This window comes from Tamandua tetradactyla, chromosome 18, assembly GCF_023851605.1.
Source record: "Tamandua tetradactyla isolate mTamTet1 chromosome 18, mTamTet1.pri, whole genome shotgun sequence".
NCBI lineage: Eukaryota > Metazoa > Chordata > Mammalia > Pilosa > Myrmecophagidae > Tamandua > Tamandua tetradactyla.
The window spans coordinates 16354396-16642753 of record NC_135344.1 but is presented as its reverse complement, the minus strand read 5'-3'; the positions used below and the strand labels follow the sequence as shown (position 1 = coordinate 16642753).

The following is a 288358-nucleotide window of genomic DNA, read 5'->3' as shown; positions in this document are numbered from 1 at the left end:
ACCTTGTGAAAAAAAACAACCAAGTGATAAAATAGAAGAAAAAAAAACATTAAAAACAAAAATACCCAATCGAGACAGAATTGTGTGCATGATTTCATTTTAGCTATGATCAAAGACATAAATTTCACTGTTTTAAGTTGCCTAAAATAGCTAAATGAGGTTGACCTTTCAATGTGCCCTTCTGGTCCAGGCATCTGGTTTGGAATGCCAGTTTGGCTAGTTGTTCTAGTTGAGTGACATCTGTGATGAGGGCTATTTAAACATTGTGCCAACACTGCAGCTGCAAGTGAAGAGGATTAATTGGCATTTAAATGCAACACTTCTACTAACTCCTAAAGGCTTATGTTTAAACTGTGGTGGACTTCAATGAACACTGGAGCTGTGGGAGTCGGGAGCAGTAAATCAAATAATTACACATCATTCAAAGCTATACCTCCAACTTACTTTCATTCATTCTGTGAGCTTTATTGAACATGTAATATATTCGTCTCTGCCAAATAGTTGGATTTCTAAATGACTTCGGAAAGAAATATTTTTTGTGTCTGGTTCTTAGGAAACCTGCACTTCACACTTCTTGGATTCATGCATTGTAAGCAGGACTGATAAAATATTGGCCAACCCAAATTTACTATAGAACTTCAAAGCTGTTTTCCTTCTTTTACATTTTTCCCATACAACCGAACACATTCTTCAGCATAATTTAGTACTAAACCATTTTATTAATGTAGAGAGCAGTGTTTTATAAATTTCTATTCCTCTTTTATTGCTTTGAGACAAAAGTGACAGGTTAATTCTGAGCTTAGGACCCATTGTTAAATAAGTTGCCAACAATCAATAAATAAGATTAATTACAATTGCTTATATGTGTGTGTATGCATTTCATTTTGTTTTAGTGAAAGAAGACATGAGCCAGCATGTCTTCAGCTGACTTTTTTTTTTCTTTCACAGAACACTGGCTTCAAGTTAGAGATCCTCTACTCACTAGTTGAGTAAACTTAGACGAATCACTTAAGCCCATTCAGACCTGTCTGCTCACAGTAAAGTAAAGAGCCTGAGATACATCCTTTCTAAGCTTCCTCAAGCTCTTAAGTAGGATTCGAGGCTGGGAGGGTCACTGCTATGGCACATGATCGTGTACTGGGGCAAGCCATAGCTGCCAAGTGAGGCACAAACTGGTTCAGGGCCCTGCGGTACTTCTAATGTTTCAGCATGAAATTGGATGTTGACTATAGATTTTTTTAGGATAGATTTTTATCAAGTTAAAGTAATTTCTTTCTATTCCATATTTCTAAGAGTGCTTTTCATGAACAGGTAACCAGTTTTACTAAATGCTCCTTTTGTGTCCATTAAGATAATACATTTTTCTGTTAAAGTGGCAAAAAAATATATATTTCCTAATGCCAAATTCATGTGACTTATGGAAATTGGAAAATAATTTTCCTTTCTCCTACTGTATTTGATATGAATGCTGTACAAGAGGTATAAGCTACATTGCAGATATGTGTGTGCATGTGTTCACATCACTGGGTCAATGTTTGTAAGATGGCAATTATATGTTCTTTGAAGATCTAAATATTTGGGTTGATATGTTGAGAGAATTTACATGATTTATTTGACTCAATCAATGTCTTCAATGCTTATAGATCTTTTCCACTTTTCTGATTCCTCCTAAGTCAGTTTGCATAAGCTATAGTACTGTCTTTTCTGAAATATTTGCTGATATATGTTCTTGTGTCTTCTTCTTACTTGCACTTTGCTAATGTTTCATATTGTATCATTGAATATTTCATTAGCACTTGTGCTTGTGCTTTGCTCAGCTCTTTCTCTCTCTCCTGCCTCATCTTCCCTGCTTCTCTATATCATTAGTTGTTCAAAGGCTCCCATGTCTGGGTGCACAGTTCATATGACTTCTTCTTTTTATAGGGGGATTAGGTGAAGTTCACAGACCTCAAAGATCACCAGTGCTCAGAATCTTCTTCTTTGCAGCCATCGATGGCCTAACAAACAGTATTTACTGGGGTAACTAAACCAAGAAAAGAGAAATATTCAAATCACCATTGGATATTGATTCTGAGTCTGAGAAAACATTAATCTGGGGACCTAACCTAAACCCTTATTTCACCTGTCAGAACAGAGGCTAACTGGTGCCAGGAGTGAAATGGTGGTTTGACCCAAAACAACCAATAGTATAAGGCCCAATGGAACCTCAATACAATCCCATTATTTCCTCTAATTCCTAAACTCCTCATATCCCAAAGGACATCATATATCTTATGACAGACACCAGGAATTTAAATGGGTCAGAGGTAGTCACATTTCCTATCACCTTTTCATAAACCTGTCCGCCATTATAGGTATAGAAAACGAGGAGTTATGGAGAATGAAGGTGGATTTTCTAAGCTTAATTAGTTGGTGACCCCACTTGGAGCTTGTGCTCCAGATGCTGTCTGTTTTCACTAGAACAAATAAGCAGGCTCTGGCATCTGGTGTTTAACCTTCAATCCTGTGAATGCCCCCTCCACTTTTTTAATATTCAAAAAGTAGTAGATGTAGATTGAGGTTGTGTGTGGCAAGAATAGTGGTGCACCTCCATTCACCATGCTGTGAAAGGGTTGTGTCAAGTTCTGTCTTTGCCCACAATTTAGTCCAACGAGAACTGTTCTCATCATTAAAATGACATCAAGCTGAGTCAATCTATTTATGATAGCATATTGAAAGGATCTGCTAGAGAACAGGATGTATGGAGGGCCTTGAAGATAAAGAGAAATCCTATGGAAAGGCCCTTCGTATAGGTTCTGTGTGGGGAAGAGGGCTACATAATCTGGAAAATGTCTGAATATTGGTTTCACATCTTAGGAAAATGAGCTGTACAATATGATACCTACCACTTTAAAAGGTACATAACCCTGATAGCCCTTTGGATTTGGGAAAAAACATATCTTAAACTTAAGGATGCTACACATTATCTTTACAGGTGATACAAAACAAAATGTAATTTAATTTGAACTCAGAACAAGAAAAAAATAAAATTCCCCAGTTGATTCTAATTGGAATATGAGCATCTCTATTATTTGATCCTTATCATGAAACCATAGAATTGGTTGTTCTGCATTTTGGTGGCAGACAGGCTATTGTTTGGAACATGTGTCATGCATTTATATAACAACCAACATACCTTCAAATAGAGTTCCAGAGAAAAGCCATGCCTTCTCCAAACAATTATTCTAATTTTTAGAAACATTGCTTGCTTTATTGCTAGGTCCCTGAAACAATTACCAGTCATGGAAATCCAGGGGCCAATTCAACCAAATTTGCTCAGCATCAACTGGTTATTATATTTGATCCATCCTGATACAGATTTGAGTGTGCTGAGCTGCACCTTATAATCATTTAGGAATGATCTATTGGATCCAAGTTTTAAATAAGTCCCTAAGCTAATCAAAGTTGTAATTGAACTCCTGGCTTGCCTCCTCCTCCTACAATCCTACAATCCTTGGATCTCCGGCAGAGTTCCCTAGAGCCAGTTAACTGAAGTGGAAAACACATGACCCTGTTTTAGAGAGGGCTCTGTCTCAAAGACTGCGCCACCTTCAAGAGGACAATGTCAAAATCACGTCCCCATTCAGGATCAGCCTTGACTGGTGCATCCAGTTGTCTGCTTTGCCCAGAAAAAGAGAGGGTCTGAGCATGAAAGCAACAGTGGCTAAAGATTTGGGCTGGAAGGTCAGGGACTTGGATCAATACTAGGTTATTGGTGACAGAAAGTTTGGGAAGGAGAATGTCAGTGTACTAGAAATGTGATTTATATGTGTCCTATGTGAATGCTCTCCAAAGACCCCGATTGCAGAGGAAGTGCTTGACAATACGTCAAACACTGTGGCCCAAATTATGGATTTCAGGCTTCTTCTTTAACTGTCTATGGTTACAGTTTTTCCTCACCATGTGGGGATAGAAATTTAGACTTCAAAACTGACAGGGATGGGACTATGGTTGTTAGTATTGCAAGTGAACATTATTTTATTTTAGTTAGTCAAGATATCTTACATTTTCTCAGGTCTAGTGGGAGGTGAATTTGCTAGTCTTTTCTTCATTGGGTCTGTAGTTCTTCTAGGGTTCCAGCCTTTTGCAGAGGTTTCAGTTATAATTCTCCACCTAGCAACCTAGAGTGCGTGTCTCCTCTTATCCTTGTTTGGGTTTAGACAGCCAGTCACTTCCCACGCCACCTCTCCCTTCCCCACCTGACCAGGGTTGCCAGCCACCTCATCATCTTGAGATCCGAACTTTCTTGCTCTCAACAACCCCTTCATTTCTGGTACCTGGGAGTTAACCTTTCTTTCTAGTGAGCATAGCCATCACAAAATTTACTTAGACCTTCTAGATATGTTTACACAATAGTTTCAGTGTTGTCCTGTTCAGCTGCAAAATGCCTTCTCTTTCCAATACAGCAGAACAGTTTTATACTCATTTATATTTTATTTGCATTGCTGTGGTTTGCCTGCAGAATCTATACAGCTACATAGTAATGGTGTATAGAGATTTATGGTAAAGTTAATACATATAATCATGATGATTTTCGAATACAAAATGGTATGTGATCTAATAATAAATTTTAACTTGTCAATTTAAATGCTCTCATGCATCAGAAAATAGTACATTGTCAAGTTTTTTGACTGTTGAAAAACAAAGCAAAGCAAAATATGATTCCTCTAGTTGTAACATATTTTCCTGTAAGTAAAAGTGTCATTTAGATACTTCTTTGGAGTTTGAGAAGTAGTTTTCAGTATAGCTATCTCGAGTAACATGGTATTTTAGTTTCTAGGCTGGTCAAGTAATCACCATGCAACAGCTCGGCTTAAGTTATGAGAATTTTTTAGCTCACGATTTTGAGGCTAGAAGAAAGGGCCTTTTCCCCTGAAAACTGTGGTGCTCTGGGGCTGGCTGCAGGTGGTCTTTGATCCTTAACCGTAACATAGCAATGCACATGGCAGCCTCTCCTGGCTTCTCCCTTCTCTTCCAGCATCTTTTTTAATTTCAGCTTCTTACTGCCATGGCTTTCTCTCCGTGTGGTCTGAATTCTGCTTATAAAGGACTCCAGTAATAGGATTAAGACCCTTCCTGGTTGGGCTGGGCACCCCTTACTGAGGTGACCTCATCAAAAAGTCCTACTTACAGTGGGTTCATACCCATAGGAATGGATTAAATTTAAGAACGTGTTTTTCTAGGGTGCATACTGTTTGAAACTGCCACACATGGTAATGATGGCATATGATTATGACACATTATTTCCTGTAATCTTTTACAGTAGTCTTATGACTTTATAGACTATAACACAACTGCTGTGTAAAATCTGTAGTACTCAAGAATATACCACATATGTAAACAAAAACATATTAGATAGTGAAAAGAATGTCTCTTAGAGTTGTTTTTTTCCCTCCCAAAATGATGCTTCCTGGGATTGTCTTGAAAACAAGTTTCTTAACACATTTGCAGTGATTGGGTGATTTAAGGAAGCACTAATAGTAAAGGGCAAATAAAGTGTCTTTTCTCCTCTAACTAAATATTAAGTTAGCTCAACTAGAACGTTGCTTGAGTTGCAACATGCATTATAGAATACAGAGCTAATTGCTTTAGTGTTTCAACCCTCCAAGCAGTGCAGATGTTATGCAAATGGTTTAGTGCTCATTTTCAGAAAGTAAACAATTGTGGTAAATTTTGCAGGGTATTTTCTCTCTCTCTCTCTTTGCATTAGCACTAAACTTTCTAAAATTGTTGCTAGCTGCAATGGTAGAGTTCAGATAAATTGAAGTTTTTGTGGAGCACAAACCTGTCAGATGTAAAAATATAATGGATTTTCACTAATTGTAAAACTCTGTTACATTAAAAGGCAACATGGAGTTAAATAGAACAATCAATGGTAAGTTGGCTCCGTAATTTGTTGAAGCACTATAGCTAGCCACAGACAACTAGAATTTTTCACGTATGTCTGCAATAAGTGTGAAATACAAACCAGTTTACAAGTTTATTTTTTCACCAAAGTGTGCACTTAGTAAGCATTTTTTTTTAAACCTTATGATTCTACACTTATTTTGTGTTAAAGCAAAGAGGAATTTACAAAAAATGCTATTAATAGTGAATGCTTGTAAAGATGCCTTTGAAATTCAGTAACTAATTTGTAATCCTTATAAATACATCATCCCTGTGACTTAGAAATTTGAATCTTGAATATTTTTAAGGATTCCTATTGTCAGGATGCTTCCTGATTGCACAAATATCTGAAGTAGTGTGTATTAGTTTCCAATTGCTGCTGTAACAATTTACCACAAACTTGACTTAAAACCATACAAATTTATTAATTACAGTTCTGGAGGTCAGAAGTTCTTAAAATCAAGGTAGTTGGCAGGGCTTTGTTCCTTCTGGAGGCTATATGAGAGAATCTGTTCCTTGGCCTTTTCCAGCTCTTAGAGGCTGCCTACATTCCTTGGATCATGGTCCCTTTCTCCATCTTCATACCTCTCTCCTCACTCTCTCTCTCTCCCACCCCCACTGTGCTATTGTCACATCTCTTTCTCTGGTCCTCATCTTCCTCTTATAAGAGTCTTTGTGATTACATGAGGCCCCTCTAGATAATCCAGGGTACTCTTCCCATCTCAAGAGCCTTAACTTAATCACATCTGCAGAGTTCTTTTGCCATGTGTAGTGGGCTCCCCAAAAGTTATGCCCACCTGAAAACTAACAATTGACCCTCTTTAGAATAGGGGTTGCAAATGTAATTAAAGTAAGGATCTTAAAATGAGATGGCCCTGGATTAGCATGGACCTTCAACTCAGTGATGAGTGTCCCTATAAAAGAGAGAAAAGGAGGAAAAACAGAGACACAGAGGAGAGGGTGATTGTGAAGAAGGAGGCAGAAATAGGAGTAATGGTTTGTAAGCATAGAATGTCAAGAATCACTGACAAGCCACCACAAGCTAGGAGTGAGGCAGGGAATGGATTCTCCACTAAAGCCTCCAGAACAAACCACCCCTATCAGAATCTTAATTTCAGATTTCCTCTGGATCTATAAGAGAATAAATTTCCATTGCATTAAGATACTGGCCCGTGGCCATTTGTTATGGTGATCCTAAGAAAATAAGGTGTCATGTAAGGTATCCACAAGGTCTAGGGACAAAGGATATAGACATTTTTAGGGGGAGGATGAGAGGGTCCTTTTTTGGGGGTAGTAGGGGGTTGTTGTTCTGTATACCACAGAGGGCAAGTATCCTACCTAAGTGAAGAAGTTAACTTCAGATTTTGACATCACATTGTTTTTCTCTAATCAATGTAATAGGATGTTTAAAATAATATCTTAACACCCCACTTTTTGGGTGTAATGAAGTGATCTCCAATCACGAAGAGTTCAAGTAAACATGTTATTCCTCATGGGACAGTTTACTTAAAGGCTACTCATGAAAAAATAGTTTGGCAGGGTTATATAAAAAAGACACATATACTGGAAGCTTGATTCTGGCCCAGTAATTTGAAAATATTTCCTACTGTCTTTGTATTGATCCCTAATATACATATCCCTAATAACTGCTAATATAATAAAATTCATAGAAAGTATTTTATCAACTAAGCTTCTCTAAACGAAATGAGACCCAGATTATCTGAGGTTTCCCCTATAAATTTGGATTGATTTAGGCAGAGATGGATATCTATTTATCACACCCAAATTACTCAATTAACCAATTTTATGTCTCAGAGACATGAATGTTTAATGTAGTTAATGCAAAATGTATTGTTTTTCCTTAATACAGTTGTAAAAGTCAGTGATATAAAGTAAAAGTATTATTCTTAGACATTTATTCAATTATTTATTTTTCCCTTGTTTGATTTTCAGAAACAAATATTTGCATCAAAAAACCCCTTACTTTAACATGGCATAGTTATTGTTAAATCTTCCACATGATTCCACAGCGTTTTTTTGTTTGGGTTTTCTTTTTTTCAATTATGGGTTTCATTGGTCTTGTCACAGACCCTTTCTATGCTAGACAAAGATATTCCATTCATTTGTTTATAGATCAGATCAACTTGGTTTGATCTGTTATCAGGAACTAAACTTCAATTTGGGATTTGAAAAAATTCAAATCAACAATAAAAAAGCAACATCCTTTGTGCAAAATGCTTAAAAATTGATTTATCAGTTTGCTGATAGTTCACCAGGGGTTTTTCAGTTTAGTCATGCATCTTTCCACAATTACCAATTAAATAAATCTGTGTTAGATCTTAGAAATAAAACCTAAAAACTGGCTACTCCTGTAGCTATTCATGCTCCCAGACTTACTTCTTCAAGCACAAATGACATGCGTCCAAAGAAAATAATGCATGGTTTCTCACTGTTTGATATCAGACAATGCAAGTAATTCAAACAGACAGATATTTTAGCACACTTAGGTATAAATATCATGGACAGACATCCTGAGAATTAAGGATTAAATACATATGACTATAATTTCTTACTTCTTAACTTTTTTTCAGAAGAGGCGAGAATTATAAAGTTTTCCATATAATGTATTTCTAGGTAATTTACGGGAATTATAACTATTTGAACTTACCTGAATTACAAGGATCCTAGCATTTCTCAGAAAATGCCATTATCTCTTGCTTATGCGGTAATATGTAATGAGCAGGAGGGTAATAGAAGTATCCTGACAACACTTTAGCCTGCCTATACTTAAATTAATAGTTTGCCTTGGGAAGGGAGGTCTTACTGATTTAGAAAGCAAAATTGGATAACACTAGAGTGCTTTTAAAAATGAATAATGTAGACAATTTCTATAATATTATGGTTGATTTCTTCTACAATTCTATGACAGATATTTACTATAACCACACAGCTATTTATTGTGTTTTAAACCAACACCGAATATTGCAATGCGCTCTTAAAAAAATCTCATTAATCAAACATCATGCACATTATTAGACCACACTATCTGCTAATTTTTGACATATCATCAAAATAGGAAGTTTCTAGGTACCCACAGGGTACAGTGGTACAAAATAATTATATTCAAGCATATTACTGAATCTGTATCATTATTATAATACATGTTGGCATAATTCCCTTGATTGAAATAATGTTTCTTGTTTCATCCAATTTATTAAAAACACATCTAGATACATGCCTGGTTTAAACTAATGAAAGTAATAATCAAAAAAGACATTTATTCATACCTAACTAATACAATTATTAATAATTTCATGGTCAATATGGAAAACACCCTAATGCATTTCTTTCTGTAAAACACAGAGTAAAAAATTAGAGTTTACACAAAATTTCTTTTTTTTCATTAATTAAAAAAAATTAACAAAACATTTAGAAATCATTCCATTCTACATGTACAATCAGTAATTCTTAATAGCATCACCTAGTTGCATATTCATCATTACTTAGTACATTTGCATCGATTTAGAAAAATAAATAAAAAGACAACAGAATAAGAATTAAAATGATAATAGAGAGAAAAAAAAACCTATACCTCACATGCAGCTTCATTCAATGTTTTAACATAATTGCATTACAATTAGGTAGTATTGTGCTGTCCATTTCTGAGTTTTTATATCCAGTCCTGTTGCACAGTCTGTATCCTTTCAGCTCCAATTACCCCTTCTCTTTTTTTTTTTTAATTAACAGAAAAAAGAAATTAACCCAACATTTAGAAATCATACCATTCTACATATGCAATCAGTAATTCTTAACATCATCACATAGATGCATGATCATCGTTTCTTAATACTTTTGCATCGCTTTAGAAGAACTAGCAACACAACCGAAAAAGATATAGAATGTTAATATAGAGAAAAAAATAAAAGTAATAATAGTAAAAACAAAACAAAACAAAACAAAACAAAAGCCTATAGCTCAGATGCAGCTTCATTCAGTGTTTTAACATGATTACTTTACAATTAGGTATTATTGTGCTGTCCATTTTTGAGTTTTTGTATCTAGTCCTGTTGCACAGTCTGTATCCCTTCAACTCCAATTACCCATTATCTTACGCTGTTTCTACCTCCTGCTGGACTCTGTTATCAAGGACATATTCCGAATTTATTCTCGAATGTCTGTTCACATCAGTGGGACCATACAGTATTTGTCCTTTAGTTTTTGGCTAGACTCACTCAGCATAATGTTCTCTAGGTCCATCCATGTTATTACATGCTTCATAAGTTTATCCTGTCTTAAAGCTGCATAATATTCCATCGTATGTATATACCACAGTTTGTTTAGCCACTCTTCTGTTCATGGAGATTTTGGCTGTTTCCATCTCTTTGCAATTGTAAATAACGCTGCTATAAACATTGGTGTGCAAATGTCCGTTCGTGTCTTTGCCCTTAAGTCCTTTGAGTATATTCCCAGCAATGGTACTGCTGGGTCGTATGGCAATTCTATATTCAGCTTTTTGAGGAACTGCCAAACTGCCTTCCACAGTGGTTGCACCATTTGACATTCCCACCAACAGTGGATAAGTGTGCCTCTTTCTCCGCATCCTCTCCAGCACTTGTCATTTTCTCTTTTGTTGATAATGGCCATTCTGGCGGGTGTGAGATGATATCTCATTGTGGTTTTGATTTGCATTTCTCTAATGGCCAGGGACATTGAGCATCTCTTCATGTACCTTTTGGCCATTTGTATTTCCTCTTCTGGTAGGTGTCTGTTCAAGTCTTTTTCCCATTTTGTAATTGGGTTGGCTGTCTTTTTGTTGTTGAGTTGAACAATCTCTTGATAAATTCTGGATACTAGACCTTTATCTGATACGTCATTTCCAAATATTGTCTCCCATTGTGTAGGCTGTCTTTCTACTTTCTTGATGAAGTTCTTTGATGCACAGAAGTGTTTAATTTTGAGGAGCTCCCATTTATTTATTTCCTTCTTCAGTGTTCTTGCTTTAGGTTTAAGGTCCATAAAACCGCCTCCAGTTGTAAGATTCATAAGATATCTCCCAACATTTTCCTCTAACTGTTTTATGGTCTTAGACCTAATGTTTAGATCTTTGATCCATTTTGAGTTAACTTTTGTATAGGGTGTGAGACATGGGTCTTCTTTCATTCTTTTGCATATGGATATCCAGTTCTCTAGGCACCATTTATTGAAGAGACTGTTCTGTCCCAGGTGAGTTGGCTTGACTGCCTTATCAAAGATCAAATGTCCATAGATGAGAGGGTCTATATCTGACCACTCTATTCGATTCCATTGGTCAATATATCTATCTTTATGCCAATACCATGCTGTTTTGACCACTGTGGCTTCATAATATGCTTTAAAGTCAGGCAGCGCGAGACCTCCAGCTTCGTTTTTTTTCCTCAAGATGTTTTTAGCAATTCGGGGCACCCTGCCCTTCCAGATAAATTTGCTTATTGGTTTTTCTATTTCTGAAAAATAAGTTGTTGGGATTTTGATTGGAATTGCATTGAATCTGTAAATCAATTTAGGTAGGATTGACATCTTAACTATATTTAGTCTTCCAATCCATGAACACGGTATGCCCTTCCATCTATTTAGGTCTTCTGTGATTTCTTTTAACAGTTTTTTGTAGTTTTCTTTATATAGGTTTTTTGTCTCTTTAGTTAAATTTATTCCTAGGTATTTTATTCTTTTAGTTGCAATTGTAAATGGGATTCGTTTCTTGATTTCCCCTCAGCTTGTTCATTACTAGTGTATAGAAATGCTACAGATTTTTGAATGTTGATCTTGTAACCTGGTACTTTGCTGTACTCATTTATTAGCTCTAGTAGTTTTGTTGTGGATTTTTCCGGGTTTTCAACGTATAGTATCATATCGTCTGCAAACAGTGATAGTTTTACTTCTTCCTTTCCAATTTTGATGCCTTGTATTTCTTTTTCTTGTCTAATTGCTCTGACTAGAACCTCCAACACAATGTTGAATAATAGTGGTGATAGTGGACATCCTTGTCTTGTTCCTGATCTTAGGGGGAACGTTTTCAATTTTCCCCCATTGAGGATGATATTAGCTGTGGGTTTTTCATATATTCCCTCTATCATTTTAAGGAAGTTCCCTTGTGTTCCTATCTTTTGAAGTGTTTTCAACAGGAAAGGATGTTGAATCTTGTCAAATGCCTTCTCTGCATCAATTGAGATGATCATGTGATTTTTCTGCTTTGATTTGTTGATATGGTGTATTACATTAATTGATTTTCTTATGTTGAACCATCCTTGCATACCTGGGATGAATCCTACTTGGTCATGATGTATAATTCTTTTAATGTGTTGTTGGATACGATTTGCTAGAATTTTATTGAGGACTTTTGCATCTATATTCATTAGAGAGATTGGTCTGTAGTTTTCTTTTTTTTGTAATATCTTTGCCTGGTTTTGGTATGAGGGTGATGTTGGCTTCATAGAATGAATTAGGTAGCTTTCCCTCCACTTCAATTTTTTTGAAGAGTTTGAGGAGAGTTGGTACTAATTCTTTCTGGAATGTTTGGTAGAATTCACATGTGAAGCCATCTGGTCCTGGACTTTTCTTTTTAGGGAGCTTTTGAATGACTAATTCAATTTCTTTACTTGTGATTGGTTTGTTGAGGTCATCTATTTCCTCTTGCATCAAAGTTGGTTGTTCATGTCTTTCCAGGAACCCGTCCATTTCATCTAAATTGTTGTATTTATTAGCGTAAAGTTGTTCATAGTATCCTGTTATTACCTCCTTTATTTCTGTGAGGTCAGTAGTTATGTCTCCTCTTCCATTTCTGATCTTATTTATTTGCATCCTCTCTCTTCTTCTTTTTGTTCATCTTGATAAGGGCCCATCAATCTTATTGATTTTCTCATAGAACCAACTTCTGGTCTTATTGATTTTCTCTATTGTTTTCATGTTTTCAATTTCATTTATTTCTGCTCTGTTCTTTGTTATTTCTTTCCTTTTGCTTGCATTGGGATTAGTTTGCTGTTCTTTCTCCAGTTCTTCCAAGTGAACAGTTAATTCCTGCATTTTTGCCTTTTCTTCTTTTCTGATATAGGCATTTAGGGCAATAAATTTCCCTCTTAGCACTGCCTTTGCTGCATCCCATAAGTTTTGATATGTTGTGTTTTCATTTTCATTCGCCTCGAGGTATTTACTAATTTCTCTTGCAATTTCTTCTTTGACCCACTCATTGTTTAAGAGTGTGTTGCTGAGCCTCCACGTATTTGTGAATTTTCTGGCACTCCACCTATTGTTGATTTCTAACTTCATTCCTTTATGATCCGAGAAAGTGTTGTGTATGATTTCAATCTTTTTAAATTTGTTAAGACTTGCTTTGTGACCCAGCATTTGGTCTATCTTTGAGAATGATCCATGAGCACTTCAGAAAAAGGTGTATCCTGCTGTTGTGGGATGTAATGTCCTATAAATGTCTGTTAAGTCTAGCTCATTTATAGTAATATTCAGATTCTCTATTTCTTTATTGATCCTCTGTCTAGATATTCTGTCCACTGATGAGAGTGGGGAATTGAAGTCTCCAACTATTATGGTATTTGTGTCTATTTCCCTTTTCAGTGTTTGCAGTGTATTCCTCACGTATTTTGGGGCATTCTGGTTCGGTGCATAAATATTTATGATTGTTATGTCTTCTTGTTTAATTGTTCCTTTTATTAGTATATAGTGTCTTTCTTTGTCTCTTTTAACTGTTTTACATTTGAAGTCTAACTTGTTGGATATTAGTATAGCCACTCCTGCTATTTTCTGGTTGTTATTTGCATGAAATATCTTTTCCCAACCTTTCACTTTCAACCTATGTTTATCTTTGGGTCTAAGATGTGTTTCCTGTAGACAGCATATAGAAGGATCCTGTTTTTTAATCCATTCTGCCAGTCTATGTCTTTTGATTGGGGAATTCAGTCCATTAACATTAAGTGTTATTACTGTTTGGATAATATTTTCCTCTACCATTTTGCCTTTTGTATTATATATATCATATCTGACTTTCCTTCTTTCTACACTCTTCTCCATACCTCTCTCTTCTGTCTTTTTGTTTCTGACTCTAGTGCTCCCTTTAGTATTTCTTGCAGAGCTGGTCTCTTGGTCACAAATTCTCTCAGTGACTTTTTGTCTGAGAATGTTTTAATTTCTCCCTCATTTTTGAAGGACAATTTTGCTGGATATACGAGTCTTGGTTGGCAGTTTTTCTCTTTTAGTAATTTAAATATATCATCCCACTGTCTTCTAGCCTCCATGGTTTCTGCTGAGAAATCTACACATAGTCTTGTTGGGTTTCCCTTGTATGTGATGGATTGTTTTTCTCTTGCTGGTTTCAAGATCCTCTCTTTCTCTTTGACCTCTGACATTCTAACTAGTAAGTGTCTTGGAGAACGCCTATTTGGGTCTAATCTCTTTGGGGTGCGCTGCACTTCTTGGATCTGTAATTTTAGGTCTTTCATAAGAGTTGGGAAATTTTCAGTGATAATTTCTTCCATTAGTTTTTCTCCTCCTTTTCCCTTCTCTTCTCCTTCTGGGACACCCACAACACGTATATTTGTGCGCTTCATATTGTCCTTGAGTTCCCTGATACCCTGTTCAAATTTTTCCATTCTTTTCCCGATAGTTTCTGTTTGTTTTTGGAATTCAGATGTTCCATCCTCCAAATCACTAATTCTATCTTCTGTCTCTTTGAATCTATCATTATAGGTATCCATTGTTTTTTCCATTTTTTCTACTTTGTCCTTCACTTCCATAAGTTCTGTGATTTGTGTTTTCAGTTTTTCTATTTCTTCTTTATGTTCAGCCCATGTCTTCTTCATGTCCTCCCTCAATTTATCGATTTCGTTTTTGAAGAGGTTTTCCATTTCTGTTCGTATATTCAGCATTAGTTGTCTCAGCTCCTGTATCTCATTTGAACTATTGGTTTGTTCCTTTGACTGGGCCATATTTTCAATTTTTTGAGCGTGATCCGTTATCTTCTGCTGGCATCTGCGCATTTAGACAGATTTCCCTTGGTGTTGGATTCAAAAGTTTGGTAGATTTTTCTGTGAAATCTCTGGGTTCTGTTTTTCTTATCCTACCCAGTAGGTGGCGCTCGTGGCACACGTTTGTCTGCGGGTCCCACCAGTAAAAGGTGCTGTGGGTCCTTTAACTTTGGAAAACTCTCACCGTCCGGGAGGTTCGCTAGCCGAAGCGGCTTGGAAGAGTGCCAGCCGGCCCAGGTTCCGAACACGGGGAGGGTCACTAGCCGCCGCAGCCCGGGAAAGCGCCTTTCCGAATTTCCTAGTCGGCCCAGGGCACCAAGCGTGGCGGGAGGGCGCCAGCCGCAGCGGCCCGCCTGGGCCAGTGCACCGTTCCCGGGGTGTCACGGGTTTGGAAGGGCCCCCCCCGTCACCGTTCTCCGCGGCCTGGGGATTTCCGATCCAATTCTCTCAGTTGGTCCGGGGGGTCGCGCATGGTGTGGGCGCCAACCGCCGCAGTTTGAGGGGACTGCCTGTCCAATTCTCCCAGCCGGCCCGGGAAGGGGGAAGGGAGTGACTCCGGCCGCTTGCCGCCCCACCCGGTGAAGCCCGTGCCGCTTGGCGATCTCACCAGAGCGGGTTCTCTCAGCCAGCCAGCCGTTCCAGGATGGGGTACGCTGCCTTTTTTATCTCTGTCATGGCTTTGGGAGCTGTTCTGTATGATTTCTACTCCCCTAGTAGCTTTTCTGGAGGAGAAACTAAAATCCACGCGTCTTACTAAGCCGCCGTCTTCTCCGGAAACCCCCTACACAAAATTTCTTATTTAAATGACATTATTTTTGAGACTTTCTCTTGAACATTACAAACCTGGAAAAATTGAGAATAAAAGAAGCATGGAAGTAATAGCTTCCAGAGAGAAGAGAAAGGGGAATTGAGAAGAGAAGAAAATTCACGAAGAAAGATGAAAGGATATTGAGTGATTAAAGATGAAAGGAAAGTCAAAAATTATGTAATACTTGACCTAATAATGAGGAGAAATTCCATTATACCCAACGGAGTTAAAAACAGACACAAAACAAAACAAAAGCAAAAGCAATCTAACCCCTCAGGAAGCTCCTTCTCAAAAGTTGTAACTTTCATTCTCACTCACATTTCTCTAACCTAGTATTTCTTAAAGTGGGTCTGGACGCAGCAGTGTGTGTATTACCTGGGAATGCATTTGAAATGCAAGTTCTCAAGCTCCAAACCCAGAGCAACTGAACCACAAACTGTGGGGCAGGACCCAACGATCTGTTTTGTTTGTTTGTTTGTTTATAGCAAACAGACTTAGTAAGCCTTCAGGTGATTCTTATGCACACTAAAGTTTGCTTTAATCCAGATCATCATCATCTCTTCTTCAATCTCTTTATGCTAATTATCCAAAAAAATTCAAACTCCATGCAGGGCTAAATGGAACCGAAGTGTAATGTAGTATGTTTGTACTCTCTCTGCCTCTCTTAGCCAGAATAGACCAAGACAGTAATAAACACATGATGAAACAACGGTCTATTCATGTGATTGACATTTACTAAGTTTTTATAAACTGAAAGTCAGTAAAAATCAATAAAATGAAAAATTCTCCAATTGGTATCTTTTCATAAATTCAGTATTCCCACAGACGAGTATTTCCAATCAGTGCCCCCTTTAACACAGCTCTCTGTGTAAAGTTGCAATGGGCTTCTCTTCCTTGTTAAGGAAGGTCAATATTCAGTTCAAATTGGTGATGTCTCCTTGTTGCCTTCAAAATTAAGCCCAAGTGATGTGACACTTTTCAAACCCTGCATGACCTTCCTGCTGCCAACTTTTCCAACGCTATCTCTGCTCTGTGATTTCCAGTTCTTTATTCTGATAATTTGCATTGTAATGTCCACCACCTCATTCCTGCTATGTCTACAAACTTCTGTGGTCTTGTTTCCATTTGAATCTATACAATTCCATGCATTTTCTGTTCAATTTCACTATTTCCTCTTTCCTAGTAAAATGCCACCATCTATGTTCCCAACTGTATTTTTGAGCTCTCATTTTAGCCACAACTTTATTTCTTGTTCCATTGGATCATGGATCACTTGCTCACTCCCACCTTCTCCCTGTGAGTGATGTTCAGTCAACCTCAGCCACAGATCATGGAACACATTCAGCTGTATTTCAGAGAAATGTTTGTCCACCCTTACCCTACCTGGATTTCTGTCATCCATCATTCTTGGATTTTTTTAAACCTTAATGACTACATGAACACTGCTTTAATTTCCCTCTACCTTATGCAGAATGGCATAATTCTGAATAACACATGTAAGAATGTGAAATGGAAAATAAGTCTACAGTTTATGGGTGAAAATATTTCATTGATTAATTCAAGATCATCATATTTAATGTGCAATATCTACATCAATTGAAAAATCATATCATTTTATTTGTTTGTTTCTTTATCATTTCTCTTTCCTCCAGTTTTCTCTATCGATTTGGTTTATAACTATAGGAAATGTATAGAGTAACATCAAATTTGCACATTTGTTGTTAAATAAAATACCTTCTTAAGAGCCACAGACCTTTAGCAAATTATTGCTGAGCTATTGTACCTCAGGCAAATTCAGTCAATTTCTACTGTATTCAATTGCAAAAACTGAAATATCTTTCCTGAATAGACTTGCTTGAAAAGAGTCCTATCATATTTAGTAGTGTTATTGTTTGACTTTATTTCCTACAGAGAATTGGCTTGAATAGAATTAATCTGAAATGAATTCTGAAGATTTTTCAATGATATTTCTTATCACCAGTTATCAAATGATCAAAATGATGCCATGTTGTTTATAAAGTCCGAATAGCATTTTAAAAATATCTAATGTATTTAAGCTATTGCAGTGTTTATGGGTAGAAGACAAAGTGACATAACATCTTTTAGCTGCTAAGAGTGAGTCACTTAAACAGAATTATGTAGAACATCTCTAACAAATGTAAAACAAATGTAAGACTGCAGTTTGCTTTATCATTGAGAAATAAGAAAGGTGCTATAAAATATAGAAAGATAATTATATATAATTCATCATTCGTACGAGTTTACAATCTGTGCAGGAGAGAAGATTCAAGTACGTGAAAATTAAAGAAGGCAAATATAGTGATGAAAAATGAGTAGATAACATAAATAAAGCATTTTAAATAATATATAATCTATTTATAAGAATATGAATGACAGATATGGACAGAATCTTTACAATACAAGCTTAATTCTTATTACTATAGCAATTGCCTATGTATGGAGTTAAGGCATAGGGGATAATACATGAGAGAATGCTTTAATAGGCTACTCAAGATGACATAGGTTACTAAAGATAAGAACTGAAAAAAATTCAGAGGTTTTATAGTCTGATCCATACTCACATTTTAAAGATGGCAGATTATATGTCTTGTCAAAGGTCAAAAATCAGTGTATGGAAAACTCAGAGGCTCCAGATCATCTCATCGCTCCCCATCCACTAGCTGAGAAAGCTTCTAGGGGTTCAACTGAAACAAATTGGCTCCTAATTGAGTGCTCTTTTAATTCTGATGTGTTCATGGGCTACATATATTTGTTTGAATTTGGGGGGAGGATAGCATTTATTTCATCCAAAGTACTTTTCACTTTCATTTCAGAATTCACTTTTAACCCCTGAAATAAATATTTAGCATTCCCTCACTATCCTAACTCTCCCTATCCAGGTAGTTGCTATAATACCTTGTCAAATTTACCTAAAAGTCAATGTCTGACATAATGAATCTGCCCTTTCAGGCAATGGTATAGCTTTAAAGTTGTGTGAGCCCAAACAAGAGCTTTGGGTGTGCTGTATTCAAATCTGTTTTCCTTCTTATAGGATTGCGTCTTGTATTTGTGGTTGCACATAATCATTTTGTTCATCTCCTCATATTTAAGTAATAAAGTATTTTATGAAGTGTAAAATCCTGAGAAGAATGTAGGTGAGCCTAAGAACCCTAGGAAAACGTATGGGTTAAAAAATATTTGGTAAAGCAGGTTATTGAGAGAGGTGTAGCTCTAAAAGAGATAAGCTTGGAACTAGTTTTATGAGAGTCCTGCTGGTTCTGAAACCTCACAAGGTAAACTGAGCGCTATGCAATATTTTTGAAACACTAGAGAAATATTGTTGCAGAAGATTGGAAAGTTTTTGTCATTGTAGAATATGATTGAGCATATTTTTGATAACCACAGAAGGTGTTGAGAGTCTGAAGATTTAAAAAACAAAGTGATGAAGCAGAGAGATGATTTAAAGGTTTGAGTTTTCAAAGCAAATTTGGTATGGCTTGAAACATTTAATCATTCATGACTATATAATTTTAAGGTCATGAGTGAAGCTGCTTGTGTGGGAAGTGAAACTGTGCCAAACTTTCTTGGTGGCAGAGCTGGCTACACCACAGAGCATTTTTTCTAATTTGATTAAACAGGGGTTTTTTTTTGGAAATAAATGTCACCTTCTGTGATTATATCAGAAGAAGAGATAAAACTCCTGCCACGTTCAGTGACAAAGATAAGCTCACTCTGCTCTGGACTGGAAGTTGTGAAGGTGAAGGTACAATCTTTGTTGGTGTATCACTCCAAAACTCCAGGACTCTTAAAATAATTTTAGAGTCAGCACTACCTGTTATATAGCATCCAAATAATGAATATCAAGTGATGAGAGAAATTATTCAACTTTCTTTGAGGAAATTTATAACTCAAGAATAAAACTTTTAGAAACAAAGCTCTTTGCTAATGGGCAATACTCCAAATTTTTTCTGGGGTTGCTGACTTATAGATATAATTATTCCAATTTTTGGACCAAATTTTCTTCGCAGCTTTCATATCATATTCTAAGCAGTGTCTGATTTAGGGTGCTAATGAAACTGATGCAGTGAGGAACTTCTGAAAGGGTTTTGGCATCAACGAGATAATCAGGCTTGGAAGAAATGCATGATAACAGACAAAGAACGGAGAATGAATGAACCAGTTTTGCTGTTTCCTTGCTTATTTCCAAGATATTGAGGAACTGTTTGACAGCATCCCTCTCAAATAATTAAATACATGTCAGGCATGCCAAGATTTAGTGAACCATAGAAATCTTGAATACTGGATGCCAAAAGTTTAATTAAAACTTTAGGCTATGGGGCGGGCCGCGGTGGCTCAGCGGGCAAAGTGCTTGCCTGCTATGCCGGAGGACCTCGGTTCGATTCCCGGCCCCAGCCCATGTACCAAAAACGGAGAAACAGAATACAATAAAACAAGAAAATGTTTAAAAGATGTTTCCCTTCCTTCCTTCCTTCCTTCCTTCTCTCTGTCTTTCCTTTAAAAAAAAAAAAAAAAAAAAAAAAAAAAAAAAAAAACTTTAGGCTATGTAGGAAAAATGTTCTTGTTAGTGATCATAATTATCACATGAACAGATTTATCACATTAAAAACTGTAATGACAGGTAAGTTTTATGTTATCAGGAGACTTGGAGTTCATTGGCCTTTTGGATTCTGAAACTGCTGAGCCTCTGCCTTGCTTGCCTGGCTTCCTCCCTAACGTCCTTCTTCCCCTGCCACCCATCATAACCTGCCACCCATCTTAACCTGCCACCCATCTTAACCTGCCACCCATCATAACCTGCCACCCATCTTAACCTGCCACCCATCTTAACCTGCCACCCATCTTAACCTGCCACCCACCATAACCTGCCACCCATCTTAACCTGCCACCCATCTTAACCTGCCACCCACCATAACCTGCCACCCATCTTAACCTGCCACCCACCATAACCTGCCACCCATCATAACCTACCACCCATCTTAACCTGCCACCCACCATAACCTGCCACCCACCATAACCTGCCACCCACCATAACCTGCCACCCATCATAACCTGCCACCCATCTTAACCTGCCACCCACCATAACCTGCCACCCACCATAACCTGCCACCCATCTTAACCTGCCACCCACCATAACCTGCCACCCATCTTAACCTGCCACCCACCATAACCTGCCACCCACCATAACCTGCCACCCATCTTAACCTGCCACCCACCATAACCTGCCACCCACCATAACCTGCCACCCATCTTAACCTGCCACCCACCATAACCTGCCACCCATCTTAACCTGCCACCCACCATAACCTGCCACCCATCTTAACCTGCCACCCACCATAACCTGCCACCCACCATAACCTGCCACCCATCTTAACCTGCCACCCACCATAACCTGCCACCCACCATAACCTGCCACCCACCATAACCTGCCACCCATCATAACCTGCCACCCATCTTAACCGGCCACCCATCATAACCTGCCACCCACCATAACCTGCCACCCATCTTAACCTGCCACCCATCAAAGGGTGTCTGTTTCCTTCATCTCCCTCCTCTTGCCACCAAACCTATTCAGGCAACATCTCCATTGTTAAGTAGGAATTTAGCCTGGTATTATTTGCATTCCTTATGTATTTTTACCATGTTATTTTGTTTCCTAATAACAGTACAGTTGAGTGACTGTCCTGCGCAGTTTGTGTCTTTTGTCCAGGAGTAGCTATGATTAACACACAATTCTCACTCAAACTGACCCAGTTTGGATCTTAAACAATATGCTCATTGTCATTACGGCATGTATTTGTTGTTTAGAAACAGTGGATTTGTATGTGATACCGTATATAGTATCACATTCTACACAAAAAATATACCCACCCAAGTTCATTCATAGGTAGGTACTTACATAATTTGTTTTTTACACTCCTTGATGGGATTTCACATAGGTATTTTTCAGTGTTTTAAAGATGTGAATAAACTGGGGGTTTTGAGTACATTGGAAATGCATTATTGTTTTTCCCGTTTAAATAAATGCTACGTAAATGCCCACCATCTGAAAATTCATTGTTCAGGCAATTTTTGGGAACTGATTTGAATCTGATAAATGATAGGTGGGTGTTACTGTTTGGTCAGGAGGGGAGTAATCGATTTATATATTGCAATGAAGTATTATTGAGTATATTTTACTCCTAGAAAGAAAGTCAAATAGTGATAGAAAATCGAATCCTTCTTACCCAACATCTCTTTCTCAGTCAACAAATTTGGATAAAATTGCTTGGTCAGCACTCTTAGATGAAACCCATAGATGAACTGTATTTATGATAATCTGATTAGAGCAGTGTTTATTTTGATCTGATTTTGGTACATGTTCTTTTCTCCTTTAATTACAAACTAGCTAGGGCAGATTTATTAATCTTGCTGGAAAGAAGAATTTCATTGTTGTCGTCTACTCTGGCATGGATTGACATGTCTGATTTCATACTGCATGTCTGACAGAAAGAAACAGAATTGTTTAAAATATATAAGGGTTTATCAAGATTAGCACTATTAAACTACTATCATACGCTGACACAGCTTTCATTTAAGTGCACAGAATAAATGAATAGATCTCTTCTGTAACTGAAATTCAGCTGGGCTTTTATTTGATCATCTCATTGCCTGTAATAAACCAGGGCTTATTCAAATAGAGCGAGCTAGCTCTTCTCTTTTTAAACCTGAATTAGGCAGCATTTTAAGAGTGAGTGAAATCAGAGAGATTGCATAGAGGCTGAGGCACTGCTTCCATTGGTGGAGAAAAAACTGATGTCAACTGAGGACATAGATAAGGATGAACTGACTAACTTTTGCATATAAAGAATTTTATTTCCTTTTTTAAAAAATTTGGATTGGCATTTGCATTAAAAATTGTTCACATCTGACATCAATTTAATCTTCAAATAAATGTTGATTTTCAAATTTCACAATTATAATTTCAATATTATAATTCTTTAATAAAGATGTGAACTGTATAAAGAATACAGTTGATGCTTCATTAGGGCCAAGCATTGAAAAATTGTAGCCAATCTATCTGTAATCCCATTTATCTTTCAACTCCACTCACATACAGTGATTGTGCATTTTCTTCTTTGACAGGGACCACTGATTCACCTATTAGGCTAAATAAAATCCTAACAGGAAGTGCTTTTCATACCTGATTATCAATTTGCTAAAAATCACCAAGCAGCTTCAATGATCATGTATTTCAAATTTCCAAAAAAAAATTAATTGGGCAAATAATTACTGAAAGAAGAAAAATGATAATAAATAACCTTTTCTTCTAGTTTTAATCATTTTTCTTTAATCATCAAGTATATTTGGAAGAACAGTTTACAAATATGGTTTTCAAAAATGCAAAAGCATACATTAAAAATAAAACAGAAGAAGGAGAATTAAATTTTAGGATAATAGTGTGTGCACTTATTCTTTCATTCATTCACTTATAATTTCAACTATTCTTTCATTGTTCTTTCAATGAAAATTTGGTGAACCCTAACATATGCTGGTAATTGTGCAATGTAGGGTGCTATAAACATAAGTATGCAACAATACCTGATCTTTTAGATTTCCCAGTCAGAGCCAATATAAATAAAAGACAATTATAATATAACAAGTGCTCAGATAGAAGTAAAATTAAAGGGGAAGAGTAACAATTTTAAAGAGACATTGTTGATAAGGGTTTATCTTTCATTACCAAGTTAACACACAGTAATATTGATATTCCGTGGACATCAAAAAGATATTCTGGAACCTAACTGTGATGGTCAGGCTAATAGGTCAACTTAGCCAGGTGATGGTGCCCAGTTGACTGGTCAAACAAACACGAGTCTATTTGTTGTTGTGAAGACATTTCATGGACTTAAATCATAAGCACATTGGTTGCATCCACAGCTGATTACAACTGCAATCAGCTAAGGGGAAAGTCTTCTGCAATGAATGACATTTCTTCTAATCACCTGAAGGCTTTTAAGGACTATTCAGAAGAGAGAATGTCTCTTTCACTTCAGTCAGTCTCTCCCAGGAGCTCATTGAGGACCTTCATTGGAGCTGCCAGCCTGCAGGGACTACTCTACAGATTTTGGACTTTTACGTTCCCATGGTTGCCTGAAACACATTTATAAATCTCATATTTACAGATATCTCCTGCTGGTTCTGTTTCTCTAGAGAACCCTGACTAATACACTAACTAAATCTCTAGGCTTTGATGTCTAGCTGTCTCATTTCTAAAAGAAGTACCAAAGAAAATGTGGAAATTTTCCAAAGAAGCAAATTCTGATTCATCTCCCTGGACAAAGGATGAATTGATTTCTCAAAGCTCCACTTTTTCCAAAAATATATAAAATATAAATGTATCCTTGAAAATAGCAAGAAAGTTTTTACCACTCATCATGCATCATCACATAAGAAATAAAAGTATTGGTATGAAGCATTTAGTACTGAGCAAAAAATTTACCATTGAACCAGCTGTATCAGTTTCCAGTTAGCAAAATATTGTAAATAATTTGATATTTCTAATCAATTTAAGAAATATAAAGCACTTGTACAAGATATGCCAGCTGTTTATGTAATATTTTAGAAAGTGATAACTAAATTATATTTGCTGGCAATGGTTAGCTATAATAACAAATTTTTCTTTAAAGATATTCCTCTCCGTGATAATAAAATCATATTATCATTATATTTGATAAGTGAGAGAATGCATGAATAAGTAGGAATATTCTCAACTTCCTATATTACACATACCCAGATTGCTATGTTTCAAGTCATTAAAACATCACAGAGATGCATTTAATTGTTTTCCCAAAATGGATGCTATTTCTAATACATGTTATTTCTCAATGAAGTTGAAAGTAAGAAAAATACAAGGCACAGTAAGGAAACTTAGGACAGATTTAATAATTCCTCATTAAACATCAAATTCTGACCTCTCAAAAATCATCCTGCTCTTACAGTGGTATTATATAAGTGAAGGTTGTATATAAGCACTCGTAGTCAGAAATTTATCTTCATATCCTATCATATACTAAAACTAGGATCTGTCCATAGAATCAAAATCTGAGGAGAGGACAACAACAGATCATTTGTCAGTCTTGGCAGATTTATCTGAAAGGAGATACAGAGAGAATTCTTGGAAGAAAACATATTGATTGATTTGATTCCTCTATAAAGTAAAAGTGTGCATGGATTAAAATGATTTACAAATATCTGGTTAAAAATGTTGAATTAGAAGCATTTGCTACATATTTCTTCCATGCAGCAATATAAATTAAAAAGAATTAAAGACAGACAAAAAAAAAAAAAACAATCTTTAATGACATAAGAGAAGTATCTCAAACTCAAAACTTTAATTCTGAAGCATAATTGTTAAATTCTATGAAATCTGGGACAAAAGGAAAGAACAACATGAGAAACTGTGCAGATTGCCCAAAATCTAGAGGAAAATAGAGATTTCACTAAAAATTAAGTCTCAGCTCCATGAAAGGAATATCCAACTAGATTTTGATTAAAACAACAAAACTAAGTTTCTGAAGAGGACACAGAAGAGCTGTTTTGTTTTGTTCAATTCCCTACAGAGATATAACTTAGACCTTACAAAATGTCAGAGGTCTTAGCACTGAGAGTAGAACTATTATTCAACATTGATTAGTTGATCAGTTCAGTAGCAGTCTGGGAAACAGCCATATTAAGGAAGAAATGCATGATACTTTGACAGGAAGAACTGTGATATAAATGACCTTATTTCTTGACATTTAAACTTACCTAAGTTTTTAGAAAGAATATCCAAGACAACAAGTCCAAGTAATTACTGCATACTGTCCTAGCTACCCTATCCCTTGTAACTACTTTGATATGTAAAAATTAATATATTCTCATGTTTCCGTATGTACAGTGCTATGCAAAGCATCACTCAGGAATGACTGTAAATAACCTTTCTAATGGATTGTTCCCCTAAGCCCTTTTATATAGAAAGCTTTGAACCAACATTGAGAGTAGCCAGCTCCATTAACAATCAGAAAAAAAATTATCATAGAACCCAAGAATAAAAATCGCTAAAAAAAAGGTGGGCAGATATCAAAATAAAGCATATCAAAGAAATAAGTAATCTATCTATAAAATACGTAAAGAAGACTCAGTCAGAAAATTACCAACACTGGCTCAAGAGAAATAGAAATCTAAATAACTTTCATATCCACTTAATCAATTGACTTTGTTAGTACAATTCTTCCCACAAAATCTCCAAGGTCAATGGCTTCACATTGAATTGTATGAAACAGTTAAAGAATAAATAATACCAATACTACACAGATTCCTTCAAAAAATAAAAGCATAAGGAGCACAATCCAATTTATTTTGTGGGGCCACTACAGTCCTGATATCAAAACTAGACAATAACATTACAAGTGAAAAACAATTTAAAACCAATGTTTCCCATTAACACTAATGCAGACATGCTTAAAAAATATCAGCAAATGAAATTCAGAAATTTTTTAATAAGATAGTACCCCATGATCAAGCTTATTTCTAGGTTTAACCCAGGAATAAAAGATTGATTTAATGTATGGAAATCAATGGATATAACTCAGCACAATAACAGATTAGGGGAGAAACATCATATGATGATTTTAATAGCTGCAGGAAAAAGCAGTTCACAAATTGCAACACATATTTGTGATAAAAATTCAGAAAACTATGCAATGGGAAAGCATTTCCTAAACATGATAAGTAGCGTCTTCATCAAATATCATACTTAGTGATGAAATGTTGAAGTGTCTGGAATAAGATAACTATGTCTGCTCTTCCTACTTCTATTAAGCACTTTATTGGAGGGTCTAGCATGTGACAAAGACAAGAAAAAGAAACGAAAACATACAGAACAGAAAAGAATAACTAAAACCATCCTTATTCTCAAAATGATTGTGCACATGAAAAATCCTAAGGAATATATAAGAAATATATTAGATTTAATAAACGTTGCGAAATATAAGGTCAGAATACAAAAATCAATGATGTTCCTATATTTGAGCAATAAAAAAATTATAAAAAGATAATGGAATACATCCTATTTACAATGGAATCATAAACATGTGATTCATAATATATGAAGAGATATATCATATTTGTAGATTAGAAGACACAATATTATTGTTATAAATTCCCCAAAATTGATCTAGAGATTCAATGCAATCCAATAAAAATCCCAGCAGATTTTTTCCCTATAAAGTGGCAAATGCATTTAAAAGTCAAATCTCTAAAACAAGAAGTTGAACAATTAATCCTACCTGACGTTAAGACTTATTACAAATTTGCAGTAATTCTAAACAATAAAGTATTGTTGAAAATATAGCTACATAGGTTAATTGAAGAGAATAGATTAACAAATCTACCCCCAAAATATATGGCAAATATTTTTTTTAAATGGCCTCAAAATGATTCATGGGGAAAGAGATATCCATAAAAGAAAAAGGACTTCAAAACCTACTGCACATGATGTGCAAAATATAAAAATATAAAAGCTAAAATGGCTTGCTAGAAGAAATCATGGGAATATTTCTTCACGACGCTAGAATAGACAAGTTTTAGAGAGAACCCAAAAAGTGTGGGCCATAAAAGAAAACTATAAATTGGACATCAAAATCATCAGAATTAAAGACTTTTCCTCTTCAATAAAATAAATAGGCAATTCACAAACTAAGGAAAATATTTAGAATGTTTTAGTCCTTGAATACAGAATTTACTTATTTATTTATTTATTTATTTATATGTATGTATATACAGCTCAATAATAAAATGATGAACAACCCAATAAAAGTTGGCCAATAATTTGGACAAACCCTTTACAAAAGATGATATACCAATTTTCAGTAAGCACATGAAACAGTGGTCAGTCTATTAGTCATCAGGGAAATGCAAATTACAATCCTAATGAGACAACAGTACCTAACTTAGAATGGCAAAATGAACAAGATTGCCAACACCAAATGTTGGCAGGGATGTAATACAACTGGGCTCCACACAGTGCTGGTGGGAGTGTAAAATGGTACCCACTTTCTTAGAATTTTCTTCAAAGTTGAACATAAATATCCCTAGACACCACAATTCTTCTCATACATATTATTCAAGAGAAATGAATACACATGCCTAAAAATGAATATATATATATATATATATATATATATATATATATATATATCTTGTATAAGGATGTCTATAGCAACTTTATTCTTAATTGGTAAATACTGGAAATAGCACAGATATCTATATACAGGTGTATAATTACAGTGGAAAACAAAGCAGCAATAATAAAGAATAAACTACTGATACAGACAACAGTATGGATAAGTGTTTTAAAAATATTAGGCTGAGGGAAAGAAGCTGAATACACATATGCAAAGAAAGGATAAACTCATGCTCCTATTTATATGAAATTCTAGAATAGGAAAAATGAACCATTAGTGATAAAAATCATATTGGTGATCATCTCAGTTATATATATGTGTGTATTTGGGAGGGGGGAATATATTGATGGGAAGAGATGCAAGATATATTTCTGGGATATTCTGTGACTTGATATGTATTTTAGTTTCCTTGGCTGCTCATGCAAATACTATGAAATGGGTCAAGTTAAATAATGGGAATTTATTAGCTCAAAGTTCTGAGGCTTGGGAAAATGTCCAAACTTAAATATCACCGAGGCAATGCTCTCTCCCTGAAGACTGTGACATTGTGATCTGGATTTTGGCAATCCTTGGTCCTTAGCTTGTCACACGGCAAGGTACCTGACAGCATTTTCTGGTCTCTCTATTCTCTTTTGGGTTCTGTTGAATCTCAGCTTCTGGCTGCTCCCTCTGTGGTTTCTCTCTCTCTATCTGAATAATAATCTGATTAAGACCCATCTGGATTGAAGTGGCCTACACCTTAACTGAAGTAGCCTCATTAAAAGGTCCTATTTACAATGAGTTCATAGCCACAGGAATGTTAATTTTATGAACATGTTTTTCTATGGTACATACAGCTTCAAACTACTACAATGCATATTCATCAAACTGATTGATTGAGACACTTAAGGGTTGTGCATTTCACTCTATTTAAATTAAAAAAACAGGAAGTAAGATGGGGATGAAGAGAGCTCAGAATCATCTCAGAAAGAATGTGAGAAGAAATACAACTGAAAGCCACAATACATGGAAAACAGCAAGATAAACCAACTGCACCCAAAATCAGAAACATGGTGGAGTGTTTTGAGGAAATTAAAAAAAAAATCAATAATAATAATGTACAAATTTTTCATGGATAGAAAAATACTCATTCTTCCCCTCATTTTTGTTCATTAATAGGCTACATTCCTCCAGGAAAATTAAGCAGCCTGGCCAATACCATACTCCTGAGTTTGAGGACTATCCAAAATGCCAATATGCTTGTAAGAAAGAAAAGGTAAGGGAGAAAAGACAGAAAAGAGTCCATGGCATCATATTTCTCCACTGCGACCCACAAAGTTAGAAATTCTAATACAAAGACTGCGCGGTTCAAGTATTTACATAAAGCAATAACCCTTTAGGTTAAAAAGCAAAACTCCATATTCTCAAGCAAGCCACAACACTTCTTAATAAAAACACTATAGCAAAAGATCTAGCCAAGTTATATACATAAAATTATCCTATCTTTGGTCCTATCAAAAAATTCAGGTCCTCCAAAAATAATTAATTGTATTTAAAATGTTTTTGATCAATAATTTTAATAAGCTGCCCACTATGTGCAGTGGTCCTTCCTCTACCTGTCTTAAAGAAACTGTCTCACACATCACACACTAATAATATCCATCTTATAAAGAAATGCAGTTTCTCATATATCCACTTCTGATCATTTTTACAAAATTCTTATTGTTAGTTTTTGTATGCTGTGTGGCGGGGCCACATATCATTCTTTTTCCATGTGAGTATCCTGTTATTGCAGCACCATTTGTTAAATTTTTGTTTGTTTAGGTTTTTGTTTGTTTGTTTATTTGTTTTGGGGCAAGTGCATGGGCCAGGAATCGAACCCAGGTCTCCTGCATGGCAGGTGAAAATTCTACCACTGAACTACGCTCATACCTCCCACTTTTACAAATTATTTTTATACTATTCAGTGTAACGGTTTTTAATGGCAAACATCTGGTATAAAATTCATATGTCCTGCTTTGGGGGAAGCTATGGTCTTTATAATAGTTTACAGTAATTAGTCTGAAGATATTAAAGTTGCAACCAGGGTTAGTTCAGAGTGAAAATGAGGAAATGGGAGAAAACATTCTCTTCAGAAATACAAGTATATTCTCTAACAGAGATTTATGGCCATTTTAAGAGTGGTGGTATACCTTACGCAATTTAATTCAATTCACACATGAGGACACAGGAATTAATGGGTTTTTCTGATGACATGCAAAATGCTAATAGCCATATTGTTATTATAATGCTGCTTACTGCATTCAGTTTGATTCTTTAAATATTATATTAACAAGAGATTCTCTGAGAGAAGTGAAAACATTAGGGCAAAGCTAAGGAATTTTTTAGAAAACAGTCACTCCAGGGAAAAATATCCTAGGATTAACAACTCAGCTCGTACCTGACAACTTAAGTATTATTTTGTAGGCTCCAAGATACATAGTTATCCAATCAATAAGTGGCAATAGTAATAGTAATAATATTAATTCTTATTGAATATGTTTTACTCATGGGCTGATAGTTACAAATACATTTAGAGGTGCATGGTGGCTCAGTGGTGGAATGCTCGCCTTCCATGCTGGAGACCCAGTTTCAATTCCTGGACCATGCATCCCTCCTCCCCCAATAAAAAATATATTCTTGATTAAAGAGAAGTATATTTTAGGAGTGAGAAAATTAGATTTTAATTGTTAAAATCAATAAGTAGAAGTTAAGAACTCATAGAAAAAAATGATTTTTTTTTAAGTTGAGTCTTCAAATACATTTGTGATGCATTAATTTGCAGCTACTTTGCATTTATAAGATTTAACAATAGTCCTCTGTGACTCCTTGTCCCTGCTCTCTTGGTCAATTCTTCTATAAACAGTCAGACACATAATTTCAAAGGTTACTTTTCCACAGATAATTCTGCCACTATTCTGCATAATTTAAATGCCCATACAAATGAATTCATCAAAACACTAAATACAGTTTCTTGACAGAATCAAATCTAGTGACCTTCACATCTTTATTTCAGAAAATTGTACCTATCATTAAACCAAGAATCTTATTGTCTTCTCTTGTTTTATCTTTGAAAGTTTGAAAGGGATATGTGTGTGTGTGTGTGTGTGTGTGTGTGTGTGTGTGTGTGTGCTTGTATGGGTGTAGAAAAATAAATCATGTTTTAATGCAAAGAAATTACAAAAGCCAGATGTTTGAAAAGAATCATTAAAATGCTGTAGTCCAGGAATAAGTAGTTGGTAGGTAAGTTTATGGATGAGTGGATGGATGCATGGATGGATTGATGGAAAGAGAGGTAGGTAGGTAGATAGATAGATAGATAGATAGATAGATAGATAGATAGATAGATAGATAGATAGATAGATAGATAGATTTGTACCTTGCCATCTTCAGTGCCCCTCTATGCCCCTCTCCCTTTAGATATGTTTGTAGCTTGCTTATGTATGCATATTATTTAACAAACAGACTGATATTATCCAGTTAACATGATGTTTTAGTTTCCTAGCTGCTAAAACAATAACCATACAATGGGTTGGCATGAAAACAGGAATTGCTAGGTTCAAGGTCTCATAGGCTAGAAGGCTTAGTTCCTCCCAGGATCAGAATCTTCTGGCTGCCCAGAAATCTTTAGGGTGATTTGGCTTTTCCATCACAAGGTGATGCACATGGCAGCATGTTTCACTTTCTCCTCTGCGTTCTCTTGAATTCAGCTTCCTTTTGCCCTCCATGGTTTCTTCTCTCATGTCCGATTTCATTTGCTTACAAGCATTTCAGCCATGTTGTATTAAGACACATTGGGCACACATTGATAATTGACCCTCATGGGTCCTATTTATAAATTGGTTCACACCTTCAGAGGTTGGGACCTGAACATGCATTTTGTGGGAACATGATTCATTAATATATGAATAATTGCATACTTTTAAATAACTACATTGTCAACATTTTTTCATCTTATGACTTTCTTATAAAATATTATTTCAATGGCTGCATATGTAAATATACTATTATTATTGGGTGTATAAGATGTTTTAAGTACTAAGTACCATAAAAAATACTTGACAGAAATTTTTATAAAATACTTTGGCAAATCTCTGTTTTTTTCTTAGAATACATTTCTAGAAGTGGAATTACTTTTTCAAAAATAGAAAGTTTACTGTGCTTGTACATTTTTGCAAATGCATTCCAGAAGTGTTGCAAATTACACAGACACTAGTAGTGAAGTCTCACCTTTAAGAACACTTAAGTCTTTACAAGTTTGGAAAATAAAAAGGGACCTCATATGTCCTTTATTTTGTATGCATTGCTACTAATGAGGGTAAATATTAAATATATACATTGAGATGTAAATGCCTATATACCACCTCTGTATTAATCTATCTATCCATCTGTATCTATCTATCTATCTATCTATCTATCTATCTGATCTATTTATATAGTCATCCACCTATCATATCTATCCTTCCATCAGTCTTTCCATCATCTCTCTAACTACCTGTCTATCTTGTTCTATTCATCTATCAATCATTTCTACCTATACATCTCTCTATCATCTCTATGGATAATTAGAAATTTATAATTCTACATTATAAAGTGTCCCTTCACATGCTTTTCATATTACACTTACCTATGTTGCTTTTTTTTTTTCCTTTCAAAATGTTTTTAATTACAAACATTCTACCCAACACAGAGCTACTGCTGCTCTCCCCATTTCCTGGTACATTAACCATCTTTCTATCTCTATAAATGTGTTAAATCCAGATATTTCATGTAAGTGGAATCTCACAGTGCTTGCCCTTATGTGCCTTGCTTATTTCACTCAATATAATATCTTAAAGCCCATCTAAGTCGTAGTACCTCTCAGAGCTTCATTCTTTTTTTTGGCTGAATAATATCCCATTGTGTATATGTAGTATATGTAGTAACACAATTTGTTTATCCATTTATCTATTTACAGACACTTGGATTGTTTCCACACTTTGGATATTGTGAATAATGTTGCTACAAACATTGGTTTACAAGTATCTAAGTCCTTGTTTTAATTACTTTGGGAATACACCTAGGAGTGGAGTTGCCAGGTCATATGGTAACGCTATGTCTAACTTTTTGAAAAACCTCTATACTGCTTTCCACAGTGGTGGCACCATTTCACACTCCCACTGACAATGCACAAGGGTTCTAATTTCTTTACATTCTTTCTAACACTTGTTATTTTCCTTTTAACCTATATCTGTTTTGATTAGAAAAATATTCTTATTGGCTTGGAGAAATTTCTTATTTGGAAATCTCAGTTTTCAGAAATTCTATTCCAACTGATGTGTTTTAAATTTGATTTCCTGGGATTCTTGAAGCAATAAACTTCTTTTTCTGGACAACTGCATATGTCACATCATTTCATTTGTAGATATTTCAGTCTTATCTCTAACTAAAGTCTCTTCAAGTCATTAGATTGGGTTCCTTGGAAATAAGACTCTGGTATAGAAAATAGTGTATGGAATATTTATTGGGAAGAGCTCCCAGGAGATATATCTGTAAGGGAAGGAGGACAGCAGGATTGGGCAGGAGGAGAAGCTGATCTACCATGTGGTTACAGCTGAAGCTTTCACAGCCCTAATGGGAGCTCTGGTGCTATGACCTTTCAGAGATGTTCCAAGTAGGCAAAGGAGATTGAATTTACATCCCTGTATTAGCCAAAAACTGGCTACAGGCTGTTCCTTGGAGGGTGTAATTTGGGGCCAGGCAGTTAATTCCTGTGGCCAAAGACCACATAATCAGCATCTGGATGTCGGTTATGTTAGCAGAGAACAGAAGTCCTATGCAGAGAACACAGCATCCTCTATAGTCCAATCCTTGCAGTGAGTGCTATGAGATACCTGCTTATTATAGTCATTTTTCCCATTTTGTTGGTGTTGTTTTTGTGCAACTTAATGGGTTTAGTGAGATAAAAACCAAACCAAACCAATTCAAAGAAACAAACATACAAAAAACAGCCCTTGGTTCTGCAGGGAATCTGAATGCCACAACTCCTTACTCACTCCTCCACAATCCATTCCAGATTCCCTGCCACCTTGCCTACTATCTATGCTGCCCTAGGCACCTTATCTATTGGGTGACCCAGACCCTCATCCTGGAGAAGTCTGAGCCCCTAGTTTCCATGCTCTTCTCCATCTTCAGCTACTGTATTTGTTGATTTACTACTGAAACTGGGTAAGAGGCCCCAGAGTATTGCCTGAGGGCCAATCATATATTCCATGCCCACACTGTGTACCACCCACCCTTCCTCCTGAATTTTTGCTTCATATATTACCATTTAAGATTGGTATGTCCTATTGAATAATTTTGCCCTTTATTATTATTTAATGCCACACTTTATTCCCTATAAACTTTCCTTGCTGTGAAGTCTGTTTTGTCTGAAATTAATATAGGTACACAAGTTTCCTTTTTCTTAGTTTTAACAACGAATAGTTATGTCTTGCATTTTTTACCCACTCTAACAGTCTCTATATTTTAATTGTGTATTTACCCTATTTATATGTAAAGTGATTATTGCTATATGTGGATAAATAAGCAACCATATTTGTAAGTGCTTTATATGTATTGCTCTTGTTCTTTGTTTCTTTATTTGCCTCCCACAAATTCTTTTTTGTCTTCACTTTTCTCTCATGAAACTGAGCATTTGATAATTCCATTTTCGCTTCTCTCTTAGCACATCAATTAGGTTTCTTTTTAAAAGTAAGTGGCTGCCCTAGAGTTTGCATTTCCATTTACAATTAATTTAGGCTCACTTTCAATTACACTATACTTTTTCACAGATAATGCAAGTATATTATAACTGAGTACTTCCAATTTCTTCCTCCTATCCCTTAAAATATTGCTTTTATTATTTTGAACATACTGCTATAAGTTATAAAAAGATTTTGCCTAAATTTATTCCTTCTCTAACACTCTTCTTTTCTTTATGTAGATTTGAATTTCTGACCTATATCATGTTCTTTCTTTCTTAAGAATTTCTTTTCATGTTTCTTACAAGGCAGATCCACTGGCAACAAGTGTCTTCAGTTTTTATTCATCTGAGAAGGTCTTTATTTCTCTTTCATTTTAGAAAGATAAGTTTGTTGGATACAGAATTCTAGGTTGGTGATTTTTTTTCAACAATTTCAATATTTCATTCCACTCTCTTCTTGTTTGCACAGTTTCTGAAGAGAAATCCAATGTAATTTTATACTTGTTCCTCTTAGAGGTAAGGTGTTTTTATCTCAGGATTCTTTCAAGATTTTCTTTTTGTCTTTGATTTTCTGCAGCTTGAATATGATATGCCTAAGTGATGATATTTTGGTATTTATCCTGGCTGGCTTTCTCTGGACGTCCTGTGATATAGAATCTGTCAATACATTTAGAAAATTCTCAGCCATTATTGCATCCAATATTTCTTCTGTTCCTTTCTCTTTCTCTTCCTTCTGGTATTCTAATTATTTGAAAATTTTGAATTTTCCTAGGGTTTCTTGAATATTCCACTTTGTTTGGGAAGTTTCTGTTGCCAAACTTGCTGATTCTTTATTCAGCTATAGCTCAGCCCATCAGAGATCAGAGATGGGCTGTTATAGTGTTCATTATTTCTGTTTTTGTGTTTTTTGAGTACTATCATTTTCTTTTGATTCTTTCTTAGAGTTTTCAATCTCTGCTTACATTATACACCTATTTTTACACATTGTCAATATTTTCCATTGCAGTCCATGGGATAGTAATCATAGTTATTTTAAAATTTAAATACCTGGTTTGTTAATTCCAAAATCTCAGCCATATCTGAGTCTCATTCTGATAATTAGCTTGTCTCTTTAGGTTGTGGTCTGTTTTTGTTTTTGTTTTCCTCTTAGCATGCACTGTAGTGTTTTGCTGAAAGCCTGACTTAATATATTGAAGAAAGTAATTGAAGTAATGAGCCTTCAGTGTGAAGTTTTATGTCAATCTGGCCAGGAGTTAAGCAATCTTTTCTGTTCTGTGGGTGTTGAACATTAAAATTTCCACTGTATCTTTGTTATTTTTTCCCATGCTGTCTTTGAGTTTGCCTAGAGACTCCTTCTTAGAGCCTGAAACAATTTATCCTTTTTGTCTGTAATTCCTTGTCATCTGAGATGCTCTCTTGATGTGACAGTAAGATATGGAGAAGAAGTACACATATTCCCATGATTAGGTCACAGACTTTCAATGGGCTTGTATCCCTACATTGTGACCTATACAAGTGCTTGTTCCCTGCCCTGACCCCCTCCTTTAGGTGAGGCAGGAAAGCTAGAGGGGGTGGTAATTGGGTATCTTCCTTGCCTTGTGTCTGCTAGGCTTTGGTAAAACAGTTTCCCTTGAGAGTTAGCCTTTGTTAATGAGAACAAAAAGTTCTGGGGGTATTTCAAATTGATTACTTTTCCCATTCCCTACCAGGAGCACAAAGGGCTTTTTCTCTACTCTTCACCCTGAGAACCTGGTGGAACTCCTGGAGATAAAACTCAGGAATGTATGTTTTGTAATGGTAATGGTCAGGTACATGTGTCAGCTTGGCCAGGTAATGGTGCCCCGTTGTCTGGCCAAGTAAGCACTGGCCTATCTGTTACTGTGAGGACATTGCATGGGCTTAAGTCATGAACATGTGGTTGCATCTATGGCTGATTACAACTGAAGTTGGCTAAGGAAAATGTCTTTTGCAATGAATGACATTTAATCTAATCACTTGAGGAATTTGAGGAAAATTCAGAAGAGAGAATTTCTCTTCTGCTTCATCCAGCCAGCCTCTCCTGGGGAGTTAGTTCATTGAGGACCTTCTTTGGAGCTACCAGCTTGTGGCTTGCCCAACAGATTTTGGAGTTTGACATCCCCATGGTTGCATGAGACACTTTTATAAATCTCGTATTTACAGATATCCCCTGTTAGTTCTGTTTCTCTAGAGAACCCTTACTAATAAAGTGTACAACCTACAAAATTATGCCTCCAAGACCTTTTCTCTCTCAAGCTAGTCCACATTTAGTGTCCAGCAATTAGGCAATCACCTTTTAAGTTTTCACCATGTTTCACCTGTGACTTCTGCTCCCAGTATCTCTGATTCTTAGTTTTCCCCTGTTTGTCAAATTTTCAGGGAACAAGTTCCCAGTGACCTCAATTCTCTGATGGATATAAGAGGAGTTACTGATTTTCAGTTTCAGCATTTTTTCTTGATATGAGAAAGAGTGACTACTTCTAAATCTTTCCATGTTGGAGTGGAAACTCAAAGTCCCCATAGCATTGTTTTTATGCAATATCTGGACATGGGTGTGTAGGATATTTCAGGTGCTTTCATTTGGCCTTGCCAAATACAATAGGTTTTACCCCACAGGTCAAGGCACTAATGTGATTGTTCAGCTAATTACCAAATACAACCATTACAATGATACATTTGGGGCCTGGGAAAGTGAGCACCAAGGATATCTGTGTTCCCAGAGGACCCAAAACCACCCAGAGTTATCAGGACTTGATTCATCAGCTTGTCCTCATACGGTAGCACTCAGAAGGGGGCCATATTGTTGCTTTGTGTCCCAAACATCAATGCCCATCTATCCTCAACAAGTCTCTTATACCCAGTGGTAACCTGGGGAAGGACTAGATGGGATGCTATTGAATATACATGCTGCATGGTTGTAGGGTCTCTCCTCCTAGGAAATATTGCCTCCCTTTCAGTTCCCCTGGATTCTTGGTCTGGGAACTGGCTCACCTCTTGCTAGAATATTAGCCAGAACAAGAAACTCCTTTGATGCATAGTCTCTCTCCTCCCTTAGGAGGCTGAACACATTTCCAGTAAGGCTATACTGGAACTTAATCTTTGTTACTGTCTAGTTTAGAGCAAAGGGGGATGTTAAGTCCTGAAAGAGGTAAATTATTTTGTTAAGATCCCTACTTCCTGGCATATGTATATCTTTAAGCAAAGTAGAAGGCACTCTCCTCCATCAAGGCCACTTCTGAAGCCCCAGTGAGTTCATGAAAATCAACAGCATCTAGATAAATATCTTCATCTTATTTCAGTGTTCCACACCTTCACTTTTAAGATCCTGACTATCATGTAGAAGATCTGCTGGAATTCTAATTCAACCTTTTCTGAAGTTCTGCTACACTTATCATTAAGCCTGGAACCGAGTCCTCTGCTCTTTTATACCTGCGCTGCAGGAGACTATGGTTGCTTTACACAGTGCCAAGGAGGCCTCTGGCTCTCACCTTGTCTTTAACTGATGATTAATCCCCTAAGCCTACCTTTAACTTTCCCTAGGAAACAGCAACAATTATTCGATACCCTACCCCTATAGTTAATATTTCCATTATAACTCTCAAATTTCAGCAATATTGGTTCTACTAAAGAATCTCTTTTCCTCAGTATTCTTTTTCAGTGTACCACTCATGAGTATTTTAGCAGTTGCCCCAATATAGCATTCTACAGGCCATCTATATTCCACCTTCTGATAATGACAGTGTCTTCATGCCAATTGGCCTGCTAGTGATTCATTTTTCTCTGGTTCTCACTTCAGAATCTATTTCCTATGACCATTCCTGGTACCAACTGTCCAAGGTGCACATGGAGACACAACCCAAGTAAGAATTGGCTGCAAAATATTTATTCAGAAGTGTTCCCAGCAGCTATACCTCTAAGAGAGTGAGCACTGCAGTATTGAGCAAAGTGGATGCTAACCCAAAATAGCTTGCAATTGAAACTTCAGTCAGGCCTGCAGGGCGTTCTGGAGTCGGGATGCCTCTTCAGCATTGTCTCGAAAAGAAGCCTTTGCATTACTGAATCAGACCTTCATTAAACACAGTAACCCCCATCCATCATTTCTTAAAAAGGAAACAAAACCTTTGTCAAAACTGTTCTCATCAGCTGAGGGGAAGTCCATTGAGGAAGGCAGCTGTGAGCTGCCACTAGCTGAAAATGTCAGCAGCTGGGAGTGAATCCATGGCTCCTGAAGGGGCTATCTGAGCAGAGTACCACAGTATCTGCTACTCCGAAACCGTATCATATTCCTCATAAGTACCAACAATGCCTGAATATTATCTACTGACAAGTCCATGATCATTTCTCTCTCATTGTTTTTAAAATATTGGGTTTATGTGGCTCTAAGCCTCCTATCATCTATAATGACTCCACTCATTAATTAGTTGAAGTTTCTAGGTCATTTGCCTTGAAGAATTTTGCACATTCTCGTGGTGTTAACATGTTTATCCACTGTTTTCCATTAATTTAACTTTGATTTTAAACTCTCAAATAGATTTATGGTCAGTTTGTGATAGCAAGAATATTTCATAAGGGATATGGGACATTTCCTGTTTCATTACATCAAGAGGTACATTATTTCCATATTTCCCACTTTTAGTGACATCAAATTTTATGAGTGGGTTTAAGTATTTTGACCTGATCCATTTTTTCTAATATTTTGCATGTTATGTTTTCTCAATTTATGTTTTTATCTTGTGGTTTTAGCAACCATTGATAAATGCTTCCTAATATTTCATTGGTGATTGTGAAAATGGGGACTTCCTAATCTATCACTTGTTCCACATTTATTAGCTGTGATTTTTCTAGAATTTTCACCAAAATTCAAATACACTCAGTACAGGAAAGACAGTATAGATGCTTAATTTTTTATTTGGGTTTATTAACCTAATAGTTTATCCCCTAATAACCTTCAAAAGTGACCAAGGTTTCCTTTTTTAAGTGTGATTATATTTGATGTATTTCTGGCTCAAATTTTTCCTATTTTGGCCAGAAAGAACTAAAAATTAGCTCCCAATATCATTTTTACATGGAGCGAGTAATCTTTGAGAACTCTTTTAAATCTCGGACATTTCCTGCCTGGAAATAACCAGTTCTCCAAGAAACCTGGCTTTCGGTAGTTGGAAATGAAAGTTAGAGATTTTATTACAGAAAGATAAAATTGTTATTGCATTTTCAATTTCCTAGACTTAAGGTGAATCTAGAATATACAAGCTTTTTTTTTTTTTCTTGCATGGGCAGGCACCAGGAATTGAACCCAGGTCTCCAGCATGACAGGTGAGAACTCTGCCACTGAGCCAACGTGGCCCTCCCTATATAAGCCTTTTGAACTACATATAGCATGAGTTCACAATTATATTTACTCTTTAGATTTAAAACTATAGGTCTTAAAAATAAATTGAAAATATATATAGGTCTTATATATAAATATAGATATATGTTGTTACCTTGAAAAAACTGGTTTACAGTGAAATTAAAGTAATTGCCTCTTTGCTCTGACTCTATATCTAACTACATCTATATGTGCATTTAAATCTGCATCTATACCTAAATGATATCTATACGGTATCTATATTTAAATATTCCTAAGTATGCATCTGAGTAGAGAAATACAATCAAAGCAATGATTTTTCAAGAAGTATGTCAAACATATTTGAAATAATTCTTGTCTATGATTTTGCCATCAATTTTATATATGGTTAGATTCCTTTGTTTTAGTTTTTCTTCGTATTTAGAGATTGCTTTTTCAGTTCCTTTTCTTTTTGAAACAATTAAAATATCCTGCTCACAACACAAAAGTATAAAATGATGTTCACTCAGAAATATTCGGCTTCCATTTCTTTCCCTTCCCACCTGCTTTTTTTATTCCCTTATTTTAAAAATATTACTATTGTATCTTTTCAAAAAGTATAATCAAATATATATTATATACATATATCATATACTCATATTTGTAGTATTTCATATTCATTCATAATATATTTTGTATGTTCATATTTCCTTTCCTTATGCAAGGGATGGTCTACTAAACATGTACTTCTATGTATTGATTTTTTTATTTGAAAATATGTCCTAGGGATAATTTAATAGCAGTGTATAGTTCATTTTTACTGACACATAGAGTTCTATTTATACAATGTGATTAACCATTGACAGGTATTTGAGTCCTTATTTTCCTTTTATAACATTTATATATATGTATATGTCATTATATAGTTATATATATGTTTAATTTATTTGTAGGTTCTTTACATTTAATTGTTTTCACTCATTTAGAACTTATTTTATGTAATAGAAAAGTTGTTAAGTTATGTTGCTAGTTATGAAGAAATTTGTTATAGTACAGCTTCATATGCAATCCTCTTCCCCCATGGTTTCAAATTCTAACTTTAAAATATGCTAAATTATTTTATAAAATAGGTTATATTTCTGGTATATTTCTTTGTTCAGTCTGTCTTTAATTTTATAGAACAAAAATTTAAAACCTTATGCAATATAAAATAAAATGCAAATATGGAAAGCTACCTAAAACATGTGAATAACTTAATGAAATGTTATTAGTCAAACACGCTTGTAACAACCCACCCAGGTCAAGGAATATTTTGACAGTTTCTCCCAGAAATCATGCCCCAATCATAATCCTTCTACTAGCACCAAAAATACTTATCATTAAAAGTTTTATGGTAATCCCTTTCTTGCTTTTCTTTATGTTGTATCAACTAATTACGCATCCCTAAACATCAAGAGTTTAGCTTTGCATTTTCAATTATAGATTAATATACAGATTTTCTTATCACCTGTCCTCTGTAATATACCATTTTTCTTGCATAGCACTGATATTCAAACTATCTGTAGTGGAACACTATTTTTTGTTTACCCTTTTTAGTTTCTATACTATTGTAGAGCAAATCATTTGTGCAGTACAACACAAATGAGTTCCTTGTTGTATCAGTTTGCTTTTGCTGCATAACATATTACTCCAGACATAGTGGCTAAAAATAGTAACCAATTAGCTCATAATTCTGCAGGTGAGTAATCTGGGTTGCATTCAGCTGCATTGTTGTCTTATTAAGGAGGCTTGCCCATGCTTGTTCAAACTGTGGCAGAATTCCAAGAGTAACAAAAGAGCAAATTACACTGTGCAAACATGGTTAAAGAATCACATTTTCTAGTTTATAAAAGGTCAAGCTAGTCAGTAGCCAAGCCTAGATCATTGTGCAAGGGCCAAAGAGTGTAGATAGAGTAGGGAGTAATTTGTAGCCATTTTTGCTATCTAATGAAGCCTATCATTTTCTGGTATCAATGTTGGAATAAGGGGACTTTGTCTCTATCAAGAAACTACCACAACACCTTGTGGCTTAAAAAATAATCACTAATTGTTTCTTGTGATTCTATACAACAGCTGGGCAGTTATTCTGGTTCAGCTGGGGCTGGATGCTTCAGGGGAGGCTCACTCCCCTGTGCTAAAGGTGGCAGTTTCCCAGCTCCAGGGATGTGTCAGCCGGATGGCTCTTCTCTCTTCCTGGCCTCTCAAGGGGGCTTCTTCAGGTGGCAGTTTCAGAGCTCCAAAAAGCAGCAGAAGAGGGTAAAGCCTGATGCACAAACATTTTCATATCTTTTCATCAGATTTGCTAATGCTCCATTTAACACAGCAAGTCCCGTGGCCAAGTTCAAGATCAAGGGGTTTCAAAGTTCTTATAGGAAGGATCTGCAAGGTCATGTTGTATATCAAGATGGGAAGAACTTTGGGCCATTCTTCTAATGGTACAATTATAGAGCATTTTACACTATCACTCTAAAATGAAAAAAGAGAAAAATGGAAGCCCCATTTCTGTAACTGGTCGATTCACAGACATGAGATTATTCTTTCAAAATGCTATACATATTTATGAATGCTTACTTTCAATTTCAGTACTTAGTTTGTCATGCAACAGTAAAAACAGTTCATAGAGTAGAGATTCCCACAGACTGAATTTTTCTTCTTACATCCCTGTGGGATAGTTTCATGTGTTTCTCTATTTTTGTATTTTCTATAAATTGACAGATGCAAAGGCTTTCTCTGTTCCAAATACGAGATTTTGCCAGGACAACTTAATAAATAATTTGCATTCTTCCTTTAGGAGCCACACAATTTTAGGATGTCTTTTGTGATGTTAATCACCAATAACATTCAATGTGTGGATCTCTGAAATTATCATGACTGTAAATAGTTATATCAAATTTTATCTGTCCTTCTTTATTCATCAGATAGAATGCTCTATAAGACTAATGTTCCCTCACTTACTATTTGGTTACCCAAAAGAACATTTCTGCACTATAGATTCAATAATTATTTGATTCCTTCCTTTTACTGACCAGTTTTCAAAATAAATTTGACCAACTGGTTTGTGCAGGTGAAAGAACGGATGAAATATATTTGAATGGCTTCAGTCAGTAACATTTTATCCTTATTGAAGCCAAAATTGTCCCATCATTGTTAAGAGGGAGTCTCTCTAAATTATTCCCCACGTGCTTTTGCCATGTCCACAACATGGTAAAAGCCTAGTCATCTGGGATGACATGATGTTCAAGGCATTTCTTATTCATTCCTGATTTACATCTGAATTCAGCCCTGAACCCATGAAGGCCTGGTTGTTTTGTGGGAAACGGTATTTCAAGACTGCCATCTAAGTGCTGGCAATGCTCGTTTCGTTTCTGTTGCCCATCATTTCTAGACCTTTTCAGAACACAAAGTAGAACACACAGGCACAGCACACACATCATGCCAATTAGACATGAATCCACACTAATAATTCAAAATCAGGAGTACAGAGTGTTTACTTAGCCTCCTGTACCTTACATCTATATTTCCTTTGGGCCACACAGAGAGCATTGATTTTCAATTACACAAGGCATGATAGAAAACCCTATAGTGCTGATTTGCTTTATTCTACATTGCTCACACATAAGTCTCAGTTACTAATGCCAATACCAGTTCTAGCACCAACATGATTACTGAAGACAGCTTTACACATGTTCTCTTACCATTCTGCCCTCCTTTTAGAATAGTTATACTGTATATGCATTATCAAATCATATTGTATACTATACTCTCTCCCTCCTAATTTTTAGTTAAGTTTCCTTGTACTAATGCATGTATTTACTGCTCTTCATGGGTTCCTTACGCAATGACATTTCTCCTATTTGTTTTGGTTATCTGAAGCTAAATTTTTAGTACATTCCTCAAGAAGAATAATGACATCAGTAATTTCTGATTTGTTGCCTGTTGAGTTATATGCAGGCTTTCAAGTCAGTTTGGCTACAAATAAAATCCATGCCTAATATTTTCTTTTCTTAAATATATTGTCATTTCATTTTGTCATAAAGTACTATCAGAAAGTCTGATGATAACTTGATTTTTTCCCTTGTGAGTGAGTTAATCTATTTGCGTGTATCACAAAGCTAAAATTTCCATTTATTTCATGTCTAGTAATTTTACTTGCAATCATCTTTGTGTTGGTCATTCTTGATAAATTTTCTTTGATACATAGTAATTTCAATTGTTTCTTATATTGGGAAAGTTATTTTCAATTAATTTTTAAAATATTTTCCTGCTTCCAGGTTTTGGTTTGTTTCTTTGGGAATTTCTTTTATGCGTTAGACCTACTTTGACTCTATTCTAAATGGGTCACTCTCTCTCAATTCCTTTGAAATTCTATTTATTTTTGATTCTGAAAATTCTGTGCCTTTTTAATTTCTACTTATCTTAAAATATTTTCTGTTGTGTTATTCACTCAACTTTCCCTTTGAATTTAGTTTTAATTTCTGAAATTGTCTTTTATTTCTTCTAATATTTTCTTCTAATATTTTCTAAGAGTCAAAAATTTATTTTATGTAGTTCTTTCACATCTTGTATCATTTTCTTAACTTTTTTTTCTACTTTGAAATAATAGATTATAGTTCTTATCTGTTTTGTGGCCAGGTCTTGCTGTCAATGCATTTACTGTCTGAAGGAATGCTTTTTTTCTTTTTATTCTTTATTGTTGCTGTTGTGTTGTTGATATAATAACCTTGTATGGATATGACCTTGATTTTTTCCAGATGTTCAATTTTTTTATATGAAATAAGTTAATTGTTTAACTTCATAACTCCAGAAATCCCTCATTTGCTTTTCTGTAGTATTCAGGATTGCAACTTCTTTTCTGAAATTTGTTAACTCCGTTCCCCTTGTCCACTTTTTTTTGGACCCTTTATTTCCATTGTCTCTGCTGCACTGGACTGCTCAATTTGATTGTCATTCCCAGAAGTTTACCCTGTGTGTAAGGCTTTGTCATGGCCATGGAAAGGAAATTTAATCAGTTAATTTAGTGGATCCATGGGCTTGGGTTACTTTTCCCATGTCAGTCTTTATATTCAAAACTGAAAATTGTATTTTCTAAATTATTTTAATATTAGTGGAAACCCCATTAGTACTCTTCTACTCTTTCCCTTTTCCTTCTTGTTCTCCTCTTTCTTACTATTTTTATTATATACCTAGTCAATGAAAATGTAATCAATACTGTCTATCAACAGTAACAGCATTCTTTCAATCTTTTTGATCTTTCAATGTAGATTCTAGAAAACCATCCAAAAGGTATTCCTATCTGCAACGGAACCATTTTGCCAAAGTTTATTCAGTATGTATAAATATGACTAAATTTTGTTTTGGGATCTTAGCCACATGGAGAATGAATGAAATGGTTGGAAACCTAACAGTCAGTTATTGCCACAGTCTATCTGAAAAAGTAAGAACATCCTGGAAATAGAAGCAAAGATAATAGATTTAGGAATGTTCTCAACATCAAAGCAGGATGATTTCATGACTACTGGGATGAGTGGGAAAGGAAGGAGTCAAAGGCATTGTCCCAGATTAGTGACTGGTTTAAGGTGGCGCTTTTCACAAAACAAGGTTAGAGGATGAGCCCATTTCTGTGGGTAAGATTAGGTAAGTCTGAGACATATTATACAGATTGGGGTGCTTGTGAGAAATTCAAGGTGAGATATACATTTAGAAAATATCACATGTGGCAGTTCAATCCCCAAAAGCAATTAAATCTATGCAGGGAGAGCAAATAGAGAGAGGAGAGAAACAAGGAGAGAACATTGGGAAATTCTAATATTTAGATGATGGGCAGAGAAAGAGAATCTAGAAATCACATGCAGAATAAAGTCTCAAGATTGCATGCCCTTTTTGGTCAAAAATCAGAAAATCCAATTCCAAAAGATGGAGGAGTGAAGTATAACTATTAAAACTGGTAAGTGTCAGAGCTATTGAAGTTTCTGATCCTTAATAGACTCCAATATAGAAAGTTCAATTTACATGCCCAAAGTTACACAATCAGTAAATCAAGAAAAATAATTGTAGCCAAGATTATTTGACTTCATAATCTTGAACATTCTAGAAAAAATTAAATTAAAATAAAATATAACGTCAATATGAACAAAAAAATTGATAAAGTACCTAATGAATATTTCTTGGTTTTGTGGCGGGAAGAAATTTCTAAATTTGAAAGCATTAGAAGAAAAGTAAATTTTAAATGAGGTTTTTTTTAAATTGATAGCATCCACTATGAAAACAGTAAAAGCAACCTGAGGAAATATATTTTAAATAATATATTTATAATTTCAAATTTTGATTCAATAGTGCTCAGCTTGTACCAACTTTTCATAAAAGTACTTAAGTTAACTCAGAGAAGATCAAATCTCACAAGAACACTGAAAGCTGTAAAGTATTACAACAATCTGAAAAGAAGTACAAGACCTGTGGGGCTGAATTGAAAATCGCAATCGGCAACTGACACGAGCTTTGCCAATTGGAGCAGATGGTATAGATATGCTTTGGTCCTCTGCCACACCTCCCTGGTAAGAGACCAGAATCGATGCCAAGAAAAAATTTGGAAGCTGCCCTCCTACTGCACAGATATAAGATTTTCAGGGGAATCTTAATACACCTGCTTTCCTGTTGCTATCCTTCTCTCAACTCTCTCACATTATATGGAGCGTACAATTAAAAAGAATGAGGAAGGAGAACCTAGAATTGATCAGATGTATCCCTGCAGATACCGCCCCACTATCGTATACTGTGTGGGTAATGTCATCACCAGGAGGCCACTAATGATGATTATAGTTGTTTCTGAATTCTTTAAGCATGGTGCCCAAGAAAGATGTAATTTTTAAAAACTATTTTATCTTAGTTAAACAAAATTACACTACTTAAATATTTCCTAACCAAGGAAATGTTTCTAGGAGCTCTGTTCATCAGCCAAATTTACACAAATCAAGAAGCCAAGGTTTGGAGCATTTTCCCTCTTCATTACACAGGCTGAGTTTTCTGTTTAGGAAACAAACAAATGATATAATGTGGCTTCTGTTAAAATGGCCTTCCTTATGCCATGAGCTTGAGCCATGCAAAACTCTGCAGAGGTCCTGCTTGAATTTGAAAGCATAAGGACTCACGTCAGCAATTCTTTTCTTCTCTGATATTATCTGAGAAATGTGCCCAAGGGGCAGTGATAAAAGATAGGGCAAGCCATAAACATTTTTTTCTGGAAAAAATGAATGTAGCTAGGCAACTCACCATCCCAAGAAAAATAAACAGAATCAAAAATCCTCATAAGACTTATGTAAAAAAGAAAATAATGACAGTGCAGGACAAGGAATATAGGGAGAAATAGCTTTAGGATTCAAAAAAGACTGCCTCCTAAGATTGTTTAATTCTCTAAAATCATCAACTCAAATGTCCTCTGCTGCTGCAATATTTACTTCATAATTGCCATTACTACTGATTTTCAACATCATTGAGACTTCCAAACCCTGAATTATTATTCTTTTTATCCTTTCACTCCTTTCATCCTGTCTTTTCCTATATAGCATGGATTACAGAGTTTCTTCCTTAGCCTCACTCTTGTGAATATCCTCAGCTTGTATTTCTCATTTTCCATTAGCTGTAGCCACTTGGAATTAATTCAGAGTTGAATAGACCCAATATCTGCCCTCTGTAAACTTATGCCAGGTCTGCCAAACCATGCCAGGGAATATGCACACACACAGACACACACAGACACACACACACACACACACACACACACACTTCAAAGATTATAGTCTCCAGCCTAAACTGAAGGTCCTTCACTGCATTTACATATATATATTTTTTCTTCCACACAGTGGCTTGATCATATCTGCTTAACTCTCTTCAAACCTACCCCAATTTCCTTGTCCCTTTCAGCAGAGCATCTTACTTCACAAATAAAATCGTGACCATCAAGATGGGAACACACTCTCCTTCCTATCACCAAACTTAAAAATTACCTGTATTTTTACTAGTTTTTGTCTTCCTGTTGTGGAGGAAAGGAAGTCTTTCTCCTGTCCAAGCAGTAAAACACTAATGGAGCATGCCACACATGTGTGGGGTTGGATGTTTTGGGGACTGGCCATTAGCAGCCATGTTGCTACTGGCATGTATGGATGGACACGGTGGAACAGGAAGCTCTTCAATCTACAGTGGAGTCCTCATGTTGAAACTTTCTTTTCTGCCACTTTCTTCAAATGTCTCTCTCATTCAGATTAGTGAAAAATCAGTTTTTAATTACCAGGTGTTGGACACAACCATTTGTGCTGGTTTGAAAGGATGTATGCCACCTAGAAAAGCCATGTTTTAATCTAAATCCCATTTCATAAAGGCAGAATAATCCCTATTCAATACTGTATGTTTGAAACTGTAGTCAGATCATCTCCCTGGAGATGTGATTTAATCAAGAGTGGTTGTTAAAGTGGATTAGGTGACAATATGTCTACACCCATTTGGGTGGGTCTTGATGAGTTTCTGGAGTCCTATAAAAGAGGGAACATTTTGGAGAATGAGAGATTCAGAGAGAGCAGAGAACACTGCAGCACCATGAAGCAGAGAGTCCATCAGCCAGCGCTTTGGAGATGAGGAAGGAAAATACCTCCTGGGGAGCTTCATGAAACAGGAAGCCAGGAGAGAAAGCTAGCACATGATGCCTTGCTCACCATGTGCCCTTCCAGCCAAGAAAGAAACCCTGACTGTGTTCGCCATGTGCCTTCTTACTTGAGAGAGAAACCCTGAACTTCATCGGCCTTCTTGAACCAAGGTATCTTTCCCTGGATGCCTTTGATTGGACATTTCTATAGACTTGCTTTAATTGGGACATTTTCTTGGCCTTAGACTGTCAACTAGCAACTTATTAAATTTCCCTTTTTTAAAAGCCATTCTGTTTCTGGTATATTGCATTCCAGCAGCTCGCAAACTAGAACACCATTTTAGACATAGCCCAGAATTTTTTCATGTTTTTGATAATCTGAGAGTTCTAGAATTGCATCTACTGTAAGGATCAATGGAAATTTTACTTTGTGCTCAGAATTTTACCAAAAAGTAGCTCATTAATGTATCCTTTTGCAGCTGATATTTTACTTTCATGATAAAAAAAAGTAGTATGTCAGAAAATGATATAGGATATGGGGTGGGGGTGGGAAGGTAAAGCCAGTTAAAGAGATGGGGAATCCTGGGGGGAGACTTGTAATTTTAGAGAGTATTTTCAGAGTAGGGCTAGTGAGAAAGTGATTTTGAGTTAATATTTGAGATAGGTGATTGGGCCATTTATTCAATAAGACAGTAACAAAAATGAAAAGCCACTAGTAGAAACCTCATTCTTTCACATCCTGTAATATCCAAGTTTTGATAGCTGGAATAGCTCTTGGTTCTAGCCTAGTTGTAGTACATTATTTGTTTGGATACTGTGTATGGCATAAAATAATGTTTACATTTAGATCATTCATCAGAAGAAATATCATGTCTCTGTAAATTCTAAAATGTTTCATCCAAGTTTTGCTATGAATTATATCAAAATGATTAAATGTGAAAAATCTAAATGTCCATTCAAAATATATATTCTGCAGTAATTACAGTTATTTCATTCAAGGTTCTTTAATAAATAAAATGAAAATTTTATTAATTTGCTTTTGTACATAAATGTTAGAAGTCATTGACTTAATATAATGAGCAATAATCAAATGTCTAACCATAAGCTTTTAAAATTGAAATGCTAAAGCAGCTATGAAGTTTTCCTTTTTTATTTCATTTTAAATTATTTCATTTAATTAAACAGTTATACTTCACTTGCATTTAAACAATTTAATTCTATATATTATGTTAATTTTATATTATAAGCATAGAATATATACACACATTTGATGTTATTATATAACATTATTATACTTCAGCTTTTCACGTAAATATAAAAGGACTAGGAATACATGACACTAAACATTTGCAGATACACTGCTGATGTTTTCATTAGCCAAAGAGATGATTCATATTGTAATTTTTTATTATAATAACATACTCATAAATATAAATACCAACATATTTATGAAATATACAAGACTGGAGACTACATAACAATCCCACATCTGTAAAGACTGAATTCTAGATTAGAACTGTTTTGTTTCTAATTGACTGTGGGTGTATGGAATGGTAACATAAAGAGTCGGAAAAACGTACCCGGCTGAGAAACCTCAGAAATGGGAGTGGGAGTGCCATCTGCTTTGAAGAAGATGGATTTTTTATCCATTAGTTAATTATTTGTAACCAGAACAAAGTTTTCAAAGGATTTCTGTGTGACTTAAAGTAGATGTCATTTGTGGTATCAAATGTAAATATTCAGAAATGGAACGCGTGGGTATACACAATATTGAATTCTTTTTTCTTCTGAACAAGATCTCAATCAAAGTGGAGCATTGTTGAGAGAAAAGCAAAATGCAAAAGGAAAAAAATGCTTAAATATCAGTTATATAATGGCACTAAAAGAGAGGTCACCAATTTGAAGACTCTTTTTTAGCATGGCTGCAGAAATGTTTTAGCAACAAAATATGAAACTAAACCTCCTGTGAATCTTAGTAGGAACTGATGGAACTGCTTTACCATTTACTCCCTGATTTTAGCAAAGATACTTTTTCTTCAAATTTGGAAGACTGTAGCAAATTTATTTGTGATTAAGCTGAAGCTGATCATTTACTCATTCAAATCAATGTTTTTTCAAAATAAAAATATACCTGCTTTCATTAAAAGTGAATGTTAAAAAAAGTGATTGCTAATGCCATAAAAATTGTCTACCGAGCGTCAAATCTCTGAATGAAATGACTCAAATCCAGTTGTTTGGCATGTGATAGACCAAATACGAATATGATTAAACTGTTAAATTTTTATTTCAATATTTTAACATGACTTAAACCTCCCTAAATTAATAAGTTACTTGGACTATTTCCTACATAATATGCTATGAAGTTTATTTTACTTTGAAAATATTTCCAAAGTATTTATATTTTTCAAAATATTTCTATTGCATGTTATAATTTATCTGTCAATGCACATGTTTATTGCTCTTAAAACATCCTTTTTTTTGCAATAGTGCACTATACTGAAATCATTTACTTTTAATTCTTCATTTTGTAGCCCTTTCTGGTAAAATGCATTTACTCATTTATTTTTACTTGATGACTCATTTAGTTCAATTAGTAAGTGCATTCCTTTTGGTAAAGCTTACTCTGAAAATAAGACTAATTGATGGCATATGAGCATGTCATGGCAAAAAGTTAAATAACTCTAAATGGAGAGAATCCTTGAAAGAACCCTGGAGGAAGTGTCTGAGTAACTGTAAGTTCAAACTCAACAGATCTGCTGACTGAGTTTAATGAGTCTCTAGTGCCCATGTCAACACTAAGAATTCTGAGACCTTGTGTATTTTCACAAAAGTTCATCTCTTTTTACTGAAGTTCAGTTAAACAATGGTTAACTCAAAGTATTTGTTTAACTTACTTCTCAATCACTTATTTCCCACTGCGTGACTAGCTATTTTAGATGTGATGGTAGGGAATTAGTTGTCTAAACTGATTAAGCCCATTAAAGTAGGCCTTGAGACAAATAAAATGTAGATATTGAGGATGGCATTTTGAAAGAGGTTTTTGATAAATTCAAATTATTTTGCATATACTAAATGAAAGTCAATTTGTGTAAATAACCTAAACGTAGATACTCCAGTTCTGATGATAAGTTCAGAGAATTTTGAAAGAAGTTTTAAACTAAATTCTAATATTTCACATGTCATAAACTAAAATTAATTTGTGAAAATGGCTTAAAGGTGTATGTTATTAACTTGTTTTTGTACATAAATGTTAGAAGTCATTGATTTAATATAATGGGCAATAATCAAATGTCTAACCATAAGCTTTTAAAATTGAAATGCTAAAGCATTTCAATTTTAACAAATAATGAAATACTCAATAATATTTACATAACAAATAATCCAATACTCAATAATATTTACATAAAAATATGGTTTATAAGAATTATTAATATAATAAATGTAATATAGTTTCAAAATGGAAAAACATAATTGGAAATTTGGTGAATATAAAAGGGTAAGATGTCTTATATCTTACCCAAGAAATACATACCAACACTTTTCATTGTAAAATGTTAGTCCAAATATTATAACACTTACTCTTTGCTTCACTGTTAATCTCTCAGATTGGTCTCATTTGTATCAGTTATACAATTTAACAAAAGCATGTAGTCTTTTAAAGGGAAAATTTTCATAAACAGCAGCTAGGAATTTCATGAATGGATACTATAAGAAGATTGCTTCAGAAATTGGTAAGTAGCATGGAAAAGGCCATGACATTTCATTCAGGTATATTGTCAAATTTGATTAATTTCAAGGTATTGACCAAAGTTATACTGGCTTTATTGTCTTTCTATATTACTGCACAACTTGACCAAATCATAAGGAAAAGCAATTACTAATGTGTCACTGCTTCATTCTGGCACACAGGAGAAATTTAATAATTTAATAAATAACTTACTAAACCTGCCGTCTCTTACACAGCCATTGTGCCAAGCCTATCAAAAAATGGAGAGAAATCCTGGCAAAATCTGGTAGGTTGAAGTGATTTAAACTAGTTCAATTTTTGAAGATATGGTATTAGAAGCAACAGTTACTTTTAAAATGAAAACTCAGGCTAGATTGTTATTCCTAATGGCATGATGCGTAAGAGCGTAAAACCTCAGTGATAATGAATAAAATGAAGAAGCCAAGCAAATATTCATTTCCACTAAGTTAAAAAAAAAAAGGTTAGTTCCACAGCTTTGTGTTTTCTATAACATTTGTGTTCCCTCTCTTCCTTAACCACCATCTGGCATAGGGACAGGCATGAGCAGAAGAAGCTGAGATTCACACAACAGCTGTGCAGGTACAGACTGGGCAAGAGATCAGGGGCGGCCTGAGCATGAGGCCCAAAATGGGTAGAAATATAGGAAGCCCAGGCCACTGAGAGCAGCGGGACTTCCTAGAAGATGCAGTATCTGGACCTGGGTGGAATTTCTTTCTCCTGGAGAGGTAGGGACCACCTCACAGCAGACAGGCACTGAGATGCGTGCCAAGATTGGAATTCAGTTACTGGTTTGGGGTAAAAGATTTGCAGCTTGTCCCCAGGAAACAAGGTATGAACATAAATTTATAACCAAACCCATGGTACAGATTAGGGATTACTGACAATGGAATTGGTTTCCTACTGTTCCTCTATTTCTGCCTCTGCAGTTCCACTAGATCTCCCAGTTCTCCTTAAATCCTTGCCGAGATCTTCTCATGCATACATGCAAATATTTAGTGATGGGGCCAATTTTTACCCGATAATCCAGAACTATCCAATAGAAAATGAGGCGAGCACAATGATAAACCACGTACAGAATTTAAATTTTTTAATATCCACATTACAGAAAGTAAACTGAAACAAATGAAGATGATTTTAACAATATCTTTGATCTAACCTGATATATCCAAAATATGATGTTCAACATGAAATACACATAAGCATATTAATGAGATATTTTGTATTTTCATACTAAGTCTTCAAAATCGGTGTATGTAACACTTAACACATATCCCAGCTAGAACTAACCACATACCACAGATCAGGGGATGCATGTGGCCAGTAGTACCATATCAGATGGTGCCAACAGATGTCATTCTACCATGCACACTGTGTTTCACTTCATTTCCTCCACTGAATATATCTTGGTAATATTCCTGGAGGGAATAGATAGCTGTTCTTCACTTTTAGAGTTCCATAGCATCATGTTATATTGATGTTAAAAATGGAGATTAAAAATTCTAAATAAAAAAGGGTAGGAGTAAGAAAACTGGATACATTATATGTGGGATAAAATAGTCCTACTTTAAAGGTGAGGAAATGGAGTGTCAGAGAGGTTAAGCAACTGAAATGGAGCTGTAGGAAAGCTTAGATCAATATCCTAAACTTTCACATTTAATTATGTTTTGATCCAGGATTAGGAATGAACATGCAAATGAATTGACTAATTTTAACAAGGACTGTAAAAGGTAAAGGACAGGGTTAATGCAAGAAGACGATATAATCACCATCTACATTTCTGCTGGTGAATATGGACTCTCTTAATTTTCCAGACGGGTAAGACAAATACCACACAATGGGGCACAATGGGAATTTATTGATTCGGGGTTCCAGAGGCTAGAAGTCTCGCTAGAAGTCTTCCCGTGGTCGGTAGCCTTCTGGCTAACCGGCAATCCTGGGATCCTTGGCTTTCCATCACACGATGATATCTTCTTTCTCTTGTGGGTTCCCTCGACTTCCGGATCCTCTCCATGGCTTTCTCCCTGTGTTTGAATTTTTTCTAGTTATGAAAGGCTCTAGTAATCTAGATTAAGACCTAACCTCGTTCCAATGGGCCACATCTTAATGAAAAATAACATCTTCAAGCGGATCCTATTTACAATGAGTTCAAAGCCACAGGAATATGGCTTAAAATTAAGAACACCTTAAATGGAGACACATAATTCAATGTGCCACATGGACTTTTAAGTTTATCCTGGTATTTATTACTTCCTTACAGTTATTATTGATATTAATAATATAGCTCACACAGAGTCCAAAGTGATGTCTCTTGGAACTACCTTAGAGTTGGTTTCTACACATTTGGATAAATGCATATCCTCAGAATTGAGAAGTAGGAGGTGAAATAAAAGATTAACTAGAAGTACAGAGTAAGTTCAAAATGTATGTTGAGAGGTACATTCTGTGCAGAACCACTAGTTAAGCTATGCAACTCTCTCTGTGCCACGTCAATGATCAAGCAAGCTGCAGGCTCCAAGGAGAGTGTGAGAGCCAGTCCAGAGGGCTAGGGTTGAGGTCAGCTGCTTCTGCCAAGGTCGCCGACACAGGACTGGACTCGGCTGTGTGGCTGCCATGAGCAGGGTGCCAGCGGCCACAGAGAACATGCGGGTAACCTCTGCCTGATCCGGCTTATTGGTCTATATAGACTATCTTCCTTCAGGGCCCTTAGTAATAGAATGGTTAATATTATTTCTATTTTTAAAAGGTTTATCACCACTTTTGCATGCAAAATAACCTTGGGTATTTAGGAGAAATATACTATGTATTTCATTCTTTTTTTTGGGGGGGGAGGGGCATGTTTCCAGGTGAATGAGTATATTTATTACAGAAACAATAAAAGAGAGGAAATCTATTATAATTAGGGTGCCAGACACCAAGCTAAGGTATTAACTGCTGCCAGCACATCTTTACTGTTCACGCAGGATCCATTAATATACCTATGCATGTGACAAAGAGCTAATAAGAATAATTCATTGATTCTGAAAAGATATGAGCAGCAGCCCCCGAATAACTACAAATTAATTGATGTCTATTTTCAAAAGCCTTCTGGTGACGAAGTCCTAGATTTATTGACAGCCCTAAAGGAACAACTCTAAGATTGAAAACTGAAGACACAGGAGAAGCTGGCTGTGAAGGCAGTACCTGAGTAAGGAATTCTTCATTGCTCTAGAAAGTTGTGAGAGCCTCCTGATTAAACACTGCCAATCCACAAAACCTTTCAGAAGACATCCCTAGTGCTAAAACCCCAAAAGATCAGGTTTATATAAGGAAAATATCAGACAAGTACTTACTTTTTTAGTTTTAAGTAGAGCATCTTAATATTGATTTAAATATTAATAAAATTATATTTGCACTTCATAAAAATGCCACAGACCTACTGGTTTAATCTAGAGATGCTTCTATCTTCCCATTTAAATAGGCAGCCATTATAATACTAATCTGAATCTAGAGAAACTAAGGCATGAAACATCCCCCTCATTGAGGTGATCAGTGATATAATTATATATACCTATTCTGGGATATGGACTTCTCTTTGGCTCCCAACAAAACCTTGGTTTATCTCAATCCTTAAATTGTTGTATTCCATTTTATTTATCTTTTTGGTCTCAGTCATTATATTGCCACCTCTAATGGGGCAGGGGATATGTCGTCTTTCCACTCCTTAGGAACTTGTCACAAGTTAAGGGTACAATGAATGACTCTTTAAAGAATGTGAGAATGAAGAGTTGAATGAATGGATGAAGGACATGAATTGAAATTCTATTTTGAAAAGACATACCCTCTCTTCTTGGAAATGATAGAAGTGCCCTATTCCGAGAGGATTTGGTAGGACGGTGAGAAACTTGGATTCAATGACACTGGCTGTTGAACCTCTGGAGGAGAATCTTACATCTTTCAGCCACCTGCTGGTATCCTAGACCGTAAAAAAGCAAGTCCCTTCCTTGTTTCAACTTGCTGCAATGGTTGCAAAGGGGACATTGTTTTTATACTAATTGTACTTAGAATCTGAACACTATTTTATAGAAAATATTTTATTTAGAAATAATACCTAAATTGATATAAGATGGTGGAAACAATGAGAAAAATAAATCCCTTAAAATAAGAAAGAAAATCTTTCTAGTCACAAATCAGGGTATCTTATCTCAAATCTTCTTACACCCTCCCAATCCCTAACAGGATGGGGTTTTAATTGGGAAAAGGTAAAATCTCTGTAAAAAAAAATGGCTAAGAAATATTTCGTCACTATGTTCTGCAGGCCATATGTTATTTTTCTCGCCGCATCTGTCACACACATGCATCCTTTTATACTTTTTCCATTTTCCCCGTCACAATAATGTATAAACTAGGAAAATGTAATCATCAAAGTTCTAAAGACATGTTTAGGGATCAAATGAATGACCAAATTCATATAGTTAGCACAGAGTGAAAACTCCTAGATGAGTACTCTCCTCACTGCATTGCTTTGTCCCCTTCTTCCTCTTATCCATTCCATCTCAACACCCTAGATGAAGGTCTCTTCTTGCATAGGATAGTACGGATGAATGACGATTGACTTCCCAGTTCTTCCTTCATGGTGAAGCATCTGGCGGCGGCACTGAGCTGCAGGCACTCTTGTGAGTCTGCTCCACAGCAGTACAGAGGGCAGACTCAGAGATGGAGATGAAAGTCACAGGGCCAGCTTATGTTCCTGCTGGGTTTCTGGTACCAAACCAACCCCGGGAAGGTTTCCTCTTACTTCCGGAGCACAGGCTATTTATGAGGCTGCCACTGGGTGGGGCAAAAGCGCACACTTTGTATGAGCACACGGGCTTAATTGAAAAGTCTCATAGAGCTAAATTAAAAGTGTTTCCCCATGTCGATTTTTAAGAACAAACAGAAAGGCTCAAGTTCAGATTCTAAGTAATGGGCTGAATTTTCATTATCTAAGATATTCCCTCTATAATGTTTTCATTAATTGTATATGTCTTTATTCATGTTTAAGAAATGTACCATGCAAACATACATACTCACGCACAGTCTTAAGAACTTTAAACACAATCATTACTTTGTCTAACAGAGAGTAAAAGTACCAGTTTATCATTGCCATTTGTAATAACATTTTTCTCTAATGGATTATATCTGCTAGGCAGATTTTTTTATCTTTCTGAGTGTGTATGTTAAAATTTTGCTTCAGTGTGGCAATTTTAAAAATGATACTTTATTGCATTTTCCCCCTTAGTTCTATTGCTTTGTGATTGTTGTAGTTACATTCATCAAACACCACATTCATATGTAGCAACATAATTGTGGGAGTTTAGTATCTATAATCACTTAAAGAGAATGAGTGGGAATTAGCCTGGGCTGGAGTCTTAAAGAGGGAAAGCGTGAGATTTACTGTTTAAAAACAGATGAGCCATTTTCTACCTCCAGATTTCTTGCAGATTTGGACCTAGTGTGATTTTCTTTCGTTTGGGAAAATTTGTATCTATGCATGCATTAAAGTGAGTGCATTATACAAATGTTATATTCAGGTGGAATATAGTATTACATAGCAGTCTATTTAAGGGACTAAATGCCTGAAAATCCAACAATGAAAAATTTCAATCCTTCATATTTCTGTAATTTACAATGTGAACATTTTTGTTTTAAAAATATTTTTCGCCTATTTGATAGACAGTTCATTTTTCCTGGTATGTCTGTAATAAGTGAGAAAATGACAACTGAAAAAACCACCACAAACATGTCCATACTAAACCGAAATTAGAACATTTAGTGATATTTCTAGATTTTTATTTTTATTCTTTGTGTTTTGTTTTGTTTCCTTTTTTTTCTTTTTCGTTTTTTGTTTTGTCAGCAAGACAAGTCTGTTCTCTGGTTTAAAACGGGGAGAGAAGGGTAGGAACGTGGGAGTACCCAATTTGGGGGAAAAAAAAGAAATCAGTGTTGAAGGATACCTTTTCTTTTCCTTTTCAATTTTCCTTCTCATATATTTATTGCTAAGAAGATCAACTTTAAGATGAAATATCTCAGAAGAAAAATCCCTTTACTTTCTTTCTTTTTAAATAATTATTTATTTATGGTATAGGAATTTATCAATAACAATAATTACAGTCAGCAGAGAAGATACTCAGCTTTACCATATACAATCAATTGCTACGCAATGCACTGTGGAAACACAGGCTTAGGCACAATAGGAAATCTCAGCAAATGACAGGACACAAGGAGTGCAAAGGAGCAGGGCAAGAGATCCCATTGTGGCTGAGGCCACACTGCTGGGGTCAGGCTGGTGAATGGCAGCTTCTCCCCGACCCCACCCCAGGGCTGCGGAGGAAGAGGCCTGCACTGAGGACAGTGGCAGGAGGGTCTCTGCCATTGGGAGTTCCTGCAGCCCTAGTAAGCAACTACAGCTGCTTGTTCCCACGTCTGGGTTTAAGGTTTGGTCAGGCCTTTGCTTGCATTACCCTGGACCGCAGACTAGGAACATACAATTCTGAAACATCTGCATACAATAGAAAAGGGAGATGTGGTGGTCAACTAGGACTGAGAGATGCCCACTTGGCATGTCCATGACTTCCCCAGGAATTTCATTATTTATAAAAAGTGTTGGAATAGAAGTGAAAATAGCATTTAGCCAAGGTGCTGTATTCGCCAAGGCTGCCCTTTGAGTGTGACTGAATGGACATAAATCTTAGCATGGGTTCTTCCTCCCTTTCATTTGTAGCTACTGGATAGTCTTAGAATATGGTTCAGTAAAGCTCCATGAGTTAAGATGAGGCACTTCCAAAATAGGAACGAAATGACCCATCCAAATACATCTCATAAATGCTCTGGGTAGGACAAACAAGAAAATAAATGGGAATCAAAGGAATAAATACAATGATAATTAAATTAATAATACAAATCACATTCACTAAACTATGTGCCCTGACCTATACTAAAAGCTGCATAAAACTTAAGTTCAATAGCCAGTTCGGCAAGCTGCAGTTTATTCCCTTTGGCAGATGGTAAAGCAGCAGAGTAAGGAAATTCACTTTGCTCAAGATTACCCAGTGAATGACTGTGGAAGTGCCAAAGTGCACTTATTATGGCTGTAAAATGGAAAGTAAGGAATCATAGATACCTTCCACTTGTTCAGTGTCCTATATTTTATAAAGCACTTTTTCACACCACTATTTGATTCATTCAGAATCTCTAGGGAATACAGATCTTATTACCCTCTTCTACAGATAAATAAAGTTACTTAAAATTATGGTAATCACATGCCTACTAAACCACAGAGCTCCAGTAGAAAATTAGTTCACTGTTTTTGCTATCAAACCAACCCAGCTAGATTGGAGAACTGATTAAAGTAAAGAGCATAGATTTAGAGGGAGAAGAAAGATATATATCTTGGAGTTCAATTCAGATAAGAATTTGTGGCTTTTTATATTTACTCTTGTTATACAGTGTTCTAGTTTGCTAGCTGCTGGAATGCAATATACCGGAAACAGAATGGCTTTTAAAAGGGGAATTTGATAAGTTGCTAGTTTACAGTTCTAAGGCCGAGAAAATGTCCCAATTTTAAAAAAGTCTATAGAAATGTCCAATCTAAGGCATCCAGGGAAAGGTACCTTGATTCAAGAAGGCCAATGAAGTTCAGAGTTTCTTTCTCATCTGGAAGGGTACATGGTGAACACAGTGTCATCTGCTAGCTTTCTCTCCTTTTTTTTGCTTCTTGTTTCATGAAGCTCCCTGGGAGGCATTTTCCTTCTTCATCTCCAAAGGTTGGCTGGCTTGTGGACTCTGCTTCTCATGGCTATGTCATTCTGCTCTGCTCTCTCTGAATCTCTTTCATTCTCGAAAATGTTTCCTCTTTTATAGGACTCCAGAAACTTATCAAGACCCACCCAAATGGGAGACATGTCATTATCTAATCCAGCTTAACAACCACTCTTGATTAAATCACATCCCCAGGATGATGGTCTGATTACAGTTTCAAACATAAGCATTGAATAGGGATTATTCTGCCTTTATGAAATGGGATTTAGATTAAAACATGGCTTTTCTAGGGGACATACATCCTTTCAAACCAGCACATACAGCTTACTGAAAGAAATACACCTGTAGGGGAACCGTGGGGAAGAAATATTTAAGGAAATAAAGGTGGCTTCCCAAGGCTCTGCCTGCTGGTAGTGTTCTGGATGCCCTAAACCTGCCAACAGGGACAGGAGGCAGTTGCATGAAAAGCACTCTGGGCCGAAGGCTGGCGATAGGGGTTCCAGGCCAAGATTCGTCACTAACGAGCTGAAAGATCTTGGGGGTCGTTTAACCTCTGGGAGACTTATTTTCCCCAATTACACAATTGGAGGGTTAAATTATAAGACCCCTAGTGGATTTATCAACTCTCAAAGTTTATGAACCTCGATTCTAATTATGTTTTGAACCTTATTAGAAAGTAGTCACTGATACAGGAACTACCCAGTGTCCTTTACCAAAAAAAAAAAAAATGTCCCATAAGATCTTCTGCCTGCTAACATGACACCCAAACTGAGCCTTGGACATCAAGCCAGCAACAGCAGTATTGGCCTTGGGAGTGTTGAGTTTTACTTGAATCCTGTGATCCTGGCTCCAGCATAGGTAAGTAATCCTCCACTCTTTGTGGTTACAGGTCAAGAAAGCCTTCACTTCTCCCTAGCTTGACTAAAGCTTAGGCTTCTTTTTGCTGACCACCCTCAGCTTGGTCCCAACAGAATCCAGAAAGAATATAATCCCCCTGACCTAGTCAGTAAACTCAGGGGATAACACCATGTCCCCAACACACCCTGTAGCTTTATCTCCCCCTCCAGTATTTTTCACTAGCTCCCCCCAGTCCTTGAGAACTCTCCTGCCCTCTGCTTCAGGGGACTTGAGCCCTCTCTCTCTCTCTCCCCTATTGCGATAGACTTCTAGTCTCCCTGTCTATCATAATAGTCTTCTGTTCTCTCTTCCCTATTGCCACAGTTTTGAATAAAGCCATCCTTGCCTGATGAACATCGTCCAAGGCAGTTTTTCTTTGACAGTCTTACTGTGTTTCCACTCGTCTTCCTTGCACTTAATTCAGAAGAAGAAGGAAGATTCTGAGCAAATAGACCAATAAAAAAAAAAAAAAGAGGATGCAACCCTCTTATAAAATTAAAGGGGGGGCCCTTTAATTTTATAAGTCCTGGTGAGAGGATTATCAAGTTTATTAACACTAGACTAGTTATTTGAAGAAATAAATAGATAACAGCATATTCTTAAGGCAAATGCATCATGTTTCCAGACACGATGGTGCCTCTCCTCTTTTGTTATCTTAACTCTAGGAAACTGGTACCCTTTCATTCAAATGCTGACCAGTTCCCACTCTGTTTTTTAAAAATGGTGACAAAGAGAGGGCAATCTTCTTTTGAGATGGGCCCAATTGTACCTTTGCTTGTTCTGAATGCTTGAGGAGTAGGTTTTCTGGATTCCAAAAAAGGCAATTACTCTGCCCTTCCAATCCCATCTAAATCAGTGATTCTCAGTGTAGGAATTTTGGACATATGTACTTCATTATTTTTCTGTTCATATATTACATTATTTTTTTCACCATGTTGTCTATAGGTGGGATTGTTACCTCTAAATTTTATTTCAGAATAATAAATGTCCATTATAAAACAATGGTGGTGAGAGGAATCATTGGATCTTGTAGGGCTCTGGACAAATAGTATAAAATCACTTACTTTACTGACAAGGAGGCTCCTTTCCAGATTGGATAAACCATATTAGCTCTAGTGCTCCTTTGACATCCTTGATTAGCCAGCACCTTAAATGCCCAAGACCCAAAGGCCACCTGATTTTGCATTTATTTGCATGTGGATTGGAAGCACACAAAGAAAAAAAATCAGAAATCAGGGCTGCTACTTTTCAAACCCAAAGATAGTCTGCTCAGCTAACATTTACTGAACATATGCATAAAGAAAGGCTCAGCATCCAAAGGATACAGATAGGAAAAACATGGCATGGTCACTATCTTAATAAAGTTATGCTTATGGTTGGCAGGGAAGAAGGAGAACATAAAAGCACAAATGCATTGGTGCTGTATGATAAAAGAAAATATTTTCATGCCACTTAGGATCTTAGGATAGCTTCAGTGAGCAACTCATGAATTGGGCTGCATCCCATTCAGACAGAAGAAGGATGCTCTGTTGCTAGTGGTGGGGGGTGGGGGAGTGGGGGGCTTATATAGGACAAACGTGGAAATGCTGTGATTGGCTGGTGTTAAGTTTCCATTTGAAATGATAAAGAGAGTCTTACAAAATGGAGAGCAGATAGGTACTGGTTAGTATGGGGTGATTCTAACAAGCTATGTCAACTGCACCAAGCCTGGTTTATCATCAGGAGTTGCTTATCTGCAGTTCTCTGGGGCATGTTCCATTTTCTCAGAAAGTCCCCCCAGGTCAAGTCAATTTTTGCCTTCTGGAAAACTCTTTCTGGAAAAGGGATCCCTATCCACAACAACACTCACTGAAAGTGGCCATTTTCTTTTACTTTACGTATATTAGGAAACAAACAACACACTGTGAAATTACAGAGAAGAAACAATTCTTAGAAGGGTGATCAGAGGAGGTTTTCCTGAAAGAGAAAACATTTGAATAGTCTTGGAGGTCGAATGGGGTTTGATAGAGTAGGAGAGAAAACGGTATGAACAAAGTTAATGGGCATAAAAATTTGTGTTCAGGGACTAACAAGCAGTCACCATGAGGGCAGAGGTGTGCACACAGATGGGGCTGAAAAGGAGCATGTGACAGGCCTCAGATGGTCTTGGGTGCCAAGCTGAGGAATTTTGATGTGTCCTGTTAGACAATAAGGAGACCCTGCCTGTTTTGGAGAGAAGGTAATGGCATGATCCAAACTATTTTAGGAAAATGACTGGCAGTAGTATAAAGGACAAAAAGGGAGGGAAAGTAAAAAAAGAAAAAAAGCAATTAGGAGGCTCATCCATAATTAAGTGAAGAGATGAGGCAGGCCTGAACCTGGACGTGGATTGTGAGGTTGGGAAGGAGTAGGGCAGATAGGAAGAACATTTTATTTGCTAAGGTGGTGAGATGTAGAACTTGAGGGAGACTGGGAGGGAAGGTGCCCAGGCTCTTTATCTAGGTGACACCAGTCATGGAAAAAAAGTGACATACGGAAAGATTAGATGTTTAGACGGAAACAATGAATTCGATTCGGAATATGCTGTTATCCCAAAGTTAAACTCTGCTCTCAGTAAAGGCAGTATCAATGATAAAAGCAAGTCAACCAGGGCAGGCCACAGGGGCTCAGCAGGCAGAGCTCTCACCTATCATGCCACAGACCCTGGTTTGATTCCTGACACCTGCCCATGCAAAAAAGAAAAAGAAAAAGAAAATCAACCCAAAAAATATCAATAATAAACAGTCAATATCAGCTGTCTTCAAGGCACAGCACTGGCTGGTTTAAAAAGCCATTCAAAATGTAAAGGTGGTCCTACCATATTTTAAAGAAGAGTTTATTGAATCATGTTGGCATCAATGCTGTAGAATTAATTCACAGATACAAAAACAATCCTTAAATGAATGCTATAATTTTAAAAGATGTATTGTGTATATCATCTGCTAAGCTGTTTTTTCTACTTAATATGATCTGATATGATATGTTATGATATTAGGCAGAAGGGTACATCAAAGACTCTGACAATAAAACAGGCTCCACGTGTACGCACACTCTCCAAATCAATTTTAAGAAGCTACTTACTCTCAGGCATTCTGGGCATTACAATCTTTCACTAGGTCTTTCACTAAAGGAAATATTTTACTCTTTTGATGTTGTTTCATGAAAGCATTTCATGTGCTCTTCACTCAGATGCCAAGATGTTTCAGCGTGACAGTCTAATTCTAATATTCTACAAAATATTAGACTTTTACACAACGCGTAATCCACCATCTTTCCATTTCACAACCACTAGGAAATGTTCCCGTTCAAGGTTCTGGCACCACTCTGGGTGGAGTATCATGGTGGAAGAACCACTTCAGAGCTGGGCCAACTGCTCCCACTTGCACCCCACTGCCGGATTGAATTAGAGACCAGTGGCGTTGCTTTCAAGAGGAGACAATAGCTCCCAGATAGAAAGGGCTGTAAAAAATCTGATTACCTTATCTAGAGAAGCAAAGCATTAATAAGAAAATGAAGTTAGTTTGAAATGGAAGCACAGTAGTAAATAATAAGCTATTTGGGTATATGTGCATGAGTCTCTTTTAGTCATTGCTTTTACACTTTTAAATCACATAGCTAGCATTCCTCTTTCTGATTTCATGCTCACCAAGTAACAGCCTAATTATAGTGCAGCTTCCCATGTGGCATGGATGCAGGTGGAGTGTCTGGTTGCCTCTCCAATTAGACGGCTCATTATAAATTGATAAACTGGTGCGCATCATTCTTTTTGAGCTCGGCTAACAGGAGAGCACTCCTGCTCCTGGTATGTTGATAAATCAGCTTTCTCATCCTCTAAGACTTAGATCCAACTTGGAAGCATGATGATTTTGAGGGTGCCACCCTATAAAGCTTCTTGGGAGACAGCTAGAATGCATTCCCCTAAGACTTCCCAACCCTGCATCGATTGTGAAGTTTTTTTTAAATTCAGTACAGAAATAACAGTCACTATTGGCACAGAGAAGTCAGGGTGAGATAAAATACAAGGTAGCATGTTTGGCTCAGCATTGTCATACAGGGAGGGTGAGCACAGACCTCAGAGTTCAATCCTGGCTCCCATTGGAGAGTGAAGTGGAGAACTCACCAAATGTAAGAACAGCACAAGAAGTATCAACTAGGACTGTCCCAGGAAAACCAGCACGTAAGGTCACCCTATTTACCACTCAGGTGCTATGATGGATCATCATAAAGAATTTGAACTTGATATTTTCATTATGATTCTTATTTTTAACTGAATATGAACCAGTATCACAAGAGAGGGCTTCCCCACCTGTCAGCTAGGTTCAGATTCCTCTGCCAACCTCCAGGGAACTGCCGGGCCCTGTGTTTGGTAGGCCCAGCACAGACTTCACATTTCTGCATGACATACAAGTAATGGAATTTGGGCTCAGTGACCCCAGCTGTGCTCAGGATAGACTGTACTTTGCTGTCTTATCTGAGGAAGTCTATTCCCTGAGGGGAGGAAATGAACTTCAGTTCTATATGATATTTTTCCCCCTTTGAGGAGAGGAAATGAGAATCATGTAAGAGGTTTAAGAGATCTTCATATTTTATTTATAGTTTCTGTACTATTTGAAAGATGATTATATTATTTTGATTTGAAATGATAGGTTTTTTTTTAAAGTCATTTTGCTCTTTCCTAAATTCTTAAAGACTCATGTAAACATGCAATGAAAACCCCTATTAGCTGCCCATTAAGTATCTTAGGAGAGCAGGCGTATTAGCTTTTGAGTATCACAAGAACTTACACACAAGGCCTTAATAGAGGGAAATTATATTTTATATAATTATATAATATAGATATATGTATAGCAGTATTAAGAGGTCTCTGCTGCCTACAGTGTTATGCCTACACTGGATTTCTTTTCATCTCCTAATTATCTTTTGTTGAGGTTTATCGTTGACAATAGTCATGCTGAAATCCCTCTGGTATATGAATTGAGATGTCTATATGCAGTGTTCATTCTCTGAAGAAGATCCTTTGAGCACACTTTACAGAAGAAGACAGCTGCTATAAATCATGTGGAATTAAAGAATATATTTGGAATTTCTTAAGGTGGAATTAATTAAAATTAAAACATATACATGTGAATGAATAAATATAGAAAACCAATTCTAAACTCAGCAGCAAATTCCTGTTACTTAAAATCTGATCCATTTTCAACATTGTTTTAGGTTCCACTATCAATGTTTGCATGAAGTATAAGATCTAATCTAAACGAAAGTCCAGGCACCAGCAATGTAAATCATAGTGATCGCAACAGAGAAATGAGTTGTAAACATCTCATCTGGGCTTCTAATATAGATACTGCAATTTCTCTGAAACAAAGGTCCTTCCAGATTTACTGATGTTTAACATGTTCGGAAACCTAGGCAATTTAGAGATCAGATTCAAGGTACCACAATCTAGAAGTAGCAAATTAGAAGGGGAGTGACTTTAAAAGTAAGGTACTTTAAACCACTTTTAGGTTGTATATATATACTAGAATAAAAAACAAACAAACAAAAAAAAACACCAGAGGACTGTAAAAAACACAAATGGGGAATCCCAATGTAAATCATGGAATGTAGTTAGTATAATTTAGCAATAACCCCTTATCAATTGTAACAAATGTACCACACTAATGCATAGTGGTAATAATAAGGGGGATATGCTGGTTTAAAACTGTTATGTACACCAGAAAAGCCATGTTCTTTAATCCTCATTCAGTATTGCTGGGAGAGACCTTTTTTTTTTTTAACTTTTTTTTATTGTGAAATATAACATATGTACCAAAAAGCAATAAATTTCCAAGTACATTGTAACAAGCAGCCATAGAACAGATTTTTAAGTTTGGTATGGGTGACAGTTCCATACTTTTTTGTATTTTCTTCTAGCTGCTCCACAAAAGAAATATTAATATAAAGCTTCAGCAGTCATACTCATTTGTTAAATCCTATCTTCTCTGTTATATTCCTTCTTCCCTTTTTTCCTTTGTGAAAAATAACATATATACAAAAAAGCAATCCATTTCAAATTGCATCACGACAATTAGTTGTAGAACAGATTTCAGAGTTTGGTATGGGTTACCATTACAAAATTTTAGGTTTTTACATCTAGCTGCTTTAAGGTACTGGAGACTAAAAGTAATATCAATATAATGATACTCATACTCATTTTTTACACCTTACCTTCTCTGTATAATTCTACCATCAACTTTGATCTTTTTCCCACTCTTTAGGGGTATCTGGGCTATGGCCAGTCTAACTTTTTCATGTTGGAAGGGGCTTTTGAGAATATGGGTTGGAGGATGGAAAAAGTTGATGTTCTGGAGAGGCTGGCCCCTCAGCATTTCAGGACTTATCTGGTCCAGGGACCCATGTAGGTTTCTGGAAAATTATCCTAGCGCATGGAACCTTTGTAGAATATTATATAATGCCATAGGTATTCTTTAGGATTGGCAGGAATGGTTTTAGTTGGGGTTTGGCAAGTTATGATAGGTAGCAATTTTTTACTGAAGCTTGCATAAAAGTGACCTCTAGAGTAGCGTTTCACTCTCTCAGCCACTGATACTTTATTTGTTACACTTCTTTTCCCCCTTTTGGTCAGGATGGAATTGTTGATCCCATGGTGTCAGGGCCAGGCTCTCCTGGGAGTCACCTCCCATGCTGCCAGGGAGATTTTATCCCTGGATGTCATGTCTCACATAGTGGGGAGGGCAACACTTTCACTTGCAGAGTTGGGCTTAGAGAGAGCGAGGGACCACATCTGAGCAACCAAAGAGGCCCTCCAGAGGTGAACTCGGGCATGCCTATAGGTAGGCTAAGCTTCTCCACCACATATATAAGCTGCACAAGAATAAGCACCAAGATTAAGGCTTGGCCTATCGATTCAGGGCTGTGCCATTATACATTCTGGATGGGATCTTTTTTATTATTTCCATGCAGATGGGACCACCCAATTGTGGGTGGTGATTTTTGATTAGGTGAGTTCCATGGAGATGTGTCTCACCCTTTCAAGGTGGGGTGGCTTACTGGAGTCCTTTAAGAGGAACTCATTTTAGGGTGGGACATGGTGGCTCAGCAGGCAGAGTTCTCACCTGCCATGCCGGAGACCTGGGTTCGATTCTTGGTGCCTGCCCAAGCAAAAAAAAAAAAAAAAAGAGGAAACCATTTTGAAAAGAGCTTCAGAGCCAATGGAGCCGACATAGCCTGAAACCTTTGGAGATGCAGCAAGAAAGTGCCCCTAGGGAATTTGTTTGAAGAAGGTGGTAGAGAAAGCTAGCAGACATTGCCACGTGACTTTCCAGCTGATAGAGAAATCCTGAAGGCCCTTACTTTGGAGTTAAGGTATCTTTCTCTGGATGCCTTAATTTGGACATTTCTACAGCCTTAGAATTGTAAGCTTGTAACATAATAAATTCCCTTTTTAAAAGTTGTTCAATTACTGGTATATTGCATTCCAGCAGCTTTAGCAAGTAAAACAGATTTTGGCATCAGAGAATTGGGGTGTTGTAGTCTGCAAATACCAAACATGTTGGAATGGCTTTTAAATGGATAAGAAGAAGATTCTGGAAAGGTTATAAGGAGCTTGATAGAGAAGGCCTAGAATGCTCTGAAGAGGCTGTTGGTAAAAATGTGGACTCTAAAGATGCTTCTGATAAGATCTTATACAGAAGCAATGCAAGTGTTATTGCAAACTGGAAGGAAGGCAATCCTTGTTTTAAAATGGCAAAGAATCTGCCAAAACTGACTACTGGTTTTGGATGGAAAGCAGTTTTTAAAAGCCATGAACTTGGATATTTAGCAGAAGAGATTTCCAGATTAAATGTGGAAAGTGCAGCCTGATTTCTCCCTGCAGCTTATAGTGAAATGTGACAGGAAAGAAATAAATTAAGAACTGAACTGTTGGGTACAGAGGAACCAGAAATTGATGGTCTGGAAAATTCTGAGCTTCTAGAAGGGGAGACCCCAGAATACAGTGCCTCACATGAAGATTTAACCAAACATGGAACCTGTCAGCCATTTCAGAAAAAGTCAAATTGGAGATGGAGTTATTTAGGAAGGATTTGTGGAAAGTCCCATTATTGATGGTTATTATCACTGCATACTATGTAGAAAACCAACAAGAGTGCTGTGGGATCTGTATAAACGAAATCAATGCCAGTCTAGACTAAAAAGGACAGAAAAGGGACAAATTGAAGGAAAAACAACTTCAGAGGCAGAGCCATGGAAGGTAAGGTCAGAAACCAAGTAACCTCTGACAAGCAAACTGGACTCACGCAAGTCTTGGAAGGGGTGAATTTTTCCCAGAGGTACAGAGTAGGCCTTCCTCCTCGATGTTCTGGAAGAGTTGTGCCACTTCAGGCCTTAGAGAGGGTGAAGCACATTCCTTGGGATTGGGGAGAGTCTTGCTGCCACCACATTGTTCTGCAGTTATTAAGCATGTACCATGGAGATGGCAGAGAGCCCAAGTACTGCCCTGATGCTTGGAGTGTGTGGAGCCAAGAAAAAGGTGATCTCTCCAGTGTCCCCCAAGGTTGCACTTGGAGAGAATAGGGCTGCTGGGTAAACTCTTGGGAAGGATGGGACTGTCACTTTCTAAAGCTCCAAGGATAAATGACTCTCAGACTTTGAAATCTAATGGAGTTTGCCCTGCAGTTTTTCATAACTGTTTGGGTCCAGTGAACCCTGTGTTCCTTCCAATTTCTCCCTATGCAAATGGGAATATATATATCCAAGATCTGCCACTCCCTTGTAAATTAGCAGTCGATAACTTGTTTTGAATTTTTACCGGTCCAAGTCAGAGGAGAATTTTGTCTTAGAACAGACTAGCACTTTATCTGACTTTGATGAGATTTTATCCTGTTTCTGACTTTATATTTGTATTGTTACTGAAACAGTTAAGGCTTTGTGATATTGTAATGGAATTAATGTATTTTGCATTTGGAAAGAACATGTCTTTTGGGGTCCAAAGGGTGGAATGTGTCAGCTTGAAATTGTTGTGTACCACAGAAAAGTCTTGTTCTTTAATCTTCATTTAGTATTACTGGGATCTTTTTATTGTTTCCATGGAGATGTGACCCACCCAGTTGTGGGTGGTAACTTTTGATTTGGTCGCTTCCATGGAGATGTGTCACACCCATTCAAGGTAGGGTTGCTTACTGGAGTCCTTTAAGAGGAAACTATTTTGGAAAAAGCTTCACTGCTGACAGAGCCCATATAGCCAGTGACCTTTGGAGATGCAGAAAGAAACTTCCCAGGGAAACCGTTTGAAGATCACAGAGAAAGCTAGCAGACATCAGCATGTGCCTTCCCAGCTATATAGAAACCCTGAACTTCATTGGCCCTTTCTTTGGAGTTAAGGTATCTTTCTCTGGATGCCTTAGATTGGACATTTCTAAGGCCTTATAATTGTAAACTTGCAACTTAATAAATTCCCTTTTAAAAAGCCATTCCATTTCTGATATATTATATTCTGGCTGCTTTACCAAAGTAAAACAGGGGTATGTGGGAACTTTATTTTATGCATGATTATTACAAACCTACAGCTTCTCTAATAGTTTATTTTAGAAGTTACTAGAAAGCAAACCAGGGAGAAGACAAAAACTTACTTTACTATACTATGATTGCTAATTGCTAGAAGATGCTGTTGCATATAACATGGATAGGGAAACTAGACAAGGACATAATACATTCAGAGTGAGGACAGTGACAAATGAATAACTTTCAAATGGATGATAGAAAGCATAGAAAATTCATGTATGTGGAATTCATTCTAGTTGAAGTCAGATAGGAAATGTATTTCAGTTTTCACAACATGAAAGCCTAGCATCTAGCCTTCTAAACACTTTTCTTTAAATGTCTTCAGGCCAATAGGGAAGTATTAGCCATTTTTTAAAGGAAGTTATTAAAAATAAGAAAAACTTTTATGTATGAAGGTTTTTATTCCAGATTTTTGTAATAGCAGAATATATGGAATACTAACTGCAAATTGTTCACATTTATTGAGTACTTGCAAAATAGTAGGGACTCTTCTAAATATGCTATATTATATATTATATATGCTGTATATATATATTTCTGCATTTAATACTTTCAATAAATCAACAAGGTAGAAATAATGATCATCTCCATTTTGCAGATGGAAAAGCTGAGGCTAAGTGACTTCCTAAGTTATATTGCCGGTAGGCAGTAGAGTCAGAGTTCTAATCCAAGAAATCTGTCTCCAGAGTACTCATCCTTTGTAATTCAGGGTAAATATTCAACAGTAGGCAAGTGGTAAAATAATTATGGTATATCAGTTTTAATGTGCATCATTAAAATATCCATGAGGACTGGAGGGATACATTAAAAGATTTATGAATTTAAATTTAATACTCTTTTATATATGTAATATGTTTAAAATGCTATTAAAAAAAGAAAAGAATTATATTATCTTACAGTTATTTAGAGACTCGTAATACTTGTGATGGTGAAACAGAACATGTGAAAATGAAAACTGTTGACATACTAAGGTAGGCAAACTACTATAAAGGAGAGAACCCAAAGGACAATGGACCAAAAAGATGGAAGGTTGGTTGTCTCTCAGATAAGGTTCCAAGGAAAATGAGCAAGTTCTGAGGAACAAAACCATCCAGGGTTTATGTTAACAATATCTCTGTCACATTGACCATGGCGCTTCCAAGGCTTCCCCAGACATGGCCATTGCAGATGCTGGGAAGGGGGAAGAGCAGGCAATTAGAATCAGGGATTTCCTCTTATGCAAGTGAGGCAGAAGTTGCACCTGTCACTTTCCCTCACATTCCATTGAGAAGATCCCAGATTTACAGCCTCACCCAACACAAGGGAGGCTAAAAAATATAATCTATTCAAATGCCCATGAAGAATAGAAAGGCTGACATTGATGACAGATAACAGTCTGGGCCACATGGATATTGCAGGAATTTTTACGATTATTTATTCAATAAGGACACATTTAAAACATCACTAATATTTGGAAAGTATTTCCAAATAGGCCCTTTTCTGTCTCTTTGGAAATTCAATTAAAACTCAAAATTCTTTAAGCAATGAAGAGTTGGTCACAGCACAGATGTCAGCATCATGTGACTTCAACTGGTATAAGCAATCCTTTTGTGAGAAAAAATAAGAGTTACCATTCTGGAACAGACAGAGGGTACATCTCGTCTGGTGGCCAATGCCAGATGTTTCACTAAGAGGAATAAACCTCCCATAATACACTTAATTTCACAATACTGTCCCATAGGGGGGAATATCTTCCTGACCCATCTGGTGAGCTGCTCTTGCCCTGAAGCATGAAGATTGATGGCTGGTGTAATTCTATCCTAGCTAGTGTACTGTAACTGCAGATGTGATTCTTTCCCGTATGAATGTCTAATTACCGTTAGGATCATTTTCTCTCATTCACATCCTGTTGCCTATAGTTACACAGGTTAAAATTCGTTAATCCTTGAGTGTTATTCTACAAAGGCACATATGAGTATTTAATACATTGTTTTGTCTTGTTTTACTTGCTACAGGTCACCCGATTAAAAAAAAAAAATTGTCCTGTATACAATTTATATTCCTCCCAGGAGTTTCAGAGGTACATTGATAAACTAATTTTTCTCCAACTATATTACCAGCTCTATTTCCTCTATGCCAAATGTTTTTGTTTATTTTCCATAACAATTTATAGTCATGAACTAACTTCCTTGCTGTTAATTTCACTGTAAATTTCATTGATGTTACCATACACCCTCTGGACTTTATTCTCATCGATCAATACATTGAATTTATAATGGGTATGGAGCTATTAGGACCAGCAGGGTAATTAACTTCAGAAATAGAGCTATCATTTTCCATCTTCCTTATTAATAGTGTGTATATCTTAAACAGATATTTCTATTTGCATTTAACATATATCAAAAGAATGTGATGACCAAGATGGTGATTGGGATGCTTCAGGGCTCTGCCCTCCCTCAGAAACTGTGAACAAAATCATCTTTGTCAAAGTTCCAGAAAACAGTTAAAGAACCCCAGTAACAGGGAGAGCATTGAAAGAAGAAAGAGGCTACCAAGAGCTGCAGGATCTCACAGCGCCCTGGCTGGCTGTGTTAACACCCCTCATCAGGTCAGCACAGTGCTGGCTTTGCTCCCAGCTGTAAAAGGAGCAGAGTAACACTCATAGACATACTGGGAGTCCAAGCTGGTGGTAGCCTGAAGGACTTGCCATTCCAGAAACTGCCCTGCATGTAGAAGGCAGTTTACTGAACATTCCTAAAGAATGCAGTAGGAAAGCAGCCACCCTGGGGCAATGAATTGCTGGTTACAAAACACATAGTGCAGTCCTCAGGATGGTGAGGAAATAATTTCCTGAGAAAGGAGGGACATTCAGAACTGAACTTCGTAAAAGGGGGGTATTCCTAAAACCACAAATGCAAGCCTAAGACAAGACACATAAACAGAAAAAAATTAGGGAGGCCCCTATGCTTTGGCCTCGAGCTATTCTGTAAACTCTTCGTACAGATAAGCACTAAAGGTGAGCATTCTCAAGATCTATCAGCAAAGATATATATTTTTTTCCTTCCCTCATTCACTTGTTAGCACCTGGTATTCAAAGGAAACTCTTTCATAACTCTAGCTGCATATGAGTTTAAGGAACAGAGGCTCAGAACCCAAATTCCAATGATAACACATTGAAGTATGAGAATGCCTAGGTTTCAGCAAATGATTATGAAACATACAAAGAAATAGGACATGATGTCCCAGGCAATAAAAAAGATTATAGCATTAGAAACCATCAATGAAGAGAGTCAGACTTTGGACATAACAATCAAAGACTTTTAAAGAAAAATATCCTCAATATGCTCAAAGGTCTAAAGGAAATATGGATAAAGAACTAAAGAAATTGGAAAACTATAGATGAACACAAAGGGAATTTCAACAGAAAGATGGAAATTAAGAAAAGGAACCAAACTGAATTGAGGATCACAATAACAGAAATGAAAAATTCCCAAGAGGGGTTCAATAACAGATGGAAGTTAACAGAAGAAAAAGTCAGTGAACTTGAAGAAAAGACAATTGAAATCATGGAGTCTGAGGTGCATAAGGAAGAAAAAGGAATAGAGTCTGAAGAACCTGTGGGACACCATCAAGAGTACCAAAATGCACACCGTAGGAATGCCAGAAAGAAAAGAAAGTGAGAAAGGGGCTGAGAGAATAGTCAAAGAAATAATGACAAAAAATTCCCCAATTTGATGATAGACATGAAAATACACATCTAGGACTTTCAATGAACTGCAAACAGGGTAAGCCCAAATGAACCCATGCTGTGGCATATTATAATTAAGCTGTTGAATGCCAAAAATAAGGAGAGAGGATAGAGAATTATGAAAGCTACAAAAGAGAAGCAGCATGTCACATATAGTAGAGCCTCAGTAAGATTTTGTGCCAATTTCTCATCAGAAACCATAGGGGCATGAAGACAGTGGGATGACATATTTAAAGTTCTAAAAGAAAAAAAACTGCTCACCAAGAATTCTATGTCCAGCAAAACTATCTTTCAAAACTGAAGGAGAAGGGGTATGAGGGCAGTTCAGTGGCAGGATTATCACCTGCCTTGTGGGAGACCCAGGATAAATTCCTGGCCCATGCACTTCACAAACAAAACAAAACAAGCAAACAAATGAAGAACTAACCAAATAAACAAAAGAACAAAAAACAAAATAATTCAAAACAAATTGTGTTGCAATAAGGGGATACTAACAGGGAGGGAAAAAGAATGAAATGTGACACCTGCCATTCAGCATACAAAGCAAAAAAAATGAGGGAGAGATTAAGATATTCTGCAATAACCAAAAGCTGAGGGATTTGTCACCACTATACCAGCACTACTAGGGATGCTAAAGAGAGTTCCACAGTTTGAAAAGACAGGACAATAGAAAGTAAATGGAAGCCACATGAAGAAACAAGGATCACAGGTAAAAGGTAAGAACAGGGGTAAAAATACTGTCAGTACCAGTGTATTTTTGGTTTGTAACTCCAGTTTTTTACATCCTATGTGGTCAAAAAACAAATGCATAAAACTTAGTGAGAAATCAATGGTTTGGGATTCATTATGAATAAAGATGTAATTTGCGACAAGAACTACAAAAGGTGGTGGGATAGAGGAATATAGGAATATAGTTTGTGTATACTCCTGAAGTTAAGTTTGCATCAAAGCAAGGAAGATTGTACAAATTTAGGATGTTAAATTTAAGCCACTTAGTAACTGCGAAAGAAATGTTAGAAAAAATGCAAGCTCATAAAGATGGAAATTAAGAGCACAGGTTGCATAGTTTATGTAGGGTTTCTCTTTACAGAGATCTCAAAGTTTGGTAATGGAAGATGGTGAGGGTGCAGAAATATAGTGATTCAACTGTGATATGCTTGGGGGTGGCTGAGATGGGAATGTTTATGTTGCATATATATATTCCTACAATTTTTTTCAGAAATGAGCTATGCATTGGTTTGAAGCTCTCTGTACCCCAGAGAAGATCATGTTCTTAAAGCTAATGCATTCCTGTGGATGTAAACCTATTGTGGGTGGGACCTTTTGATTAGGTTATTTCAGTTGAGATATGTCCCAGGTGGGTCTTAATCCTTTTATGAGAGTGCTTTTTAAGATAGTGAAGACAGAGAAAGGGCAGCAAAAAAGAGAAGAACACAGAGAAGCTGAGATAAAAGGACTCACAGAAAACAGAGAAACTACAGAAAAGAAAGGAAATCATTAAAGCCAACAGGGAGAAGCAACAAAACTTGGGATAGAAGGGCCAGCAGACATTGTCATGTGATTTCTCATGTGACAGAGGAATCCTGGATTACCAGCAACCTTTTTTCAGGAAGAAAGTATCATCCTGTTGATGCCTCAATTTGGACATTTTTATAGCATCCGACCTGTAAACTTGTAAGCTAATAAATCCCCTGTTAAAAACCCTCCATTTCTGGTATATTCCATTTTGGCAACTTTAGCAGACTAAAACAAGCTATTAAAAAACAGTGACACTTAAAGGCAATATATATCCTGTATGGGATCTATAAAGGGAGTAGAGAAAGTCAAAAGAATATTATTGGGACATATGAAAAAAATGGAATATAGACTGTTTGCTTTATGTCAATGTTAAATTTCTTGAGCTTGTTAACTGTACTTAGGTGGATGCATAATTAAATGGCCTTGCTCTTAGGAAATGTACATGGCAGTATTAAGAGTTCAAGAAGCATATGTATTCAACCTATACTCAAGTGTTCAGAAAATGGATTGATAAAGAGATTGACAGACAGATGGATAGACAGAAGGACTGAGTGATTGATGGATAGATAGAATGATATGGCAAATGTGGCAAAATGTTAGAGATATGTTAGAGTTCTCTATATAGGGGTTTGTTATTATTTTTTTAGCTATCCTATAATTATGGAAGTACTTAAAAATAAAAAATTTAAAATATCATTAATAATATTTGGTCAAATTACAAAGTATAAATTTATTAGTATATAATAATATTGAATATATTATGAAAAGAGTTAGTTGAAGAATATATAAATTGGCAATCATGAAAGGACCTCTGCATAGGAACAATATATAGGGGCCACATGGAAGAAAGTTCCAAATTTAAATACTATGCAGAATTTAGGTTGTCTTCTTAGAAATAATGAAGTTAATCCCTATATAAATGACTGCAGAATTCATTTCAATGTCAGCATTGAATTCAGTAAAGCAAAGGCCAATGAGTTCTCATCATCAGGATGATTTCCCCCTCAAAATTTTAGAGATGATTATTAAATCAATAAATATTCTATATGCATAATGATGTGTGCATATATTTTACATTTATTTGTACTTATTTTTTTACAATGTTATATACCAATGAAGTTTAAATTAATATTTAAGTATCATTTTATTCATTGAGTTTCTATGATTTGCAACTCTCTCTGCTAAGTTCTACCGACATGGACAAGGAATAGTATCTATCCTCAATAACTAGGAGCTCTAGTAGGGATGAAAAGAAAAACATTCTGAAGCAAAAGTCTTGACATAAAAACCTCATCACTGCCTATAAATGGGGTATCTGGGATTGGACAGGTCTCACACAGAATGATTACCTTGAACAAAATATTTTTGGGAATCGAGGAGTATGGGATAGATGCTATTAATTCAAGGAATAGCATTCCGTCAAAGAGAAAAAAATAACTCATGTATTCTTAGAAAATATTTGCCTACTATTCTTATCTCTATTATTCTCTCTAATTAGTGGGTTAGGAACATTTTATTTTAAAATTAAATCTGAGATCTTTGAAACATTCCTTTTAAAAGTCTTTGTTTAGGTGGTGCAATGGTGGCTCAGTGGCAGAGTTCTCGCCTGCCATGCCAGAAACCCGGGTTCGATTTCTGGTGCCTGCCCACGCCAAAAAAAAAAAGTCTTTATTTAACCATATCAGAAGACTTGATAGAAAATGATAGTCATTTAAATCATTTTATGCTGCTTTTTTTTTTTTTTTTTAAAGGAAAGACAGAGAGAAGGAAGGAAGGATAGAAGGAAGGAAGGAAGGAAGAAAGGGAAACATTTTTAAACATTTTCTTGTATTCTGTTTCTCCGTTTTTGTTACATGGGCTGGGGCCGGGAATCGAACCGAGGTCCTCCGGCATAGCAGGCAAGCACTTTGCCCGCTGAGCCACCGCGGCCCGCCCCTTATGCTGCTTTTTATTTCATTATTTCATATATAAGTTGCTGATATTTCCTTTTGCTGCTTTTTCCTGTGCACATCTTGTTCATTCATTTTTATTTTATTGTTTGTTTGTTTGTTTTGGCATGGGCAGGCACCAGAAATCGAACCAGGTCTTTGGCATGGTAAGCAAGAATTCTGCCACTGAGCCACCCTTGCACCACTCTTGTTCATTTGTTTTTAATTGCGATATAATTCTAAACTTAAATCAGAAGACAACCCATCAATCCCTGCCTAACCATCAGTTTTCAGAAAATCACTTCCTGCTTAATGGATGGTTTTCCCTTTATAAATGCCTTCGGGCTCCCCTTCTGCATATGCCAGGTGCCTCTACAAAGTAGGTTACATATCTACATGCCAACGAGAACTCCTCAGGTGTCAGGAAGACACAGAAGCTTATAGTACATTGGATAATTAGGTGTAACTTAATGAATGCCCTAGTACTGTTTTTCCTTATTGTTATTCCTATAACTATCTTGTAATTTCTTATGTCATGATGGCCTACTTTTGAATATGACCATGCCTTAATATCGAGTGTATCAAATCTAATCCTACGGTTTATTGTAGGCAACCCCGGTTGGTCTGTTCTGAGCTTTTCCTTCCTTCCTAGTGAATGGAAGTTATACTTATGCCCTGCTGGTGGCTTGAATCACCTCAATTTGTTCTGGCAATCAGAGGCAGCTGCTTTCTGTGAAGGATGTGAGGACCACTGAATGTCACATTAGGATTGTCCTCAAGCTGAATGCAAAGGCTCAGCCCTTTCTACCCAGCCAGCAGAGCATGTGCAAACAGATTTGCTGAAGTGAAAAATGGTTCAGTGATTTAAAGCAAGGCTTGGTCTCTTTTCTCTTTCTCACTCACTCTTCTTTTCTTTCTTGAAAAATCGAATAGGATAGTAGACAGGCTGGTATAATCTTAGCAACATCTGTTGCCTTTCACAAGATCCTTTGCTGAGGACAATAGCTTTTCAACCAAAGAGGGTGTGGACAGGTTTCCTGGTGCACAGTTGTGTCTTTTTATGCCTTCTAGTCAGAAAGAGCAAGAGGAAAGTTTTTTGCTACTCTTTTTTTTCTGATGAAACTGTCGGGAAAAAAATATATTTATTTTCCCAAGTAGTGCTTAATGGACTTAAAAAAGGGTAGACAAAGTTACTTTTCTTCTCAATACCTCAATCTGAAATTCAGATCACCATCAGGACTGTGAAGGAATTTAGGCTTGGCATTCTTTCACATCTTTACTTTTGAGGTTTATGTCTTAAGTTAACTTTTTAGGGTTTTTAATTCTGGTACAAATGAATATTCTACAAAGATTTTTTTCTCTTGAATTTGATCATGCATCTCTTACTCCAAAACTAATGTTGGACTACAATAAGCATTAAATTTAGATCATCTGCATAGGAAAAGTTACCTGCTCTTTTTTTTAATCAAGGTATTTTTCACAAGCAATTTTGTTTTTCCAACCATGACATATTTTCAAAAAAAATGAGAGGTGATGTGGCTGATATGTGTACATCTCCAGCAGGCCTCTGTTTCCTAAAAGAAAGAAAGAAGCAAAGAAAACAAACAAACAAAGACGAATTCAATTATCTATAATCCTATTGACCTTATATATGATTTTGGAATCCTTTACATAATTTTACATATATAGAATCCTTTACATAAATTTACACATATTTTCTTTACATATATAGAAAGTAAAATCTAGAAACATAGATTTGGGGGTGCAAGGGTAGTTCAGTGGTAGAATTCTCGCTTGCCATGAGGGAGACCCAGGTTCAATTCCTGGTCCATGCACTTCTCCAAAAAAACAAACAAGAAAAAAAAAACCAAACAATTTTGAAAAAATTCAACAAATGGTGCTGCAATAATGGGATACTCACATGGAAAAATAATGAAATGTGACCCCGCCCTATAACATACAAAACAACCCAACAACCTAGATTTATGTTAATCAAGAATGGTGAAAATTGCATAGTCTTTTCTTTTGACCCTGGCCTTCTATAAGAGGACAATAAATATATCTGAAGTTATGCATGTTTCTTTGATACTCAGATTCTTATACCAACTTGGTATTTTACAGCATGAAGTATTTATGAATAGTTTAAAACCTTCTTTAAACTTTTAAGTTAAAATGGGTATAATGTTTTCATTCCAAAATTAAAATGTTAATAAGTCAAAAGCATTAAAAAAGTCTACTTAGTTTAACTGCATTATTATATTTCCAATGTTATTATATTATATACAATTAAAATATAACAGTACAATATTGTACTTATGCCTCCAATGACTTTCACTAGTGACTAGCAAGTTTTCTGATTTTTAAAACAAAGGAAAAAATAATAAAACAAGTTCAGTATAGGAAGAAGAATGTGGGAATGTATAGATCTTGTGCTACACATTTCCAAGGAAAATTGAAAAATTGGAATAGCTGTGTTTTAAAAATCTAAAACTAAAAATAAAGGAATCCTTTCAAATTGGACATGAATTAACATTTAGGCCATCCTGTTAAGAAAGGAGAGGCTGGAATTACCTGAGAATATTTCATAACTAGTTCTCATGAAATGGGATGATTCATATGTTGCTTTTTTTTTTGCTTCCAATAAATTTAGCTAAATGCTATGATCCCTTTAAAATCAATAGGAGTGCCAAGCATGGAAAACCTTGATAGCATAAGTAAAATGGGGAATAAAGACCAAAGGCCATTTGGAACTCACATATAATAAGGACAATGTATCCCATTAGGTGGTACTAAAATTTCCGGGGTACTGCAATAATATAGCTAGAATAGCATAAAGGTTTCCATTCATTTCAAATAAACAGTTCAGACAACTTCCATGCACAAGAAAGATAAGGTCTAGTTATGTCTATTGCGTAAATGAAAGAAAATAAAAAACAACCTTAGAAATTTAAGTCTGTCTACCCCCCCAGGATATTTGGGAATAAAGTCACGTGTACACAGAGGCCCAGCAGGTAAAGTTCATGAGTAAGTGGCCTGGGGAACAAGTGCATATGCCCACTCTCAGTGAAATAGACAATCCTTGGCTTCAGTCATATTTGACAATATGAAAATGCAGTATACCTGTGGTCTGATTTTTGGTGCATTTAAGAGAAGTCAGAAATAGAGACTTGTAGGCATAATCTGCCAAATTCAAATGCTGGAAAACACGTACGACTTTTAAAAAGACTCTGTATGGCCAAATTTGTCTGCAGTTTGGGTCTAATTAGCAGAGGTCTTATAAGAATACACTCCACTTAAATGAAACTTTAACATACCTAAAACCTTATTTGCCTTGCTCCCACTTGTATTCACTCAAACATGAGAGTCAAACTAGGCAAATTTGCAAGGTCAGTCAATGAGATGTTTCTAAAGGATTAAGAAGGCTGTATATTAACTCAAACTGCAAGGTGCTAAATGTTTAAAAACTGATGATTTTCTAACAAGTGATAGAACTATTTTTATTCACAATTATATTTTGAGTAAACTTTAGCTTTTAATTTCTCAACTTTTGAGTGCAAACTATTTGATATTTCATAGACAAAGGAACTGAATTATGAATCATTCAGGATTTGCATTTTTTATAGTGAACGATTCTGCATTTGGCATCATAGTTCTCCAAAGTATATGCATTGTACCCTAAAGCAACCAACTCATTCAATTCTAACTCTCCTAAAAATTAAAAAAATACATTAGTGTATTTTATTAGCCATTAAAATACAAGATTTTAATGGATAATAAAAAGCCACATCTGCAGAATTTATGAAAATACATTCAATTTCCAAAATTATAACTTTGTTATAGTCCAAGCTATAAAAAAATATCAAAGTCAAAATGAGAAAGTCTATAACCAAATCCTTATTCCACTGCTCAGAAAAGCTACAGAATATAAATGTAATTTCCTTTTGGTATTTGAAATGCAAAACGTCAAATAATTATGTCTAAATATCTTGGGTCTTTAGAAATCCTGTTTTGGAAAGTTACCCCATGGATTAACCCACATACGCTCATCCTCGGATTTTGATTTTTATTCCCATACCTGATGTTTGTCATGGGCTTCTGAGCCAATCCCTTTGCCTTTCTGAATTTTGGTTTCATCATTGATAAAATAAGGGAATATGCTCCAGTATCTTCAAAGGTGTTTTATGTAGGTCATTTCATGCATAAGGTATTGAGTCCAATTATCCTCAGTGACCGTGCCTTTATGGTAATTTAGTTGCTTAATGAGGCTCATTAACCCTTTCAGATCATTATTTGTATCCACAGGTATATTTGGAAAGAAATCTCTGAGAAACTTCCTAAGCTATAACATTTTTGGCAGTACTATATATAAAAGAAAAAAAGTCCTATCTAAATAAACATGGCATGATCATTCATTTCCACCAAAATGTTTTCTCATGCAGATGCACTAGTGGATTAAAAATATCGTTTCTTATTTTGTTCATGTGGTCTGCTTGTTTATGTTGACACTAATATATTGTAACAGTTTTCATCAATTTATTTTTTACTTACTCTTTGCTAGTGAGGGGGCCTTCCCATAATTTTGGCTTTGGAGTGCCCATTCTAATCTATGGGGATGGAATGGAGAAGAGATACTTATTATATACCTTTTTGATCATTGAGACCTAGAAATGGAAAGTAAAAACCCATGGCAGTTCACAAAGATAATAACTGCTTCAGAATTCACCTTTGTGCCTGAAGTAACTCAAGTTCATAAAAGGACTAGTGCTCTTAAGTGTGAGTTATCGTCTCGGTGATGGTTCTTCAGAATTTTATTAAGCATGCTTACCTTCCTAAAAATTCACCTTTGGGGAAACTGGTTCATTTCATCTAATCTTTTTTCCTTAAAGTAGAGAGCTTCCTCTTATATTTTCCCCATCTGGATTTTCCTTTTCAATATGACTTTGGCCCAGAAGTCATGTACTCAGAGGAGCTGTGCTTTTGGTCCCACACAACCGTGGGGAGTAGGGTCAGTCAGGTATGCACATTTTATGTGTGTTGTGAGAGCACTGAGTATAGTAGAGTGACAGTAGCCATAAAACCTACAAGGACCCAGGGCAGACCAGCTCTCTGGGTCCACACGCAGTGAGCCATCAGGTCAGTGCTGCTGAGAGGTGTGCAGTGGGCACGGCAGGGGAAAAGTGCCCCAAATAGGAGTGCAAGAAGGGAGTGCATCTAATGTATAAGAATCTCACTTTATCCAAAAAAGTTCTCCCCTATTAAATCCCTCTGCTCCCTGGAGATTGTTTAAAGTTCTCTGAATATTCCCCTGATTCTCTGCTATCTTCTCCTGTCTATATCTTGTCCTTGTTTCAAGGCCTGAGTGAAATGTCATGCTTATCAGGACTCTTCAGTAGAATGTGCTATTCTCTTCCTTCAAGTTCCGTAACTCACTACTTGCCAGAGTGTAGCTAAGCCCTCCCTTTCTGTAGTCAGGTATGTGCCTGGGATGCCTCAGGGCCTAAGCCTTACTTTTCCCTGTAGTTTCCGTAATGCCCAGTATTAAATCTGGTACACAGCATGCATTTGTTAAATATTTTTGAAATGAGTTGTGTTATTGCAAAAAACCTACTTTTTGCAAGAGTCTGTGGCTCATCACAGAATGACAGAGCAATGTTTCACAGATACTTGCATTACTGCTTTGCTCTTTGGAGGTCTTAGAAAGCTTTTATGGAACCACTCTTATAATTCAAGAGACACATAGACCTAGGTGGATTATTTCTGACCATTTTGATTTGAGCTGCTTTTAAAAAAAAATAATTTGTGTTCCAATTCATCTGATTTCAGAGGAAATATACAACTGCACAGTAGTACCACATGCTATTTAAATAAGTATTCCATTGCTTTGGTATTTAATACTAAATCCAAATCAAATGTTTATCTGTTAGACTTTGTTCTGCAGCAAGAAAATGTTGAGAAAATTGACATGCGCAGAAAACTACTTCTTTAAAATGACCCACAATGTCTCAGATATTCTCGGGTCCCTAGAAGAGGCCCTGACTCTCTGGACTTACAATGGGGGTAGCACAGATCCTTCACCTTTGCTTTCCAACTCCGTTACGTGCCATTTTGTCCCCTCTCCTTCAGGTGGGATGTTCCTAAGTGGTCAGGAGGGAAAATAAGAGCCCTGTAATCCCAGCACCGAGGCAGCATCTTTGTCAGCATTGGCTAGTCTTCCAAGGACTTGTACTTCTCTCATCCCTGACTCCTGGGTGCTGTGTGCCCCGTGGTGTGACGGACCGAAGGCTCCTGAAAGCCTGCTGTCCTCCTCCTTACCCAGAAAAACTGTTGAGGCAAGAATTCCTGAGACCCTGTTAAACATCTTTGCATTGTCTAAACAATTCTGCAATAGCTAAGCAGCTCCTTGCTCTGTGGATATCTTCAGGGCCTCGTAACTGAGTGGCATGCCCTCCAAGAAGTACTATAGTTTTGTACAAAGACTGAATTGTTGGACAATGAAAAAGGAGCCCTTGAGAAATCTTAACAAGCAAACTTGTTGTATTAGCACAGATCTTGGATTCTTCTTGTCTAGTATTCTATTAATGGCAATGGTCACAAGCGAGCTGGGTTATAGGGGAATGGTTCCTTGATGCTAATCTTAGGTACACAAGTCCTGCTTCTTTTATTAATCATAGCGTTCTCCTACCTTTTCTGATTCCTTCTTCTCTAAAATATCCTTCTGGTACAGAAGGATAATTTAATCCAGAAAGTAAAAAATGAATTGAAAAGATTTTTTTTTTTTAAAGCAGGACAGAAACAGGGAAATTTATATAATTTATGTATAGCCTTATATGACATTGACAAAAATCAATCAACTGAAGGGGTTTGTTACAGAAGAGTTTATTATTCTTACACTTGTAGTTCATGGACTCTTAAACAGCTGTCAGCACCTTAGGAGTCATGTAGTAATATCATTTTTTATTTGTTTCTCGGAAAATCAGGTATTCTAATCAACCAGAAGTTGTGGGAAAAGAAGGGGAGGGGGAAAAAGGACCCAGAAAACCTGTCTTGGCCTTAGACCTGACCACAGCTGAAGTCTGCAGAGTTCCGCTTTGATTTGCAGTTCAGGATGGGGCCTTCCTGGAAGAATTAAATACAAACACTTTACAGGGAGACGAGGCCTAGAAAGTCCTGTCCCTGCCCACCCCTCCAAGCCAACCGACCTCCACTGCTGCCCTAGTGTAGATTTCTGCTTTCTCAAATACCTTCCACCCTTTCCCTGTGCACACACTTGATATTGTTTCCTCTGCTGGCCATTCTTCCTTTAAGTCTTCACAAAGCCTGGCTCATTCTCACCAGCTAGCTCACCTTAATTGCTCTTACCAAAGAGAGAGACTGTCCCTGACCTGCCCAGGTAGACTGGCATCCTTTAATTACTGCCTATATCATCCCCAAGCCAGGTACTTAATTGCATGTATAAGCAGCTGCAATTTACCACCTTTATTTATATCTTTACTTATTCATTGCCTGTTTCCCCCAGTGCCTAATCCTATCATATAATAGCACTCCACAATTACATCTTTCCAATTAATAAATTAAAACTCTTACAAAGTTAACTGGTCTGAAAATCCCCAAGCTGTTCCAAAACCTATCCTTTAAAAAAATGATGAAACCGAGGAACAGAAAGCATTAAGTGACACTTCTCTAATCAGTGTCAGAACCAGGATAAGAATTCTGGTGAACTGAACTCACTTCACCTTTCCTGGAATCTGTGTAAAGGTTATGCTTTGAGGCAATTTTTAAAAAGGAAGGCAAGTAGTATGGAAATAGACTATTTGGCTTAGGAGAGAAACCTTAACTTGCAATCAATTTCTACAGGGAGCACAAGATAAGGAAAAATTGTGAAAAAAAACTGAAGAAAAGAATCACCGAAGCAACATTTTAAAAAGTCTCAAAAATCTCTGTCTTTCCTGCATGATGTCCTTTGATTAAAACAAGCTGGTAAATGAATATGGTGTAGTATCTGATTGCTGATCAGTGTACCACTTCCTGTACATGAAAGACCCAGACAATCATTAAGCAGTTTACAAAAAGCTTGATATGCTAGGAATTGTGCTAAATGCTGGATCGGATGCAGACATTAACTTACTCATTCAACAGGCATTTTCTGAGTGCCTCCTCTGCTCCAAACTTATGCTGTGTCCTGGTGAGGTCCTCCTGAAGCTTTTTGTCCAGAACAATGAGCATAAAATGTCCCATCCCAGAAGCCAGCTCAATAGGGAATGCGAGAGAAACTTGTAAGGCCAAAGGACACAATTAAAATTCTACTGTCTACGATGCTTACAGAATAACTGAGGGTTTTAACCCAGAAAATCATTTCAAAGTTGTTCAAAATTGAAATCAAGGATAAATGTTCAGGTGCCTGGGCATGATGTTGCCCCTGATAGAGATGGTTCCTGGGGATAATTCAAAGTGGTTTCAGAGGAGATAAGGAGGTCTGGTCTAACACATTGAGATTGGGCCAGTGATTGATGGTGGAGTGGAAATGAACCATGAAATGCCCATTCAAGCAGGCCTGGAGCTTGGGGAGAATTTAGATTGGAACTATAACTTAAAAAAAAAAAAGTCCTGTTAGTTCATTCATTATTCATTCAACAAGTGATTGAGGGTTGAGGGGAGGCACAGGGTCTCAACATGCCAGAAGGTTCTGGTTCTCACTGGCACAGATCCACCGTCTGGAAGGGGGTTGGAGACATAACTTTTTTTATTAATTAAAAAAAATTAACAAACAAAACATTTAGAAATCATTCCATTCTACATATATAATCAGTAATTCTTAATATCATCACATAGTTGCATATTCATCATTTCTTAGTACATTTGCATCGATTTAGAAAAAGAAATTAAAAGACAGCAGAAAAAGAAATAAAATGATAATAGAGAAAAAAAAAAAAAACTATACGTACCATACCCCTTACCCTTCGCTTTCATTTACCACTATTTCAAACTGAATTTATTTTAACATTTGTTCCCCCTATTATTTATTTTTATTCCATATGTTCTACTCTTCTGTTGATATAGTTGCTAAAAGGAGCATCGGACATAAGGTTTTCACATTCACAGAGTCTCATTGTGAAAGCTATATCATTGTTCAATCATCATCAAGAAACATGGCTACCGGAACACAGCTCTACATTTTCAGGCAATTCCCTCCAGCCTCTCCACTACATCTTGAACAACAAGGCGATATCTACTTAATGCGTAAGAATAACATCCAGGATAACCTCTCGACTCTGTTTGGAATCTCTCAGCCATTGACTCAGCCATTGACACTTTGTCTCATTTTACTCCTCCCCCTTTTGGTCGAGAAGGTTCTCTCAGTCTCTTGATATTAATTCTCAGCTCATTCTAGGGTTTTTCTCAGTCCTTTGATGCTGAGTCTCAGCTCATTCCAGGATCTTTGTCCCACGTTGCCAGGAAGGTCCACACCCCTGGGAGTCATGTCCCATGCAGAGAGGGGGAGGGTGGTGAGACTGCTCATCATATTGGCTGGAGAGAGAGGCCACATCTGAGCAACAAAAGAGGCTCTCTTGGGGGTGACTCTTAGGCCTAAATTTAAAGTAGACTTGACCTATCTTTTGTGGGGTTAAGTTTCATGTGAACAAACCCCAAGACTGAGGGCTCAGCCTATAGCTTTGGTTGTCCACACTGCTTGTGAGAATATCAAGAATTCAACTTGGGGAAGTTGAATTTCTCCCCACTCTCACCATTTCCCGAACGGGGCTTGCAAATACTTTTCTAGTCACTGATCAAATCATTCTGGGATTCATCGGGGGATCACTCTGGACAAACCAACAAAATCTCATGTGCTACCCGAGATTCCAAGTACTTATGACATTCAATCAAACTATCTACCTGAGTTATATTAGGAAATGCTCTAGTCAAAATCTAAATTTTGTAACAAGTAACCATTTTTTGCTTTAGTCTCACACATAATGTGACATTTTAAAGTATTAGTTATCATCTATTTTCAGCACCCTGCAATAATGACAATCCTTCCTCATGCAAAAACATTTTAAAAATTTGTACATTGTACATTTCACTATTATTATACACTCTAGGCATTCCTAGATTACACCATCTCGAACTTGGAGACATAACTTTTAAAACGAATCAATGGTAAGTAAACAGCATAGCATGGTTCCTGAAATGCAATAGGAGCTCAAAAAATGTTTGTTGCAACTGCTAACATGGAATCTAGTTATAATGCTAACTAAATGGGGGGGGGGGGCGGATAAAGCATGCTAGCTGGACAGGAGGGCTGGACTGGTGGAGAGCAAGTGAACTTGAGTGAATCAGAAAGCAGAGTTGCTGACAGGACAAACCTATGCCCAAGTATCAGGGATCTGAACATCCCCTGCTAAGAATGGGTGGGTGAGAGGAGGAATACAATTTCCACTGTCAGGAGAAAAATGAAAATCACCGTTCAGAAGAAAAATGAAAATCAACGTTCTTGCAAATGATCCATTCACCTTCCTAACCCCTATGACATAACACCTAGTCATCAGGATAAATCAAGCTCTGGAGGAGAGGAAAACAAAGCGTGCTCGACCCAACTGGATGCTGCGCGTTCTAAATAAAAGACAGATCCGCTTCCCCACCTCGTGAGGGTCCTCGGTCCCACCCAGCGAGTAAATCATACACCTCGCAAGTTTTGCATTAGAGAGCCCAGCAGGGGAGAGCTTGTTCTGCAAGTAAAGAAAGTAGAACTAGGGCAGTTCGAGGAGACTGAAAGGGCAAAACTATCAAGCAAGAAACTGTAAGTTCTGATTACTTTTACGACTTTGCTTTCATGCCTCAGGAGCTCAATTGATCACAGCTTCCACGACAGTCTAAGAGGTTGGGCGTGGGGCTGGGGGACCGAAAACATTCTCAAAACTCTCCTCCCGCTCCGCGCTTCCAGATGCAAAATCCTCGCCCAGAGATGGATGGGCTGCCGCCCCTCCCACTTTCACCCCTCTCCGTTATTTTTCTGCGAAGGAATCCATCTACACGGCTGTGGCAGGAGGCTGGTGGAGGAGGGGCGCGCGGGCATGCGCGCGCGCGTGCCGGCTGAGCGGCTCCTTCTCGCATGCCTGTCCCTCAGCCCTCACCGGGGCTCCGGGAGGGACGGAAGTCTCCGTGACTCTCCCGGCCGGCCTCGGACCGCGCCGGCAGCCCGCGCCGCCGCCCCCCATCCGCCCTCCCGCGCCCCCTGCCCGGCCCCGGGGTGCGCGCTCCTTCCCGCCCGCCCTCGCCCTCTCGCCCTCTGGCCGCACGCGCGCTCTCGCGGGTTCGGGACCCGGCCGTGGAGCCGCCCGCGCCAGCCGCCCGGGGAGCCCGGAGCCGGCGTCGGCGTCGGCAGCCTGGGCGCGAGCCGGAGCAGCCCGAGGCCGGCGCAGGGGCCGCGCGCCCCGCGGAGTGAGCGGTGATTGGAGGAGCGGAGGGGGCCGAGCGGGCTTCTCCCCACCCCGCCCCGCGCGCCCTGCCGCCCGCACGGGGGCCCGAGCCGCCCGCCGGCGTCCGGCCGCTGAGCGCCTGCCCCTCCGGGTGCAAACGCGCGGCCGGCCGGCGCCTGACGCAGCGGGGAGGGCAGCGAGGCCCCAGGTGAGTGTGTGTGTGTGCCCGCGGGGACGGGGGCGGGCGCCGCGGCCAGGTGCGAGCCCCCGCTCTGCGCCTTTGGCCGCAGGACCGAGCGGAGAGCGGGCGGGGACACCGCGCGGAGTTTCCCTTGGCGTTCCCAAGTTCCTGACGCGCGCCGCGCGCCCTGGCTCCGGCAGGCAGGACAGGCGACTGCACCGAGCTGAGCGTGCTCGGCCGGGCTGAGGCTGGACTCCTGAACACCAAGTGCGACGCGAGTAATAGTTCAGGGTAAGAACAAATCCCAGCGCTCCGGCACGGCCAGCCGCGGACGCCTGCGGTCTGCACCGCGCTCGCCAAAGAGGAACGCCGGCCGGCCTCCGCCTCGACCCGGGACAGTCAGGGGCGCGAGTGGACGCTGGGTTCCGCCTCTGGGTTCTGCGGCGGACCGAGATCGGCAGTAGGTGTGCGTCTGCCCGTGTCCTTTTAAACACCCGCCGTAGACACCTTTTGCCTTTCGAGAAGTGTGTATGTGTGTGTGTGGGGGGAGACTCACCTAAGGGCGCCTGGCTTTTTGGCTGTCATTAAGTATTCTGCGGATGCGGTGCGTCTGCAGGCTCTGCCTCTGCTCGGCGCCCTGCGCCCCCCGCCGCCCGCCCTGCTTAAGGTGTGCGCGGGGAAAAGGGCGCCGCGCTGCTCGAAATGCGGGGTGGGCTTCTTTGTGGGAGCGATTGGTACGCGGAGAGTTGCGGGTGTTCACCCAGCCAGTGGATTAATGGGAAAGGACCTACTGTCTGTATGTCTTCAAGTGTTTGATCGTTAGCCCTACGGATCTCTTAGATGTCAGAGTTCAGGTGAGTCGGAAAGATTGGCAGTGAGTTCACCTGGCAGTAGCAAAATGGGCAGCTGTGAAGAAAGCAGCAGGGATCAGCTGTCTCGAGGCTTTGGAGAGCTACAGATTGAGCCGTGGATTTACTTGAAATGCCTTTTACTTTGCAAGAAATACCTTCTCGTTATTAGGACATTTATCAAGTGAAAGCTCTGTAAGACTTACCCTTTATAATTCCTGTAATCAGGCAGGTGTTCGCATCCTTTTTCATACAGAGGGAGGTAAGCAGAACTTCGTGGGGGGGGGGGGGGATAGGAGAATTTGGGTAACTTGTGAAAGACCGTTAAGTTGTATTGCTGGTGTTGAGTGACAGTATGTGAAATCCAGATTACCAGCACCCAGTTTTAGTTTATAAACAGCAGTGACATTTTTTGGGGAAAGGAAAGTTTGCGCAGCTATACTGCCAGCAACGTCTAAACAGTTTTAAGTGCATTTATAAAGACAAGTTGTTAGGGGAAAAAGAGGAAAGGAAAAAAAAGTATTACCTTGAAAGCTTTCAGTAACTCTCTAAAAATTACTTCTTTTCTAAAGACCTGGTTTAGACTTTGTATTTACTCAGGCTCTTTTCTTTTTACTATATGTAAAGGGTAAATATACTAAAAATACTTTTCTTTATTCTTAGGGCTATTCTTTGGAAGGATCTGAATTAAAATTCAGAATAATTGAGGCAGGGGGTTAAACTGACAACTTTGTGGAAACCTAACTACGTTAGTGTTTAATATGGAGTGGGTGGCGGAAGCTGTTTTGCCACATCCAATTTAATAGTCTCATGTGGTAAAGCAGGCTGCAAATCTGCCTGTGGAAAAAGAAATAAAGAAAACAATAATCGGTAGTGCAGACTGTCACCGTGCTAAATGTTTTTAAGGGTTGCAGCATTAATAAAAGGGCATTGTGCTGTTACAACGTGAGATATTATTGTAATTCAAGGCTGCAGTGGGTTGTTAGAATTGTGTTAACCATCAGCTGACAGACACACAACTCTTAAGTCTACTTTTATTGATAGAATGGCACAGAGCTTTTACCTTTTCTTATATGAGGGTAATTGTAAAGCATCAATATTACTGTAATTTACCCTTGAATTGACTATAGTATTTAGTGTCCAATGAAGAAGAGAGAGTGTGGAAACACTGGGCTGGCCACGGTTCAACGTTCCTACGTGTTAAAATCAACCAGCTGCTGATCTTCAGGCATGATTTCTTTGCTTGACTCCCTCGTATTCAGCATTTTAGTTTGTGATTTTTTCTTTTATTTTCAAAGCTCGCATAAACTTCACAGAATTTATAGTGCTATAAGGACGTTAGTACAGCTCTGTGTTGAGTCAAATACTTTATTTATCATATCTTTCAGAAATCTTTTCTAAAGTGCTAAACCTATAATCATTCTTTGTTGTGACTGTTTATTGCTCAATGACTCCACCTTACCTGGATTTTTTAAGGTTTTACATTTATGACTTTAGTTATTTGTATCAGTGAGTTCTCACAGTTTTATTATTTTTTTTCTGCTTGATTAGAAGGCTTCAAAGCCTTAGCTAAAATTGGGAATTTCAGAAACTTCTAAAATAACTAGCATGCATTAGTTGATTATAAAGGGCTGTCATGGAAGCTTTTGTCCTTGGCAAGAAGGAATCATTTGCTACTTAGCAGGGTGATAAAAAGAAGCTGAGGAAAGGAAAGAGGACATGTTATCACAGCTCTGTGTGACCATCTCCTGAGCCTGTGCTGTGCGAAGGGAATCTAGCTGTAACCGGCAACACAAGAGTGCCTCCTCTGGGAATTTGCTAGTTCTGCAGAAAGCTACCCCTGCAAACATTGCCCCTCGTCATTCTGCTAGACTCCACGGGCGCTGCCTGCAATTACGAGTGCAAATGAATATGCAGGCATCTGCCCATTCATTCATTTCAGGTTATGCTATGGAATTTCATTCTTGTAGTATTTATTTCCTGCTAATTTGCAGACTTCACTGCAATATGCCTTTGGTTGAAGTTACATAAATCACTCCTGGCACAATGTAAATGCACGAATAAATTAAAAAAAAATTAAGACCTCTTTTAAGGGTAAAGTATAAAGGAGAAAAAACCTAAATAAAACGTGTCAGTTTGATATATAAATGCTTCAAAAGCACTGTGCTTTGTCACTGTTGTTTTTTTAAATTATGTAGGCTGCTTCTAGTTAATTTTAAATTATTGCTCCTCTTTCTTCTTCAGTCCTTTCACCCGTGGCAGAGGTTATTTGTACTTAGTTGAGAATGTCTCGATAACCCATTTAAAGAAGTTTTTTTTCCATGTTTGATAACCAGATGTACACTCCAGGCAATGTGATTCATTTTCGAGGCCCCTGCCTGAATATTTAGGCCAGTTAGCGGTAGGAGGTTGTGGTCTGTAGTTGTAATGTGAGCTGGCCCAGGGAGTTAATGGATTTGATCACAGTTTCTTGACTTGAGAAGCCACATATCACACAGGGTCTCCAGCCTCACTAATTAAAATGTAAAAATTAATAAATAAAATATATATTTTTTTACCTTTTAAGTCCAAAGGAGGGGACTGTTTCATCACTATTAACATTATTGAAGTTAATATTAAACTTTAAATAGTATACCAGTAATTAAGCTAAATGATATAGAATGCTATAATAGAAGCTGACAATGACAAAATTAAGTCTAGAATGATTATATGGTTATGCTATGAGCAGAGACAGACATCCTGACTTATAGAATTTGTAGCAACAATTGAAAGGGTAGAACTGGTGTTATGGTTATTTTGCCAGATGGATTGGCTGTATAGATACATTTTTATATCCTCAGTTTCCTGAGTGGATGCTCTATTTTTAAAATATTCAATGGTTTATGGTTCAAATTTCAGTGGAAATAGTTAATCACTTAGTGTCATAATGTAGTAAAAAAGTTATTTTTTTTAATTGCCAGGGTGGTTTAGAAGGGAGAAGTCAACTTTAATATCTGATCCTATTAACTGTCCATTTTTTGAAACACATATAAGTATATCCCTGAAGAGGAGGTTCCTACACCCTCTTATTCTGTTCCCCCACCCGTGCCCTTCCCAGGATGCTGCTAGTCATGATGACCCTGTATTTTGAAAATTAAAGCTCATGGTCATAACGATTTGAGTAAGATCCAATCTACTTTTTTGGCTTTCGGGAAGATGATCAATTCCAAAGACAATAAATTAAAAAGGACTTCATTAGTCAGAAGGAGCCATTTGTAACAAGTGCTTTCAAGTACCCAGTGGGGTGGAATCATTCCCAGTTCTATTGGTGATTAGCTGTGAAATGACCTTGGGCATTTCACTAGGAATCTTTAGATTTAGTTTTCTTATAAGTAAGGAAAGAAAGGAATGATTTAGGTATTTTTTTATGTCTTAGGTTCTATTATTATGATATTTATCTGTGATTCTATCCCCCTCCAGAATCTTCAAACAGAAGGAGCAGAGTCTGGGGATTTCTTTAACTTTTTTCCTCTAGTGTGAGCCCTCAGGAGAACCACATCATTGCCTCTTGTATTGAGAAGAAATTCCCTTTATCTGTTGTAGAAATATTGTCCTTAGTAGCTTGGCTTGTATGGGGTGGTTGAATTCAAAGAGTGGCAATCCCTCTGAAAACGCCTCTTGTCCAGATTACTGTCTCTCCAGCTTTCTCTTCTGACATCTGCCTGTTCAGTTGGAGGAGAATACAAAATATCTTCTTTCCCTTCAGCCCTCCCGAAAATGTATTGAGTGGAATCTATTTTAAAAATTAACTAACCCCAGTGATGAAATAGGTACTATCCTTTATACAAAGTAGAGTACTCTAACTGTGTGTAAAGAGATCAGTCACTGCGGGGATGTTGGGGAAACAGGTGGCTGCCTCATGGTGAAAGCAAGGGCACATGATGGCCTTTGAAGAGCACATTGGCTGCATCGGAGAATGAACTTTCCTGTAATTGTTGAGGTAAATAATGTCATAAATATGCAAAAATATCCAAAAAGAAACAGATTTCTTTTCCCGGACCATAGAACAGTACTAGTAAGTGTAAGGTGGTTCCTAAAGCAGTGCTCCTATTAGCATCACGCCCTCGAGCTACTGCTGTGAAATGGTAGTACTTCCACTTAAATTATGTTTACCGTTCATTCTTCATGAGGGTTCATTAAAAATATGATGCTTGTCAAAATGTAGTTCAGCTTTAAAACAGTCTTGGAAATGACAGTTTCCTCCCAATAGGCCAAGAACAAGATTTTATTTTTTCTATTTTGTGGTTAGTGTTACAGCTGTGACTTCTTGTACTACTGTGTTTCACAGTCAGCAGCAGAATGTCTCAGGGAATATCAGTTAGTTTCTGAACATGTTTTGCAGTCAATCATTATGGATTTTTCTGATTCTTCTGGATTATCTATCAAGTGATTACTCTGTCAAGTGCACTGACAGGCCTCAAATGTCATGCTTACAGTTGTTTTCCTAGAAAATGCAAATGATTTAATTTATTTGGGGGCTGTAATATTCCACCCCCCATGTTGAACTCTCCTCATTTGTTTTTTTCTTTAAAGAAGAAACATTTCTTTCCTTAAAGAGACACACAGCTTCTTTCCATCAAGATTACCTATTGGTGATAAACTGTGAATTAGTGTCACATATGTTAAGTACTTTTCAAAACAGTTTGGAAAGTGTACGTATGAGGCAAACTCTGAATAGCATAGAGCCTGAGTAGCTGCTCCAGGTCTAGAAAATAGGAAATTGTGATCGTATAAGGTCTTCAGCTGAGATAAGCTGTAGGTTATGTTGGGCAGCAAAAAAACACATTCCCATTTAAGTGCCACAAGACCTGAAAGAATAAATTTCCTAATATAATTGATAGCCATACACTATAGATCAACTTATTTCTAGAAATTGTAGTAATCTGTGCCTTTTTTGAAAGAGTTAGTGTATATAAATTAATTGGCAATTAGGCATGTTTTATTTTTTCTTTTGGTATGGGCAGGTACTAGGACTCAACCCTGGGTCTCCAGCATGGCAGGTGGAAACTCTGCCACTGAGCCACCGTCACACTGCCCCCTAAGCATGTTTTAATAACCACTCCTGTGGTTATATATTAATGTGCAGTGGCTGGATATATTTTATGCTACTTGTCATGTTTTTAGCATGTTGAGTTTAAGTGAGATGGAGCAAGATCTGGAAGATTTAATCTTTAGCTAATTAATAGTTTATGTCTTTACAAATACATACAAACCATTTTCTGTCATTACAGGATTTTTAGTCATTGTTTTGAAGTATGAAAAGGCATTTGATTAAGTGCATGATAGTCACTTGATCTGGTTTTTAAAAGTGGTTTCTCAGAGACATTATGTAGAGCAAAAAATCCAAGAAAATTCTATAATAATGAATTTGTTCGGGCAAAGTAATATTAACTACTACTTTTGACGAATAATACACTTCTACTTGGCAATAATTCTTTGCCCAATAGTTGAACAAAAATAATTGGAACATAAAAAGTAACATTATAAAGTGATTTTAGGTCAAATGATAGATGCTGATTTAGCAAAAAATGCCCAGCTGATCTTTCCCCAGCTTTTTCCTTCACACCATTTAAAATTTCCTGCTCAGGGTTTTGTTTTATATCCTCTTGATTAAAGTATGCTGTGCTTGTCATAGTCCTGTTTATGATGATTTGAACGTATTCTCAGTTTGGTAAAATAAATAACCAAACCAACATTTTAAATACAATTCTTAGCTTTAAAATATCAGAGCATTTAATCTTAATCTCTTAAAATTTTCAGAACAATCATTAGTTCAGTAGCCATCACCACTACTCTTTCAAACATCTGTGGGTGGCCCCTATTCTCTTCTTCTCTCCCCAGTTGTGACCTGTTTCTGGGTGTTTGTGGTATTCTGCACCCCACCCCCCAAATTAATCCTACTACCCATTTGTAACTGACCTGAAGCTAACACAGGTGTGTAGAAATTTGCTAAAGTGTATAAAGATAGGTCTTTTTTCTGTGCTGTCTTTTTTTCTGAATTAGTAATAGTGAGCAGGACTACTCCCCAGCCAACCAGAGGCTTGCTCTCCCCAGCTTTCCCATGAAAGACACAATGCCACCCCACAGGGCACTGGGGGTGGCAGGCCCTGCTGCTTTCTGTTAATGTCTGTGGATGAAGCTCAGGAGAGAAAGACAAGGGGAAGGGAGAAGGTCATTTGGCAGGTTTAGAGGAGGGATGCAGGGCTTTGCCCTGGGATACTGATTTGTGTGACACTATCTAACCCACTTAAAAAGTCACCAGTTGTGACTGACCCTGTGCACAAATTCATTTTACCTGGAAAACATAACATTATTGTGGTATTTTTATACTTGTTGATATTCATGGGAAGATAGGGGGCCTGCTTGGAGAGGTTATGCAATATAATAGGAACTCTCAAGTTCAAGTTTTGCTTATTTCTCTTTAGTGACCATGAAAAAGAACTGCAGGTTCTTCGTAATGCTTCAGGGCCCTTCATTTCTTACATGATAACCCAACTCAGATATAATAAGTTGCGTTGAACTACTGTTCTGTTTAACTTGGAAAAGGTCTGATTCAAGAGGAGGCCAAGAACTTGGGGAAGAGTGAAGAAAAGGGACACCTGAACTTTGACCAGACCTACATCAGATGTATATTCCTCTCGGAGTTGGTCGCTGCAAATAAAAACATTTATGAACATGTCTCCACTTCAGATCACAATTGTTCAAGCATGTTTTTTTTTGGTTTTACAAGTGTACCCCACAAAGGGTCTTAAAGGGGGGGTGCAAGAGTAGTCAGTGGGAGAATTCTCGCCTGCCAAGCGGGAGACCCGGGTTCAATACCTGGCCCATGTGCGACCCCCCCAACCCCCAAGAACAAACAAACAAGCAAACATAGAAAGAAAAAACAAATAAAAATTCAACAAATGTTGTTGCAGTAATGGGATATTCACATGGAAAAAGAGTGGTGTGTGACCCCCACCATACAGCATGCAAACAAAAAAGGGGGGGTCTTAACGAGACGTTTATCTGACTCCTAAAGGAGAATTTCATCATTAAATAATATACAACAAGCTAGTCAAAGTATCTTTGTATGCTCTTGTAGACTTTCAGGCGGAGAAAGGGCAATTTGGCCTGAAAGACCAACAAATATTTCACATACTGCAGAGAAATTTAGTGTAATTGTGTTTCAAAGGGATTGTGATTCATAAACATGGTAAGAGTTACCAAGGGATTTATATGTTGGCTTATTATATGGTTAATTTTTCCATTTTTCAAAATGAGATTGATCATAATGAAAACAGTAAATATTTTCTGAATGTCAATTATGTGCATAGGTCTGTTTGAGGTACTGTAGATAGATACTTTACACAGCTGTGTTCATTAGGGTTTACATTAATACTAGCTGCTGTATAATCCCTGACTTAATAGGAAAGTTCAGAACTCTCAGGTATTTCTCCTTCACAAATAGATTGTCAATGACTCTAAAGTAACCACTTCTTTTATAAGGGTCTCAGTTTTTTTTGTTTGTTTTTTTTTTTTTTTGTATGTCCTAGCTAACCTGATAGAGCCACGTCTTGTGTTGAAAGAGAAACAATCTCCAAGGGTCAAGAGGAGTAAATTAAATTCTCTTGTTAAAGATCACGTTACAATTCATAAACAATGTCAAATGTCCCTTTTACATTCTTATAACTTTATTAATTGCTCTCTACCCTGTATCTTTCATTATTAGCAGTGTGCACTTTATCACAGTTTTTAAAAAGCCAGCAAAAATCAATTGTACATAATTATCCAAAGCAGAAATGCAAGTTCTAGGAAAAAGAAAGTACCTTACAAGATGATTTACTACAGCTTCCTCATTTTGCAAATGTGGAAAATGAAAACCCAGAGAGATCCAAGGTCATGTATACAGCAAGTGCTTAGAGGTTCTAGGACAAAGCCCCCACTGATGTGAGACCCTGTCCACATTATATTTCTTTTCCTCATAAGCAAATGCAACTAGTGCATTAAATAAATTTTTCAAACTCTGATACCACCCTTTGCCTTGCAAAAATTACAGAAGACATGCCTTTCTGAAAAAAGTGTTACATTGCTTTTTAAGAAAATTTTCGTGCCTTTATTTATTTCCATCTAGATTTTTTAGTTCATGGTCCATATAATTCTCTGGTCCCAACTAGAACTAAGAACATTTTCATTCAGTGAAATAGTTCATTAAGCACTTTACTATGGATAGTATTAAAATATTTAACATTTTACAAACTAACTTTACTTTTACCACAACCAGTTTCAAACTTAAAACTCTCAATAATATTTCTAATCTCAGCACCTGTTTTTTTTTTTAGTGCTTTTAGATGTGGCAGACACTATTCTTACCTTTTCATGATTAACTCATTTAATCATATGAAGTAAATGCAATTATTATCATCATGTTCATTTTATAGGTGAGAGGCTTGAGGCGTCACCTCTGGAACTTAAGTTCTTAGAACTTAAATAACCTATCCAAGATTGCTTAGGCAAAGTGTGACAGATCCAGAATTTGAATCTTTATCCGATGCAGACCTTTACTGGTATATAGCTATAATAAACCAAAAGCACAATTGCTATTTAGTTTTTTGGAAGTTGGGACACATGTCCACATTGAAACAACGTTATCAAATCTACTTAATTCATAAAGTGACCTAGATAATATAGCCTAGCTGTATCAGGATTTTATTAAAAATGTTTCTTAGGATCCAAAGCATTTATGTCACAGTTTTTATGAGAATATACATTCTCTCTTAAGAAAGGAGGATGTAAAACAGGAAATGTTCTCAGGCTGCAGATTGCACATGCTCGTCTCAGTTTTTTATCACCAAGACACTAACCAATCCCTCTCTATCCCCGGGAAGTTAGGGTGCTACTAGGAAGAAGAAAGTCATAGGACTCTGCCCCCCCCCCCCCCCCGCATTCTCACAGCCATTCCTAATAAAGTCCACTCCTCATTAATGCTAGGTGTAACTCCAGGATCACCATTAGACTAATTGGTATATTCCTGCAGCATTTCCTAATTTAGCCAGTGATTAGCCTTTTTAACTCCAGAAGACCCATCTCTCAGTTAGGTGGGTTCTTATACCTCCCTGTGATGAGCTTTCCTTATTGAGGGGCCTCCTTTGGAATTACAAGATGTGGCTACAAGTCAGTTCTTTGAAATTATAAATTGGGGACTAGCCCATTCAGAGTGATTTCTAAATGGAATAAGTTCATTTTTGATGCTTGGATGGGAGAGCTGGATTGTGAGAGAATGTGTTCAATGAAAAAGCAAGCCACAGTTAATATGCTCGAATGATCATTTAAACATTCTGTTGGTTCTCTGCACACATCAGTTAGCTGTATGTTATATCCTTCTGGAATCTGCTCTGGAATATTGAAACTTTCTAGAAATATATTTGAAACAGGGATGTTCATATTTTAATGGAGCTAAAAGTTAATGCAACGTATTCCAGTTGCATGGACTATTTACCACTTTTAAAGGATTTGTATCTTTTCCTTTTACATTTCTTCTAGCATTTTTGGTATTTTCATAAGCGATTTGAAAGCTTTGTCTAATGAGTGACAGACGTTCAGATTATAGGAGAGAAAAGGGATAGAGTTGTAAAAGCTTTTATATGAACACTGTATAAATCTGGCTCGATAGAGATAATTTTTGGCTTCATCTTCTTAAAACTGTATGCTTTTCTTTTCCCTCAAACACAGGAATAAGCAAATGGCAATCCTTGTCCCTAATTATTCTATTGTTGATTTATTTATAAGTAGTAAAAAAAAATGCTAAGCCAAAGTGAAACATAGTGATTTAAGCGAACATTTTGTCATAAATTCTCATTCCTCTGGGTTTTGGGGTGTGTTTGGAAGTTTGTTTTGTAACTGATTTTATACCTCTTGCATAATCAGAATTCTGTAACTGAAATAAAGACATTAGAATACAACGCTCTTTCCATGCTGCTGCTAAAGCACCTCCTGGGTTCATGCCAAAAAAAAAACATGAATGAGCTTCACAGATAAAGCTGAGTTTTCTCACCCTTCTATATAACTGACCAATATAATTCAATTCCATAAATGTTTATGGAGGACCTACTATGCACAAGGCATGCTGCAACATATTCAGTACATATTTGTGGAATAGCAAGTAACTGTGGTACCACAACATAACCTAGTATGCTACACAGCATATATGACAATAAGTTTGAAGGGTGGAAAATGGAAACTACTGAGCTTTTCAGCTGATCACAATCAAATCAAAACAGCTGGTGTTCTGTGCCTCAGAATCAATCAGCCCGTTTTGAATCACCTCATACTTCTTTATTTCTCTTTACAGTTTCACAGAAGAGATTTAAACCAGCATATGTCCTTCCATTTGGTTAAATCCATGCTCTGAGCTGCTTTGCTTTCATATTCTAATACCAGTGAATAAAACTGGCTGTAATATAAGGAAAAAAAAAGGCTAGTGTTACAGTGATTTTTTAAAAATTATGTTGCTACATTTGTGTTAGATGAACCATATGCTCAAATAAAATGCCCTAGAAGAAACAAAATTTTAAGATTGTGTTTTGGTATGAGGATGATTTTGAATTAGAAGAATTTGCATAATTTACAAATATGAAATTTATTGTAACTTTCAGTCTCAGTATATAATTATAAATTTAATTGATTATACAACTAATGATATCTTGTGCAAATCAGTATTAAATTAGTAGAAGAAAGCTCAAAGTTATTACATTGTTTTGGTCTCTGACTTTAGCTCTCCTCTTTGTTCTGATAGGTACTTCTTACAACACTCTTTGGCAAAGGTTCTTCAGCAGTGGTGACCCTTTCCAATCGAACACTCTACAAATTATTATCTCTGGACTCCCAGCTGACACCCTGCCGGAGGCAAGAGCTACTAAGCCAACTGGAACTGTGTCTTTTCTCTTGTCAAGGTTTCTTTCTTACACAGGAAAAAGAAAGAAGAAGAAAAAAAGATGAAGTTGGGCAAAGTGGAGTTCTGCCATTTTCTGCAGCTGATTGCTCTTTTCCTGTGTTTTTCTGGGCTGAGTCAAGCAGAACTCTCAAGGTCCAGATCAAAGCCCTATTTCCAGTCAGGGAGGTCCCGGACCAAGCGCAGCTGGGTGTGGAATCAGTTCTTTGTGCTGGAGGAATACATGGGCTCAGACCCCCTCTATGTAGGAAAGGTAGGTTATTTGGCCTTCAGAGTTGCATTTATTGTCAATGTCTATGGTTGAATTGACTACTGCTAATTTTTGCTTTGGGGCAAGGCAACACAAAGCAATCATGTCTAACAGCTAGTTTATATACTTTGTAGAGTTGGCCTCCATGCAGTTGTAATTCTCGGTATTATTTAGTTTGGTGAGGCTGTAACTTCATGAGTGATGCATGATTCCTTGAAACAAATGAGAATTCTGTGGTTGCCTAAATGACCATGATGTTGGCATACTAGAAAATCTCATATTTCTAAAACTGCGACAAAAAATTTCATTAAAACAAAGAGTAACATGTTCTTATAGCCAGTTGAGTTTTTTAGCTGCTACTTTTGATGAGCACTATATAGATGATGCTCATGTAACTTTATGCTTATATGTCCATCCCTGCAGTTTGAAAACTACAGAGTGAAATTTCTGAGGCAGGTGGTGGCTGTACAATATGAGAAAATCAAACTTACATTTTTCAAGAGTCTTGTTTCTGTTTGTTTATTTTTCTTCTTCTTTTTTTTTTTTCTTTTCTTTTGCCATTTGGAGAAAAACAAATGTGAACAGTAGTCAGTTGGAGATGATATTAGAACAGTCATGGGCACTTTATGGTGTTATAACAAGTGCTTTTGTTTGGCCAAACAGCAGCCAAACCCAGTTTTTGTTTTTGTTTTTTCTTCATTGTTTCCTTCTGTCTGAATATTCGGGCAGGAAATTTCCATTGGAGTACCTTCTGAACTGAGTGGGAAATCAAGAGAGCAAGACATTCCCCGACCCTCTTTGTATCACGTTCCTGATCTCCGGTCTACTATAGGCTCAGTTATTTTCATATTTGTAAAGATTTCCTGAATTTCCTATTTTGGTGTGGAGTGTGGTCAACATTTTCTAAGTTGACTGCATGGGCAAGAAATCTGTGCGTCTGTATTATTCTATTGGCCCTTCAGAATTGTTTTTCTAATTCCTGATAGAATGAGGCATAGAAAACTGATGAATTGATCAGTGCATGAACTTTTCAGCTTTGGATGATAGAGACAGAATCTTTGCTATTACTCCATGGATCATTTCTTCATTTGAACACACCTTAAGTGAGGGTGAAAAATATATATTTTTGATGGGATTCACATAAATCAAGGTATTTTGTATTATATTTATTATCACTTCTGTTTAATGTCTGTATTTTACAAATACTGACTAATATTCTATTATAAACAATAGAATTTGTAAAGTAACGATTTCTAGAGATGTGGATTAGGAGATTTTTGAAGTGCATTTATAGCGTTTTCCTGCCCCCAAAAATGTTATATAAGGACAAAAGTGCTTTGTGTGCATACTGTTTTTCATTAGTCTTTCTACTTTCATCAGTGACACCATCATAAACACTGTATATGTGCAAAATTTCTCACACTCATTTGTTTTTTATCATGTAAAAAAGTGAATGAGAGTAGTAATCATAATGCTGTTGGCTAAGAATTTAGCTCTAAATTTCTTTCATTTTTAATGGACATTCAAAAATAAGCTTTTTTTAATAGACAAATCTACAATATTCCATTAATCAATAAAAAGGTAATAGTTTATGAGCTGAAATCATACTTGGTTGTGACACTTACCCGTTTTCTAAATACAAGTAAATATTCCCATTAATTTGGTGTTAAATGGAGCTGTTTCGGCGAGGATGGCATTTGAAAAATCCAACATAACTGAGATTCTAAAAAACATCCTTGTTTTTAAGTTTATAATCTTCACACGATAACCCAGAACACCTATACCCAAATAAACGCTGCACACCAATTTAAAATTAAGAAAATGCATTTCCCCAGTTTACATCAATTCCAAATGCATTTAAAGTTATTGGGCAATGCTATTGTTATTTTTCTAAGAGAAATTATGTGGCTCCCTGATTAGGTAACATGAAATATTCTTTGCTTCCCTTTCATTTAATCAGAGAAGATTATTTAACAGATTTTATGTGACAGAAAAGCAACTTTGGGTATACCTTTTGCATACTCTACTTTGGAGCTCAGTACGGCATTTCGTATTGAAATGCTCAGGATGGAAGTGGGTTAAAAAAACACACGCACAAAAAGCCCCACATCTCTTACTTGGCTGAAGCACAGAAAAGCAGCAGTAAGATAATTCAAGAGAATTTATAGGTGAGAGATAAATGAGAGCAATTTATGTTTGCTTGGGACGAGAGGGAAGAGCGTTTAAGTACTTATGGATTTGTATATTGGATGAAATGATTCTTTTTAGTTGATCATGTGGGTATGTAGAATAGATATGCTTTTTGGTTTTTCATTTCTTAGATGTGGAAGGTGATGGCTGTAGCCTGAAGTGTTTAAAGGAAAGAGGGAATGAAAAATACTAGATGGATTTCTGGAAGAATGAATAGGCAGATAATCATGGGGGAATAAAAGAAAGACCTAATCATTATTTTACACAGCCTATATTTAACCTATGCCAGTTAGATTCGTGTACACTTAGTCTTCCTGATAAAATCTAGCTATTTAGGTAATTTGGCAGATATAAGTCATGAGTTCAAAATACATTGGAGCTTAATTTGATCACTTAATGGATCAATACTGTGTGTGCCAGACTGACTTCAGTTTTATTGCCAAAATTTGCCACTTCCCACTAGTTTTCTGACTTTGGGCAAGTTGCCTAATATTACTGAATTTTAGCATTCGTGTCTATAAAATGGGAATAATGATATCTACAATTAAGGTCTGTAACTGGAATAAACATCTGGAACATAAATTCAATTAACTTAGATATTAGATTTACCTGCTTCATTATATATATATAAATTAATTGAGTTATAGGCCATCTATTTTGTTAATGTGTCCCATGTTATGTGTGATCTTTCAGATGAGAGCAGGCATTATTTTATATAGTAAACAGCATTTATGCTTATTGCAGAAAAGTAGAGGAATGGTTGGCTTTATGTATGCTTGGAAATACAGCGTGTCTTTCTGTGTTCCTGTATGATTAGACCATGACGAAAATACGGTAAGAGAGTAAATGATGCACTCAACCCTTAAAAGCAGAAACATCAAACATCAGGGACAATGCTTCTGTTTTACACCTTCACATTTGTGGATTCAGACCATGTTAATGGTTGAGTGGCCACAAAATGAGTTACATGCCTATGAAGTGAATGAAATTTGGTCTTTAAGAACTGGGAATAATGTAGTCACAATATGTTATGTGATATTATTTCAGCCAGTTTCCTAGAATCATTTAACACCTGATAAACCAAGACCAAGGTAGAACAGTCTGTTGAACAGGTCCTGCAGGATTTCAGGGACCAGCACTGAGAGCCCTGGCCAAACTGCTGGACTTGGCTGTACTGTGCAGGTGTGACCGTCATTATTTCTTTGTGATTTGAGTTGATAGACTGTTGCCTTTGAATGTATTGACTTAAGAGTCATCAGACAATACCCTGACTGGGTTCAGTTTTAAAGAATAGTAGTGTGCCTTTCCCTCAATCTCTAAATAATTAATTACTATCATGCCTGTTTTCTTCTCCCTCTACAGGAAGAATGAAATGAAGAGTCCTTTCTTTTCTCTAGAACCACTGAACCGGCATAGAAAGTAACATTTTCCAGCCACTCACTGCATCCCTCTGTCCTTTCTAGCCCAATCTTTGCCTCACCTTGGCATTTCTTACTTAATGTCCCTTAACCATCTGACAAAAAAAATCTGTCTACAGAACCACCCAGCCTCTGTTCCAGGTATTAAGTGTTTTTCATCTCTCCTAACCGTAATGGGCTGCCAGCCGATTGCCGCTCTCTAGGCCATTACTTTCATCGCAATGTGTGCTTCGTGCTTCTTCCACAGTCTGCTTGCCTCGCTATTAACATCACTCTCGCCTTTTCTGCTACTCCTCTCTCTTCCCTACTCATTCAGGGAGAATTTATACCTATTACCCCAGTTGAAATCACATATATAGAAATGCAGCATGGAATTCACTTTGCTTTAAATTTAAACTTGCTTGAAAGTGTTGCCGAGCATTTTCGATGCATTAATTACACCTCAGCAGTATCTCTCACCAAGGGATACTCCATCTCCTGATGCTATCTAAAGCTGTGTTCAGTGTTCCAGAAAAGAAATGTTCATCTTTAAAGCAGGTTGTGTTCAAAAATTGAGTTATAAGTTAGATCCCTTAACTGGGAAAATTCTTGTTAGAAACGCAAAAGGCAAATAATGGATCCTAAATATTAATTACTTGGAGAAGAGCATAAATACTATAGTACAATGCACATTTTATAGGTTTTGTAGAAAATAAACATCCAAAAGAGCACAAGTGTCTTTCTCAATCTGGAGATTGCTTATAGTTTCATCAGATCTTAGGAGAAAACAAATATGGTTTGTTTTCTCTAGATATATATAGAAAACCAATTTTCGTAAAAGCTTTAGAATCAGAGTTAATCTGTGATGGCCCGTGTTTTTACCTTCTTGTTAGTTTACTGACAGGAGTGTGGAACTCCTGGTGGCTTCGAAGGAGTTTCGACATGGATCTGCTCTGTGGGATGCAGATAAGTTCAGATTTTTAGGAATATGTTTTTGGAAGTTAGTTTTAACTCTTTCAATACTCCAGTATAACTATAAAATATCAAATGCATTTTCTTCATATAAGGTCAGTAATTCAAAAATTCGGTTTTGTTTCATCTTACCATATTTAGCACAAAATGTGTCAGATTCTGCCATGAAGATGTAGAGAACTACTGTGAACTCTGGTTAATATTTAATTTTTCTTTGAAGTTATCTTAGTTTAGAAAGGAAAATTATAATTATCAAGGCATTTTCAGGTGGGAATATGCAGCAAAAAGTTGGGAGAGGGAGAGTTACAATTATATAGCTAAATTATAGGCAAGTTATTTAATCTTGAGCTCTAAATTTTATGATTATTTATGTTGATAAAGATAATTTTAAAATGCTGTCTTCCTCGATGGATACATATTCTACTCACCTTATTTGATGATGGAGGCAGCAAAAATAAAGAATAAAATACATCCAATACTGGCCTTAATTATGTTGTTGCATTTTTAAGTACAAAAGGCAAAATGTAAACTAAAATGATGATGGTGAACCTTGCTATGGTGAATTCACTCTAATTGTTTTGACAAACTTTGTAAGAGTACTCAGTGATAGAGTGTAACAGAATCTGCAATAGTCTCTATGACTCACTAAAATAGATGACACTGTTAGCGGAGCAGTAGGCCCCTCACCAAGCTTTTCTTGTTTTATGCTTACATGCAAAAGTTCTATGGGGGAGCAGTATTGTCATGGGCATTTTGTATGATGTATATTGATTACTGATCACTGGAGAGAAAAAAACGTAGTTTGTAAAAATATGTTTAACATTGTGACCCAGATTCTTTTTTGCATGCTGCTAAGCCTGTCCTTTGGTCACTTCTTCCATCTTCTCTCTTTCCATTCTTCTTCAAATTTGTATCAAGAACCTACTCTGTGATTTAGGTATTGTGCCAGATTGGAGAGCTACGAAAAATAAGTAAGAGAGAGACTTTTTCTTATAATTCAGTCTGGCTGATTACCCAAGCAGGTAATCAAATGACAATGAAACACAATCAATTCTATAGGTAACCTACAACTGAGAATGTGGGGAGCAGAAAGACAGCTGCGAACTCAGCTATCCATAAATGATGGCTTGCACGAAAACACTTGGTGTACCTGCGTGATTTCATAGTCTTTTTGAACATTCTTCAAATCAAAGGAAAAAATAGAATTATCTTCATAGAAAGTAGCCCAGAGACTTTGAAAAATTTATTGGCAGGGGGTAGGAGGAAGCTTGATATAGTTAAAAGATCAGTTGGCAGAAACCCTCAAATATTATTGCAAATCTCTCATTAAATTTAAACCAGAAGTTAACATTAGTGCAATACTGTTTACTGACCTACAGACTGCATTCCAATTTTGCCAGTTGTTCCATAAAGAACTTTTATAGGTGAAGAGCGAATCCAGGATCACAGCTTTCATTTGTCATGTGCCTTTAGTCTTTTCCAGTATGTGATAGTTCCTAGTATTTCTTTAATGGTCACGAATGATCATTTGCTAGACTGTCTCATAATCTGGACTTGTCTGATGTTTCTTCTCAATGTATAAGTTTCAGGCTATGCATTTTTGGCAAGGACATCACAAAGTATGTTGAGCCCTTCTCAGTGCATCCTGGCAGGAGGTATATAATGTTGATCCTACTCATTTGGAGTGACATTTACTTTGATTTCTTGGCTAAGGTTGTTTCTGTCATATTTTGCTGTATAAAAACAACATATATGAGAGTTTTGAAGTTTTGAAAGAGGTATAAAATGATCTCAGTTGTCATTAAATATTACAGTAAATACTACTGCTGGTTTCAAGTGGATGTATGGGATGGTTTGGTTGGGTCTGCTGTTCATTTTTAGGATGGAGAGTGTGCTTCTGCAACATAGGTCAAATTTTAACTTGTATTACTCTCTCAGCTCAGTTCCTAACAGTGTGTAGTTAGTGATCTTATTTTCCTTTAGGACACTTTTTTTTTCTTTTTTTTTTAGTGTAAGCAGGCAGAAAATTTATTGAGAACACATATAAGAGGACATGTGTCACTGTCACAAAGACAGAGGTGAGGGAGGCGAAAGGCAGTAGGGAATGTGGGGTCCTTTGCTTGTATAGATTAGCTTTACTTATTCCTCATCCCCTTTCCTTATTTAGGGATTTTTCTTTTACCTTCTCTTCTCTCCAAGGTAGTGCCTGATGGTAGATAATGCATTTGTGTGGGTTATTTGGCTCTCCCTGCTCCTTAAATGACTGAGCTGGGGGTCATTTGGCTCCACTGTTCTCCATAGATGACCCACTCGGTGGTGTTTTGGCTTCAGATGGGTCAACTGCCACAGGCGGGTTGTTTGTCCAGGACATAGGCCCTCCTGAAAACTTGATTAACTGTCCTTGTTTAAGGTTTTTCTCTCCCCTCTATATTCTAGCCTGCCTCAAATTCCTCTTCAGAGAGTTCTCATCCCTTAATCTTAAGGGATGCTGAGGGACAAGGACCTGTCTTCTGTAGATGCCTCTGGCTTGTCAGGGGGTAGAGGCCCTGCCTGATGGGCTGCAAAACTTTCTGGCTATCTCATTTAAGTTGAGAGGGAAGGAGTCCAGAGGGTAGTTTGAACAGCTGAAAATCCTTGCATCAGCATTGGTTTAGAACATCATTTTAAGATGTCTCAGGGAAACTGACTTTGTTCCTTCTTCTGGATATGCACACAGTAATATTTGTAGTTTAAAATTTTAAGAATGTTGTCCACTGTTCCTGGGTTAAAAAGAAGAGCTTTTTCCCTCTATTGTTTATAAAATATAAATAACTGTTTTACATGATCAGGTCATGCCACAAATACTTAACATTCATAATTATAAAGAAAATATTCTTTTGTAAAATAATAGAGTAGTATGTAATAAAAGAAGTAGCACAAGAGAATACAATCCAATGTCTTACATTTTTGTACAATTGCAAGACTGTTGAAATCCAAACAATGAACTCAATTATATTTAATGTTTGAAAAGATTTAGTAATGACAGTTCTTCCTAATGAGTCTTTGTAAAGACTATAATATTTCTCCTTCGTAGTCAATACTGAGTGCATCTTTAGAAAAGCCTGGTGAATTAGGATGGAGGTATTCATATATTCAAGATGATTTAATGTATATTTGGAAGTTAAATATGTAGAGTAAGAAAACAGTATTAGAGGTATAACTGAGAAGAATTTCAAAACCATATCTGAGTTCTTATATCAAGGAATTTTTTTTTTACAGAGCCTAACATTTAGGAACAGTTTGACCTAAAATTAAATCTAATTTGTCATAAAACGAGCCACACTCATATTTTGAGGGAAGGTAGTTTTAGTATCTGTGCATTTAAATTCATAAGCTATAGGTGAATGAATATCAAGTAATTTTTGACATTTGCTAACATTGTGAAGTTAGGTATAGTAAAGAGAAGTTCATGTATTAACTTCAAAAAGTTTGGAAGAACAGTTTCACTGAGGACTTCAACATTTTTACTAAAAGATTCCCCAGAAAATATTGTTACAAGAATATGCCAGTGTTTATTAGGTGCGTGACCTCAGAAACATTGATGAACCTTGTTTAGCCTTAGTATCTTCAAGTACAAAATGGGAAGGGTGATGATGCCCATCTCACTGAGTTGTTGAGAGTAAATGAAGTAAGTCGGCATGCTCAGGACATGCTCAGTCCTCAGTTATTGTTGACTCTTATGAGGGTCATTGTCTGTGCCCAAAGGTGCCTGTGCCCTCCTCCTTCGAGCCTGTGAATATTTAACTTACATGGCAAAAGGGACTTTGCAGATGTGGTTGCGATTGAGAACCTGGAGATGAGGGGATTACCCTGGATCAACTAGGCATCTCCCTCATAATCATGTACGTTGAAGAGGGAGCGCTGTGGCTCCAGAAAGATGGTCAAACAGATGCTCCATCGCTGGTTCTCAAGGTGTAGGAAGGGGACCACAAACCAAGGAATGAGTGTGGCCTGTGGAAACTGGAAAAGGCAAGGGAAGTCCGCACCCCCAGCCCCCAAGCTTGCAGAAAGGAATGGAGTCCTGCTGACACTCTAATTTTTATCTACAGGCACTGTATCCACTAGGGGATTAAAAAAAACGAAAAACAAAAAACCTTTCCATTCCCCTTCCTCTCATCCCCAAGTAACCTCTAATCTTTTCTTTTCTATGAATTTGCTATTTCTAGGTATCACATATAAATGATGTCATATGATATAAATGTCCTTATGTGCCTTGCTTACATCAATTTGTGGTAATTTGTTATAGTGACAGTAGAAGGTAAATGCAAACATTATAAATGGTACTACTTTTGTCATCATTAGCAGTGATAGTAGGTTTAGTTGAGTTAGTACCAAGACCTTTGAACATATACTATGAAAAACTTTACCTTTAAGATAGCATATATTCAAGGAAGAATAAATACTTACCCAGGGCTTTAAACTCATAAAGGATTATAAAATATTGTCTAGCTTAAGCATTATATACTACTTCCGAAAATTTAACAAATTTGAAACGGAATATAAAATAGTAAGCAGCAGTGTAAAAATGGGGAGATTAAAATAGTTTTTGGCCAGGATGTAGAAATATTATAAAGGAGCACTAGAAAAGAAATTTTATTTGGGCATGCAAAGAGAACAAACTTTTGGGAGTGTGGAAAGAAAATATTTAGAACTTTTTTTTCTGCATTGACAGGTACTGGGAATCAAATATTTAGAACTTTTATTCATGTTTTTAAAGGTCTCCTCTTTAAAAAATTCTGTTTTTCTGCATATGAAATAAACACATACCCTTAAGGTGTTTTAACTAGTAGGAGTGAACTTTCAAAAATACGTGAAGATTACTGGCCCATTCATAGTGGCTTCTAAGCAAAGTAAAGTAGCACGTGTAACTTGTAACTACAATGAAGTGTTCTAGTGAGCTTCTGGGCCATTCCTTACGAGTTGGTGTGGACCAGGCAGACTCAACTGCTTAGCTGACATCTGCCCCTCATGGCTCAGCATTTTCAATATAAGGGGGGGGTCTAAACACATCCTGGTCAATAACAGCTAGAGAAAAGGAAATGGCAATGAAAATATCACACTCTGACTCAGTGTTTCAGAGCTCCAGCCTGCTGAGGCCAAGAGCCCTGGAATCATCTTCTGTCCTGCCACAAAACAAACAAAACAGAGTTCAAAAGACATGTAGAAAACAAAACACAGGATAGTGTGATGAGAGCATCTGTATGTCTAGCAGGCTAGCATCCTTGCCTTTTGTGACGTAAACACAGAAGGGTGATTTCTCAAGGCAGGGCTGTGTTATGGGAGCAGTGATTAAAGCACCAGAACCAAGTTACTCAGCATTACTCCAGCAAGCTTTGTGTGTACAGACTGTGCCATTATCTGATAAGAATGCTTCCCTTAGAGTGTTTACTTATTGCCTTAGTTAAAATGCTGACGTGTTTTAAGGTATTTAACCAAAAACACATACTCAAGATTTGTACAACAAATATATAATGTTCAACAGATGTGAGTTTGAAAGATCTGTGATGATCAGTAGTGAAATTAGTCAAGCCATGCTTAAAATTAGATTTTTATGATCGTGAGTCATTTAAGGGTCCACATTGTGTGTGGAGAGTTGAAATTACTTATTCTGCACTTAACTCTTTGAAATGATGAACTAAGATACGAATCGGCATCTTCCTTTCCATAATATATCTGAGAAACTCAGTTCTGTATCTCGTATCTTCTCTAGCTTTGCCACAGCTTACATAATTTTCTTCATCTGAATTATAACAGAGCTGAATTTAGGTGTTTAATTGATATGTTTTACATATTCTGGAGAAGCAGATACTGATGAGCTCTAGTCATTTGGATTCAATTTAAATTATACTTTAAGAAAAGCAAAACCATAAACTGTTAAAAAATTATTACTGAAAAAATAAATGAGAATTATCATTTTGTGATAGCAGATAGTGTGAACTCATTTATAATGCTAAAGTTGGACATCCAGCATGTAAGGAACTATAAAATAATGTCTAAAATAAAAGCAATTTAAATTGTAGTGCAGACACACACATTTGTAAAAGTGGTTTTTATGAAGATTTGTATCAGTGATGGGATGCTTGAAACAAATATAAGATGCACGTTTTGTTAGCAAGGAAAAATCATCCTTCTGGTTGATCATCATGTCACCTGCAGGTAGGCATATCCATAGCGGAACAGTTAGATGTGTGGGAGGGCAGTTGTGGGATATAATGGTTTGAAACAAGACTTTTCCCATTGATTAGATCATTTGTGGGAAACATGAGTATAGTTGTTGATGAACAATATTTAGAATTGTGTGGGGATTCCAGGTTAGGAGGAGCAGGTGCATTTTGTTTCGGGTCAAATTAAATTTGATGGTGGATATTTGTGATAAAAACATGGGAACTAATATTTGAATAACTAGTGTCTTGTTATGTATATATATTTTTTCTCCGTGTTCTCTTCACACTATCTATGATTTCTGATATATGTTTAAATTGGTTTATTCTGTAAACTGTGCACACTGATAAAGACCTGGTTTTCATTGCATTTCATGTTTAACTTCTTACACAGAGCTGAGGGATATGTGGGAAAAAATGGGGGTATTGAAGAGGAAAGAAGTTCAATAATTCTGTGGTAGTTCTTTGTATTGTTTTCCTAAGCAACCATTTCTCTTGGAATTTAGTAAAAAAAAATCTAAAAGATTTATATAATTTTAGTAATGAAATATACATTGATCCCTTATAATGATTTTTATCAAATATCGCGTGACCTTTATATTGAAATGTATTATATTAAAATAAATATTTACATGAAAATGAAAAAATAATATATTCTTAGTATTGTTTTACGTATTAGAACTGTTGGAGACTTTCACTCACTTAGACTCCTCCTGAATTCAGGAATTCATTCAGGAATAACCCTAAAGGGTGATGGGGGATGGGCCAGCCTGAGGCTCATTCGTTGGTGGAAACACAGATGTTAGAGTCATGATACTTGGGTTGGCATCCTGACTTCCCCGCTTCCTAGGCCTGTGTGATTTAGAGCAAATAGCCTATTTCTCCCTTTATCCGCTTGTAAAATAGGAGCGGTGGTATTGAATTCACAAGGCTGTTACCAACATAAAAATAAAGGTAGAATGAATAGGAAAGCTTTTTATAAAGTGTAGAAAGGAGATTGTGTAATTCCAAAAGGTAGTGCGTTTCGTGAGGAAAAGGATCAGAGCTAATTTGAGTAAAGGGCCTGCACGTATCCACTGACACCAGGAGTGTTGTGAGAGAGTTTTTGGGGTTTTAGGGCAATTCTTATTTCATAGGAGACCGAATTAAAGTTGGCTATTAAAATACTGGAAGGTAGTTATTTTGCATCTTCTCTCTGTTTTGCTCTTTCCCTCTGTTTTAAAATGAAAGACTAAAAAGATTAACTCGTGATTTCAAGCATTTCATATGGTACCCAATTTCCAGACCTGTCCTCATACAGATGTGCTTGTTTGCTGATTAACCAGGGTAAAGAAATCAATTTATTTAAAATATGTCGCAATTAACTACACTTAGTGACATTACAAAACAATTTTAGAGTGATTAGCTCTAGAACAAGGAATGAAAGAAACAGCCATTATATGTTTATTTTCTCTTCACTTTTCTTAAATTACAAAAACTACAAGATACTGCAGTGAAAATACGATTAGAGTTTCTCTCCAGTAAATTGAAAGGGTACGTGGCCTGGGAAGAAACCTCATTTATCCAGAAATGTTCAATCAGCTAAAAAAAAAACGAGGATATTAAGTTCTCTTTGATATGAATTTTATTCTTCCATTAACTCAAGTCATGGTTGCATTTGCTGTTATTATGATTATTTGATTTTATCATCAAATCAATGCATAAAGAATAACCTGTAAGAAAAAATTAGGATTTGAGTGTAAATATATATGATCACAAGTAACTAGTGAATTTGCTATAAAGAAGCCAAAATAAATTGAATATTATGCATGATAACCCACATCTCTCTCTGCAAATATTGTTTTCCTCAGAAAAATGTTGAATGGGTAGCCTAGCACATCTTCTGTCCATACCAAATCCTGAAAACTTCCTGCATAGGGCTACCGATATTTGTTTTCTCTTTCCTTTCCCTCTGGTTTTGCAGCACTCACTTTTGATTTTTCAAGTGAAGGCATCTTTTTTCCTAAATCTACACTCTCATCGTGCATTGACATTTTCCATGTCACCAAGTCGAGGTGTTCAAGTGGGCAGGGATTTCCTCATTGCTGTGGGTGGGAGAATCCAAAGCTGTTGCCACTTCTCAAGCTGTGTGGGACCCATGGGTTCCAGGATAAGCTTAATTTAATGGAAATATTTAGCGCCCAGAAGACAGAGAGGTCTGGATTGGGAAGATGATTTTGCCATCCTGATCGCACAGGAGCTGGCTCCTTCCCGTCCCTCTGTTTCCTATAATGCTTTGGCTCTGTTTTGAAATCTACCATAAATGAAGCAGAAGGAAAAAGAGAAAAAGGAAAAGGGCGAAGGAGCAAGGTTGCTTTGTGCCTGTTTGGAGTTTTTGGTGTTTGGCTAATCCTTCTTCCTCAAACCAGAAGATAGCAGGACAATTTCAGTTGGTTTTTTGATAAGGGAAGCATAGCAGAGGAATGGAAATGGGGCTTGGACCTTAAAAAGTAAGGACTTCACAAAACGGAGATGGGAGCTTTTCATCGTTTACTTTTCTCAAAGGAAATTGGAAAATAGGATGCAATTTGTAGGTTATAAGATCATCTCTGGGTAGGCTACCTAGTACAGATGGGACAGCTAATCATGGATTGGAAGATTGTGCCAATACACCGAGAGGAAGTTTAGGCTGGTTGTTAGGTCCTAACTCAGGTTCATGAATCAAGGAGATCTGAGTGTGAATCTCAGCATTGCCCCTTTGAAATTGCTCTGCTGCTTTTACTTAATCTCTGGAAAATGGGTTTAATAGTAGGTAGTATGTAAAAGTTCTTGTTAGGATTAAATAAAATAACATGTATAAAGTACTTCCTTTTTGATATGTAGAAGGCATTCTTTAAGGTAACAGTTATGTGCTATTGTTGTTAAAATTGATAGACATTTTTACTCTGCATTTAATTGTTACTTTCTTTAATGACCTGACTCAGATGTTTTTATTTAAAAACATTTGAAAGGCAGCTTATAGTCTAGAGAGAAATAAAGAATGACCCCAAACAAGATTCATCATGTTGGCACGCTCCCCAACCATGGACAGGTCTTTTAAATTACCTTTACTTGTTCTCTCATCAATCACGAAGGGACAGCAACACCGTATCTCCTTATGCCGCAAATTTGGAGTCAGACCTGAGTCATATAATATCTAAGTGCTTTGAAATGCATAAAATAGCAATCTTTAAATAAAAGTTATTTTTAGTGGGAAGAACAGTTACTAGTTATGTTTATAAAACTTTAAGGCAAGAACAGAATTTGCAACACATCTTTTTTTGCTATTATTGATGAATAATACTTGGATATATACTATAGAAAAGCTCCAAGGATTCAGCCATTTTAAAAATTTATATATACCAAATCAAGTCAGATTTAAAACTGGACAGCTTTTCAGACTACACGTTTGAAGAAAGGGCATGACACATGCACACAGACACACACACATACTCATAAAAGAGGATTATTTTATTCCCAAATACTTTCCAAATCTAGGAGGCTAATGAAGTCTTTGAGAGATTCTTTCCCAAGAGGCAAGAGATTCCAGTGCCATTAGGATTCCACTAAAGAGAAGTGATACTTAATGGAACTAGATAAATGGGAGTACTTGTTAATCTCGCAGTTAATTGTCTTTCTTTTTCTTTTCTCTTTTTTTTAAGACCACCTTCAATTAGAACTGCATTTTGTCTCAAATGTGGCTCAAACATATTACTAAAATTTATCCATCCTGTACTGCAGTACATTGAGAATTTAGAAACTGAGTTTGACTAATTCATTTCAGTTTTTCAAATGGTAGTATTTAAATACGTGCAGTCAAAGAACCAAGAGTAAATGCTGATTGAACCCAGAAGTTCATAGTAGACTTATGATTGTGATCTCCAGACTAGACTGCAGGTGAATAGCATAACTGTTCAGCCTAAACTCCAGAGCAAATGTATTCATTCAACTGGAGAAGTTTATGGTTTATCCATCCAAATGGAACCATCTGGTTGAGTAGAGAGAATACATATCCTGGCATCATAAACTCTTCACTATTGATTGACTCTATCACTTGGGGAAACCTACTTTCTCCCTATTCCCCTGCCTCCTTCTGCCAAATGTTTAAGGATATGTGCCCTCCTTCACACCACCAAAATACATTGTTCAGCTTTGTAAAAAACTTTATATAAGAATCTGATAATTACAAGTGCCATTTTTGTTGGTTTTGTAATAATATCTACTTGAAGAAGCTAAATTTTTTATACACATTTGTCTCAGCTTTGATCATAGCTCAATGAGAGGTGTCATAAACTATTCAGTGATTTTAATCTATTTTTCAGTGAGCCAGTGAGTTTACCTTTGTACTTACTTTACGCAGCTCTACAATGAAATGCTAAGTATACCTGTGTGTCTGTCATCATTTTCTTACGAAGAACTGGCACCACGTGACCCTTATTAACTCATGCATGTATATTGTGTGTGTACATGGTATGTACGTGATGAGCTCAATTGCAAAAAAATCTTCCTGGGGGTGCACGGGTGGTTCAGTGGTAGAATGCTCGCCTTCCATGCTGGAGCCCTGGGTTTGATTCCCAGATCACACACCCTCCAACAAAACAGAACAAAAACAAAAACATGAGAACTCCATGGGGTGCATTAAAAGGTTTCTTTTCATTGTACCTTTCCTGTCTTCTTACATCATCAGCACTTGCTTGAATCTGAGCCCGAGAGTCTCTTTAAATTTTGTGCCCTAGGCACCTCACTGTTAAGAAGGCTTTCATACTCAGTGAAACAAAGGGCAGGGTTGGCACTGGTTCAAAACTGACAGTGAATTGCCCCTCAGCTTGTGCACCCTTAGGTGTCTCTTGCTTCCCCTGAGTTCTGCCCTTATGTCAGGAAAGTAAATAAGAGGATTTTCTCCCCAAATCTCTGACATGAGTTCAGTTGCACTATTGATAGTTCCAACTCCACTTGACTCTCGTATGGCCCTCTTCAGCGCTCTTCCGATGTCAATGCGGCTATAAAATATAAATAAGGAACTGTCCAAGATGGCGTTGGGATGTGAAGAATTGCCAGTGTCTTTCAGTGATTTGGAAGGAACATCTGGCCAAATTTGAATTTAATTCTGTTCCGTGACTACGTGTTGCCAGTTTTATCAGAGCATTGACTTGAATCCTCGGAGAGGACGGTTCACTGGCAGTGTTTAGATTCTTTGCTTAGATTGGCTCCAGTTTACCTTTCATCTTGGCATTTATCTCAGAGGTATTGAATTTTAAGTCAGCCACAGTTAGATGATAATAAAACATAATTGAGAAGAGAAACATTGATTTAAATATGAAATCAGGTTAACAACATTTAAAATTTATCTTTGAAATAGCATGAAAATAATCTGACCCTATATATATATATATATATTACATGCAAATATATGCAAATGTACATATGTTAGCTATTTTTATCCTAAGCATTTTATACACTTGCATGTGGATTCTTGGAACAAATTTAGAGCTATTTCACTTAGAGGAAAAATACTTTTTGTTTACAAGTCAACATTTTAGACATTTTAAGACTGACAATGTTACCAGAATGAAGTGCAGACCGGAATATATGCAATTCAAACCCTTTTTTACTTTATCCCTCTCACCTCCTTTCTGCTCTTCCTTCTAACCCTCTTTTCCTAACCATTCCTCTGTCACATTTTTTATCTATCTCCCATTTAAGAGGAAGAGGTATTATCTTAAATACAGCAAAAGACCCTACTGTCGCTACCCTATTGGTTGATTTCTGCTTGTAGGAAGAAGTGGGATTTGGGAATAACAAAGCAGTGTTAGAGTGCAGCAAAGTCATCCTCTCGGATGGGTTGTTGTTTGTGTCTGCTTTAGCAAAAAGAGTGTGTGTAAGTCATATCTGTGTCATAATGCGTAAGTACTTTCACATTCAGTTTTTAGGCAACTAATCCTCCCAAACAAGCTACAGCAATGAAGACAAATTAACAGTAATATAATTTCAAGCCAAAGATAGTTATAATTGAAAAATTCTGAAAAGCCCAAGACATTACTAATAATGCCACATCCTTTTCCCTCTTTTTTTTTCTTAAGCGTTTGTGCTGCAGGAGCTTGGCAGAAGTACCACAGTGTTTCATAGCAACCCTGTTTCATAGAACACTGAGTAAGAGTCCTCTGTAAATGATACTTATAGCCCAATTTCTGTTTATGAGTACCAGATTTTAGTCATATGCTAGTACTAAACCCTAGTCGTGCAAAGAAATGGAAGTCAGTGGGAATTATGACTCATCCCCTCATGGCCCACCAAGAGGACCTTGGTGAACTGAAGAAAACACTGAGAATCACGGGCTTAAAATGTGCAGACTGTTCTCAGGTGTCTTTAGTCATATTCTGTTTACAGCCCTTTTGATGGAAGCTCCAAGCAGAACCAGGTAGATAGCACGTAGCAGCTGCTGAGTAAATAGATACCTAAAGTCTACTGGAGCTTGCATCCTCGTGGGTGTGCAGGCAAAATCAAATAGTGTGCTAGATACTGATTAATACTATGGAGAAAAATAATCTGGGGATGGAAATAAGGAGTACAGAGAGTTCATAATTTTGGAAAGGGTGTTCAGCCTCCATGAAGTGATTAGAGAGAGGTGCAAGAATGGATTAAGCCACTTTTAGAAAGAAAATTCCAGGCAGAGGAAGCAGACTCTTCTGTGGGAGTGGAATGCTATGTTTAAGAGAGAGAGCAGAAAGGCCAGTGTAGCTGTTCTGGAGTGAATAGCAAATAAGAGCAGAGAGAAGGGGGAGTCAAATTACCTTTTGACTGGTAAATTATTTGGTCCCCTATATAATCTCTGTAAGTGAAGTAGTCTTTGATATAATGTCATTGGACTGCGTTTGAAAGATGTAAGAAGAAAAATGTCCTAGGGGCTACATCTTCGTGTCCTCCTTGGAACACAGAGCCCATGACCTTGTCCGCTGTATTCTATCGCAGTACTTTTGTGAGCTCCCTGGGAGAAATTGTTAAGTAGTCCTAAATATCTGTAATCTCTATAATTGATCTCTTTAATGCTGAATTTTTAAATGTCTAAATTTCCCTTTTTGCTAGAATACTTTGAACTCGATCTGTTGTCCATCACCAACAGCAAATGTCAAGAAATTTTGGTAGTATCTTTAATTCTACCTTATTCTTAAATTTTTTTTGATCTCCATATTTGCTTTTCTTACATTGCCTTTGCTGTCCTTTTATGCTGTCTCGCATTTTGGTATCCTTGTAATCCATTATAACTCCATTCTGGAGCAAGGTATTCAGTAGATAGATGAAGAAATGAGTAAGATAATCAAAATAGTGAATGCAAGCAGTTTTATAACATTTGCAGCAACTAGTTCAAATAATGACTTTGAATTGATCCTTGGTTAACTTCTTGTTAAGTTAATTTCTTAACAAGATATTGGTTAATTTCTTGTGATAATCTACTTGCAAAGTAATTCATTTAATCTATGATTTTACTGAATGCAATATGTTGTATCTAACATTATGTTTGTGTAATTGGTTATTAGAGAACCGTGGTGTGTACAAAACAAAGCATATGTGACTACATATTACATATTGCACAGATATATTTGTCCTGTTTAATTTTAGGACCAAGGGGTTCAAATAAAACATACAGCTGTCTATAGAAGCAGCTTGTAAAAGGGATCATTTCAGCAAAATAGGCTGACAATCTGATAGAGAAGATTATATACTATGTTAAGTGCGATTTAGTAAAAATATGTTTTGTTGAAATAGTAGCATGACATTCATTGTGTCACAGTTGAGGTAAATACTGGTCATTTACCAACCACATTCTCCAGCTCAAGATATGTATTTGTAGAAGATATATTAACAATAAATTCTTAGCCAGTAATCCAAGACAGCATCCATCCAAGGTAATATATTTTATATGCATTGTAGAAAACCTAAATTCTTTAAAACAACTCTGTGGAAAGACTTCATGAAAAGAAAAGCCAATGACGTTTCTGAGATATAATATATATAATTTTCCCATCTCATTTTCTTTAGGCATTCATTATATTCATCACGAAGTGTGCACCTATTAACTTTATACAGATTTTGGTATTTCCTAAATAAGGAAAAGCACAAAAATAATAATTTTAAAATACTTTCCTTCCGAGGAAAACTTACTTTCTATACAAGGGACCAAAACAAAGATTATAGTAAAATAAAACTTTTGAACAGAAAAAATACAATTTGTAATTATAAATAGGGCATCAGAATTTTTTAAAGCATCATACTAAATACTGAGTATTCACTTTAAAATGTTACATCTAATTATAGTGATCATTGCATGATAAGTGTTTCCTACACTGGCATAAAGAATCTTTGTATCCTTGGGCCTGAGTGTTATTACCTGGCATAACGTAAATGATTTGGTAATTGAACTGACCTAATGCTGCCCATTAATATGGTATTAACATGAATTGGTAGTGATGAAATTTTGATTTGCAGCATTTCACGTATATTTAAGCTTGTGTTTCTACAGTGAACATACCTGATTGTGGACATACCTTAACCAGATTTTTGAAAAACTATTTTCAAAAAAAATACTTTTTTTGAAAAATGTTTTTCAAACGAAACATTTTGACGTGGCATTTAACATTTCAGGAGCATATCTAACATTTAAAGTGATAACCAAGCACATATCTGCGTTTTGTGAGGTATGAAGCATATACAAAAAATTGTGGGGTCTGAAATTTCATAAGAAAAATAGCTTTTGGACATTTTACAAAATTATGATTACACTGCTAATCCTAACCACCAACAGCCAGTTGTCTTGGAAATGAGAGGAGAGGCCCCAGATCTTCATTTCTGCATAGCAAACCATAAATCATACTGGGTGCATGTTTAATTGAATGTACTAATATCATGTGATTTATGAGTTGGATTCTTGTTTGAAATGATGTTAAAGGATACCTTTCAGTGTTGATAACTCTGGGTCAGGTGATTTTCCTTAGTTTCATGGCCATCAATGAAAATTCCTTATTACTGAGACAAGACTGTCAGATTTTATGTGGTTGTATCAAAACAAAGGTTTGCTACCATTAGCAGCATTTATTGACTCATACAAGTTGAAAGTAATGTGTCCAATACATTTTTTTATCATAGTATATGTATTTTTACATTTCAGTAGATACATACATATCTACATATGCATATGTATGTATATATAGTTGGTAGAGAGCATTTTTTGCAAAACATTTTATTTAATCATCGATGAACTGAATTATGTAATGTCCATTTAGGTGCTCATAATTCTAAGAAGGTGTGGTTGTTTGAAGTTGTATGTACCCTATAAAAACATGTTTTAAAATTTAATCTTTTCCTGTGAGTGTGAATCTATTGTAAGTAGGACCTTTTGATGAGTTCATTTCAGTGAAAGTGTGGTCCAGCCCAATCAGGATGACTCTTAATCCTATTACTGGAGACCTTTACAAGTGGAATGAAATTCAGACAGAGAGAAGCTCATAGGGAGTGGCCAGAAGCTGAAATTCAGGGAACCTGGGAAAGAAGAGAGGGGCCAGGAACGGCAGCCACCTGCATTGTCTTGTGCAGAAGAGGCCAAGACCAACAATTGCCAGCAGCCAGCACAGAATGTCTTCAGGAAGAAAAGTACCACCTTGATGACACGTTGATTTGAATTTTCTCTTGCTCCAGAACTGTGAGCAAATACATTCCCACTATTTAACCTGCTTCATTTTATGATATTTGCTTGGACAGTCCAAGAAATTCGGCAGATTTGGGGGTGCAGGATATTGGTTCTGATAGCTGTTCTGAAAGTTTGTTGCTACTGTCACCACTCTTAGAGGTGATTTTGGCCTCAGTTCAATTCAATTTAACAAGAGCTTATTGAGTGCTTGCCATCCATTCTACAAGGTACAAAAAGCTTTCTTACTCATGGTTCTGGAGAATAGTTAGCAAATATCAAATACAGATATTTTCAGGCATTCTTAGTCTACATTTCAAGAGATTTTGGGCCAAGTAATCTTAATGCAGACAGAAGAAGAAAGAAATTAGAGCTGTTATATATTTTTTCATTCTAAACCGTATGTCTAAGTTTTGTCTGAGCTAAATACCATATAGTGAACTAGCTTAACCAATGGGAATTTATGATCTCACCATTTCAGAGGCTGGAAGGCTTGCTTTTTGCCAGAAACCTAGCCTTCTGATGCCTGTGTGCCAGCATGCCTTGGGGTTCCTCGGCTTTCCTGTCATGTAGCAGCGCCCCTTCCTTTCTTGTCCACGTATTGCTCACTTGCCGCTACCTGCTCCTGCCTGTGGCTTTCTCTTGATAAGGTCTCCAGGAATAGGAGTAAGACCCATCCTGATTCACTTGGCTCAACCTTAACTGAAAATAGCAGGTTCAAGGTCCTATTTACAATGGATTCGCAGTCTCCATAATGGGGTGAAGATTGTGTTTTTTTCCTGGGGTACATAACTGAGTCTACAGCACCATGAAAGCCTGGGTGCACTTCTCAGACAGATAGAGGGAGGCAAAAGTATAATAAGGCAGAGCTCTAGGTTGTCACCTGCTTATGGCTCCGTTTCTTTGAAGGTGGACCTGCATCTTTCATTTTTGCATTCTCAGCACCTAAAATAGGGTCTGATACAAGTGTTTTTTCAGATACTTTACATAGATGCAGATGATTAAGAGACTACAGTTTCCAAGTAGACTGAGGCTAATAGGACACTATGGGTGCAGTAGATAGGTTGGAAGTATATTTCTTGAATAAATTGGTGAAATGCAAGTCAAGGAAACAGTTTGGAGAGTGAGATGAATAAATCACATTTACTTTTTTAATGGATAGATCTTAGTAAAATAAATGGATTGAAATCTTGTCTTAAAATGCTAGGCAATAAGAAAGACAGAAATTAGCTGTAAGGAATTTATTCCACCATGATTTTCTTTAAAGAGCCTCTGCCTTTTATTTGAACTTATTCGGCAAAACAAGTCTGTAGAATTAAGAATTGATCCAAGTTCACCAGTTGAACAGCTTATTAAAGTTTAAGGGCTGGCCCCTGGTCTCAGGGCTAGCAAGGAGCAGAATGTGGGCTAAGACGGGCACCCTGACTGGTGGACATGCCAATAACCATGTAGTAAGCATCACTGGTACACGTGGTTCTCCATTTCCAATGTCTTCGAACCCAGTGGAAGTTTTTCTTATGTAGAGCTATTTTTACTAGACCTCATAGTAAGCTCTACATTACTGACTCAGATAATCAAAGTAGTTTAAAGATTAAAAACCAATCTTAAAGGGTGCATGGGTGGCTCAGTGGTAGAATGCTCACCTTCCATGCGGGAGACCCGGGTTCGATTCCCAGACCATGCACCTAAAAAAAACCAAACAAAAACAATCTTAAACAAAAACAAAAACAATCTTAAAAAGAAGGAAGCAGTTGTGTTGCCATTACTAAAACAGGTAGCTTTAGAGTACTTTATTTCATCTGCTTATACTGAACATCACACAAAAACAAACAAAAAAACAATGCTGAAATTTAGAAAGAGAGGAAGAAAGGAAAGAAAGGTAAAGAGAAAGAAAGAAAGAAAAACCCCTTCCTTTAACAACACTTGCAGTCCAGTTTGGTAGCAATAAGCCATGCTGTGTGGCCTGAGCATATATGCTTATAGAGGTCCATTCAAGTTCAGAGATCATACGGACTATCTGCCAGTTCTGCTCAAATAGGACAGACGCTTGAGTCTTCAGTGGTCTACAGCTCCCTAAAATGACCACCCGAATCTCCAGAGATAGACCTTTCTGATGATGGTACTTGCCAGACATCTGTGCAATTCAGGACTAGGATAGTGAGTGCTGTTTGTGTGTGTCCTTTTAGGGAAGAAAGAGAAGCAGAGGTTGACTTCTTTTCAGTAAGATGAAGGTCTCTAGATCATTATCCAGCTAGTGAGAGTCAAAGTTTACAGTTGGAATCTACTTTGGACACTTCTACCCTGCCTGAGTTTAGATTTTATCTGTAGTTAAGATAATTTACCTGGTTGAAAGCCCAATTTATGGGTTAAGGGAAGGCAAAGAAAAAATCTCAAGGTCTGTAATAGTCCTATAAAAGTATGTTATCAATGTTACCAAGGTATTTATTAATTTACTTTTTAAACAAATATTTATATGTAAACCATACATTTGTATGGCCAGGTACTGGGTCTATAAATTTACAAATTAGTGTGCTTTTCCTTCTGGTAGGTTCCAATTTAATGAGGAAACATACAGATAATCTCAGTGTTGTCTGTTAGAGGTTTTCATAAATGTGCAGTGGAAGATTAAGATTAATGTACAAAATCATCCTGGGCAGACTAGGCAAGACTTCAAAGAGGAAATAATACTTCCACTGATCCTTGAAGTATGGGAATGTTTTCCAGAGAAAGGTAGCCTTGTTCCAAAGGAAGAGCATATGCAAAGGCATGGAAATATGGGAGAATAGCATTAGTTTCAAGGTCTGTAAGTGGTTAGAGAGCCAAGAAATAGGACAAAAGAGGATGAGAAGGCATATGAAGCAGAAACCTGATCATGAAAAGTTAAATATACTTGCTAAGGGATTGTTTTTGTTCTTTTATTTTGTTTTTTTTAAGTGATAGGTTGGGGAGAGGGAATGGTTTTGAGAAAGTTTGCATTTTCGAAAGGCCAGCTCTGGTCTTGTCCAAGGCTATAAAATGGAAGGAGGCGAGACTGGAAGCAGAAAACCAATTCACTGATAGTTTAATATTACAGGAAAGCAATGGTGGTAACTAAAATAGGGTAGTGAAAGTGGCAACAAAAAGGGTGGATAAATGTTATTAGGAAAATGGAGTGGTTATGAGGTGTTTACAATTAAATATGCAGGTGAGAACGTTGGGAGGGATTCACGAGTAGGGAAGAGATATTGTTTATTTTGTATCTACAGCATCTTATATCTGTGTATCAGCAAATGTCACCTGGCACACAGCAGTTGCTATGAAGTGATGATAAATCTGATGTTTTTGGTTTAAGACAGAAAATATCCGATAAAGTTGCAGTTTGACCATGTTGAATTTAAAGTTGTCTGAGTGATAACCATGAAAAGATGAGCATAAAGGAGATACTCTAATCCATCTAGATGGAAGGTGGATGAGGAAAAAACTACCAAACCCAGTTGGTGACAAAATATATGATATGTAATGACTCCCAAACATGAAGAGTTGACGCTTATCTTTGGCCATTAACTAGGGCCTGTTGGGAATTAAGCATAAGAATAAGTATTCTTAATTACACGGAGTTTTATATTCTCCCATTCTAATTCATTCCCTTTTCTGGTTCACCTAAGTAGTCAGAAACACTTTTATAAAAAATGATGCATTGCATAGTCATGGTGGAGTTTATAAATAAAGCTATTGTTATGAACTCTTTACAAAAGGTAATCGATAGGTTCAAAATGTACCTCCTGGTGGATGGAGAACATGGGTCAACATACATATAGTAGTGGTACATGATTTAGATACCTTGAAGAGAAGAAAAATATTCACTCTAGAGCTTTTAACGAGTATGGGAAAATGTTTAACTTAAGATTTCATTAATATTTTGGCTTATACGGCAAACATCATATGAATTTGTAAAATGTCTTAAGAAGGCTCTCATCTGAATATTAGGGATGACATTTTTGCATCTTAGTCTCTGTTTATCATCTCCATTTCAAACATGAAATCTCTATGAATATTGTTATGAATGTGTATATGTGTATATGTGCATCTGAGTGCTATACATTTGTTAGTCAGCACTTTGTATGTATCTACATATGTAAATTAGTAAAATCATTTGGTCTTTGAGAATCTGCTTCCTGTGCATTCTTAATCCAATAGCAGGAGCACAATGAAAGCTGCCCTTTACTCGGAACTGTGGGATTTATAAGCCATGTTCTTTTACTTCATTTCACTTGAGCCTTACAGAAACCCTGAGATTTGGGAGGCATTATTATACTAGTTGATACACATATAGTTGATATACATATAGATATGTACATATCAATTGTATATATATGTGTGTGTGTGTGTATATATATATGTATATGTATGTATGTATATGTATGTATGTATGTAAAATAAGTGATAGAGTCAGGTATTGAACTGACCCCAAGCATTCTGATTACAGACTGCATTTCGTTCTCCTTCCACTGCTGGCCACTATCTATTTGGATTTTGCTTCCACTGCTGGCCACTGTCTATTTAGATTGATGCCAGATGTCCAGTGGACTCTTAATGTTTGAAGCAACTGAATACTTCTACAGTGTAGCAAGTGTACATCAAGACTTCTTTCCTTTTCCTTACAGATAGAGAGAATGCTTATACAATTCTTAGGTCTATGTTACATAATATACTATATAATGGTTGAATGTTCACACTGGGATTCTGTCCAACAACAAATCCTGTTACTAGTTTAATTTGTTTAGAATAAGACAGAATTAATGGGAAAACGAATACAACTTGACTAGTTAAAATTCCTTTTGCTCAAATGGTTTTATATATTCTTCTTCAGTCCTCCTAATCTTTCATCTGTTTCTCTTTGGCCTTTATTTTAAATTGTCATCTGTGGCTCACTGTGATAACTTGTCTATATGTTACTTGGATATTGAGTTTGAAAACTCCATTAACTATTTATTTATGGTGGTGTGTTGAATATTTTTCTTACATGCCTAGAGGCTGACATTCTATGCCCTAAAAAATAACTCTTAGAAGTTCTAGCCGTACTTCATGCAGCCCCAGAATGGCTACTGCATCCAGTCTCTTCTTAGGAGTGGTAAAATTTATGGAAAGACATCTTAGAGAATTGAGGAGATGAAGGAAAGGGAAAGTTGCTTATTTCTTATTTCTGGAAAGTAATCCAGAGAAGTGAATTGATGGACCCTCTAGGGCTCAAAAGGTCATTATCTGTTGAGTATAAGTATAAAGAATCAAATACTTAAAGCTTACAAAGGTTCCTTTCTTTATCAGCCCCCCTCAAAGAAGTTTGTGAGTGAAGCAGCAGGCACTATTCCACCCCGAGTGCTGTGTGCTAGCCAATTTATGTTGTAATTTCTCACTTTATATATTTTTAAAAAGTATGATGTGCATGGTAGAAAATGTGCGTCTTCTTTCTCAGGAAATAAACACATGACTCATACTGTATACTAGAATATTACATTTGGCACCATTTTTTCCCCCTATAGCTGCAGTTGCATTCTGAGTTGTACTGTGCTCTCTTGGGCAGCGCACAAGAGACGAACACTCTCCGCTCTTTCCATCCTTACCCGTTTTCAGAAGCCCTTTCATCCGTGCAGGCTGATTGTGTTTGGTCTATATGGAAATACAGCTCCTCCTTATTCCATAAAATTTCCACTCACATCAAGCATTTTGCAATATTTAGAAAATAATTATTGAAGTACTTTGGATCAAGAAAAGTGTAATAGGGCAGTCTGTGCAAAATCCTCAGCTCTGACCTCTACACTGGGCTGTCCTGCCTTGGAAACACCGCCTTGAACGGTTTAATGTTTTCTTCTTTGCTCCTTCATCCATGAAGTATCCGGCTTTTATTTTCTCTTTCTCCTTTATTTGCACTGAGGTATTTAGTAATTATCTATTATAACTTGAACATTTGGGAGGTAGGAGTATCTGAATCCCCAGCCCACAAAGTTTGAGACATTTCTTCTAAATAAATATACATATGAGAAATTCCAGTGCATATACTTATTTCCATTTCATTACAAAACAGAAACATTTCCTACTCTCTTTCAGGTTTGTAAAACAGTATTATTAAAGCCAGCCTGTAATATAGAGAACCGAGAATTAGGTAAAGATATTTGTTACTGGTGCTGACTAGAAATTACTCACAGCATTGCATCACACTGTATTTATTACCCAAGTAAGCTGTCTACTCAGTGTGATTGCATGGAGACTTGATTTTAGAAAGAAAATAAGAATAAATTAATCTCAAAAGCTGCTCTAAGAGAAATGGCTGCAGTGTCAGAACTAAACAAAATGCTCTCTTTTTTGAAACTTGTTGTCTTCATATTTCTTTGAAGTACAGTATACTGTTCATTGATGCATGTGCTCTTTTCACTTTGATTTGCTTTCTTTGATTTTTTGTTTAAAATAAATGAAAAAATACGGATAATTCTGATAGATTTCATTGTAGATGCCCTAGGAAGTGTGTTCTTGCTTTGCAAACCTCTGTTTTCCAGGGAAGAAGTTGGAATATAGAAACATAGAGCAAATGAGAGGAATGTAATAGGAGTTAAGAACAACCTCAAAAAAACCCATATTCTATCATTTATAAGATGAGCATATATTTATACTTTAGTCTCAGAAATTTGGATGCAAGTTCCAGTTAATGGTACCTGAAAATTATGAATGCCCAGGTTTCTTTTTTTGTGTGTGTGATATGTAAGATTATGGTAACACATAAGTTTCACTGGTGTTTTACATTCAATAAAGATTATCAGGTGGAGCTCATACCTTTGAAGAGATTGAATGCTAGGTTGGTTTTTAATATGGAAATTTAAAGGAAGCCAGACATAATTTTGAGCTGAGTTTTGAGAACAATGTAAATCATTTTAGGAAGTTGAATCAGGCAATAAGTAAGACTATGTTTTGGAGAAGTTAAAGGAAGGGGGGCAAGTCAAGAGTCTGCAACTTCTCTACAAAGTATAAATTGTGATACTGCCAATTCCTGTGACAAATAAAGGAATCCTGAATTTGGCTAGTAATAGGCAAGGTGGAGACAAAGAGACAGTTGGTGGACTGTAGAGGTGCAACAATGGCAATTGCCAATGATTGGGGGTAGGGGTGAAAGGACAGGGAAGGGTTGGGAACAAAAATTGAAAATTCAGTAGCTAAAATTCAAGCTTTGCTTTACTAGTGGTTGTTTTTTCATACTGGGGAATTTTTGAATTCAGGGTCTTCCAGGTCATCTCTTCCAGAGGGAGACGAGTGGGGTGAGAATGGGCCAACTCAGCATAGTGGGTAAAAATACAGGCTTTGTTGTCAGTGAGACCCAGATTCAAGTCTGTGCCATTATCGTGTGATCCTCGGACAAAGCTCTTAATCCTGCTAAATCAGCTTTTTTTCATATATGAGGTTAGGGCAATGATGCCCATTCCAGAAGTTTATTAGAATTAAATGGGCACTCACCACAGGGTCTGAAGTGCAGTTGCACTCCTGCTGTTAGCCCTGGAATAGGAAAACTTTACAACAGTGGGTGAAACACAGCAGAGGAAAGTTGGGCAAAGTTCCAGAAAGGAAGAGAGGAACTAATTTCTTTAAGAGTAGTGATGGAAATTTTGAGTTAGACTAAAACACCTGTATGGGGAAGTATTCTGATTTCACTACTATGGAGAATGGCCCCATTTCACATTGTCTTGCAGTCCAGGTTCAGTTAGAGTGATAATCGATTGCTTTATAGTTCACATTTTACAACATGTGCCCATTCACTTATGGGATTCTCTTTCTATCAGATGTTAAAGGACATTCAGTTGACACTTCTCCCCCTTTGATCCACTGCAAAGGAGGTCTTAATTAATGGATGTACCGTAAAAGACTAGGGGAAAAAACACCCTCATAAGACAGTACTCTCCTGGAATATATTTTTCTGTATTAAGGTTTCATCATAGTAGGTTTCTGCCGGGAAATCCTTATCTTCTCAGGACCGCTGCAAGGAGTTTGGGGTGGTTCAAAGTGAAAAAGAATAGTACATCTAAACTGTGTATCTATAAGATGACAAGAAGAAGTATAGAGAAAACATTTATTGAAAAACATCGTCAATCTCACAGAGAGAACAAATGGGTTTTCTTAATGTGTATATTTGTAAGGGATACTAAATGAATTTGTGTATAAGATATGAGATAAATTATGTTAGTACTATTAATAATATGACCTTTTAAATAAGTGCATTTACCATGACACTTGTGTGTTTAGGTAGCATATTATTTTGGCATACCCTTTAAAGATAGTTTGCCCATGTTCTTGACTTAAATCGAAAGCTAATTACCTCTGTTGAATTAACTTCACCAAATTGCAAACTGCTGTGCAGGGGTGAAAAAAAAAGATCCTCACTCCCAAGTGCCTGGGAATAAATGCCTAATGCTTTCTTCCATAAGCAATTACTAAAAAGACCTTTTGAGATTATGGGAAATAATTGTTCAAAATAAATCTGCAGTATTTCCTGATGATACACCGTAGTCTGAACATGTTCTAAAGTACCCCTGTTTTTACCAAGGTGGTAAAACTGCACAGTTTCTGTAGGTAATTTTAAACCAATAAAGCTTTAGTATAGACCTAGAACTCAACACCCAATGCCTTGCTCATTTCCTGGAATCAACAGCATGTGTTCAGTACCTAATGCATATTTATTGAATGGATGCATGCTTGATTATATTTCACCCGTGTTTAATTAGAGGGGATGCATAGAGTTTCAGGATGGGAGAAGCCTTTAAGACCCACTAGTTTGACCCATTTTGTAGGTTAGCTAACATCCAGAGAAGCTAATGATTGCCCCACGTGAGAGTGTAGGCGCTGCCACGTAGAACCCAGGTCCCTTGGCTTTGGTCCCATATCACGTTGCTTAATACAGATCCAAAATGGTCTCAGTATTATCGTGACTCACTTTAGAGACTGTAATCATGTTGCTAAGGAGCTTGTTTTATTCACCTTGAATCCCATTTCTGCAAACTACTGGGTAGGAGAAGAAGGGACAGAGTTACCTATGAAATAAGTGTGGCTGCTAAGAAAGTTATCAGAGAACCTATTACATTTTTTTTTTAAGCTGACATAACATCATCAGTCATCAAGTGAAACAGAACTTGGTGAAATTCAGTCTTCATTAAGGAGCAGTGTTGTCACCCTCCCTTTCCTTTCCTCAGCATTGTGTTGTGGCAGCCTCTTTTTAGGTGGTTCAGTTATAGTCCTCCCTCCAGAGACACCAGAACAATGTGTATTGAAAGACAGCCATCCAGTGGCCGAATCTCCAAAGAAAACCAAAGGTCCCTCTCCAGGATCTGTGGGAAAATAGCTCTTTGTGGCAGACTCTCTGCAATGATCCCACCCCATCTGTGTAGCCACCTAATTACTGGCTTGGCTCTGTCATGGCTGCTGTCAGTCGCCTGCACCCTGCTCTCGTCCCCGCTTTTTGATCTTATAACTTTACTAATTTTATTACATTTGTTCCTGACAGTTTTTATCCTTAGGGCATTAAATACTGAAGTCAAGACTGTTCGTGTGTACGGAGGTAGGAGGTTGAAGTCCCTGAAATTACAGGGATGTGGCACTAACAGGACTCGGGAGGGGCTGTCTCTCCTCACTTATTTCCTAATGTTATTTTGCTTTAGAGAAGGAAACCTCTTAGCTCTTCTTCAGTCACATGAGCCACAGTCTGGTCTTGTTATTTCTTAGCTATGTAGTATTTTAGATGGACTCTATTATGCAAGGCCCTGTCATAAGAACCAGGCCTGTTTTCCATTTAGAAAGCTTTACTGTCTATTGAAATTATGCTACAGAAGTTTTTGAGGTATGCTTTTGAAAAGTTGTCCCTTTTCAAGAGGCAGACTTGTTTATTTTCTCTTTTATATCTAGTTAATTAACCTATACTTCCTTTTACCTTCAAAAATGATATCAGTAAGGTGGAGGAATGTCTTCTCTCGCCTCCTTGATATTCCTTTATTTTAGACCAGTGATTCTTTCCTGGGATGTAGACTCATGTGATGGAGGGAGCCTACCAAAATAAGGCTCAGAGATGCTGACTGAATCCTTCTGCAGCAGGGTATGGCCATCATACAACTTGGATGAACAGAAGCCACTCCCCAGGGGTGGAGCACCTGGGGATGGGGTGTGAGAAAAGCACATGCGTCCGGGACCCTGAATCCACTTAGCTAAGGCAGTTGTGCTGCTTCCCCTTCCCCAGTGAGGACCTCCATAGTGAACCTACCCACACTCTTGGAACTGGTTCGTTTACAGCATGGTGGTTCTAGAAACCACAGCATTTGGGAGCATCGAAAAATTAAGAGTATGCCAAGTGTGGGCAGAAAGAAATGAGTGGTGCTCTGCTCAGATTTATGGTTTTTAGCAATTTTTCTGTTCTGTAGCTTCTGCTTCATCTAGTTCTGTTTCTGATCTATGAGGATGTATCTTTCACCAAATTATATAAACGTGTCTCTCATTCTCTTCTGCCTGGGAAGGAGACAGCATGGTATGCATGAACAGTTAGCCATGCTCTGCTCCCTCTTGTTTAAGTTAGTAATTCAGGTGGGTGTCTCAGGTCAGAGCCTGCAGGGGACAGACTCTGAGCAGGGATTTACCTGTAGGGACTTTTTGGATATAGTCTTGGAATTGGCACTCCTTGAGGGAGTGAGATAAATAGGATTGGTCAGAAGAAGGAGCTGAACTGCAGTGCAGCCAAGACTAGGGCTAATTCTTTGCAGAGTTTGAAGCTGGAATGGCTCATCAGAGTTGTCCTGAATTGGCTGGTGGGGGCAGATCTTTGAAGCCCCACATATATTGGATATGGCCTGCCCCCAACAAAGGAGTATTACCTTAAGCAAGATGGCTGTCTTCAGATGAGAGCAGTTTTCAGCAAGGACTTAGTTGAGAGGTGTCATCAATCTCCTCTCCCAGCTACTGGAGGATGAGGGTTTGGCTGGGCCAGGTAGGGTGTGGATCTGGGAGGCTGCCAGGACGTCCACTTTAGTCCACCCTTTGCCCTGCTCACATTCATTTCCTTCATATAATAAGTTCTGGGATAACTTTGCCAGAAACCTATTAGGTTTCTTTTCCTGATGGAATTCTCTGGGTTAATTCCTGATGGTATTTGCTGCTGTAGTTGCACTCAGGACTACTTCTGATACTCCTCATTATCCTTTCACATCCAAGTCCTCCTCAGGCTGAGGCTGTTGCATTTGTCCATTTACCATCAAAGTGGAACAAAAGAGAACCAAGAAACACCCAAGTGACCAGGTGCCAGCCTTACCCTTCCTGGCCCTAATGGGTAACAGAAGCCCCACCTCTTCCTCATGGTCAAAATCTGTAAGTCCTACTAGAATGGTGATTCCTCTCCTTGCCTGCTGGTCTTTGGTAGTAGGAGTGCAAAATGAAGTGAGGGAGCACAGCTTGAGAAGCGGGTGACAGCACTCAAGGTAGCAATGGGAATGCACACAGTCCCCAAGGGGGTCAGTAGGAGTTGAGCTAAGCAGGTTCAATCCCATTCTAACCATTTGTTTCCTGGACCTGTGTATCCTTTCTACCCCAGAAAGCATGGGTAACATTGGACAAGGTGGCTGTCTTTAGAAGAGGTAAGTTTTCATATAGCAAATGGTCATTGGTGAGAGCTGGCAGCTTCCAACACTTCCATCAGGTAGGGAATTGAGTGGTTCTGTTCTTGGGTAGAGTACAGGGGGTCTTGGTGACATATAGCCTGGATCTACTAGGGTTTAATAGCTGAGGTTTAATTGAGGTCATAAATATTGTTTTCCTTCCATCATCTCCATCTGTCTTTTCTTTGCCTTAAATTTCCAACTTTTGACCATAAAAATGCTATAATAGAAAATATTACAATTTATGAGCAGACATGAGTCAGTTCTGTGGGAAAATTAGCATGTGAACAAAAAGTACATCATAGGTACTGTCATTCTGAGTTCTTATACTACCTTGAGAATTCTCCCTAACTTTCTGGCTCATCATGTAAACTATAAACAGGGCATCCTGTTCTTATTTCATGTTTCTAGCCCAAGGGGGTGTTCAGAGCCTAAGATTCATCCTTGTATCTTCATATGAACTTGTTTAGACAAGGAAAATGTGATTTACATGCTGTGACTTTGCATCTGCAAAACATACTCCCATCTAATACTACACAAATTAGCTTCTCACTCTTTTTTGTTTGTTTCCTAAAACATGAATTATGACAAAACTAAAAGGAAAATTTCCACCCTCTACCATGGAAAATTGAAATAATTTTAAAATGGCTTAGAATTTAAATATCGCCATTGTTTGAAGTATCAGAATTTGATATATAAACTTTTTCAGCAACTATATATAGAAGATCTTATAAATACAAGATACTTAAAAGTGATTAACTGTTTTCAGCAGTAACATTGTTGACCCGAACAAGTGTGTGTGCCAATATGCTATTTGTTAAAGCAGTAGTTTTCAACACGGGATGTTGGGTGAAAAGACATATTCCTGGCCCCAATTCAAAGGCATTCTGATTCTAGATATTTATGGCTGAGCCTTGGAATTTGCATTTTAGCCAGCACCCCAGGTATATCTGATAGAGGAGACCTACATACTAAACTTAAAAAAAAAAAAATAGCCAAGCAATGAGAAAAATTCAACAAATTATTCTGTAGCCTTTTTTTCCTACAATCTTTTAAAAATGCTTATTTAAACAGATTATTGGAAATATAGATTATAGTATATGTGTGCTCTAGGTTCTGTTTATATATCACAGATCAAAATTATTCTCTTTTATAAATTAGTGAATTCCAAGTATTACTTGGTTAGTGGTCAGAATATCCATAGAAAGTAATTTATTCTGTCATTAGTCAAGTTTCTTCCAGGAAATAAAGTCCCTTCCTTCATTGTTTGGTTAACTGTGAGTAATATACTTCTTGTCTTACATATATGTAATTTCTAATAAAAACATTTCCCTTGAATCTGTGGAATAGACTTGGTCTTTCTGCCATATGAGTTTGTGGTGCCTCCCGGATGCTTTTCCATGGTCATTAGAATTGAAGTTTGCTTACTTGCTATGCTAACTGCCCACCAACCCTGCAAGCTCATGAAGGTGGTGGCTGTTTGGTTAAACACTTTGAGCTCTCCCTTGCGACCCTACCTCTCTGCACCTTCATTAATATACACCCATACACCTCATGTATAGTACACATTCCATACATATATACACACACACACATATATAATATATAATATAATATATGATATAATATGATATGATAATGTAATATATTTGTGTGTGTGTTAAGTGTCTAGATGAAGTATGGTACAAGTAAACAGGAATAGGTTGGACTCAAGCTCTGTTTAATCTACAAGGACTATCCAGTTTTGGCAGCGGGTCATGGTAAGTGTATACATCTAGTCCAGGTATGAGCTAACATTGTATTTTAACTTGATACATTCAAAAACGGCTATAGGGGCACTTGTAATTTATAACTATAAGGATTCCAGAAAGAATAAATGAGACAAACACTAAATACCCAATGGAATACAGTTATAACTGTGTTTACTAAAGGTATATCCCCAAGTTACAGATGTATGTGCATATTTATTATGGATTTGGAGTAAACCATCAAACCTGCCCCTTACCAGAGAGTCTGATTAGTAAGTGCAGTTGTTGAACGGTCACGTCGCCATCTGTCCTCCTTCTGGGCTAGCTCCTTTTCTTTATTCATCCTCTGAGTTCTGTGTCATCTCTACCCTTCCGGACTTGTCCATATGTACTGTCCACACATTGACCTGTGCTAGGGCACATTGGACACCATTATCCTTGCATCAGAAATGAGAAGATAATGTAGAGTATTCTGTCTTTAAATTAAAGAACTGTTGAAGTTTTCTCCATGAAATCCAGACTTGTTATTTCCATTATTTTAACTGTTATTGTTTTTCTTTTCAAATGTGCAAAGCAATGGAACACAAACAATATCTGGAAATAGTTTAGTCATACATTATATTATGGCCCTCTGTAAAGTACATGTGGATGCTTTGTCCAAAATGCCATGTACAAAACAACCATGCATGTGTTCAGGATGGCCTCTATAGCATGCCTTCTGCCTCCAGTCTTCCCTAATGTTAGTCCAAAAGAGAGTGTTAGACTAATTATTGCCTCCTGGCATACATAAGAGTTTTCATCTAGGAGTTTATCCTCTGGCCCGGTGCTTGCAAACTGTGGTGAAGGGCAATATATTTTATTGTTTTGTGTGCTTTTAAAAAAATTCAGTATATTGTGACCCCTGCTACTTGTGTAAAATACAATGAAAATGAATCAAAGGAAATCAGTCCCAATTTTTTCATTCTTATTAAGCTCAACAGACATAAATCATTCTGTAAAATTCCTATATTTGAAATTTGCTCTACCCTCCTCTCTGTTTCTGTACTTATTCAACTTGGACAGATGTACCCAGTTTTGAACTGCTTTGAGTATGGCTGCTCCAGTTTCCTGTTATATCCATTTCCTGCTCCACCAGCTCAATTTAAAAAAAAGCAAGAATAAAAGTTATCTTACTAAGAAAAATGCTTTCTCTTTCTAGGAGTTTGCTTTTTAACTGCTTCTGGCCTACTACTTGGAGTTTACACCAAGTGAACGAGGTTCGATCCCCTAAGCCCTGAAGTAGCGAACATGGTCTGTTCACAGTTGCAGTAGGAAAGGATGAGACCTCAGCTTCGGTTCTGATCATAAGGAATTTGGCTCAAGGCAGATTTCCTAAGTTATTTGAAGGTTTTGGATTTGGCCTGGAGTCAGTGATTGGAGACAGGGTGAGAGCAGTGCTGTGGAGTTTTCTTTAGGGAGCCGCATGTAGCCCTGTGGAATGGAGACCGCTTTCCTGAGGAGCTATCAGTTGGTCCCTAATGAAAAGGCTGTGCCTCTAAATGTGAAGCCATGAGCTCCCCTGCTGGAGCCGTGGACATGTGATCCTTTCAAGCACGAGCTAAGTATTCCCCACTGAGGGATGCAGGTGGCTCTCTTGTACCACCGTATGTACATGTATAAGTGAAGATAGAAATTTACGCTTTACGCAACTTCCAGTTTCCATACTTCATTTTATCCTCACATGAGCTCTCAAGGCCAAGTGTTCAGGTGCAGATAAATCCTGACTGGTCTCAGATGGATAAACTGGGATTTAAGACCAATTGAGGGAGCACAATAAGAAGCAGAGTGGGGATTCAGTAGCTGCAAGTTGTGGTGACTTTGGCAGTGACCTTGCAGTGATTCCACTCAGCTACTAAGTGAGTGAAATGAATTGGACCCCAGAATGAATGTTTGTCACCACGGAGTTAGCATGACCTTTTCTGAGAATGAAAACAACCTGAAAAAGCCCACATTCATTTTGCTTATTGTTGGTTAAAAAAAATGAAATGAGATTTCCTTGGTAATTTTACCCTTTCTAAACACTTCCCGAATTGTATCCCTGTCCTTTATTACTCTATAATAATTAATATCTATACTTCTTGTGCCCATGTGCCTCCTTCAAAGATGCTTCATAAGTAAGTTGTGTTCCATTACTCTGGACCACGATGATAATTATAAATTAGAAATACTTCAACCAGAAAGAAATGACTCATATACTTGTTTTCATCTGTAGTATTTTCTTCAACAGCTTGATAATTACAAGAATCTAGTGGCATGTGGAAAATATCTATTAAAAAACATAAAAAAAGAAAACTTGTACGTAATGTGTGTACTCAAGCATTTGTATTTCTGCCAATTATTGTTGAGACCCACCCTCTTGTAATTGTAACCACGTAAATGTTCGGCAAAAGTAAACTCCATGAGTCCTAATAATCTGGGATACATTTTTAACTATTAAAAATTAGGAACTTATAGTAAATACATGGTAGAAAATTCATCTCAGATCAATCAACTTGGTGCTCTAAAAAGCATACATGAGGTTTTTACTGTACTTTTGTTGCTTCATTTTTGTGCACAAATAAGAAATGTTTTGAATTTTATTTACATAATAATGCATTTTGCATTCTTCCCTATTCAAATATTAATTGCATAGAACACATAAAAACAGGTATTCCCATCTTCTCCATGCGTGGGTCAGAGAGCATCACAGAGGTTTTTCCTCTCTTTGTTTTAGTGTCAAAGCTTTAATGATAAACATTCTTTCTTACACAGTAGTTTCATTGTCTGTCTAGATGTGCTTTTACTGGGTGCCACATGAAAATTAAACATGTTTTCAAAGGCAGCAATATTAAAACTATAATCCCTCATAGTAGTTTACCTTTATGAATCACGTTCTACTGAATATCTCAGGTGGCAGTCACCAGAGTTCAGTGAAATTCTCGTGTGATAATTTTTGCCTCCATTTTAGTGAGGGGAAGACTTAAGTGTGAGACACTGAAGATAAAATCTGTAGTATCAAATATAAAAGCAGGATTTAAGAATATGTAGAAGAAAAGTTGATTGATATATTAATTGGATTTCTTTCTGATTGCTTGTAAAATTGAGAGAGATTTCCTGTTTCCAGACTCTCTTTAAACAGATGGATTGAAAGTGCCAGAGCAGGTAGTTCTTATCAGGGCGTAGCTGGCGAAATAGATGTTAGGAAATAGAAAGACCTCCAGGGTGTAAATCTGTGTTCAGTTTTATTCTCTATGTTCTCTAAGTTTAAAAAAAAAAAAAAGGATAAAAAATTAACCAAGGAATGGGGATTTGGCCGGCCAAAGACCTGTGTCTATTAAACTTCCTTTGCATGTGTGTGTGCACACGCGTGTGCGCTTGCGTGAGAACTACTCTATAAGAACTAGAAAAACAGAGAACTCAGAAGTCCTGTGTGCCCCCTGCGGGCTCTGTCTCCTGGGAAACACAGTTGTGCAAATGAGCAGCACCAAGTACTGTGCCTGGTGTGACCATGGGCACACAAAAAGGGGTGTAGGGGCGTCCAAGCTGCACAGGCAGTTCAGGGGATTAGTGAGAACAAACTGAATATACAGTATGGTTTTTTGATTTTTTGTGGTGGTGGTTGTTAGTTTTTGCCTGATGATTTTGAAGCTCAAAAGGATAGAAATTTAAGTAAAGCAACCGTTACTGCTATACAAAGTAGATTATAAATTTACTGCATTTAATCCAACAACCTGTTTATTGAGAACATGGAATATGGTGATAAAAAGAATCATGACATGACGACCCAGTTCTTAAGGTGCTTATAAATTAAAGGCTGGATTTGAACCCAACTAAACCAGATTTTCAATATAAAGAAGAATGATATGTATCCTGTTATAGGAATTCAAATGACACAGTATAAAAATGAAATTAGGACTGGTAGGGCGTCACTGGAAGGGAACTTGCATTTAGCCGACTCAGATGCCACTTGGTGGGAAGATGACAAAGGACATGTCGAAAGGATGAAAATGTTTGCTGGCTTGGGCAGCGGTGGCTAACACATCAAACTCGGAGCGTGAATTGCACTGTGAGACATGGTAGGGAAAGGAGGCTAGGGAGATAGCATATGGCCAGACTGATGCTTAGAATTTGGGTAAATCCTTAGTCTACAGGAAGAAAGTAAATGCATTTGAGGAGAGGTGTGACATAATTTAATGTACATTTTAGGGAGCTAATTTCTGATGAGTGTTATGACTGGTTAGAACCCCTGAGTTATAAAAAGTAGAGAATGGGGAATTTTATAACAGTTGAAATGACAGAAAATAAGATTCTGAAGTAGGGTTATAACAGAGAATGGAAAGGAGTTGGATATATTAGAGATAGTTGAGGGGAGAATGTTCCATTGGGATGAAAAAGCACAAGTGAATTATTAAGAAACATCTGAATTTTTTAGGGTATGCTTAAAACATGCTTTGCATTCCTGGCCTGGGTAGATTATGACTGAGACCCACCCAGTTTGATAATTCGCACATTGCCACCATACATAGTGCTGACATAATGGTATATAGTTATCACATAGTGATGGCACCTCCCTGCTTCCGTTTTGCCTTGTCATGAGCTGGAATCATCTAAGGGTCTTGGGCACCTCCCTTTTGGTGCTCATTTGCCAAAAAATTCTTTAGTGTAAATATGTACTTTGGAGTTATGACAAATGGGTTACATTGGGGTAGCCCAGGCAGTTAAAGTGAATTTTGTCTTGTGATTAATGAACTGAGATTTTATTTTTGTCATTGTTTGGACTAATCAGCGAATTATTTTTACTATGGGATTTGCAAGTGAAATAGACATAATATTTTGAGTTCTACTTTGTCCAAAGTAGAGTACAAATATTTGTTTTGAGTTGTATTCTTCATTTGTTGTTTAATTATTAATTGCCATATTGTAGGATCTTAGAATGATTTTTTCCCATAGGTTTTTGCTGTGGAAAGTGATACTTTACTCTGTTTATAATAGCCAAATTTCATAAAGATGTGTGTGTGCACACATGCTCGTGTCCACGTGTTCACATGCATACACACCTATATCAACTTAAGGGTGTCGTTTCATACTTCAGCACTTGGCCACATTTTTTTCGTCTTTGAGCATTCTTTTTCAGTACCAGGGGATAGCAGTTTTCACTAATAGCTTGGGTTTCGTTCCATGTGTTAAGATTAGCATAGTACACATAGCCTTACAGATTAAATGTGTGAATGCAGCCAATAATTATGCATCCATCCTAACTTTTCAAAGTTGGCCATCCACTCTTAACTGCAGATGCTTACAACAACCTTGCAAGGACACTAAGCATAGAGTTAGAGCAATTTTCTGCTTGGGAATTTTGGCAGTGATTAAAGCCTAGTGATGGTCGCAGCTGGAGAAAATTATTAGTGATGGGGAGGATGGTAAAGTTCAGGGCATCTGAAACCTAATGTGTGACTGTGTGGTGGGAAGGAGAGGCATGGGGCATGGAAGTGGTAGAAAAGAAGGAATGCAAACCCTGCATGCCTGGAGAAGCAAGCAGTATGAACCCTTTACTATTTAGCTTTTATGCTTTCAGTAATTGAGAACCATATGTAGCATCATCCTATAAAATATAGCAGCTGGGTCAGGTTGAAGTTCACAGTCAGGATTTAATGGGTATTAAATATTGAAAAATAAGGTATACTCTCTCAAGTACCTGAAATACCTTAGGAACATTGTATCACCATGTCTGAAAATGGAAATCAGTATATAGGAATTAGTTAATGTATCTTACGGACTGATTGTATGAATGGGGATCCTCAATGCAATTAGAAATAGAGTAACCTTGAATTAAAGACACCACCTAAATTCACTTTTATTACTATAGTCAACTGGATCTCACCTTAACTATTCTGACCACAGCTGCCCTTAACATGTTGAAAAGCCTCATTAGGTGCTGTCCCACAGCACAAAGAGGAGAGGGAAGGACTGGGAGAGCAGGGTGAGAAGCGGTGCAGGGGAGTTCTTGAAGCAGGTGGCTCAAAAGCAACTCATTTTCTTCCATGTTCTGTGTTTATCTCAGGCCTCACATGATTACTCTGTGCTGTTGGTCATTGTAGAGGTTTCTGTGTCTATGTTAGGAAAGGAGCATTCTGATCAATCATATAACGTTTTGATGGAAACTTGAAGCACTGAGTTTCTTAAGATTTGGGGATATGATCAGGTGCCCTTCTCTTCCCGAGTTCCCCTTTGCAGCACCTTTCCCGGGGGTGGGGTGACATGTAAGGGGTAGAGATTGGGCTTTCACTCCAGCCTGCTGGGCTCTGTTATCCCTGTGCTCCCACAGAGACCTGGCCTGATGAGCCCAGGCAAGGCACTTAGCCTTTCTCTGCCTCAGTTTCCTCACTGTAAATAGGCATAAGGGCAGCTGTGAGTACTGAGTGAGTTAGCATGTGGAGAGCCTGGACACAGTCCCTGGCACCTACATAGCTCTCAGTAGTTCAAACTGTAACAATTCTTAGCTGTCTTCCTTTGTGAATCAGAGAGAGAGAGATATGTCCCAGTAACCAGGAGCATGACTTAAGCAAATTAAATAATTCACGATAATTCAAGAACACATATAAAGCCCATATGTGGAACACGGATCCACTGGATCTTCCCACACTGAACTTAATGGAAATTATAACTTGTGCCGGAAATTCAGCTTTGGTATTATTCTATCCTGACTGAAACCTAGGGAAACCAAAGAATAAATCAAGTTTTTAAGTCCTCTGAAGCAGGGTGTAAACACAGCTGTTACAGTGCAGTGAAAGAATCACTTACAGGAACCCATGGTGCAAAAGCTCTGTCTTCCACAGCTTCCACGGACGTCTGAGAGTGAACCGTGCACACAGTTTCCTATGCAGTTTTCTGTGTTTTATATTTTAGCACCTTTTCAAGAATGCAAATGTCATTCTGTAGGGCAGTGAAAACCTTTATTTGGAGAGTTGGGGTTTTGCATTCATATTAATGGATTCCCAGGATGAGGGTGGTTATAGGGCATGGGATAGTGTTGAAATGACAGATTGAGTAGCACATTTCCCAGGTTACGAAGTTCAGGAAAATGTGTACTTATTTCTGAGTTTCCTAAGGTTCCTCTGTTCAACATAATGTTCTGACATACAGCAGGGACAGTTCCAGATATGAAATGCAAATTAGGTGGCACTGCCCTGCTGCCGATGCCGAGGCTAATCATGCAAATCTAATGCAGTTCTTGGTATTTTGAGAAAGGTTTTCACTGAAGTCTTGGGCACACATTGATTTAAAATTCCTAGTTCAGAGTGTGGTATAATTTTTCCAGCTTCAAATTTTAAAATACAGAACATCATTTGGACGCTGATTTAGTGACTGGACAGCCTTCCGTGCTTGTTAACCATGTAAAGGTGTGGGAGTGCGAGCGAGGCGGGAGGAAAGGGCGCCCTTAAAGAATGTGGGAATTCTAAGCATATTACATGCTATGTTAGGTCTAAATTTCCAGCTGTTCTATACTAAGTTCTTTTACTTGGAGTAAGAGCAAATCAAACAATTATCCATTTTTCCTGCAATGTCTGCTCTGTTCAAAGAAGATGGCCAAACCTTGCAAGGACAGACCAAATAAAAAATAACACTGAAAGGTCCTAACATTGGGGATGATATAAAATACCTTTGGAAATGAGGCTGTGTACAGGAAGAAATGAAATTGTCTTGCTCACCAGTGCAAGCTGATGCATGCCAATAGCTGTTTGGCTGTGCACAATAAGCATTCAGCTTATCTTTCCAAGAACAATAAAATTTCATGTACCGCTGCCTGACATGAGAATTATTTTTATGTATCTCCATATCGCTGACTCTCCTGTAAGTTAATCTCATCTCACATGAATTTTTCACCAGCTTCACTCTGATGTTGATAAAGGAGATGGTTCCATCAAATACATCTTGTCAGGCGAAGGGGCAAGTTCCATTTTCATTATTGATGAGAACACGGGGGACATTCATGCCACCAAGAGGCTGGATCGCGAGGAGCAGGCCTACTACACGCTCCGCGCGCAGGCTCTGGACAGGCTCAGCAACAAGCCAGTGGAGCCCGAGTCGGAGTTTGTCATCAAGATCCAGGATATCAACGACAACGAGCCCAAGTTTTTGGATGGCCCGTACACAGCAGGTGTTCCTGAGATGTCTCCTGTAGGTAAGTACAGGACGCTCTGCTTTGGCATGAGCATGCAATTTGGGGCCGCTTGCACTTTATATCAGATCATCCTAAATACTGAAAAAAAAGTCAGGTTGGTATTAGGATAGCAAGACTAGGGGCGGGGAGGGGAAAGTTAGAGACACCTTAGTAGCCAGTACCTATGAATGCAACATGTTGTTTGATTTATATGGAGAATTAGAGTTATATGGAGAATTCAACATGGTATTTGAGTTATTTCGAGAATTAGCAACTTCTGTTTACCCAGCTGACCCGAAGTCTTTAAGAAAATAATTGTCATAATTCCCTTTTCATTTTAATATTTCAACTTTAAAAAAAACAAAACATAAAATCGTGCCTATGAAGTTGAAAAGCAGAATCCTTATGGATGCGTCCCTGTGGTCATCTTTTACTGCCATTTCCCTTGGCATTCGGGTAACAACTCGCTCTTGTGCCCCTCCTTTTGCCAGCACACCAGAAAGGTCAGATCTGCTCGTCTCTTTGCTCCTTGTTAGTGTGCTTGAGCCAATAAGTGTCCATTCATGTGCCACCATCTTTTAATAATTTTTCTGGAAACAAAAATGGGTGAAAATTTGTAGCGGATTTATAAAAAAGGTAAAATGAGACCAAATTTGAGATCTGTAAAAGAATAATGAAGGCTGTTCTTCTCAAAGTTCTTTGTCACTGCTCCGTTACTGGAAAAATGGCAAGTAAAGCACATTTATTCTTCATATATCTCAAGTAATATAAATTCTTCTCCCAATTTCCTTTATTCAGATACCTTGAGCACAGTATCAGCCAGTATGTAATCTAAACATACAAAGCAAGTAAAAAAACGTATGGGCTTGGGTGGTGAAGAGGAAGGATAGAATTCTTGCCTGCCATGCTGGAGAACCAGGTTTGATTCCCGGCCTGTACATTCCCCCAAAAAACAAGCAAGAAAGTCAACAAATGGTGCTGGAGTAACAGGATACTCAAATGGAAAAAGAATGAAATGTGACCCATGCTATACAGTATGCAAAAAAAAAAAAAAAAAAGTTATGGGCTTGAAATAGAGATTAGTTAGCTTATATATTTATTCACTGTTGTTTTCCTCTTCATTTTGAAGGAAGAAATTTATTTAAAATAATAATTAAGCTTTTATTTTAACAGTCAACACGACTTATTTTACTTTGAATATGTAGGTGGTCATTTCATTCCTTCAGTCATTCATTCAGTTCTACCAGGCTGGGGAGTGGGGCTACAAAGATGTGTGTTATGTGTGCTAAAGAATCACAATTTAGTGACACTAAATTGCTGTTACTATCAAATGGAAGAGGAAAATTATTTAGGGGTGCAGTGGCTCTGGCTGCCGAAGAAATCCAAACCGAACATGAGCCAGGAAAATCACTGCCTGTGGTTAGGACAAATGCTAAATCACAGTGGCAGCACCTCCCAGTAGCCAGCACGTTCGTAAGTGTTTCTGCTTTGACCAGGTAGGTTTAGTCACACTTGCTCAGGACTGCCCAAGCCTGCAGAGCGCTTTCTCCATGACAGCAGCAGCAGCAATATAAAGGCAAGATTTTGCAGGGTTTTGAGAAAGGACAAGGCCCAGTTTCCTCCCCAAATTGGCAATCGATCAAAGAAATGGAAGGGATTTTTGAGTATGCTTGAGCAACTCCATAAGAACACTGGAGATTTGGGGCATTCTCCATGAGCTTCTTAGGGTTTTTCTTTGGTTTGTAAATAGTAGAATGTATCTATGCAAATTGGATGAATGTGAACTTTTTGTTTTAGAGGCTAAAAAAACGCATGATTTGATTTTCATAGTACTGCTCTGTTATCAAGCAGTGTCATAATTAGTATTCACAATTGTTCATTATTTTAGTTGATCAGTTAAAACTGGTCCAGAAAGTTTTAGCAAATAATTTTCACAGGTCTTCAGATTTTACTTGACACTAATTCAGAGCATTGGGTTAATATCAAAATTAGATTAAAACAGTGAATGGCCACATAAAATATATCATAGGGATTCTTGTTGAGTGATAGTCTAAGTGTTTAATTCTAACTAAATAGTTATATAATAGCCACTAAGTAATAGGGTGTACATAATATAAGCTTCTTGCATTAAATATTCAGCCTATGTTTTATTGGATGCTAATTAAGTATAACTTAAAACATTTCTTGGCCATTAGGACAGGTAATTCATTCCGAAAGAGCATTGAAAAGCGTGGACACTCTAAAGTTATTTGAATATATGTATCTGTAGATTAGTTAATGAACACTTCAAAAAAATACATCATTGAATCTATACAGAACCATATTTACTGGTGTTTTTGAGTGTTTAAAATCATAGTGAAAAATACTTAAACATATCACCAGAATTAATATTTCTGTAAAGATAATGCATTATAGAGAAAACAGAGACTATCAAAGTGATTTTTCTAATACTTGAAAATTATCTAAATAGAATTTCTACAGATATTCTAAAAAATAAGTCGTTCATCATCTTGGTCCCACAGGACATACATAAGAGACTATCAGTTAAGTCTATCAAAAAAAAAAAAAAAACCTTTAAAATTTAAAAAGTGGTACCATACATATACCTTCATAATTTTCACTCAGTTTTAAAGAAAATAGAATTGGTAAGGGAACTCATAGGAGGGAAAAGAGAATGGATATGTAATAAAAATGACTTATGAATTGTTTAAGGCATTTAGAAAGGTATAATATATAGAACCATATCTAAAAGAGATATTAAATTCCAAATGCTGCATTTCTGAAAATTATTGGACGCAAACAAGGACCTTAAGGGAATATGTAAAGAAAGCAGCTTTAGGCAATCAGATTGGATGTCCCATCCTCATCAGATAGAAAATAAATATGTGTACTTAAACATATAAAGTAAGCAAACATGAGTCTAATATTTTGAAGATTACACTCTAAACAGACAACAAAATAACATGCTTTCCGAAAAAATGCTTTCCACGTTGAATAAGTGAATACATATTAAAATGAATGCATACAACATGACATTCTATGGTATGCAATGGTTAAAATGACCTAATAATGCGATTTATGCCGTGCTATCCCTATTTTGGGAAAGTTTAAATGTTCCTTTCAAGTGTTTGTTTTTAGAAAATCAACTAATAGAGGTAAGTTTAAAAAAAAAAAAAACTTAAAATAGGGTAGCTGCCTAATATCAATCAAATATTTTTTTCTACAATGAATAAAACTGCAGTTTCTGTCTGGCTCTTCTTAGCTACAGTGGTGGAATGCATAGTGTCCTAGATGCTGTCACTTGCCACACTCTCTCTGGGACCACTGTTGAGACCTACAGAGACTTCTGTTGATGAGAACTTGTTACTTGACCCAGACAGCCGACAGGCTTAAACTTGGAGTCCCTTCCAGTACCGAGTAGAACCTAGCCTGAAGTGTATCCTAAATCTGATTTTGATCAACATATTTTAATATCCCTAAATATTTCTAAAGTTTTTATAGGCATGTATCATCTTTTCGGGTTTGTTTTATATGAAGAAAATGTATGTCAAGTTTTTCATGTACCTTGAAAGAAGATAAGTGTAAGATCGCATATAAATGAAACTTACATCTGCAGCATGTTGTGACTTCGTACATTGCGTGCCATTGGGAAGTGCTAAATTCAACGGCTTTTGCTTTGGTGCGTAGGGACCTCAGTGGTACAGGTCACAGCCACCGACGCTGACGACCCCACCTACGGCAACAGTGCCCGCGTGGTCTACAGTATCCTGCAAGGGCAGCCGTACTTTTCTGTGGAGCCAAAGACAGGTAAAGATCGAATTGTGACGCTCTTTGTAGAGATGTGATTTATATCTTGGTTGAGAAGTAACATTTGTTTTATTATTATTAATTATTATTATTATTATTACTATTATTATAGTTGGCACTGGTAGTAGACCCTATATTTTGTTTTGTGCTCTTCTCAATATGTATATTTTGGTAATAAATAGCATTCATAGAACATTTATAGGGTTGTTCTTAAGTTATGTGTATGGTAGTTATTGATAGGATAATTATTTTTTAACATATTTTATTGAATTTATCAGCAATCCTACGAAATTTAATCACAGTATTAGCTACTAAAGTATTTCAGCAGCTATCTCCTGACGACATAAGAAAACGGTTGTTACTGCCTTTTAAGTTTCTTTTGTTGTCTCTCTTGAATTCACTTAGAGACATTACTGACAGGAAACTGTAAATGTCGCCCTCCCATGCAGTTGAAGAGGTAATAGGTTCAGTGTATGCTTCCAGAGGTGGTTTTGTGGTTTTTCTCAGGAAAATTAGTTTACTCATGATAAATACAATGATGAGCTATTAAATCAAAACCTAAATTTAAAAGTTTATTATTTAAATTTCAGGGAAGAAAATGTTTATGCTATGCAAAACTGCCTGAATAGAACCTTTTTGTGGCTGGTTGGTTTGGCCTGTTTTATCTTTAAACTGAAATAGTCTGTATTCCGTAAGCCTATAAACTGGAGCTTTATCTTGGTTACAAAATTAACCTAGTCTGTTTTTCTGGCTTTTTGAGTGTAGGAAGGAGAGGATGGCTGTGTGGGTTGATGGGAGCATGTGATTTATTCTCTTCATAACCGTGGAAATCGAAAATTTCTCTACGATTAAAAATTTGCCTTTTATCATGGAGTAGATTTGTTCCTCACACATCTATAATTAAAATTAAAACTATCTAATATATACCTATGATCCTAAATGAATATTTCAATGCCCTTGATCGTATTTTCTGTATTTACATAAAGGACAATATTAATTCGTTCCCAAATCATTGTGGAGGATAAACATTTTAAATGTCTTTTGAGGATGACAGTTGTACTGTACATGAATAGAGGAGGAAATTCATTCCCAGCTTGTTATTCATTGAAATTTTCGTGGAGGCATCAAATGCATTTTTAATACTAATTTAGAGCATTTTTAATACTAATTTAGACTTTGGAAACCATCTGGAAAATCTGATACAGAAGAAACTGTTCTGATTAAGCAGGTATTTGAGGAGAAGGAAGTGAAAGGATTTGATTTATGATATTGAATTCCAGGAAATCAGAAGGTGTGTTGGTCGTTGATTTAATTATAGATCTGAGAAACCTAAATTCAAATACCCACCCCTTCTCTTATATATTTACTCTTTACAGTCTAGAAAGACATTGACAGGTTTTTGACAATATGCTCACAAATTATACACTCCTGCATTATATAACCTGTTTTAAAATAGCGTGTACTAATCCCAGGGTTCAACATTTTGCTGCTGGTAATGCTTGACTTGAGATTTTAGCTTGGCTGTCGGATAACAGGATTTATTTTGTGTAGGTAATAAAAAGCAGAACATAACAGTGATCAGCTGGACAGCATTTTAAGCAAAGTATCACGTCATTAATACTTCCAACTTAACTTTCATTTCAGAATCCAGAGGATTGTGTATTACAAGAGGAGAAAACATTTAGTTTTCGTTTTGTTTTTTTGTTTAATACTGGTAAACAGGTAATCACTGGGACTTTTCTTTCAGTGGTCACTAGTGCAGAGAGAATCTGGGCATTTTTGTGCTCTCTGCTATTTTGGTAAATCATTTAATGGAGAAGGCATTATATGTAAGAAAAAATAAATTGCCGTTTTCTTACCCAAGCTGCAAATCTTCGGTCCCTAAGGGCACTGAGAGCAGTAAATCAAGTTCTAGTTCGTCTTTCTTATATAATGTCAGGCCGATTCTTATCTAGGTGAGAAATAAATAACATTATGTTCCACATCTCCAAATCTAAGAGTTATGGAGAAGAAAATAAAACATTTGACAGGAGAAATGTTGAACAGATATCAAACAGTGATTATGTAAAAATAGACCCCAGCCATTGCTGATAGGTGCAGTTGTATAAGTTTAATGTCTAAGAAAGTAGCCTGCTTAATACTACAGAACTCCTGTTCCATCTGTAACATGACTTAAAGGCTGAATGACTAGAGGATAACTGTGTTTTCTAGCTGCATAATTTCTCCATCTGCAGAACTAGCAGGTGAGTAGCTTCAAAAGCCAATGCTGATAATCGATTTTGACAAGCATCAAGGGTGGCGCCAGAAACATGACAATGCAGCGGTGAAGATCTGTGGGCCTTCCCATCACGTGCGTTCCTTTTGTCCTCCATCTTCCTGGAAGACCCAGTCATTTGGAGCTGTGCTCATCTAGTCCGTAACCGACAAGCAGACACATCCCATGTTCTTGTGTGATAATGGCAGGACCGGCTGCATCATTTGCAGTGAACAGTGAAAATGTGGGGGCCACTGGTTAGAAAAGAGTTTAGCATTGCAAGACTTCCTCAGCGGCGTGCGTGCTGGACCAAGCCTGGGGCCATGTGTGGACTACCCAGTTTGCCCAGGTCACCTGCCCATGAAGCTGGCCCTGGAAAATGGAGTCACTTGTCATTTAGGAGTTCTTTCTTAAACATAGCAGGTGTAATTACAGGGCACCTGCGTTTCATGTTCCTTCTAAATTCTGTGCAAGTGATAGAGCCCCATGAGAAAGCTCCCATCCCAAATATGCTAACACCCCCTCCCCGTCCCCCGCCCCCCCACCCCCTCAGGGGTCTTGGCTTTTTGTCAGGGCTTCCTGAGGTGGCCCTTCATGGGTTGTAAGGCATCTTGTCCTCACTGATTCTGCATTTGCTGCCAGCTCTGGAACTTCTGGCATTTGAGAAGTGTCCATTTCTACTATTCTTGGCTGTTCTCCATCTCTTTACAGTCCCAACATATGCTTCACTTAGAAATAGACCGATCAGATAATACAAGGCTTTGCCATTAGACTCCAGATTTAGAGAGAACTACACATGTGTTAGGAAGATACTCACCTTTTCTATCTTATGTAATATAAAGTTTTGTGATTTTAGATTTGAAAATAGGTTATTTTCTTACTGTGAGGATTTTTTTTTTTTCATTTAGCTGTTACATCCTTTTGAGAGAAAAAGCTATGGATTTCCTCCTAGTTTGATTGATGACTGATAAATGTCAAAGAGTTATATTACCATACATATTATATTGCCTGTTTTCTTAAACCAATTTATAATTACCATCCTAGTGTTTTAACTGTTATCATCATAGTAATATTTTTCAAAAGTAGAAAGCAGATGTTAAATGTTTGTAGTTATTCCAGTTTCCATGTTCCTTTGAAATGTAATTTTCAAGCTCCATGAATATTTTTGCAACTGCTTTATAAAGAATATATTGCTTCATGCCTCAGTTTCTGTAATTGTAAAATGAGTGTTGCTTGGACCTAGTATTTATTCAGTGCCATAATATTACAAATATGTAACAAATTCTCCACATGTTAGATATGTATTGTTTTTTTTTAAACATAAACCAAGTACATTTATTTTCTCAACGCAATTGCTTGACCAAAGATGTTCATATCAAAGAAAGTTTCTCTATCTGATTCTCCATTTGCCCTCTAATTCTTCATCTAAGTTGTTATATTGTAAGTTTCAGAAGTTTTATTTTTTAATTTCATTGTTCAAATATAAAAAGAATTGGCATGATTATCAGTATATCACAGGATGAGTTGTGTTTATTCTGCTTGGTGAAATGCTCAACCAGGAGCTCTTCATAGGGAAGAAATGACATTTTAAGTCCCATGATGAATTTTCAAAAATGATCATTTTCCAATCAGAACATGCATAGAAGAGTACATACTTCTTACCTAAAATATAACAGTTGCTCAGATTATATTAAAATACGTAATTGTGTCTTCACTAGCAAAATATTACATTGGAATTCATTACTGAATATATCCTTTCTAAATATCATGTAACTAATGCTCGTTATATAATGTAAAACAGAATATATTAATTTAGGTAATAAGCATCGTTGAGATATTTTTAAATAATTCATAGTGAAAGAAAATGAACATATAAATACATATTCAGCCCATCACCAGTTACATCTGTTCTCATCCACAGGTGCATAATCCCATGAAAGCTGTCTTCTCTAAAGTAGCTACCAAGAGAGCTAACACAGTATCCAATTATTTCTATTGAAACAGAAGCAAATCAAGCAGATACACAGCATGGATTTTCAACTATTTTATCCTCATTCATAGGTTTTCCTGCCTACGTCTCTGTGACTGTCTCTTGAGAGTTGTCTGTTCCCTTTTGGCCATGGTTTGGTCAAACAGCATTAGGTCCTTTACAGATACTACCTCCTGGTAGACATTGTTAGGCTAATGCAGTCACGAGGGAATTGAGGCATCTACTGTACTAGAGTTGCTAGAGTACTTATGGAGAATAGACGCCATAATAAAGAGAGTTGGGAATGCAGATGGTTTCTGAAGTTGGTAGATCCACATGACTTAAGCCACGGTTATCATAGGAGGATCTTTCAAGAATTAATTAAATCCCTGAGAAAGTTTGCTTTTCAATATTGAAATTCTCCATATAAAATAAGTCCATTCAAAGGGATATCCAAAAATGTTGATTTGATTTCAGTGTGAGGCGAGTCCCAGTGAGTTGAACTCTCACTTCACATGTGCCCCTGGGACAGACCATTACCCTGGGACATTTGATGCACTGGACTCCTGGTGACCATCCAGAGTCAACCAGCAGAATCCAGCCTCCAAAGAGTGTTTGGTTTCCAACACCGACATAGGTTCTAGAAGTCTCTTCTCTGTCACCTGTGGTACCTGTGCCAAATTCTTCCAAAGAGTCTAAGGTACTAGAATAAACTAAGGGAAAAAATATAAAATATGTATATATTTTATGTACATATATAAAAATACATATATATGTAATCATTAATGGTTTATAGGACATTTGAGAATCATCAGATTTTCTCCCCAGACTAAAAACCATACTGTTGTTCAATAATAGCAATAAAAAGTTTACATGTTGTATGCATAATGCTTTCTGTGAGCATCTGGTATAAATGTAAGAAAATTTCTGGGTTCCTGGATTGGATGATTCTTATTATGTCTATAAAAAATTTTCTTATTCAGAAAACTTAAAATCTGAGCCACTCTCTGCTTTAAAGAACTAGGAGATTGTTTTCCTTCTCATAGATAGCTTAAAATTATTGATTATTGAAATTGAATAATATTGCCATCTTTTGTAGAAACATCATGGAACGGTAGGGATCCAACTAGACAAGTTTGGCCTTTACTGATTCAGAGAGATAGTGGTAATAATTTATAGGTATATATTTGAGTGAATATGTACATTATATAAAAAATAAAATACAAAAGAAACCCAACATGAGAATTATCTTCCAAACTTAAAATCTCCATATTTAAAAGTAAAAGCTAGCAAAAGTTATACAGTGAGAAATCTATTATTACTTTCTCCCAATTACACCATCCTTGTCAAAAATAGTTTAATAGTTGTGGTATTTGGAAATTACCTTTGTTTCCTGTATTACTTTACAAACTTAGTGGTGATTTTGCTTTGGAAAAAAGTGTTATTTATAGGATCACTTGTAAAGAGACAATTAGAGGTGTGAAAAATGAGTAACTTGGACTGCCAGACTTTATCTTAATAATGCTACATTTCCTTTCAAAAGTATACCACTAAGTAAAACGATGAGAATTTGAGCCTGCAGTGTTTGCTTTACTGATTAGTTGAGATACTATGGGCCCCTCACCATCATAATAAATATGCAAAGATGATGACTCATTTATCCATGTTAGTATTAGGAAAATTGAGAGATGAATAGAAATTAAAAATTAAAAGTTGACGAGTAGGAAGTCTTTCTAGAGCTAGCTTATTGTCATATTATTTTGTCAACTACATGAAATGCATGTTTATTGATCAGATATTCAAGATGGGTGATGCGTGATTAAAAAGGTACAAATAAATAAAGATTGGCTGATTAAAAAGGAAAAAATAGATGGAGCTATATAAGTTCTAGAACCTTAGACCAATATTATGTTTTGTGACAATGAACCTTAGTGAAGTCATTATAGAGTTTACAAAAGTATTGAATAATAAACATGAAATATTCATCAAATCATTATGGCTGTAAGACTGTTTATTTATCAGACATTTATCAACTGGACCTAGTGGTCATATGACTATGTCTCATTTGATTTTTTTTAATGTTTCTTAGAATTTATTTTATAGAAGGATTCATGTGACCAATAATGAGTATAAAAAGAAAAACAGTCATCATTTGATTTTCGTTGTAGTATTTCAAAGATTAATTATAAGAAGTCTGTAGATAACTAAAAGGATTTTAAAAGAGGGTTTTATTTAAAATGATCCTGTACTGCTATTATTGTAGCAAAAGTATCAAATTGCAGTTAGTGAATTAGAATGAACAACTTACAAATACCTGGCCTACTCAATGAGGTATAATTTAAATACTTTTAAAATATTGACATGCTTTTGACTTGTGTGCATACATGTGTGTGAAACAGTGATAACTAGCGCTCAGACCTAATCAAAAATATAGTCACTTAACATAGTAAGAGCGTTACTGAACTTGGAACCTTGTAAAGCTATAATAAATTGTTTATGTTGTTCTGAAACTACTGAAAAGTTTTTGTCACCTGTTCCCAACCTCAGAACAGTTACCACACTGTCGGATAGTGTGACAAATAGGGCAGCTGTGGATTTGCCCCCAAAACTAACAGTTAGCAGCTGAAATATAATGCTTACCATTATTATATGTGGCTGATGAGGAAGCAGCTTTTAGACAATTGGCTGCCTTATTTTTCTTTTTATATATTTAAAGGATAGGAAACTGGTTTTAAGCTCACACCATGCAAAATTGAATGTTTATCCCAATCTGTATGCAATTATGTACCTCTGGAAATAAAAATTAAATGAAGACATCCTGTATTAAGTAATCAAGTTTCCAGTTTTTCTCCTGCAAAGTCCACTATACCAGAGTGCCTCTTCCTCAGGTGTGACTGAGTTAGAGGGTAAATTTTAACATCCTCCTAGAGGTTAGAATTCGTAGACAATATATGTTAGACATTTGTCAAGCTGAGACTATAAACATAGTGTTCCTGTGTGCATAAGGAAGAAGTTGCCTTGGTTAGGAAAGATTGAAAGTGCTAAAAATGTTTCGTTAAGATATTCTCATCTTGCTTGAGGTCTGAATTGATCAATATCAAATAAATAAGTTTTCATTTAATAATTATGTACGTAAAGTATATTAGGCATATGTATATATCATGTTATGGATTTACTTATATGGAAAAAATTTGCATGGCAATTTCATCCCATAATTACATATTATAATTGGCTAATATATGTACATAACAATTAATTTAAATAGTTGCTAATTATTAGTTAAAACAACTAATTCAGGGCAAATGTTACTGAGTTGGGTTTCTATTCTGAAATGCATTTCTCATATATCTGAAATCTTAAAGGTAATCAATGTTAAATGCAATTGATAAAAAGCAAATAAGAAACTCATCAATATTTTCAGTATTGTGTTGTTGATTTCCATTAGCACAGTAATTTTCATCTTCAGTATTTTTTCTCAGGCCTTCAGATAATGGCATGAGATCATCGAGCATTATGGCCACAGTTTGAAATGGTGTCAGCTTATTTAAAAGTAGCTCACTCTCAGGTTTATCATTGTAGAGTACTTCAATTGAAGAAAATTGCTGGAAGAGAGGTAGTAGGGACAGGAGCTGAAAGGTTTATAGTAATTTCAAGTCACTTGCAAATTATTTGGTTGGAGAGGATGAAAGAGAAGAAAACGGGAGTTCCATTTCCATGAACTTGTTCAGTGACTGCCCATTATTCTAGATAAGTGGTCCATTTAATTTACTTATACATTATTATTTTCTTAACCATCTTTTCATGAAACCTAAAGATAATCCTCTCAGTCTGATGTTGAGAACTCCTGCTCCTCCACATTACAAGGTGTTCTTTGTTTTGTGTTATTGATGTAATTATCACATCCCTTTGATCTTTAATATGCATTGAAATTAAATAGAATAGTTAAAAAAAATTGCCAACTGTATCAATGATGTTTGCTGTTATAGAAGCAGTGATTCATGTTATCTTTTACTGGGGTTTGAAATTTTACAGGAGTCATCAAGACCGCCCTTCCCAACATGGATAGAGAGGCTAAAGACCAGTATTTGCTTGTTATTCAGGCAAAGGATATGGTTGGTCAAAACGGAGGACTTTCGGGCACTACGTCAGTTACCGTCACCCTGACTGATGTCAACGATAACCCACCTCGCTTTCCACGAAGTAAGATTTTCTCAAATGATGCAAGTTTACTAATTTTCCTAGCCAGTCCATAAAAGTGTCTTTAAAAGGACTTTTCCCCCTCTGAATACTTCTCAAACCATTGATTTTCTTACTGCATCTGTCTTCAACTGTATTTTATTAGGGGTATGATTTTAACCCATGAATGTAGAATTATGAGGTTACTGAAAACCAATAGAAGCAATCCTATGTTTGTATGAATCCTGTCTTATTATTTAAAAATATTTGATGCAAAATAATTTCAAATTTCTTTCATTCACATTTTAAATAATAATTACTGGGCCGTGCCAAGGTGGCTCAGCAAGCAGAGTTCTTGCCTGTCATACTGGAGATGCAGGTTCGATTCCCAGTGCCTGCCCATGCAAAATAATAATAATAATAATAATAATAATAATAATAATTACTAAATTTCTATACATTTCACTTTTTATTCTAAAACTTCTTATTCTTTAATACATTCTGTAAATTACAAGAATTTACAAATTCCTAATATTCAAGTATGATTTTTAAAATTTATGCATTAAAATATTGTTCTGTTTTTAAACATAAAAATAGAAGACTGTCTAACTATTTTATGCACACTGATCAATTCCTTTAGGAGTTCTACCACATTTTTCTTGTGCAAATATTCAATGTTTCAAAGTAAATCAGTCTAAGGAACCTGAAAACTACATGCTCTCAATTTAGCTTTTTTGTCCAAAATGACTTTTGACTTAACCAAGAAACAAATCTCTAGGTAAGAGTGTCCTGTTTGTAGAAAGCATTTCATCTCACTCTTTTAGTTCCTTTTTTTTTTTTTTCTGAATGAATGTGGTAGTTCTTTAGAATGCTCAAGGAAATAAGGCAATTGTATATACTACAGTGTCCCTGCACTATTTGCCTGGTAGAAATGTAGAATTAAGTTCTCCCACAAACATCTTAGAAGTGAACAGTGCCAAACAGGGAAGCTTTCTGAGCATGTATGAATGCTCCCATTTTTCTCTTCATATGCATCCTCTTTAGATAGTTAATTTTTATTTTGCATATTTAAAAAAATATATGTTCTTATATAACATGTCGTGCCACTTGGAAATATAAAAATGAGCCCAGGCTCAGCATTTTTTGTTCAATGAACGTAGTCTTCACAGGGCACAGGTTTACTGTGGGGGACAGGAGGAGGATGGAAGAATGGGGGTGGGGGTGGAGAAGCAAAAATGCCCTGAAGTTGAGATCGAAGTAAAATGAACTGCTGTTCTTTTCTGTAAGCCTGGAGAGCTAAGAATTGATATTTATAATTTTGTCATTTCAATTGTCATGCTCCGATGAGATAGAGCACAGGATTTCTAGCTTATTAGATATTTTCCCACTTATTAAAGTAAGGAAGACCAAGGATATGGCAGTAGATCTATAATTTTTTGCTGGGGCTTCCCGTCATTCACTTATCTTTCTAGACTTGAATGTATTGGCGTTCACTAAGGACATTTCTAGATATGTGAAAAGAATCGTGCAAAAAGGATAAGGATATGCTGTGATGATTTTTTTAAACCAATAACTAGTCACAAAAGTTAGAAAACTGTCATCAGCAACAAGTCTCAACCTAAAATGCCATCCCTTCATATAAATATATTTTCTTTGTATATACCTCACAAAGAGAATCATTTCTTCTCTTTTTGCAGGAAAGTGAAAATGCACCAAAAGTTAACAAGCAAAAATGGAAGAGGGTGCAGTAAGCAGGAAATACATAAATGAATAGAGAAAAATGGTGATGGAGCATAGTGTTCTGAGGAGTTCCTTAGTTTCTTATGGATGGTTCATTTTTAGTTCATGTTCCTTTTCCTCTGCCTCCTCTGACCTTTATTTTTTGGGGTTGAGGAAGAAGAGTTTTTATAAAACAAAGTTTTAAAAATGTATTCTTTCATTTTTTTACTTCTCTCTCCTCCTGTTCACATGTTATCACCTGTGTCCTGGCACCATTGTGCCATTACATGCAATCTAAAAAAGAACTCTTATCTTAGGCAAATTTATAAGCCAAAGGAAGAATGATACTGTCTGTTGTAAATCTTCTAGTTCAGTTTTCTTAAACTTTCTTAATAAAACATGCTATTAAGCAAATTTCAACATTGTTATCAAGTATTTAGGCTTCTATGACCATGTGAAACCTAAAGCTATACTTCAAAAGAAAAAAATAATTTAGTTGTATTATTAAAGCTACATCATTCTCACCATAAAAGTGCAGGAAGGACATTTTTTTCTCTTGTCTTTCAGGAAGATATCTGTTCCTGCTGTCACATTGTGATTATTACCTAATTATCTCCACCTGATTTCTTGAGGCTATATGAAACTTGTTGTTTGACTCATAGAGCTGTTGTATCTTCTTTACTGAAGAGATGGGGGGACAAAACAAATTTAGCCAAAATGATGCTAAATAGCCGAATAGTTCATTTTTTTCTTTGGTTAGCTTGGAGGAAGGTTTTGTTCATTTCTCTCTTTGAATTTCACAGGGTCTTACCAGTATAATGTCCCAGAATCACTACCTGTGGCATCGGTTGTGGCCAGAATTAAAGCTGCTGATGCAGATATAGGGGCCAATGCTGAAATGGAATACAAAATTGTGGATGGTGATGGATTAGGGATTTTCAAGATTTCTGTTGACAAAGAAACACAAGAAGGAATTATTACTATTCAGAAGGTAATGTTTTCTGTGTTTTTTATTTTCTACAAGGGTAGCAATACAGAGATTATTCCACTGAGAGGTCAGATGGAAGAATGTACTAGATAAACTAAAAGGCTGTATAGTAACATTGCTATTTTCATTTTAGGAAGAGAACTATGAATTTATTCTTGTGTCAATCTTAAGGAACCTTGAGTGATTTTTGTAATAATGCCTTCTCAATTCTATTTTCTGAATGAACTCACAGCCCTTATCTGTTAACTATAATAATAAGGCACACTGGCAAATGTGCCATTTACAGTGATCTACTTGGTGAGATGAACATGGTTCTTCATGGATGATTCCGCTAATGAAACCATGCAATCACCAGATACCTCGGTAAGCAACTAGACAGATGCTCTGCATTTCTGAAAATAATATAAAATAACCTTGGAGACAGAAGCCAGAATGTTGAGGAATTACTTCACTCTAATTATTCCTTTTAAAAATTTACGTATAGTATGTTAAGTACTTGAAGAAATCGTACAAAAAGTCACAGAATCTTGTGAAGCCTATCAAAATCCCTTGAATAAAACTGCAAAGAAATTAGAAAGAAAAAATAATCCAAACTAAAGATTGTTGGCCAGGGTACATTTAAATTAGCCCCCAACGCTGGTTAGATATGAGGGAAAATGCCCACTTTAATGCCTCTTTTCTGTACAGACATGATCTTTGACAAAGAATAAAATGTTGAAATTCAAAAGGAATAATAACAAAATATGGTCTTATTATCTCAAGTACTTAAAACACAAATAATTAAAATATATATGAAGATCCCTCTCCTCTTCCAAAGACAGTGGGAGTTTTATGGCAATTTGACAATCCAGGTGTATAACTTGTAATTAACACTCTTCAATAATCAACACATATCAATAAAGGAAGTTATGTTTTAGTTGTTATACGAAGACATATGTTTGATTCCAGGCCAATGGGTAAAACATTTCTGCAGTTATTTCCAGTGGACAGCTGCTGTTTTAGCTCAGCTGGTGACAATCAGTGCAAAAAATTTTAATAAGTCGGACAGACCAACTGTTGGTAGGATGTTTTTTTGTTGTCTAAAATAAAAGCAAAAGAACACAGTTCCTCAAAGATTTCAGAGATTTATTTGAAATCAATCTACTCATGTTCAAAAAAACTTTATAATACTGAAATATATTTTAATGAACACATGTATTTCATATAAAGGAATAGCATTAACATATATATTGAATATGTACCTATAAACACAAAAACATACATATTTGACAATGGTGTTTTATTTGGAAATAGAAAAATCAAATCTATCCTCAATTCCTTAATATTATTTCCAGATGTTTTAGGGAATTGTTAAAAAGGAAACCACTGGGGGGAAAAAAAACTGGATAAAAATGTATTTAATCTAATGATGTACAAGGATAGTTCAGTGGTAGAATTCTCGCCTGCCATGCAGGAGACCAGGGTTTGATTCCCGGCCTGTGCACATCTCAAAAGCAAACAAACAAACAAAATTTCAACAAATGGTGCTGCAATAATAGGATACCCATGGAAAATAAATGAAATGTGACCCCCGCCATACACCATACAAAGAGATAAATATATATATTTAATCTAAAAGCATAAAACACATGAAAAAATTTCAAGGAGAAAAGCTGATTCTCACATATAATAACATAATAACCTAAAGTGTTACTACTGTAACAGGTATTGGGCAGAACTTAGTTTTCAACAATTTACAAGCTTTATCTTTTAAATTCTTTCAACAGTCTCATGATGATATTATTAGTATACTTACAGACAAGGAAATTAAAATTGACAGGGAATAACCTTTCTGTTTTCACCCAGTTAGTAAAGACTTAACTGTATGAGAAACTCATAAATATTATAAATGTTTTAAGAAAGACGTAAGATATTTAACATATAAGTAACTCACACAGATTGATAAGAAGGACAAAAAATCTTGGTAAATGACCTAAAAAAAAAATACAATTAAAAAATATAAAGGTTGAAATAAATCACACCTCCAGTAGGAAGAGAGACAAAGAGGTAGCATTCTTTTTTATGTTTGAAATTAATGTTTAAAAACTCAGACACAATTTTAGGGAGCAGCATGTGAAATATTGTACCCCATGTCCTGCACATGGATTAATTTTAATATTTTTTTTCCAAAAGCGTTTCAGAAATATGTACCAAGAGATATAAAATGTTAAACTTCCTTGTGATAATGTCTTAAGAAAATCATTACAAATTGAGAAAAATGTTTCTGTACATAAATACTGTTATAACTCAATTAGCACAGTGAAACCATGGAGATATTTTTAAATGCCCAACAATAGAAGAAATGGTTAAGTAGAGTTTGATGTTGCCATCTTATTGACTTTTACACTTAACCATAGTTATGCTTAGTTTTAGCATAAGCAGTATAGGAAAAGAATATATTAAAATATCGTGTGATAAAGCAAAATTTTACAAACGTTCTTTACTGTTTTTCAATATAATATAATATGGCTTGGTTATTATAATTAAAGTGCTATTAAATGCATAAAATATTATTAAATGAACAAACTAAAAATATCTCAAAAGTAATTTATGATCTACTTTGACCATTGTTGGGGAAAGAAATTCCTGTCCCAAAGCAGAAATGAGTCACAGAGATTTCAATTGCTGGTCCAAGTTTAGTGTATTGTAGAAGAACATTCAGATATTAAAAACAATGTTATCTACTAACTAATAAATTAAGGTTACAAAATATTTTATGTCCTTGAAGCATTTAGGTTAATATATTTTTTTGTTTTTTTACATTAAAAAACATTTTTTATTGTATAGTATAACATAGATATACAACGCAAAGAAATAAAAAAGCAATAGTAGTTTTTAAAGCACTCTTCAACAAGTGTTACAGGACAGATGCCATAGTTTGTCATGGGCTACCATAAGGTCCTCTCAGATTTTTTCTTCTAGCTGCTCCAGAATATAGGAAGCTGAAGGACTTTACTTTTTTATCATCACAATCGACTTTTTTTTTTCCTTCTTTTTTGGTGAACAATAACATGTATACATAAAAGCTATAAATTTCAAAGCATAGCACCATAGTTAGTTGTAGAAGATATCTCAGACTTTGATATGTGTTAAAATTTCACAATTTTAGGTTTTTACTTCTAGCTGTTCTAAAATACTGGGGGCTAAAAGAGATACCAATTTAATGATTCCACATTCATATTCATTGGTAAAGTCCTATCTTCTATGTATAACTCCGCCATCACCTTTGATCTTTCTGTACCTCTATTTGGGGTTGTTTGGACTATGGCAATTCTAAATTTTTGATATTGGAAGGGTTTGTCGCTAATATGGGGTAGGGAGATGGAACTATCTGATGTTCTGGAGAGGCTGGGCTAGGTGTCAGGAGTTATCTGGACCAGGGACCCATCTGGAGGTTGTAGGTTTCTGGCAAGTTATTCTAGTGCCTGGAATCCTTGTGGAATCTTATATATTGCCCTAGGTGTTCTTTAGAATTGGCTGGAATGATCCTGGTTGGGGGTTGGCAGGTTATGATAGGTAGCAAGGTCTACCTGAAGCTTGTGTAAGAGCAATCTCGAGGGTAGCCTCTTGACTCTATTTGAACTCTCTCTGCCACTGATAACTTTGGTAATTACACTTCTTTTCTCCCTTTTGGTCAGGATGCAATTGTTGATTCCATGGTGCAAGGTCTGGATTCATTCCTGGAAGTCATTTCCCACATTGCTAGGGAGACTTTCACCCCTGGATGTCATGTCGCGTGTAAGGGGATAGTAATGATTTCACTTGGAGAGTTGGGCTTAGAGAGACTGAGGCCACATCTGAGCAACAGAAGAGGTCCTCCAGAAGTAACTCTCAGGCATGCCCATAGGTAGTCTAAGCTTCTCTATTACCTACATAAGCTTCACAAGAGTAAGCCTCATGATCAAGGGCATGGCCTGTTGATTTGGGTCTCCCTAAAGTTTGGCACAGCATCAGGGGATTCCCTGATAGTAAAGTTTGATAGTTCCATATTCTTCCTCCCCTCCCTCTGGGGACTTTGCCAATACTTTTTGATTATCTGCTTAATATACTCTAGGATGTTTCCATGTATTATAATAATATATACAGGATTAAAGGACCTCTTTCTTATTCTGTGCTTCCTGCATTTCAGTTATTCAAATGCACTATACAGATAGGTTGAGTTAGATTATGCACTACAAAAAATTTCTGTTCCAGATCAAATAAAGCTTACCTCCATTACTCTCAAAGAGTATGTGTGGTTCTAAAATATAGACAATGTCTTCCTTACCCCTATGTTCTGAATTACTTTAACCCCAATCTATTCGGCTTCATTCTTATCTCTAAGTATCAGGTTATATGTATAAAGCAGCCTCTCAAAATCCAGCAATAATAATTGCCACTCCGGACTTAATGTGGCTGCTCTAAAAGCTTACAATCTAGGTTCCTGTTTTCTTATAAGCATTTACTAAAGGTAACCATACCATTGTTGTTTTTTTGTCTCATCAAATGTCCCATGTATTCATTCATGTCGTTGCATGCCTCATAACATTCTTCCTTTTTGTAGCAGCACAACCTTAGTTCATACGTATACACCATCATTCGCCAATCTACTTCTCCATCAGTGTATCCTTCAGCCACCTGTATTAATTGGGCATCATGAAGAGGGCCCAAAGTTCACAGTACAGCTGTGCATATTACACAGGATGTGCTTTTCTTTTAGAAAGTACTCTGGGCATATAGCTTTAGAATGCTTTTCAATGTGTTTAAATATATTCTTGCTCAGATACCTAGTTCAATATGTAAGTCACTTTCAGGCTCTGGGTAGTAGGTTTATTTAGAGTAAAATAGTCATAAAGGGGAAAGTTATAATTGGGGTTTATTTTTTCCAGTGGTACTGTCTATTTTAAGCCCATTTCCTTAGGAACAATATTAAGGTATAAGGTAGTTTGATCAAGAGGTAGAGAGGATATTGAAAACTATAGAAAGTGTTTTGATCTCAAAGACAGAGCTAAAATCTGGAGAGAAAGAAATGCTTCTAAAGATGACGAGTTGTCAAAGAGCTTTTTTAGGTAATCAGCATTAAACATAAGACATGAAATATACACACACACGCACGCACACACTCACTTTCACCGGCCCTGATGGTACCACACCATGGTTGTAGAGAACAGAAGGAAGAATTTCCAGAAGGATTTCACTTGGATCAATTCCTGAAATATCAACAACAGCATCAATTAAGGTTCAAGTTCTAAAAGGAGGTCATGGAGCTTAATGAGAGCTTATTTGGCTGTAGACCAGAAACCAAGCTGTATGGAAAAAATGCAATGTAATGATTTTCCTAACTTAATTCAAGATCACATTTTAACTTAGGTTTTAGTATTAAAAAATCTAACAATGACAGGGGGAGCGAACTATTGAGAATATACTATTCGTGATAGCTATTTCATTGAATTCAAGAGATTAATGTTAGAAATTGATATACCTAGGTACCATGGAGAAAACAGGGATGAGAAATATCTTTACAATCCATTTGCTTATAATCTAGCAGGAAATAGTCATCTTAATAATAACAGTTTCATGGTAATACAACAAACATTTATACAGAGATTACTCTGTCAGTCACTGTTCTAATTGCTTTACATTTATAAATAATTTACAATAACTCCATGAGGTTGGTGAGATGAGCAGGTAACTCAGCGTGATAACATGGAACAATATGAAATCCTAATTGCGCTCAGCGCTTGATGAGCGCAGTATGTTGGGGCAGAGAGGGACTGGATGGTGGAGATACATAGCTCTGCATTTGCAGAATGCTTCTGTCCCTTAATATGCATTTATTTCAGACTTTCATTGGAAACCTCTGCTATTCAGTTTTTGTGTCAATAATAACAACCTTTAAGGTAATAATAAAAATTATTAAATGCAACTTAAAGATGCACATAAAAGTCCTAACCCATAGTTACCTTTTAGTAGAAGGAAGTTGTATTAATACTTAAAGAGATGATAGAAACATTCAGAAGGGGAATGAGGGTTGGTCTCTACTTTGAAAGATTTCAGCAGGGGAAATAGCAGCCAGAGGTGTGTGAGAATGAAGGAGCAGCAGGTGACATGGACGGGTAGATACAAAGTGCTCTGTTATAGTGAATTGTTCTTTTTAATTATAGCACCAGGTGGGAGGACGAGTGAAGAGCACTAAGTCTGGAAGGAGGATCTGTGCTCATCATAGAAGGCCTTGAGTGCTGTGCTTGCTGTTTAGACTTCTTAGAGCAGGGGTTGGCACACAGCTGTCCATCTATTCTGTGTGGCTCATGCGCTAAGAATATCTTTACATATTTAAATAGCTGAAAACAATCAAGAGAATACTACTACTCGGGGATACTTGAGAATTATATGGATTTCTAATTTCGGTGTCCCTAAATAAAGTGTTGTTGACAGACAGCCACGCTCATTGGTTTACATGTGGCAAAGAATGTAAGTTGCACAAAGCCTAATGTTTATAACCTGAAACTTTATGAAAAAAGTTTAATTGATCCCTGAAGTTCATAGCCATTTGATGATACACATAAAAATGTAAAGGGCTCTGTTTTATATTTTGTGAAAGAATATCTCAAACCACCTGCACCTCTCTCATTGCCACCCATGTAGTGTGGCTTGACAGACGTAAAAGCAGATTCTCTAGGCCCCAAAATGGGTCAAAAGCATCAGTAGTTTGAATGGATGTGACTCAAAATTTGATCCCAGGTTCTTAATAATCCTCCTTATTGCTTATCATCATGGGCTGTGATGTTAACATTACTTTGGTTCAGTTTCCTATTCTATGTAGTTTCCAAAATACATAGTATTCAACATTGAATAGATTCAGTTTAGGCATTACTTGTATTTCTTCCCCTCTCCTTTTTCTTTCCTCAATTGTTATTTTAATTTTTTTTTTTTTTTTTTTTTTTTTGCCAAGTATAGCCCTCCTAATTAAATCTGTCATGGAATGCATTGCTTAGATAGAAATCAATAATGAGAAATAAAAGCAGGAATTAGAATTTTATTGCTGAAATTTTTCTTTCATTTGTTTAACAACCCTATCCATCATACCATACCCCTCCTTGGAAACCAGATCTCTGACTTATTCTGATATGCTCTGAAAATAATTGCATAGCAATTCCTTTTGTCTGTAATCTTGATTCATAGCCTTTCGTATGAATTCTTTTATTGCTCTGTTTTCATAATAGCTTTTAGGCAGCCAATCAGAATGCACAATACCATATTTCTTCATGACTTAGCGACAGCAGATGCCTGAACTCATGTTGTTCCCTATTAGACACATTTTACAAAAGATTTCCATAAAATAATTGCAGTCATTTCTGTAGTAAATTTAAAATTTTTCTTTCCTAGGTCAGTTAAACTTTCACTCAAATATAGAATCCTTGGCATCCCTTTTAGTGATATTGAAAACCTGAACAAATAGCTTGAATGTTGTTGTGCTCTTTAATTGATATGAAAGAAGAAGGTAAACAAGATTTTTTAACATGTTCTCTCACATATAGACGCATACTACTTGGAAAAAAGTTTTCTCTCATAATTAAGTTTTATAAGGAATATAAAAGCGAACTGTAAAGGTTATTAGCCAAGCTATTTATCAGTTTCTGTAGGGTCTGCCTAAGAAGTAAACACATTTAGGTAAATGAAAATACTATGTTTTATTCTTATCAGTTCCCAAATTAATTGTTGAATTTCATGTACAAGCCAAGAACATGTTAATGACTGAGTCAGTTTTTCGAAAAAGAGGATTTGCATCAAAATTACCTGATGAATCTTTTAAAAATACATGTCGCATATCTGTGCCCTATCCTGGATTTGCTAAAACAAAATCTGGAAAGGGGTCAGACATGTGTTGGAAAATGCTATGGGTACTCCCGATTCTCACCTTTGGTTGAGAACCAGTGGGCTCGCTATGGCCTTAGCTAACAGGTGAGCCAAAAAAGTAGCATTATGAAAATATCACTGAATTTGTTACTAAAGTGTGATTTAGAGCAGTGTCTGCCAATATATGAACCTTCTTACGTGAAATCTCAGATAAGAATTAAAACTTTGCTTTCCTGGACCAATTCTATGAAGTTTTTCATGGCAAAGAACATAAAATGACTGTGTTTCTTTTTTTCATCCTTCTCTCTCTCATTTTAACCAACAGGATTCTTAGAGGCATTAGGATTGTGGCCTGAATAGCTATGTTCTAGTTTTTATCTAATTAAGAATTTTCGAGGCTCCTCTATACACTAACTTCACAATAAGTACTGGAAATATGAGTGAGGAACAAACTGTCTGGGGCTTAAAATCTAGCAGATGAATGAGACAGGCAGTAAACAAACATCTTAGTATATGCTCTGATTCAGATATTATAAGCCTAATTGGAGTATTTTGTTTATGTATTTTCCCCTTCATTATTAATTGGAGTTGAGCTATGCAAACTCTTTATAGTACATAACTTCATTGTTATGTAACAGCTATATGCATACCTAATATGTGCATACTGAATGGATCACCTTGGATTATAATTCTCAGCATTATATATTATTTTAGACTGTTTTACTCATACATCATACGATCCATCCTAAGTGTACAATTAGTGGTTCTTAGTATAATCACAGTTATGCATTCACCACTGCAGTCAATATGACATTTTCATTTCTTCCAAAGAAGACAAATTCCATATCCCCTATATCCCCCAATTATTGACCTTTAGCTTTAGTATAGCTCAGTGTTACATTTTAGCCCATTTTCTTAATGCCTTTTTTTCCGTTAAATACTAACAATTAAATGAAACAATCACTATAGTGGACAGTATTTCTTTATGTTAAGTGCTTTACTAATTTTAATTATTTTTTGTTGTTGTTTTGTGTCATTCAATGTAAAGGAGTATTTGGGAACAGTTTTTCTAATCGCGAGTTGGGGTTGAAAATCATAAAATGTTTTTCTCAGTGTCCCTAGAAGAAGAAAAGGGTGCTGTCGTCACAAATGTGTATTGACGTTGTTTTCATAGTTTGTACTTGACCAGTGCAACATTTCAGCTTTCCTTGCAAAGTTTTTTTTAACCTACTGTATAGTTTGATGTGGATCACTAAATTTGAGGCAACTTGTAGCATGTTAATTCTCTTGGAAAAATTAGTTGCAAAATAAAGATTCTGGCATATAACTATAACCCAGCTAGTAAAAATACAGAGGACCACCGTGTATCCTGATGGAGGGTGACAAAGGTGCGAAGGCTTGGTGCTGCACGGATCTGGCTGTGAGTGCAGGCTGCACAGCCTTGGCTCACATTGCCCCTAGTACTGCAGCCGTATTTTGAGCACCTGAAAGCTCCGATCTTAATGTAGTTCCCCAAATCAATGAAACTGACCTTTACATTCTGAGGAAAGTTATATTTTTTATTCCTTTGTAATGTGTACCCCTGGGCAGTGCGGTTAAATTACATGGTTGAAGGATATTATATTGATCTCCCAGTTGGAAACAATTTTTAAATCTTATCTGTTGTCTTTCAAATAATATTCTTAAGACCTGTATTTATCCAGGCAATGTATGGCAGCAGAGTGGATTAAGTTAGCTCAGAAGCACTTACCGTTGTCCCTGAGCCAGAAAAGCAGCAGGAATCTGAGTGGCGTTGTTATTTATTATTTTTGACTGCTGATGGTGCATTTTCATGGCAGAGTCCTTTCTATGCTTATTGACATTCATAAATGAAAAGGCCTTGCTTTACTGACTCTTTAATTGGTAATTCAATTTTCCTAATACCTTTCTTTATAGGAACTGGATTTCGAAGCCAAGACAAGTTACACCTTACGGATAGAAGCCGCAAATAAAGATGCCGACCCTCGCTTTCTAAGCTTGGGGCCATTCAGTGACACAACAACGGTGAAGATAATTGTGGAAGACGTGGACGAGCCTCCCGTGTTTTCCTCACCCTTATACCCCATGGAGGTGTCCGAAGCCACCCAGGTTGGGAATATCATTGGCACTGTAGCAGCTCATGACCCAGATTCTTCCAACAGCCCCGTGAGGTAACAGCTCCTTCCTCTCCTTTTTTACGCTTTGGCATCCATATGCCTTTCTTCATAACTTATGTCGCTGCACAATGATGCTTTTTCTCAAAGCAAAAAGAAACCAGTTTTGTATACATACTGAGCTGGAGTCGTTGAAGTGCAACGGGATCAGAAAAACAGAGTGTTTTACTGATTTCAAAATGTGTCACCAGATTATCCAAAGCCATTATTATCTAGCAATGTTTTAGAAATCCATTCTTATCCACAAGCAAGAGAGGATGTTTCTATTAAACCAATTATCCTGAGCCTCTTTCAAAGCAAATTGTGTTCAGAAGTGAAGTGATGCATATAGTAGTTGTAGGATAAATGCATATATGAGGAAAAGAGTTTTATAGACAATTCAAATTAGGAATGAATGTTTAACAAACCACCTTTCATTGTGGTCTATTTAGATCAAACACATTTGCTTATTATTTCCACTTATACAAAATAAAATAATACCTTATTTATGCATAAGGGATATGTTTTTAAATGTCCTTGCAGTGGACCTGTATTTAAGCTAGACATACTTTGATAGCCAGTTAATCCCTTCAGAACTAACAGAATGATGACACATAAACATTTGTGAATATCCCAGTATTCTTTCTTACAATTTTACCTATAATTTTTCCTCTGAGATCTACATTTATGGGTACGCATATGATAAAAATAGCTTTGGGATGATATTATAAATATAATACGTTTGGAAAAAATGCCTTGTTTAAATGTCCTGATTTGGGTTCATAAATAGTACACTTTACTTTTCAGTGTGAAGCTTTGATTTTTATGATAAAGACCATAAGATATAAAAACCAATTATAGTTTTTTATTCAGATATGTTCACCTTTTAATCCTGCAAACTTTCAAATTTAATTGATATTGAACAGTAGCAAGTTCTATTGAGCTAAATTCTTCACTAAGTCTGGGCAGTGATTGCAAAGTGTTTTGAAAAATATCCATAACTTACACAGAAGTCCTTGGTTAAGTAAAGCTCATAACCTTTTTTTTTTCCCCAAACATAATAGACTGATTTAGGCATGTTGATATATATGATGTTAGTTAAGTAGTGTTCACATATACATGCTATTAGATAATGAGTGTTTACCTTTCCCTCTCTTTTGCTTAACAGTGATGGGCGAAACTAACAAAAAGGTCAGATTGCATAGTCGTTAAAAATTGAAGGCATATTCATTGTTCCCTTTAGCTATAACCAAAAGTTCAGGGTGTGTGGATGGCTGACCATTTCTGAGATACATCTTATATGTGTTAGAATATCTGCATATCACAAAGGTCCCAGAATGAACCTTCCACTCCTCTCTGTATCAGTCCAGCCCTCACCGTCAAAACAGCTCCTAGACCCAAGCTCAGCTCAGCCTACCAAAATGTGAACTGGGCATTGTCATTGACTTGGACATGCTTGAATTTGGGTTTCATTCCAGCCTCAGATCTCTGGGTGACACACTTAAGTCTCCTGCCCTGATGAACAATCAACTCCAAAACAGTTGTGAGCAAAGATCAGCTGCTAGGGTAGTCTGAATTCTACATAATCAGCTTATTTAATGGGGAGGAAAGAGAGGGGTTACAGGAAGCTGGGATATGGAAAAAGAAGACATACAAATACATATCAACATTTAGAGCCTAAGAAAATGAGAAAATTTGAGATACTTTTGATTTATTGTATTGATATTTTTATTTTGCTTCCTTATTTTCCTGTACCCATCTTTACATTCTGCTAAGTCCTTTTACTTTTTCATAATATTTATCTCTAACATTAGTGCTCTGTAATCACTTGAGGAAGAAGGAACAGTGGATGGTGGGTGGTGACTAGAACTCCAGGTCTGCTCCCTCATGTGCAAAGATGGAAAGGGTCAAAGGCTGAACACCCTGTTTATTTTGTAGGTAGAGATCTCGGTGCCCTTTATTTTTTTTTTTTTTTTTTTTTTTTTTTTTTTTTTTTAAAGGAAAGACAGAGAGAAGGAAGGAAGGATAGAAGGAAGGAAGGAAGGAGGAAAGGGAAACATTTTTAAACATTTTCTTGTTTTATTGTATTCTGTTTCTCCGTTTTTGTTACATGGGGTGGGGCCGGGAATCGAACCGAGGTCCTCCGGCATAGCAGGCAAGCACTTTGCCCGCTGAGCCACCGCGGCCCGCCCTCGGTGCCCTTTATTGATGAAAGAGCAGCTAACCATCATTTCTACCTTGTTTTCATTTCCTTTGAAGTATTAAAGTAGTCTGAAAGTTCAAGGTAGTACCAGCTTATATCATTTCCTGTCATCTAAAATTCACAGATGCTTTTCTGCTGCGGTCTAAACTGCTGTATTTTTCTTTTGCATCTGTTAAGTGTAGGATTGATTAATATTTGAATACTTTGAAGCATCCCTTTGTTTTGTACTGTTTTTAATAAGATCACATTCATCCATGGTATATATTCTTCTAGATTTATCTGTCCTGTATTTCTCTCCCCCCACTTATTTATGATATTTTTTAAGAAGCCAGTGTCTTCATTTTGTATCTTGCGGAGCAGGGTGTTTACTCCTGTGCCTTCTTTAGAACACCAGCTCTCTTCCCAGGCCTGCTATTTGTTGAATGATCTTGGAGGTGTTCTTTAACCTAATTTTCCACAGACTGTTTTGATGATTAAGAAAGGGAAAGTAACTAATGCTTTTCAAGTGTTTATTATGGCTTACGTATGATGAATTGGTATCATTTAATTGCTATTACTATAGCTTATTGTGTTTTTATGCCATTTTTTACTTTTGAGTCAATGCAGTCAATAAAAAGAGATGTACTTTATATACAACTCTATTGGAAGTTTACCTCAAAAGAATTACATATTCAGAAATATTCTAATATATGGAGAATATTACATAGTAGTTTGATGTATGTAAACATATTTTTTCATTGGGCATTGGAGTCACTATCAAATTGCAAACCCTCCTTCAGCATATGCCACAGCACGGTCTTCTGAGACCCTAGGAAAAATTAATCTCCAGATAGAGATGGGAACTTACTGTTGTAGAAGAAATATTTTAGTTCTTTGAGGAACGGAAAACCACAGTATGTTTTATTGTACTTGTTTAAAATTAGGACTAAAACATCTGAAATGTAACACAGTGGGTAAAGTTGGATAATTAGTGTTTGAATTTATTGCCCTTTTTGTAGTATAATACCAAAATCTAGCATATTTCATTTATGTTGGTGATTTCTACTGACATTTGAGGCAAAAGATTAGAACCCTATAAAGAAAGAAATGTACTTGCCTCCAGGTAGAGAAACTTCTCCCAGCATGATCTTTCCTCACGTGGCATTGTCTTTTTGCTACCTGCACTTCTCTCTGTGCGCGTTGCCCTTTCCTTAATAGGAAACGGGCACCTGCGCTGTGGCAGGAACTTGGCCATTTTCACCTGTTTAGAAGTATAATAGCAACTGGAGGAAAGATTAAACAAAGGCATTGTGAGATGTTATCTATACATTATAACTTGCCCACCACCTGCATAGCTAACCTGATCCAGTATTTCACGTGCACTTTGTTTTTCTCTTTTCTCATATGGAAACTAGAACAATTTTTAAAGCAAAAGTCATAATTGAAGTCAAGCATGATTCTAGCTTCTTCTGTCTCATGTAGTTGCTTACCGTTTCATGTACAAGAATTTAGCCATGAATACCAGATATTGGGATTAATCTTTTGAACTGGGAAACACAGATTGTACTCCGCTGCTTCTGATATCTTTCTGAATGTAAGAAATTTCACTAGTGTGAGGTTCTCATCAACAAAATGGTAACCGTTTAAGGGCAACATAGATTCTAGAGGACAGTTCATTTCTCATTGCTAGATGATCAAAGAATCAGCATGCCTTTATTAAAAACTTGATTTTGCAAGGCCCAGAGATTATACTGATGGGAAAACAAAGATGAAGAAAACATTTCCTCTGACCTCAAGGAACTTATAATCTGGTTGAAGGAATAAGACCCCGTAGAAATGAAACAATATTAAGTAAAAAAAAATGCCAGAGAAGTAACATGATAAATTATAAGATAAAAACTAATTGCTCAGAGTTCACCGGCCAGAAGACTTCTTATGAAGAAGCAATAACAAAAGCAGAGCTTTGAGGGATAGCAGGATTTGGGCAAGCCAAGGATATAGGTTGTAAATTCTAAATTTAGGTTTCCTTTAATTATTTCCTAGGGGCCTAGTGCTTTATTCTTAATCAGCAAATTCATTTCTGTAGGCAGCTCAGGAAGCCCAGAATCCGTATACTAAAAAATAGACAATTGATTGAAATATGATTTTACTACAAATGTGATCAGATGTAAAAACAGGTAAATTAAAAATTAATAATGATAATTTTCAGCATTTGTACCAATTTAAATAAAGATCTATATTTATATATATATTTAATGGTAGCTAGATAATATTTACAGGCAGGTTCTTCTGGCATTCTCAGTATTATATGCCTTCAGATAAAAGATGATAAAATAATAACAGCTAGCACATTATTGAACATATTTGGAATGTTTGAATTATTCAGTGTGTATTTTAAAAGTAATTTGTGTGCATGCATGTTTGTTATTTTAATCTAAATTATTTGTATCTGATTAATCTAAGACACTTAGTGAGCTGATAACATACAGAAAAATGGTCTGGGCAATAAACTTGGTTAATTTCAAATGTAGCAGAAATCAGTTGTGTGGGAGGATATGAGCTGTAATGTATTTCAAAACGCTCCTCAGTTTGACATAATATCACTAAAAATGAAAGAAAATGTATATGTTCAGAAATGGTAAAAATATAAAATGTGTTTTGTATAGACTAATGTATTTAGTATCCAGAGATAGTTTTCAAAATGCGTTAAGTAGGAAATTGCCAATTTATTTGAGCCATTTTTCCATTTTTCATTACATTGCTTGTGAACTATATCTCTGCTCCCAGTAAAGACTTCTGAAGTTAGCATTTGGAAGACTCCAGGTAAAATGAATTTATTGACAAATTTATTTCTTCTGATTTGTCCATTGCAGTATCTTCCACATTTATAAAGCTTGTTGGAAAGTCTGACTAATGAAGGACTTCAAATCTATAATGATTTTGCTATAAGTCACAGAGAACCATACATCAGATTGAAAGATTAGGGAGCTAAAATTTATTAATCCTATACTGGACTCTAAGGAGTCTTTAATTGCAATCAACAAAAATTGGCCACAACTGAAAAAAAAAAAGGCATATATTGGAACAATTGAGGGTAACTTCCAAAATCAAAGGAAAAGTTGAAAAGCCAGTCTTTGGGAAAACAGGGGAGTAAGGTTCCTCTATAAATTTGAGTAGCAGGAGTAAGTACAGAGTCTTTTCAGGAAGATGCCAGCAGGATGAACCAGCCTCAAATCACTTTTTTTTTTTTTGCATATTTCCCTCTGTGCAAAATTTCTGTTTCTTGTAGAGTGTATTAGTCTGTCTCGAAATATGTGTCTGTCTCTTACTCAGGCAATTCTGAACACCTGGAAGGAAAGTACCATCCAGTTGCAGGTTATAGGGAGAGTTTAAACCAATGGAAAATCGAGTTGCCATTATCAGGAGAGGGTTTCAGGATGCCATCTGCTGTCACTACGTACTTGACTAAATATTTCACTTTGAAGATATTTACCTCCCATTAGAGCCCTCTAAGGCAAATATTGTTAATCCTATGTCAAAAATAAGCAAACGTCCCTTGGTCACACAGTTAGAGCATGTGATTCTAGGGTTTCTGTGTATAAACCTTACAACAACACAACTTGTACAATCCTCACACACATACATACAAGGTGATTTCTCATTTTTAGATTTAACACTGGATTTTTTTAATGAGTTACTGTGTAAGATCTCTTCTACAGCTAGATAAAGAAGAGGGCTGAGACCATGCCCTGTAGATCTATGTATTCCTAGTTCACTGCACATAGTAATAGTGGAGAGAGGTTAAGGTTTCAATTCAAATGATTTAGCTGTTTCTAGTCAAATGAGTTCATTGTCACTCCTTACATTATCTTTTGCTATTTTTTTTAAGTAGTGTAGATACATTTTTGTTAACTACTCCAATGGAATACACATTCTATTCGTGGACATTGACATGAAAATTTATAGCTGGGTGATACAAATGCCCCTTGTAACTATTAAGAAGAGCATATTTGTTTGTTCTCTACAGTTAAGTAATAGTAACAGGAGTGTATTAGGCACTTCCTTCTGGAGCAGATGTGCAGTGAACTAGGAATACATAGATCTACAGGGCATGGTCTCAGCCCTCTTGTTTATCTAGCTGTAGAAGAGATCTTACACAGTAACTCATTAAAAAAATCCAGTGTTAAATCTAGAAATGAGAAATCACCTTGTACAAGTTTCTCATTTTGCAGAAGACTACAGATGGCATCTGAAAAGCCCCCATCAGCATGGTGGGTTAATGACCTGGTCATGGCAGGAAGTATTGTCTGCTCATTCCCATCCCATGGTTGCTGCTGATGTAGCATGAGGAACAGGGGGTGAAGTGGCAGTGACCATGCCCATGGCAGGATTCCTTAAGAAGGCATATTTGCAATGTCAGTGGAAGCTGCTTAGTGCCAAAAGTTAATCCTGAGGGAATGGTAGGATGAAGATAATTGGACAGGAGGAGAGATGGGACAGAGGAGGGCCAACATAAGAGGCACAGAGATGGGGATGCACATGGTATTTCTTTCATCAGCTAATGTTGGTTTGACTGACTTAGGGGATTAGAGAGGAGAGCAGTGGGGGAAAAAGTGAAAAGAGCAGGATCATAGAGTCATAGGTGGCAAGACACTTAAAAGCTCATTTAGAGTTAAAAGAGTGTACCAGAAAGATGGCTGAGAGAGACAGGGCTCTGAGGCTTGGCTCCACCAAATGCCAGTGGTGAGGCTTTAGGGTTCAGTACCAAAATACAGCGGTAATAGGAATTGAGCTTGGTTGGTAAGAGCAAAGATTAACACTAACAACTTACTAATGAGCAATCTGTAGCTGGACAGAAAAGGACTGATAATTTGGCACTAAAATGACATCGAGGACTTTGTTTCTTTTGTCAAGCACTCTTCACTTCACTTTTATAAGGTGGCTTGTGAACTTCTTTCCATTGCGCTCTTATCCCAGGTGAGAGAAAGAAAAAGGGGCAAAAATCAACTGCCTGCTGGATTACTTATAATATTTCACTTTTTGATGTTCAAAGCTAAATATGCAGCCTGAATATTTTGCTTATGCGTGATTTTATGCCTTCATTTACATATTTGTGTTTTGGTGACTTGTATTAATAGTCTCTCCTAAGTTAGGTTTTCTTGCTCCTGGTTCTTATTTTCAAGAAATTTAAAAAAAAAAATGTATGGCTGGATTTCAGTGAGGCCTGTCCCCCAAAATTTCTTTTGCATCTCATTTGCTAGAATTTAGATAGTAGGTATGCTGGTTTGAAAGGATGTATTGTCCCCTAGAAAAGCCATGTTTTAATCTAAATCCCATTTCATAAAGGCAGAATGATCCCTGTTCAATACTGTATGTTTGAAACTGTAATCAGATCATCTCCCTGGAGATGTGATTTAAAAATCAGAGGGGTTGATAAACTGGATTAGGTGACCACATGTCTCTACCCATTTGGGTGGGTCTTGATTAGTTTCTGAAGTCCTATAAAAGGGGAAATGTTTTGGAGAATGAGAGTGATTCAGAGAGAGCAGAGCAGAATGACATAGCCATGAGAAGCAGAGTCCACCAGCCAATGACCTTTGGAGATGAAGAAGAAAAATGCCTCCTGGGGGGCTTCATGAAGCAGGAAGCCAGGAGAAGAAGCTAGCAGATGATGCCATGTTCACTATGTGCCCTTCCAGATGGCAGAGGAACTCTGTGTTCACCATGTGCCCTTCCACTTGAGAAAGAAACCCTGAACTTCATCGGCTTTCTTGAACCAAGGTATCTTTCCCTGTATGCCTTAGATTGGACCTTTCTATAGAGTTGCTTTAATTGGGATATTTTCTTGGCCTTAGAACTTTAAACTGGCAACTTATTAAATTCCCCCTTTTAGAAGCCATTCTGTTTCTGGTATATTCCATTCCGGCAGCTAGCAAACTAGAACAGTAGGGTACCTCCTCTATTGGAACACTTGCAAATGTAGATTTTCAGCTGGACACCTTGCCCAGTCTAAAAAAGGGCAGGGTTCTGTTGATAAGAATTAAGGGGAAGAAGATGCAGGGCATGCAAATAGAGAAGTGTCTGTCACACAAAACAGTACATATTTGTTTTGAGGATTAGGAAAAGTGTAAAGTATGTTTTAAAAATCACTACATTCAGAAAATGGAAAAGTTCTAGAAGGATAGTTTTGGAGAAAAGCTGACAGATTTGCTTTTAGATACACTGAGCTTGGGTTGAATGTGTTGCGGGCAACTGGAGCAATTTACAGAATCTCAGGAAAAGAATTGAAGGTGGATATTGAGATTTAGAGCTGCCTTCATAAAACACAGATCAGGCAGAAGTTTTAACTGCTGTTGCTGCACAAAATATGGATATGACCTCCCTACTTGGCAACTAAAAGAGGACCATTATTTTAGGCAGTCATTTGCAGGAGCTGGGGGGTTAGATGGGGCTACACAAGCCTCCTGGTATCAGAAGTTACACTGAAGTTAGCTTTGGGTCATGAAAAAAGAAACACCCATCCTCCTCCTCCTTCCAGTTCAGCCTCCAGTTGACTCTGGCACATTTTCATTACTCCAAAACGAAAGGAAAAACCCCATACCCCTTAGCAGTCACCTCTCAATCCCTCTATCCTCCCCCAGCCCTCCATTACCTCTAATACAATTGTCTCAATAGATATATTTATATTCACATTTAATATGAATGGAATCATATTATATATAATGCTTTGTGTCCGGTTTCTTTTAATGCTTAATTTTTTTTTAGATTAGGAAAGTTGTAGCTTTACATAAAAGTCATGTAAAAATACAATGATCCCATATTGCTCCCTGTTGTTGACACTTTGCATTGTTGCGGTACCTTTGTTAGAACTGATAAAAAAATATTAAAATATTATTATTAATTATCATCCATAGTTTGCATTACGTGTATTTTTCCTCTATGCCATCCTGTTATTAATATTTTCCAACAGTGATGTGTGTTTGTTATAATTTATGAAAGAGCATTTCTAAATTTGCACTATTAACCCAGTCATCATCCACAGCAGGGTTCCCTGTGTTATATTGACACGTGCTTTATCATCTAACTTGCCTCCCTCTAACACACACAACCTGAAATTTCTTTCAAGCATATACACATACATAATTCAGTGCCTTTAATTACACTCCCAAAAATGTGCTACATCCCCACTATCCATTTCCAAACATTGCCAATTAACCTAATTAGAAATTCTGCACAAATTAATCATCTCCCTGTTATATACTGCCATTTTTAATTTTTTATTTATTTATTTATTTTTTTTATTAATTAAGGGAAAAAAAGAAATTAACCCAACATTTAGAAATCATACCATTCTACATATGCAATCAGTAATTCTTAACATCATCACATAGATGCATGATCATCATTTCTTAGTACATTTGCATCGGTTTAGAAGAACTAGCAACACAACAGAAAAAGATATAGGATGTTAATATAGAGAAAAAAATAAAAGTAATGATAATAGTAAAAAAAACAAAAAAAACCTATAGCTCAGATGCAGCTTCATTCAGTGTTTTAACATGATTACTTTACAATTAGGTATTATTCTGCTGTCCATTTTTGAGTTTTTGTATCTAGTCCTGTTGCACAGTGTGTATCCCTTCAGCTCCATTTACCCATTATCTTACCCTATTTCTAACTCCTGCTGGACTCTATTACCAATGACATATTCCAAGTTTATTCTCTAATGTCGGTTCACATCAGTGGGACCATACAGTATTTGTCCTTTAGTTTTTGGCTAGACTCACTCAGCATAATGTTCTCTAGGTCCATCCATGTTATTACATGCTTCAAAAGTTTATCCAGTCTTAAAGCTGCATAATATTCCATCGTATGTATATACCACAGTTTGTTTAGCCACTCTTCTGTTGATGGACATTTTGGCTGTTTCCATCTCTTTGCAATTGTAAATAACGCTGCTATAAACATTGGTGTGCAAATGTCCGTTTGTGTCTTTGCCCTGAAGTCCTTTGAGTAGATTCCCAGCAATGGTATTGCTGGGTCGTATGGCAATTCTATATTCAGCTTTTTGAGGAACCGCCAAACTGCCTTCCACAGTGGTTGCACCATTTGACATTCCCACCAACAGTGGATAAGTGTGCCTCTTTCTCCGCATCCTCTCCAGCACTTGTCATTTTCTGTTTTGTTGATAATGGCCATTCTGGTGGGTGTGAGATGATATCTCATTGTGGTTTTGATTTGCATTTCTCTAATGGCCAGGGACATTGAGCATCTCTTCATGTGCCTTTTGGCCATTTGTATTTCCTCTTCTGATAGGTGTCTGTTCAAGTCTTTTTCCCATTTTGTAATTGGGTTGGCTGTCTTTTTGTTGTTGAGTTGAACAATCTCTTTATAAATTCTGGATACTAGACCTTTATCTGATACGTCATTTCCAAATATTGTCTCCCATTGTGTAGGCTGTCTTTCTACTTTCTTGATGAAGTTCTTTGATGCACAAAAGTGTTTAATTTTGAGGAGCTCCCATTTATTTATTTCTTTCCTCAGTGCTCTTGCTTTAGGTTTAAGGTCCATAAAACCGCCTCCAATTGTAAATTTCATAAGGTATCTCCCTACATTTTCCTCTAACTGTTTTATGGTCTTAGACCTAATGTTTAGATCTTTGATCGATTTTGAGTTAACTTTTGTATAAGGTATGAGATATGGGTCTTCTTTCATTCTTTTGCATATGGATATCCAGTTCTCTAGGCACCATTTATTGAAGAGACTGTTCTGTCCCAGGTGAGTTGGCTTGACTGCCTTATCAAAGATCAAATGTCCATAGATGAGAGGGTCTATATCTGAGCATTCTATTCGATTTCATTGGTCGATATATCTATCTTTATGCCAATACCATGCTGTTTTGACCACTGTGGCTTCATAATATACCTTAAAGTCAGGCAGCATGAGACTTCCAGCTTCGTTTTTTTTCCTCAAGATGTTTTTAGCAATTCGGGGCACCCTGCCCTTCCAGATAAATTTGCTTATTGGTTTTCCTATTTCTGAAAAATAAGTTGTTGGGATTTTGATTGGTATTGCATTGACTCTGTAAATCAATTTAGGTAGGATTGACATCTTAACTATATTTAGTCTTCCAATCCATGAACACGGTATGCCCTTCCATCTATTTAGGTCTTCTGTGATTTCTTTTAACAGTTTTTTGTAGTTTTCTTTATATAGGTTTTTTGTCTCTTTAGTTAAATTTATTCCTAGGTATTTTATTCTTTAGTTGCAATTGTAAATGGGATTCGTTTCTTGATTTCCCGCTCAGCTTGTTCATTACTAATGTTGATCTTGTAACCTGCTACTTTGCTGTACTCATTTATTAGCTCTAGTAGTTTTGTTGTGGATTTTTCCGGGCTTTTGACGTATAGTATCATATCGTCTGCAAACAGTGATAGTTTTACTTCTTCCTTTCCAATTTTGATGCCTTGTATTTCTTTTTCTTGTCTAATTGCTCTGGCTAGAACCTCCAACACAATGTTGAATAATAGTGGTGATAGTGGACATCCTTGTCTTGTTCCTGATCTTAGGGGGAAAGTTTTCAATTTTTCCCCATTGAGGATGATATTAGCTGTGGGTTTTTCATATATTCCCTCTATCATTTTAAGGAAGTTCCCTTGTGTTCCTATCTTTTGAAGTGTTTTCAACAGGAAAGGATGTTGAATCTTGTCAAATGCCTTCTCTGCATCAATTGAGATGATCATGTGAGTTTTCTGCTTTGATTTGTTGATATGGTATATTACATTAATTGATTTTCTTATGTTGAACCATCCTTGCATACCTGGGATGAATCCTACTTGGTCATGATGTATAATTCTTTTAATGTGTTGCTGGATACGATTTGCTAGAATTTTATTGAGGATTTTTGCATCTATATTCATTAGAGAGATTGGTCTGTAGTTTTCTTTTTTTGTAATATCTTTGCCTGGTTTTGGTATGAGGGTGATGTTGGCTTCATAGAATGAATTAGGTAGCTTTCCCTCCACTTCGATTTTTTTGAAGAGTTTGAGGAGAGTTGGTACTAATTCTTTCTGGAACGTTTGGTAGAATTCACATGTGAAGCCATCTGGTCCTGGACTTTTCTTTTTAGGAAGGTTTTGAATGACTGATTCAGTTTCTTTACTTGTGATTGGTTTGTTGAGGTCATCTATTTCTTCTTGAGTCAAAGTTGGTTGTTCATGGATTTCCAGGAACCCGTCCATTTCATCTAAATTGTTGTGTTTATTAGCGCAAAGTTGTTCATAGTATCCTGTTATTACCTCCTTTATTTCTGTGAGGTCAGTAGTTATGTCTCCTCTTCCATTTCTGATCTTATTTATTTACATCCTCTCTCTTCTTCTTTTTGTCAATCTTGCTAAGGGCCCATCAATCTTTTTGATTTTCTCATAGAACCAACTTCTGGTCTTATTGATTTTCTCTATTGTTTTCAATTTCATTTATTTCTGCTCTAATCTTTGTTATTTCTTTCTTTTGCTTGCTTTGGGATTCGTTTGCTGTTCTTTCTCCAGTTCTTCCAAGTGGACAGTTAATTCCTGAATTTTTGCCTTTGCTTCTTTTCTGATATAGGCATTTAGGGCAATAAATTTCCCTCTTAGCACTGCCTTTGCTGCGTCCCATAAGTTTTGATATGTTGTGTTTTCATTTTCATTCGCCTCGAGGTATTTACTAATTTCTCTTGCAATTTCTTCTTTGACCCACTCGTTGTTTAAGAGTGTGTTGTTGAGCCTCCACGTATTTGTGAATTTTCTGGCACTTCGCCTATTATTGATTTCCATCTTCATTCCTTTATGATCCGAGAAAGTGTTGTGTATGGTTTCAATCTTTTTAAATTTGTTAAGACTTGCTTTGTGACCCAGCATATGGTCTCTCTTTGAGAATGATCCATGAGCACTTGAGAAAAAGGTGTATCCTGCTGTTGTGGGATGTAATGTCCTATAAATGTCTGTTAAGTCTAGCTCCTTTATAGTAATATTCAGATTCTCTATTTCTTTATTGATCCTCTGTCTAGATGTTCTGTCCATTGATGAGAGTGGTGAATTGAAGTCTCCAACTATTACGGTATATGTGTCTATTTCCCTTTTCAGTGTTTGCAGTGTATTCCTCACATGTTTTGGGGCATTCTGGTTCGGTGCGTAAATATTTATGATTGTTATGTCTTCTTGTTTAATTGTTCCTTTTATTAGTAGATAGTATCCTTCTTTGTCTCTTTTAACTGTTTTACATTTGAAGTCTAATTTGTTGGATATTAATATAGCCACTCCTGCTATTTTCTGGTTGTTATTTCCCAACCTTTCAGTTTCAACCTATGTTTATCTTTGGGTCTAAGATGTGTTTCCTGTACGCAGTATATGGAAGGATCCTGTTTTTTAATCCATTTTGCCAGTCTGTGTCTTTTGATTGGGAAATTCAGTCCATTAACATTTAGTGTTATTACTGTTTGGATAATATTTTCCTCTACCATTTTGCCTTTTGTATTATATATATCATATCTGACTTTCCTTCTTTCTACACTCTTCTCCATACCTCTCTCTTCTGTCTTTTTGTATCTGACTCTAGTGCTCCCTTTAGTATTTCTTACAGAGCTGGTCTCTTGGTCACAAATTCTCTCAGTGACTTTTTGTCTGATAATGTTTTAATTTCTCCCTCATTTTTGAAGGACAGTTTTGCTGGATATAGGAGTCTTGGTTGGCAGTTTTTCTCTTTTAGTAATTTAAATATATCATCCCCCTGTCTTCTAACTTCCATGGTTTCTGCTAAGAAATCTACACATAGTCTTACTGGGTTTCCCTTGTATGTGATGGATTGTTTTTCTCTTGCTGCTTTCAAGATCCTCTCTTTCTCTTTGACCTCTGACATTCTAACTAGTAAATGTCTTGGAGAACGCCTATTTGATTCCAATTTCTTTGGGGTGCGCTGCACTTCTTGGATCTGTAATTTTAGGTCTTTCATAAGAGTTGGGAAATTTTCAGTGATAATTTCTTCCATTAGTTTTTCTCCTCCTTTTCCCTTCTCTTCGCCTTCTGGGACACCCACAACATGTATATTTGTGCGGTTCATATTGTCCTTGAGTTCCCTGATACCCTGTTCAAATTTTTCCATTCTTTTCCCAATAGTTTCTGTTTCTTTTTGGAATTCAGATGTTCCATCCTCCAAATCACTAATTCTATCTTCTGTCTCTTTAAATCTATCATTGTAGGTATCCATTGTTTTTTCCATCTTTTCTACTTTATCCTTCACTTCCATAAGTTCTGTGATTTGTATTTTCAGTTTTTCTGTTTCTTCTTTTTGTTCAGCCCATGTCTTCTTCATGTCCTCCCTCAATTTATCGATTTCGTTTTTGAAGAGGTTTTCCATTTCTGTTCGTATATTCAGCATTAGTTGTCTCAGCTCCTGTATCTCATTTGAACTATTGGTTTGTTCCTTTGACTGGGCCATATTTTCAATTTTTTGAGCGTGATCCGTTATCTTCTGCTGGCGTCTGGGCATTTCATCAGATTTCCCTGGGTGCTGGACCCAACAATTTGGAAGATTTTTCTGTGAAATCTCTGGGATCTGTTTTTCTTATCCTGCCCAGTAGGTGGCGCTCGTGCCACACGTTTGTCTGCGGGTCCCACCAGTGAAAGGTGCTGTGGGTCCTTTAACTTTGGAAAACTCTCGCCATGGGGGAGATTCACCAACCGAAGTGGCTTGAAAGAGTGCCAGCCGGCCCGGGGGTTCGAACACGGGGAGGGTCGCCGGCCACCGCAGCCCGTGAGAGCACCCGTCCGAATTTCCTAGTCGGCCCGGGGCGCCAAGCGTGGCGGGAGGGTGCCAGCTGCCGTGGCCTGGGAGAGTGCACTGTTCCCAGCCGGACCGGGAAGTCACGTGTTTGGAAGGGACCCACCCGGTCACTGTTCTCCGCGGCCTGGGGATTTCCGATCCAATTCTCTCAGTTGGTCCAGGGGGCCGTGCGTGGTGGGGGCGCCAGCCGCCGCGGCTTGAGGGGACCACTTGCCCAATTGTCCCAGCTGGCCCGGGAAGGAGGAAGGGAGGGACTCTGGCCGCTTGCCGCCCCGCCCGGGAAAGCCCGCGCCCCTCGGCGATCTCACCGGAGCGGGTTCTCTCAGTCAGTCAGCCGTTCCAGGATGGGGTACGCTGTCTTTTTGATCTGTGTCGTGGCTCCGGGAGCTGTTCTGTATCGTTTCTACTCCCCTAGTAGCTGTTCTGGAGGAGGAACTAAGATCCGCGCGTCTTACTAAGCCGCCATCTTCTCCAGAAGTCCCATTTTAAATTTTAACCCCGAGTTTGCTTATTGTAAGTAGTTCATATACATAAGATCATGTAATATTTGTTCTTTTGTTTCTGGTTTATTTCGCTCAAAATAATGTCTTCAAGTTTTATCCCTGTTGTCACAGTCATCAGGACTGCATTCCATCTTCCCAGCAGAACACTATTCCACCATCTATGTATGTATGTGTGTGCGGATACACACTTCATTTTGTTTATCCATTCATCAGTAGATGGGCACTTGAGTTGCTTCCATTTGTTGGCAATAGTCAATAATGCTGCTATGAACAACGGTATGTAAATGTCTGTCTGAGTTCCTGCTTTCAGTTCTTCTAGGTATATGCTAGCAGTAGGATTGCTAGATCATAAAGTCCATACTTAGCTTCCTGAAGAACTGCCAAACTGTCTTCCATAGTAGCTGCCCTTTTTTTTTGTTTTACTTTCATTCCAGCAGTGAATGAATGTTCCTATTACTCTACCTCCTCTCCAACACTTGTAGTTTTGATTTTGTTTTTAATAGCAACTTTTAGTAGATGTGAACTCTATCTCATTGTACTTTTGATTTGCATTTCCCTAATAGCTGGTGATGTTGAGCATCTTTTCACATACTCTTTAGCCATTTGTATTGCCTTGTTGAAAAAGGTCTTATTCAAGTCTTTTGACCATTTTTAAGTTGGGTTATTTGTCTTTTTATTGTTGAGTTTCAGGCTTATTTTATATATTCTGGTAATTAAACCCTTATCAGATAAGTGGTTCCAAATATTTTCTCCCATTGAGTAGGCTATCTTTTCACTTTATTGACAAAGTTGTTTGAGGCACTAAGTTTTTAATTTTGAGTTGGTCCCATTTATATATCTTTCCTTTCATTGCGTGTACTTTGGGTGTAAATTCTAAGAAACTATTGCCTACCACAAATCTTGAAGATGCTTCCTTATGTTTTTGTCTAGCAGTTTTGTGCTCCTGATTCTTATATTTAGTCCTTTTTTCAAAGTTGTGAGAAAGGGGTCCTTTTTCATTCTTTTGCATATGGATGAATAGTTCTCCAAGCACCAATTGTTGAAGAGGCTGTTCTGTCCAAATTCAGTGAACTTGGTGTCCTAGTCAAACTGGCCATAGTTCTGAGGGTCTACCTTTGAACTCTCAATTTGATTCCATTGCTTAATATATCTATATTTATGCCATGACAGGCTATTTGGACCACTGTAGCTTTCTAATATGCTTTAAAGTCAGGAAATATGAGTCCTCCTACTTCATTCTTATTTTTCAAGATGTTATTGGTTATAAGGCCTCTTTTCCTTCCAGATAAATTTGGTAATTGGGTGTTCCATTTCTTCAAATTAGGATGTTGAAATTTTGCTTGGGATTGTGTTGAATTGGGATTGTGCTGAATCTGTAAATTAATTTGGTAGTATTGATATCTTAACATATTTGTTATTCCAACCCATAAAAAATGGAATGTGATTTATTTATTTAGGTGTTTTTTTTTTATTTCTTTTGCAATGTTTTAGAGTTTTTTATGTACAAGACCTTTACATCCTTGGCTAAACTTATTCCTAGTTATTTGATTATTTTAGTTCCTATTATAGTGTTTTTTTGTTTGCTTTTTCACATGGGCAGGCACTGGGAAGCAAACCTGCGTCTCTGGAATGGCAGGCGAGAACTCTGCTGCTGAGCCACCATTGCCCTAATTCCTATTATAAAATGGAAATTTTTCTTGATTTCTTCATCAGATTGCTCATTCCTAGTGTATAGAAACACTACTAATTTTTGTGCTGCTCTTGTATCCCGCCACTTTATTGCTTTCATTTACTAGCTCTAGTGTTTGTTGTAGACTTTTCTGGACTTTCTACATGTTGGATCATATCATATCTCCAAATAGTAAAAGTTTTATTCCTTCCTTTACAATTTGGGTGCCTATTTATTTATTTTCTTGCTTAACTGCTTAGAACTTTGACACAATATTGAATAACAGTTGTGATAGTGAGCATCCTTGTCTTGTTCCAGATAATTAGAGGGAAAGCTTTCAGTCTTTCACCATTGAGTACAGTGTTAGCTGTAGGTTTTTCATATATGCCTTTTATAATGTTGAAGAGATTTACTTCTATTCCTATCTTTTGAAGTGGTTTTATCAAGAGAGGATGCTGGATTTTGTCAAATGCCTTCCCTGCATAAATCAAGAGGATATGTGTTATTTACCCTTTGATTTGCTGATGTAGTATATTAAATTGATTGATTTTCTAGTGTTAAGCCACCCTTGCATACCTGGGATAAAAACCACTTGATTGTGTTATATAATTCTTTTAATAGAGCTGTTGTATTTGATTTACACGTTTTTTTTTTTGTTTTGTTTTGAGGATTTTTGCATCTATGTTTGTTAGAGAAATTGGTATGTAATTTTCTTTATTGTGGGATCTTAATCAGGCTTTAGTATTAGGGTTATGTTAGCTTTCTAGAATGAGTTAGGTCATGTTACTTCCTTGTAATCGTTATGTACCCCAGAAAAGCCATGCTCTTTTAATCCAGTCTTGTGAGTACAGATTTATTGTGGTTAGGATCTTTTGATTAGGTTGAGTTTTGGTTTGCTAAAGCTGCTAGAATGCAATGTACCTGAAATATAATGACTTTTTAAAAGGGAATTTATGAAGTTGCAAGTGTACAGTTCTAAGGCCATAAAAATGTCCAAACTAAGGCATCTAGAGAAAGATACCTTGACTCAAGAAAGGCAAATAGGTCCAGAAAACCCCGGTCAGCTGGGAAGATGCTGGCCTTTGGCTTCTCGAACAGCTTTCTTGGGGGATTTTTCTTTCTGCAGCACAAGGTCTGGGTCTTGTGTTGAATCTGTGGGCTATGTTGGCTCTGAAGCTTTTTCCAAAATGGTTCATGCTTAAAGGGCTCCAGTAAGTGACCCACCTTGAATAGGGAGACACATCTCCATGTAAACCATCTAATCAGAAGGTCCCACCCACAACTGAATGGGTCATATCTCCATCGAAACAACTTAATAAAAAATATACCCCATCCAGCAATACTGAATCAGGATTAAAGAACATGGCTTTTAGGGGTACACAACAGATTCAAGCCAGCACAGGTTGTTTCCATGGAGGTGTGACCCATCTAATTGTATGTGGAATCTTTTGATTAGATTATTTCCATGGAAATGTGACCCAACCCATTCAAGGTGGATCTTAATTAGTTTACCAGAGTCCTTAAAAGAGCCAAAACAGAGAGCAGATGCCTCGACACAGACATTGGGAAATGCTTGGAGTGCCAACATAGAAAGCCATTGGATTCGAAAGCTGAAAGCAATGCAACCTGAGAGTAAAGGGGCAGGAGATGCCAGCCACTTGCTATTATACCTGATAGAGAAACCCCAGACATTATTGGCCTTTGTTGAGTGTGGATATCCTCTTGTTGATGCCTTAATTTGCACACTTTTATGGCCTTAGAGCTGTAAACTTGTAACTTAAAAGAATCTTCATTGTAAAAGCCCATTCCATTCTGGTATGTTGTATTCCGGCAGTTTTAGCAAACCAAAACACTCCTCTTTAGTTTTTCATCAGAATTTGAGCAGTATTGGTATTACTTCTTCTTGGAATAATTGGTTGGTAAAATTCACCTATGAAGTCATCTGATCCTGGGATTTTCTTTTTGGAGATGTATGATGACTGATTCAGTCTCATTACTTGTAGTTGGCTTGTTGAGGTCTTATATTTCTTTTAGGTTCAGTGTAAGTTGTTCGTATGTTTCTAGGAATTTGTCCATTTCATTTACATGGTCTAATTTGTTGGCATACATTCATTCAAAGTATCCTTTTATTAATATCCCCCTTTCATATCTGATTTTATTTATTTGCATCATCTAATTTTTTTTCTTTGTCAGGTAAGCTAATGTTTTGTCAATGTTATTGATCCTCTCAATGGACCTATCTTTTGTTTTGTTAATTCTCTCTATTTTATTTTATTGTCAATTTAATTTATTTCTGTCCTAATCTTTGTTATTTCTTTCCTTCTGCTTGCTTTGGGATTAGTTTGCTCTTCTTTTTTCTAGTTCCTCTGGTTGTGAAGTGTTAGGTCTTAAGTTTTTGTTCTTTTTTTTAATGTAGGTGTTTTGGGCTATAAATTTCCCTCAGCACTGCATCCCATAAGTTTTAATGTGTTGTGTTCTCATTTCCACTTGTCTAAAGACATTTACTGATATATCTTGTAATTTCTCCTTTGACCCAATGATCATTAGAAAGTGTGTTCATTAGCCTCCATATATTTGTGAATTTTCTAGTTCTCTGCCTGTTCTTAATTTCCAGCTTCATTCCATTATGTTCACATAAAATGCTTTGTATTGAGACTTTTTTTAGGATCCAAATATGTAGCCTATCCTGGAGAGTGATGAGCACTTGAGAATAATGTATATATTTCAGTTTGATGGTATAAAGTTCTATATATGTCTGTTTAATTATCATGTTATTCAAATTCTCTACTTTATTACTGATCCTGTATCTAGATGTCTTATCCATTGATGAGAGTGGTGTATTGAAATCTCCAGAGATTATTGTACATACTTCTATTTCTCCTTTCAATTTTGCCAATGTCTGCCTCATGTTTTGGGCCACCCTGGTTAGATGCATAAATATTTATTATTATTTCTTTTTGTTCATTGGCCCTTTTATTAATATATAATGTTCTTTGTTTCATAACAGTTTTGCATTTAAAGTCTATTTTATCTGCTCTTAATGTAGCTACCCCAACTCTCTTTTGGTACTGTTTGACAGGCTCTCAGCTTCTATATATTTTAAACTTTCCTTCATTTTTGGGTAAAGAATTCTTGACTGGCAGTTTTCTCTTTCAGTAACTTAAATATATATACCATTGCCTTCTCGTCTCCATGGTTTCTGATAGGAAACCTGCACTTAATCTTATTGAGGATCCCTTTTGTGTGACAAATTGCTTTTCTCTTGCTTTATCTTCGGCATTTGCAATTCTGATTAACATTTGTCTTTGAATAGGTCTTTTAGGATTTATTGTGTTTGGAGTATATTGTACTTTTGGGTCGTATATTTATGTCTTTCGTAAGAATAGGGAAATTTGGGGCCATTATTTACTGAAATATTCTTTCTGCTCCATTTCCCTTGTCTTCTCCTTCTGTTATGTTACTCAGCTCCCTGAGATCTTGCTAAATTGTTTGCTTTCTTTTCTCTAACTCCTCTTGAATCTGTGAGATTTCAATTGTCCTTTCTTCAAATTTACTGATTCTTTCGACTCATTCAAAACCGTTTCATATGCCCCCAGTGGAATTTTAGTCTCTTCTATTGTGTTTTTCATTCCCATAAATTCTTTTATGTTTCTTGTCTTACTTTCAAATTCTTCCTTTTATGCACCCAGTGTCATCTTAATATCCTTCATCCCCTTGAATTGATGTACAAGCTTTTTTGGAACATCTTTGATTAGTTCCAAATTCTGTTTCATCCGAAGTTTTAATTTGTCCCTTTCACTGGGCTGTATCTTTCTGTTTCTTAATATGGCTTGTAATTTTTTTTTATGATGTCTACACATCTCTTTGTTTTGATGCGCTTACTCTGAATGTCAGTTTCTCTCTCTTGCCTCGGGTTTTATGTTGATTGGTTTTGTGTTAAGGCTCTTGTTTGACAGATGGTTCAACTTACTCTGGACCTTTAGAATTACCTATATTTAACTGAATAGATTTTTTTCTGCTCTTCTTCATCTGATTCTGCCCTGGATATGCGGTACAATTTTTGGGACTGCACTATTTCTGCAATCCCAAGGGGCAACCTTCCTTCCTCTGTTTCTTCTCTGGGACTTTTTACTTGTTCATTTATTGTTTTGCCATGTTTTTGTTTTTTAGTTTTTATTTTTCCCTCTCCTTTCATTACCTCTAGCTAATTTTTCCTGGAGGGTGAATTCTAGGAGGAGTGTCATCTGGAGAAGGCTTTCTCGAGTCATTATTTCCCATCTAAAGTAGGGTCAGGGACCCACAAAGCAGGTGCACACAAGTTCCAAAAAACCAGGTGAGAGGGTCAGAAAAGATACCAAAAAGCCTTTTTGACAGCTCCCGAAGCTGCACTTTCCTGGCCTGTTCAGCAGATGGGGCTCTTCAGCAAACTGTTCCCCATCGCCCTGAGGCAGCTGTCCACCTTAGCCCCTTTCTTGGGAGATGTTGAAACAGTGGCATGGTGGTTGCTGTCTGGGATAGGCTAAAACAGTGGTACAGAACTGGGACCCAGAGATCTAAGTTCATTGATCAAAAGTCATGATCAGTACTCTGCCACTCCCCACCACTTCCATTCTTGGCAGTGGAGCCTACCACATCCTTCCCCATCCACAGCTGTCAACCAGAGACTGGACCCTAGGTCGTTCACATCGAGATTGGGGGTGGGCACTGGCAGCCACTGCAGCGCATGTTACAGTGGTTTACTGCAGTTCCCAGCCCCTGCGTCCTTCATCACACTCTTCCATAGATGCTGTACAATCCTCCCCTGGTCTCCATAGCCCCAGAACAGTTATTTCACACAGCTTCTGCCTGACCTCTAGCTGTTTTTGGAGAAGGCATGAGTCATGGAACTCCCTACTCTACCATCAACCCTAGAAATTCTCTCGTTCTTTGATCCACACAACATCTGTGTTCTTCTCTAACCCATGGTAGCTCCTTGAAAGATATTTCTATGAAGAAAATCAGGGCTTGATATTCTGGAAGTGAAGCTTATACGAAAATGTCCAAACCAAGGCATTGTCAAGGCGATGCTTTTTCTTGAAGACTGCTTGCTAGTGATCCCGGAATTCTCTCTCACATAGCAAGGGCACATGGCAGTTTCTGCCATAGAGTGTCACTTTTAAGTGCTCAAGAATATTTGCTGAATGCATAAATGAATGAAGGGGAGATATGAGGTAAGAAAATCAAAATAATTCACAAATTACCAGTGTGTATACACATACCTATATGTGTAAGGCTGTGCTATTTATTATATCTGAATGTGGATTATATTATTATATGTACACAATTTATAAGTAGCAACTAGAGAATTTTTATAATGTAGAAAAATATATTAATTTAATGATAGGCTGGTGGACAGTGTGTCTTCTTGAAATATGTAGACGCCTCAGCAGCTGTTTACAACTCTAATCCTATGAGTTGAATAATGGTTAGAGACATCGCTCATGTTAATTCTCAACTTTAAGGTCCTTTATTCTAGTGCTCTCACCTTTGTAACTCTTGATAATAGAGGTAAGTGTTGTATGCATTGACTGCATTGACTTTAGCCTGGTGGAGAATTGTATGAAGTCACTTTGACAAATATATATCAAGTCCAAGCCCTTTTTGCTTTGTAAAAGTCTAGAAATATATTTAAAACATTCACATATTCTTTTAGTAATTAGCTTAGAGGTTTTTTTTAAAAAGAGCAGCTCAGGTTTTTAATATTGGCTCAATCAATGCATGGGTGAATGGATATTAAGGTATAATTTTCTTATCAATGATTAATATCAGTTTTTCCATGACCATTGCGTAAAATAAAAATATATTTGTACGTGTATATTGATTGTGTGTATATATTCAGTATATATCTACACATGTGCACCTACAAATACACATGTATACATATATATGATAATGTGAAATACTAGCATGTAATGGTTTCACTAATACAACATTTCAGAGAAGAAAATGTATCTCTTCTATGGTACTGACTGTCAGAGTACAGAGCAGAAAACTGAAAGCATAGTAGGTATGTCAAATGGAGAGTTATAACAGATAATTAGGAGTAAACGCCTTTGCGATGACTGGAGAGTTCTAAACGGTAACTGAAGAAATAACTTCTGGACAACATGATTCATCTACAGTGAGATTTGTGATCCCCAAGGTCACCAGAGGAACTGGGTTGCTAACAAGAATATTCCATTTGCAATGCTGTTGTCACAATTCTAAATCACACAGGAAGATAAAACACTGGAAGTTGGAATGTGGCTACATAGTACCCTGGCTATGCACAGCTGCATGGCTAGCGAAGACTTCTAGAAGGAAGAGGGAAGATGGCACTTTCTCCCTTGCAATTTCCTCATCACATCAAGCATATATAAGTGATAAAAATCAGTTCTATAGAGTGGACTGGAATTTGCTAGCAGCAATTTGCATCATCCAATACAAATGCTTCATCAACCACATGTAATTACTTCTTCACCAGGCCCTTTCCTTTATGTATCTTTTGATTCTGTGCTCCTTAATTAAACAATATCAAACAAAAAAGACTAGATCCTGTTTTTGATAAGTTCATGCCCCCTATCTCTCTCACCCTGAATACAGCCATAAAACCTGAGTGGAATGTAGCTATTTAAGGGCTCCAAAAAGCAAACAGTAGCATGCAGTTTGGGGAAAACTATTGTTCAGAGTATCTCTAAACCTGTGGTGAGATTAGCATATTTTTCCCCCACTATCCTCTGACCTGGACTAGAAATTAGAAGAAGTATCAAACCAAGCTGAGGGAAGGAAACAATAATGATTAGAGTAGAAATCAATGAAGTTAAAGCCTGTTCTTTGAAAAGATTGTTACTATTGATAATCCCCTATTAAGAGCGAGACAAAAAATAAATTATATAAATTAGGAACAAAGGAAGGGATATCATTACAGAATCTACAGATGAAACGAGGATATTAAGGGAAAACTCTGAACAGTTCTACTCATATAAATTTATCAAGTTAGATGAAATTCTACCATATATATGAAATGGAACAAGTTTTTAAAAACTTAAACCTATGAAAGTTATGTATGATGAAATGGAAATCTCATCATACAAAATGAAATCTCCAAGCCCAGATGGTTTCACTGGCAAATTCTACCAAATATTTAAAGAAGAAATAATACCAGTTCCACCCAACTTCTCTGGAAAATTTATAAGGGAATATATACCAAATCTTTTTATAATGCCAGCATTATTCTGACAACAATCCAAACCTGAAAGATATAGTACAGAAAAATAATACTTCAGGCCAATATCCCTCTTGCAAGAAACCTTCTACCAAATGCTAGAAAATTAAATCCAGCAATATAAGAAAATAAAAGGCCAAAAGGATAACATATCATGACCAAGTGGGGTTTATCACAAGAGCAAGACATTGGTTCACTACTCAAAAATAAATCCATAGAATCTACCATATTAAGGGACTAAGAATAAAAACTACATGATCATGGCAACTGATGCAGAAAAAGTGATTAGCAAAGTTTCATTCTTGATTTTAAAAAATCTTAGCAAACTATGAATATAACAGTACTTCTTTGTCCTGATGAATAACATCTTAAAGAGTATATCTAACATTATACTTAATGTTGAAAGACTGGATGCAGCCTCTCCCCCCACCACCACCAAAGGAAAGGATATCCATTCATCTCACATATTCATCATCATACTGAAAGTTCTATTCTGTTCAATAAGGAAAGAAAAAGAAATGAAAACATGCATATTGGAAAGGAAGAATGTAACTACCCCTATTCTCAGAAAACATGATTAATTGCAAAGGAAATATCGAGTAAGGTACAAAGCACCAACAACCACCTAGAGAAATGGAAACATTGTTACACACAGACTTGTATGTGAATATTCATAGGAGCTGTCAAAACTGAAATAAAGCCAAGTATCTTTCAGAAGATGAATGATTAAATACATCGTGGTACATCCATTCAAAGGAATGCTATTCAACAATTAGAGAGATTGGATCCAACAATTTGGATGAATCTCAAGTCATTATGCCAGGTGAAAGAAGCCATTTCCAAAGGCTTGCCATTAAATAACTCCTTTTAATTAAATAATTGAATAATTCCTTTTAGATAGTCTTCTCTCAAAATTAAAAGAGTTGTGATAGAGAACAGATAAGTCATGCTTATACTTTGTGGTGGAAAGAATGTGTCTACAAAGGTATAACATGAAAGAGTTTTGTGGTGATGGAATAGTCCTGTATCCTCATTTTAGGAATGGCTGCAAGAATCTACATGTGCTAAAACTCACAGAATACATTTAAAAAGTCAGTTTTCTTGTATGTTAAGTTTAATAATAAAAGGTAAAACAATTGTGAGATAACTCTTTTGAGAATTTTTTGAGGGATATATTCTAGATATCCCAGTTTAAACCTGGAATCAGGAGTGAACAATGGAAAGATTCCTTGGAAAACCCATATTTTTGTGTTCTGTTATGGTTAATTTGGGAAATATTACAAAGAACAGCCTCATAAAACCCATTAATTAGGTGATACTCATCCTTTTACTTTATTGATAACTTTATTGAAGCTACTGTCCTGCATATCCTTCTTGGTGTGAGGTGTTACTTTGAAAAGCCTGATAACTTTGTGCTATCCTGCTTTCAAGTTGGCCCACTGCAGCCTATATGACCTTTAGAAAATGATGGTAGCAATGGAGTCTGACTACTAAGACTACATCATACAAAAGTTATAGCCCCCATTGTCATCACCTCTCTCTCCAGTCATTGTGACTGGTTAAATCCAGCCCTCTCCTTTATATGCAACTTCAAACACATGAATAAGAAAGGAACGAAGCAGACAAATGCTATGACTGTTTTCTTATTAAATCAATAGCTGACAACCTCAAATGGTAATCCATAGTACTTAGATATCCTATAATAATTTCCCTAGTATATTTATTTTTCTCTTTCCAAAAACATGACCTCTCCTTATTTTCAAACTGCCTTTTCTCTCCCTTTGTTTTCTCAGTGCATCTGTCATCAAGAAAAGAGAAACCATTGGACAATAATTTGTTCATCTTCCAACACCCAGACACTGCTGTACAAAGAATAATAACTTTTGGTTCATGGTTAATTTTATTTTCTAATGTTCTCTGACATTTTTCTTTCCATTTATGTTCCTTACATTTTATAGCTCAGAACATTTGAAGTTGTTGATTCCATTTAAAACATTAGTTGGAGAATTTCTATGTAGACATAAAATAATCATCTACCCTACTGTATGCATGTTTGTGTGTTTGTTTTTAATTATTTATTTTTAAATGAAATTTGTTTTTAATTATTTATTTTATTTCACCCAACTGAAAAGATGGTAAGGGGACTTTGAAGTCAGTAATGAAGGGAGACCATATTTTGCGGGTAGAACAAATAATAACATGCAATAAGAATAAAAGCTGCACAGTAATTTTCACTAATTTTTGGATCGTGGATACTTTGAGAAAAGTCTATTGTAAGCTATAATATCCATGCACTTTTAGGGGGTTGTTTATATTTTGAAAGACATCTATGGAATCCAAATCGAGATTCCTGGATGAGAAATACAGAAAAAGGGTAAAGATCAGGCTGGTATTATTAAATAAAAGGTGTTATAAACTTCACAGCAATGGGTAAGATGTCTACACGTGCTTTATCTTCTAAGATTATAATCATGGCTAGGGTTACTAAATCTATAAATTCTGTCAGCAAACAAAAAGACTGAAGTTTATAATGACATATTCAAAGCTATCATCAAGAGAATTATTTTATGGTGTTCACTTTGCTCCGTTTGTCAGAAAAACGAAGTTTACCATCAAGCAAGTTATGAACCTTCTATTACATTGGCAAAATTTTAACTGGGCATATATTTCTGTTTTAAAAATGGCAGATTGTGGACTCAGGAGGATTTGATGACTGACTAGGCAATTAAGAATAATTTTAGCAAACGTTAATCAAACATAAATATTGACTTGTTTTTAAATGTTCAATTAGGTATTCAATTGACAGAAATACAGACTTGGAGAGATACTTCAATATTGATGCCAACAGTGGAGTTATTACAACCGCCAAATCTTTGGATCGAGAAACAAATGCTGTTCATAATATCACAGTCCTTGCAATGGAGAGCCGTAAGTGGGAAGGTCTATAATTACATTGGGACGGAGGGTATTGGAAGTGGAGAACAGGTTGTCATGAGGGCATAAATTCAGCTTGAATTATAGTTGCTTAATTTAAATTGAAAAAAAAATGAAAATCCCTAATTTTCAGGCTGTAAAATATATTCACAAGCTTTATTTGCTAATATTTACAAACAAAAGAGAGGACTATAAAAAAATAGAACTGAGATACTTTCAGAGGGCTTATTATCTTGTGATCATATTCCATATATTGTGTTCATGTTGATATGGAACTGTGAAATGCATGCACTTATAAAATCAGTAAATGGATAACTAGCCAAGGCACCAAATTTGCTTAGTCCTTGATAAGAAAACCAGTTGAGGAAGCTTAATTTTATACATATAGTATATATAATACATATGTATAATATAATGCATATATGTACATAGTATAAATTTATATTCATATTAAAATTAATGGTTTAATGGTCATTCTTCTCTCAACAATTTTCTTATAAGGCATTAAAATCGATCTAAGAAAGATACACATCGTACACAAACACCCACATATATATAGCCCATGGATCAGATTATCTGCCCATTTAAAGGCTTCAAATGTTGTTGATACCACATTTCCTATGTGGCTTGATCATTTCAATATTAAAGAATTGTGCTTTAGTGAGGCAGAGCTTTTAGATTGATGATAATTGTTTTTAAGTTTTTTAAGTAAAATACCAGTGGCACCGCAGCTGTACTCTTAGGACGCACAATGAGACATTTTCTTATTCCTTAGAGAACCCATCTCAAGTAGGAAGAGGCTACGTGGCCATTACCATACTGGACATTAATGACAATGCACCTGAGTTTGCCATGGACTATGAGACCACCGTTTGTGAAAATGCCCAGCCAGGTCAAGTAAGATTCCACAGAGCAACTTGTTCCTAGTTTGGGATTTCTTTCAAAATATTGAGCAGCAGTTGCCTTTGAAATTCTGCTAGCTTCAAGAGAAAATATAATCAGGGCTCTGCAGCAAAACTGACACTTTGATGTGGAGCATAAACTCCTATTAAAGAAACTTTCAATTTCGGGTTTAATTGGGAGGAGGACAATTCTCAAGAAGGCAAGGTAAACATTGTAAAAGCCCTGTTAAGTGGTTAAAGGCTCCGACTCCTGGTAGGAGCAATACAGCATATTAAGCTTTATTGGGCTGTTTCCCACATTACACAGCAGAGTTTTAGGAGCTTGGAGTTCTCAGGATTAAGTGTAGTTCAAGTTCAGTTTGTTTTATTTTTTCCACCTCATCCGTATTCTTCAGAGTCTTGTGATGTTTACTGGGATGGTTTAATCAATTGGTGCAGCTATTTCTGAGCTTTACAAAAGTAAATTCGGCCATGAATTCCAAAGCCCTTTTCAGATTGGGTTCATATTAGTACATCAGCTTCGTTCCTCACCCCAGCTCATTCAGGATGATGGCATCTATTATAAGGTGCAAAATTGCTTGCTCCTCCTCAGAGAACAGAGAAAGTACACCAACGTAGCAAAATGCTTTCATGTTTTACATTCTCTCTTCCCAGGTTATCCAGAAAATCAGTGCCGTCGATAAAGATGAGCCATCCAATGGACACCAGTTTTACTTCAGCTTAACAACGGACGCAACAAATAACCACAACTTCTCACTGAAAGATAACAAAGGTAAGGGAGTGCCGTTGTCACTGGAGGCAGCCACTACAGACTCTGAGCAAGTGCTTTCTCTCTCTCAGGAATGCTGAGTGTAGCTTTCTATCTCCCAACTAGCACGGACATTAATTAAAGGGCAGTGAGCCCCTCAAGTAATTTTTATCTATGGATTTGCTGTCACGAAGAAGAAGCTGCTATTTAAATCATGTTAGGCCTGCAGCCAAATAGGGGGACATGCCAGATCCATCTCACTCTGTCTTTTCTTCTGGACGCTTGCTACCTTATTTGTACATCAAGCTCTTTACCCAAATTAGCTAATCTGTTGATGGTCAACTGAACACCTTATTATGGTTCATGCTACAAAAAATAGAGCTTATGCCATCAACCCAAGTCAGCTGTGTACTTAGTACTTTCAAGACCATCGGTTATTCTTTTAATATAAAAATAAAAGCAGTGCATGGAAGTGATATAAATATGTCCATTGTGCAAAATGAAAAATAACAAAAATTTCTTCTATTCCTATCCCATTTCCTTGCTTCACAGGTAATTGCTTGTGTCAGTTTCCTAATTGTCATTATAGAAATATTTTTACGGATACCTGTAACTAGACTATCTTTTTGTTTAATAATATATATTGACAATTATAAGAACTTGTCAGGAAGTATAAGAACCTATTTATTGTCTAATTTCAAATTTATATGTTCACATGGGTTTTTATTCAAGGTATTTGTTCTAGCAGAAGGAGAGAATTTGCAAGGAATAGAAAACAAAGAATAGTATTCTCCAACAATATAGAAAATGTAATCCTATCTTTCATTTAATTGTATGTGTAAGCTGGGTTTCAGGGAAAAGGAAACCTTTTAGAAATAGATTTTCTAGTGAATTTATCTCTGAAATTTATGTGTGCTGGGGCCACTACCTTCTTTAGTCCAGAAAATCCCACTTTGACCTCAAAAATTCAGTTTGAAAATAGTAATTGTTCCTGATCTCATTCTCTGCTTAATGAGAATACTGCCTTACTCCTTTACTAATATAAAAAGAATAATGTTCTGTACATGCATAATTTCAAACTTTCTGACTTAATTATAGCCATAAGGGACAGCCCTGAGCACTTAGATCCAACCAACACAAATACTGAGAAAGGAATTTGTAAACTTCACAAAACAGCATGAATATTTCCCCCATGTAGCATCATCCAACACCATCATGATTGTTGAATTGTGCATGCATGAAAATGCTGGATTTACGAGGCAGCCACAACTGCCATGCGGCTGACAGAGATCCCCCAGTCAAACCCAGCATTCCTTTGTCTTTACCTTGTAGAAAAACATGTGCAGATAGGGAGAAAGTTGGTCCTGATGTTGCCTTCTGTATTAGTCAGGATTCCCTAGCAAAACAGGACCAACAGGAGATATCTGTAAATATTGGAAGATTTTTTTTGTTTTTGCCTGGGCAGACACCAGGAATCGAACCCAGGTCTCCAGCATGGCAGTCAAGAACTCTGCCACTGAGACACCATTGTCTGCCCGATATTAGGAGATTTTTTATAAGGATTGTGGGACTGGGAAAGTCCAAATTCTGTAGGGGGTCACAAACCAGGAACTCCGGTGAAGGTTTTCACTAATTCCCCAGAAGAAGCTGGCAGGCTAACATAGAGATGGGAGCCTCTTTTCTGATTGCTGGAATCATCACTTCTCCTTTTAAAGCCTTCAGCTGATTGGAGGAGACTTCTCTCATCGTTGAAGGCATCCTTCCCAGTTACTTGTAGATGTGATCAAATCTAGATGCAGTCAACCTACAGATGATTTAAGCCCAGGAAATTCCTTACAATTCAGGCCAGTGCTTGCTTGACCAGATAGCTGGGCACCATAAGCTGGCCAAGATGACGCAGGAATTTGACCATCACATCTTCTATCTTAGGGAGTGCATATAAAACATTTTGAATTTTATGATCTATCCTGATGATAGGGCTCTCTTCTCTCATGTTGCGTTTCAGCATATGCTTTTCAACTCATTTTTGTTATTATTGTTCTGACGTTAGGCATATTAGATTGTGAATCAACAACTTTGTAAAACTTCTTGTATAAAATCAGTGCAACATCTGAGATGGTGAAAGACAGATTTGTAGATGAGTGTTTGTGTGCATGTGCGTTGTTAAATGTAAAGGGGATATATTCTAGGCAATATCTGCGAATAACTCCATATGTGAATTTTTAGAGAATAGCTTCTTAAATTAATTCATACATTTTTAAATAAAAGATTTATTTACAAAAAAAACCCTAACTGATGGAATCTGAAAATCAGGCAGTTTTGTTCCTGCCTCGTCTATAACCACAAGTAATACATTTCTGCAGGCTTGTGTCACCTTACTCTTTCGTGTGGTTTCTGAGAGAGAATGGATTCCCCCTTGCTTTTTGTTGCCAACACTGAATAAACATCTTTTTGACAGTTTTAATAAAAGGAAACTTTTATTAAAGCACACAGGATGAAACTATGATCCTGTTTCTCCTTTTTTTTTCCTTTATTGTTTTATTAATTCAAGTGAATTTAAAGAAGACCACAATTTAATCCGTAGAAGTTAGCTGGAGAAATCGCTAACAATAAAAAAAAATTGAATTCTCTTTCTGATTTAGAAATCAGAGTTAAGTGATATGGACTTATTAATCACTGTTACAATTTTTATAATTACTAGAATTGTTTAGATGAAATAGAATACTGAATGTGAGCTATTTTATCTTGGATAAAATATTTATATTCGTGGAGTTTTGGTAATGATTTATACAAATATGGATTTTTAAATGCAGTATTCTTTTGAAAACTATGTGAATTCAATTTAAACAAAACTCAAGTAGCTTATTTTATTTGTTTCTGTATTGGGCTTAGAACTTATGAAACAGAGAAAGGATTGGACTATTTCATTCACACTATCTACTGATGCTGCAAAGATTTAACCTGATATTTTTTACCATCATCTCAAAGTGTGTGGTTGGAAATTTAAGATAAGTAAACGAATATGTAGTTTTTTAGTCTTACCTTATAAATATATAGGTTTGGTTATAACTCAGATTATAGAATACAATGAATATTTTAAAATGTGTCAAATCTAACCAGATGAAACTCAGAAGAAATAGTTGAAATTAAAAGATCAGCCACTCCAAAGCATCCCTTAATTTAGAAACCGAAGTAAACAGAGTGGCTCGGAGCAAATGAAATTTGGAAAGGCTGTTTCCATATAAATGTTGGGTTATGTATGTCACTTTCCTTATCCTAGACAACACAGCGTCAGTTCTCACCAGAAGGAATGGCTTCCGGAGGCAGGAGCAATCCGTGTACTACCTGCCAATTTTCATCGTGGACAGCGGCTCCCCCTCTCTCAGCAGCACCAACACCCTCACCATCCGGGTGTGTGACTGTGATGCACATGGCGCAGCCCAGACCTGCAACGCGGAAGCCTACGTCTTACCCGCGGGGCTCAGCACTGGAGCTCTGATCGCCATCCTCGCCTGTGTCTTGACACTGCTAGGTAGGTAGTCTCTCCAGGGCTCGCCCCGTAGGAGTCTCAGCTCTAGCCCAGTAGACCCGCCTCCCATCTCTTCTGTTTCTGCACCTTTATGCTATCCCTTGGTGTTCTGGATGGCGTGGCTGCCCAAAGGTACAAAATGCCCCTGGCCGGCTTCAACAACTGAAATGTGTTGCTTCTTAGTTCTGGAGGCTAGAAGTCTGGCATCATGTGGGCAGCAGAGCCCTGCCTTCTCTTAAGGGGAAAACCTTGCTCCATGTGTCCCCCACAGGCGTTTGGCTGATGGCCGACCATCCACAGCATTCCTTGGCATGTGACAGCATAACTCAGTCTCTGCTTCCCTCATGTGGCTCTCTCTCTGTCTGCCTGTATTCAGATTCCTCTGCTTGTAAGGACACCTGGAATAGCGAATGAAGACCTGTCCAGCTTGACCTCATCGTAACTAATAACAACATCAAAGAATCCTTTGAACAAATAAGCTCACAGTCACAGGACTGGGAGTTAGGACTTGGACATGTCTTTTTGGCAGATGCACTTCAACCCATAACACTTGGAGTACACATGCAAATCTTCTATTAGGTGGGGTTTTATGTTACTGTGTAACACACAGTTAATTGTTTGGCCACAGCTTTCGGTGGTATATTTAAGGTACAACTCAAAAGAGTAAGCTATTTCATCTTCAAAACAAGAGTGAAGAAAAATGGCTTATGTTTACGATGGGTAGTTTTCAAGAGTATTTCTTAAATATACTGTATCCCAACTCTTTGCTTTAGTATATTCTACACAGGAGATAAGGTAGACTAGAGAGAAACTTACTGGGTTATAACACACTTAGTTTAGAAATTATAGTTTTACATCCTAACACTTTCCAGGAATACATTTAAGGTGAGTTCTTAAATTATTTGCAAATTTAAGAAGATTGCAAATTCAGCAATGCAAAAGTTATAATTTCCCATGGAATCTTAACATATGTAATTGTACTTTTCCACAACTGCTTTATTTGGTTAAATTAGATTTACAGCTCATATTAGAATTGTGCTTTTAAAGGAGATTCTGAAGCATCCTTTTAAAACTTGGGAACATCCAGCATCTCTATTGGGTAATGAGGTTCATACATGAGCTACATTCTCCCACACAGTATAACTTTCTGTAGCGAGGAAAACAAAGCATTTAATATTTCACCAGGGACCACACTGTGTTTTATTGGAGTTTAATAGAATTAGTAAATCCATTTATCATGTGTTTTTATAAAGTCAGGGTGGAAGAGTGGGGGCCGGCATTGTGTAATGTTTAAAACCTAGATTTGTAGATTAGGTAAATTTAAGTTTTATTAGCGCCTTCCACATTGTACTAGTTCTTCAATACCTGGCTTCTTAATCTCAAAAGGGAAAAAACAATACAACTAGCCTCCTCAGGTTTTTATGAGCTAATTCATGTAAGGATCACAGTGTCAACTGTACAGCAAACATTCAACATATTTGAAATGTTATTGATGAAGCGAAATTTCTCAGTTTAATTGCAACCTAGTTGCTAAAACACTGAAAGTGATCTTATGAAAATGGAAGTTATAATTATCTTCAATAACTTCAGCTAAAGCAAATCTGTAACAGACTAATTAAACTATGTTTTTCCATAGGGCACCACATAGATGGTAGAAATATGTGGAAATTCATTAGAAATGGCTAGTAGTTCCCAGATGATATCTGATGAGAATGTAAGCGAATAGAGGGAATTCCACAAAAGGTGGTGCCGTTAAAAAAATACTTTTTTATTACTCTGTCAGGTTCCAAAATATAATAATTGAGATGTAAATTTAAAATATGTTTTATAGTAGCATAATAACCTAGGTAAGAAGATAAAGATTTCCCTCCATGTTTCACTTTTAAGAAATGCTTCCATTTGGGGTTCCTTGCAATTTAAGTTGCTTGAAGATTCTAATTAGTTAAGAACTATTATCTATTATAGAAAGCAGTCAAAATAAGGTTCTATTTTATTTTTCAATTCCTCTCTATAAAATATATCTGTGTATCTGCATCACATATATCTACCTCATAGGTTTGGATTTTGTCAAAATTTAGATGAATGTTACTACTGTTTCTTAAGATAGAACCCATTGCTTAAATAGACAATAAATTAGGAATGCCTTTTCCATTCCTATAGATTTGGTTTATGTGTCCCATGCTTTATAATTTTTTGCAAGTGTCGAAAAGCATAAGTCAAAACAGAAGCTTACTGTGCTGAATACAGTTTAGATAGAATCAGGGACTTCTGCCTTATAACGTCCATTTTCCGTCTCAACACTGCACAGTAAACAGTATGTTCAGGTGCTAGCATTTCGGTTCAGAATGGTGGTCTCTTTGTGCCTCACTTCTTAATAATCAGCACTTTTTATGCCCATGTGGCCCTTTCTCCTCTCTTATAGACTCTGGTTGTTCATGTGATAGGTGCTGAAGGCAGGACATTAGGATCCTTAGAGGGCATGTCGGTAGGAGACACTTCCTGGAATGATGCTTGAGAGTAGGTATTGGGATTTGCACTGCAAGCCTTTTCAGGCTTCTGAGCAGACATGCTGCGAGAATGGGGGAGAAGAACTTGAGAATCAAGTTCAATTTGAGAATGAAACTAGAAAAGGACCTGGGCTCTGAATTCCCAACCCCATTCTTCACTGCACACCAAGCTTGTGTTACAGCAATGTGACAAATTGAAGCTACCTGTCACACGCCAGAAGGTGATGCATTGAGGTCACCGGAGTGTTTATACTGGAATGCATCCCAGAAATCATCTCCAGCCCAAATGTTTGCACCTCACAGAAGGGAAATTGAGGCACAATTAGGTTCCAGGATTTACCAGTGGTTCATAGAGCAAGTTATTGGCTATTATGGAATAAAATTCTGATTCTCTTTATGCTTGATCACTGCTTTTGGATTAGACCACAGACGAAATATATCTCAGAAATATTAAAGTGTTACTGATAAGTAGTTCTTTCTGCCCCAAGATGCGAAATACGTTTTAAACAAAGTCAGATTTATCGATCTGCCCTACATCTGTTTTCAGATAACTTTATGGACAGACTACTGATTTCTCTCTCATTCTTGTGCTGGCTCTCAACCTCTCAATTTATTTGTGACAAAATTCTCCATATGAAAAGATGACCCCCAACTTAGCACAGTTACGAATTTCTTAGCCAGTCATGGGGTCTCCTGTATTTGACACTTAGGAGAACATGAGTTGGGGATTTTATTGCCATATTCAAATTTTATAAGTTTTCAATCAGGTACCTCAATTATCTTTAGGCAGAAAATTCTATCAATATATGACAAGTTGTTCTAGTATTCTAATCTTAAATAAAAACCATGTCCCATCGTCAACAACATCAAACTGATTATACATTTTTATCATAGTAAATTCATAGTTGTTGCCATATGTAGTTATTTTTCCACTTGGTTGAAGGCACTCTAAAGAAACAGAAGTTCTTCAATGATTGCTGCATTAAATTATTACTTCAGTGGATTTTAGGAATTGATCAAGGAGAAAATACTTTCAACTGGTTTGCTTTAAAATATGGTTTCAATATTAAATATTTCACACCTGTTCAGATAATGTCACAGCTAGACTCATATATGTTACTCTGTGAAGAGGAGCTTTTTGCTACACACTAAAGCTGTGGCTGAATTTATTATATCAAGTATTGTTTCTCCCCAACTTGAACCTTGAGGTGCAAGTAATTGAAGTCCTGCAGCATTCCCTCTAGCTTTGCTACTCGGATACAGTTGGGATTAGTTAGATTGGCCCAGCTTCATAGACTCAGGTTTAATAAGGTACTTGCGGAAGCACACTGCTCATTGCATAGAACTCAAGCCCTTCCAGTGTGTCTTGGATGGACAGTTTGACATTTAGCTGCCATGCTGCATTTCATGTTTCTTCCCTGATCTGCCTAGTGCTATATTGTATTTGGTCTTGTGTGACTGTGGCTACTCATGATTTTGCTTAACAGGGAAAAAAAAACCTTTCTGATTTTGTGATAGTCAACTTTCCTAAGTAAAAAACAAAAGATGAGATTGCTAAGAAAAAAACAAAAAACAAAAACGGTAGCACTATGTAAAAGATTGATCTGCCTCTTACTCTACAGTCAAATGTATTTGACACAGCAGTCTCAGTGATTGAGAATCATGGCAGGTTACAGATGGCAAATTCATGCTAACAGATGTGTTCTTCTTTCAAGCCAGTGTGAGCAGCCTTTAAAACATGTATTACGTTTAATAAACTCATACTGTGTACCAGATACTAGTCTAAGTGCTTTACAAGCATTATATAATTTAATTTGCATAGAAAATTTCAGAGGTAAGTATTAGTAAGTAGCACTATTATATACATGTTTTATATGAGAACACTGTAGCTTAGAAATCAAGACGTGTCCATAAAATCATAGAGCAAATGAGTGTCAGAGCCAGGACTCAAACCCAAACAGGATTGCCTTCTTTAGAAGTTTTTTTTTTTTTTTTTCCCCTTGTGTGTGTTTTCTAATATGAAGGAACCATGTGTTGCTGGAAAATTCCCAGAGATCTGCAGGTATATAACACAAGCATTACTGAATTAGAGGCAACAGTATTTTAAATGTGTTTTTCATAGTGGCTTTGGCATTTATTTAACTCTGAGCATCTAATTTAAAGTATTTTCCAATTACCGCCAACCGTGAGATACTGCAATTAAAATTATGTCCTTTAACTTTGAGGTTATATTACATTGCAACCAATTTTTTTTTAGGCATAAAATATTCATTGTACCTAGGTCAATTTTTCTATCTTGAGACTCAAGTAAAATCATTCTAACTTTCACATTTAAAGGACAAAAATTTAGTGATAGTTGTTTTGGGGAAGAAAAAGTTAAATTTCAGTTGTAAATAAAACCTTTCCCTGACTTGAGACATTGAAAGATGTATCTCCTTTATGCAGATGATTTGCAAATCCGCGTCTCTGGTGTGTCAGATCTAGATGAGTGTATCAACTCCAATTAGAAATCTAAATAGAAATATCAAATCCTGAACAATTCTCTTTCATTCCTGTCTCTTTTCTTGATTTACTTCTCACTTTTCTAAGCTTTTGAGTGGATTCAGGCAGCTTTTGCCCTTTCTCTTTGATCCCACATAGCCAATCAGTTCCAAAGTCCTGTTGATTTTACTTTGTTGATTTTCAAATCCATTTCTTTCCCTCCCTTGAAACCTGCTTTTGTTCAGGGCCCATCTTTTCCCTCCAGAATTACTGCAATTGTCTCCTGATTTCTCCACCCCATCTCTATCAGATCCAACCTTAAAGCACCGCCTACAGTGAGATTCCTTTTTTTTTCTGTGGGCAGCCACCGGGAATTGAACCTGGGTCTCTGGCACGGCAGGCGAGAACTCTGCCACTGAGCTACCATGGCCTGCCCTACAGTGAGCTTTTTTTTTTTAAAGCAAATGTGACAGTGACACATCCTAACTTAAAAGAAGACTTCCATGGCTTTACAGATCCAAACCACAGACTTTCTCTGACCTACATGCTCCCTCCTTGTCCAGCTGCATCTCTCCATTCACATATCTTATTTTAACCAAAGTGAATGAGTTGCTTCTCAGACCACTTTGGGTGCTACTCCTAAGGGCCCCATAGCAGCGTTCACTGTCTGGGAGCATCATCCATCATAGTTGACTTGTCTGTTTCATTAGTTTGTCTCCTAGTCTGTCTCCTGCAGTAGTCTCCTGCTTTGGGAGCCAGGGACTGAGCATTATTTTATCATCACATATGCAGCACCTCATACAAGTTCTGACCTTACATAGAGAAGGCGTTCAGTACATGCATGCTGAATGAGTCCCTGAGTGACATGGATATATTTATTAGTGGAAAAGTATATAGGATTTTTTGGTCATTATTTGTAAGTAGGCTCTCCACTGGTCTTCCTGATTTTCCCATTTTCTAATGTTCTATAGTTTGGAAATCTTTGAGTCTAGCCTATCTCTTCACTTTTCTGAAAAAAATATGGCACAGGTTAAAATTATTTTAACTTATATAGCTTCAGGACTATCAACCTGAAAATAGAAAGGTTCAAGAAAAAATTAGAATGTATGATTAAAGATAGATAAACAAAATACTGTGGTAGAGATTTCAGGGATACTGGGATGTTAAAACTCAGTGAAAAATTTAGTTAAAATGCCATAGTTAAAATCTAAGTTATCTCAGTTACTCATTTGGTACATCAACTGCAATTTTTTAAATTTTATTTTCATGACTCATAAGTAAAAGAAGTAAGTCTACAACTTCAATTTCAAATTTTGGCCCTCTCTTACCTGATTCCATATATATCTCTGAATTCACAGCACATGGATCCAGACAAAAGGCAAAGCAACTTTCCTTCATCCTTCAGATCTTAGCATAGATGTCGCTTTTTCTGATCCCATTCAGATTGCCAGGTGCCCCTGTATTTCTCCTATCATCTCACTTTTTAATACAGTAATCACTTTATTCCTTTGCTTGAAACATTTCAGAAGCATCAAATGTGCTTATATAAAATCCATGTGCTTCTCACAGCACACAAAGTCAAGCACATTGTAGTACATACACCCCTTAAAATCTCCGGATCACCCCATCTCACCCAGGCTGGAGGGCCACACAGCTTTTCCCTCTTTCCATTAGTTTCAAATATGTCCTTCTTTTCCTGTAACATTCTTCTTGCATCCCTTCACTTTTGGGGCTCAGATTCATTATACCAGCTCATTTGTTACCTCCTTTGAAAGATGTCGCTACCCAGGTTAAATTAGATACCCCTCACAACCATTATTCTAATTTAATGCCTGTTTGTTTCCTTTGTGGCACTTTCACAGTGTAATTATGTATGTTTGGTTCCTTTGCTCAGATGCAAAATTACCTTGAGAGTGTGGATCTTGTTCTTTTTTAACCAATATTAACCAATATTAACCAATATATTCACCTAATAACAGGACACGTAGGAGGGAAACTATTTTCAATGAATTGGACTGTCTTCCCTTTGTATGTCTTTATGTGATTTTTTTCTCTCTGTCACCCCCGTGTCTCAATGTCCAAATCTCCCTCTCCTTTCTCTCATAAAGAGAACAATCATGGGATTGAAGACCTGCCCTAAACCACCGGATAATTTCATCTCCCAAGCACCTTAACTAATCACATTTTGCAATTATTTCACTACATCTGCCACATATTTTAAGCCCCTCAGGGATAGAATCAGTATCTCTCTTTTCATCATTCTGTCATCCAATAGGTAGAATGAAGTAGATAGCCAGTAATGGGCTAAAGGAGTGGGGTGCATCAAAATCACATGTGAGTCCATGACAAGTTTTATGTTTTGTTTTTTTTTCTATAGCCATTATGTGACAAATTTTAGCAAGGCCCAACAGAATAGGAACTGGATTTATAGGACTTTATTATAGAAGTTCACCATATATGGCTTGTTATTTAACAAAAAGAGATAGTGGGTCTGCTGCATAGCACTATTCCCAGCACTTTAAACATATAAACTCACTTAATCTTCATAAAATTATTAACAAGTAGTCACTACAAGTAAGTACTGTTATCATCTCCATTTTGGAGAGTAGGACACTGAGGCAGGGATTCAGTGCAGATGAGAACCTTAAATGGGCAGGACCAGTGGATATAAGAAAGGGGGTTGAGGGACAGTCCAGCCATTACATTATATAGGAGTTGGTTGGCTGGGATGAGCAGTAGGTGAAGGCAAATAGTAAGTGAAAAAATTGAAGTCAAGGATGGCCTGGAAGTTTTGAGTTTGGGTATTCACTTGATTGAAAAAAGAGTATAAGAGATAAAGCACGTTATTGAAAAGCTAATAATTTTGCACCTGTGAGCTTTTAATGATGTATGAATGAGACACTTGGGTAGAAAGTTGTGGTAATAATACAAATGTTAATAAGTACCATTTATTGGGCACTTACTATAAGTTGAAAGCTTCGTATATTTTTGTTATTAGAACATGTGAACAGTCATTTGTAAATATAATCTGATTATCCAGAGAGATAGATGGAGTGTCTAGATGTGAGTCGTCAGCTATCACCACGTATAGGAGGTAGCTGAACCCTTGGGATTCACGAGCTCACTTAGGAAGAATGTTGGGTGAAAACGGAAGAAGCCAAGAACAGAATTTGAGGAACACTTAGGATATGTGCTATTTAGAGAAGATCAGCTCCAAAACAAAGAATGATTGTAGAGGCTTTAAATGAAAGAAGCATAAATCTTTTTTTTTTTTTTTTTAATAAATAGTAGCTGCAAAAAAGCCCCATATTACTCTATTGAATTTGTTCCAGTATATCCTAACATGTTGTGTTTTCTGGTTGAAGTTCTACGTCAACTATAAGAGATTTTTGAAGGGCCAGAAACTACCCATTGGCTTTGACAAGTGTCAGGGTCACTGGTAAACTTTGTTTCAGAGGAGTAACGTGGAAAATAAAGACAGTTGCTCTGGTTTAGTAGCACACATGATGAGGGGAAAAAAATGAAATTATGGAGTAGACTACTTTTACAAAAAATAAGGCCAATAAAATTGGACAAGGATAAATTATTCATTGGAAAACGGCAGTAAATTGTTTCCACTTGATGACCTCTCTGTGTTTCAATGAGCATGAAGTATCCTGGTAGAGGAATGAGGTTGAGAAAGTGGTGGGGGTTCAAAACTGACATTGAAAGGAGTCTGGAGGTATCTTTGTAATGGTTGTTTCTGATCTAAAGCCACTAAAATGCAAATTCAATTTAAGATGAAAGGAAAATTATTGAAATTTAATTAGTGCCAAGCAGAGAAAACATAGTTTTAGATTTTTAGTAAGTTGCATACAAGTCAAATAGGATGAAAGAACAATAAAGAGTTTATAAAAGGAGATAGAAGTGTTGAAGACAAAATTCCACTTACATATTGATATGGATATTTATAGTAAATTGTTGAAATTGTATACCAATTGTGCTAACAGTTTTTTCATTTAGAATAGGCAAATCTTCAGTTACACCTTCCAATTACAATATAATTACAATTATAGTAGCTGTTTAGCACTTCTTAGAGTTGGTATACTCTACATTTAAGATTTTTCTAGTATTTCTGAAATTTTGTGTAGTAAGCTATCTAAAAAAAAGAAATGGAGGCACGAGTGTGAACTGCATGTGGAATTTTAGAAATTATAGTAGCCTCGTTAGAAAGAAAGAAACAATGAAATAAATGTTAATGATATATTCTATTTAACCTGGTATGTCCAAATGGCTATAACATTTTAACATGTAATCAATAAAATATTCATGTGATATTTTACATTTGTAAAAAAAAAAAGTCTTCCGAATTATTGTGTGTATTATACTTAGAGTACATCACAATTCAGAGTGACTATATTGCAAGTACTCAGTAGCCACATGTGGCTGATGACTACCGTATGGACAAGGCAGAATTAGATTTTGTGATTCATTTGTGTTCATATAGATGATAGTCTGTTGAAAAGCGGTTTCTTGGTGAAGACTCCTAGGTCAAATGGCATCCCTTCCTTGAGACTTTCACTGAATATCTGGCCATAAATCATCACCCTCCCAAAGCATACTTTATATTAATATATAATTTATTTCACTGAATGAAAGTTAATTGCCTATTTTTCTTACAAAAATGTTGAGGTTCTTAATGGCAAGAGCTGAGTACATTCTTGATACCAAGTGTTTTCTATGTGTTCAAGACACATCAAGAGGGGAAAAATAATCAGTTCCTTTATAGGACTTAAAGGTTTAACAGATCAGTGCTCAAGAAAATATAATGTTGAATTAAATGAAATTCAGACTTTAAACCTGTGGTGGTAATCTCTAAACAGTGGGTTAACTTTAAGAAAGTGATATTTACTAGGTATACATATAGAGTGTTGTGATTTGGTTTAATAAAAATTCTTGACTTGATGGTACTTCATGTAAAAAGACTAAGTGATTTCAAATGAATGCCTGAATCAACATACATGCTTAAAAATAAGAAAATACAGTTACAGAACTAGTTCCTCTTTAAAATAAGGAGCCCTGTTTAGTGGTGTTACCAGTGTGTAGTGATGAGTTGACATCACAGAATTTTGCCTAGTTCTGGGTGCTAAAACAGGACTTGGAGTCTTCTTTCATTTGCAAGTATAGATCATGCAAAGTGGGGATTTGGGAAAACAATGAAGTGTTGAACTCAAGAACAGCTAAGAACTATACGTCAGGTGCCTTTTGAGCAAATCTGGGTGACTTCTAAAGCATCTCCCATCTTTAAGAAGACATGAATCTTGGTAACAGAAGTTTTGTGGAGAGCAGTGCTTCTTAACTGAAGAGACTGATAGTGCTATGAATTAGTCTCAAGGAAGGTTAGTTACGATGCCAGACTGGCATACTTTAAAGGTGATCCAGTGAAACTCATCCTCAAGTTTAAATGTCTGGAGTTGTTTCTGTCCCTGACCACGGTAAAGTTGAGAATGAAGGGACCCACTAATTTATAATATGGTCTTCTATATTTTTTTCTATGCCGTATGGCATGGGTCACATTTCACTCTTCTTCCATGTGAGTATCCCATTATTGCAGCACCATTTGTTGAATTTTTGTTTGTTTTTGGGAAGTGCATGGGCCGGGAATCGAACCCAGGTCTCCTGCATGGCAGGCAAGAATTCTACCACTGAACTACCCTTGCACCCCTGGTCCATGTTTTTTGCTTCTATCTTTTTATCTTTTATAAAAGGAAGCTTTGCTTCCTTTTATTCCTATCCTTTTGGGGAGAGCAGTGCTTATCTGCATCTATGCATGTCTGTCTTCTAACAGTGAGTTGGATTAGGATGCGTAGTATATATGCCCGTGTATATATAGCCTACACAGTTTTAAGCTTCTGGAATGGAGAAACCCTCTCTTATTTCTCTTTTTTTTTTTTTTCAGGACATCGCACTGTTTCCTACCCAGTAAATCTTGAATTAAATGTTATGAAACTAAATTCTAAAAGTAGAAATTTAGGTCAACCTGTACTTTTACTGCTGCAATAGCATTCTAACTTTTCTTCTCACATCTCCCTTTCCTTGCCTATTCTCTGTAGACCAGTCATAGTAATTTTTTTGATGAACGATGGATCGGGTCATAACATGCATTGCTTAAAATGCTTTTGTTCTGAGGCCTGCAGGGCCTGCCTTTTTGCCTTCATCTCCAGCCTTCTCATTTACCTCTTTATTCTCCCTCCAGATGCAGGGGTTTCCGAAACTTTGCTCATCACGTTCTTCACAGTACTGAGAACCTTATTTACCATCACATCCCAACTCTCAGATAAGGGATAAAGACTTCCTGCCCTCCCCATCTGCATCTGTTTCCCCTAGTAAATGTCTTCATATGATCACATTTCCCTCTTCTGAGTTGCTTATCCCACTTCTTCGTTAATGTTTATTTCTTTATGACTGGGTTAATGTCTTCTGATTTAATTGTAAGGTCCTATAAGGAAATGTATTATGTCTGCTTTTATGTGCAATATTGTATTGTCATACCTAGTACCTACAATAAATGGTCAATATATGTTTGCAAAATACATGTACAAATTCACTAATGAACCTATACAATATAGCGTCATCTGCCTAGACTCCAGCTAGACCTAAATCTTTTCTTCTGTCTCCTTGCAGAAAAATATCCACTATGACAGGAAAGACATATGGTAAAGCCTTTGCATATATATAATCTGTGCTTGCTTAGTCAGAAAATATTCTTCCTAATACAGGGATTATCCCCATCATCCCTGAAGTACAGTTAATACCTGTTCTATTGAAAGGCTAAAATGTATTTATCATAAGTGCTCAAGTAGTTAGAAATTAATATTCTCCCAGGCCATTGAAATGTTAAATTGTCTAACCTTCTAAAACAGCTCGCACTTTTCTTAGTTTTGAGCAAGTTTGGGAAATAAGCCCAGTCCATGAGGTATTCCTCTCCTCCCTGTGTATCGTACTGTGTGCTGACACACCAGGGGACCCTCATGCTTACGCTTTCCTAAAGAATATACTTGAGCATTCAAAAGGCCAATTTGTCAGCAGTGTGTAAATATATTTCATTGAAACATAGGAAATAAGTGTGTGTGTGTGTATATACGCACACACACACTAGTTGTAATTATTATATGAAGGAAAGAGAGGTGAGAATTTTGAAATGTTTTGCCTAGTTAGGCAATGATTTAAATTAAATTACATGACTTCTACCCTCCTTATACTCTCACTTATATTCATCCATTCCTTACATTTTTTGCACTCTATTGGACACCCCCCGCCCACCCCAAATTTGTTCTCCAATGTTTGTAACAGACGTTTCTGATACTCTATCTGCCCTGCTGTTTGATTTCTCAATAAGAATTCTTTCACGGTCCCAATTTAATTCCATTGTGATTACTTTTATTGGGGGGGGGGCATGAAGGGGTAAGTTTCAGAAACATAAATTGCATATAAATCTAAAATTATTATTGCATTCATTCATATGTCTTAAACCTTATCAATATGTGCTGTTTTTGAATGGGCAACTGTCACTTGAACTCTCCTTCTGTCACCTCAGGCTTTGTATTCAGTTACCTTCTACAGAGTGCTAAACTTACATTGTTCTAGAGGGCAGAGCCTGGACGAGCAGCCAAGGTGGAGTATGCCTCCAGCTACTTCATTTAATCGTGTTGACTATAGACAGGCTGATTTACATGTCTTAGAAAATTGTCAAATCGGGGAATACCTATGTCGGAAGAATTGTTGAGAGTAAATGATTTTCTTGTGTACAGACCTTTATTTCTCATCTTCCCATCTCTTCCCTCTTCTATTTGTTCTTTAGTGCACAGACTTAGCTGTTATATTTGGTACACCTTCTACTTTGCTTGTTAGCTATTCTTCTTCTTTGTCCTTAGTTAAAGAAAACACACTACATTTCCTGTTGCTGTGTAGCCAGAGTTTTTAATTATTGCCCGGATAGGCCAGAGGGTAACAGTGAAAATTGCCCTATGACACACTTCCAAGTAATTGGGATTCTGCCAACTGTGTTTATATTATTCCCTAATTTCTTTACCTCCTTAATCCTCCCTAGGCATGCTGAAGTTAGCTACTATTTCATGTGTAGTTAGGCTCAGATAGATAAAGCTACTAGCCCAGCATCACACAGCTATGATGGAAGCCCCTCCTGCTCATCATTCTGGCCTGGACATGGGAAACTGCAGGCCTGGATGGGGCGAGTGCTAATTCTCTGTAACAGGTGTAATAGTAAAAGAAGGGAGAAAAGTAGTGCAGCCACCTGGCAGGGAAGGAAAGTGAGTACCAGCCTATTTTCAAGGAGAAAAAAAAAAGAAATGATGTTGAAGCTACAGCTTTTGAACTCCACACCTACTGTTTTGGTGAGGACAGTTAAGAGTGTCCAGATGTAGTGATTTGGAACAAAAAACTTTATGAGACATATACATGCTCCATGACGGGAGCCAGGGAAGCTCAACAAAGCATATGAAGTAAATAATAATAATCCACAGCCAAGTGGGAAAGGAAAGCACCACAGTAAACTGATTTTACCGCTATTCCCAGAGCTCCAATAGGATTTCTTCTTTATGAAATCCTTCTCATGAGGATGGAAAAGCAGAACAGCAGACGATTACTTAGGAAAACATATAATTTTTCATTAAAGATAAATTCTGTTTCTTTAAAATTATATAAGTATTTAGCATTCTGATGTGATAGTTTTGAATGTATATTAATGTCCTCCTTGGTTCTTTATATGTAGTTTTCAAATGTATTTCTGATGCCAAAGTAAATATTTTAAAAGACCCTTTAAATATAATTATGTTGTTTTCTTCAAGCCCTGTATTTAAAAATCTGCTGAGGGTAATATACTCCAAATAATAATCCGCTTAGTATATGTTTTAGGCTTTTTAGACCTTTCAGAAAAAATGTCAGACTGTTGTGATAAAATTCTGAAAAGATAATTATCTGTAGACCAGGAATTGAACATAACTCATTACATATTTTTGAACTACAAAATTCAAGAACATCTTTTCTCCTTCATTTTAATGGATATTCAAAGGGCCATGAAATATAATGTGTTTCCAAGCCAGGTAATTTTTCCGTTACTCACAATCAGAACAGCCCCTTTCTTAGTGTGTACTTACTCAAAATATACAGATTATTCAGCTTGTTTAAGTCAGTATAGTTGTCCTCCTTTACTTTCACAGTGCAGCTTGTTTCACAATTTTAATTATCAGTTTGACAGAAGAAAAATTCCTAACATTAAAGGGAATGCTCGACTTTTAAAATCTACTTTGCCTATTGCTGAAAGTGTCAGAACGTGTACTCTTTTGCATGGAATAACGCCTAAATAGCAAATTCAGTATTTCATTTGTGAAAGTGTATTATAGAGCTACTATTAGTCTTTATATATGGCTTGACATGCTGGATTTTATTTAATTGCTGAATTTCACAGATAAGGACTATTTCTTCAGCGCATATAACTAAATACTACAATCCATTTCCTTCTGAGATTTTAGTTGTTAAATCAGACACAAAACCTTTAGGACTGTAACTCTGCCCTTCCAGCAATTAAGGCCTTTCAGACATTCTTTGTGGCTTATGGCTTTGACGTTATTATACTTTTACCCTGAACTGATCTTTCAGTCTGTCCTATCAAATCCTTTGGAGGGTGTGTTAAAGAGGGAGGCAGGAATTCGGAATAGGTATGAGAAAGGCTTTCTTGATATGTAAAGGTGTTCTGTTTTAAAGCCCTGGTAGCCGTCTTGAATCATGTGCTGCTGCGACTTCCCACCTAAGTAGGTGACCAGTTCACTTCCCTTCACAGGGAGGAGCCTCCATGGGTCAACGCTACAGACCCAATCCAGCGTGACGAGGGTCAGTCAGAAGTTTACTGAAACTTTCCCTTTGCTGTCTCGTTGTTTCAGTGTTGATCCTTCTGATTGTCACCATGAGAAGACGGAAAAAAGAGCCCCTCATTTTTGACGAGGAGAGGGATATCAGAGAAAACATCGTCAGATACGACGACGAGGGCGGAGGAGAGGAAGACACAGAAGCTTTTGACATGGCTGCACTGCGAAACCTCAACGTCATCCGAGATGCCAAGACCCGCAGGGATGTGACTCCAGAAATTCAGTTCTTGAGTCGACCAACTTTTAAAAGCATCCCTGATAATGTCATTTTTAGGGAGTTTATTTGGGAGAGGCTGAAGGAAGCCGATGTTGATCCCTGTGCTCCTCCCTATGATTCTTTGCAGACATATGCCTTTGAAGGGAACGGCTCAGTGGCCGAATCACTGAGCTCTTTAGAATCCATCAGCTCAAACTCTGATCAGAATTACGATTACCTGAGTGACTGGGGACCTCGTTTTAAACGACTCGCAGACATGTACGGCAATGGCCAGGAGAGTTTGTACTCATAGCCTTGGGACCTTCACTGCAAACGTACTGAAGAGAAGGTCAAAGCAAAAAAAACTGAACGAAACAACAACAACAAAAAAACTCAACTACTTAGAGAAAATAGAACTCCACTTGCTGGAATAAAATTGGCTGTATATATTTCTCCATTTCTAACTGTCTAGGTCTCTGCCTTGGTGAAGCATACCTTCAGGAGACTTATCTGCGGGACTACACTGACTCTGAGCATTTGAAGGGTTTTTGATACAATGAAATGCTCAGTGGTGGTGAATAGATAGCAACTGTCATATACCTGCAAAGGCACCTAACCTCTATGAATAAATAGTGCCCTGTGTCACCGTGGAATCCAGGACAACCTCATCCAGCCTTCATGGCATCGCCAGTGCGAGGAACGGACTGTGATATACCACTGAAAAGTCACAGGCTGTCCTGTACATCAAAACTGGGAACAAAGTTAATTTACAGTGATGCTTTTTAGCTTGCTAGATTATAGAATCAAGCATAATTTTATTGCTGTCGGTTGGCAAATATATTTTCTTTAGAAACATATAAATTCTTAGAAAATCTTCCCCAAATAAAGTCCCTTCAATCCAAGCTAGTAAAATTTGGTTTTAGGTTGCAACATAAACCGTTTTTTTAGCAAATAAATTGTGAGGTGTCCTAAATAAGAAAAGGGAAAATAATTCTTCAAATGTGCACTAGTTTTGAGATGCTTGCGTAGGTATGATATAGTTGCTGTCTATTCGTTTTTTGTTTTTTGTTTTTTAATTATCTTCTGATTTGTACAGGAGATTATCTTTACTTTTTTTGTTTGACACATTTTGTTATATTTATTTTGGAACTCCAGTCTCTACTAATGCAGGTCCATCTTACTGCCTCATAGTGTCAGACTCGTCGAACATGTGGATTTTGTCTGTAGCCTGAGCTATTTGAAGAAAATGAAGCATGGAAATGGAGAAATAATAGGAAAGCAACTGAGCCTCGTTGCAGTTTACAACTCAGAGAGGAACACACCTACAAGGACACAAAAGTTGTTCTTCTGAGCCATTAGAATGTACAAAACATTGAAATAAAATATTTGTACTTTGTATTTTGGAAGAAGACGTCAGAGAGAATTAAAATTTTCTTTGATGCAAGATTTATTTTTCAAGGTCACAAGTGTCAGTGTCATGCTCCAAAGATTTTCATTAACTTGTTTCCATCATCCCCAACCTCTTTTGCTGTAAACGTATTCAGTAAAAGACTGAAATTCCTTTTATATCCTAAGCAATGTAAGGTTATAAATTTCAAAACCCATTTTAAAATTCTGATGCAAATATGTCCCTCAAAAGTTAACTAAGTAATGTATAATTTCTACACCGCTGTAGATGTGCCAAAGTGAGGAAGGCAGATTCAATCACTATGTATGCATTTGAGATGGAAGTCTTAGAATAAGAAGACCTTTATGACAAAAATGTTATTTCAACTCATCATTTTTCCTAGATAAATACTAGTTTAATGTGCATATATTCAAGTAAGAACGAACTTCTCTTTCTTTTCTCTTTCTTTCTCTTAAAAAGAATTTGTGGTTGGGTTCCTAATAAATCTGCGAGCAGTGGACCACATACAGGAACTTGTATTTGGAAAGTTCTTTCTGAAAGGCAGACACTGGAACCAGAGTATTGATTATATGTTGATTACATGAAGAGAAACTATGTAGGAGTCTGTAAATTCGCAGCCCACCTTTAGAAATGAAGTATGTAATAGTGGCCTTCAGCTTCATCAAAATAAATAATTCAATAAATTTGGTTATCTGCAAACAGTCCATTAATTTGGATAAAGTTTTACAGACATTCTTTCATGATTAGATAGATCTGCTTCTTACTATATTAATATATATAGAAATATGTAAAAACCAGTTTTGTAAGAGAAAAGATACCACCCCATGTCTTCTAGTGTTTTTTCAGATTTAAAAATATATGTTACACTTACCCAGTTCAGTGAAAGCAAGTGTACTGCAGGAATTATATTGATGTTAAATCAGCAAGGTGCTGAGAAAACAGTTTTATAATAATCCCCCTGTTGTCTGCAAGAGAGAAAATAATTTAGTACATTTGGAGTTGATGTCAAACTGCTGATTGTTGCACATTTCACTGAAAGGAGATTTAATATATATTAGAAAAGGGACATCATTCACCTTGTTTCCTCCCCTTTTAAAGTATATATATTTTCTTGTGCACACGCACGTGTGTGTGTGTTTCATATTTGTCAGTAATAGATTATGGGGAAATGGCTCAAATTTAAATAATGGTTTGAAACCCTTGCATTTACTCAGTTACTATTTTATGTGTGGAGGAGTCCATCAATATAATATTGAACTTGATTCAGTGGTATTTTTTTTAAAGTGCTTGAGATTGTGGCAAGAATGTCGTTAATATTTATATAAAGTAATCCCTAAGATAAATTATGTTGATGAATTTGGTGTTTTTGATTATAGTTTTCTTTTTCCTTCAAAAGCCTAACGCTCTATACATGCTACTTCAGAGACTGGGTTTAAAAGGAACTGTGAGACTGGAATAGTTGATTAATAAAATCAATCTTAAAGCTACTTAGGACATTCTCCAAGATCATTTAAATAAATATCTATGATATCGTCCACAGCATTCAGTGGTGTGCTGCAGCCGGTTAGAACAACTCCTGAGGGTGGATTTACCGATCTCTTTTCCACTCCGCTGCCAGTGGTGGCATTTTTCGTAGGTTGAAGTCAACTTGCTGAACCATGCTATTTTTTTTTTTCTGGAGAATCAACTGTTAACATGGATCAGCACTCCTCTGCTTAAAGTATTTTATAAAAGGAAACTTCATGTCTGTAAATACAGTATGAGGAAGCAGACTCTGAAATCACCTGAAAGAAACTTATGCTTTGGCGGACTCCTAAATATAGATGCATGTAGTAGTGATTTCATTGGAATCAAATCCTTGGAGCTGCATGTAGAAAGGGACAGGATCCATTTCGTTATGGGACACAGTGGTTTAACAATTTCAAATGTAGGCAATAATTCAGGAAGACAATGAATTTAAATATCTCCATTTATCCTTACAGGGGCACCAATAGATTTCTCATTGTAAAACACACCAAAACTCAGCGCACTCAAAGCACATTTTGAGCAATTTCAACTGATTCCTTAAATAATTATTTGCATATCACTTGTCACTCTCCTTGTAAGGGAAAGACCCACAGGCCTCTATTTTGAATTGCAGTGGTTGAATAATTTTAAATCGGCATAAAGACAAGAAAAAACAAATTGTCAAGGAAGCAGACTTACGCAGATCCATTTGAAATTATCAGTCTGGATTCCCAGATCAGGTTTTCTTGTTTAAATAGTGTTCCAAGATCATTTACAGACCAGAATCAGGAAGGGTTTAGCCACGTCAAGACAATGAGTACATCTTTCTTCAGGCAATTTACTTAGGTGGACCCAGTAAACCTTTTCACAAAGCTGGGCTGGGGGCTGAGAGCAGTTGGGGTTAACTGAGTACATGACCCAGGCAAGAAGTAGGAGTGTTTAAGTAATGCCAACTGCCTTTTCACTCTGCCCTGAGAGTGGTTTAAATTACTTTAATTTCATGCACAATTTTATTTACTCTACTGGATGATGAGTGGACTTCAGCAATTATTCTCATGTAAACTGTACAGTTGTACAAGGTGTGAGTGATATATTTATCATGGCCCACATGCCCAAAGAAACTTAAATGTAAATTGACTGTTAGCATTTATCTCCAAAAATAATTAGAGCTTAGAATAAATTAATTTAAATGTGTTGCGAGAGGCACAAACAATTTACTTAAAACATTTTAATGGTTTTAAGCACTAGCTGTAAATATTAATCTTTAAAATTTCAGTTTTAATTTGGCATCTATTGACTTATAAAGTGTTTTAATTACTCTGATTGCTTTCAAGTTACTATTTAAGGGCTTATTTATAGGTGAACTAATTAAAGTTGGTTACATTAAAGTTTCAAGTTACTCTCTTAACTCTTTCTGGCCTGGCCTGGGCTGGCTGGCTGCAGGTGGGATGTAAAGATGATAGATAAGTCCATTTATTTTCTGTTAGTCCATGTTCTTTATTTAAACCTAAATTCGAGTCAATTATTTTGTAGTTATTAATACTGTAGAGTGGGTATGCTGATGTAAGAAATTTTGGCCAGGGAAGCTAATACAATAATTGAAACTGGCCGAGATCATCATCATAATCAAGAAAGCAAGACAGGAATGATAGCATTTATATTTTGGATGTAACTGAAATTTTTTCAGGGGAGGGAGATAAGTCCTTAAGCAAAACTGGAAAGTATTTGACCAGCCTTGTAAAATAGAATTCTGGGGATAATTTTTCAAGCAAAGCAAGACAGTCTCCATTTGTGTAACATTCTGACACATCTTCATTGCTGTTCTAAACACCGCCTCAGAGTTTAAGTGAAGAGTGGCACATGCCCGCGGGTGTGTGTGTGTGAGTGTGATTGAGGAGCATTAAGAAGTATGTCTGAAGCAACCTTAAAAAATAGTCAATTAGGCACGCGCCCCGCAGCAGCCGAGCCGCCCGACCTCCCTACCCCCTCTCTCTCTCCGCCGGACCGCCGCGCGGCGCACGCGCCCCGCAGCAGCCGAGCCGCCCGACCTCCCTACCCCCTCTCTCTCTCCGCCGGACCGCCGCGCGGCGCACGCGCCCCGCAGCAGCCGAGCCGCCCGACCTCCCTACCCCCTCTCTCTCTCCGCCGGGGCCCCTCCTCCCCCTCCTGCTCCGGCTGCTCTCCAACCAACACGGTGCCCTCTTCCCCCACCTTCACCGTGCTCCTCCGCCACCAGCCTCGACAGCCTTGCCGCCCTCACCTTTCCTCCTCCAGAACAACTACTGGGGGAGTGGAGATAATACAGAGCAGCTCCCGGAGCCACGAGGGAAATCAAAGGGACAGCGTACCCCATCCTGGAACGGCTGACTATCTGGGAGAACCAGCTCCGGTGAGATCACCAAGGGGCACGGGCTTTCCTGGGTGGGACAGCAAGCGACCGGAGTCCCTCCCTTCCACCTTCCCAGGCCAGCTGGTAGAATTGGACAGGCGGTCCCCTTAGGCCGCGGCGGCTGGTGCCCCTACCACACGAGGCCCCCCGGAACAACTGAGATAGTTGGGTCGGAAATCCCCAGACTGCGGAGAGCAGTGACCGGGGGATCCCTTCCAAACACGTGACTCCCCCGTCGGCTGGGAGCAGTGCACTCTCCCGGGCTGCGACAGCTGGCGCCCTCCCGCCACGCTTGGTGCCCCGGGCCGACTAGCTAATTTGGCCGGACGCTCTCCTGTGCTGCGACAGCCGGCGACCCTCCCCGCGTTTGGAACCCCGGGCCGGCTGGCATTCTTCCAAGACGCTTCGGTTGCCGAACCTCCCCTACGGCGAGAGTTTTCCAGAGTTGAGGGACCCACAACAACTTTCGCTGGTGGAACCCACAGACAGGCGTGTGCCACGTGTGCCACCTACTGGGCAGGATAGGAAGAACAGAACCCAGAGACTGTGCAGAAAAATCTTTCAACCTGTGGGGTCGAACACCCGGGGAAATCTGACTAAATGCCCAGACGCCAGCAGAAGATAACGGATCACGCTCAGAAAATTGAACATATGGCCCAGTCAAACGAAGAAACCAATAGTTCAAATGAGATACAGGAGCTGAAACAACTAATGCTGAATATACGAACAGAAATGGAAAACCTCTTCAAAAACGAAATCGATAAATTGAGGGAGGACATGAAGAAGACATGGGCTGAACATAAAGAAGAAATAGAAAAACTGAAAAAACAAATCACAGAACTTATGGAAGTGAAAGATAAAGTAAAAAAGATGGAAAAAACAATGGATACCTACAATGACAGATTTAAAGAAACAGAAGATAGAATTAGTGATTTGGAGGATGAAACATCTGAACTCCAAAAAGAAACAGAAACTATCCGGAAAAGAATGAAAAATTTGAACAAGGTATCAGGGAACTCAAGGACAATGTGAACCGTACAAATATACGTGTAGTGGGTATCCCAGAAGGAGAAGAGAAGGGAAAAGGAGGAGAAAAACTAATGGAAGAAATTATCACTGAAAATTTCCCAACTCTTATGAAAGACCTAAAATTACAGATCCAAGAAGTGCAGCGCACCCCAAAGAGATTAGACACAAATAGGCGTTCCCCAAGACACTTACTAGTTAGAATGTCAGAGGTCAAAGAGAAAGAGAGGATCTTGAAGGCAGCGAGAGAAAAACAATCCGTCACATACAAGGGAAACCCAATAAGACTATGTGTAGATTTCTCAGCAGAAACCATGGAAGCTAGAAGACAGTGGGATGATATATTTAAGTTACTAAAAGAGAAAAACTGCCAGCCAAGACTCCTATATCCAGCAAAATTGTCCTTCAAAAATGAGGGAGAATTTAAAACATTCTCAGACAAAAAGTCACTAAGAGAATTTGTGACCAAGAGACCAGCTTTGCAAGAAATACTAAAGGAAGCACTAGAGTCAGATACAAAAAGACAGAAGAGAGAGACATGGAGAAAAGTGTAGAAAGAAGGAAAGACAGATATGATATATATAATACAAAAGGCAAAATGGTAGAGGAAAATATTATCCAAACAGTAATAACTCTAAATGTCAATGGACTGAATTCCCCAATTAAAAGACATAGACTGGCAGAATGGATTAAAAAACAGGATCCTTCTATATGCTGTCTACAGGAAACACATCTTAGACCCAAAGATAAATATAGGTTGAAAGTGAAAGGTTGGGAAAAGATATTTCATGCAAACAACAACCAGAAAAGAGCAGGAGTGGCTATACTAATATCCAACAAATTAGACTTCAAATGTAAAACAGTTAAAAGAGACAAAGAAGGACACTATATACTAATAAAAGGAACAATTAAACAAGAAGACATAACAATCATAAATATTTACGCACCGAACCAGAATGCCCCAAAATACGTGAGGAATACACTACAAACACTGAAAAGGGAAATAGACACATATACCATAATAGTTGGAGACTTCAATTCACCACTCTCATCAATGGACAGAACATCTACACAGAGGATCAATAAAGAAATAGAGAACCTGAATATTACTATAAATGAACTTGACTTAACAGACATTTATAGGACATTACATCCCACAACAGCAGGATACACCTTTTTTTCAAGTGCTCATGGATCATTCTCAAAGATAGACCATATGCTGGGTCACAAAGCAAGTCTTAACAAATTTAAAAAGATTGAAATCATACACAACACTTTCTCGGATCATAAAGGAATGAAGTTGGAAATCAATAATAGGCGGAGTGCCAGAAAATTCATAAATACATGGAGGCTCAACAACACACTCTTAAACAACAAGTGGGTCAAAGAAGAAATTGCAAGAGAAATTAGTAAATACCTAGAGGCAAATGAAAATGAAGACACAACATATCAAAACTTATGGGACGCAGCAAAGGCAGTGCTAAGAGGGAAATTTATTGCCCTAAATGCCTTTATCAGAAAAGAAGAAAAGGCAAAAATGCAGGAATTAACTGTCCACTTGGAAGAACTGGAGAAAGAACAGCAAACTAATCCCAAAGCAAGCAAAAGGAAAGAAATAACAAAGATTAGAGCAGAAATAAATGAAATTGAAAACATGAAAACAATAGAGAAAATCAATAAGACCAGAAGTTGGTTCTATGAGAAAATCAACAAGATTGATGGGCCCTTAGCAAGATTGACAAAAAGAAGAAGAGAGAGGATGCAAATAAATAAGATTAGAAATGAAAGAGGAGACATAACTACTGACCTCACAGAAATAAAGGAGGTAATAACAGGATACTATGAACAACTTTACGCTAATAAATACAACAATTTAGAAGAAATGGACAGGTTCCTGGAAAGACATGAACAACCAACTTTGACTCAAGAAGAAATAGACGACCTCAACAAACCAATCACAAGTAAAGAGATTGAATTAGTTATTCAAAACCTCCCTAAAAAGAAAAGTCCAGGACCAGACGGCTTCACATGTGAATTCTATCAAACATTCCAGAAAGAATTAGTACCTACTCTCCTCAAACTCTTCAACATAATCGAAGTGGAGGGAAAACTACCTAATTCATTCTATGAAGCCAACATCACCCTCATACCAAAACCAGGCAAAGATATTACAAAAAAAGAAAACTACAGACCAATCTCTCTAATGAATACAGATGCAAAAATCCTCAATAAAATTCTAGCAAATCGTATCCAGCAACACATTAAAAGAATTATACATCATGACCAAGTAGGATTCATCCCAGGTATGCAAGGATGGTTCAACATAAGAAAATCAATTAATGTAATACACCATATCAACAAATCAAAGCAGAAAAATCACATGATCATCTCAATTGATGCAGAGAAGGCATTTGACAAGATTCAACATCCTTTCCTGCTGAAAACACTTCAAAAGATAGGAATACAAGGGAACTTCCTTAAAATGATAGAGGGAATATATGAAAAACCCACAGCTAATATCATCCTCAATGGGGAAAAATTGAAAACTTTCCCCCTAAGGTCAGGAACAAGACAAGGATGTCCACTATCACCACTATTATTCAACATTGTGTTGGAAGTTCTAGCCAGAGCAATTAGGCAAGAAAAAGAAATACAAGGCATCAAAATTGGAAAGGAAGAAGTAAAACTATCACTGTTTGCAGACGATATGATACTATATGTAGAAAACCCAGAAAAATCCACAACAAAATTACTAGAGCTAATAAATGAGTACAGCAAAGTAGCAGGCTACAAGATCAACATTCAAAAATCTGTAGCTTTTCTATACACTAGTAATGAACAAGCTGAGGTAGAAATCAAGAAACGAATCCCATTTACAATTGCAACTAAAAGAATAAAATACCTAGGAATAAATTTAACCAAAGAGACAAAAAACCTATATAAAGAAAACTACAAAAAACTGTTAAAAGAAATCACAGAAGACCTAAATAGATGGAAGGGCGTACCGTGTTCATGGATTGGAAGACTAAATATAGTTAAGATGTCAATCCTACCTAAATTGATTTACAGATTCAATGCAATACCAATCAAAATCCCAACAACATATTTTTCAGAAATAGAAAAACCAATAAGCAAATTTATCTGGAAGGGCAGGGTACCCCGAATTGCTAAAAACATCTTGAGGAAAAAAAACGAAGCTGGAGGTCTCGCGCTGCCTGACTTTAAGGCATATTATGAAGCCACAGTGGTCAAAACAGCATGGTATTGGCATAAAGATAGATATATCGACCAATGGAATCGAATAGAGTGCTCAGATATAGACCCTCTCATCTATGGACATTTGATCTTTGATAAGGCAGTCAAGCCAACTCACCTGGGACAGAACAGTCTCTTCAATAAATGGTGCCTAGAGAACTGGATATCCATATGCAAAAGAATGAAAGAAGACCCATCTCTCACACCCTATACAAAAGTTAACTCAAAATGGATCAAAGATCTAAACATTAGGTCTAAGACCATAAAACAGTTAGAGGAAAATGTTGGGAGATATCTTATGGATCTTACAACTGGAGGTGGTTTTATGGACCTTAAACCTAAAGCAAGAACACTGAAGAAGGAAATAAATAAATGGGAGCTTCTCAAAATTAAACACTTTTGTGCATCAGAGAACTTCATCAAGAAAGTAGAAAGACAGCCTACACAATGGGAGACAATATTTGGAAATGACATATCAGATAAGGGTCTAGTATCCAGAATTTATAAAGAGATTATTCAACTCAACAACAAAAAGACAGCCAACCCAATTACAAAATGGGAAAAAGACTTAAACAGACACCTACCAGAAGAAGAAATACGGATGGCCAAGAGGCACATGAAGAGATGCTCAATGTCCCTGGCCATTAGAGAAATGCAAATCAAAACCACAATGAGATATCATCTCACACCCACCAGAATGGCCATTATCAACAAAACAGAAAATGACAAGTGCTGGAGAGGATGCGGAGAAAGAGGCACACTTATTCACTGTTGGTGGGAATGTCAAAGGGTGCAACCACTGTGGAAGGCAGTTTGGCGGTTCCTCAAAAAGCTGAATATAGAATTGCCATACGACCCAGCAATACCATTGCTAGGTATCTACTCAAAGGACTTAAGGGCAAAGACACAAACGGACATTTGCACACCAATGTTTATAGCAGCGTTATTTACAATTGCAAAGAGATGGAAACAGCCAAAATCTCCATCAACAGAAGAGTGGCTAAACAAACTGTGGTATATACATACGATGGAATATTATGCAGCTTTAAGACAAGATAAACTTGTGAACCATGTAATAACATGGATGGACCTAGAGAATATTATGCTGAGTGAATCCAGCCAAAAACTAAAGGACAAATACTGTATGGTCCCACTGTTGTGAACGGACATTCGAGAATAAACTTGAAATATGTCATTGGTAACAGAGTTCAGCAGGAGTTAGAAACAGGGTAAGACAATGGGTAATTGAAGCTGAAGGGATACAGATTGTGCAACAGGACTAGATACAAAAACTCAAAAATGGACAGCACAATAATACCTAATTGTAAAGTAATCATGTTAAAATACTGAATGAAGCTGCATCTGAGGTATAGGGTTTTTTTTGTTTTTGTTTGCTTGTTGGTTTGTTTGTTGTTGTTGTTTTTTACTATTACTACTACTTTTATTTCTTTTCTTTATATTGACATTTTATATCTTTTTCTGTTGTGTTGCTAGTTCCTCTAAACTGATGCAAATGTACTAAGAAACAATGATCATGCATCTATGTGATGATGTTAAGAATTACTGAGTGCATATGTAGAATGGTATGATTTCTAAATGTTGTGTTAATTTCTTTTTTTTCTTTCCGTTAATAAAAAAAAAAAAAAAAAAAAAAAAAAAAAAAAAAAAAAAAAAAAAAATAGTCAATTATTTGGCAAATTCCAGTGTATCGTCACTTGGCAAATGCTTGTGAGGCACAATGACTAGAAAATCTGGTCCTCACTGAGGGGATCATTATGTGATTTGCTTTAATAATGTAATTTAATTTGTCTTTTGGTGGATTTTACTTATATTTTGAAGGCTTTTGGTGGCTAAGGGGAAAACATTTGGCAGAGCTACGGGGATAATTGCCTTATCTCATTTTATTGTGTAGCTGCAATACCATTGTTATGACAGATTACGCGGTGTGACTTATTTATTGTGAAGTATCACTAGGCTTTGATTTTTTAGGCTTCACAGCATGACTGTGGGGTGTCTGGGAAAGTACCCTGAGTCTGTGCTGTTAAAATTTAGGTTAAAAAAGCTCAGCTCCAGCATACTTTTTGCCACGCCCTAGATGGTGTCTAATTCTCAGAACCTTTATATCTTCATGATTAAAATTGATTTCATTACTGACCTGTCAATTTCAGAGGCTTGTGGGGGGATTAAATGAAAGCAGTAGGTAAGATTTTAGTATGGGGAATAATGAAAACAATGTAAGAATGTTGATGTTGAATGGTAAACCAGGTAATATCTTTCTGGAAAACATTCATTAAGCAAAAACATGTCATCAGTATCCTAAATTTTGAAAGACTATTCAAACAGACAACTAACAAATAATTTACATCATTACCAAAAACCAGTCATTATAAGGGATGGGGAGACCTTATAGATTGGGTTCTAACTCAAGCTAATTCAAATCTGTATATGAATTAAGGATATCAACATGGGCAAAGTATTTCAAATAAAAATAATTCTTCTTACTCATGGTGATGAGTGAGTAGAAGATAAAGGCCTCTAGTTGATCCCAGTCTCCTTACAGGAAACAAATAACACTGGACTGGAGACAATCATTACCAGACAATAATGAGTATATTAGGTTTGCCTTGCAAACATCCAGAGAAGATAAAGAAATTGCAGTTCTAGAGAATTTACTAATTTTGCATGTCATGAATAGTATATGTGTAATTAAAAATTTTATACCTTTCAAATAATTAGAATATAATGATATTGGCCTAACATTAAAACCACCCTGAATACAATATGTTCTTGTTTTTATGATTCAGAAAGCTCTCCATTATCTTACAGTAGCTCTTCTTAGCCTCTCCTAAATCAAGAAGCTCTAAGAAATTACAAAATAATACACCCTCTGTACTATTTTATGTTAGGGATATTTACTCATAAAAGGAGTGTTAATGAGCCCTCAACTTTAGCTCTTTTGTTTTTTGAAGCTCGTATGAACAGATATTATAATAAGCACACTAATAAGTATATAACTACTGGGAGATTGTTAAGAAGTACAGTCTAGTTTAACTCAAAAACATTAGTACCTGCATTTGCATTCCATTAATTCATGAACTTTTGCTAATGACTTACATTTTTATAAGGAAAGAACTAATCATAGTAATTGATTTACTACTTACTAGTTCATGCTTGTTTTTGTTCTTGTTTTTCTGAGTAGAAGGCTATGTTCCATATATCAAGATCTATAATATGTTGATTGTTACAAAATGTATGACTACTAATTGAAAAAATAATTTTAAAACAACAGATCAAATATAGCAATTGCATTTCACATATAGTAATATTTTAAAGGAAAAATAACAGGAAAAGGAAAAAATTCACAACACAATGTTATAAATATATGCACACACATAAATATACATAGAATATACATACCCACAAGGTCTATAGTTACATATGTATACTTGGCCGCAAGTTGCCAATATATTGCATGCAAACACACACACAGAGTATTCACCACAATTTGAGTCCAAATGTTAAACGGCTTTTAACATTTTGTTTTTAGTTTTTAAGATAATTATAGCTAGCCAATCTAACCCCTACAATTAAATTATTTGAGTATGCTGAAAAAATGCTGCCCATTTGTGAAGTTTCTCTTTACTACAGATTCCAGAATTTCCTTCTCAGAATTTAGGGAAATGAGCAATTCGTGTAAGTAAACATGGCAGAACATCCAATGAGACTATTACTACATATTTATGTATGAGACTCCATTATAATTATGTTAAATAGGATTGAATCCATTTTTTTCTGCAATGCTTTTGTTTAGAGAATAGTCAAATAAATAGAGATAAAAGGAATCTTTTATATACTCATTTATATAATCATTTCTATAAATGCTAATTTAATTGACCACAGAAATCAATTCTGAAAATCAGGTTCCTCTTAGTCTTGGAAATGAGACATGAAATATAAACCTGGCATCTGAATATATGTCAGGATCTGAAAAGATCATTTTAGTTCAGCTCAAGCAGTACTTTCAGGCAACTAGTCTCCTAGATGTAAAGCATTTGAAATTTTTTTAAGCAGGAAGTAAAGTATCATTTCAGAACCATGCACATGTGGCTGTATATGAAGTTGGACGTTATGTAGGGATCAAGTGTACAAAACTAGGCACTAATAACCAGGAGCTCTGTTTCTCACAACGTTTTTTTTTTTATTCTTTAGTAAAAAAATGTTGAAGATTAAGGTATTATAGGACAAAATAGTTTTCCAAATTCCTCTTAACTCAGAATCCAAGAGAACTGCAGTGGTTACTTGCATTGTCACCATTCTCAGTTGGGATGCTGCTTACAGCTTTGCTTCCACTTTATACCTCCTGACAACTTGGAAAAGAAAATGAGTACTGTTGTCATTAAAGTTTGCTGTTATCTTTTAGGGGGCTTATTTTTTTATATATAAAATTATCTTAATAAAATTTTTCCATGATATGTCATTTTAAGTTTCAGCCTAATAAAATGTATTATTTCAATTTTCTCAAAAGTCTGTGAATTACCAAAATATGTATTCAAACTTTTTAAAAAGGAGAAAAATTGAAGCCCAGGATAATAATAACTTAGCCAGAGAAATAAGTGGTAGAGATAGAAGAAAAAGAGTAAAAAACAAAAAAAACCTCAAGATACTTCCCCATTAGCACTTCTAGTATTGTAATCTTTCTAAAAAGGTGTTCCAAGTTTGGTGACCTGAAAGGTAGGAAGACAGTTAATTTGTTATAAAACCAACTCCCACTATTTTAAATGGGCTTTTGTTGTCTTAGAAAGAGTGGAAGCCTTATTTATTCATTTTAAAATCCTAATTAGGAAAACAGCAGGGACTTCTGTGTTTCAACATTATGAGAATAGAGGAATCTTCTGTCAGCAAGCCGGCCAGCCCTTCATCATTGTTTTCCAACCAACTTCCAACACCTCTTTGAGGGGCTGTGTTGTCCTCAGAAGCACAGGCCCCTTTTCCACCTCCAGCAACATGGCAGACCTGACATTCTGAGGATCACCCTCTACCTTCTCTGCAGATTCATGTCCTTTTTAATGCATTGTTGACTGAGGGTGTAAGGAAAATCGCCACTCCAGTTCTGCAAGGGGGAGGAGGAGAAGGAGGAGAAGAAAGAAAGAAAAGGAAACGGAAAAAGCTGAATCCCAGTAGGGTGAGCTATTTATAAACAGAATTAATGAAGTTACTGTGGGTCTGCCACCAACCTGGTGCTGGACTGAGGCAAGGCAACAGAACACCTGCACTAAGCCAAGATTCATGGAGGTGCCAACATCGCTTGAGGCCAGTTGCACCCCAGTTCCCGTCTAAATATGAATGAATCATCAACAACTACCAAACAGGAGACAAACCACCATGAATGGGAGAGTTCATGGAAACTCCCACAAACTTCAGACATTGCAGTGATCAGAAAAATAAAATGACCCATGTATAAAATGTTTAAAGAAATAAAAGACTAAAACATGAGGAAATTGGATTACCAATAATCATGTTTTTTTAATAAAAGAACCAAATAGAGCATTTAGAATTGACAGATTTAATCCTCGAATCTAAAATACAATGGAGAGAGCATATATTAAATTAGATGCTGTATAAGGGAAACTTGGTAAAATAAAAGATAGATTGGAAGAAATTACCAAGGCTGTATCATAAAGAGATGACAAAAGATACAATCCATAAGAACATAAAGGTCAAGGATAAAATGTAAAGATCCATCCTGTCTTTAACCAGTGAGATCCTTTTAACCAGGATTTCAGGAGAGTGTTTCATTTCCTTATTTGACTCCCATCTCTGGTTTGCTGTTTAACTTTGCTCAAGGCCTCCTATGCCCCTAACTTCACAACAAGCGGTATCCAATCTACACTGCACCGCTTGGGTTATTCATCTTGATGAAACATTTAGCAAATACTGTTATAAGTGTCTGAAGCCTCAATTGTAGCAAAAAAAAAATAGTATGCATTCATCAAAACTTGTGGCAGAACTGTGAAAACTGTGCAGGAAGTCCAGGTGATTTGAATCAGGGCCAGATCATTAAATATGGGAGCTGTGTTTTATGTTTCTTCTCTAAGGCATTTTGGATCATTTTATTTTCAGTCACTGAAGAATAAAGTGAAGCTCTATTTTTTTCTTTTCTAGAGAGGAGGTTTAGTTAGATTGGACAGAAAGGGTCCACTAGAATAAGGATATAAGTGGCATAAAGCAAGATGGTGTTCTTTTCACTTCCAAGTAGATCCTGCTCCAACCCTTTCTTTAATATGTGCTATGGCCAGAATGTGCAGCTGATTGAGAGTTGGGTCAATATGTCGGCTCTCAGGTGATTTATCAGTCACTGATTCTGACCTAGACCACTTCTAGGTGGTCTTTGGGTATCCTGACTTGTATATTTCATAAAGAAGACTGAGATGTTCTTTGTTATCTCACAGTTTGGTAATAAAGGGGATTCTTTAAGCACTAGTTCAAGGCAAAGATCCGTGTCATTCTTTTCTTTGAGGCACCTAAGGAGGGAAAGTGTTGAGCACGACATCTCCAGTACTTGGTCACATTAGGGTTAGCAAGGGAAGGGATTTGTGACAGACACAATTTCCTTAACCCTTGAAGGCACTTGTTTCCTTTGTCAGAGAGAATTAAGAACAAATAGAACTTAGTCTCCTGGAATATGATGGAGCTTTGGGGATGTGCATATGCTTATGAGTATGGAGAAGGGATGGAAAAAAAGTCTCTTTATATAAGCCTTGAAGAGTTCATATTCCACTTTCCTTATTCTGAAAAGCTAGGCTACCATCTAGCCTTCAAAATGAAGATAATTAGTGAAATACTGTATAAAAATAATGGGAGTATGTCTTAATACACATTATCACTTTTTATTCATAATTATGTCAGGAGAGGCTTAAATCACATAAATGCCCCTTAACTGAAATTTAAGAAACTTGTTTATATGAAATATATTTCACCATTATTACTCATGTGTTTCCGAGCACATGTATTAGTTATCAGCATTCACCCACAAAAAAGAATAAAACAAAAAGTTTGGTGAAGGGTGGGCCATGGTGGTTCAGCAGGCAAGAATGCTCTCCTGCCATGCCAGAGGACCTGGGTTTGATTTGCCGTGCCTGCCCATGTAAAAAAAAAAAAAAAAAAAAGTTTGGTGAATTGGCCAATTCTTCGTAAGCATCAAGTGATGGGGCAAGAGTAGAGCCGAGGTCTTTCTTAATGCTACTGTGATCACTTATAATTTGAATATTAATATCATGATACTATCATTTTAGATGATTTTATTTTCAGTCACTGAAGAATAAAGTGAAGCCCTATTTTTTTTTCTCTTCTAGAGAGGAGGTTTAGTTAGATTGGACACATACATTAAACACATACATGTTGGTCATCACATGGTAGATAATTAAAGCTCTTTGTTCTTCCTCCAGATTAATAAGTGGTAAAGGGAAAAAATCCTTCAAAAGCTGATCCTTTAGATCTAATGTATTCAAAGGGGGAGAAAAACACACAATATGGGTTTACAGGCTGTTTATGTAGGCAAATATTTGCTCTGTGGTTTTCAATATTACCTCTGTAACATTCACAAACCAACCACTACTGCAAAGGAAATCCTGATAGAAAATTTGGGCAGTTCTATAATTTAGGGCCAGAGAACTGAAGCTTGGTTGGGAGCTGGAATTAGAAGGTGTGACTTAAAAATGAATACTCATTGCCCAGGCTTAAAAGCAAATGCCACTCTCAGTATCAATCAAGAGACAGTTGTTAGGATGACTGCCAAAAACGTTATGTTCCTAAATGAAGGCCTCAATATCTGCTTTTACATAAACAGAATAAGATTTCTATAGTTCTTGGATCCATTCTAACACTGTTAAGGAGAGCTTCAGAGAATGTTGATTGAATGAAGAGTATTTATGGGAAATTATTACTCATATTAGCCATGATTCATGTCAAAGTCCCTCCACTTACTTCAGCTTCCCCAAACCCAACCATTCATTCATTAATTTTAGAAAATGCTTATTGAGCAGCTAGTATGGGGTGGATGCTGGCCAGACAATGGTGACTTAGAGACATTATGACCACGCAACTATTAGAATGTTATCTCTAAATGTGGTTCCTGGATTGCCTAAATAATAGTAAGTCATTCTTGTTAAGAAAGCTTGTTCCTGTAGACGTCATAATAAGCACAAATGAAAATTTCTGGGAGTGGGTATTAGCATAGGAGAGTGCCAACAGATGACTCTGTCAGATTCTCCACCACGGAGATCAGTAAATAATATTCTTTGTTTAGTAATGCTAAAGCTATCCAGAGATTCAAGTGGTCTCTAACATGTGTAAAAATGATTTTATAATTATTATTGATTTTGAAGCCATTCCAAAGCGTCCTTTACAGTTTGAGCATCAAAATAAATACTAATAGGATGAATTATAAGCCATTGAATAAAATAAAATCTATGCATCCATAATGGCATAAACAAATAAAAAATTAAATTAGGGAGAAAGGGAAACATTTCCTTGCAGTAAAATGTCATCAAATAAATATTGAAGGGATGATGAAAATAGGAACACATGAATGGATACTAAAAGTAGTGTATACCATTTGGTGATAAACAGATTATATAGTCTCTAAGCTTCTTCTCACAAGATATCAATTACAGAGGGAAAGAAATAACTTTACAGTGGAGAAATCTGGCAGACACTGTCACTAAGATCCGGAAAAACTGCCGTCAAAGTGCTGTCCATATAACACACTGAGAATGACATGACATCATTTCAATGTTATTCCTGCAAAATATGTATAAACTGTCTCTAATCATGAAGAAACATGGTACAAATTGAGGAGTGATCTACAAAATAATGCACCTTCAATTTTCAAAAGAGTCAAGATCAAGAAAATAAGAAGAAAAACCAGGGACTGCCCCAGCTTAAAAGAGAATAAAGAGCTATGACAGATAAATGCAATGCCTCTGTTTCCATCCAGAAGGGATTATTTTTCCAAATGCTTTTATGAGACTCAACCTGGAGGCCAACATAGTCTCTGCCAAACCACAGAGAGAAATCTCTTTTTATATTTTGTGAATAACAAATGGGATATTTGATTACAGTAGAAATAGAATATTAAATAGAAGCAGCATTATCTGAGTAACCAAAGACAAATCAAACAGATAATTAGATAAAAACATAGTAAGAGAATTGCACCTGACAATTCAGATGCACACACTGCAGATTTGGAAGTTGTTTCTATGGTGATTGCCAAAGAGCCGCTAATCCCAGTTTCCTTTTTCCATATGACAACATGTTGTTGGCTAGAGGAGATCATTTACGAAGCCTTCAAATTCACCGATAGAATCTGAGGTAGCATATTTAAATTTTCTCTACTCCCCTTAGTTTTTCATAGAAAGGTCTATGAAGATTGTAACCATATTGTCATTTTTTAATGTGATGTCAATGCAGAGTATCTGATCGGTTTGCTATAGATTTACTTAGTGGAAATCTATGCATTAAGATTAGAAATTTTTTTTTTTAGAAAACGCTGTGTAAATATAGCTGCTGTAACAAATTTCATAATGTCATTTTAAGTGCTCTATTTTTCTTTCATTATATTTAAGAAAGTTAATGCCCTAATGGTTTGCGGCACAGCTAAGTAGCTGTCAATCTTTTCCTAGAAAAATTTTTCTTGATAGAGTCAGGGTATATCAGTGAAGCATTTTGTGTATGTAAAAAGAAATTTAAATTATTATTTCTAAGCAAAGCACAAGAAAAACTTAGTACTAACAAAATATAATTAAAGGGGGAGGTTAGTTTATCTGCTTTGATGGCTGGCAAAATATAAGATGTAATTACAACCTTATATGTAATTAATACCTTTTACATATTTAAATACCTTTCCCTGAAAGACCTTAAATTCTCTTTTAACCCTTGTTTACACTATCGATGTGTACAATGTAAAAAATACTTTAGAGTGTTTGCGAAGCCAGAAGTAAACCAAAATATTGCACATTTCATTGAGCACATTAAGCTCTCATTATGAAATAGCTGATTAGATGAAAGAATGAATGAGTAAAACTAATCTGATTTTCCTATTTTGCACATTAGAGAATTAACATTAAAATATTCAATGCATATTTGAGGTCACATAATTTAGGTGCAGAGATTTAGAAATCAGGCCTTTTGTTTCCAAATGTACTATTTTCAAAACATCACAAATCAGCCACAAACCAGTATGCTTGTGTTAGTCACTAAAAATTTCAGTGTCTGTTTACTATAGAACAATACTGATGAATGAAATGTCCATAATTATTCTTCGTTATATCTTTCAAACTTGCATTTAGATTCCAAAAAATTAAAGAGCAAATTTATATAATCCCTTCTAGAAACCTCAAATGCCTTTTATCCCAGAGTTTTAATTAAATGACTTAATATACCCTCATACATACACATGCCACTTAGTTTTGGAATTTGTGAAAGAAGAAAAAGTGATAAAGGAAATGCAGATCACTGTGGCTGTTTTGGCTCGTGGTCTGTTGGTTGATTATGATGATAAACTGTTTTGACTGTTACCCCAATATTACTAGCATGCTGCATCCTGCCTGTGATTCTGTTGGGAATTTGAAATCTCCTGAGCGTTCACAGATGTAAAGTGGCATCTTCCCGCTTTTAACTTGCTTTTACCTTTTCACTAGTGAAGTTGAACATCTCTGTATATATTTATCAAATATTTAACTTTTATTTCTATAAATTGCCTACTCAAATTCTACAACCCTCCTAACTGGGTTCTAAAACATTGCAGATGTTCTCTGCTGTTCTGTCACTACTGCTTAATTTTTCTACATAACAACTTTTATCAAACAGAAATCCTTACTTTCAGTGAAGCAAATTCATTATTTTATCTCCTGGCTTGTGCTTTTAGAGATTATTAACCTAAAATCATAAAAAAAACAGTCTCCTATATTTGGCTTTCTCGTCTTATTTTCCTATAAAGTCTCAATAAATTCAGCTTATAATTGTATATGAAGAGCAATTTAATTTTACTGTCCTACATATCCGTAATTCTAAACCCCATAAATGATTTCTCTTTCTGTTGCTGATTTATGCTGCCACCTCTGTTATCTCCCATGTTCCCATAAACTCATGTTCCTGTTTGTGGCCTGTACTTAGTTCTCTTGATCTAGTTGTTGTTTCTACATTAATATTATTTTTCAGTCATTTTGACATATATCCTAACACCTTAATATCCAGTGAGGCAGCCCCCACCTTCCCTCTTTTCAGTTGCCTTTTCTGCATGTGCTGAGATGGGGCTGGGCTATTTCTCAGGAGGACATTGATTTGGTGAATTGCCATCGCAGGTACCTGATGCTGGACCAGCCTCCCTTCCTGGGCATATCTGTCCATCTCTGGGCTGCTTCAAGCCACTTTCTCTGCTGGATACATTGTCTTATATCCTGTTTTCCAGGGAGAAAAACCACCATTCAGCTGTGATAGCTGAACTCAAATTGACTGTCTCTCTAATTTTTCTTTACCTCTGCTTCCTGAAAGTTTAAACCAGCTACTTCTTTACCCTGTCCATGCTTGTTCACTGTATGCATAACCTCTATTAAAATACATATCATGTTGAAATGAGGTTGGTGTTATAAGCCCAAATTCTCCTAAACTCAGAGCCCAAATGTGAACAATTTCATACCTCCTAACAGGAAGGACAGCAAACATTTCTTATTTCTTTTTATGTCACGAGCCCCTTGGCAATGGTTACTGCTCCAAACTTGCTTACTGAAATTGAATTAAACTCCACATCTTAGCCATGCTCTCTAAAGCACTAGCAAGCACAAAGCATGAGTATCATTAAAACCTGACAGTTCATTCAATCTGTGCTATTTCTTTATTTTCATCTTTTACTTGGAAAGTGATTTTCTTTCATTTTATCAAATATTATATGGTCCTTTGTCCTTTTTGTGAGGTAGGCCCTGGGATGAACAATTGAAGAAAAATTCCACAACCTAATTAATTTTATATTTAAAAATAGGGGTCTGTGATATTATTCTCTATGCAATTTGGGCAATACATACAATTAAAACATGAATTAATATGGTAAATCAGAAGCAAAACTTATCTTAATAAACATGAATTTTTATTAATCAATTTCTAGTTTGTTCTTCCTGAATGTTTCCTGTTTTATGTTTTTAATATTTTTTTATATTATTATCACTGGGCAAAAGCATACTTTTTAAAAATGCCATTATTTAGGTACTTTTTCCTTATATGCTATTAGGGGTTTGGCTCACATGGATTTCTAATATAAAATTGAACTTGTTACTCCAAGTCCATTATTGATTTTTTTAAAGCAGTTTTCTTATAAGATGCACATACTCTGTTTTGTTTTGTGTGGTTTTTAAAATATTTTATTGCAACAGCACGTAAAAGCGATCAAGTTTTGTATTTTGAATGAATGGTCTACATCTTCATGATCCTCACACAATGAGCAAAACTGACAAATTTAAGTAACCACTGATAAAAATGTGAATGGACATACATATATAAAACAAATATAAAAAGCTTTGGTAGAGAGAGTATACCCTTTTCAAAGTATTGGTGTCCTTTCACTGTAGAGAAAATATTAAAGTTGTAAAGGGCACAAATGTGCTTTTAACCAAACCTGCAATGTTTCATTTATTTCAATTAAAAGAGTTTATTTTTAACATTTGTTAAATCTTAGTGGTGGTTACACTAATCTTTGCTGTTGTTATCTGTATCTTTAAAACGCAATTGAATAAGTTTTGTGAAACACTTTGATGTGCTAGGTGAAAGGTAGAATCCCAGACTAAACTTTCCAAATTTCTAATTCAGCAGTTTGGGTTGATTTCAGGCACTGCTGTTTGCTCTGATGGGTGATCTTTTATCATATTTGCAGAAGCCTTTCTCTGAAGTATTAGCAAACAAAAGGTAGAGAGAACATTTCCCTGTTTAAAAAATTCTGAATAAATATTTATCTGGCCCCTGCTATAATTATAACTGATGTAGTAATCTAGGAAAAATGATCATAGTCTCTCTCGGGGACACTATCAGCTCTTGAATTTTCAAGTGGTAAAGGCAGAATATATTTTATTTCTGCAGATTTTTCCATCCAGAAATCATTTTATGGTAAAAGTATAAATTTGAGGTGTGGCAACTATCTCAGCAATTTTGGCAGATAAGAAATGTGTCTGTTTTATCAGTAGTGAGAGAAAGAAAGGCACATCAGGCTGCTGTGGCACTGGCCTGGGGCTGACACCTAAATCACCCTGTTCTCCCGTTGAACATAATTTCACAGCATGCCAACATTGACAGGCTCACTTTGTGAGCCTAAAGGATCAAGACAAAACCTGGAAGTCTTCAGTGTGATCTATGAACACATATGAAAACAAGAAAATTGTCAAAACACAAAATGACCAAATACCCACCCCACATCCTGGCTCCTACAAGTGACTGCTACTACTTTACCAATTCCAGCATTATTCTCATTTTATTCCTTTTGCCTTTTACATAAGATCCATCAAGATACGTGATCGGGGAACTGTCCTCACTTCCTATCTAAATCAGAGTAAAGTCCCGCTTTCTTGCTTCCTCCAAACCATTTAATACAAGTCCCAATAATATAAGTATTTTCTGTTATCTTCTCGCTGTGATGCCACACAGCTCTCCAAGATGTGCCTCCTTGCATTCTGCAATGAGTTTATAACTCAAATTTATTCAGCTAAGGGCCTGGTATGGATTTTTTTTTTTGCTAGAGGGCACTGACAGCAGTTATACTGTGTAGGAGGAAGGAGAGATGGAGAAGTAAATGGAAGACATTGTAGGGTCAAGGGAGGGCTTTGCAAAGATGGGATAATAGTGAAATAGCTTGTGCGCTGATGTAAGGGAAATCATTTCTGGACTGTATCTTTGAGAAAATGAAAGGGGAATGAACCCAACACAACTATTTGAAGATTGGCCTCAGGTGGGGTTAAAAATAAAAGTCCATAAATAGCAATATGAGGGAAGACAGGTATATGATGGTTAATGTTATGCATTACCTTGGCTAGGTAATATCAACTGCTGGCCAATTTGTTACTGTGGTAGTATTTTGTAGATGGGATTAGCGCCAGCCATCGGTTGACATTAAGTAAAGGAAATTGCCCACCCTGATGTGGGTGGCTCATCCAGTCACTTGGAGCAAGACTGAGAGTTCCAGATGTCAGAAGAATTTCTGCCTCAAGACTTCAACATTGACTTTTCCAGAATTTCCAGCATGCGGTGTGCTCTACAGAATCAGAAATTTCCAGGCCCACAATCATGTAAGCAATTCCTTAAACTAATTTTTTTATATATACACATTTATCCTATTGTTCTTTTTCTCTGGAGAACCCTGACTGATTCAAAAAGGCATGTGGAAACCAGATATAAATAGCTTCACAGATGTGGTTTGGGACCATGCGGAGTTCTCTTCAATTTGCTTTTGTTATTCTCACTGAACGAGAGAGCAAAGTCATCAGCAGAGAGTGAGCATGGGGAGAAAAGTCAGTGGGAGCCAGATATCAAGGGAAAGGATTATAAAAGCCGTAGGATTAGAGAAATGGAACAGGACAGCTGGCAGCATTATTGGGTCATGACCAGAACCGTCATTCCCCTTGCACTCCCCAACGCACTTCATAGAGGGTTTGAGCAAAGGTGGATATCGACCTTCTGATGCCTTATACACTAGGATTGCCAAGTTGTCCACACACGCACACGCACACGCACCACCAGGTGGATATCGACCTTCTGATGCCTTATACACTAGGATTGCCAAGTTGTCTACACATGCACACGCACACGCACACACACCACCAGGTGGATATCGACCTTCTGATGCCTTATACACTAGGATTGCCAAGTTGTCTACACACGCACACGCACACGCACACGCACACGCACCACCAGGTGGATATCGACCTTCTGATGCCTTATACACTAGGATTGCCAAGTTGTCCACACATGCACACGCACACGCACACGTACCACCAGGTGGATATCGACCTTCTGATGCCTTATACACTAGGATTGCCAAGTTGTCTACACATGCACACGCACATGCACACACACCACCAGGTGGAATTTTAAGAAGAGGTTACTAATAGAGACAATGAGGACAAGGAGACAACATGGCACAGCCACTGGCGGCAGGCTGACTGGGTCCTAAGCCCTTTATTTTATGTGTAATCCTGGGCAAGAAATTTATCTCCTTGGGGCTCAACTTTTTCATCCCTGGAGGGGTACAATGATAATAGAATCTACTCCATGAGTGCCAAGCAGATTACGTCTGTTAATATTTTTAAAATACTTAGAATAATAATGGGCTATGTGTTTGCTCATTGGACAGGAATCAAAACAAACTGAAAGCTTACAGCAGTTTTTCCTGGATTGCTTTGGAAAAAATGAAGAGCATGGGAGGCCCAACACAAATAGCCCATCTTCATTAATTCTGGTGGGCATTTGTGGTGGTCTTGAGGGTCTAGATTACGGGTGGTGTATCTGGGTGAATTGCATCATTCAGCTGGAAGCAAGAATGAATAAAAGCAGTCCTTTCAGCTCCCCGCCATTTCTTGCACTTATATTTTTAGTTATCTATGGAAGAATATTGAAAGGAACTCGCTTTTAAAATTAGAGGAAATTTTCAGTTCCAGGTAATGATAAAGAAATAGATTACTAATAACAGTACTAGCTAACCTGGCCAATTTTAAGGGTGAAAAAAATGCATTCTTGCCTACTTCATTTCTATCATTGAAAGAGAAAGAGAAATTCTAAATTCATGGCCATTCACTGATGTGCCTTTTAAGGATTACTGTGAGATTCAGATGTTATATGAAAAGCCTAAATTACCACACATCCTTGTCTTACTGTTTGCGTTTAATATTATATTTTATATTTATATGCCTTCTGTGCTTGAATATTTGTTTTTGTATGGCTGATGATTTATAAAACATGTTCACAGATTCTAGAAAAATCTGAGAAGACAAGATCTATTGAATGAAAAATCTTTAAATCTACAAATAATCTAATAATCAGACATCTAAAAGAAACAGATTATCTTGTCTGCTCTTCCAAATATCTATATCATATTGAACATGTTGAAAGAAGTAAAACATTATTAAATAATTAAATTAACCAGGTAACTATTTGGGGAGATTACTCATCAAAAGTACTCCTAATCCATCTGGTTCAGAAGAAAACCACGGGGATGAAGACTGGTACCTAGGAACTGCCTAGATCCTTCGTAGAAGAGCTGAGATCCACCCTGGAGAAATAAGTTTCTTTTCAAATGCACCATAGCGTTTAACTGCAGCAATTGTCTACTCTCTTTGGAGATACTTTAGATTGGAAATATTAGTGATGGAGTTCTTTTTATTTAAAAAAGAAATTTCAAAGCTTTCCTTTTGCTTCTCAAAGAATTGGCCTTGCTTTACAAGCAACGCCCAGAGGGAAATAAAAGTTACTTTGTGTGATGTTGCACTGCATTTTACATTCAAGGACACTGTAAGGATTTGTGAATTGTACAAGAAATAAAGCATCCCTTTACTTCCAGGAACAAGTAAAAAGTTAAAACAATCTCTGCCTATTTCTTTCTTCCATATCTTTTTTTCTCACCAAGGCTAAAGAATATAAGGAAAGTTTTACAAATGAATTATTTTGCCCCCTTGAAACATTCTCATTTGGTTCAGCTTTCATATGTATGGAGTAAATATAGATTAATTAGACAGCTATGTTAAAATATAGGAACAAAGGAAAATATTTAATAACTTCCAACCTTTTTAGATTATGTGAGCCTGGAATAATCATCTTCAAGAAAAAAAGAGAACCTTTTCTAAAATGTAGAAAATTACCTTTCTAAAAAACAAATTAAGAGTAGGAAATATCACCTGAACGAAGAAATAAAAGATAACCTTTAAAAAGCTATTTCAAATATTTAATATTAAGATTAGCTTTATTTTTCCCTTCTACAAAAACTGAAAGAATTTCAATTTACTTACTCAAGTTATGCAAACCACTGGAGTTTAAAAAGTTTTAAAATGACTTAAACAACTAGCAGAATTTCTAATGAAAGAAAGGAAGCTAAGAGTCAATTCTCCTCATGTATCTATATATACATATATATGTGCGTACATATGTATGCATGTATGTATTTTGCCATTATCCTCAATTTGGATCCCAAAGATCAGTTCTCATTCAGGTAGCCTGTGTTCTATTATAGACTGCTGGAGCCTTAAAGACCATCCTTGGAAATTCACTTCCCATTACTACATCTCAGTAATAAAATATAGGTATTGATACTTGCAGAATTTTCCCCTGGGATGTTATGAATCTAGAAAAGCAACCACTGAAATATTTTGAACGATGAGAGATTACTGTCCCTTTGCAATTGTCAGGATAAGTAAATCACTTTCTTGCAGGAAAAATAAAGCAAACCCATGCCCCCTTTTTACTAAAACTGGTCACAGGAATATAAAGGGCATTGTAAACAATACTGTTGAAGACATTTTAGCTATTTTACTCCTAGAGAAGAGATTTAATCAAATGACATCCATGAAATTCACTTTGTCTTATCAACACTTTTTTATATCTTTAGGTAAAAATGTTTATGTCACACTGAAAAGATCATCTTGCATGAGTGCTTGCTTCTCTGAATACAGCTCTTCTTTAATTCAAAACAAATTCCCATTTATTATTTTTCAAGTTTGGTTTTAAACTGTGGTTATGGATTGCCTTATAAAGATTTCTGTTCTCTGCAAAAGTACACAATATTTCATGTATATATTTTGTTTTTTTTGTGTAGAGCAACAGGATAAAATAAAGCTGTCTGAAGATTTAATGTATTTCTCTGAATATTTCTGTAGATATCCTAGCTTTGAACTTTGAATTTCAAAATGTTTTGTGTGCTTTTCAAGCTTGATACTTAAAGCTAAAATGAGATGAAATGATTTAATTTTGTAAATCACATATCATGAATTACATGAAAGCAACAGAAAGACCTTTTGAGTAATGTGTTTACTTAGCCCCAGTGTCATGATTCTCGAGCTTGAGCCACAACCTCTGAAAAGGGCAGAAATAGGATGTCAGGTTGACAACTGCCTGTACTCACTGGAGAACTGTTAGCCTAGATGTATTAAATTTAGTGCACTTTGGAAAGCATACTATCGGACACAAGAGACTAAAATCTAAATTGTATTCTACAGGCAAATAAATCCAGCTCTTGTGAGTCACTAAACTAAATGTAAAATACTCAGAGGGATGCAAAGAGACAATCTAGAAGTCGATCTCTAGGAGCCCCCATCATTTTACAAGGCTGCCTGTCACAGGAGAACTAAGAAATCTATGGGTGCTCACTTGACTGTGGTACTTTGTCTTGTGCTCTTTCGCCTTCCGCGAGGGATTTTTCCCACTCTATCAGCAAACAGCTAAGTTAATTTAAAATAAATTTAGTATTTGGGCTATAAAATGTGTGTAAGATGACTTGAGGTTGCATGAGATGCAAATTATTTTCAGAAGGCAACGGTGCACTTTATGGTGCAATATTATAAACAAATCAGAAAATCATGTAGAAGAAATCCACATCAACTTGAAGAGTGATGATGACCATTGTAAAAATATTAGTTCAGAAGTACCCAGCCAAGTTATTCTTTAGAGGAGAAAAATGAGGCTTTTAGATTAGGGCTATATCTAATTTTATATATTTCTTTCTGCATAAAATATTTTAAATTCTTTTCCATGCAAATGCTTTACTTCTCTGATAATGCCCATACAGGAATTTTAACTCTCTACATATAGTACACAAAATAAACAGTCACTGTGCTGAACAAGTTTCTTCTGCTTTTTTCCTCTTGATAATTCTGGCAGACAAAGAATTATTACCTTCATTTAACATAAAATATCTGATAGGTCATATGTTACAGCATTTTCTCTCCAAACACAAATAGATAAAAACAGATGTACACATACCCACAGGGGAGGGGAAAACCAGGAAGTTTAAAAGTGTTAATTTATAATCTAGGGGTCTTTGGGTATGATAGGAATCCCGGTAAAAAGGCTAAAGTCAATTTTCAGTTTAAAAAGGGTTTTTCAAGATACGATTTGCATGGAATGTAAATTCCCTTTCCAAATTTCTAAACAGTGAGTGGCTTCAAGAGTTCTAGCCTAAAAACTACTTTAATTTGAAGAAAGGGATTAGATAATAATGCATTAAAAGTAGAAATGATCCATTTTGCTACCCCCTCTGACCTATAAATTTATACTCTCATATATTTTATGGTTGAGTTTAATAATCTGGAATTTAGTTTAACATTTTTGATGTCTTCAACTGCAAAGAAAACTTTTGAGGAAGAAGAACATGTCTCCATTTATATCCTCTTCCACATGGCATATACTAAGAATTGATTCTGGGGCACAAGAAGCTATGAAATATACTTTTGGTAAGCAATCTATGAGAAAAGAAGGAGGGGTTATTAACATAATTTGTAAAATTATCTTGAGAGATTGATCACATATCCATTCAAAGGTGAGTATCAATGTGGAGATTCCCAGATTAACCATAAACATCTCGATCTCAAAAATTTTTAATTAGTTATCTGTGGAATTGTTCTAATAATCTGTCAGAAATATGTGATATTTTTTGTATAATTATTCTAAAACTTCTAATTCATGTTTTACTGTGCACAAACTTAAACAAGGACTTCCATTTCTGGTAATAACTCAAATCAGAGAAATCTTCCTGCAGAAAACAATTATATACTCTTGGAAATATATAAAAAGTGATTATTTGAAGGCCCAAGGAAAGACCAAAAGAAAGTATAAACTAGGGGGGATTTGACTGTTTGTACAACTGGAGCACAATGAGTAAAATATGAAGTGGTAAGTGACAATGGCCACTAAACTAACCCAAAATGCTCATCTTCTTTTTCAACTTCACATGTAGTTTTCACCACTATAGAGGATACATCAAATGGGATGTAATTAAATATTGAAATCAAGCAGCCTAATAAACTAAAGCTGAATATCATTAAACCAGAACATTGAAAATTAATGAAAAAATATATCACTAAAAGCCCAAAGGTAAAAGAAATGGAATGCTAGAAATAGTCAAGTAAGCCAATAAAAAGTGAGAAAGGAGAAACTGTGAAACAAATAAACAAAAAAAAGAAGTGATACATGGAAAACAAATACTACGATGATAGAATGAAGCCAAATAATATCAAAATTGCATTAAGTATAAATGGAATTAACAATTAAATGAAAGCAGAGGTTTTCAGACTAGATTAAACAAATGCATGAGGCAACGATATACCATATGAACAAGATGCACATTCAATATGAAAACAAGGTTTGATATTAATAAAGATATATAATGCAAACTTACTGGTAAAAAGTTTGTGCAGTTATAAAATACCAGCAAATATCAATTATTTATCAATTAATGTCAGACTTCAAAGGAATGTCCTACCATAAATAAAGAGGGACATTTTATAATGACAAAAAGATCTATTAATCAAGAAAACATAGTAATCAGAAGGAAAAATCCACAATTGCAATTGGAGATTTAACATTTTTTTTCTTTTTTTTTTCATATGGGCAGGAACAGGGAAACAAACTCGGGTCTTCAGCATGCAGGTGAGAATCCTGCCACTGAGCCACTATGGCCCACCTGAGATTTAACAATTTTTAAAATAGATTTAAACAATTTAAGTCAAAATGAACTAAAAAGCACTTAGAGAAAGCTTTACTCAACAACCCCAAAACACTCATCCTCTTTTTCAACTTCACATGTAGTCTTCATCACTATAGAGCATATGTCTAGCCACAACATACAACCCAATGCATTTCAAAACATTCAAATCCTATAGAATATCCTCCTGACCACGATAGTATTAAAATGGAAGTAAAAAAATATGAAAAGCTACCCAGAAAAGCCTCACATATCTGGAAATACTTCTAAATAACTCATGTTTAAAAAAAATCATGAAGAAATATTTTTAAAGCAATGATAATGAAAAGATAGCATTTCAAAATATATGGAGTAGAGTTATAGCAGTACTTAAGGAGAAATTGATTGCTTAAATATTTTTGCTAAATATAATTCCTTTTTCCTGCCCCTATTCTTACTGCTTTCAGGAAACCATTGATTTTCTTTCTGTCACTATAGATTAGTTTACATATTCTAGAATTTTATATAAATGGAATTGTATGCTGTATACTTTTAAAATCTGATTTCCTTTAATCAGCATAATCGTTTTGAGATTTAATCACGTTTTTGCAAGTATCAGTAGTTCATTTTGTTTTCTGACTAGTATTCCCCTTTAAGGATTACTAATATTTATAAAATTACTTCTTGAGGGATAGTCGGGTCATAACGGGTATTTGTGTAGATATATGTCTTCTTTACTCTTGAATAAATGTCTAGGCTTTTAATGGTGAATAATAGGGCATATATATTTCAACATATTAAAAAATGACAAACTGTCCTTCAACTTGGTTGCACCATTTTCCTCTCCAGTTTCTCCACATCCTCACCCACACTTGGTATGTCAATCTATTTCATATAGCCATCCTAAAAGATGTGTGATGGTATCTCGTTGTGCTTTTAATTTGCATTTCCCTAAAAATTAATGATGTTGAGCATCTTTTCCTATGCTTATCTGCAGTAAAGTAAACTTTTGATGTGCTTGTTTCTCACAAAGAAAATAAAATTAGCTGAAAAGTTGAACATCAAAAATTACAAACTTCTGCTAATCAAAAGATCCTCTTAGGAAAATGGAAGAGTAGCCACAAACTGGGAAAAAAACATTTATAATGCATACATTTGACAAAAGATTTGTGTCCAGAATGTGTATGTATACAAAAAACATCCTCCAAATCAATAATAAAAGTACAAATCAAATTAAACAAAATGGGGAGAATTGAACTTTGTGTGTGAGAATGTGTGAGTTTTATGTCTGGTCCATCCTCTTCCCCTCTAGACTTACTGTTTCAACTTGCTAAAGCTGCCAGAATGCAATCTACCAGAAATGGACTGGCTTTTACAAAGGGGATTTATTAAGTTACAAGTGTGTAGTTTTAAGACGTGAAAATGTCCATATTAAGGCACCAACAAGAGGATACTTTCTCAGAAGAGAGGCTGCCGGCATTTGAAACATCTCTGTCAGCCGGAAAGGTGTGAGGCTTGCATCTGCTGTCTTCTCCTGGCTTCTGGTTTCAAATGGTTCTCCCACATTCTGTGAGTCCTTCTGGTGTCTTCTGGGACATTTACCTTCTGCATCTGTAAATGTCTGTATCTCAGTTTTCTCTCTCTGCTCTCTGTGTTGACTCCGAGTAATTTCTCTCCATAAGCTCTTTCCAGGATGCCAATAAATTAATTAAGACCCACCTTGAATGGGTGGGGTCATGCCCCCATGGAAATAATCTAATCAAAAGATCCCACCCACAATGGGTCAGCACCAATAAGACTGGATTAAGAAGCATGGCTTTTCTGGGATACACAACAGTTTCAAACCAGCACGCCTACCTACCACTCTTGATCCCTTTGGACATAGAATAGAAATTAAACCTCTTAAAGAAAAAATTTACATAAGTTGGAGTTTTCCTTGTATCTCTTATTTCTCAAATCAGTCCAAGTTGACTCATGCCTCCCACACTCTAATGAACCTGTTCTCCTCAAAGGCATCGACTTGCCAAACTCCATGTTTCATTTGCAGTTTGTGTTTTAATTGTCACTACTGAGTTCACTCTGCTTTAGGAAAACATCTCAACCTATTTGCTTCCTCTCAACCCTCATTTGAACAACTATTTCGATCTATTTTTTACTTCACTGTTATTTGAGCTCTCTCCCACTAACTTTCCTTTGCTTGACTCTTAAAATACTCATCAGTGTTCTGCAGCAATTTCTTTTCTTTAATCTATATTATTTGGTGCCTAACCTCTAGGGTCATTTCTATGAGGATGAGTCATGTTTATTCCTGAAAACATGAAAGAAATAACAATGATATTCAGGACCATTTTGAAGTACTGTGAGCGAAAAAATATTGAAAACAAATGAAAGAGAAAAATTACAAAAAATACGCACAATGATGAAACGGAATCAAAAAGGAATCTGTAGTCTGAATAGATGTACAACAAATGAAGAGATTGAATCAGTAAGCATAAATCACTGATCTATGTCTCCATACCAATCTCTATCCTGAGATCTTGACCCACACTTGTATTCTACCATCTAAAAACAAATTCCTCTCATACACCTGAAATTCAAAATGTGTATAGCAAAATATATCACCTTCACCAAAGCCTGTGTCCTGAGCTTTATTACTCCTAATTTTCTTAACTCGGCATCTTCCATCCAAAGAAGTAATATGCAACTCCATTTTATTCACCTGCAGTTCTGTTTTATTTTGCTCCATATGTTTGATCTGTCACCAAATTGCATTCTACCCAGTAATGTTTTAATAATTACAAAGTTTCCAAAGTCCTTGGCAAGGGACAAAACTATTCTATAAACAAATTCAAAAGTCATTATTGCAACAATAATGCTTAACCAAGTTCTCTAGCATCCAATGTAAATCTGGGACCAGTGGGGTTTGGTTAGGCAACCCAACTCATCTTATCTGGGTTTGCTGCCATTTCTAGGGTTCACCTGGCTGGGATGATCTAGTCTGGCCTTACCTGGGATAACTGGATGGATTCAGTTTGGCTTCATGGCTCTCTCATCCTCCAGCATGGTCTCATGATGTTTCAGTTTGCTAAAACTGCCAGAATGCAATGTACAAGAAATGGGTTGTATATTTTTTTCCAAAGGAGATTTATTAGGTTACAAATTTACAGTTCTAAGGTAATAAAAGTACCCAAACTAAGACATTAACAAGAGGATACCTTCACTAAATAAAGGCTGATGGTGTCCAGGGTTCCTCTGTCACATGAGAAGGCACATGATGACATGTGCTGGCCCTTCTCTCTTGGGTTGGTTTCCAAAATGTTTCTCTCAGCTCCTGTGGCAACTTCTGGCCAATTCTAGGGTGTTTTTCTTTCTGAGCTATCTCTCTCTGTTAGCTCTTAAAAGGACTCCTGTGAAGGATTAATCCCCACCTTCAATGGACTGGTTCACATTTCCATGGAAACAACCCAAGCAAAAGGTTCCACCTACAATAAGTCTGCCCCCACAGAATGGATTAGGATTAGAAGAACATCACTTTTCTGGGGTACATGACCATTTCAAACCAGTACACATGGCAACATATGAAACACAAGCAAGCAGAAACACACAAAACCTTCTGAAGCCACAACTTCAGCACCATCATTTCCACCTGATTCTATTGGTCAGAGCAAGCCACACGAGTGGAGAAACACACTTAACCTTTAGAGGACAAATTCCAATATCATATGATAAAGGTCTTTGAAAAATAAAAATTGGGGGCCTTAATAAAATCAGTCTATCACACGTGGTATAGTTTGCTCCTCAAACTTCATCTCCTGTGACTTTCTTTCATACTTTGGTAACTAGATAAAACACAGACCACTTAGTTAAATTACAGTTTCAGAGAAACAAAGATTATGCATTTATAAAATAATGTTTCATGAAATATTTTGGATGCAGTGATACAAAAACATTATTTTTTAAATCTGAAATTCACATTTAACTTGTTTCCTGTGTTTGATTTTATTTTATTTTTTGCTAGGTCTGGCAATCCTCCCAAAACAAAAACACAGCAACAGCAACAACTCTCAGCTCCCATATAAATGACTTCATTAAGGAAAGAACATTTTAACTCCCCAAATTAGGAAGAACAAACTGTGAGACTTAGGACAATTATTTAAATTGACTAAATTTTAATTTATATAAGAAATCATTTCACTGTGCTTATTTTCGAATTGTGTATCTGACAAGTTACAGAAATGTTGAGTAGACCCACATTTCAAAAGCATTTCTTTCATAGTTTCCCCTTGTGCTGGTTTGAAATTGCTATATACCCCAGAAAAAACCATGTTCTTTTAACCCTAATCCAATCTTGTGAGGACACACCTATCGTTTGGATGGGACCTTTTGATATATCCATGGAAATGTGACCATACCCATTCAAGGCGTGTCTTAATTAGCTTACTGACATCCTTTAAGAGAAGAACATTTTGGAGAACATTCAGATGCAGACATTTGGAGATGTCTGGAGGGTTGACACCGAAAGCCACTGGAATCAGAAAGCAGTGCAACTCTCAAGCAAAGGACCAGGAGATGCAGCCATGTGACTTCAAAGCCAACAGAGGTGTCTCAGATGCTAGCTGCCTTTCTTCCGAGAAAGCATCATCTTGTTGGTGCCTTAATTTGGGCATTTTCTTAGTCTTAGAACTGTGAACTTGTAACTTATTAAATCTCTTTTATATGTGAATGGGTGGTTCAGCAGTAGAATGCTTACCTTCCATGCAGTAGACCTGGGTTCAACTCCCAGACCATGCACTAAACAAATAATAATTAAAAAAATATATTTTTAAAAAATCCCTTTTGTTAAAGCCAATTCATCATTCTGGCAGCCCTAGCAAACAGAAACACTCATAGAATGCACCATAATTTTAAATCTCAATGCCTTTTATTATATGCGTACTAGATACACTGGGAAGAATAATTCATCCAGACAAAAATTAGGCTCTAACTATCTAATTCTTTGGGTCTTTTTCCTTTTCTCCACTCAGGACACAATTTCCACATGAAGAATAAATTATTTGGGACAATATAACAAATTTACACTATTATGCTGTTTTAGTTTGCTGAAATTGCCGGAAAGCAACATACCAGAAATGGAAATGCCTTTTAAAAAGGGTATTTATTATGTTGCAAGCTTACAGGTTTAAGGCCACAGAAATGTCCAAACTAAGGAATCCAGAAAAAAATACCTTCAGTCAGGAAAGGCTGATGCTGTCCAGAACCCCTCTGTTCTGGGAAGAACACGTGTTAGCTGGGAAGGCACATGCCTTGCATCTGCTGGGGTCTTTGGCATTTCATTTCAAACAGCTTCTTCGGGGGCATTTTCCTTCTATATCTCCAAAGGTCTCTGGCTCTGTGGGCTCTGTGGCCGCTGAAGATTTTTCCAAAATGGTTTCCTCTTAAAGGGCTCCTGTAAACAACCCAACACTGAAATGGTGGACACACTCCATGGAAACCACCTTATCAGACGGTCCCCTGCACAATTGGGTGGGTCACATCTTCAAGGAAATAACTTAATCAAAAAGATCCTACCCAACAATACTGAATGAGGATTAAAAAACATGGCTTTTCTGGGTACATAACGGCTTCGAACCAGCATGCTATTTAGAATGCTGAACCTAAGTGTCAGTCAGCTATAATCACAAAAACTTGAACACTTCTTGGGACCTCCAAGACTTAGCAGAAGTCACATTATTTTTTGCATTTACAACAGTACCTGGCAAAGAGAACGAGTCCAGACTGAGAGCCAACCTGTGACACCCTAGCCATGTCATGCTCCCCGGCCAAAAAGGGCAGCATCCTCCTAGAGGGACCCCTTTCCCTTTGCTCAGAGGCTCATACCATGGTTAGAACTAATAAGAGGACATGGTATTTTCCAATTAGTGCAACATGCCCAGTGATCTCAGCATGTATCAACACTGGAAATGCTTTAACCCCATCTGATTTACCAGTGTAATCCTTACTTACTGCCCCATATGTGAGTAAACCATGGCTTCTGTCTGCTCTTGAATGTTCATGCCTGTACTTCAAATGATCAATGTCCCACCACTCTCATTTCTCCTCATACTTTCCAGCATACTTTCTATTTTTATCATTTAAAGCTTTATACGTTACTCTGCTTTCTAAACTAATGGTTTCCAAATATCAGGACTGGATGAGATTGTAAGAACAATGGGATAATTTTTTTTTTTTGCATGGACAGGTACCAGGAATCGAACCCAGTCTCCCACATGGCAGGTGAGAACTCTGCCTGCTGATCCACTGTGGTCCACCCACGGAATAATTTCTTGTATAAACTTTTATTTGATCAACATAAAGGACTTTCCTAAGAGTTAGAATACGTCCTTTCAACTTTTCTTTATTAAATACATTTATAACAGATGTTAATTGTTGCCATTGTTGTTTTATTACTGCCCTCCTTTGAAACAAAATCACTTGTTTTTTAAACACAACTTAATGTTGATTACCCCTTTCAAACTATTACTGATATTTGAAAGGCAAAAGTCTGGAGATCATTCTAATAAAAACTTTTCATACAATTTAGGATCTCACAGCTTTGTTGAGCATTTATGAGTCTCGCAAGATCCTATTTAGAAAGTAAAAGTCAGCTCCAAGGAGGGAGTGGAAACGAGAAGCTCATATAGCGGGAAGGTGGAAGCCTGTGAGGGAATGTTCTGACTGGCTGACATTAACTTCCATTTTACTTAGGGGGCGTGGTTCTTAAAAGTGGGAACAGGTGGTCTCTTAGGAATGAGGAAGTTTGCTGGTGATACTTGATAAAGATCTGGCTGTATTTAAATTTCGTCTTCTGGGCCTGTCTGGCATTTACAGGAAATACAAACTTGGGTCTCCATTGCCTTTCCCTAGCTGAATTCTGACCTGGTAAGACACTGATTTTCCTGCCTACATGGTTCATTCCCCCACATTATTAGGTAGAAATAAAGATTAAATAACTTAAGATATGCATAGCCTTAGCTCCTCAAATCTCATGGGAATAGATAGATAAAGAGTCACCATTGTTCTATTTGAGCCTCTGGACACATGACATAAAACATAAAAATCAGTCCTTACAATGAACTTTTCCTACACAATTACAGGTTGTAGAGAATATGCATTCTAGAATGTACCTCAAAGCTTCTTATTATGAAAACTTGCCTACAATAAAATGGAGCTTTAAAAGCAAACTTTTAGAAGTAGAAGAAAATGCGTATTTAAAGGATAATAAGATTCCTTAAGGGAGTCAGAAGGGTCACATCTAAGAAAAATAAGATTAAAAGTTGGTAACAGTTGAGGGGCAAAGAAAGCTAACCAAGGAGTTTAGAAATTAAATCTGCTTTTTATGAGCAACTTCTTTGACGCTTGGTGGCTTTAATGAATGATTGTTTCTATATAATGATCTTGTTTTATTATTAGAAGCCATGTATCACTACACTTAAAGTGCTTATAATCTACGCTTGGCAGTATATTTTGCATTAATTGTATTTTTACTCATATACCACTCCATTTTAACACCTTGCAATGGTAGCATTAATTTGTTCTCCCTTATATTTCTTATATTTATACATTTTGTCATCTCACTGTCCACTCTAGGTTTTGCTAGTTATATAGTTTGTTTTTTTGCTTTTTTTTTTTTGTATGCCGTGTGGTGGGGTCACATTTCATTATTTTTCCATGTGAGTATCCCATATATATATATTTGTTGAACATTTTGTTTGGTTTTTTGGTTGTTTCGCTTGTTTGTTTTTTGGGAAGTAAATGGACTGGGAATCAAATCCAGGTCTCCTGCATGGCAGGTGAGAATTCTACCACTGAACTACTCTTGCACACCCTGCAGTCCCAGTTTTTACCCTCTGTATTTCCTTCTGGTCTCCTAAATGCCCCTAACCTACTTTCAACAATACTGACACTCAGGTTTGTTCATTATACATTCAATATTGCCTTACTGTCACACAGTATTGTGGTATACATTTCTGAATCTTTATAATCAATCCTGTTGAACATTCTGTACTCCTTAAGCATAAAATGCCCACTCTCTACCCTCTTTGTATTTTCTGATAACGTGTGCTCTCAACTTTAACTCTCAGAGTTTGCTAATTATAATTAGTTCATATTTAGTGAGACCATACCTACTTGTCCTCTTGTTTCTGGCTTTTGTCACTCAACATAATGTCCCCAAGGTTCTTCATGATGTTGCATGAATCATAACTTTACACTGTCTTACAGCTGCACAATATTTCATTGTATGTATATACCACGGTCATCCATTGATGAACATTTGGGCTGTGTTGATCACTTGGAAATCATGAATAATGCCACTATAAGCATTGGTTTGCAAATGCCCATTCATGCCATTGCTTTCAGTTCTTCCAAGTATATACCTAGTAACAGGATTGTGGATCAACTGTAATTCTGTACTTTTCTCCCTGAAGAACCACCAAATTGCCTTCCAGAGCAGCTGCACTATTCTACATTTTCACCAACAGTGAATAAATGTAGCTATTTCTCCACATCCTCTCTAGCACTTGTAATCTTCTCCTTCTTCTCTTTTTGGCCATTCTAGTAGGTTTGAGATGATATCTTGTGGTTCTGATTTGTATTTCCTTAATTGTTAGTGAAGTTGAGCACACTTTCATGTGCTTTCAGGACATTTGTACTTCCACTTTGGAAAATGTATATCCATGTCTTTTGTTCAGTTTTCAAATTTGGATTGCTTGTCTTTTTGTTATTGAGTTGCAGTATCTCTTTATATATTCTGGATATCAAACTCTTATCGGACATGTAGTTTCCAAATATTATCTCCCATTACATAGGCTGTCTTTTTACTTTTCTTCCAAATCCTTTGATATGCAAAAGTATTCCATTTTGAGGATATCACATTTATCTATTTCTTCTTTCATTGTTCACAGTTTGGATGTAAGGTCTAGGAAACCACAAGATCTTTAAGATACTTCCTTACATTTTCTTCTAAAAGTTTTATGGTCTTAGCTCTAATGTTTAGTTATTTGATTCACTTCGAGTTAATTTTTGTATAATATGTGAGATACGGGTCCTCTTTCATTCTTTTGAATGTGGATATCCAGTGCACCAAGCTTCATTTTGTTGAAGGAACAGTACTGTTCCAGTTGAGCTGACATAACAGCCTTATCAAAAATCAGTTGTCTGTAGATGAGAGGGTCTATTTCTGAACACTCAATTCACTTCTCTTTGTCTATCTTTATGACAGTACTATGCTGTTTTGACTATTGTATCTTTGTAATATGCTTTAAAGTCAGGTAATGTGAGATCTCCCACAAAATTTTGCTTTCTCAAGATATGTTTTAGTTATTTGGGGTACCCCACCCTTCTAAATAAATTTGGTCTTTGGTTTTTCTATTTCTGCAAGATAAGTTCTTGGGATTTTAATGGGTACTGCATTGCCTCTATAAATCAATTTGGGTGGAGTCAACATTTTAACTGTACTGAATCTTCCAATACCTGAACATGGTATCTCCTTCCTTTTATTTAGGTCTTTCATAATTTATTTCAGCAATGTTCTGTATTTTTCTGTGTATAAATCTTTTATGTCCTTGATTAAATTTATTCCTAAATATTTGATTCTTTTGGTCGCTGTTGTAAGTGGAATTTTTTTTTTCTTGATTTCCATCTTAGATTGCTCATTCCTAGTATATAGAAACACTACTGATGTTTGTGTGTTCAGCTTGTATACTGCCACTTTGCTGTATTAATTTTTAGCTCTAGTAGCTTTACTGTAGATTTTTCCAGACTGTTTACATAGGGACTATGTCATCTGCAAATAGTGAAAGTTTTACTTCTTCCTTTCCAATTGGGATGCCTTATATTTCTTTTGCTTGTCTAATTTCTCCAACTAGAAATTTGAGCACAATGTTGGAAACATCATTGTTATTCCTGATCTTAGAGGGAAAGGTTTCAGTCTTTTCCCATTGAGTATGATGTTAGGGTGTTTCATACATTCCCTTTATCATATTGAGGGAGTTTCCTTCTCTTCCTATCCTTTGAATTGTTTTCATCAAGAATGGATACTGAATTTTGTCAAATGCCTTTTCTGCAGCAATCAAGATGATCAGGAAAAATAAAGTTTTTCCTCTTTATTTATGGATGTGGTGTATTACATTGATTGATTTTCTTGTGTTGAACTACCCCTGCATACCTGAATAAACGCTACTTGTTCATGGTGTATAGTTCTTTTAATGTACTTCTGGATTTGATTTTTAAGTATTTGGTTAAAAATTTTTGCATCTATGTTCATTAAAGAGATTAAAGAGGCCTGTAATCTTTTTCTGAAGTGTCTTTGTCTGACTTTGGTATTAGGGTGATGTTGGCTTCATAGAATGAGTTAGGTAGCTTCCTCTCCTCTTCAATTCTTTTGAAAAGTTTGAGCAGGATTGGTACTAATTCTTTCTTGAATGCTTTGAGGAATTCACATGTGAAGCCATCTGGCCCTGGACTTTTTTGTCTTTTTTTTTTTTATGACTGATTCAGTCTGTACTTGTGATTAGTTTGATGGGGTCTTCTATTTCTTATTGAATTAATGTTTGTCATTCATGCTTTTGTAGGAAATTGACCATTTGTCAAAGTTATCTAATTTGTTAGTATATTATTACACATAGTATCCTCTTTTTATCTCTTTTATTTCTATAGGGTCAGTAGTTATGTTCTCCCTCCCATTTCTGATTTTATTGATTTGCATCCTATCTTTTTGTCAGTCTAGCTAAGGGTCAATAGACTTTATTGATTTTCTCAATAAAATTATTTTCTCAATAAAGTAATTGTTTCTGTTGTTTTCATGTTCTCAATTTCATTTATCACTGCTGTAACCTTTGTTACTTACTTCCTTCTGTTTGTTCTGGGGTTAGTTTGCTGTTCATTTTCTAGTTCCTTCAGGTGAGCAGCTAAGTTCTTAAATTTTGCTCTTTATTCTTTTTTAATAATGGCATGTAGGGCAATACATTTCCTTCTCAGCATTGCCTTTTCTGCGTCCCATAAGTTTTGATATGCTGTGTTCACATCTTCATTTGTCTTGAGATATTTACTGATTTCTCTTGTAAGTTATTCCTTGACCTATTACTGGGTTGGTTAACTGTGTGTTGTTTAGCCTCCATATATTTGTGAATTTTCCGGTCTTCTACCTATTCTTTATTTCCAGCTTCATTATGTATAATGATCCAAGAAAGTGTGTTGTAAAATTTCAATATTTCTAAATTTATTGAGGTCTGATTTCTGACCCAACATGTAGGTGATCCTGGAGAATGATCCATGAGCATTTGAGAAAAATTTATATCCTGCTGCTTTGGGATGCAATGTACTGTAAATGTCTGTAAAGTCTAGTTCATTTATCATATTATTCAAGATCTCTGTTTCATTATTTATACTCTGTCTATATGTTCTATCCATTGATGAGAGAGGTATATTGACGTCTCCTACTGTTGCTGTAGAGTTGTCTACCTCTTCCTTGAGTATTGCTGGTATTTACCTCATGTATTTTGGGGCACTCTAGCTCAGTGTATAGTTATGATTGCAATTTCTTCTTGATGCATTTCTCCTTTTATTAATACATAGTGTCCTTCTTTGTCTCTTGTTTTATGTTTGAAGTCTGATTTGTCTGATATTAGTATAGCTAACCTCTGTTCTTTTCTGGTTTTTATTTGTGTGAAATATCTTCTTCCAACCTTTCACTTTTGATCTTTTTATGTCCTTGGGTTCAAAGTGGGTATCTTTTAGGAAGCATATAGATAAATCCTGTTTCCTTAATACATTCTGCCAATCTGTGTCTTTTGATTTGTGAATTTAATCCTTTAAAATTCAATGCTATTACTGTAAAGGCAAAACTTTCTTCATCCATTTTTTTTCTTTTTGATTGTTTATGTCATATCTTCTTTGTTACTCTTTTAGTTACCCTTACTTCTCATCTTCATTTCTACACTCTTCTCCAAGCCTCTCTCTTCTGTCTTTTCCCAACTGCCCATAGTGCTCCCTTTGATATTTCTCGTAGAGCAGATCTATTGTTCCCAAACTCTCTCAGCATCTGTTTATTTGTAAATATATTAAACTCGCCCTCATTTTTGAAGGACAGTTTTGCCAGATATAGAATTTTTGGTTAGCAGTTTTTCTCTTTCAGTATTGTAAATATGTCATACCACTACATTCTTGCCCCCATGATTACTACTGAAAGATCTGTACTTTAGTCTTATTGAGCTCCTCTTATATATAATGGATTCTTTTCTCTTGCTGCCTTTAGAATTCTGTCTTTGACATTTGACAATATGACTAGTAAGTATCTTGATGTAGGTCTATTTGGATCTATTCTATATGGGGTACACTACACTTCTCGAACTTGAGATTTTATGTGTCTTTTATAAGGGTTGGGATATTTTCAGTGGTTATTTCCTCCATTGTTCTGTCTGACCCTTTTCCCTTCTCTTCTCCTTCTTGGACACCCATAACATGTAGAGTCCTGTGCTTCATGTTGTTATTCAACTCTCTGAGACCTTGCTCATATTGTTTTTCATTCTTTTCCATTCTGTTCTTTTGTATCTAGGATTTCAGAAATTCTGTCCTCTAGTTTACTAATCCTTTCTTCTGTCTCTTCAGATCTGCTGTTGTATGTCTCCATTGTGTTTTTCATCTCTTTTTGTGTGACTTTCATTCACCTAAGATCTTCCATTTATTTTTCAAGCTTTCAAGTTCTTCTGTATGGTTACCCAGTGTCTTCTTTATATTCTTTATCTCATTTGCCACATGTTCTTTCAACTCATTGAATTGACTTAGGTTTATTTGAACATCCTTAATTAGCTGTTTCAACTCTTATATCTCATTTGATATTTTAATTTGTTCCTTTGATTAGGCCATATCTTTGTTTATTCTAGTATGACTTGTGATTTTTTTGCTGGTGCCTAGGCTTCTGATTTTATTATTTTGCTCTACAGGGTGTTTTTTCTCTTTTGATTTTTCTTTCTGTGTGGCTATGTTCTCTAACTGTTCTTTGATATTTGATTCAACTTATTCTAGGCTAGCTTCTGTTTAACTGATCAGAATTTCTCAGCTCTTATTTTTCTGATTCTTGTCCTGCTTAAAAGGAAGTTTTTTGAGATTGCCCCGTTTGTGTGTAGAGTTGTTTCATGCCCAGAAAAAAATTTCTATTCCCTCTTCTCCTCAGAGAATGTTGATCTGCTGTTTGTTTTATGCCTCTATATGTTTTTAACACTACTTTTGTTGCCTCAAGTAACTTTTACTGGAGGTTTGGCTCTGAGAGGAGGGTAGGATTGACCTCCAGTCAGAGTTTCCCTAACAAGACAGGTCAAAGTCTCATTACTGATTCATAGGGGTGTAATCAGTATCAAGGTTCCCTGGAGAGTGCCAGCCTTTCTTGTGAAGCCTCCTAATTCTGTACTTTTCCTGGTCTGCCTTGAAGATGGCACTTGTCAACCCACTGCTCACCCCAGGTGTAAAGTGGTACCAAGCCATTAATTCTTAGCAGACCCTATCCTTGCCAGGGTTATGGTTGAGACAGAGGATGAGGCCAAAGGTGGGCTTAAACTTTTTCTGTTTTTCAGCTCCTGGGGTCTGAATTCTCTAAATAATAGTACTGCCTGTATTGTGCCTTGGCTCTTTCCTTTATTTTTGGGTGGAGGAAGCTGCTCTTCAGTCCCTCCCTAACTTCCCTCTGGGCTGTAAACATTAGAGGGCTTTCAATCAGCCCCCTTTCCCCTCTCCCAGGAACATGTTTGAGATAGGCTTGGCTCTACTTTCTGTAGGTTCAAACTTCTGTATGTTTGAGACAGGCTGGGCTCTGCTTTTTGTTTGGTGTAGAGGATGGGCACTATGCACCTTGACTGAGACCCTCCTGTGGGCACAATGTACCTGGTGATTCCCAGGCTCCCACATGGAGAAAACTTGGGCTAGAAACTAAGAATTTCAATTTCCCAAGTCAGCATCCAGTCCAGGAGAGGTCTGCTTTTAGCCAACCAGAAAAACCTGGGTTGGCAGTTGTCTTGTCCATATTTCTCAGCCACAATAGGGCAAGATACCTTTGCAGAGGGTATAAACCAGCTCCAGTGGGCCTAGGAAAGGGTCTGGAGAGGCTCTGAAAAGGCCTGTATTCCCCTGCACTCTCCTCCTTGCCCAGCAGATGATACTGTTCAGTGAGTTAATCATCCTCAGAAGCTATTTGCCTTGTGGACCCCAGGCAGTGACTGGCCAGATGGGGCTGAAACTGTGGGTTCCTGTGCCCTCACTTCATCAGCCAAAATCTGACTCAATGTGGGCTGTGCCTCCAACCTACTTGCAGTGGAGGCTAGCTGCTCCAGTATGCATCCACTCCCTTCTCACCCCCACCCCCAGGCAAGGATCTGGCTTCTCACTGCTATTTCCCTCAAGGTTGGGGCACAGACGCCAGGATCCAGGGCTGGAAATACATCTCGGTCCATGTTTTCTAAGGTTCTTTGCCCCTCACTGACCCTGGCCTTGCAATGCCCTCCCTTGACCCAAGATCGCCAAACAACTGATTTGGGTATTTTATTCCTGGGCACTTCCTTCTTTTAGGCAAGATTTTGCAGGGTTTTTCCCTCCCTACTCCTCTGTTTTGAAAAATCCTCCTTACTGTCCATTTGAATTCCACCCTCCCCTGCAACTGAAGTTCTGCCACAGGTCCCTGTGGGCTGCTGTTACTGCATCTATATAGGTGGGGATTTGTCTAACTGCTGTGAGAAATTTTATAGTGTCCCCAGTGGGACCTGGTAGGGATCCTGGCAGCCATGTCTGTGGGACCAAGTGAGGGGAAGGGGAGAAGTCCAGGTGGTCTTGGGGTAGAAGTTTCCTATCTGATGTTTTCTCTTTCTTTGATTCAGCATTTGCAGGATCCTTCTCCAGCTTGTACCTTTCTCCAGAGTTCTGAACAAGTCAGACTTGTCTGTTTCTTCTTTGAATCTCTGGGGAGAGGTTTTCAGTAGCTGTTCACATTGTCATGTTGATGACGCCACCAATATTTATTTAATTTTGATCCAAGGGCTGTTGTCATTTCCCACAGTCAGTGGGAAAATGGTTATTTGTCTCTCCAAATGTTAAGTAAAACTACTACCATTACATTTAATTTCTCATTGTATTTTAGCCCCACTGGCTCTAAGCTAGGAAATCAAGTGAGTTGGTGTCAGCTCAGCTCACTCCAGATTCCTTTTTGCAAATAAACATCCCTTTATTAGAAGGAAGCAGTATTCCTTCATTTCTCAGGGGCACAAGGGTGAGATTTGCTGCTGGAGGGCTCACTTGCCTCGTCTTTCCTTTTCCCTTTAGAGAACATGGCTATTCCACTCCTTATTTGAGTTTATTTTGATTTGTTATTAACCCTTTTTTTTTCTTCACTGAGCTCACTTGAACTCATACTATTACTGTTTGGCTTGAGAATTCTGATATCTCCAAAATGTCATATGATTAGCTAATCTCATCTGCCATTTTTATCATAGAAATATTTAAATTCAATCTATGTGATACCAGCCTTTAAAAAAAACACCAAAGAGTAGGGAAAGCACACCCAGGAAAATAAGGTGGGGACAACATTAATAATTATAAACAGTTTTAACTCCAATTATAAGCTTATATGTGCACAGATGTATAAATATTCATCACATTTCATTAATTTAACTATTATTGTTGTTTGTCACAATTCTCAGGTAACCCTTATGTTACTGGTTATGACTATAAATTGATCAGGAATTTTTTTAAATGCTGAGTAGATCCCAAAACCTTCATTAGTTTGAGTGGAAAATCTTCTCTGAATATACCTAGAAAATAGCTTGAGAATGCAGGTAAACACTGTCATTCATTTCTCTAAATAGCATCAAAATAATTGTAAGGTTCACCTTTTAGAGAATGAGTCTTTTTTTTTTGTTTTGTTTTGTTTTGTTTTCTGAGTCAGATCTTTATTAAAAAATCTGGTCTTCCAACTTAGTGTTTTCCACCAACTTGGGGAGCAGAAAACTTCACAGGCTTCACCATCTTTTGTTTACGTGCTGCCTTTGTGGGAGCCTTAGCAGGAGCCATTGCTGTCTTTTTAAATGCACCTTTTTTGCTTCTTTGGCAGCCCTGATAGCTTATTCTCATTGAGCCTTTCTAATTTCGGGTTTCTAATTCCTCCTGGCCATAATCTCAGCAAGAGATGCACCAGTAACAGCCCTCTGGAATTTAACTGCACAGCGGGTTCTTTTCTTTTGAATTTCTTCCGGCTGTCCCTTTTTTCTGCTTTCTTCTGTAGAGGACAGTCCAGTTCTTCTGCTGAGGGTCCTCTTGGAAAGGAATGCAGACTCGCATTTTGCATTAAAAAATTAAAAAACCTTCCTGTTGGTCCCAGCATACTGCCTCCCATGTCCAGGATGGATCCTGTACCCCCTGAAGCTGCAGAGTTCCACCTTCATGGTTGTCAACACCTGGGGACAAGGAAGATGGCAAAGAGAAAGAAAATGAGTTTTAATTTTGAGTCAGCAGATCCTTTGGGCTAGGTTTCTCAAAACCTGAACTGGTGGTACTTGGATAGTTTATTTATTTATGTATTTATTTATTTTATTTTATTTTATTTTATCTTATAGGGGAAATATTTTGAAACAAAATTCAAACAAACAAACAAAAACCACAAACGAGACTAGTCTGCATTCAGGCTCCATGAATTAAATCTGTACAGTGCCCATGTCAGGGGTCAGTCTTCCCGCCTCTGTAATCAAGATGTTTATAACTTGTTTTATCTTATTTGGGGCTACCAGTAGCTGGTTTTCTCAATTTGTAACAATTATTGTAATGAGGAAACACTATAATTTCTTAGGATAAAGAATGATATCAAAATTGTGTAAACTAATGTATGCTTTGTTCCTTTCCTTTTTTGTAGTCTTTGATATATTTTCCACCTAATTCAGTCTATCATCTAGAAAAGTTGTATGCCATATTCTTTGATTTACAGTCTTTCCTTGGTTTGAGCATTTATAAAAAGCAGAAGTAAAGAGGACTCTAGATGAATAGTGTGAGGCTATTAAAATATCTATGTCTTATCTGACGTGAGCCTAAGATTGCCAAGCAGAGATGGGTACTTAATCTCAGTACAGAAGTTCCTTTAAAATTGCTGTCAATTTAATGTATTTTGCCTTGAAGTTGTTTAATTATCAATTCTACAGACTCTATCTTAATGCGATTTCATTTGATCCAAATAAGGCTGTTTTATACACTTTATTTGTATAGCTCAAATTACTTTAGCTTTGTGGATTCAGAGGGATATTTTTATCCCCCAAATGTTTTAACCCAACTTTTATAAACTCCTGAAGAATATCAATATCTTTCAATTTTTAAATATTGTTATTAGTTAACCTTTTTGATTGTGATCTTAGCAAACACATCAATATTTAAGTGGCAATCATACCACTGTCAAGAAAAATAAAGGGACTACCTGCAATGGGCATTGTTAAGTGCGACCCCTTTCCAAGAAGAATCAGAAATTTATTAGAACAGTTGGCAAGAGCTTTTGGAGAAAAGGCGCACACCCTACAGACTTGCAGGTAAGCACACCTGGTGATCAGTCAGCTTTGGTCAGTAGAGAGAGCTCCTCAGAATGCACTAGCATACCATGCTAATCAATATATATCTCCTCTCCTTTTGTAAGCCCCTTCTACATAAGAAACTTTAATATCATCGTAGCTCACTTCCCTAAATGCCTTTCTTTATAAGCAGCTGCGACAAGAAGGCCATTGAGACTCTTGTTCCATTTTCTGTTTGAGATCTCCTTGCACAGGAAGTCTCCCCCCGCCTCCCAAAAAAAAACTTTTATGCTTTAATTTATATGTGGTGAATTATTTCTTTTGACACCATCTAATATTAGAATTTTCCCGTGTTTCCCCCCATAGTCCAATCTACCATAAATGGTTCCTAAAACACTAACACATTTTGTATAACCTTTCAAGGTACAGTGTGCTAGAGTTCCCAAGCTGAGCACAGGAACTCAGTTCAGTGTGGCTGATGAGATACACTGGGTGGAATGGACAATTACAACAGTTATGTGTTTACTACAATGGCTGGAAGCAATCAAAGTAAACAGCAATTTTTGAGTGTTATAGCTGTACATTGCAACTTTCCAGGCATTCTTACCATATTGTTAATACAACTGGGCTTGTACTATTTATCATACAAAAGAATTGAAGGACAATTTGTTTTTGATTCTGTTTTATTAAATTTCCGGTTATTGCTAATTCTTTTCCAGAAACATCCCTGAAATTGTAAAGTAAGAGTTAATTTTTGCAAACTTGTTTCCACTTTCTAAGTTATAAAAGCAAGCTATATTATTCCCAATTCAAAAATGTTGCTCTTTGAGCAGATAACTTGTTGGAGCTTTAGAGAACTAAAGATTACCAGACTTTACATTGTGAATTACGGTTGTAGTACATTTAATTCCACAGCTGCTTCTGCTGCTTCTCTCCCACCCACCTCCTCGCTGCCATCCATGTGGTTGACTTTTTCCCATGACATAGGTCATATCTTCAATGTCTAATATACAGAACTGCTACCTTTTGTACCACATGATTGAGTTATAATTGATCTTCATGACATGTTTAAAGTGTAACAGTGCAAAAATAGATATGTTTTGGCATGTATGCATATGTGTATACACAGATATACACCTCTGAATCCATCACTATGAACAGGAAAATGAACATATCCATCACAACCAAAAATTTGTCTCCACTCCTTGGTAATCTGATTCTCCTACCCTTTGGTATCTCCTACCCTTCGGTATCTCCATCACGTGTAAGCATTCATCTCTTCTTTCAGTCAATGCAGATTAGTTTACATTTCAAAAATTTCATATAAATGGTATCATATATTATATGTTCTTTCTTATCTAACTTCTTTCACTCAGTATAATTTAAAAAAATACCTGCGTTATTGCTTAGATCTGTAGTGATTTATTTTCCTTTTTATTGCTGAGTGGTAATTCATTGTATGAATAGATCACAATGTGTTTATTTGTTCATCTGTAGATGGATATTTGGGTTGTTTCCAGTCAGGGCTATTGCAAATAAAGCTGCTATGAATATGTGTATTAGAAGTTTTGGTAAAGAAATATACTTCCATTTTTATTGTGTAAGACTTAGCATGTGCCATACAGTAGAATGACATTTACATCTATGAGTTGGCACTTTTACAAAATGTTTACACAAATTTACATTATCACCAAGAGTGTATGAGAATTTCAGGTGCTCCATATGCTCACCAACACCAGGTATGGTCACCTTTTCAGTTTTAAAGATTAGATAGATGTGTTGTAGTGTCTCACAATTTTAATGTGCATGTATCTAATGACTACTGATGTTGAGCATCTTTTCATGTGCTTTTTTGCCATTAGTATCTCTTTGGTGAAGAGTCTGGAGCAACTCTAGGCTTCACGTTACCTGTTTTCTGTCTCTCAGAGATCTGCTCTTTGCTTGATTTCCAATGTTGTCAACAGTTTTTGTTTCATATCATTTACCTAGTTTTTAAATTGTTTCAGGTGGGAGGGTAAATCCAATCCAGTTTCTGTTATACATCTTGGCCAGAGCAAAAGTTCTTATCCCAACAAGTTAAAGTTTTAGTGATCTTCTGACCAATGCCTGAATATTTTACCACCATGGTCATTAGACCTAAATAAAAGTCTTTAAGTACTCAGCTTTTCTTTCTAATATGCATCTCAGTCGTGTCATCAAAAGGGCTACAAGCATATTCCCACCCCAGAGTTATAAATCAATCAATCAATCAATCAATCGATCATTTTGGTGCTTCAACACTTATTTTAAACACTAATTAGGTGCTCTGCTCTATTACTAAAAACACTGAATTTACCCTCTAATATTGCTGGAGTTACTGTAGTATACTTTTTTTCTGTAGCTGCACACATTTCCCCAAATACCAGCTTTGGATCTATACACAAACTATTATTAGCCTTTGTTTCAAGCCATTGATTACCTTCTCAAATTACTATAGTGGAATGGTTTTATGCTTTCCATATTTGAATGTACTCCCATGTGAGCCAGACAAATGACTGGGTATTATTAATAACTAGCATCCATGCCTTATCTCTATATGGCCCATCCCAACTTAGGGAGATGATATATGTCCACTTTGAGTCAAAGTGGCTACTGGAACCACTTCCAGTGGCAGATTATAAGTGTCTTTCAGATTTTACTGTTCACAAAGGCTTCGAACACATTTTATTACTGTCAAGGCAACTGGTGGATTGGGTTTCCTAGTCCTCCACGTCTTTCTCCTTCCCAAAGCCTTGGTGATTTGCAATAGCACATACCAACTCTGGGTAACAGATGGTGGAAATGGTAGCACAATATTGCGAATGTATTTAATGCCACTGAATTGTTCACTGGAAAGTGGTTAAAATGGGAAAATTTGACTTGCATATATGTAAAGTAAAAACTTAAAAAAGAACCTCATAAACAAAATCTGCTCAGAGAGGAAAACACACTGAAATATTACAATTTCCAATTTCATCCAAAAATAATGAATCTGCCAGTTTGAAACTGGTAGTGCCATAGGAAAATAATCAAACAGAATGATACTACTTATAGAAGACCCAGTTAAAGTGGTTTTTTTGTTTTGTTTTGCTTCCATAACCCCACATCTCCTTGAGATATTTAAACTAGAGCCAGCTGGCAAAAAGTAACTAATAATGAGGATTAGAAGGGGTCTGGAGATATTTTTCAGATATTATACACAAGATTTTATATAAGTTATACAATAATAATTTACAGCATAGGTATTAATGACATAGCTTTGGAGATCAGCTAGAATGAGAAATAATGAAAATAATATGCCAGGTCCTCCTTCCCCTCATGTATGATGTATAGTGTATGGTTCAGATGATTATTTTCTCTATGAAGTTTTATGCTTGAGTTCATTAAGACAAAGGAGATTGCCTTAGATCACTGAATGACACCTCATTCATCTAGCGTATTTTATAGAATTCTTATTTTTACTGCATCTGGATTATCCGATGATAGACGCAGAATAAATAGGGTTAAATCTAGAAGATATTTGGGATTCCTCTGCAAACTCCACATTGAAATGAGTGTCTATATTATATATTGTCTTATATAGGGAGAACATTTCCTTTCCACAAAGAGCCTGCAGTTTTGGGGGCCAGGGGTTTGAGGGGGACTGAAGGCAACTATGATTCTTTTCACAATTTAGATTTACCAGTCACATTTTCAGAAGGACCTGAGTTCTAGAAAATACGAGTCGAAAGAAAATCAAATCTGATTTTAGACTATACTAGCAGTATTCAAAACTGACAAGTTGTTTTGGTTTATTTGTTTGTTTTTTTGCTGTTGTCATTTTTTAATTGAGGGAGGTTTGGGGAAGTGCTTTACAAAAATCAACTGAAACAATGGGCTTTCTAAAAGTGTCCTTTTTTTGCCTATTATAATATTAGACGCTAGGGGGAAAAATCCATGAAATATTTTTGGTTTTATTGTCTTTCTCATTTTTGACAGTGCATCCTTAATCCTCAGGGTTCTACATTCTTTTTATTTATAATTTAGAAATACTAAGTTGAGGGTCATGCATTTTGATTCTGTATCTTCTCCATTATTTGATTGGGAGCTTACACAACAATCAGTCATTTGTCTTAGTCTGTGCAGAATCTCTGTGCCTCAGCTCAGCTCAGTAAAGTGATTTAAAATTGCTTTTGACCTCTGAGGTGGAGGCCATGGACAAATATGGCCCTTAAAACCGGAAGAGCATTTGCAGTAGCTTCAATTCCCAAATGGCATTCAGATATGTGAGTCATTCTTCTAAAAAACTAAGCTACTCTTTCACCTTTACTCAGTTTGCAAATGTGTGTTTTTGTTCAGTCTGACCTTCTGGGGCAGAATGCAAACCTGCCTCTATCCATTCCTTTGAGGCTGCCTTTACAGATTCCTATTTTCTAGACCAGTGAAGTTATGTAGGCAGTAGGTCTGTGCATGCAGCTTATGGAGTTTCTTTGCTAGATAGACAATCCTACATAATTAGTTGTAATCCTTCAAACTAAACTGATAGCAGTGATAAGCATGGAAAGAATCACAGAGAGTGATCCTGCTCCTACTGGAGAGGGGTCTGAACTGTGAGCCTCAATTGCTTTTACTTAGATGCTTCACCTACATTTGTGAACCTGTCAGGTGAAACACCCATTGCACTTCCAGGTTCTGCTGTGAGTCACATGTGTGGTGAAACTAGACTTTTGTCTCTTGTTTCTAAAAGCGTCAGTTTCTGCAAGGATGAATCTGCAACGGATTCCATGACCAGTCACACTGAAAGGTGAGATTAGAGGGGTTTGCATGTAATGTTGAGTCTTGGCTCAGTTTTAAATTCCTCTGAAAGTTCTAGGATGTCAAATTTTCATTTGAGTATAAAATCTATACAGGGAGAAAGAATGGCAGCTAGGGGCCTAACAGGTACGTTCAATGTATAAGAACTCCAACTGATTTAATTCTATAAAAATATTTAATATTTCTAAATTTTGATTAAATTAAAGAAATATTAAATTTCTTTAATTGGATGTTCTCCTAGCTATATACAATCTAACTAGAGATTTAGTTCCACGGCTTTCACAAGGTCTTGGAGGTGGAGAAGTTGGTGAAATAAGATGTGCTAATTAGTATAAAACACTAACAGTTTGCTGTTATTTTAAAGATTATCCCAAGTACTACAATTCTGTTAGCATTTATGTACATCTTTTCCCTAATTATTACTTAAGAATTAAGCAGACATCCCCTTAATGCAGAACTCTAATATATTGAGATTTATTCTGCATTTCATGCATTTTTTATCTATGTAGTTATTTATTGTATAATTAAACATTCCTAATTTCTTTTAGAGTTTTAACCAGAAGTCATTCTTTTCCCATTTTTTTAATTGTACACCCAAATATGTTTTCATTGATAATACCCATTTGACCTCCCACCCACACTTGGATATTTATCATTCCTGTCATAAAGATTTGAAAACAATGAATGAGTTGCTGCTTGCCAACCCTAATATTAGTACTGAAAAAGTAGTTCACTGTCAGCAATGGACATTTCCAAACTGAGATTATGGATCAATTAATTTTATAGGCATGTCTGACGAACCCTTTAGTTATTTTTCTTTCACTTTCACAACAGTGAAACAATCCCCACTCTTTGTGTTCACTGCAGAAAGAGTCAACTAACAGGTAAGTTTGGAGATCTGGTCTCCGAGCTTCCTGCCACATGATGCACTATCCATGCAGCCACATAAATAACTTTAAATTTTATATCACACATATAATAAAGATTTAAAAGCCATCTGAAAAGTCAATCATTTATTATAAAATTGGGGCAGTTACCTACTGATTAGCACTCAAAATGTTTTATGTTTATCTCATTAAACATAGACCATGATCTTAATATGAATATTTTTCACAATTTTACATATCAGGAATTGGGGTGTATCTTACAATCAATGATGATTTATAAGTATATATTTTATGACAGTCCTATCTGTCATAAAATATAATGGTGTAAGTACAGTCAGTAGTAACTTGGGATTGATGAAAATATGTTCTATTTTACTGTAAGAACACTGAAGAATAGTATATAAAATGTGGAACAAATAATGATTATCAACTGAGTAGACTTTAGTATGGAACAGGTGGTTAATTGGCTAGAATATCCTAAAAATCATTAAACGGTAACTTACTGGGAAGTCTGAAGGTATTGGTGGAACATAAAACCAGCCTCTACTATAGAGTACAGAGGCCTCTCAGTTTTTAAAATCTGCTCATTTTAAGTCTATATTCTGTCAAATATTACAAATATGGGAGACTGTGAGGCTTAAGTACGGTAGGTCAATCATATCTATTCATGTAAGGGTTTTGCTGAATCACTCATTTTAATAAATTTTTTGTTTGTTTTGTTTTTCATCTTAGTCAATTTAATAGGCTTCTCCAGTATCTCCAACCTCTTAGTTCTATTTTTCTCTGTCTAGTACTCTCCCTGCAAATGCTAGTAGCTTCCCTGGAATTGTACCTCCATCAACTCAGGGATACTTCTGGTTTCTGCCTGAGAACCTCCTCCGTGGACCAAACCCAGAGAAGTTTTTCCAGGAAGTCAGCTGGGACAATCACAGGGTTCATATCTCTGAGGAATCACTGTCCCTTTTTTGCCTGATACCCAGTGACTTGGTGTCATGGTTAGGGACATGTGTCAACTTGGCCAGGTTGTGGTACCTGTTTATCTGATTGGGCAAGTACTGGCCTGTCTATTGCAATGGGGACATTTCATAGGATTAGGTCATGATCACGTCAGCTGCATCCACAGCTGATTCCATTTGTAATCAGCCAAAGGGGAGTGTCTTCTGCAATTAGTGATGCTAAATCTAATCATGGGAAGCCTTTTAAGGAGGACTCAGAGGAGACAGGTTTCATTCCTGCTTTGGCTGGTGAGCCTCTCCTGCGGAGTTCATCAAGGCCATGCATCAGAGTCATCGGCTTCACAGCCTGCCCTGTGGATTTTGGACTCTGCATTCCTGTGGTCACGTGAGACACTTTTATAAATTTTATATTTGCAAGTGTTCCCTGTTGATTCTGTTTCTCTAGAGAACCCTAACTAATACACTTGGAAATCACTTTTCATATATTTTGTCCATTTTTGGGTTCTTTAAAGTTAGAGGCTAAATACGGGGGAGGAGATATAGGAATACAGAACATACAAACACAAATTTTCTCCCAAATCTTGATACTTTTCAAAAGAGAAATACACACTAAATTTAACATTCTTTGTTTCCTTGAAAAATCCCTATTGTTTTCAATGCCTCCCTCCCCTTAGGCATTAATTTACACAAACGTCTCATACATTCTGTATTCTACAACCTGCATTTTATATTCATCGTTCTTCAAACTGAGCTTTCTTGTATCTACAGACTCTCGTGTGTGTATTACACACATTTCATCTTACAATACAATTAGCACACACATTTGCTTATAGTGATATTTTCAAATATTTAATTTTAATCTAGTCAAATTTATTAATACATTTTTATGATCTATTGAACTTTGCTATTAAACTGTATCATTTTTTACTACAAAGTCCTAACATTTTTCTCCTACATATCTTTGAGATTATCAAAATTAATTTTATTTTTTCTAGGCATATCCTTTTTTCCAATATCATGTATTTAATAATCTGTTTTTTTCTTTAATGGAATTTAATGCCATCTCTACCAAATATCAGTTTCTATACATGCTTACACATATTTCTAAATTTACTAAATTGTTCATTTGTCTAGATGTGTGCCCCATTCCACTATCAAACTCTTTTATACTAATTCAAAATTTTGGAAGAGAAAACACTTTGTCTAACTCTTCTTTTGAAGTAGAACTTGACAATGCTTTCAGCTATAAATTTAAATGTGGCTTATAAACTATTTTCTGAGTTTTCAGAAAATATCTTGTTAACTTCATAAACACACATATATCACACAGACACACACATATATATAGCCTTTAACAATTGATATTGCAAATATTCAGTAGATGCTCCATGAAACCTTAAGCCTTTAGAGTTGCTCTATGGAATTCTCTGCCTCTGGCTAGTAGATGAGTGAAGAGAGAGAGGGATTGATCTGAGTCCAGTTACCTCCTTAGGGAAAAGGCAAGCATCGCTGCATGTGGTAAGCATTAACAGTCTTCTATTGCTAGAATAGCATGAGGAAAACTTGCACATTCCTGAAGAAAGATACCTGCTAACATTTGGATTTTATATACACCCAATCCACCTTTCCCAAATGAGAGTGAAATATAAAACTATTCAGACAAAAACAAACACACAAAGTCTATGAGAGTTTTGCACTCAGACAGTTCCTGAAAGATCTGCTAAAGAACATATGTCATAGAGAATAAAGGCAACTAAATGAAAAAAATAAAATGGATGAAGCAAAGTTTACTAGGATAAAATGATAAAATATATTAGAAAACAAAAATATTAGTAGTGTTTAAAATAGAGAGAACTTATGTGTATATATATATATATATATATATATATATATATATATATATACACACTCACACACATTTATAAAATTATTGGAGAAATACTCAACACAAAATAACATGAAAGATGCAATATAGCTACTTGAAAGGCTGTTGTTAAAAATCCCACCACCCACTCCCACCCCAAGTGTAGCCTAACCCACCTCTCCTGAACCCTTCCTGAGCACTACCTGCTCCCTGCAGGCTGTTGCCTGCGCATAAAGGGTGCCGGCACTTACCTCCATACCCAGGCTGCACCCATCCCCGCCCATAGTGTGGAATGCCTCACCCTGACCCCTACCCCATCTCTGCACATCAGTTTACGGCGCTCCTAATCCCATGCATGAGCACGGGCCTTCAGTCATGCTTTACAACTCAGAAATAGCTGACCTGCACAGCCTGGTCACATTCGCCTCCAGCCCATGAAGACATAACGCCAACCTGCTGCCATAGCTCTGTGCATGTGCACAAAAGGCTCTGTGCATACCAGGGTTACGCCCCCCAGACCTGTGCACCCTCACTGCTACATCCTCCCTGGCCACTGGGTACCCTTGTTCACAAGCACCAGTGTAACATCCCCAACCTGCACCTATACCTTCCCTACAATGCATCACCTGCCCCATATCTTGCATCCTACTGAGAGAAGTCAAATCTCAGGGTAAATCAGTCAAGATATTTACATGTGATGAAAACAACAGAAGATCACCAAGCATATCACAATGAAGACAGATACAGCCCAGCCTAACAACCAAATAAAAACACCAGAGGAGACACAGATATAAGAACAAGTCATCAAAGATGTTCATACAACTCTTCTTAATAAAATAAGTGGGTTGCTAATGACATAAAGGAGATTAAGAAGAAAGTAGAAGAGCATAAAGAGGAATTTGAAAAAATAAATTTAAAAATAGCAGATACCACAGAGATTGAAGACTGTGTTGACCAAATAAAAAATATACTACAGGCACACAACACCAGATTTGAAGAGACAGAAGAAAGAATAAGTGATATAGAGGACAGGATAACTGATTTTGAATACTCAACAGCAAATGGCAAGAAAGATGGAAAGATTTGAATTGAATCTCAGGGAAATGATAAGCAGAACAGAGCATGCAAATATAAGAATCACTGGTGTCCCAAAAGGAAAAGAGAGGAGTAAAGAGCTAGGAAGAGTAGTTGAAGATACAATGGGGGAAAGCGTCCCAATCTTTATAATGGACATAAATATGCAAGTTAAAGAAGCTCAGTGAACTCCAAATAAAATAAATCCAAGTAGGCCTTCCCCAAGACACATGCTAATCAGTCTGTCAAATGTTGAAGGAAAAAAGAAAATTCCGAAAGCAGCAAGAGAAAAACAATCTACTACATACAAAGGAAATCACATAAGACTGAGTTCAGACTACTCAACTGGCACCATGGAAGTGAGAAGGCAGTGGTATGATGCATTTAAGACCCTGAAAAAGAAAGACTTCCAGTGAAGGATTCTGTATCCAGCCAAATTGTACTTCAGAACTGAGGGAGAGATTTTCACAAACAAACCCTGAAAGAATCTGTCAACAAGATACTGACCCTACAAGAAATACTAAAGGGAGTTCTTCCAGTTCAAAAAAAAAAGGCAGGAGAAGGAGGTTTGGAGGAGGGCACAGAAATTAAAAAGTGCCAGTACCAGTAAGGGTAACTTAAAGGATAAAAAGAAAAAGAGGGAAAAGAATATCGAGATCTGCCAAATAAAATTAAAATTATGGTGGATTCAAGAAATGCCTTTTCAGTAATAACTTTGAATTTTAATGGACTAAACTTACCAATCAAAAGATACAAATTGGTAAAATGGATTAAGAACTATAATCCAGCTATATGCTGCTGTCATGGTCAGGTTCATGTGTCAACTTGGCCAAGTTGTGGTACCTGTTTGGTTGGGCAAGTGCTGTTCAGTCTGTTGCAATGAAGACATTTCATAGAATTAGATCATGAGCACATCAGCTGCATTCACAGCTGATTCCATTTGTAATCAGACAAAGGGGTGTGTCTTCTGCAATGAATAATGATTAATCTAATTACTGGAAGTGTTTTAAGGAGGATTCAGAAGAGACAGGCTCTCTTCCTGCTTCAGCTGGTGAGCCTCTCCTGTGGAGTTCATCCAGACCCTCCATCAGAATTGTCACCTTCACAACCTGCCCTGCAGATTTTGGACTCTGCATTCCTATGATCACATGAGACACTTTTATAAATTTTATATTTGCGAGTGTTCCCTGTTGATTCTGTTTCTCTAGAGAACCCTAACTAATACATTTTGGTACCTGGAGTTGTTCTTAAGAAACAAAATCTTAAAAATGGGTTTTTATGAATGGTTTTCTACTCTGACTGGATTCAAAGGCACTAAGGACTCTGATTCCCATAATCAGAATGACACTCCCAATCCATGTAGTGAGTTGGCCAAAGAGATAGTCCAAAATATCATCATTCGATTCTCCTAATGTTTCACTTGTACAAAGCCAGGCTCTGGGGGATAATGTTTTTGACACCTTTACTGAGTTTTGTAGAAATAAGAGGTATAGAGATGTTGGTTGGTTGTTGTCAGATACACTGGCTACATTAAGGAGTGAAAGGGATGGGCTTAAGGCTTCAAACGAGAAACTTAAGCACTGTCTGACAGATGTAGAAGTTTCTATGAGTATCCTGAAGGAAAATCTTATTTCATGTAGGCATAGACTTGAGATCTCTGAAAATCAGACTCAGAATCTTATTGTTAGAGTAGCAATTTCACAACATAATCTGAAATCTCAGTGTTGCATGGTGTCTGCCATTAAAGTGAGGGCATTGACTAGAAAGAAGTGGGACCCTGAAAAATGGGATGGTGACATATGGATTGATAATAATTTCAGGGGTGAGGTTGAAACCCTAGGTCATGCTGAGTCTTCTCTAGATAACCCTGTAATAGTCTGCCCTGAGGACATAGCCGCCCCACCTCCAGCCTGCCTTGAGGAGTTGGCCACCCAACCTCCTCCTGAAGGGATTAGCCCTAAGTGATTAATCCTGTTTCACCACATGAAACTGCAAATGAAGGCCCTGAAGCAAATAGCTTGGAAGATATTTCTAATTCTTCTCATGACCCACATCTACCACACCTCATTTCTTATAGACCTACAACTGGACTTAAGTCCCAACAGGCCCTAAAGGTGGAAAGTATCAAACATGAGGAGGTGTGTTATATTCCTAAAGAACTGTGTGAGTTTTCCAATTTATATAGACAGATGTCAGGGGAATATGTGTGGCAATGGATTTTAAGGGTGTGGGATAATGGTGGGAGGAATAGAAGGTTGGATCAGGCTGAATTTATTGATATGGACCCATTAAGCAGAGATTCTGCATTCAATGTTATAGCTTGAGTGGTTAGAAAAGGTATTAACCATTTGTTTGGATGGTTGGTTGAAACATGGATCAAAAGGTGGCCAACATTACCTGAGGTTAAAATGCCAGAACTGCCCTGTATAATGTAGATAAGGGGATCCAGAGGTATAGATTGGAATGTTAGAGTGGATTTATCATGCAAAGCCTGCTCTTACACCCCAGGAAGGTCCAGAGGATGCACCTTTTACCAAAACAGTGAAAAATAAATTTGTGATACCAGCACCATCATCCCTAAAGAGCTCTGTGGTTGCACTTCTCTGTAGGTGAGATATTGCTGTAGGAACTGCTGTCACTGAGCTGGGATCCTTAAACACAATGGGGATGACAGGATCCCGAGTTGGCAGAAGCCAGGTGGCAGCACTTAATCATCAAAGACAGGGTATACCTGGCTATTATAATAGACAGCAAACTCGAAGCAGGTGTGAAAATTATATGCCACACAGATTTGTGGCATTGGCTAGTAAATCATGGGGTACCTAGAAATATAATAGAAGGGCAGTCTACTAAATCCTTATTCGAGCTGTATAAAGAAAAGAGTCCTAGGTCAAGTGAACAGACGTCTAACCTGAATTGCAAAAATACAGAGTCACAGCCCCTTAATCAATTTCCAGACTTGAAACAGTTTACAGACCCAGAGCCCCTTGAATTAAGGGGAGGCCAGGTCCCTTTGGGGGAGAACCCTGTAACACTGCCACAAATTTATACTCTTAATCTTCCTCTAAGCCTTCCCCAAGGAGACCGACGGCCTTTTATCAGGGTAGCTGCGCACTGGGGAAAAGGAAATATCAGATATTTCGGGGATTATTAGACACTGGTTCAGAAGTGGCATTAATTCTAGGGGACGCAACATGTCACTCTGGACCTCCATTCAGAGTAGGGGCTTATGGAGGCCAGGTGATCAATGGAATTTTAGCTCAGGTCCATCTCACAGTGGGTCCAGTGGGTCCCCAGACCCATTCTGTAGTTATTTCCCCAGTTTGGGAATGTATAATTGGCATAGACATACTGAGCAACAGACACAATCCCCACATTAGCTCTCTGACTCATGCAGTGAGGGCTATTATGGTAACAAAGGCCAAGTGGAAGCCACTAGAACTGCCTCTACTGAGCAAAATAGTAATCAGAAACAATACCAGATTCCTGGAGGGATTGCAGAGATTACTGACACTCTTAAGGACTTGAAGGATGCAGGGGTGGTGATTCCTACCACATACCCATTCAACTCTCCTATTTGGCCTGTGCAGAAAACAGATGGGCCTTGGAGGATGACAGTGGATTATCATAAGCTCAACCAGGTGGTAACTCCAATTGCAGCTGCTGTTCCAGATGTGCTATCATTGCTTGAGCAAATCAATACATCCCCTGGTACCTGATATGCAGCTACTGATCTAGCAAATGCTTTTTTCTCAATAGCTATTAGTAAGAACCACCAGAAACAGTTTGCTTTCAGCTGGCAAGGTCAGCAATATCCTTTCACTGTCCTACCTCAGGGGTATATCAACTCTCCAGCCCTATGTCATAATCTTGTCCGCAGGGGCCTTGTTTGTTTCTTCCTCCCATGAGACATCACACAGGTCCATTGTATTGATGATATCATGTTGATTGGACCTAGTGAGCAAGAAGTAGCAACTACTCTAGATTTACTGGTAAGGCATTTGCGTGTCAGAGGATGGGAGATAAATCCAACAAAAATACAGGGGCCTTCCACCTCAGTGAAATTTCTAGGTGTCCAGTGGTGTGGGGGTATGTTGAGGTATCCTTTCTAAGGTGAAGGATAAGTTGCTGCATCTGGCCCCTCCTACGATCAAAAAAGAGGCACAATGTCTAGTTGGTCTTTTTGGATTTTGGTGAGAATATATTCCTCATTTGGGTGTGCTACTCCAGCCCATTTATTGAGTGACTAGAAAAGCTGCTAATTTTGAGTGGGGACCTGAACAAGAGGAGGCTCTGCGACAGGTCCAGGCTACTGTACAAGCTGCTCTGCCACTTGGGCCATATGATCCAGCAGATCCAATGGTGCTGGTAGTGTCAGTGGCAAACAGAGATGCTGTCTGGAGCCTTTGGCAGGCCCCTATAGGAGAACCACAATGCAGACCCTTAGGATTTTGGAGCAAAGCCTTACCATCTGCTGCAGATAACTACTCTCCTTTTCAGAAACAGCTTTTGGCCTGCTACTGGGCCTTAGTAGAGACTGAATGCTTAACCATGGGCCACCAAGTTACCATGAGACCTGAGTTGCCCATCATGATCTGGGTGTTGTCTGACCCACAAGACAAAGTTGTGCATGTGCAGCAGCACTCTATTGTAAAATGAAATGGTATATAAGAGATAGAGCCAGAGAAGGTCCTGAAGGCGCAAGTAAGTTACATGAAGAAGAGGCCCAAATGCTCATGGTCTCTGCTCCTGCCACATTACCTTCTCTTTCCCAGACCAGAGCTATAGCCTCTTGGGGAGTTCCTTACAGTGAATTGACTGAGGAAGAAAAGACTCAGGGCTGGTTTACAGACGGTTCAGCACGATATGCAGGTTCCATCTGAAAGTGGACATCTGCAGCATTACAATCCCTTTCTGGGGTGTTCTTGAAGGACAGTGGTGAGGGGAAATCCTCCCAGTGGGCAGAACTTCGAGCAGTGTACCTAGTTGTTCATTTTGCTTGGAAGGAAAACTGGCCAGAGGTACATTTGTATACTGACTCATGGGCTATTGCCAATGGTTTGGCTGGATGGTCATGGACTTGGAAAGACCATAATGGGAAAATTGGTGACAAAGAGGTCTGGGGAAGAAGTATGTAGATAGACCTTTCTGACTGGGCTAAAAACAGGAAGATATTTGTGTCCCATGTGAATGCACAACAGAGGGTGACTTCAGCAGAGGAAGATTTTAATAATCAAGTGGATAAGATGACCCGTTCTGTGGATACAAGTCAGCCTCTTTCCCCAGCAACTCTTGTCATTGCCCAATGGGCTCATGAACAAAGTGGCCATGGTGGTAGGGATGGAGGTTATGCATGGGCTCAGCAGCATGGACTTCCACTCACCACGGCTGACTTGGCTACAGCCACTGCTGAGTACCCAATCTGCCAGCAGCAGAGACCCACATTTAGCCCCTGATATGGCACCATTCCCCGAGGTAACCAGCAAGCTACATGGTGGCAGGTTGATTACATTGGACCACTCCCTTCATGGAAGGGGCAGCGATTTGTTTTAGCTGGAATAGACACATACTCTGGATATGGGTTTGCTTTCCCTGCACACAATGCTTCTTGCAAAACTACCATCCGTGGGCTTACAGAATGCTTTATTCATCGTCATGGTATTCCACATAGCATGGCTTCTGATCAAGGAACACACTCCACAACAAATGAAGTGTGGGAATGGGCACATGCTCATGGAATTCTCTGGTCTTACCATGTTCCCTATCATACAGAAGCAGCTGGATTGACAGAACTGTGGAATGGCCTTTTGAAAACTCAATTACGGTGCCAACTAGGTGGCAATACCTTGAAAGGCTGGGGTAATGTTCTCCAGTAAGCTGTACATGCTCTGAATCAGCTTCCTCTGTATGGTGCTGTTTCTCCCATAGCCAGGATTCATGGGTCCAGGAACCATGGGGTGGAAATGAGAAATGAGAGTGGTACCACTCACTATTACCCCTAGTGATCCACTAGGAAAATTTTTGCTTCCTGCCCCTGTGACCCTGAGCTCTGCTGGTCTACAGATTTTAATTCCAAAAGGGGGAGTGCTTCCTCCAAGAGAAACAACAATGATTCCATTGAACTGGAAGTTAAGATTGCCACCTGGCCACTTTGGGCTCCTTATGCCTCTGGATCAACAAGCCAAGAAGGGGATTACATTATTGTCTGGGGTAATTGACCCTATCAGGAGAAAGTAGGACTGCAACTACATAACAGAGGTAAAGAAGAGTTTTCTTGGAATATAGGAGATCCCCTAGGGCGTCTATTAGTACTACCATGCCCTGTGATTAAAATCAACAGAAAACTGCCACTACCATGCCCTGTGATTAAAATCAACAGAAAACTGCCACAACGCAATCCAGGCAGGACTACTAATGGCTCTGAAACTTCAGGAATGAAGGTTTGGTTCACCCCACCAGGCAAAGAACCATGGCCAGTTGAAGTGCTTGGTGAGGGTAAAGGGAACATGGAATGGGTAGTGATAAATACGAACTTCGACCACGTGATCAGTTACAGAAACGAGGACTGTAATGCTGTTTTGTCATGTTATACTATTTAAGATTTAAGATATCAAGTTTAAGAATGAATATTACCCAAGGATTTGCACCCTGTTCTGGAGAGATTTAATGTGTTTCCAGTTATATGCAGGACAGCTGAGTATTGTTAGGTGAAAGAAAAAAAAAAGTGTGTTTTAGAAATTAGGTATAGTTTAAGGTGGTATGTATAGTTGCCAAGTTGACAAGGGGTGAACTGTCATGGTCAGGTTCATACATCAGCTTGGGCAAGTCATGGTACCTGTTTGTCTGGTTGGGCAAGTGCTGGTCAGTCTGTTGCAATGAGGACATTTCATAGAATTAGATCATGATCACGTCGCCTGCTTCCAGGGCTGATTCCATTTGTAATCAGCCAAAGGGGAGTGTCTTCTGTAATGAGTGATGCTTAATCTAATCACCCGAAGTCCTTTAAGGAGGATTCAGAAGAGACAGGGTCTCTTCCTGCTTCAGCTGGTGAGCCTCTCCTGTGGAGTTCGTCCAGACCCTCCATTGGAATCAATGGCTTCAGAACTTGCCCTGCAAATTTTGGACTCTGCGTTCCCATGGTCACATGAGACACTTTTATAAATTTTATATTTGCGAGTGTTCCCTGTTGATTCTGTTTCTCTAGAGAACCCTAACTAATACAGCAGCTTACAAGAGACTCATCTTAGACACAAGGATACATATAGACTGAAAGTGAAAGATAGAAAAGATTTTTCATGCATATTTTAACCAAAAGAAAGCAGGAGTAGCTGTACTGTTATCAAACAAAATAGACTTTAAATGTAAAGACATTATAAGAGACAAAGAAGGACATATATATTAATTAAAGGGACAATTCACAAAAAAGATACAACAATCATAAATGTATATGCACTCAATCAAGGAACTCCAAAGTACATGAGACAGACATTGGCAAAACTGAAGGGAGCAATAGATATTTCAACAATTATAGTAGGAGACTTCATTACACCACTCTCCTCTATAGACAGAACAACCAGACATAAGATCAAGAAGGAAACAGAGAAGTTAAACAACTTGATAAATAAATTAGACCTAACAGACATATATAGGTCATTACACCCCAAAACACCAGGATATACATTCTTCTCTAGAGCTCATGCAACATTCTCCAGGATAGATCATATGCTGGGGCATATAACAGGTCTTTATACATTTAAAATTTGAAATTATTTAAAGCACTTTCTCTGATCACAATGGAATGAAGCTGGATCTCAATAACCACCAAAGAATGAAAACATTCACAAATATATGGAGATTAAATAGCACACTCTTAAACAACCAGTGGGTCAAAGAAGAAATTGCTAGAGAAACCAGTAGCTGTTCTGAGACAAATGAAAATAACAATACAACTTATCAGAACTTATGGGATGTGGCAAAGACTGTGCTGAGAGGAAAATTTATTGCCCTAAATGCCTACATTAAAGAACAATAAAGAGCAAAAATCAAGGACTTAACTGCTCACTTGGAAGAACTTGAGAAAGAGCAGCAAACTAATCCCAAACAAACAGAAGAAGAGAAATAACAAGGATTAAAACAAAATTAAATGAATGGGAGAACAAAAGAGCACTAGAAAGGATCAATAAAACTAAAAGTTGGTTCTTTGAGAAAATCAATAAAATTGATGGACCACTAGCAAGACTGACAAAGAAAAAAGAGAGGATGCAAATAAACAAAATCAGAAATGAGGAATCTACAGCAAAGTTACTTGCCCTAAAAAACACAGTCAGCAAGGTGGCGGGATATAACATTTATGCACAAAAATCATTAACATTTCTGTATTCAAGCAATGACCTAACTGAGGAGTCAGTTAAGGAAAAAATTCCATTCAAAACAGCAACTAAAAGAATCAGGTACTTAGGAATGAACTTAACTAGGGATGTAAAAGACTTGTACACAGAAAACTGCATAACATTGCTAAAGCAAATCAAGAAAGATCTAAATAGGTGGAAAGACATTCCCTCCTCATGGATGGGAAGGGTAATTATAGTTAAGATGTCAACTCTCCCTAAATTGATCTCCACTGAAATGGGACAAAATAGTCTTTTCAATACATGGGCATGGAAAAACTGGATATCAATAGCTAAAAGAATGAAAGAGGACCCCTATCTTACACTCTAAACAAAAATTAACTCAAAGTGGATCAAACACCTAAATATAAGAACTAGCACCATAAAGCTTCTAGAAGAAAATGTAGGGAAACATCTTCAAGACCTAGTAATAGGAGATAGCTTCTTAAACTTTACACCCAAAGCATAAGCAACAAAAGAAAAAAATAGATAAATGGGAACTTCTCAAAATCAAATGCTTCTGCATCTCAAAAGACTTGGTCAAAATGTTGAACAGGCAGCCAACACAGTGGGAGAAAATATTTGGAAATCACATATCGGACAAATGTTTGATATCCTATATACACAAATAAATCATACAACTCAACAACAAAAGAACAAATAACACAATTATAAAATGGACTAAAGATACGAATAGGCAATTTTCTGAAGAGCAAATACAAATGGCTCAAAAGCACATGAAGAGGTGTTCATTTTCACTGGCTATAAGGGAAATGCAGATCAAGACTACAGTGAGATACCACCTCAAACCTATAAGGATGGCTGCTATTAAACAAACAGGAAACTATAAATGTTGGAGAGGATGTGGAGAAATTGGGACACATACACTGCTGGTGGGATTGTATAATGGTGCAGCCTCTATTGAAGACTCTTTGATGGTTCCTTAGGAAACTAAATATCGAGTTGCCTTATGACCTAGAAATAGCACTACTTTGTATATACCCAGAAGAGCTGAAAGCAACAACAGAAGCAGACATTTGCACACTGGCATTGATAGCAGCATTATTCACAGTTGCCAAAAGATGCAAACAAGCCAAATGCCCATCAACAGACGAGTGGATCAACAAAATGTGATATATACATACGATGGAATATTATGCAGCAGTAAAACGAAATGATGTCCTGAAGCACATGACAAGATGGATGAGCCTTTAGGACAGAATGATGAGTGACATATACCTGATACAAAAGGACAGATACTGTATGATTCCACTTTTATGATCATGGTAATGGTAAAATCAGAGGCTTATAGTATAGAATATAGGGGGCTTAGAGATACAGAGAAGCTAGAGATAGGTGAACAGTCAGCTAATGAGATTGAACTCTAAAAGAATAGGTAGAAGTGAAGGCAGTTCTATAATGGGTCTATAAGTAATATGACTAAAGAGGAACAAGACTGAAAGGGATTGTATAGACCTATGTGTCCCACTGATTAACACTAGTAATATAAATTAGTTCTAGCAAGTACTTCAAAGGTATGATTCATGTACAAAGAGTGTTTAAGTCCAGGTTACTGGGGGAAAACAGCTATTGCATGCTATGGGCTATGTTTAAAAGGAAAATATACCACTACCACAGCAACTCTAGAGGTAAGTAAATGTGTGTGGGGGGTGTGTAGGGACAAAAGTTAAGAGAAGGTTTAGATTTCCTATTTGGTGAGGGTGTTTTTACTGGTTTTCTTTTCTTGGGACAATGAAATTATCTAAAATTATTTTTTAGATAAAGTGCTATCTATCTAATAGAGTGATAGCACTTTTAAATAGAGTGCTAATAGACTATGGACTTTGGGCATTATTCCTGATCCCTGATGAATGCAGGTGGCTGAAGGATGTACTCACTGAGAAGTAGACTGGTGAACGATGGTGTATAACATTGTAATGCTACAGAAAAAGGAACGAAGTTGAGGCAAGTAATGACGTGAATGAACATGTGGGACATTTGGTGAGGCAAAATAAGCCAGAAACAAAAGAACAACAATGGTATGATCTTCACTAGAAAATGCTTACAAGAAAACAGGGGCCTAGATAGAGTGTGAATTTTTATAGCAGACACATTTAGTCCAGAGTGGTAATTATTATTTCTGGATTTTGAGAGGCTGTTTCATATATGTAACTTGATATTTAGGGATAAGAATGAAGCCGATCAGGTTGTGGTTAAATAATTCAGAACACAAGGGTAAGGAAGACAGTGTCTGTATTTTGGAATCACACATACTCCTTGAGACCAAAAGAAGAAAGGTTTATTTAGTCTGGGACCAAAATTTTCTCTAGCACATAATCTAACTCAACCTGTTTAGTTCTTTTGAAGAATTGAAACACAGGAATCCCAGAATAAGAAAGAGATCCTTTAATCCTGTATAGCTTAATGTAATGCCAGGATATATCCCAGAGTATACTAAGCAGATAATTAAAAAGTACTGATGAAGTTCCTTGAGGGGTGGGAGAAAAAATATGGAACTATTAGACTTTACCATCAGGAAATCCCCTGATACTGTGTCAAACTTTATGTACACCCGAATCAATAAGCCATGCCCTTGATCATGAGGCTTACTCTTGTGAAGCTTATGCAGGTAGTGGAGAAGCTCAGCCTACCTGTAGGTATGCCTAAGAGTTACTTCTGGAGGACCTCTTTTGTTGCTCAGATGTGACCTCACTCACTAAGTCCAACTCTGCAAGTGAAATCATTGCCCTCCCCACTAGTGGAACATGACATCCAAGGGTGAAAGTCCCCCTGGTGACAAGAGTGATGACTCCCAGAGATGAATCCAGAACTGGCACCCTGGGCTCAACAATTTCATCCTGACTAAAAGGGGGAGAAGAAGTGTAATTAATAAAGTATCAGTGGCAGAGAGTTCAAATAGAGTCAAGAGGCTACTCTGGAGGTTGCTCTCATGCAAGCTCCAGTTAGACCTTGCTACCTATCATAACCTGCCAACCCCCAACCAGGACCATACCAGCCAATCCTAAAGAACACCTAGATAATATATAAGATTCTTCAAGGGTTCTATGCACTAGTGTAACTTTACAGAACCTACAAGCTCCAGATAGGTCCCTGGACCAGATAAATCCTGAGACCTAGAGGGGTCAGTCTCTTCAGAACATCAGATAGTTCCATCTCCCTATCCCATGTTAGTGACAGACCCTTCCAACATGAAAAAGTTTGAATGGCCAGAAACCAAACACCCCTAAAGAGAGGGATAGAAAAATCAAAGGCGATGGTGGAGTTATACAGAGAAGATAGAATTTAGCAAAGGAATATGATTGCTGAAACATTAAAGTGATTTCTTTTAGTCTCCAATATCTTGGAACAGCAAGAATTAAAAACCTAAAACTGTGGATTGTAACCCATGTCAAATTCTGAAATATGTTCTACAACTAATTTTGGTTCTATGCTTTGAGATTTATTACTTTCTTGTATATATGTTATTTTTCACGAAGAGATAAAAAAAGGTTGATTATGGTGATAAAAAAAATTTAATCCTTCTATATTCTGGAGCAGTTAGAAGGAAAAATCTGAGAGGATCATATGGTAACCCATGACAAACTCTGAAATCTGCCTTGTAACTACTTGAAGAAGAATGCTTTGAAAACTATTGCTTTTTTATTTCTTTACTTTATATATATGTTATACTATACAATAGAAAATTACAAAAAAAAAACCCTGAGAGGTGTGTTTGTGTATGCATAATTACCATCAGTGATTTATTAAAAAATATAATAGAAATTGAAAACATACAGTTCATAACTGCATATATATCATAAAGATATCATAGAAATAAATTTCATATTTTAGGAAGAAAATAATGAATATAATTTTGAAGATATAGAATCCTTAGTAAATATGGAGCTATAAAATACATAATATAAACCTAAAATTTTCTGAAATGGAATTTTTCCCCATATGTATTATATATTTATTTTATTTTACTTTTTATTTGATAAAGATGCAGAGAATCACATGAATCAATTCTAAGGAGTTAACGTTTCATGAAGCACAAACATGAAAAGAACTGGCTCTCTGATTCTCAGGAAAGCTACCTACTGAATCTTTGCAATGGAAATTATTATAGGCAAAAAGTAAAATTTAATAGTGTTAGTCATTGCAACTTGTATTTCATATAGCAGTATTTTACTCCAAATAATGTAAGCAATGACCTTACATGATGCAAAATATGCTGTTGGTTTAAATATTGGTACCTTAGAGGAAAAATTTATTTGACTGGCATCTTTTAAGGATTTTCTTTGAACTTTGATTTTCTGCGGTTACAATGAAATGTGTACAGATTAAGATTTACTTTTGGAGTTTTTAATAAAGCGGCATTTTGATGAAGAATCTAAACAGAAATCTTTTTATATACTTGGACAATGACTCAGAAGTTTATATGTAGTCATTTCATATAATTTTCTGATTTAATCTGTATTTCCTCCCTCCCAAACTCACAATCGTACCATTTTCAAGGTAAACAAATCAAATTAATTATACCATGTTTTGAAATTTTCAGAAGACAGTACAAGGGTTTCAATTGCCCAAATTGTTTAAAACCAATGCTTTTAGCTAATAACTCTGTGAACTTGTGCTTTTATGTTCCCTTCTGTAATTAATGGATAATTAAAATTTAGAAAGTTACTCTAAAGGCAAAAGGAAGATATTGTTTGTAAAGTGGCAAGCACTGGGCTGAATTATGAAATCTTGTCTAATAATTCTGACTTGGATCAGAAATGCCATCTCAGTTATGTTTCATAGCATATAAAGATAATATTTCAGTTTGTGACCTTCCTGAGACTGGCATTTCCTCCTCAATCCTTGTCTAGCCCATTATATTCCCTACTAAACATATAATTTACAATTGACAGATTTTAAAGTTTTATAGCTCACATTTCCTCATGTAGATTTCTCTCCTTCCCTCAACTCTCTTCCCTTTCAGTCCATCGATCACTTGCTAAAAGAATTATCTGCTAATCTCTACTTAAGATTTTAATTAGAAATAATTTCTTAGCCATAGACAGTCTTATGTATACATAGCCTTAGTCCTAGATGGTCACAGATAGGAACAGATGTTTCTATGCTTTTAAGGGCTTTGGTCCTCTAATGCATTTGAGCGAAATTCCAGTTACCTTAGTTTAGTATAAAATGCTTTTGATAACCTGGCTTCAATATGTGGTTAACCTAGTAAACCCAGTTCCTTGGTTACTTGAAACAGAATTTATTATACTAAAGATATATATGAAAATAGGTATATATAATTTAAGGGCAAAAAGTTAAATAGGAACTATAGAAAATAATGGTGGCTGAAACTCCAGGAACTTCATTTGGATCCCTGAAATTTGACTAGAAGGAAACTGAACGTAAATTTAAAGAAACTAAGAAGTCCAAGAAGGAAATGTACAAAGCCTAGAGGAAAGTTACATCAGTGTGTAAGGACATCTCACTGATGTGGAGGATTTCTGTAACTCAAAAGGCAAACAAACCTATCCCAACAATTGAAGTAGTTCCTTCTTCCTTTGAAAGTTTTCTAGAAATAGTAAGATACTGAATGAAAATTTTCCAGAATTTGTTTACAGAACAAGCCTTTCTCCTAGTGTCTTCTTCCACTCTAGAACTTTAAGTAATGCTGCTGTGTGGCTTTTTTTAATCTTTGCCCATACTATGATAATCTAACAGCACGCATAATACAGTAGTTTATGTCTGCTACACTGAGACCAGGGAGCAGTTGGGCATTCATCTGAATATCTAAGAGGTAAAATGTCTTTGCTGCACTTCTCCATATGAATCCTGTCACCCCATGAAGCTACCTAACATCTACAGAGAATCTGCAGTAGCCCTAGCTCTTTCTAATTAAGAGTCTAACTCAGTATGCAAATGAATTTATTTCTAGTCCAGATCAAATACCTGCTGTTATCTTTCTGTGAAGTTTACAAAAGATCATATCAGTCATTCCATCTTTAAAAAAAATACCCTCTGCTCTTAAAATAAATTCCCTATTATGTTTTGCTTTAGTTAGATTATTGATCATGAACAGGGGGGTGTGGTAGCTAGGTTCAGATGTCAATTTGGTCAGGTGAAGATGCCTAGTTATATTGCTGTGGACATGAGCCGATGGCATGTGAACCTCATCTCTTCCTGATTACATCTGCAGTCGGCCAGGAGGCGTGCCTGCTGCAATGAATGATATTTGAGTTAATTGACTGGTGCTTAAATGAGAGAGCTCAATGTAGCACAGTCCAAGCAGCTCAGCATACCTCATTTCATCACTCGCAGCTCAGCCCAGGCCTTTGGAGATGCAGAAAGG

At 36.8% G+C, this 288358-nt stretch overlaps 1 protein-coding gene, 1 non-coding gene and 1 pseudogene across 2 annotated transcripts; 1 reads left to right on the top strand and 2 right to left on the bottom strand.

Annotated features, from left to right (window-relative positions):
* The first annotated feature begins 89438 nt into the window (after nt 1–89438).
* Nucleotides 89439–218279, top strand: CDH7 (cadherin 7). The gene is made up of 12 exons (XM_077135278.1): nt 89439–89520; nt 101152–101560; nt 143315–143609; nt 147276–147395; nt 155651–155818; nt 158317–158504; nt 168312–168565; nt 195755–195891; nt 196673–196794; nt 197454–197571; nt 200828–201079; nt 216003–218279. Exons 2-12 carry the CDS (start codon nt 101351–101353, stop codon nt 216494–216496), a joined length of 2358 nt encoding a protein of 785 aa, XP_076991393.1. The 5' UTR covers nt 89439–89520; nt 101152–101350; the 3' UTR covers nt 216497–218279.
* Nucleotides 211693–211763, bottom strand: TRNAG-GCC (transfer RNA glycine (anticodon GCC)). The gene has a single exon. It is a non-coding gene; the product is annotated as a tRNA-Gly (tRNA).
* Nucleotides 218280–262453: 44174 nt separating the features above from the next.
* On the bottom strand, nt 262454–262925 carry LOC143662531 (large ribosomal subunit protein eL24 pseudogene; annotated as a pseudogene).
* Between the last annotated feature and the right edge of the window lie 25433 nt (nt 262926–288358).

What these genes read in the sequence shown, in the direction of transcription:
- CDH7 (XM_077135278.1), top strand. Translation starts at nt 101,351, where the DNA reads ATGAAGTTGGGCAAAGTGGAGTTCTGCCATTTTCTGCAGCTGATTGCT. An exon ending in ACCCCCTCTATGTAGGAAAG is followed by an intron (nt 101,561 to 143,314) that starts GTAGGTTATTTG and finishes ATTTTTCACCAG; the next exon opens with CTTCACTCTGATGTTGATAA. An exon ending in GAATTATTACTATTCAGAAG is followed by an intron (nt 158,505 to 168,311) that starts GTAATGTTTTCT and finishes CTTTCTTTATAG; the next exon opens with GAACTGGATTTCGAAGCCAA.